Source organism: Caloenas nicobarica, chromosome 2, assembly GCF_036013445.1.
Source record: "Caloenas nicobarica isolate bCalNic1 chromosome 2, bCalNic1.hap1, whole genome shotgun sequence".
Classification (NCBI taxonomy): Eukaryota; Metazoa; Chordata; class Aves; order Columbiformes; family Columbidae; genus Caloenas; species Caloenas nicobarica.
Window position 1 is genome coordinate 14629008 of NC_088246.1, and position 233725 is coordinate 14862732.

The window sequence follows — 233725 nt, forward strand, 5'->3', positions numbered from 1 at the left end:
TCAGGTCTTTGCAGTTACCAGTGCAGGTAAATAATACCATTACTTCTATTTCTCCTTAAAAGAGTGATCCAAATCAAACAATATTTCTGCAGAGCATCATCAAATATGTTATATTCTTCAACTATGACATAAATGGAAATTTCTAACTCCAGACTGCAAAAATATGCTAAAAAGTAATAAAGGTGGTACAAATGAAAATCAGTTGGAAAAAAAACTTTTATGCTATGACTCACCTCCTTAGCCAGGCAAGGTAAGGCGCTTATCAAAATAAGTTTTAGTGATCAACTCTCCAAATTAAAAATACACCCTTCTGTCAAATTTAAATTCTCCTATGTTCTCCCATGCTCAATTTTTTGCTGTGTACAGGAGAACAAATTAAGGGAGTTTTATTTCACTGAGATCCAAATTTATCTCACTAACTGCATGAATTTCTCTGGGGTGCCTAATTAGGGGCCCCATCAACAAAGGTTGCCTATATAAGCTGGTGCTGAGAGACAGCTTTAAAAGATAATTCAGTGTCACTACTCTAAAATTCCCTCTTCTCATGGGCTATAGAACAGGGCTCCTAATCTCAGCTGGGTATTACAATTAGTTGAAATTAATTCTGGCCCCAGTCCCTAGGATTCTTTCAGTAGTTTTCCTTTTTTTCTCATAATTCTCAAAAAATATTTCTACTCACAAACCCAAGAAACACATAGCACCAATGCTCCTGTCTTTCACTTGGCTCTGCAGGCTTCTGGCAACCTGTGAAAAATTCCATTCTCACTGGTGCCATGGCTTCACAGACTCAACCATTGTCACTGCCTTAGACTGTGTTCCGTGCTCCTGGTAGACATTTCTAGCTAGCTTTCTTGAACTTCAAATTCACCCTGCTTCTAAGTCATTACAATTCCCAGTAAGGAGCTTCAGCTGCCTAAGTTGGAATAAAAAGACCAACGACATGGATCCCCACTGCAAACCTGCGGTGTTTTTGAACATAGATGGAAAAAGTAAAACAGAGCCCAGAGGAACTCTCTGCATCCACGGAATCAGTCCACTCTGGAGTCTTGAGGATGGCCAGGATACCCAGCTCTCACAAACATACTCTGCTCCTTAAGTTAGCTGCTTGTGAATTTGACACGGGAAGAATATACAGCCATGAAACAGAAAAAAAAGCATCAGATGCAAGTATTTATATAACTTCTTCTCAGGATACACTTTGCCATAGTCAAGGGACACAGCCTTGCAGAACCCCATTCCAAGCTTAATCAACTCAGCGAAGTTCAGTATTCCATCAACAAACCAGGTAAAAAAAAAAAAATCCAGGCTAGTGACTTGCCAACAAAGAAAGGGCCATTTAGGAATGCTAAATGAGAATTTTCAGCTGTCTATGGTTGGATGGGGGTAAGGGAGAGAGAAAACTATATTTCCCCATGCTCCGTTCCTTGAGACAATATTTTTTTTTCCCCAAATGATGCTTTGCTAAGGAAAAAAACTGCTCTATATGGTATAAAAATGAGATATATATATATATATAAATATGATATAAAAAACTAAAGGGAAGAATCAAGAAGGTGATTTAGCTTGGTTTTACAGTCAAAATTCATGTTTGCATATTCTGGAAAGGGTGCAGTGACTGAAAAATTTATGAAATTATGATGTGAGAAAAAAAGAAACAGAACGCAGAAGACCCTACAGAAATAGAGACTGTGTTTTCTGGTGTCCTTCAGCCAAGATTTTCAAGAATGACTAATGATTTTGGCTGTTACAATGCCTGAATCGCCTTTGTGGGGATTCTTTTCCAGAAAGTGCTGAGTATCTTTCCTCTGAAAATCAAGCCTCTTAAAACTATATATATAGCTGAGAAACCAAAAAAGGAGGCATGGAAAATTTTATTTAAATTTGGAATATTTTTTTTTTAACACCCACTTAACTACAATGCCCAAAAACATGCTTGGAAAAAAACAATATCATTGTTAAGGGATTGGATTATCTGCTATATAGTTACAGTATTGCAATACATACCCCTGAGATATTCAAGCAGCTCATGAGGAAAACTAGGGATGATAATGTATTATGTGACACATGTAGAGTTTAAAAATAGGCAAAAATAATGCCTCCAGACATTTTTTTCTTTGGTATACCAAGACTGATACTTTTAAAGTGTTTTGTACATTTATTTGACATTTAATTTACCACATTAGCCATAATTTAAACTATTTCAAAGGAGTTGTTTTGCAGAAATTTGTGGGGTTTTTTTCCAAAAGCAGACACTGTCCTGCAGTTATAGATATACATCGTGAACTCATACATGAAGCCTGTGGAAACTGATAAGTCTGATTTGCATGTAAGAGTTCATATAGCTACCAGGACAAATGGGACTACACAGATGCCTTCAATGAAGAATGTGCTTGGCTGTCTTTATAGGACTGAGGACCTTACCCATGTAACATGACCTTCACTGATGTTCAAACATTCAGATAGCCTAATATCCAAACATTTAACACAATCCCCTTGAAAATACACCACAGCACACAGAGTTATTACATGCTACACAATACTATTACTTACTTACCACATTCGCTGGGAATTAACAAACTGCCAGCAAATTGCAAGAAGCAAACAACTGCACGCATGATTAAATCTCCTACCTCCAGCAGCTTTACAAAACTTTTGCATGATATATGTTCACCACACAAAGCTAAGTGCCTACCAATCAAACTGCTATGAATGCCCCCAAACTGGTTATCTCTTCAGAAGATAAAGTGTGCTGTTTATATAACTTATTAAAAATTGCACCCTTGCATTTCTTTTTCAGATAAAAAGTGTGAGGGCACTGCTTTATCACTTTCACTATGTGTTTCTTTGAACATATTCGTGCTTTAAAGTAAACACCAATGCTAGGTTTTTTACGACTACTAAAATCAAAACACATCTTTCCAAAGTAATCTGTACAATGGCTGGAAAGAGCCTTTGATTCAGTACCGTAATTATAAACAGGCACTTAAGTCAGACATACTAAAAGAGCATCAGTCATTTAAAATCAAATTAACAGTTTGATTAATCAAACACCAGACTGTCAAGTCAGATAACATACCTGATGGCTTTGTTCAGTTACTAAAGAGGGTTTCCACTTTAAGCACCACAGATTTCATCAGCAAAAAAAATTTACTCGAGCAGAAAATTTTGGGTTACTTTAAATATGATCTATTTTATTGCAAGGAAAATTCTCACAACAAGCCAAATTCTGCTTCACTTTCATGTGATCACATGGCAAAAATTGAGAGACTTTACAGATATATTTCCTGTCTCTTTGAGGCCCACTTTTCAGGCAGAAAAGTGCAGTGGGATTCAGGAGGATGTACATTAATAGAATCAGGCCATGCTTATGAAGTATACCAAAGTGGTAGAAAAATAGTTTATTGACTTATTGCTGAAAGTTGGTGATTATTTATTAAAATAAGTATGAGAGGCTTGCACTTAGCAGATCGTACATTGAATGCATTTTCACACCTCATAATGTTAAAAGCACAAAATGGGAAAGCTCATGCTATATCACTACTCCCTCAGAGTAACAAAATGCACAGACTGGAATATATCACACTAAAACAGCCTCGCATCTGTAGAACCATTACAGAAAACACCAGCCCTCACTCACAAAGGAGCCTGTTCCTCTGTACCAAGAGTGTGACTGAAGAATTGTCTTCTGAAGGGGAGTACCTCATCATTGATCCACTACAAGAAGAACACATGGCGGCATGGCTGGCAGGAGGTATCTCCAGGGATGTTGTATTTGATTTGTGAAGGAAAATGATGCTAGTCAATGCCACAATGGTGGCAGACACCTCAATTGACCAGGAAGGTCTCCAACCTTTCTCTTTCTTCTGCAATATCCAGCTGCTCCTGATGTTGGGTAGAGCCAATCAGGCAAAGATTCTGGATGGTCCAGAATCAAAGTTTTCAATCCCTTGGCCTTCACAAATAGACTGAAAACATCTATGAAACTAGAGAGTGAGTTTCTCACCGTATTGGTTCACCCACTATTATTAGACACTGAAAGATTGCACCTATGACGAACACTCTGAGTTGCGAAGTAGCACCAAGAAGCAGATGTGTGCTTCTGGGGATAGGCCTGTTTTCAAAAGAATGATTGTAAATGCATGTCCTTCACAATGTCTGATCTGGAGCCCAATTCCAGCATGGCAAGGAAGGATAAAATGGAAGTATGCCAAGTATGCCAACATAAAACCTCTAAATTCATAGCAGACAATTAAAATGAATGGGAATAGGGACTAATTCCAAATTAAACAGCAGCAAAGGAAAAACACAAAGAAACAAAACCCATCACCTCATACACCAAAGATCTTTTTGTCGTGAGTCAGTGTGCAGCCTGCGTAACCCCTATGGATTTGTAACCAAAGAAAAATCAAAAATTCCTCTTGTAAAAGGTGTTTTGAAAAACTGATAAATTCTTGGCTTCATTCCACCACCGTTTTTGATATTTGTTCACTTATGATTATGATTCAAACTTTAAATATGCCTCTATGCTTTCAGCATAAAATACATATTATATGCTAGTTGCATTCTAAACGATAGTTCTTTCAGGAAGGTTTCTGCCTATGAGGCCATTTGGCGGCTGAAGAGTCTAATTCAACTTCATGCATCTTGATGTTCAACACTTCCCATTGATATGCTATGACTCTTGAATGTGAGAGACCTGTTGATGTGCAGAAAGTAATTGGCCAGTGGGATATTCCCCCTCACATTACAAGAAAACCCCCTAAAACTGGGGAGCAGGGGGGAAACAAAAAAAACCAACACTGTTTAAGTGTGTTAAGAGTGAAACAAAGATCATGGGTTATAGGAAAGAAAAAAGCTTATGGTAAAAGTATTTCTCTTGCTTACCTTGGCATAAAGACAAAAGATTTTAAGGAAAACATATGTGGTTTTTGCCAATTCATTACAGTATTTCTGCTAAAAATAATTTCCAGCACAGGTCAAAATCCAATGATATATGAACCACGATGTCTTTTGAGGTTTGAATCAAGTATGCCCCAAAAATTATGGCTGCTTATCTAAGCCCTGAAGTTTCCTTTCTTCCTTTTCTCTCCACAGTCTCAATCTCTCCCTCTACAGACTCATCCCAGTTTGCTACTATCTACCATGCTGACCTAAGAATATCTTAGATCAAAGATAATTTGATCAGGTACTTTTCTCTGGGGGGAAAAAAAGAGGCACAATTTTAACAAAACCCAAACTTTTAATCAATTTTGATGAAATCTTAGATGTGATAGTTTCCAATGAACAATTTCTGCAGTATTCTTTTAATTTTCATTTTATTTTTATTTCATGACCTCATTTATTTTATACCTTTGCCTTAAAATACCAATATGTAGCATGTTTCAATACTGAAAAAGCAAAATCACTTATGTGCCAGGTTACAACAATTCAATGTTTTAAAAACGAAATTTCTCAGAATTCCCCTCCCATCGAAAACTTCAGGTTTTGCTCCAAGCTAGAATAAAAAGAGAAGGCTTCAACACATCTTATCTTGAACAGAAAAATGTCATTTTCAACCAGCAATACAATACCTATTTTAGGAATGTCATTTTAGTGGTCTTATATGACATGAACACATTTAAAATAGATACGGGCTTCATTTTCAGGAAAACTCAGAAACACAAAATAATGATCAATGGTCAGGACTGAATTTGTAAACACTTGGATTCCTTATTTTTCTTCTCTGTTTTTATAAAAAAGAAACAAACAAACAAAAAACCCTTTCTCAACAGTATAGTCCCAGCTACAGGCAGTGAGGAATCATTCTCTTCCATGTCCTAGAGGACATTTGGCTCTCTCAATGACATCCTGTCAGGCTTGACATGCATATAGGAAATCTCAGCATAAAGGCAAAAATAGGGATGAACCCTTTTAACCTTATTGTCTTGTCCACATGAATATTCAGACCAATGTATTTTGTCATTTGTGTTCCAGAATACCTTCCTGTGCAAACACAACATCCTGGAACAACACAAGACAGCTACATTGTAAAATAACAATTTTGCTCATAAATTAACAAATTTTATTCTATAACGGAATCCCTACATAAGAAGCTATGCTGGAATAACTGCAATAAAATCTTAATAGCTTATTTTCGTATACATTGGTCAGTTTTTTTACCCATATTCCACAGAGAAGGTCACTTCTAACTGATGTCCAGGCAAATGGTTACCACACCAACATCTGCATGGCCACTAACAACAGTAGTACTTGACTCAGATTTTAGTCTCATAGTTTGCCCAAAGTCTAAATTCGTTTAAAATAAATAAATGAAAAATATTTATCACATTTCACAGCTTATCTGAATCATATTGGCCTAAAGTAAAGCATCTGAAATGAACAACTGGAGGGAGAAGTTCAGGCAATTGAGTAAATGCATGTCCCTCATTTGCTGCAGACAAATATTAGTCTCTTAAAGTCGGTCAAAGATTCAGATAAAACTAATTCAGACTGAATGAGTTTGATCGCTTGCTCTCAAGCATCTGATCAATAAAACAGGGTTCAAAAAATATCAGAAAGACAGTGAACTTCTCCAGAAGGCCACCTCAGCTAAATCTATAGTAAACCTCCATTTGCTTTAATCTGGCATATATATCATATATATGTAATTTGGCACACCAACATACATATTCCTCACTATTCACAAGAATTTGTAGGAGTCTGCACCATTTCCTTCATAAACCTTAGGAGTGTAATAAAGAGAAGCCTTTCACAGTATGTTACTGTGATTCTAATTCTATTAACAACTTCATTTCAACAGAAACTGTGGCCCTCCAAATACGTGCTCCTGAGACTGCAGGATTTTCTTTTCCCCTTTGCATTAGTTTTAAATACGGGCTCATAGAACTGCACAGAAAAATAGCACTCACAGGGGGGAAAAAAAAAAAAAAAAAAAAAAAAGAAGAAAGAAAAAAGCTGTTATAGAAGGAGTTGTAATCGGCAAAATTCCAGAAAAGGGGGAGAAATGGGATTATTTTAATAGCTTTTTCATATTGGTACTTGCTGTATCTTTAGAACAAACATTTATGGAAATTAAATCAAGACTTTCTCAGACTTCCTGCTTCCTTTGCAACATTCTCTCCTTTTTTGGTCTATGCACTGCAGAATAGATTTTGCTCCCTGTTCACTTTCCACCTTTAGATCATGCTTTCCAAAGGGCATTTGAAGGAGAACTGCACCTAACTCGGTCAGGCCAGCAGAACCAAACTGCATGGGATAAGAAGATCTTCCCAGACCAAATAAACTGTGCCATACTATTGTTTATATTTTTAATTATAGCTAATCAAAGTGCTAATCAAAGGACAGGTCAGTCATCTGCATGAGAAGTTAAATTATTGTGACATTGTTTTAAACATCCAAAAGGTCAATACCAATAAAAATTTGTGCTCAGAGTGAAAAGTTCCCTTATTTGACACCATCTTGCTTAAGTCTAAAACCAGAGACTGGAAACAGCTTAGCTACTGGCTCAACGCGTACAATGGTATTCACCTCTTTTTTCCACTTTTTGCTTACTGCAATATGAATAGCTGTCATTAAAGTAGCACTTGACCATGTTCTCTTGAAGTCAAATCTGAATTCACTTGCCCCTTTCCAGGGCAATTTTCCCTGGCTGTGGGCTTGAGGAAGACAACTTGACAGACACTGTCAAATTCAGGCCTCTTTTCTTGTATATTCACCAAGAGACATTAATCCAGGGCCAAGCCTACTTTCCTAACAGCGGAGATTTAGGAAAGAGGATGTATTATTTAAACAAAAGAATGAATTCTTTATTGCATTGCTAGCAAAATTCTAACTTACACTTTTACAGCCTTACATAAAGGTCTGTGATCTAGAAAGAGAAGGTGCATCTCAAGCAGATTGCATAACCTCTCAGAAAAATTGGCTCCTACCACCTCAGCTTAAAATATTGGTCATGTGTGTAATGCAGCAATATCTAAAGACCCCAGATAAACCTGGGACTCCTTGCGTCAGACACTTCAGCCACATATGCTAAGGGATAGTGCTACAAAGAATGTACTAATTAAAAAAAAAAAAAAAAAAGACAAGGAGAACGAGAAAATATGTTTATTTCCAGATTACTCCTGTAAAACTGGGGCACACACAAATCAGGCAATGCTGGAAGAGTGTAGAGAGTTCAGTATGACACCCATCCAGGTATCTCCTGCTGCTGAAACACAAGGTAATAATTTCTTTGTTACTCCAATGCCTTTTTGAATATATGAACATATATAATTTGCTTCTTCTAAGTAGGACTCTATATCCAGTGGATTTTCATATTTTTAGACAGCACAACATTCCTTGAAATTACTCCAAACCTGAATAACAGTGTTTTAAAATTTACTCCAGTCACAGTTTCATTCACCCTCAGTCAGGATGCAGCCCTGGAAAGGGCTGGAGGTCAGAACCACCCGTGATCACATGTGCTCTTACGCAAGAGTGGCCGCAGCGGGTCAGACCAAAGGTCCATCTGGTTGGATATCCTGCCTCTGACAGCAGCCAGCAGCAGCAGCCTAAGGAAAAGCAGGAGAGCAGGGCGAGCAGGCAGTGATCCTTCCCCCGGTTACGCTTCCAGCATCCTGCGGTTTCAGGGCTTCCTGAGCCAGAGGTTCTGACAGCAGTTTTATAAACTGAATTACAGGATTCAAATCCCCAGCCCTTTACTCTGTGTAACAACGGGAGAAAGAAATGTTTTGCAGTTAATTAATTCATGCGATAAGCAAGATGCTCATTTAGCCTCAACACAATTTAAGTGCTCCTGCTGCAAAATTACATTTGTTTAGGCACATTTCCATGTCACACATCTAGACACGAATTCCATCGATCTTCTCATTTCGTTTGCTGTTTGAAGCTGCAAAGAATCCACAGTTTGTCCATAACAGATGCCAAAAGCCTAGAAACTTATTACACACTGCTCACAGTGTGGGTTCAGATACATTATCAGCATAAAAAGAAAAAGGCAAATTAGGCCACAGTAGGAGAACACATTTTTAATATTACAGTCTGCAGCTTGCATCTCTAATTTAATGTTGCTGTTTCCCAAAGTTATGGTGCATCATTCTAGGTTGCTGAATTGAAGAGATGACAGTGAGCTAAATTTTTAGAAGCAACTGGGCAATGCAGATAGTCAGTGCACTTGATGATTTCCACAGAAACCTTCAGGGCCAAAGTGAATGAGACATTTTCGAATGATTCTTTAAGTATTCATACTGACAGAAATTAGGTATGAATATGCTCAGTGTATCAAAGTTGGGAAAAAGGGAGATTTTAGTGCATTCTTCCAAAAGAACAGAAAGGAAAAACACTCAGCACCTGTAAGCAAAATTAATATATCCCCTTTTAGCTGTAAATGCTCAGTCCTGTTGGTTAAATACACATGCCACACACAAACTTCACATAAATTATCATCTCAGGAAATCATTACTTACTGAGAGGATTATCTGTGCCATTATGGTTTCTCTCTGGAGCTGATAGAGAGTTATGTTTTATATCATATATACTATGTGGTCCAGCTACAGCAGAAATCTTGAAAGTAGCTATCAAAGAATAGCAAAGAAATACAGCCAGATATGAAAAATAAGTTGCAGAACTTGCAGTTTCATGATCCATCTTCCCAAGATTCTTTTCATCTGGGGCAACTATGTTTTGCTTAAAGTTTCTTTTATGAAGAATCTCCCAACTAAGGATTAGATAACTGATATCGAAGGATATATCAGAGACGATTAAACTTTAAATTATGCTATTTTTATGAAATTACAGATTTTTCTGTTTAGGAAGAAAAAAATCAGACAGCTCATATACATGGAAAGTTTTGACCTGGTCAGATGGAAGCAGAAAGGCAAAAGCCTGTTGACATTAGACTAAATAGAAGTCTTTAATACCAGATAGGTTCAATTTCAACAGCTCCAGTTCCCTGAGATTTTGCAATACTCTTCAGAGGAGACGGGCTTATCAGAGTTTACCTACTAAAATTACTGCTATAGGATGATGAGTTCCCACCTTGTACATCTACTTTGCTAGTATTCAGAGGATGCACATGTGTGCGCCACAAAACCAGTCACCAACAAACACCATGTCTGCTCTTGCTGCTAGCTACTAGGTGAAAGGCACAGTAGAAAATGACTCAGAATTGTGATTAATCTCATGATTATTCAGCCAGCATTTCGTTTAAGATGCTTACAGCAGGTCATTTTACGTTGTCCAAAATAAGCAGTCTGCTACCATTAGATATTTCCCTCATGCAAACTAAAGAATTCACAGCACAGGAGGATTTCAAAAGCACTACGTAATAGTCAATTTTCATGTCAGCAAATTGTTATCAAAAATGGCAAAAAACTAGCTGCTCTTCATGATGGATATTCAACATGTTTGGGCCTCGTCTGCTTTTCTTTCCTTGCTCTGGGGAATGAACAGTTTTAGACCTTTTGGTCTCTATTATAATCCAAAGTATTGTGTTACTTGAGCAAACAAATTAAACACAGCAATTAACTGGAAAGAAGGTGTCTGTGATTCTTGATATCCTGAAGTGGAATTAAGTTAGCTCTGGCATCCATGTATTGAACATATTATTACTGTTAGATGTTTATTCAGGAACACTGTGGTGCCTCAGAGCCTTTAAATTAAATTTACATGGCTAGTTTTTAAATAAAGAATCAATAGTGCATAAGTCTGTAGTGTTTGAGATATGTATGGTTTGCTGGACTGAATCATCAGGCAGGCTTTTAATTGACATAATTATCATCATTTTTTCAGGAAAATATATTAGTATAAGAAGAAAGGAAATGTTTAAAGCTATCAGGCTCATTTATCTCCCTTGGGAAGAAATCAGGATGAAATCAGGATTGATTCTTGAAAACACCAAATGATTGGGGAAAAAAAAAAAAAAACTACTTAGTTGTTTCAGGCCCAAACTAATCTATGAAAAGAACTTTCTAAGAAGCGTATTTTAGAGATATTAGTCTGAAATACAGCAAAGCTGGTGAGCTCTGAGTGACAGAGGAAATAGTGGAACAGTGAATTGACAGGGTTCAGCAACCACTTCCAGACAAAAAGCTCTGTAAATTAATCAGTAAAAGTAACAAACCTTCTACACCGTCTCCATAGACTCCAGACTGAAACAATCACTTCAACTACCAGACTTTTTTTCTCCATTTCAATAGTCTTATAAATCAAGAACATAGGCAAGGGCACACTTGACTCATAAGAATATAAAACTGACCAAACAAGGTTGAACTACTGAAAGTCTACCTCATACCAGAAGGTGGACAGCACAAGATATTTAAGGAAATACTATAGAAACAAATAAAAATTTCTTCTATGAGACTCTTCCAGTTTTGACAACATGCAGTTTAGGGATAGCCTTGCCCAAAAGCTATATCCACACACTCCTTTATGGTTAGCAGTTCATCATAAACATTTATTAAATGATTCATAAATATTTTGAGTAGTTCAAGTTGTACTGCAGACTCTATGGGAGAACACAATGACCAGCCCTTTATGAAAACCTGTAATTTTTTTCTACCCCCTGTTTTTATCTTTTACTAGTTATTACTCTATAAGAAGGCAACACATTTTAACATTTCTTTAATAATGAGGTTGATTAGAATATACATTTCATGCTGTAGCTAATAATTCAGCAATTCCATATTTGAGTTCTTCTAGAACTCTTGCAATGGCATTGTGAATCCTGGGACATAATTCATCTCTTCCTGCTGATCTGTCATTTGCACTTCTGAGTAGTATCTTGTTGCTGTACTACTGGCCAAGCAGGCTTTAGGAAAAGGTTCTTTTTTAATTTTTTTCTTTGATAGGTGGTGCACTTTTACTCTGAGCCTCTAATGTAGGGTCTTTAATCATTTTACCCTGTTGGCTGCTCTTTTAAATTTCTTTTCAGGAAGCTTTCTCATTTTTATGTGTTTTCCCTTTTTGAAATTAAATATTGCTACAATGGGGTTTTTTTTTTCCCTCCACATGACACAAACTTTGAATTTGTCCTGATCTCTTCAGCCTGACAAGTAGTAACATCTTGGACTACGCTGTGTGTCATGCTGAGGATTTATTCAGACAGCACTTCTCCTTTTTTTGATTTTTGACTCATCACTAATAGAGGAAAACTTTCTAGAAAATGCCAAGAATGGTAGTTCTTAGTGGCAAAATTGCAAGCCTGAACTGCTTCTGATGCATTAGAGAAATTCCTATGCCACTGAGTCAACCTCTACGAGTATAAGATTGTCACAAACCACAAATCACAGGTTGCTGATTAATAAAGTTCATAAACATATTTCATACTATGGCGTAATTTATTTTTAATGTAGAAAAAATCCCAAGAATGGTTTAAACTGTCCACTTGTAATTGTGATTTTGCTGCATAATACTAATATTTACTCATTTTTATATAGAACAGACATAAAGTTATTCCATCATGCTTATATTTTGAGTACATACGTAAGGTTAGTCAAGTTAAATGCAGCTTCATATTCAAGTTCCAAGAAAGCCCTGAATGGCTGGTTATCATTCAAGGTATCAACTAGAATCTCAAGAAAACTAAACAAAAGAGAAGACTTGCCTACAACTGAAACTTTCACTGCGATACCTTTCTTAAAAATCGGAAAGGACTATGGTAGACCAATAAAAATCCTGGCATCACTGAAGCAGTATCATGTCCCCAAAAAAAATTCATTTCTTGAAGTCAACAGTCAAAATAAGCTCTGGCAAAATGGTTCTTGTTTGCAGCTGTAATTATGGAATTTGCAGTCTTAATTATGGAAATTTGTAAGCATAACACAACCAGTAAACCTTGTATAAATAAATACAGCCTTAGCCACATCCATGAAATACCAGCTAGCAGTACAGTGTTTCTTAAATGCAAATATAGCAAAGGCTAAAACTGCTTTAATACCAGATCTGAGGCCCTATGTGCATGAAAACAAGCATGATGTAATGTGTATTGCAAACATTACTACTGCAAATCGATTTTGAGACATTCTGGAAAGACTAATTTTAAACATCAAAAGCAATTTCATTTTCAGAAATGTTCGGTGTTTTAATTTAAATAAACATTAGACCTTACATTGTTTGGAACAGATCTACATTTGCTTGTCTAAAGCCACAAAATAAATAAACTACAATTGCCCAGGTGTTATGTAGTTCATATTAAATTCCCCATCTCAAGATGTGTAGATGACAGGTAGGATTGGAATAAAAATACTGACCACCTGTTTCTGCTAAACTGATTATCAGTAAAAATTACCAGGATTTATATTTAAAGGCTAGATTTTCAGGAAGACTCAGCATTCCACATTTAGACACCTAACTCAGCTGACAGACTTTCAAAAGAACTTTGTCCCCATTTTGGCACTGAAATGTATTAGTTAGATTTCCAAGGGCTCACTCCTACAAAGCATCAGGCATTTTGGCTCTGCAGCAGTGAAGCACTTCAGCACGTTCAATTTAAACATGTAAATGGTTATTTGCACACTTAGAAGCCCTCACACAATCTGTCGTGCTGCTGGGTCAGGGCCAGAGTTTTCAGCAGCTCACAGGAGTGACCCCAAAAGTAGCAATAAGGCCTGGGCATGTTTGAAAATTTGCCAGAGATACTGAGGCCTGATTAAATTAAGGAAAGTTTGTCTGACAGTTCACCAGTAGCTGGGGTCTTGCTCACTTGCTTCTATTTGGAGGAGGAAAGAATGTATATGAAGCCTTGTTTTATTGAACCAAAGGAAAAAAAAAAAAAATATTAAGATAATTATCTTGAAATCTAAGTCTGCCCTTCCATTAAGTACTGTACATCTAAGTTCTGCAACAATCTCTATACTCCCTGTTGCCATCTCTGCTTTTCTTCATCTACCTTTCTGTTCACTGATGTCCCTCATCCACAGACACCTGCAAATCAGCTGAACTGGCAAGCATTCCCTCTGGAATGTCTTATCCCATTTTAGTTTGTGTTTGGCTTTTCCACAGTCTGGGACATTGGCTTCTTATTGTTTCTACCATCACCACATAAAGGCAGAGGTCACTGTCCTTTTCCCTTTAGCTCAAGTGAAAAGTGATTATCAGTGGTGAGGAGCAGCCGGGCAGATGCTACCTTTAATAAACACAAAATAAAATGCTGCACAGAAATTGCCCTAAGGGTTGTTATAGCATCAGTGTGAAATATCGGTCACAACTGGATCGGTGATCACTCTGCAGATTAGAGATGGCAGCCACTGCTGCCAACGTGAGTTGTCCACTCCGATGCTACACAATCATACTTCTTCCCTCAAGTCTCCATGGCCACAGTAATTCTGCGACAAGGGGGCTACTCCTGCATTGCTCACCCATATGCAGGAGCTATATGAGCCATACCATCTGGCTTTACAGCTTACATTAGTAGCACTGTAACAGCATTTGCAACTGCTTCTGTGGGACATTTGCTTTTGTTTCTGTGAAGCCTGACAGCCTCCCAGCTGCAGCTCCTCTCTAACGTACAGTGAGCACTGGTCAGGATGCCAAGGTGATAATGTCAGTTCCAGCGTTACATCTGATGGCATCTTTCTGCTACCATGTGCAAAACTTCACACAGCCTTTGATCCCTAGTCCACGCTCTTACATATATACACATGCAGCTGTTAAAATTGCCAGCATTCTTCACGAAAAGGATGTTAACTCCTATGATTTTATCACTTTTACAGAAAGCTTTTTGGATAAAGAGAATTAAAACTGTTCTTTATAATGACGCACATTCCTATTATGTGTAGTAAACATCACACTGAAAGTGGGGAAAAAAGGAAAAGAAAAAGAGCATTCCATGCAGCCAGCAGCTGTCAAGCATCAAAGATTTTATTTCAACATTATGTCAAAAATCGTGATGCTTTAAGGCTCGTCAAAACATAAGCACATCTCCAAGGCAGATGTCTTGACTCTTGAGTCTGTTGAATGGCTGGATTACAGAAAACTTACCAAAAAAACTATTTTTATTTTTAAAAAAGAAAAAAGCACCCACCCACACATCTATTTTTTTAAGAAAAAAGCATCTATACAAACACAGCAATAACAGTTACCCTTACTTTGGCTCCCTTTCTAACTTGGCATTTGCAGCTACTATGTGTAGCACTCTTTTTCTCAGCTGCTAAGGCCCTTTCTAAGTATCTTTGGATACTCTTTTGGTTCTGATTCTACTTGTTCTCTGGCCTCAAGCAATTGTTACTGCTTTTTAGTGACATTCTTCCTCATTTCTGTTTGTGTAGGTCATACAGATTTTTATATATGTTAAAATTTACATTCATAGACTCTGCAAGAATGTATCAGGTTAAGGATAAAAAATGTATATAGGAAAAAAAAATGTGTTTAACTTTGGCCTAAGCTAACATGTTACCAAGCACACAGAATCTGTTATATACCTGTGCTCTAAAACTAAACAGTGCGGAAAAAAAGTATTCTCCAGAACTCAATGAGGTTCAAATAGAAGAATTCTTCAATTCCTTTGGCTTTAATTTGGCCTCAGCACAACTTCAAATGTCTAAAAAGCTGGTGGCAGAAATGTTGAAGATATAAAACATCCATTAATTGCATAAAGATGTATAAAACCAGATTATATTGGATTTATGAACCAAATTACATCAAAACATATTATTAACTTTAAGGTTCTAGGGGAAATAGCCATTGACATGAACTATAGCAGCAACAGACATCTAGACTCTCAGAAAGCCTTTGACAATTTTTCACTTGATGGATTAGTGCATATGGTATTAAATATAAGCTGCCCTAAGGAAAATTTTGAGACTAAATAATTGGTTTATAGACAGAAAGCAGAAGATCAGAATTTAAAGTATCCATTCACCATAACATGGCAAGAATTGTTTTGCATGGGATTTGTATCTGATTGTTATTCTTAATATTTTGATGAACAATTTACAGAAAATAATTAAAATGTGAAATCCATCTATTGCCATCAGCATTAGAGATTAGGAACTGGTTAAAATACAAAGAAATATTTACATTTTTATTAAAATATAAGCTCAAGGTGATATGGGAATTTTAGGTTCCACATGTAGAACGATGCACCCAGAAATGGTAATTCCTTAATTAAGTACAGGCCAAATAACAGGAAAATGGTGTAATGGAGAGTGTGATCTAATTAGATATAGTCAAAGTTTTTACATTCACTGTCTAACACAAAGCAGAAATTTAAATGTATTTTGCTTTTCTCAGAAAGGTTCTTTTGTGAGAAAGAAATCCTCATGGAAATCCACGGGTGTTTCCCACTAATTTCAATGGGTCAGGATTTCACCAGAAGTGTCAACCATTGTTGGCTCTATCTAAATTAAGAAGGAAAATGTCGCATGAGTACATGGTGTCGTTAAATGCAACAGGAAAGCTTTTCCACATGAGAGAAAATTGTAACAAGTGCAAATTGGGATGGGTAAATTTACTCTGATGAATTTATTTGACTAACTTAAGGACTTACTTTCTGTAAATCAACCACAGATGCATCAGATGCAAATGGGCCTGTCTGAAATTACTTAACAAATGGTTCCTGCAAATATACATTACACTCTAGAAAGTTCATTTTCCTAAAGATACGCTTCTGGCTCACCCCCACCTCAGATCTTCCCTTTGTGTGTAGAAATGAACAGTTATCACCTTGTGGATTGTTTTCAGAAGGTCAATAGATAATTTAGATGTCTCACAGATTTTGTGATGAACATGCTCTCTCCTTGGGCCTCAAAGATAAAAATACACAGAAGACCATTAAATTGTAAGTATAACTGGGGTTTTTAATTGCACTGGAGCTGCTGCTGCAAGCCTATTTATTGAAACCCTGTTTATCAGGGAAATGGGGAGCCTAGGACTAGGGGAAGGTTTACCTTTGAAGGATATCACCTTGAGGTATATCCTTATAGGAAAGAAAAAAAAAAAAGGATTTTGTACAAAAAGAGTACAGTCTTCCTCAGAAGATACAGTTCACTGCTACCTTACACCATGGTGTTCCAGAGCTAGCATAGGAACTGCAGAACTGCAGTCTCCAAACGGATGACTATCATTCATTCTGCATGCCAAGTTAGAGCATTTTGTTTGAGTTAGGTTTCCAGCTTGCAAATTCTGTCAGATTTAGGTATGAAACCAAAAGAAATTGCTGCCTCAACTTTCATCCCCCCTACAGTAGGAACAAAATATTCATGAGGTCACTCAGGCACCACAGTTCACTGTCCAGCACATTTACGTAAAACCACAATCAACTTCAGGGCACTGCCTCTGTATTTTGTTTCTTTACTCTCCTGAAACAACTCTGAGTTTCTTCTTGCCTGTGTCTTAGGTACTTTCCTCCGCATTTCTTTATCTACAAGAACCTTCTTCCATATGTACCTTCATTCTCCTTACAGTCACTTGACCCTTTCGAGATACCATATAGTAACGACAAGTGGAACTGAAAAATCATGGAGTTTTGGAATCCACAGTGCAATGATATTGAAAGCAAGGCAGAAATCACTGCTGCAGTGATATTCAAACTACATAGTAAATATTTTCTTAAAAATTATGGAGAGATCTGTAGAATATGAAATTACACCAGAAGACCTGGAAAATTTCACGGTGTCCTAGCCACTACACAAATATATCGATCAGAACATAAGTCTGAACACCTTCTTCTGTGCAGATGGAGGTCTTAGTGACCCTAGTCGTGATTCATCCTGCAGAACACTGGCATTTAACTGAGGTGCTTAAATAAGTAGCCTCCCAGCTCAAGAGCCTTCTGCTATCACAGAAAGACACAGACATGCTGATTGGCTTTCTGAGTAATCCTGATCCATGGGAGTCTAACTGCAGAGAGAGGACAAAACAGAACATCCTTAGCAGCGATACTTCAGTCTAGTGCTAGAATTAGCTGTAATAAACTAAGGTTATGGCATTCTGCCTAGCACATCCATTAGCAAGCATTGCAACTTCAGAAAAAGATTAACGTTGGCATTATTGACTCTCTTAGAGCCTGTTTATGTTCCAACTGGGATTAAAAGGGCATATGAATTTTAAATGGCTATTATGAACAACTAGGAATAACCAAGAGTGTGAAGAGATTTATTTAGAATAAATATATAGGTACACCAAATCATTCAGAAAGAATTTTGGAGTGGCTACTCTTCGCTAGCTTAATATATAGACATGCTCTCAGTCAAGATGGTTTGCTAGGTCAGGGGAACATAGGTCAGGGGACATGGTTCTTAACAGAGAAGTCCTGTATTACAGACTACCAGCCTCGGTCAGCTGACTTGCCCTCTGGAGATGCTCTTCTATCATTGGGAGTGACCTACACCCTCATCTTGTTTTGGCAAAATATGTGAAGTTATACAAACCAAATTGTGGTCATATCAGTCTTACAAGAGTCTGGGACAATTGGGAAGAGAAAAATTTACGAATTAGTATTTTTAATTATTTGAGATCATCTCAAAGTTAATTTATCCTCTGTGGAATATTCTCACTTCAACAGAAACAGCAGCTGCTCCACATAGAATTCAACCAATGCTTTACAGCCCATCCTAAAACTAGTATGGACAGGGCACTGAGCTGGCTGATTCAAAGAGAAAGAATATGTGGTCATGGGAGGAGATTTCTTGACACTTCCAAAATCTACATGGACCTCTGAAAAAAAAGACAAAATGGAAAGTATTGTCACAGGTCATCTATTCATAGATTATGAACAAAAAAAAAAATTAAAATTTATTAAAATAAATTGGAAGAGTAAGGATAAAATGGCATTGTGAAGAGAGGAATAATTAATTTTCAGGAAGAAGTGGCAAAATTAAGTGTTACTAGTGTATATAAGCACAGAAGTAGATAACAAAAGCAGTTTTCAGTACATTTGAGGAATATCCATCAATTCAGCACCCACAAAGCCATCTCACCTTTCTGGGACTCGTGTATTTTGTATTGGTCATACATTTTCTCTGCAATACTGGCTATGAACTGTCTGGTGTTCTCTCATTCCTCACCACAAGGTCTAACTGTGATGTTCACCCAGCTTTGAGCAGGGGTTTGGACTAGATCAATGCTAAAGGTCCCTTCTAAGCTGAATTATTCTATGATTCTAGAATGTTTTTAAGACCCGTGATTTCACAAATTGATCCGGTTGGGAAGGTTATCTTCTGTCCCCAGAAATTAAAAGCTCCTTGCACCACGTTCTATATTGGGTTGATATAATGCATTGCCTCACGGAAGCCAATGTTTTCAATAAAGGACAATGGTCCTCACACATCCATTGCCCAGAACCTACAACCAGACCCATATGAATGCTAATCATGGCTGTGAAAAGAAAAAGCCCTTGGTACACATGGAGTACTATAGAGGATGAAACTTCTTACCTAAAGGCTCTGTCTCAGTGACAAGTTTTTGTAAATACTTTGTTTCTCAGTAAACGCCAGATAATCCCTTGTGCCATACTGCATTATTCTGCTTTGGTGCAAAAAGGCCTCAAGTCATCAGTTCCAGATCACCTATTCTTCTCAAGCAAAAATGGTTATGAAGAGTTGCTGTTACCTGAAAAAAGCCAATGATCATTATTAAAGGTTAATCATGATTAGACTCTGTACATGTGAGTAATTTTTCTACTGTTTTTCACTTTTAATATCAGACACTTCACATAAAATGTATTCACGCTGGCAAAAATGAACCTCTTCTGCAAGGAAGAATAAAAGATTGATAAAAATATTAAAAATAATTTGAAAAATATATACATCTCCTTTTCAATGTTGATCCCATTATATAACAGCTCTTACAATATGTTCCTAGAATCATCTGGGTTAGGAAAAATTTCAGTCTGTAGGATTTCAAAGGCTATCTGAATTCAAGCTTCCTGCAGCATAGTTTCACTAATCCTACACCGCTCCTGACAGAGAAGCATCTTGTTGAGTCTTGCATATTCCAATGATACTGGTTACAAAACAGCCCTTGGCAGCCTTTGCTATTGCATAATTGCTCCTACAAGGGCTGAGTTGACTTCATAGAGTTTGAAACTTGCTAAATATCTTATCCTCTTTTTTGATGAGTCACAAAAATAAAATCTAAATTTGGGATCCATTTTTCTTATAACTGAAACCGATTCTTACCAGTCATGAAAAAGCTAGGCTACCTTAGGTAGGTACTGAATATTTTGAGTACATGGAAGAATTTTGCTGTGAGGTTGCTCTGTTCTTCCACTATACCTTTATTTCTGAAAGCAGGCCATTTTTTGCTCTTTTCTACTCCAGTCCTCCCTTCATAGCTCCTCCATACAAAAAGCAGATTCAGTGGTCAAATAAGAAGCGATAAATTTGTCTGTTCATACTTCTCACCATCAGAGTGCAAAATGTTCTGATTATTCTTAAAATAAGGGTTTTCTCCTTCCTGCTGAAGTATAAGGCTATTCATTCATGTTTTCTTATTAAGCAACAGGAATAACTGATGACAGTAATCCAGAGATATCCCTTTGAATGCTCACAGACATAATCAGGACTCTTTCATTACACATCTTTAGATTTCAGCATGCAATGACAGCATCTATAACATTTTATTAGCTCAGCACATACTATTTTGTTTTCTACTATCAAAGCAATAAACACTCCTCATACTAGAAAAGGACAGTGCCATCCACAGTAACATTCATACTACATACACTCATTCAGATTAAAAGATAGGGTACAACTGATGAGTGATTTGAATTAATAACACTCTCAGGAGATGGAAGAAGCTACTGCCCCCTAGAATCTGCTTTCCTATATGAAATACATTCCAGTTTTACCCACAACTTTAATAAGAGTTGTTTACTTGACTGCTTTAAACATTTGATTAGTGTTAGGAACATTTAAATTCCAATGCTCATAGAAACTATTTTGACCCCTCTGGAATATTAAAAATGCTCAATGAAGGCTCAGCTGCTATTTGTAATTTGTTGACCATGAGTAATAAATGTTTCAAAGTGTTTTGTTGGTGAACTTCAGTGAGCATCATTAAGAAGGAGCAATGGGTAACCAAAGCAAACAGAAAAAGGCTGTTGCTCTGAGCCAACATTTTTTTTCTGTTCTTGAATACACAGGAAAAGCCACCAACACATGAAGAAAAAAAAAGCTTTTACCTTCACGGTACACAACAGCCTTTGCTGATTCTTAGATCTTTCTCCTATGCTTCCTAATAACATGAGCTGTCAATGTTTACTCTAATGCTTAGAGCAGCTTTCCAAATACATGGTGAATTAGCAAAAAATATCATATATAGTCTCAAAATCCTGAATATGTTTGAATGTTATGACATTTGTCAATGTAATTATCCAATGAAAAAAATGTTAAAATTATACCCTGCTCCATTCTAAAGAAAATTAAACTAAGAAATTATTTTGGTGTTTGGGGTTTTTTTTAATTCCTCATTTGATCAAATCCTTGGTCAAGGAACTTACTTTCTAAGTTAAAAAGCAGCACAGAGCTTGCGAGCAGAAAACTATGTTAATATTTAACTTGGACTAGAAAAATTCCCCGTGTGTTGGTGGAATCAATGCACAGTGACTAGAAGAGTTGGTACTGACAATACATCTACCTGGGATAAGACCTCAGAAAACTTTGTTGTAGTGACCAGGCAGCATATTGCAATTAAAATCTCTGCTTTCCCAGTTTAACCTAATACTTCTGGCAGCTGACAAAAATAAAGCATTTCTGGTAAATGCTTTTTACATGCTTTTATTACTCACAAACATTTAAGAAGTTAATTTTCATTTAACAAGGCTGAATTTCTCTCTGCTACTTGTCTACTTAATGCACAGTGATGCTCTTGTTCTAATGGTGCAGGACTTGTACAGTAAGGTGTCCATACCAGTGTCAATTATATGTGAAGGAAACTGAAGCAGAAGCAAAAGTAAAATGTTGGAACACTTTTTCAAGACTTTACAAGGTATTTATAAAATTCCACAGAGGTAGTGGGACCAGCATCTTTTTGCAAAATGCATTCTTTAAAAGCCTTCTCAGTCCTTGAGTCAGCAACAAAATGAAAAGATGGGAGATAAGCATTACCTGAAACCTTACCAGGATGACCCACTTCTCTGTCCCACTGTCAGTCATCATGATCAACTCCCAAGTCATGGTACAAAGCTAAGCTTCATCCTGCTTCTTCACATAACTCAAACACATTCCCGTTCTCAATTGAATCAATAAAGCTTTTATATTCATGGCAAGAAACAGAACTCTGGCCTGCATCACCGTGCTTCTACATACCTATCTGCAAATAAACATCTAGCGAGTTAAAGAATTCAATTAAGTTTTCATTTCTCTCAGTCAACTGCAGATCACAGAGGAAGTTCCAATGACAGCAAAGACAGATGATGAAAACCTGATCAATTGCTATCACTTCAATTTAGATAAAAAGTCGCTCACTTTTCAGCTCTGCTTGGTGCCCAGAAGAGATTAGATTAAAACTAGATCAAGAGGAAAAAAAGTCTAAACAACAGCTAAAGAAAACCTTTCCCAACTCTTGTAAGTGTCCTCAGTTAATCCCACCATGTCAAGTCAGGCTACCAGCAATGGCTAAAAGCAAATTCCAGAAGGCTTTTGAAAGTTATCAGTACTATTGAGCCTCCAGAGAAAACCAGCATGAAAAGTTACACTACATGTTTGCTAAAGTCATCCCCCCCTATACTGGATTTTAGACAATATTAGAGAACTTTCTAGAACATTATTAGGGCAAACATTACAAATTCTTGTGCCTGCATTACTCACTATTGTGTACAGTCATACTGTGTGTGATTCCAAGAGGAATTTCTGCAGTGACTTTACAGCTGAATAACATCAGAACCTGGTGTTACTCAGTTGTAAAGTCACTGCAGAAATTTGCTAACACCTATCTATCACACTGATTTATTTCAGTTTTGTGGGTTCCCACCCAGAAACTCAGTGGAGATAGAGCACTGAGATGCAGGTTCAGCAACTGAGACTTTAATTTGTATTGGATAACAGTTTTGCAAGTGGTTTCATAAAGCAAAACGCAAAGAACATGAATTTAGCCCATTGTTACAAATAAAATGCAAGTAAAGGGAGAAAACATCTATTTCACCACTATGCTGCTGTCATAACATCTAGCAGTCTCCAAAGCAACAGAAGTAAAAAATCTTGACTTTATTTTTTTTAAAAATCTATGCTTTATTTAAAAGCTGAGGAACTACACTTGGTTCATCCTACCAAATTCTGTACACGGCAGCAGTTCAAATATGAATAGCGTATCTCAGCAGGCAGAATTAGCACCAAAGGAAATATTTTAATGAGAACAATATTAATCCTAGATTTTATCTTTCTTCTGTCAACATTTGTCACTAGCAGAAATCATGCAGTCACTTAACCCATTGTCTGGTGATGCCCAACTCTGCGGCTGCAACACCCATCAAGGCCACCTACCACTGCCTTGGCCTTTGGAACCACACGTACTGCCAGCATATGACCATGCACCCCACGGTGAGACCCCCATGAAAACATATATATCTCATCACATGGCTGAATATATCCCTCTCACACAGCTGGGCTTACCAACCCCAGCCTAGGATTTAATGTACACTCCATACGAGACCAGAGCTGCGCCAAGGAGTGCAGCAGGGATGGGGCCGCAGGCACCCAGGACAGGTCATCCATTGGCACCCTCACAGCTGAGAGGCACGGAGTGGATCACAGACTGTGTCAACTATTCTGCTGGGCTATACCAGGACCGCTATTGCCATCTCTACTTTCTATGAATAATCCTTTGGCTTAAATTCTCTTTTCTAGCTGTCAACAATCAGCATAGTACAAGAAAAACAGGATTTTGCAGTAGCCAAAAAGGATCGAAATTTTTGAAGTACGATAAAATATCTTTCTTATTTGAAAAGTCTTGTGTAGAATAACTTGGCCACATCACCTCATAACGCCCCATGCTGGCTCAAAGCTAAGGGCACTAATGAAACTGTGAGACAGAAAAATTTGAATGCTTTTCTGCCTCTGCTGCTAAAATAAAACTGTTTTTCCTTCAAACTTTCTATTATTTAACTCATTCATTGCCATCATCTTGGTCAGCTGGTTGTTTTGAGAGAAGGTAAAGAGAGAGAGAGCATCAACAGAGAGAAGGTAAAGAGAGACACCACATAAGTGCAAGTGCTGGCTGTGTACTCGCATATTTAGAGGAAAGAAAAATGGGACAGAAAATTTACACTAGACCAAGGAAGCAAAACGGTGGTAGCCTAAAAATCCAGCAGGCAGAAAGAGGATACAAAGCTGAATGGCAGAAGTTTTCATATCTCAGGAAAAGCACTCAACTTCCAAAATATTCAGAGGTCCTAGAGCTGACCTGAGTATTGACACAGCTCATTCACAATCCCTCTTCCCTGCTTTATGTTGGCTGAGCCCACTGTCATTAACCATTTGTCTCTCCAGTTCCATGTAAACAGTTAACTAATATTAACATCGTCAACAAGTTTTCTCCTATTTGGACAATCCAGTCCAAATTTTAGCTCAGGACTGCAAAACTTCATGCAAAAAGTAAAAGGCTTGATTGCACGGTATCCAGAGCTTACATCCCTCTCAACACCATCATTTATACCCAGAAGTTACCTTGCTATGGTGACTCTTGGATATTAGGTGGTCACACAAGCAAACAGCAGAGGAACCCTGACAAATTTTTGTGGGATATCCCTGGGAAGACTGGATAGATGCACGAACAGTGCTTTTAGTAGTGAATACCTTTATACTTTATACTCATGCAATTTCACTCAGCCAGCATCTCAACACTTCCAAAGCTGTACGCCACTTAACATGATTCACAAGAGAAGTTAGCTGGCTGACATGCACCAGGCCAGTGTAAAGGGATGGAGGTCAATCGGCCACAAGCATGGACAAGCCTTAAATTTCACAACTGGACAGACACTTGCAAAAGCGTTGTTTGGCTGTGGAGTTGTTATTGGTTTTCATATTCTTATACACGTTATTAGTCAACTACAAGAAGAACACAGAAATGGTCTGATGAGTAGCATTTCTCCAGTAAGGCAGGAAAAGCAGAGGTGTAGGTCCCATGGTTAAATTTTCACTGAAGCACTTCATGCCAGAAAATATCAGTTTAGGAAACTGCTGCTTTGCCTTTTTTTTTTCTTGCCTTTTTTTTTTCAGGAAACCATCTCTATTAAACAACATTTCTCACTAAAAAAATGCAGGACTCCTTCTTCTGCTGCACTTTTAGACATTCATTCCTAAAATTACTGGCTCTATGCTCCAAGATTTAATTTTTATACTGTTATTATTATTCTAACTTATAAAAGCACTGCACAGTGCCATGGCTACTAGAGAAAAGCAAGGAAATAAAGAAAAAGTAAAAATTAAAACACACATCAATATAAATACTCACTTGGAAATGAAATTACAAATTGTTATTTTGGGAAAATACAGTAACCCTGCCCTCAAACAGAGACACCCATCAATTATATTCTCATTGTTTCCATTCCAGAGGAAGACTGGAGAATTAGTACCGTAAAAAGAAACAGAAGAGCCAATATTTCACACAAACAAAATGTATTACTCTACCCAACTCTGTACCTGCAGTATCCCATCTTCAAACTACATTTTCTCCCCCTCCTCTCCACAGACACGTGGGAGCATGAAACCTGTCCGCAGGCTTCACCACAACCAACAGCTTCCACATTTATGAAGACCCAGAGTTAATGTAAGCTTATTGCTGAGATGACAGTTGTGTCTAATCAGAGGAAACACAAGAGAAAGAAAAAAAAAAAAGAGAGAGAGAGAAAAGAGGCGAAAGAAAACACCTGAAGTAGAAAGACGAGCTTCAACAGTAGCTTTTTAGATCTTCCAAAAGCAGCAAATGAAGACAGAATACAGGCTGACCAAGCCTTGTATAAACCAAGGCCACTCAGAGGGTATGTGGTAGCAGAGCTGAGAAGCCTTAGCTTTTTACAGCAGCCACGCAAACGGCACACGCATCCCAGGGGGATTTTGCATTATGAGGAACTTCTGCCCCATAAAAACAGTTCCACTTGGTTATGTGATTATATGTGGAATTCTGGGATTTGTTCGGCTTTGCTGTGAATTTACTGCTATATTATTTTTCAGAGACATTTCTTTTCCTAGGTGCCCAAAGTCAGCATTTGATTGATTAGTGTGGTTTTTCGGGCTTACCCACTAAATTGATTTGAACAAGTCATTTGTTAATATAGTGAAACACACGTTCAAGATTACAAATTGTTTAACAAATCTTGACAAACAAGTCCCTTGGTGGTCTTGAAGTTTCTCAGAAACAGATGGATGAGGTACAATTTTATAGATTCTCTTTCCTATCTGTGTAAAGCTGCTAAGGTCTGAAATAGGCTTTAGTGTAAACAAGGGGCATTGTCAGACAATAAAGAGACAATTGCCTGTGTTAGCACAACAATTAATTTATTTGCAGAGAACCACTCAGTCTATTTGTTACCAGAAAAGTGCTAATTATTCCTGCTAATTACATGCAAAACCTTCATTATCACCTATATGAGGAAGAGGACCCCTCAGGTTTCAGTGACAAATTAATTACTGTGTTTTCCTTCTGAATGTACTTCTAGACAGTCCCTGTTATCTAAAAAATAAATTGGCTAGCAGGAAGCTTGTCTCTCAGAGACATTCCGCAAACTAAAAGCAAACATACAAATATCATATCAAGTTACTATTGCTATTTTTTTCAGGCAGGTACACCCTGAAGCTCCCAGAACTACTATATTAATTTACAAGCTCTTAATCCTAATAAAATATATCATGCACTGCTAAATTCCACTATGTGGCTGCTTTCAGAGCCCTTTACACATCTATAAAACAATGGATAAGATAGCAGGCACCAAGTTTTAAAGATATAGCAAATAAGCCTAATGGTAAACTACTCGCTCAGTAAAACATCGATGTCATTTCAGTGAATATATATGACTTAAAATTCATAATAACTGAAAAGGACAGAAAAGTGGCTGAATTACCCAGTCTTTCATTATCGTCATTTTAATTCAACAGATAGGACACTTGCCATCAAGTACTCGCGATGCACGTCAGGGGCAGGGGAAATGTCACGCAGAAGGTGGAGAAGAGGAAGCACACAGGACCAAAGTCTTGGTTTGGAAGGCAGGAAACAGCATGAGCAAAGGCGTTACAGCACAGTGAATCTGGCAGAGGGATGGATGGAGAGGCTGCAGTGGATTCTCAACATACAGGCAAATAAATCAACTATTTTAAAAAATGTTTTTAATCCTCTTAAATTTTGCTTAGAACCCATTAGGTAAATTTCAGCCAGTCCTGTATGACACCTTGCCAACAGCTCATCTCTACTTCTAATCAAAGGTGCTCTGGAGTGGAGGCCTCCTCAGTTTCTGTGTTTGGCATGGCAGAACATCAATACCTTAACAATTCAGAGTGTCAGCAGTATCCATTAACGGGCACATGAACGTCACCGAACAATTCCAGTGTGTGGACTTCAACCACAACTTCAGCAGCACCAGTAACACGAGGTTGTACAAAGCAGCAGCTAATCCATGGCTGGGTACAACTCGTGCAGTCTCGGCCACATGGCAGGGAAGGATAGAGTAGTGCCAACGGTGCTACTGAGAGGCTAGAAACACAGTTTCATAGTGAATCAGGTGACGATTCGCACCCACACGAAGTCATATTTCAACAGCCACTCCACCTGATGAAGATAAAGCAGGAGTGAGGGTGTGGATTCAGACGCTAGATGTCTACAAGACCCAGCCCCACCTCTCCAGATCACCAGCACAGAAAGGCAGTGCCCAGGAGCAGGGAACGTTGCCTGAGAGACTTGTTCAGACATGACCCACTGGACCGATGCCCTTCCATCGCTTAAATCTGGGTATCATTGTCATGCACCCTTCTCTACTACATAAACCATAAGATACTTACGTTCATCTTTACTTGCATTTGTAGCCCTTTCCTCAGACCCTCGTACCTATTTTGTGTATCAAGAGACGGACTTAAGCCTTTAATCCACCCATGATACCACCCATTTCTACTTCTTACTTTTTTTAAGTAACTGTGTTAGTGCTTTCCACGATGTTCTTCTACAGAGGCAGGAAATCCCATAAATAATTCTATGGCAACTTCATTTTTCTTCAAGTCTACGTTCATCCTCTCCTTTCACTTGAGGACTTCAAAAACGTCAGTAACAATAATGTTAATGCAGATAATAGAACTTTCTACATATGAAGAATTCTCAGCTCTAAATCCTAGCTTATTACCATGTTTTCTGTTCCAAAGCACAGGAAAGTTTCCTTGGCCTAAGCAAAAAATCCCATCCCTGAAATTTAGAGTGCACTTTTTTAACCAGTATATCATGCTCTAGGACTGAAAACCTAAAAAGATAACAGAATAATTAGCATTGCTGCTGCATCTCTAACAAGCGGCCTCCAACCTACTGTACATAAAAGTAGTTCAGATCCAGAAAATGTAAAATTAACCCATGATCAATCCATTGAAAAAAATTGGTCTCAACAAGCAAGAGTTTAGCAGCAGAATGCAAAAGCAGAGCATAACTCGCTCCAACTCAAGACATTCTATGATTCTATACTTATGATAGAAAGACCTTTTTTTCCATTTATTATAGTCAGGTTGCTCAGTAGATTCTTTTATCTGTTTGTCAACAGCAAGAACAGCAACATTTGACTGACTTTGAGAGACAGTTGGCAACAGGGAGGCCACATGCCAGGAACAGATGGATTCTAAATTTGAGGGGAAAGTGATGGAGAAGGGGGATTGAACTGAAAAAGAGAGGTGCACAAAGAGAGCTGCATGGCATCAAAAATTATTGAGAGCTGGAAGTGAAGAGGAAGATGGAAAAGCAGGTGACTTCAGCCTATTTTTGCTATGAGCAGAGGAGGAACAGGACATTGCTTTCGCAGTGAAACATTTGAGCAATAAAACCATGAGTTTGCCTAGAAGGCAAACCCTTTCAATATGGGCCTTAATATCCTCTAATTTGCCTGGACTGAATTACGAGGACATCTTTTTGGCCTGGCCTATACCACAAAGTATGAGTAGGATTAAGAGCATTCAAAGTAGTTGACAAGATGCTGAAGCAGAAAAGAATCTTCCTGCAGAGACTAGAAAGTAGGGGTCAGCACTGGATTAGCTGACACATAGACTGCAACTTCTGTTCCAGTGGCTTCATTGCTTCAGCAAATACTGAAGTTGGAAATAACTGATCTAATTCAGAATTAAACTACACTAGAATCTACTTTATGAAAATCCATGTGCACCAAAACACCAAGTAATTTTAAACTCCTTTACATTTGGTGGGGACGGGGAAAGTAGTTGTTGGGTATGGGATTTTTTTAGATCTACATTTTCCTTCAGGTTCTCACTTATGTGCTCCTGCATAAACATTTCCTGGCTCAACATTGTGTTTGCTCACACCACAGTTCTTCCACAGAGGCATTTGCTTCCTGCTGCAAAGAAGGGGGAGGGAGGCAGCGTGCAGTGTAGCACCGTTTATCCGTTTCAGACAAGGTTTGATTTAGGAAAGAACCAGCCACAACTTGCTGGGTACCAGGAGCCAAATAAATGATTTTACTGTTTGATTATCCACATCATTCAAACACAGTCTCTAAGTGGCAATTGGTTTGCTTCCTGTTCTACTGGGACCTGGGTTGCACAACAGGTCTTGCACAGAAACACTAGGTTTCTGGAATTGAAAGGCTCCTGGAACTGTTAGTTTTCAATTATTTTGTCTTGGACTGAGCACCTCCATTCCTCCCTGTTCTCCAGCACAGCAGCTAAAATGGAGCCATCCTGCTGGAGCCTGTACAGGCAGCAGCTTCCCTAGGGACCCCCACTCCCTTCCCCTCACATTAATGAGTGACTAACTAACAGAGTAAATAGAAATAAATTTGCAACTAACTTAACCCGGTAGATGTCAAGGAAGAAGAGAATCCCAAAGAGGAATTTAAACAGGGAAAAAGATGTATGAGCTTTACAGTTCAGCATAAGAAAGAGCACTTGCATAAGTTATTGCATATAAGAAAATAAGAAAATGGTTTTAAACAAAACAGAAGGTAAGTGTCCAAGGCTTGCACCACTAATGGAACTGAGAGGAGGGATGAAAAATGTTAGTATTATCTCTGGCTCAGGAAGTCCCAAAGCCATGATTCAGCAGAAGGTAGGAGAGTACACCAAGAAAGGATCATTACATGCTTGACATTTTCTTATATGCTCCCCCAGGCTGCTGTCAGAAACAGGATACCCGGCTAGACAGATGTTTAGTCTGATCCTGTATGACTGTTCTTACTTTGTGATAGTAAGACATAAATGTGGATAGGAAGAAAGTTACGTGCAACTCAGGGGGATCACATGAAACTTGAAGCTGATGCAGGCACAGCAGCCGACAGTCAGGGGATTCAATGTGAGGGATGTCAGCTCTGAGCAAATTCCCATCAGGATGGACTTCACACCTGGGAGAAGTTCATACTGTCCAAAATCCTCTCATACATGTCAGGACTTGTCTTTAGGACACGGGGCACCTATCAAGTCAAACCATTTCCCTTAGTCTCCTCTGGTCCTTCCCCTCATTCTTTCAAATAAAAACAAAAACACACAACTTCTTTCCTCTCTGTCTATGAGTTAATATCTGTCATCATGCTATTGCCAATGTGGACATTTTCTGCATTGCATTTTCTAGGTCTTTGCAAGAAAACAAATAACCCAGCTGCCACCAGTCCTTCTTATACGTAAGTCAAAACAAACAAAGTACAGTGTCCGTTATCCCTCCAGCAGGCATTTGGGAGCAAAAGCAGATATGCAGAGATATTTTGCATTACAATAATAATGTGAAGATGTCAATCATAATTTCTAAGTTGTACATAGATGCCCCAAATCATCACAGTTCAAATACAGCTGGAACAATGGGTCAGGAAGGGTTTCATTTCCTACTTTAGTAGAGACTACAGCAAAATGAGGAGCAAGAGTGACAAGACATTTTCTTTCAGCATTGCCATCAGAAAGAATAGCATTTCTTGCTCCTAGCCATTTTAATTCATGATCTTGTTACAGTCAGGCAGACTTGATAAAGAAACTGTATATAGAAAATGTTATACAACAGTTGCAGCAAGTAGCCTATACAGCAGCTTATTTGCTGTGACAAATTGCACAGAGCATGCCACACGCCAATACTCCATATTGTCCTCTGGGTCACTGAATTGATTCTAGTTCAAATTCCAGACAAACCATTTCATATGCAAAGCCATTAAAGGACTAGAACTATTTTCTTTTGCTAGCTCAGACTAGCCTCTGCTCTAGGAGCTGGGTAGTCAGCAAGGCAATATGCAACGTGAATGCAAGCCTACCCAGACCTTTCTTGGATGACTATCTAGCCACTATAATGTTATATAAAAGGGAGCTGCACGGTCTTTCTCCCAGCAGTAGCAGCTCATTTTATGAGGAGATGAAGCTGTCCATAGATATTGTGTGCTCTGGGAACATTTATCAGATCAGCTCTCCCAGGTAACTCTGATCCCAGCACACCTGATTCCTGGATCCCAGCCAAGCTCAAGGAGCAGAGCAATGAGCTTTGCCAAAACAGGACCATTTTGGACCTCAGCTGCAACAGCTTTGCCAGGCACCATGGAACAGTAAAACTGCTCCTGGAGCTCAGGTGTCTCCAGGGCTAGTCTGCAGTTAAGGAGGCACTCTTGCAGTCACAGTTTTGGACGTAAATAGCTTACTTTTCCAAATCTCATTTCAGGTAAAAAAAGAGAGGACTTCGGTGATCTGTTTCACCCAGAAGTATTGTACAGTCTACAAATTTATTCCTCAACTGATTAAGAAGATGACTTACTGGTTGCGTGCACCACAGCCTGATCCCTAAGATGAGTCTTCGGGATGGAAATGCTATATAAATAATACCTGAAATAGTTATAATGGAATGATTTTCACTATGGAGATATTCACCCCACCTCATGTCAGCCATCTTTTAAAATCCAGTATTTTCTTAATTAGTGATCAGCACCAGCTTAAGCAACAACTTCAACAAGGTCTTAAAGAAGAAAAATACTTATGAACAAAGTTTAAAACAGATGGGACAGCTGGCCTGGACACGATACTTTCTCTCTGTTCTGACAACAGATGAAGCATAGACAACTAGCTTAAATTAGAGAGCAACATCCATGTGTTTATGTTATGAAGGTCAATGTCATCTTGCACCAGAAGAAACAGGACACATGCAGAAGGAGTTATTTAAAGCTAATGCACTTTAAAATACAGTGATATTACATTTTTAGTTATCATCTATAAATGTTTTCTGTTCTGGGATTCTTGCAGAGTTGAGTCTTGTGCAATAGGCCAAAGATACCAGGAAAGATTCACACTATACTGTGAAAGAGAAAAAGAGAATTCCTCAAATCAGCAACAGAATTATTTAATCTACCTTACCCTACACTGTTCATCAGAGTAACACTAGTTCTTCTTGCTTAGTAAAAATACATGTGTTTCTACGTAAAGAGAGATATTTTGTTAATTCAAAAAAAGGTTACAGACTTTTAATCAATCCTTACATATTAAGGAGTGTTTATCATTTCTATCATAATACCTATTCCAGTCATAACAGTGCGCTCTTATGGAAAACCACAATTAACCTGCTATCCCCCAACTAAGTGACCTTGGAATTATTTAAGACCCCTTCCAGATTAATAGCTCCCCATGACTGAACCTGTGTACAGGAAAAACTGTACTGGGGGAGAGAAAAGAAGTAATTTCTGTTAAACTTAAAATGCTTATCAATGATACTGAGCAGCAACTTTTTTGATGCTGGCTGACACCGGATGAGAAATCACTTTCTAACTAAATGGAGAAGTAGCATATATGAGGTAAGAGCCAGCTTCTGAGTATGAAAATAGTACCATTTTCTGATTTTGTAGGGTAAGTCTGCCCTGCTTCCTTAAAAGAAGACACAGTAAAGGAAAATGTGACCTTGGAAAGATTTGCTGTGTATGGCATACAAAAACTGTTATTCTCAAGACTCCACAGCCCCTAAGTGTTTCAAAAACAGGCATAGAAGAATGAAAAACCAGACGGGTGACAATGATGGCATCAGCAAAATACCTTATGCCTCACTCAAGTATTTTATATTCAAGACGCAAGTTACAACTCGTATATTTCATTAAATCTATCTAATTTATACCAGAACCCATTGCCTCTTTGTATTTCAAGGGAACAGAAACACACAAGATATTGTGGACAAAACTGATATTTCTTGTGGGAATAAAATCCAAACAGAAAAAGAGAGAGAGGACTTAGGCTTAATCTTCCTTATTATTTGATAGGAAGCATTTTCTGAGTAAAGGTACAAGTCATTTGTGGTTCAGATCACTCCAGTATGCTGTTCCATACCTAAGCATAGAAAATGTTTCAAATATTTAAGAAATCAGGGCCAATTATATAGAATAATTGAATCCTTAATAGAAAGCCTGAGAGACTTTATTCTTCTAACGTTAGTTGCTGATGATGTGAATACCATAAGAAGAGATAAAGCTACAGACCTGTTAATACAAAGAAGACAGTAAAAAATTACTTTCAGTTTTGAGAAAAACACTAGGCTCTGGATATAAGTTAATTATTAAAGTTCAATTTTCTTTTAAAAAAAAGTTATTTTAATTACTGCTTTTTTACGCCAAGTGTCTGTTTTACTTAAGGGAATAAATTACTTTCTATTTGAAGCAACGCCTACTAGAAATAAGAGTTACTCAAGGGCAGTGTTTTATTGATAAAGCCTTTTTCTTTATAATCATCATATGTCATAACATTTCACAGGATTCATGAGATTCATATTTTTTCAAAGGCAGAAACAACTGGAAGTTCTGATCTGGAGCTAGCAAAAAACCCCAAAGCACTGTCTAGCGTTGGAGTAATTTTTGTATTCTAAACCCTAGATATAGTAAAAGACAGGGCTTCATAAGAGTAGGAAAGGTTGTTACCATAAGGGCTACCATTTTTAAACTGTTATGAGTATTTGCATACATTTACATGCACTGAAAGCACGGCCATTCAGAACAAACGAGGTTCATTATGAAGACAAACATGCAGAGTATGACTGAGTGACAATCTGCACAATGGCTGATTTAAACTTTATCGGTCTCCTCCATTCACCGACCATTATTCTGACGAGGAGGAACAGCTAAGGAAGCCTTACATCTCTTTGGCCACTTTTTACTCTGGATAAACCCTGGAGCTGCCTCTGTTAAGGCAAGAGAATACACTAAGCAGACTGTTCAGTACGTCAAAACCTCCGACATGCGCTCCGACTTCTAACAGGCAACCTTAAATGAATCTCTCTCTAGTAGTGGAATAGGTAGGAAAACTGGTTTAGCAAAAAGACAAACACAGTCCCCTTAAACAGTTCAACTTTAAGGCATGTCTGCATGCATTCCTACCGCCTGTGACAATAGTAACACTTCCTTTCAGCCTAATAGGTCCTGAGCCCCATCCTTTGTCTGCTGATTAACTGCTCTATTCATTGACCAGAGCACTAATTGCATGCTCCTTATAGTTACCCTACATTACTGTAAGAATTAATGAGACACAATTACAGCTCCCAGAAATCTCAGGCCCAGCCAACTGCAAAGCACTCCAACTGAATAAGAACTCCCCAAGAATAAAGAGAAAAATTCAGCCTATTGTTCACAGGAAGCAGAATGTTTTTTGTTAAAAAATTGTATTTATTTGAAGCTGTTTCATAATTAGGCCCTGGAGAAAAAAAAAAAAAAAAAAAAAGGAAAAAAAAAAAAGAGAATAGAGAAAGAACTTGGGAACCGGCATTCACTGTGAAATCACAGTGGATGCAAAGAGACGCACAGACAGTCCAGATATGAGGAGAAAAAACATAAGAGATGGAGTGCATGAAAAATAGTGCTATGAATAATACAAACATCTATAACCAATCAGCTGTTCAAACAGAGCATGTCCCACTGTACGGGAATTACCACTAATGCAATCTAATATTTGATTAATATAGCTTCAATCTTGAATAATTTAAAATAAGCTTATGGTGTATTTCTGCACTCATATCTCTACTATGAGATGGAGGAAGAGGTATTTAATTTCGCACTTGTAGAATTTAATATGCATTAGAAGTCAGTGTCATTAGCCATGAAAGTCAAAAGGAAGGACAGAAAATGAGGTTTTGGAAAATCAGCTATATTGAAAACTGCACTCACATTTAATCTGTGTAATCAACAGCCACAGCTATTCAAAGTCTTAGTGACTACAATCACTACCTATTAGCCTGTAAGTAGTTCAAAAGCTATTATTCTCACTTGAACAATTTTCCAATACACAAGAGACAGCATTAAGTTAATGAAGTTAATATGCGAAGTCAATATTCTTTGTTATGAAGTAGTCTTCTTCCATTGATTCATCTTCAACAGATTTTCACCATATAAATTTGATTTAAATTATATATATAGTTTGACAAATCCACTGGTACTTAAAATAGAGCTTGAAATGCAGCACTACACTTTATAGTCCCAGTAACCATTTTCCAGGGTACAATTTATAGCATTCACTGAGACCCTAAACCAAGAATGTCATAGACAGGCACTGCTACATTCCGGAATCAACATCTTTGGACAGAGACAACATTTTTGTACAACTCTACAGGGATTCTCAATAATTGCACCTAACTGCTGCAATACTTTAAATTCATAGAAAATGGATGTTCTTCTGATACTATCACTCACTGATATCACAGCAGAACGCTTTCCTGCATGAAGCAGACAGTTATCACCATGTGGTGCTGAAACCCAAGCAGGAAACAAGGCACGAAATGGATCAGAGACCTTCATGTTCAGTGTATAATAAGTCCAATATCCCTGTCATAGAACAGCAATCATTAACTCAGGGATCTTTTGTTAAATGGCCCCTGTGGCTGAACTGCTAACAGCAGGGACTGAATTTGCAATTTCTGTACCTCAAAATATCTCCCTTTTGTGATTAGGATTGCATCCAATGCCATAGTTATATCTGTACTTACCATCCTCAAGACTAGATTCATCCGTCAGGGAGACTACAAGCCTACAAATTCATGCATTTACAAAGTAAGTCTCTAGGACCTGAAATGAAAATACCAATTTCTATTAACCTTGGCTGATTAATCAAACTCAGTGCAGGACCACAGAGCTTACATATGCAGCTCTGGCAGTATTATCTGAAATGAGTTTTCCACATCTCTTGAAAAAACCTTTGAGGAAAAAGGAAACCTTTGTCTCAAATAAAACATCACCTAGCTAGTTCAAGCTATTCCTGTTTCAAGCTCAAAAAGAAAACACAAGTCCAAATTCCTGCAGAGTGTAATGTGAAATTATTTCTGCTGGTGCAAACAATGTATTCTGGTATCTGCTCCTGCCTTCATTTCTGATGTAATGAAATAACTTGAACAAATACAAAATATGCATATGCTCAAGGCTAGCTGTAATTTCTAGTTAGGGTCTCTCTCTGCATCAGTGAAAAGGGAGTCCTTCCTGCAGACAAACACTAAGAGCCCACTCTTTAGGTCATCACTTTCAACTAAGGTATAACATCTAAGTGAAAGATAATTAAAGAGGCATACAAGAACTGCATCTTAAGAGACAGAGAAGGTTTCAAGTTGTAACCTGAGTTCACTCACACCATTTCTACTCCTCTGTTTCACTAACAATTTCTTAAGAGCTACTTGTGGTTCATGGCACTGCATGTAGTATCAGAAAAGGACAATCGTGATCCATCAAGTGCTTCCACATGTGTGTTTTTTCTGGAAGTGACTCACTGAAGGAAGCTTCCACTTTTGTACTTCTCATCCTTTAGTTTGTGTGTTGCACATCACAAGCGACGCTGCCAGGGAGTTTCCTTCCTTCCTCTTCATTGTCACACCTGCATCCAGCCTCCCTTCTTCCTGCAAGTAGTTCAGTTAAACAATGGTTATGCCTATACTGTCTCCTAAGTGTGGCCCCAAAACTATCTTCAGTACTAGAACCACCAACAGGACAGGTGCTAAACACAAAAAGTCATGCATTGCCAGGCATTATTCACGCAACTTGCAGCTGTAAGACAACCCTGCAGACAGAATATGAACAGGAGACAGAGATCACATGCTATTCTTAGAGTTGCTCTAGAGGTCGTTCTTCAGAGCAGTGTAAGCATAGGCTATGGTATATCATCTCTGTGTGCAGTGACAAACTTGCATATGAGTCCCTGCAGGATGAGGCCTACAGCTGATTTACACAAGAAAGGTTAATATAGAAATTATACTAACAAAACTCCTCTTCCCAAGCAACTTACACCTATCCCTCAAGAGAAGTAAAATGTACTGGTAAAAGAACTTCTTACACAGCTTCTACACTAGGGCTTTTGCTGGCATAGCTATGTCAGCAAAAAAATCATATCCCGCCCTGACGGGCCTCCTTGATAACACTTTTAAGTGCAAACCAGGTGTCAGTATTTCAGTTATGACAGAAAAAGAGTTCTACACTAGTCATGAGCTGAATATGTAGCCTTTCATGACCTGGAAAAGCCCTTGCTTCCAAGGAGGTCAAATCGCATGATCATGTTTTCCACCAGAGTAATCTCTCACCAGCACTGATTAATACAGTACTAACATGCTACTGTAGTAACACATAGAGGTGAAAATATCATATCAGTCGACAAGCCACTTATATTCTGCATTCCCATCTAAAAAATGTTTATTTACACTACATTAAATCCACAAAAAAATCCTGTGCATGGGAGGCACCAACACTTCTATGTAAAAATGTGCTGTGATTTTTAGATTAGTGTAAAAAGAATTTTAAATCTTTAAATCTCTGGACATTTCAGTTGGTTGCATTTGACATTCAGAAATATTTAGATTATTTTAAGAAGAGATTCTATAGATTGAGAGTTCCCAGATGCACCTGACCAGGAAACAAGATGACCAAGTACAAACATCTTTCATTTCCAATCGGCATTGTTAAGTAGAAAGTTAACAATACTGACTGGTTTGAGAGTAGCTAGTAGCTTTTAAATAAAAGGTTCGTAATTAAATACAAGGTTCATAATTAAATACATAGACCTAGCGTATGGCATTAGGCAACAAGCCCACAGCTGAAGACTGGAAGAAACCATGCTGCCACAGACAGAGTTACAGTGTCCCTCAAGGATCACCAATATTGTACCTATTCCTAGCCTACTTTAACATACTCTTATTGTCTCTAGTTCAGTTGCTGTCTGATCCTATGAGATTATTTATGGAATATGTTTAGGCCTTGCACTAATGTGTCAATAGATAAGGTCCTTTGAAAGCACACCTCACTGAGGTGGAGTGTGAGAGCCATGGTCCATCTGGGGTGTTCCTCAGTACAAGTGGTGGTGCCCTGTGATGAAAATCAGCATGAATAAAACAAAGTGTTTCTAACTACTTAGACATGCAACACTCATGGCCATCGATTAGCCAAGCAACATGAATCTCTGAGCTACAGGAAGTCAATCGCATTAATTTCTTTAATTAATTAATTAATGTTCCCTTATTGAATATACAGAAAGAAAACGAGTTTCACAAGCAAAAAGCAGGCTGTGATATCTAAGTGCTTAAACCACTACTGCAAACTGTATCCTACTTCTGAAACTTTTTTTTACTATGTTAGTATTTTTTATAATCCACTAAGATTACTCATAGCCAGAACTGTGGCAAAACTGGGATTGTATGAAAACTGTTCACATACCACTAACTGAGAAAAACACTGGTATTAGTCCAGAAACCAATTTACTCTCATAAATCAGCTTTATTCTTGCAAACAATCCTGAAGTGAAACAATTTTGCAGTGAGGCAACAGCAACACAGAGCACATGCCCCCTTCCTTATCACCTCATTCACTGCCCTTCCAAAACTCTTTCTTCCATCCATTTAGCTGCACCATCCAAAAATCCTGTCACCCCGGACACCCGTCCTTGACAGAGCGATTTCCTCTTTCCTGTGTGGTTGGTGGCCTATGTAGCCTCAGCATCGTGTGCTCTTAGGCTTTCTCTGTCAAAGTCCATAAGCTACACAGAGAAGACATTGCTGTCATCCCACTCAGAGGCTGGAAACCACTCCCTGCATTCTCCTTCCCCTGGTACAACTTTACTCACCTTTTAAAAAACAGAGCGTGGTACAATATCCACTGTGTCGAAAGGATCAGAACCCCCCACCTCCACTTGTTCACCCTTTCCCTACTCCTCCTAGACCTAGGAGCTTTCTCTTTCCCCCACCGACGCCCTAGAGCACCTACTGACACTTGTCCAGTGCGTCATTTGGGTAGCAGCGGAAGCCAACATCTCCAGGTTATTTGCTTTCTTCCAGCCACTTAGGTCTACCAGGACGCAAAGCAAGGGATCCTCTTGCTGACGACCACTGTGGTCCCGAGGAAAACTTGGTTCATGATCACATGAAAAAAAGACGCGCTGCAATTGAAAGATGGTAGATGAGCATTCTTTACACCTGAGACCTTGTTTATATCTGTTTTCATTCCTTTCTACTTCTGCGACACTTTAAGGAAACTTGTACTGTGGAAGTTAAAAATCTAACATGGGAAGTAAGAGTTATGCTTTCATTATGCACTTCAGTTACAGATAACCTGTGGAGTGAGCTAAAGAACAGAGAAGTCAGATCATGCACAGTATCTGTTACCTAATACACAGCCAGAGGAAAGATTGATTTGTGCCCTGATTTACTATTACTAGATTCAGAAGAGCAACCAGCAGAGTCATTTCAGTTACAAAAGCATTGGACTGACATACAGTTTTGCATTATTTAACTATCTGTGGCACGGACCTCTAGCCCTACCCTTTTTGTCAGTCAAAACACAATTTGGCCAATATGCAACTTGCATATGGGGCACACATTGGTCAAAAAACAGACTGAGAGGACAAAACAGTCAAATCCCTGCCAATTTTGAGCCTAAATGATTCCTTTTAGAGCATCTTTACAAGGTAGTTAGCTCCATTAACACCAAAGGTCTTATGTTTCATACATGCCAATGTGAGAGGGAAGTTAGTCATTGGAAATTAAGTGTGCTAGTGCCTTTATTAGGTACACAAAGTGTAAGAGTGGGAAGAGCTGAAAAGGAACAGACAGTCCAAAGAAATAGAGGATAAGACTAGGAAGAAGCATATCCCAAAACAGAATAATAATTAAGCACCAAATTGCCATTTAACAGTAAACAGCCAACAAAGAACATGTATGGAAGAATGCAGAGATGTGTAGAGAACTAAGGAGCTATATTGCAACTATGGTTCACTCATGGAGAATTCCAAGGAATTTAGGCTCCTAAATCCTACTTAGGAACTTAAACTCCCGCTCAGCTCTACAGGAAACAAGCCACCTCCACACCTCTTAGGATTCGGGCTCAAGGATCGTTACCATGCAGCATCAGCGTACACACCTCTCTGGTGCCTTTCTCGCTGCATTAGGCGAGCAGGAGAATATTACAAAGAAAGTCTTGATGTACCAGTGACTCAGAAAAAACTCCCACTCTACCATAAAAACAGTCCTTCACATAGGACCATTTAATGAGACTCACTAAAAGCACTAGTAGAGCGGTTGTATTGCAGAAACACGGAGTATGGGGGAAGTTACAGGTAACTGCTTATCCTGAACCTACCTACAGGCTCAGAAAAGCTGCCAGCCTTTTTCATACATAATTATCATGTGCCATTTGTATTACTGTACAAACTACAAGCTCAGGTCATGGATCAGTCCCACACAGATGCAAACAACAAAAAAAAAAAGAATATGCTCACGCATCTGATGAAAGTCATGCAACCCAAATATAAGCCGTAACACGATTTTTAAAAGTTCTATTAGCTTAAGATAAATCTAATCACTATCATACATTGTAGAATTATCATAAAACATTCTTCATATTACAGTTGAACAGGCTTTGAAAGGAGAAATATGCATTGACCCACTAGGAGGAATACAGATCGTTACAGTACTACATATACCCTGGGTAGGCAGGAGAAACACCGTCTTTGCATGCAGTGATGGTTTTTTTATGTAGCTAGCCAGATAAAATGTATTCCATGTAAATGACTTATGAAAACTGAAGAAATTGGAACCACTCCAGTAATTAATATCTTGGAGAGCTTTCTGTTATAAACATGAGAATATGTTTGTAATCATTTATAACATGTGTTGCCCAGCAATAATTTATCCTTTCAGTCAGAAACCCTGGGTAAAGATACTTCACTGCTACACACACAAAAAATCAAAACTTATGAGAAAGCAACAAAGGAAATTTAAATCTTTCAGGCAACATGATACTAATATCTTCATAGGTTAGACTATATTTTAATGAAGATATTCTCAGCAATACATGTTTATACTTTTTTCTTCATACTTGTTTTTTATTTCATTTATGTCACTATCTACCTTGCAAGTTTAAGAAGTGCATCATTTATTCATGACCTCTCTTTCAGACCTCCTCATCTACACAGATGACCAGGTTAAAGAAAAATCAAGTGGTTTGTTTAATAATAGTTAGTGTCAAAGCAAACCATATACACTGTATTTCTTTTAGCTGAAGTCATAATTTAAAAAAAAAAAAAAAAAAAAGAAAAAAAAACAGTGCTTGATTTACTTTACCTTTTTCCAGAATAAACTCTCGTAATCTCATAATTAAAATTTCCACTTCCCCAAGTAGCTGACTATGTATTCCTGCACAGCAGGAGGTTTTCTCCACAGACATATTGACTTGGACAATAAACAAAGCAGAAATCCCTGACTAGAATTTACAGCTAAATTTAACCATGGATATTGTTAGCAAAATTTGCATATCTGTCTTTCAACATTAAGAAAAAATAAAAGTTGAAATTCAGTGAATTTGGGCACTGCACTGCTTTGCAAGAAAAAAAAAAGAGATTTAAGTTGCAATTTCCATACTTACTGAGGCTGTATGTCAAAGGAAATCTGTGCAAAACAAATACTGGTGCTGCCTTGATGAGATTCAAAAAATGACAGCATGCGAATAGTAAAGGAGCTTCTCCTTAACAAAGATGCCTTAAACAGTACCTATAAAATACTGATGAGGGGCCACTGAATGCTAGAAAACATTTCCAGTATCTCTTATCTCTTTGTCCTTCAATTATAAAATACATAGAAGCAGTTCACATGTTTTGAAGAAATACCCACCTTTTCCCCTCAGTGCTGACTTTCCCCAGGATCAGTTGGCATTAGCTTCTTGCAATTATAGACGATGGAAACTTTTCCTGGTACTCTTTCATTGATTTTTTGTCATAGCACTCACTGCATCACCACTAACCCTCCAAAGCCAGGAGCCACCAATAGCAAATATTCACCTTCTGTTTTTTGATTTTTGTCTCTATTTTCTCAGCATCCTGGACACCTGGATGTCTTAGGAACTTGATTTAAATGAATTAGGGCTTCTAATTCCTTTAAAACTAAGTTACTTCACCTGCGTCTGCCTATCCACAAAAATGAGACACTGGGATACAGTTGCCTCACCATAAAATGTTTTAGATCAGCACAAATACTTCCACACTGAAGAGAGAAAGTCATACTACTTTGAGATACTTTTCCAGTAGAAAAGTTAGATGTATTCCAGGGACTAAACTATTGGTTAGGTGGCTTGGGTGTGTTTTGTTGTTTTGTTTGTTGTTGTTTTTTTTCACAATTATTATTGCTTATTTTTTAAACTGAAGCAGTGAATTTTTATCAGTAAAGCTCTCATTAAATTATGAAAATGCTCACACTACCATAGTGTGTACTTCATGGCTTTCCATATGTGCACTTGTAACCTATGCTTAGGTCTTTAGAGTTTAGCTACTCCTCAGCCAGAGGATGGAGAAGGAATAAATGGCATTCTGGCAAAAGTGAGGAGCTTGGTCATCACTTTAAAACAGTACCTACAGTTGACTGTGCAGATAAGTGGCCCAGTCTTCCTCTTCTTAGGTTTCACATAAAACAAACACACCATTAACACTGAAATTACCAGATTTCTAACACCCCAGTGAGCTGCACAGATGAGCTCACACCTCTCAGAGCATTTCTAGCATCCCTTGTAGACTTGGGCAGGAGATATCTGAATCATGCTCCTGATTTTTTCCAGCAAATATAACTGCAACTTTTTTATTTTCTAATAAACAAGCCATGCTGTGAGAGAAGTGCACTACAACCACCACCTCTGGCATTCAGGCTGTGGCTATAAACAGCTTCATATCATCACAAGGTCTGACTGAGGTTGGTGAGACTCTAAAATAGTATGGCTCCCAACAGAGTACCCCTTGTGAGATCCAGGCATTGCACCTTTATATGAGATATTTTGCAAAACGTTGCATTCAGATACAGCTGAGGAAGTGCAGGAGTAAGTTTATTCTGCAAAAGTGCAATGAAAACCAGGTAAATGACCTCACTGACAAAGCATTTACCTGGAAGTCACCAACAAGCTATCCGCATTCTGGTCAAATCATAGCAAACCAAAAACTACCAGAAAATATGATTTCCAGTGAGGTGACGATGAGATGCTGAGAGCTCCCTGTGGTGTGTTCATGACATTGAAGTCAATGTGAGTCAAGCCTCACAGTTCTCCAAATACAAATTGCTGAGTAGGAAACCAAGCCAGCAGTTAAACATTTCAGAGTCAGGCACCAAAATTAATGAGTTAAAGATTAATTCGCTCACAGACTGTGTGTACATGGTCACCTCATGGGGCCATCACCAGGAAGACAAGAGATGTTCTAAGGAGAACTGGTTCTACCTAAGGCTAATTAACAGTTATGCTGACTGTAAATAAAAGCAGGAGGTGGTAAACAGAAAAGAATAGGAAGTTTGATGGGGCTCCCAACTGATGCTGTGTGTCAATAAACGTCAGTTGAAACTTAGATGCTGCTTTTGTACTCTCTTAAGGAAATCATTATTATCACATTATTCTGTAACACAGTCTAACCTAATCTCCATGCATCATACTATGGAAGGTATTTTTAATCAACTCTACATTTGTTAATTGCAAAACCAAGCATATTGAAATAATTTTCTTTTACAGAGAGACTGAAGCAACTTATTTAAAAGTGTAAGTTACGATATTCAGCTTTAGTGCCCATAAAATTAACAACCATTAACAACAGTCACTCTTGTAAAAATACTGTTTGTTTCAAAATCACTAGTGAAATAGCATAAACAGCTGTATAAAACAGACAAGAGACTGATATACTTAATGGCAATTAGACTTTTTAAGCACAGAAACAGTTTTTCAACTTACTTTCATCATTTCCTAAGCCTGTAGAATATATATCTCTTAACTCTCTGGATTTTGGCATTTCATATTTTTGGTATGAACTTGTATGTATTTTATCATAGCATTTTCCTTCACTGACTCTTTCATAAATCTTCTGCCACCTGTAAGAAAAACAGTTTTGATAGTACTGAACATCGAAAAATGGTGATATTAATTGTTCATTCTCTGCCCCACGCTCCCAAAAGTTAATTCCCACTGCAAATGGGATTTTATTTGTTGTTTCCTAATCCCTTCTCCCATTTAAAGACGTGATTTGACAAACCTTTTCTCAAGCAAGCAGACACTTTAAAATAACCAGCATCACTGACATGAGGACAGACTAGTTTGCATGAGAAAGTTTTGCAGGATGCAATCTTCGCTTTTCCTTGAAGTTTAAGTAATTACTACCTACTACTTAAATGAAAGAAATGTAATAGTCTCAATCCAGTTACTTGTGAACGCATTTATTTTGCATCCAATTACTTCCCACAATTCCACCAGTTTCAAAAGAATGGACAGATTTGGCGACTCTACTTGCTTCTCACTTCTTGACACTAAGACTCAGATTGAGGCACACAAATGGTGTGAGAGAGGTTGCACTGTTCTCGCTATTCTTGACACACTTCAGGGACAGGTTTACAACCTCTCCTTTCACTTCACACAATTTCTAAATTCATTTTTAAAGAATTTACATATTTTCACTGTATTTTTAGGAAAACATGGACTTTTTGTGCTACTTTTTCCAACTCATGAATTCTAAGGTAATAAAATTTCTTCCTTATACAATGAGTACTTGAAGTAAAGCTAATTGAGTGGGTAACACTATGCTTCAAAAAGTATTTGGATTCCACATGTGAACAGCTGGAAAGTGGTACCATAGAAGCTCACTCTTATACTTCAAAATTGTGCTTTCCTTTCTCTGTCCTCTTTCCTACCATAATTTTGGTACTAGCATGATGAGTCTCTTTCTCAACAATACTCAGACTATTTATTCCTTTTAAACATTGTCTGGCTATTTTCTTGCAAATATTTATTTAAAGTAATTCTAAGATAATAACAGGGAAAAAGGAAATTACTGGTCATCTACCGACAAGGTAGTATAATCAAATTCTGCCGACAAAAATTTGAAGGAAAAATGTATACCCTGTCAGGAAAAGAAATTTTTTAAAAAAATCTATTCTGCTCAATATAACTACCAATCAAACTTAAGTACACAGGAGCACAACCATGTATATCTACTTTCAGATAATTGTAAAACTTCTGAAAAGTTTATTAAAATATATTAAAAAATTAGCTGCTGTCTTCCAAAATTAAGCATATGCTTATTTACAGATCTGATCATTAATGCCTGTGAAGGCTAAAAAAGTATAGTATTTCTTAGCAGTCATGAAGTGATCTAAATTAAATTGCCATGAAAACAAAGTTAAAAGTATCTGGAAAGATATTTCTGTAAGAGTTGCTAAAATGCAAAACAAGCAATAAAGAATAACAACCAACTTTTGCTTAAGAAACAGCACATGTTGCCAGTTGCTGATACATTCTGGCTACAAACTGCATTCTAACACTGAACTAATGACAGAACATAACACATACTAAAACTAATGTAGGTCATATTAACAATTTTCCTCTCTGAATTTCAATATTGGCTTTGCTTTGTCTTTTTTCTCTTAATACAAAGTCCAGTGAAGAGGAGTCTTACACTAATGTTCTACCCACCAACTTTGGAAGAACACCGAAAAGGCTCACAATTGTCTGTCAGACACAGTTGTAGCAAATTCTCATCACTACAAGAAGAAATGAAAGAGAAATGGAAGCTGCAAAAGAAAAACAAACAAAAAAAAATTCAACAGAAAGCTTGAGACTCCAGAAACACAACCTATTCAGCTGAAATTATCTATCCCCACACTCACTTTTCTTGGAGGAAGGAGTTTCATTTCTGGTAAATTTTGCTGGTTTCCAGGTCGCCAAAGCCCACACTCAGTGCACTTCTCCTCACCAAAGGATGGCTACATCAATTCAGATCAAAGGTCCGTTTAGCTCAGCATCCTGCTTCGAAAAGCAGCCACAAGTCAGAGTCAAGAGAAGAAAGCATGAGCAGTATTTTCCCAGAATAGCTCTTCAGCCTTCAACTGTACTCCATTCAGGAATTCCTGAGACTGACGTGATTTATCTGTTTAGCTTGTCCAATGGGTCTTCTCTTTCAAGCACTTAGCCCATTACCCCTTAAACTCACACATACTGTTTGCATCCACAACATCCCAAAGCAAAGCTGCCTTGCTTTATTTAGAATTTAGAACTGAAATTTATTTAAAATTTAGAACTGTGTCATGGTGATGCTGAGTTTTGTGCATATTCAGTGTTCAGTGGATACGGCTACTCACATTTGCTTATTAAAACCCAGACAAAACTAAAAAAGCAAGATTGACGCACCCCTTGAAAGAAACTTTGTTTGCACATAGTCCAGCAAGTTGAGTCCAGTGGGAACAAGCATTCTGAATACTGCAAAATGATGCAAGAGCAAGAATTATAACAAGGCTGAATATAGCTGGAAAATCAGGCAGATGTCATGAGTGAAAAAACAGATACCCTAACAAAAGCAGCAAAAAACCTCTGTGAGCCTCCCTCAGTCCAACAACTGAATTTCGATCCAAGGAGGTTAAATATAGGACTGCTTGAAAATTTTCCACTGCATCTACTTTTTATGGGAAATGAGGCTTACAGCTAAACACTTTTTGGTTGGATTTTTTTTTTCTGGCATGTCTAAGTATGTGCTTCTGCAAATACACTTTTCTTACCAAAAAGCCAAACTTACAAAGCAAAATATTTTGAGTGAAAACAAAAAATGTTGTTAAGAAATGCTAGTGTAGCATCTCATTAAATCTGTGGCTTACCTGCTTTATGTGGCAGATCTCCTCTGTCAACCAGACTTACCGTTTAAATGACAACTCTGATAATTGATCACTTTGAGGGATTCCCTACCTCCAGCACTCCCTTCAAAGAGGAAAGATCACAGCACGGTGTTGAAGGTGGTGAGCAGCCTCAGCCTTGCAGCAGGTACCCAGATGATAACATCGGAGTAGGACAACAGTAACATTTTTCAAATCAAGAAGTTTTAGTTTTCAAAGTCTTCCAGTCCTCCTCTGAATTCTGCCAAAGCATGTAGATTTTTTCGGGAAAATTAAGACAAAAATGAAAAAGCTTTGTACTTCTTATCAAAAACCCAAGCAGGAAATTTCATGGGTCAAGTGAGGTCTTATTCATTAATCTGCAGATTCAAACCTAACATCTGGATCCATCCATACATGAATCAGAAAAACTTTAAACAACGGTAAAATGTTTCAAATTTTCCATAGTAGTCCTGTTAGCAGGACTGTTCAAAAGTCAAGGAGCTAAAACCAAACAAAAGCAACAAAGACTTGCTAGATAGGATAACTCAGTCAATGAGCCCTAAGTTAAAGAAGACCAACCAGCCTAACATACAAAAGCAAAGGACAAAGATAAGATTCAAACAATAGCTACACTTACTAGGTAAAAAAATCTGTAGTACAAAAAAATCTGTATAGCCCAAATGGCAAGAAAATGAGGTATTCCAATTATTATTCCCTTTCAGGGCTCTCTAATTCAGTGAATTAACCAGAAGGAATCCATTTGATAAAGCTAATGCGAGTGAGACTAACAGCTATCCCATTACAGCTGCTATCACGTCTTTCCTTGGAACCCCGCAATCCACTGGAAGAATTGCAAGCCTCTCATCCTGAAACGGGCCCTGACTAGACCAAGACACAAGGACCCAACTAATACTACCAGGGACAATGTTAGAACTACAATTCTAATATCCATCTCTTCCCTTGTGGCTGTTTCCTGCAACACAACTCACTCACCACCCCCCACTCCTCCCAGAAGGCAAAATAAATTAATAAATAAAAGAAATAAACCACAAGAACTCAATCAGGACCGCATCTTTTGTAACACTGTGAAGAGCCCACAAAAGACAACTGCAAAAAATCTCATACCAGTGGGGTACTACTTTCCCCCACCACACAGACAGACGACTATTACTGCCATCATTAACACCAGTTATGAACCAAGAAAATTCAAAGGAACTTGGAAAGGAATATCCTTATTAAAATCTCAATGGGTAAAACAAAAGGAAGGACATTTTGCTATTACAGTGAAACTCCTCTCAACACTTTGCTTTTCAATCACACTACTCTTTTACAGAATAAAAATAGAGAAAGGTTTTTAAGAGCGAGTTTCTGCTGAGACTCCCTGAGAGTTCCCTATAAGCAGTTCCAAACGCTGCCTAATGCTGATTCACTGCACAGAGTTAACATCTGCGATTGTCTAATGTTATAAAGTGAAAAGTGCTAACACGACTTGTCATTCTTGAGGCCAATTTATTCATCAAAATTAGCACAAGCCCAAGCCTGCTGTCCTTATTCATATTTTGAATCACCAGCCATTTACGTGTTGTCCCAGCAAAATTAACACAGTGAAGGATTAGTCAGGATCTAACCCTAAAGATTAAAAAATTGTTTAGAGTAAGTGAAATACAAAGAATAAATATTCAAAATGAGTGATGAAAGATATGTTTGTTATTTCCATTTTAACTCCAGGGCAATGAGTAATTTCAGTAAGAATTTCTCAGTGTGATTCTTATCATTCAATACTTTAAAAATTACTACTCTGTGTCCTCCATCAGAAGTTCAACTGGAAACAGTGAAACTTTAAAAATGTCCACTTCAGACATGTATGCAAAACATTATTTCCTTAAATTATGCTATTACTGACTTATGAGGTGCAAAAAGTAGTGTCAGAATTTATGAACAAATTTGTATTGTTCAAGGATTGAATGACACACATTCCCCTTCAAATCAGTCATATAAAGTTTGGCTTTCTCATTATATCTGGGTTTTATCCCTATCCATGCCTTTCAACACAAAGTGTCGTTTTTTTCTTCAGTTCACTTCTTACTCATAAGTGCATCACCTAATTAATTTTTCATTAATTTACAGCATGCAAGAGGGCATACACATAAGCTAATGCCTCCACATAGTTTATGCAAAAGTTAGTAAGTCAAAGTAGACTACACTGCCAAATCTTGTCTCTGCATCAGCTCTGATAGCCCAGAGTAGCCTGCTGCAGATGGGGCATCCCTAGCTCAAAGCCTTTCATATCTACTTCATATCTGCTTCCACCAGGCTGGACCAGCCAGTGGGGAGCTGTACACAGGCTGGGCCAGACGTCTGGCCAGGAGTCCCACTGCTCCTTGCAGGGTGGCAACTGAGACACTCCAACTCTGATTTACAGCGTATAAGAGAGAAGCCTGTGCTCCCCAGATGCTCTGTTGTAGGTCTTCCTCATACCCTGTCAGCATCAAAACTCAGAGTTGGTAAAAGTTACTTATGCTATTACCCTGTCCGCTGTCACCTAACCCAAATATAGGTGCCACAAAGTTAACACAGGTTAATATATAGACCCTCCTTAGTTCCTCCAGTAGATCTGACGTCAAAGTCCAGATACATGCATGCCACACCATCTTAGGGCCAGATGATAATTTTTGTTTGGAAGCTGTTCACCCTAGATGGCTATGGCTTAGTCAGGTAACCCAGATGGTGGATGTTGCTCTCTTTTCCCAAGTAACAAGTGATAGGACAAGAGGAAACAGCCTCAAGTTGTGCCAGGGGAGGTTTAGATTGGATATTAGGAAAAAATTCTTCACTGAAAGGTTTATTAAGCATTGCAACAGGCTGCCCAGGGAAATGGTGGCGTCTCCATCCCTGGAGGTGTTTAAAAGACACGTAGACATGGTGGTCAGTGACATGGTTTAGCAATAGACTTCGCAGTGTTAGGTTAATGGTCGGACTCGATGATCTTAAGGGTCTTTTCCAACCTAAATTATTCTATGGCAATGTACTAGCAGTGGATATTTACTAGAAGCTTTGCAAGGGTTTATAACCAAGTTGTTAAAACTGAGGTCCCCCAAAACTGAAGACTGATCAAATGGACTTCCCAACTCATGCTGGGAGTCACGATGGTGCATGTGCTATTTCAGCATAGATGAGCATTAATGACATTCTGATGGAGCATGGAGAGAGAATCACAGCTATCACCACAGGAGTCACGGGCATGCTAGAGATCTGGACAAGCTTTGGCCTTTAGGAGAGAGTGGTGTGTGTGTCTGTACACACTCGTACTATCCCCAGAGGCAAAATATCTCCTTGTCAGCCTGGATCCACATAACCTTCCTGAGATTCCATAGTACATTTACACACTAGTGTTCTAGCAGTTCCAGAAAGTAAGTGGATGGTTTCCTGGATAATCAGAGGAAGACAACACTACTCGCTGTGTCCACACATACTTAACTGCATGATATTTTAATTATTCTCCAAATAATGTGACAATGAATCAATGGACTGCTTAGCTCAGGACAATTTTTCTTCCAAAGTCTGACAATTTATCACATGTGAAATATCACACCATGAAGTATTACAACCTGCAGCACAGGTAGATTATAAATAAAGCTTGCTAAATAATGGGCAAAAATTTAAAAATATTATTAAGGAAAATTTAAAAGATTGCCCTCAAGAACATTTATTTTCTTTCATAATCTATATAATCCATATTTTCTTGCATTCCTTCTTCCATTGTTTCCCTACCGAGAAATGAAGCAATATACAATTACACTGAGTGAGCCAACACATTGCAGCCCAATCATCAACTGCATAGTGTGAGAGAATAAAAGTCAGTCCTTTGATACACATCGATCTTATGTTGCCCTCATGCTAAACCGCTGTTCTCACCAACTTCTTATGCTGATTCCGCTGTTCGTGCTGCTTCTCTAGCAAAGCCTATACGTCTGACACAGCCTCGGGAAAAAGTCTAATCATGGTCTGCTCCTACGTTCAGCAGAAAATCCTCCAGCCACATTCAGGGCCACAACCTGCAGCTTCACTGTTGGAGCAATCCTGAGAACACAGCACTGATCAATCACTTTGTCATCCTCCGTTATGGTAACAGGACAGCAAAGTGCTCTGCCAGAAGTTTCTCCTCCTTCTCTGCCACCTGCTCACCACACTCCAGAAGCAGGTACAGTAGCAGATTGTATTCAGTCTGTTTCCTTTTTGCTAAATGCTCTCTCACATCTCACGGACCAACAGTAGCATCATGATACTGTGCCGAACCACAATCAGATGTGACATCCCTGAAAAGATGTAAACACAACATTGTTTTTCTTGTCCACAAAAAAACCAGTTCTCACGAATCACAACAAAATACAGGCTGCTTCAGAAGGTGTGTCAATGCCTTTTTTTTGTGAAAGGAAAAATATCTATCAAAATATAAGATATACATGCATGCTGTGCTCCCCCACCCCTATTTCTTTGCAGGTTTCATACTGCCGGATTTTTATTCATAATTTCTGCTTTGCAGACTTGCAGAAGTACAAATCAATGTGTTCCCTCCCATACTTGGACTGTCCATCATGTTGCTCAGTTCTGGACCATATGAAAGAAAACGATGGATTAAAAAAAACTATTTTTCTTGCCTTTAATTGATACTTTTTTTTTTAGGGAAAAGCTGAACACAGTGAGACAACACAACTCCACCTTACGCTGTCTACTAACTTGCCTGTAAAAACTCTTTCTTCCTATTCTCATTTACCCTGTTCTCAAAAAGTTCCAGTTTCTAGTTTCATGGTGGTGTTCAATGTATTGTCCACACAAAATCCCCCATGTCTTGTAGCTAACCAGTATTTGAGTAGACAGTCTCTGGATAAAGCTCTGTGGCCTGTGATAGGAAGGAGATCAGCCTAGACAGCCCCTTCTGAGTTTAATCCATGAAATTACTGCCTTCAGTCAAGGCTTCATTCTAACAAGATTATTTGGACAATTTCCATGGACTGAGTTCTTCTTTTCAAACATTTTTATAAAAGCACCATTCATTGACCTATCCAATGCAGACAATGCCACACTAAAATTGACTGGAGAATATTAGGTGGGAATTAAAAAGCAATTTTTTACTCTTATAAAGTAAATATCTGTACTTTTAAATAAACAAGATTCCATTTTGAATCCTAGGTTTTATGTGGTATTTTTCTTTCAGTGACAAAAAAGGACAAAAAAAAAGAGCCGATTTACTAATCTTGAACTAAAATGCCCTGTAGTTACCATTACCTGGTTTGATCATGGTGTGATCCGTATAATCCCAAATGCAAAGCCTTAGACGCACACAAAAAAATACGGTTATGTTAGAGAGGGCAGTGACAAACTTCAATGTCTGAATAAAAGAGGAAAGAATATCTGTGCTAGCAGAGACTTGTAGAAGAGTTTTCTACTTGTCAAATCTATAGGTTTGCAAAAGTTTGTGGTGTCTTGTAACACTCTTGCCAGCTTTATATTTCTGCGTGGTTTGATGGCTGGACATCTGTTTTGAAATCTCCACAAAAAGTGCTCTAAAGTAATCTGTATTGCTACAGCAAAGCTCAGCTTTTCAGAAAAAAAGCAGCCGCTTTATGTTCTAGAATAAACACACAAACCATTTTCAAGACTTGACCCTTGATTCCTTCATCTCAGTACTTCTACTGACTTCAGGGAAGTCTCTGTGTATGAGGAACACACAATGGGCTGTGATTCCACAGCCTTGAGCAATCCAGGCTGCTTTTCAGGCACAGAAAGTAAAGCAGCCTCCCCACAGCTGTTTTATACACCTGAAAGACAATTTCAAAAATTATCCCAGTCTTACTAGGGAACTTGGATGTGAAATCATTACTACATTGCCATAAAGCTGCCTATTACCAATTTTGTTATTACTGAACAGCTTCAAGACACACAGTATCTTTGTACTGCATCTCTTTTCACGCTGTAAGAAAACAAGAGCATATGAACAACTGTACTGTGGAGAAACTTGGTATTCTCTCATTTCTAGGAGAGTTATAGTGTAATTCTAAACTGTAGCATTCAGCATGTCTCCTGAGTTTCCTTGCTGAAATATTGCAATGGAAATTTTACAGCATCTGTGTTGCTTTTGGAAGCCATCACCTCACATCTGCTGTCTCTGTAGCGTAGAGCTTAAGTTCAGCGTAAAAAGGTACTTTGTAATAAGCAATAGGAATCCTGACAGAGCCGTAATTTACAGACTCACCCAGCTCTCCTGACTAGACTCACTCGTTTTTACACTCTGTAGAGATTTTTAAATAAGGTATTCTTCAAGGAGCCAACAGCATAACAGTCACTTCTTAAAATGGAGCATCGTGTCCAGCTCTGGAAAGAGACTTTTTAAACCTCTGTCAGTCACAGAGATCTCAGCCAAATGACAATTTTTTCATTCCGTTTGCTTTGCTGGGCATTGTTCAATCTCCTAACACTTCTCAGTGGGTAATAACTAAATTAGCAGGGAAAAAAAAAAAAAAAAAAAAAAAACCCACAACAAAAACAACCCTGCTACTTTTGGAAAACTTCTGATTTTGACCAGAAATAACAATACACTGTAGCAGTGGGACTGATTTCATAGCCCGGGAGGTGACAACACGGAGCAGCACGGCCGCGTCCTCCAAGAACTCCTCTCGTCTGAACGCAAAACCTTCCCTTAGATGGGCACTGGGGTCGAGAAAGGGGTTTTGCAAATTAGCGCAATGATTACATAGTAAACGTGTTTATTGCCCCATTATTGCCCATTTCCTCCTCACGGGGTAATCCCTGTGTTCATTTAAACAGAGAGACAGACAGGAGTGGAGAGGATCCTGTTAGCACAGCCAACAAACTTCAGATTGCTTTTTTGTTTTGCCTCATGCGTTGAATTTCCTCCCGGCGCCCGCTCCGCCGCTGCCGCGCCGCCCCCCGGGGCGGGCTGCCCCCCCGCCCCGGCTCCGCTGCTCCCGGTTTGAATCCCGGAGAATCACAAAATTTCACGCCGCCAAAAGACAAACCCCGCCGCGCCGCCACCCCGCCGGCTCCCCGAGCGGCGTGTTCCCGAGATTACAGTCATTACAGCCCCAGCGTGAGCTCCACACAAGCGCGAAGCGCAACAGCGCGTCAATTAACAAACAAACGCCCCGTCCTGGGAGGACGACAACCCCCCGGGACGGCCCCGCCGCGCACCGAGCCCGCGCCCGCCGCCCGCAGACGCTCCCCTTAAGGTGGTCCGGACACGGAGGCACCGCCGCCCCCCTCCTTCCCCGGCGCGGGCGGGAGAAAGCAGCAAGTTCCCCCAAGGCAGCCACACGCCCCCCGGGAGCGGAGCACGGCGGGCAGCGGCCTCCGCCCGCGGTGCGGCGAGCCGGGGGGCGGCCCGCGGCCCTGCGCGGGGAGCGAGGCGGGCGTGGGGCGTCTCACCCGCATAGGGCCTCACGGCTGCCCGCGGCGCGGCCCCACCGGAGCCCCGCGGGAGCCACCGCGCTGCGCCTCAGTCGGGGGGCGCGGCGGCTCCGGCCTCGCTCCATCACAAGGCGGCCCGGGCGGGTCGCGCAGCCCTCGGCACTTGCGCGGCTCCGGAGGCGAAAGCCCGGGGAGCCGCGGCCCAGCTGGAACCGGGCACTCGAAGCTCCGGCTGGGCCGCAGGGGCGGCTGGAGGGGCAGCGGCGCGAACCGAGCGGGCGCGCCCACCTGCGGCAGGAGCTGCCCCGCCGGTGGCCGCCCTGGCCCCGCGGGGAAGCGTCCACCTGCCGGGGCCGCTCCGCGCTGTCCCGCGGGAGCTTCGGCTGCCAGCCGGCGCGCACCGCAGGTGCGGGGGCAGCACCGCGTGGGTTTGCCCGTGCCGCTCACCCAGGTGTGCTGCCTGGCAGTTCTGCTTTGGCTGTGTTCCAGGAACCCCAGTTTGACCCATTTTATGTCTCCCTCCTGCTACTCAGCTCTGGCCGTGACCCCTAATAGGAGAGGGCCAATACCGCATTTCCCACCGTACACGCGTGTACCGACGGCCGCGCTGTGGGTGACTCCGGGGACGCGGGGAGCCCGGGGAGCGAGGTCAGGCCTCGGCCAAGCACCGCTCGGTGCCACCGGGTCTCCAGCCTCGCCGCGCCCCCGCCAACACGTGCAGCAGCCGCTCCAAACGCGGCCTCAGCACCGCGGTGCGGGTCAGCCAGCGCGCACCGAGGCACGGCCGGCGTTTGCACTGCTCAGCCCGCACCGGCTCAGAGCTCCCGCGGGCGCCCAAAGTTTGGTAGCGAACCGCTTCCGAGGAGGCTGCAGGCGGCGGCTGAACCGCTGCTGCTCCGGGAGTGAACCTGACTTGACCGCGAATCCTCGCAAGGCGAGAGAAGTGCCCTACAGCGGCCGGCCCGCCCACCCAGCAGGGAGCGTTTCCCGGTGCAGAACCGCACGTTTCCCGTACGGAGAGGAGCCCGCACAACGCGGGGACAAACCGCCGCCACGTCCCCAGGGGCTCAGAGAGAACCGAGGAGCACCCGCCGCGCCACAGCCGGGGCGCCAGCTCCACCTTAAGAAGAGCTGGGGCCATCCCCTCGCCCGCCGCCCGGGCCCGACTGATAGGCTGCCGAGGCCGCGGGGGCGGGGCCTGGCGGCGCTCGCTATAAATATTCATGAGCGCGCGGCGGCCCGAGTGGCGCTGCTGGGGCCGGAGAGGGAGAAGTTGCGCGGAGGCGCTGCCGCGCTCACCCGCGGTTCAGGTGGCGCGGCCGGTGGCGCCTGGCAGCCCGCTCGCCTCGCCTTGCCGGCAGCGCGGGAGGAGGCGGCGGAGAGCGAGGACCGGCCGGCTGGTGGTTCACGGCAGAGCCGGGCGCTCGGGCAGGCGGCAGGAGAAGCCGCTTCGGCCACCCCAGCGCCGGCCCCGCCGCTGCCCGCCCGCTCGGGGCGGTGGGAGCCCGGTGCCGCGGGACGCGCTGTCTGGTCCCCGGGACGCCTCAGCCATCTTGACCGCGCCGCACGGGGGCCGGCGGCGAAACTTCTCTGTCGCCGCCACTCTGTGCCGGGCCGGCGCCGAAGAAGCGGCGAGAGAAGCGGCGACCTCCCCTGCGCAGCCAGCCCCGCCAGGAGCGATGCGACGGCTGCTGAGGGGCCTTCCTTGAGCGGACCCCCCGGCACAGCGCGGGGGCTCGCCGGCGGCTCCCCCTCACCGGGTGCTCACGGAGCCGCCTCCCTCCCGGGCGGCGGAGCCCTGCGGGGGCAGCGAGCCCTCTCACCTGCGGCCGGCACGGAGGGGGCCGCCCTCCGCCCCCCGGAGGGGTAGCCGGGGCGGGGGGCTGTTGTGGCGCCGCGCTCCCCGTGGCAGCTGAGCGGGACGGGAGAGGAGCCGGGGCCGCCGCCACCCGCCGCCGAGCATGGAGTGGAGTTACCTGTTGGAAATCACCTCGCTGCTCGCCGCCCTGTCCCTGCTGCAGCGCGCCGGCTGCGCCGCCGCCTCGGCCGCCGCCGCCGCGTCCTCCTCCTCCTCGGCCAAGGAGCTGTCGTGCCAGGAGATCACCGTGCCGCTCTGCAAGGGCATCGGCTACAACTACACGTACATGCCCAACCAGTTCAACCACGACACGCAGGACGAGGCCGGGCTGGAGGTGCACCAGTTCTGGCCGCTGGTGGAGATCCAGTGCTCTAGCGACCTGCGCTTCTTCCTCTGCAGCATGTACACCCCCATCTGCCTGGAGGACTACAAGAAGCCGCTGCCGCCCTGCCGCAGCGTCTGCGAGCGGGCCAAGGCCGGCTGCGCCCCGCTCATGCGCCAGTACGGCTTCGCCTGGCCCGACAGGATGCGCTGCGACCGCCTCCCTGAGCAGGGCAGCCCGGACACGCTCTGCATGGACTACAACCGCACGGACCTCACCACGGCCGCCCCGCCGCCCGCCAAGCCCCCGCTCCGCGGCGCCAAGCCCGGCGGCCCTGCCAAGGCACCTCCCGCCGCCCCGCCGGCCGAGGCCCCGCGCAAGCCGCGGCCGCCGCCGCCCTGCGAGCCGGGCTGCCAGTGCCGAGCGCCCATGGTGTCGGTGTCCAGCGAGCGGCACCCGCTCTACAACCGCGTCAAGACGGGGCAGATCGCCAACTGCGCCCTGCCCTGCCACAACCCCTACTTCAGCCCCGACGAGCGCGCCTTCACCGCCTTCTGGATCGGGCTCTGGTCCGTGCTCTGCTTCCTCTCCACCTTCGCCACCGTCTCCACCTTCCTCATCGACATGGAGCGCTTCAAGTATCCCGAGCGCCCCATCATCTTCCTGGCCGCCTGCTATCTCTTCGTCTCCCTGGGCTACCTGGTGCGCCTGGTGGCCGGGCACGAGAAGGTGGCGTGCAGCGGCGGGGCGGGGGCGGGCGGCGCGGGGGCCGGGGCGGCGGGGGCTGGCGGCGGCGCGGCGGCGGGGGCGGCGGCGGCGGGGGGGCGCGGGGCGGCGGGCGGCGCGGCCGAGCTGCAGCCGGAGCTGGCGGTGGCCGAGCACGTGCGGTACGAGAGCACCGGCCCGGCGCTGTGCACCGTGGTCTTCCTGCTCGTCTACTTCTTCGGCATGGCCAGCTCCATCTGGTGGGTCATCCTCTCCCTCACCTGGTTCCTCGCCGCTGGCATGAAGTGGGGCAACGAGGCCATTGCTGGCTATGCTCAGTATTTCCACCTGGCCGCCTGGCTGCTCCCCAGTGTCAAGTCCATTGCCGTGTTGGCGCTCAGCTCTGTGGACGGGGACCCCGTGGCTGGCATCTGCTACGTGGGCAACCAGAGCCTGGAGAACTTGCGGGGCTTTGTGCTGGCACCACTGCTCATCTACTTGGCCATTGGCTCCATGTTCCTGCTCGCCGGCTTCGTCTCGCTCTTCCGCATCCGCAGCGTCATCAAGCAGCAGGGTGGCCCCACCAAGACCCACAAGTTGGAGAAGCTGATGATACGTCTGGGCCTCTTCACCGTGCTCTACACTGTGCCAGCTGCCAGCGTGGTTGCCTGTCTCTTTTACGAGCAGCACAACCGGCCCCGCTGGGAGGCCACGCACAACTGCCCCTGCCTGCGCGACCAGCAGCCTGATCAGGCCCGCCGCCCGGACTACGCTGTCTTCATGCTCAAGTACTTCATGTGCCTGGTGGTGGGCATCACCTCTGGTGTTTGGGTCTGGTCTGGCAAGACCCTCGAGTCCTGGAGGGCCCTCTGCACCCGCTGCTGCTGGGCCAGCAAAGGTGCTGCCGTGGCTGGGGGCACAGGGGCAGGAGCAGGCGGGCAGGCGGCAATCGCTGCAGCAGGAGGACTTGGGGCTGGAGGTGGTGGCTCCCTCTACAGCGATGTCAGCACCGGCCTGACGTGGAGGTCAGGCACCGCCAGCTCTGTCTCCTACCCCAAGCAGATGCCCTTGTCTCAAGTGTGAGGAGGGGGAAAGAGGCCAAAGGTTAGGGAATGAGGGACACCGGCCTGCCTAAAATGCACCCTCACTGTTTGGTGCCATTAATGAACCCCTAATGGTCCTTATTAGCCACAGCTTGTATAGAACAATGCAGCTGGCAGAGGCCCCAGGCTCCAGCCCCCTCCTCCTTCCCCTCCATTCATATGCAGGGAGCATGTACTTCAAGGAGCCAGCTTATTATTTTGCTGGCAGAGGAGGGTAGAGGCTCACCCGTGGCTTGCAGAGGGCAAGGCACTGCAGCTTCTGATTCACTCTGGACTAACAGCAGCTCCTCGCTCAAGGGAGGGAGGGTCTTCCTCCCCTCTGTCCTGAGGCGGGAGTCTGCTGGGACTGCAGGTTTTTGGGATATTGATGACCAGGCAAATGCCTTACAATACAGACTGAATCAAAACATGTCTTAATTATACACCCCAGCTAAATACGGGTTTCCTACATTAAGGGATGTATTTATATAATTATTTGTTACCTTGTACAGATGTGTAAAATATGTATATATCCAAAGCTATACAGTCTGTAAATTTTTTTTGTAAAAAAAAAAGTGTAGAGGCTACCCCTGTAAGAACAAATCTGATTATTCTATTTTGTCAATAAAATGACTTTTGATAAATGACTTTTTCAAGCTTTTCCCCTACTCCTGCCCTGGTTATTCCAGCTGTTATGGCTTTAGGTGGTTCTATACACTGCAACCTACATCCATGCCCCAGCTATTACTGTATAGTAGATGGCTGCCTCTGTTAAAGCAGTGAGATACATAGACACAAGGAAAATGAGTAATTCAACAAGTTGTTCTGAAGAAGTGTTTGCCAAAACTGGGAGGTGCCTTACCAGAGTTCTCTGCTTTTTGAAAGATGGCAGTGTCTTTAAACTGAGCCTTTACAAAAGAGTCATCTCACATGGCATGTTAAGTATCCTTTTAAAATGGGTGTTATTTTAGGAATGTGCACACACACCTCTCATATCTGTTGTCTCTATGTCTGTAAGCACCTGCCTTTCCGGGGATGCATACTGAAGTGTAAAAGGTTAATGTTTTAAATTCATAGATCATTGTACTACAGTGGAACAGCGAGTTGAGATTTGTTAGATTAATCTCTTAACAGATTAAACTAACATCTTAACCTTTCATACTTAACTTTTGTATATCAAATATGGTTCTTTTTCAAGAGAAAAGGTATTGTTCTTCTGTCAGGACTAAGCTAATTTATTTGAGCAGAAGGCTGTTGAATTAACAGAAGAATGCTTTGGCAATTGTTGAACTTTTTACCTGTCTGCCCAGTGGCTCAGAACATCATTCCTTTAAGAGGAGCTAAATGAATAGGGTTAATCTGTAGGGAACTTGGTTTCTTTTGAGTTTGGGAAAACTTTGATCTTTTCTCTTCACCAAAAGTGATGTATAGTCTGAAGTTTCTTTCCCTGCTGCCTGGTTCCTCTTGTTGCAGACCAATTGGCCACCATGGAGCCTTAAAGTTCTTCAATTAAAGGGACGTGGGACTTTTTTTTTTTTTTTTTTTTTTTTTTTTAGTTTTAAGAGGAAGACTTGTAACAGTTAGTGAACACCAGAGGGAAAAGGGAGAACAGCCTTTTAAACAGCTTTTCCCTGCATTGTTAGCCAGACTGCAGGCAGCAAGGCATCGCTTGGAGCATTATAGAAAAGAGCTATGAATGCCCTACAGGTGGTCTGCTCACATAATCTCCCCAATTTAAAACATTTTCCTTTACAGGACAATTACATTACAAAACTCCCTTCTTTTTTGCTCCTAATTGAACCAAAGAACAACTACAAGATTTAATTTTAAAACTGAGTGTCTAAAAAAAATGAAAATCTATTAACTCCATTCTAATCTGTTTTCTAAAATGGGATCGCTCAGAATAGCAGGACTAAAAGCTGCATTAGACATTATTCCAGATATTTTTATGCCTTCTGCTTATATTCTGTCAAATTAGCCATCATTTAAAAGCAATTGGTTAGGTTGTGTGCTAGCAGTGAAAAGATAGCCCCAGGTCCCTTATTAACCTGTCAATCATGATAAGAGATGGGCAGCTACCCTACTAATGACACAGATATCAATCATGATTTGTGGGAAAAAAACTTGTTCCATTGAGCACTGGCTTGATTATTGGTGTCCCTTTCAAAGATCCCGTAACTTAATAGACTCTTCCACTTCTACAAAGTTACCAGGATCATGAAAAGGAGGAATTTAAAATGCCAATCTCTAACTCCTTGAAGGGAAAAAATATTTTTAACTTCTCAAATGCAAAGGACATTGCACTGGGCTTTATGCATGGTGCCTATTTATACACCAATTGACCAAGATCAGAATATTGACATACCTGTAAGTTGAAAAGGCCCTCGTCCTGTGTTGTTGGAAACATTTTTAAACAGTTGTTGAAACATTTAAATCGACATGGCAATTTTCCCTGCTGTCAGTGAAGGGAAGCCCCACTTGCAGAAGCACAATCACTTCTTCAGATAAAAATCTGTGTTCCTTCCCCTCCAGTGGATTCTAGCAAGGAAGATCGAGGGGAGGTACAGCCACAACTGTTCCGTGAGAACTTGTTTAGATAGTTCACTCAGAGACTGCTGCTACAGGTTGCTAGTGCTGAGATAAAAGCATTTTTAGTAAAAGATAGGAAGTAGCTCCGTGGCTCAGCCTGCCCTGGAATGAGCCAAGAGGTGCTGCAGGTGGACCTAGGAAAGCACTCACAGAGCTAGCTGGGTTAACAAGATGCCTGCTTTGGCACTTGGAAGTAATAATGCAAAAGTTAAACCAATAAAAATGAGACAAAATTCAAATTGCTAGAATCACAAACCTGGGGAAATGGTGCTAGAGAATTTAATTTACAGGTGCAGATTTTTGTTTGTGAATCAACATAAAATTTATGTCCATGGAAAAAAAAATCAGAAAAAAAACCCCAACAGCAAGGTATTTAGGTACACAAGAAGTAAAAATCCACAGCTACACAGAACTTCACGTTATTATGATACCCTTTACCAGACTTCAAATATGAATTTGCTGTGAAGATCCAAAATCCATCGGTGAGGTAGTAGGAGTTACACATTACTTTTCAAGGTCTGGTGACAAACTGCCTTCTCCCTGAATATGCCAGAGCTACTAAAAATAGCCCCAGCAGCCCCGTGGCCCAAGCCGTCGCCTGCAGGCTCACCCGCGGGCAGGGCCAGCACCCGTGTGCCCCGGCAACCACACCAGCCCATGAGCGCTGAGGGAAAGCTTTGTTATCACTGGTGTGGCTCCACGGCACAACTTGTATAGCAACATTTGGAGAGCTGGGTAGATGGCAACTAAGAGCCGCATGCAGCTCACAGAAAGGTCTAACTAACTGCTCCATTTAAGAGAGTGACTAAGCTGGGCGAGAAACATGGTTCGGGATTTGTTTTTTGTTTCTCTAGTACACCACATACCTTGAGAGCATTCCTTTTCTTTCCTGCCTTACGTGTTCCTGCTTCAAAAGGAAATCCTGTGGATTCTTCCCCTCCTGCTGTAATGACTGAATATTCCCGCAGCCCCTGGAAGAGCTGGCCCAGCTGCCCATGGGCCTTTTAGGAAGGGGCAGAGCAGCGTGGGGTCCTGCAGAGCCTCGGGAGGGACCCCACACCTCCCCGGGCCCTGCTCCTGCCTCAGGTGCCCGGCAACCTGCTCCAAAGTTTTCCCTGTGCAGGAGGAGCTTCCCTGCAGCTCTGATAATCAATCGTGGAAGGGAAGGGACTTCAGACAGGGAGGAATTGAGAAATTCTTATCTATTGAAATAATATTACTGTGGCCAGTCTTTCTGGGAAGGCTATGAAGGCCAAGACTGGCACACAAGGAGTCTTTTTTCCTTCTTTCTTACACAATATTCTAAAATCAAAGTATCGGAGTGCTCACCCATTAAAGAGTTCTTCAAATGTGCTTGACTAGTCCTAAAAGGTCTCCCAGGTGGGGTAGGAAATCCAGAGGCAAAGGTGCCTCTGTATGCACACTACTCACAACTTGCTTCGCCCCAGCTTCAGTGCCTCAAGTCTTTCCAGATTCCCTCAGGCAGACACCTTGTTAGACACTTGAAGGTGGCTTGTAGGAAAAAAAAATCAGCAAGGGTTTTTCACAAGAGCAAACCAGTACTAGAAGCCAAAGCAGAATGTCCAAGTCTAAAAAGGAATCAGTAGGTGAGAAAGAAACACCAGAGTCCTTGGGACAAACCCAGGTCCACTTTGGAATATAAAAATTTCAATACCAGTAAGATCACTGTTTGGTCCCAGTGACTGTGTTCAACATGCTTCTTTCACAAGCAGCGCAGTGCAAAAGCCAAACCTAGCCTGCCCCGTAAGTTAACCCACTTAACCAATAAAGACATGGAGTTTTATATGGGACAGACAGGCCACCTAATATGAGGAAAAATCAACTGGTGATAATGAATGTTGAAAAACAAGAAAATATGTTCCTGCACTGAGAGCTCACCTACTGTCAAGGTCATGCTGGAGGAAAGCTCAGTGTGGGCCAGTCAAACCAGCTTGTAGAATCACGACCGTTTTCCAGAGTGCCTGTTGCAACCTGCCCTGCTCCTGCACCCTGTTTCCAGAGCCACGCAGCCTGTGTTTCTCTGGGCATATACTTCTTCCCCTCCCACTCACTGTGGCCTACCCAGCTTCTGGCTGAACATGGAAGCAAGTGAGGAACAAGCTCTCTCCATTGCCCATCCTGGCCATATTCCCTCTATTTTTGCCCTGCATACCAAAATTAATTAAAGCAGCTGTGCAGCAAAGGTCACCCTGAAAGCAACAGAATGAGCCTTAGAAGAATAAGGGAAGTGATTTACAGATGTTGGTCCAAGGAAGAAACATTAAACAGGGCAGATTTCCTCCATGTGGTCATGATGAGTTCTAGGCAACCTTTAAGAGAAAGCAATTAGAAATGTTCAGACAGCTCTATTTATTTAAGCTTTTATAAATGCCCATCATTTCTGTAATCAGGTATATGAATTTCACTAGTTCAGCAAAAAGGATCACACGTCATAAATACCATGGTGGTATGGAAATAACTAGTGTCTGGTATTAAAATGTGGAGCCACAATCTGAGGTGACTAAGGATAGTCAAATCACTTTGGAAACTAGTACCTAAGGTCAAATGCTGAACCAAGCTTTTTGAATGCTGAGATAATGCTTTTTCACTCCTACAAGTCTCTTACCTATGATCTCAAAACATTCACTTGTGAATTAATAGTCAAATTTCTTCTTGGGAGAAAAAGAAAAAGCAGTAATACCCAAGCTAATGAAACTTAGGTGACAACTCTGGGGGAAGAACCTGGATTTCCTGACTCTGGTCTGTGTTTTCAATTAACACTCCATTTGAGATGCTCTTCCTCACACCTGTGCCCTCCCCACCGATTTGCCCCCAACAAAAGCCGCAGCCCCACATGCCCAGTGTGCACAGTTTCCCAGCACCAAATCTATCACTGTTTTTCAGTAAAACTGGTGCTCTCGAACACCAATCCCACTGCTGCCTTTACAATTTATAAAGGACCCTTGCCTTTACGTGGGGCCAGGCTGAAAGATGTGATCCTCTTCATCAGGAAGAAGGAAAAAGGTCTGAGGGATTTAGGTGAAAAGCAGCAGACCAGCGGCAGCGGGCGGGCCCGGGAGGTAGGGTTTGGGGGGGGGACACCGCTCTGCTCGCCATCCAGCAGTGCCCTCAACTGGGAGAGACTGGGAATGTCACCCCGGGGCCCCTCCGCTGTTCGCTGCTCTCCGCAGTGAAACGTTCACAAGCTTCTTCTCGGCCGCTCCTCTCTGCTCGGTGCGGGAGGGGCACGGACCTGCTGCTGTGGCCCTCGGGGCAGAGGTGACTGTCACTGCCACCAGCGGAGGAAGATCATCATAGAATCCAGAACTGCGACGTCGTGTTTTGAAACATAGCTTTCCTAGAAAGTACGAATGTGGTCAGAGAGATGTGGGCAAGTTACTACACATGTCCAATATTTTTAGAAAGGAGAAAGCTGGACTATCTCTCTTGGTTACTATCTGATTTTTTAAAATATGTTGCAGACAAACAATGGTTCTTTTCCAATCATTTTTGCCTTCTGTGTGACTTGTTACATGCTTTCATATACATTTTAAATGTATTAACTAGCTGTTCTTTGCTCTAAACACTTGTCCCTGCTAAATCATACCTAACATTTTTCAACAAAGAAGTGTTAGTCTCAAATATTATTTCTATTTTATTTTTTTTCTAGAAAATAAACCTACAACTAGAATGTCCCATTTTCATATCTTCTGAACTAAGAAAGAATAAGTTTCACGCTATGAACTGACAATTCAAAACATGTTAGACATGATACCCTCATCACTTCTCAGTGGTTGAAATACAAATGATCTCCTTCAGTGATAGAAAATGTCACAATCTGGCTTATGAAACAAACGACTGGCTTTGGCTTTCTCTCCAAATCTAAGGTGGAATAAAATTGAATCTGACTTTTTTGGAAGAGCTGAAGTTACTTTTTTTTTTTTCCCCCAAAACTCTAGGGAAACAGTATTTTGGCTGTAACAATTTGAAAACCCACAGTTTTCCAGGTTGTGGAGCAGGGCGTCAGGAATAGTCAAATCAGGAAACCACAGAGACCCACAAGGAGCTTCGTTGCTGCCATCCTCTAGCTCATTAGTGTACAAGAATTGTGTGTGTTGTTTTTAGCAACTAAAGAGTTATTTATGGCTTCTATGTTCTCAAGCCAAAGTGAGTGAGGGGTGCAACCAGGGCAAACGCATCAGAGCAATGCAAATCACTGACAAGGCATCATGAATGCAAGCTGAGCAGAATTTAAATACAATCCATGAATGAGAGGAAAGATTTGCATGAGGGAAAGAATCATTAGAATCTGATTTAACAAGCAGTACATAAAATGGGCCTTTGCAGCTTAAAATGAAGCAAAGCACATTCACGTTGTACATTCTTAATGAAAAAAAAAAAGGCAAAACCACAAAAACCTAATTTATTAGTAGAGCCTGGAATAGAAATGGTTTTCACAGAATACCTTTAGATCCTGGTTCAGAAACTTGTGCTTGATTGCTTTCTTGAATAGAAATGGATCATAAGCATGTAGAGTGGTAAGGACTATTTAAGTGCATGCCAAAGTCCTATTGATTTCTGTGAGATTTTTTAAGATGCTTAAAGTAAGTATATGCATAAACGTTTGCCCGAACAAGAGTGCTTTTCTGAATTAGGGTTTAACTCATGAATTTACACAGTGCTTTCAAACGTAATTCCTTCTGGGAAAGCAGTATAGATGAGAATAATATATAAATATATATATATCTGTATGTTGTAAAAGAAGTAATGGAGAATTATTCTGGATAGAATTATTCAGAGTAGAATTTTCTGTAAGGTCCAAAAGCCAGCAGTGAAAAAAATATCTGTGGAAGTTGAAAGCGAATAAAGTTCATAGAGCAAATTTCATAGACCCTCTGCTGGTTTGATCCTGACTAAGTTACAGAAAATTTGAATATAAAGTACTATTAATATATAATGGCAGTCTCTTAGAAGAAAAAGCATATGTTATTTTACATTAAGTGACATTATATTCTATTTTTGAGGAAAGTAAGATAATTGCTTTTAAGAAACTCATGACACTTCTTTTCCAGTCAGTTGTCACAAACATTGGGCATAACAAACTTTTATTTAACGTCTCCTAAAATGCAGTGTATCTACCTCTAAATATCTTGTATTTTGAAGCAATGGCTGGGGTGGCAGATCCTGACGTGCTGTGTTTTCTGATAATAAGAGATCATACATCTCTGTCAGCACCAGGCGACCTTTTAGTTTCTATTGAAGCATTGCTCCAGCTGTGTATCTACATCTCCTAGCACATTCCTGGAGAACTACTGCATTTCTTTTTATGCATTTTTCTCAAGAAACTCCTCAGCAACAATACACACAAGAACTAAAAGAGCTCAGTCTGCAGCTGTGTGGCCATGTTGCCTGCACTTGTGAGGGTTATACTTTAGTGTCGATTTTTATTTTGGCATTTTAGAAGATTTCAGAGTGTTGCAGTGGTGACTTGCAAAATGTCTTTTTGAAATCTATGAAGGGTATGACCAGTGTCGTTTTGCTTTTCCTGCTCTTTTCCTAAATGGTTCTACTGTGAAAACGTTTGAAATTATACGATATTCCAGGTCAATAGCAATACCGTTTTCCTGATTTTGCTTTCTCTGTCCTTTACTGAGGAAAAACATCACATTTGGTGAAAGGTAACATCCTTTACAGTAGTACCTCTCCAGCTGTGATCATTGCTTAAATATTTCTCGATATTTTTAAACTTTCATTTTTTTCATTCTTCTTTTATTCTGTCCTTGCAGGTGCCATGTTTAGGTGAAGGCTGAGGTTCAGCTCAAGACCAACACATCTAAATGCAGTAAGTATTTGAATATATGTTTTTTGAAGGTAAGCTATTACATAAACTCCCATTGCAGTCAACAGAGTGTTGGCAATGTAGCTAGTGGGTCCTGGAAGTTAAGACGGTTCCCTCTAAAGTGAAGTTGTGGGCCTTAATTCAGTGGCACAGACATAGGCTCCAGGTGGTCCTGGAGACTCCTATCCAGTTTCTACCTGCCTCTCCAAAAGAGCATGGGTCTCCTGTAATTTTCTGTCACGTCTGAAAGCCCCAGGTGAATATCTCAGCTATCCTCTGGTGACTCTGATAACATGGAACACCTTCTGTGGACAACTGATTAGACCCCAGGTCTGGATTTGACCAGCTCTCCCTGGAGAGTAGTGGGAGTTTGGACACCTACCTTGCAGCTATGCAACATAACATAGGTGACTTAATCCTGAGCTGAATTCTGGAAAAAGAGTCTAGTGATTCTTTTTATCGTCAGTCACATCTCTGTTGCAAGATTCCAGTATTTTCTTGGTGGTGGATTCTTTAATTGCTGTTTCCTCAAGTTTTATACTTTTTACTGGGTTCTATCATGTCTTTGTAGAAGCTGGTACAATTTCTAGTTTCGATTGTTCGATAGAGAGGTTATTTCTTAGCCATTGCTCTGGCCTCACTGACCCTCTTCAAAGCACTCAGCACATTGTCTGCTAAGGATTTGAGGAGTATTCTTGACAAGGCCTTTGATTGGTATAATCATAATTTATTCAGTATAATCATAATTTATTGAAAAGGTACTGTTTTAGTATCACCTCTTTTGGCAGTCCCTTCACCTGTAAGGACATCTATGTGCTGTCTTCTGCCCCTTTGCAGCATATTAGCTCATCTGTTCTTTATACTTTAACATTTATTTTGCTGCTCCTTCATTTCCTGGCAAAATTTTAAGGAGACTATTGTTTGCTTTGGTTTGCTTCCTCTCTTCATTTATCCAGATTTTAGGATGGCTTAAAGTGCGTAACCATGTATCCTTAAACCATGCAAGTTCCATCAGCTCCTCTAGAGAGCAGCAAATACATTCAAATAAAATAATAATACGATTCAACCTCATGTTCCCTGAAACACTCACAGTATTTACTAGCTGAGCAAGCTAAGTGCTGACAAAGAGCAAAGAACTACGAGGAATGGAGGTCCTATACCCGAGTCTGGCATTTTCAGACATTGTGTGAGAACTGTCCTAGCCCTGACACTTGGCACGGATGCAGCCTCTCACCCTCCCTAAAAGCCCTGCTTGAGTCCAACCCGAACTCACCAACATCTGATGGCAAAAGGGAGAAGGAAGGCAATGGGGGTGCAGCCCGTGGGCCAGGGACCAGGCTTGGATGCCTACCAGACCCGTGGGCTGTGAAGCTTCCCGTCCTTACTCACATGACTGTCAGCCAAGAGGAAGCACTTTCTGAAAATCACCCCCAAGTTCTCCATTCCTCTTGGCCATCAGTGGGCATTTGACTCCTGGTGTGCACTAGGCCTTAAGGGAACTTGGCATCTGACAGCAAGCCACAATTTTTTTTTTCAAAGAAAAAAGTCAAAGTAATTAAAAATCTTCCCAGATGCAGACTTCTTCAGACTAACACCACCACTGTGTGTTTGGACCTAAATAATATACAGATCTTCAAAAGAAGGACAAAGCTCCCTCTGTTCTTTAAGATCAGTCTCCAAAGCAAGATTGACAGCTGCCCACCCAAGCACTTGCACAGACGACACAGACCTAACAGCCAAGCAACCCCCTTATAACATATAAAAGTGATTTCAAAAACAGGCTCATGTTTGCAGGACAGTATCTGGTGAGATTTTCTTCCAGTAAAGCTTCTTGGCCTATGCTCAACTTTGTATCAACGGTCTAAAGCAGTTTTTGCAAAGGTTTTTCTCTCAGATACAAGCCTGGCCAATTAAGCCAACTTAAGTCACCCCAGATCTGCAGAAGGCCTATGGCTGCAAGCAGAGCAGCTTTTCCTGACAGTTTTCGGTGACCCACACTACATTTCATCACTGCTTCCACCCCTCCTGGTGGCATTTGCTTCAAATTACCAGGGACTGAGGTACAAATGGGAACCACCTTCCCCAAAATAACCACCTGAGCTCTTGTAAACACGAAGGACTCCAAGAGGTGGCTCTGGATGGACAGAAAACATTGCCATTGTAAGAGCTACTGGCAAGCCCACACCAAATCAAGGGGCTGAAATCGCTTCTGGAAAATGGATTTACCTTGGTTTGGGGCACACAGGAGGTTAGGCCAGGATACAGATGGGCTGGCCTATGGCAAAGTCGGAGAGGGCTGGAGGATCCAGGAGGTGGATAGTGCCTATATGCGTCTTCCATTGCTTGCCTCAAGGACGCCCACCTCGTCCTGGTACATGAGCGCAAGGTGGGGGAAAGGGGTCAAGGCAGGCAAAATACAGCAAGAAGGAATGCTCCCTATGCAGCTAAAGACCATGTTTATCACCACATTTTCCCCATTCCTGGATCATCTTTCATACCTGGATCCTGCCTCTTCAGTAACTGTGTGGCACTGGCTAGCTTCTGCTGGTAGGCTGGAAAATGAAGGCAGACACAGTCAGATACAACCAGTACAGCAACGCAAGTGGTTTGGTAAACAAGTTCTGCTTCATTTTTGGAAACACACTCTGACAAAGATCCTGAAAAGGGTGGAAGTGGTACTCCAGGGTGGGTGGTGAAGGCTGTACCTTGCTGCTTTCTGAGACGCATGCTGGAATACCACAGCCTTCTGCACCATGAGACATCTCCTGGTATCAAGGCAGGCAGAATAGAAAGAGACTGGCAAAACTGCAAGTACTTGACACTTAACTAGCACTCTCTCTTTACAAAATAATTTCTGCAAACACTTACATGCACATTGCATGGTGGTGTGGCAAATTGCAGGGAAGTTTCAACCAAGGGAGCTCAGCCCTCACTGAGATGGCGAGCGAGGTCTTCTGTCAAGTCCAGTTTCAAGGGAGATCCTGCTGATTCTCCAGTCCAAATAAATTTATCTGTTGTTAACTTCGCAGGCACAGAGGTGTGCATGCAGTTGTATTACATATCTACTCACGGGTTGCTCTGCAAGGTGGCCTTAGCTTTACAACAGTTCCTCATTGTAACCCTACAGCATGGATTCATTTCAACTAATCTACTAATTTCTCATGAATCAACAGAAACTCCATGTTTAAGGAGTTCAATCTGTATTGGCAGGTACCTGCAGGGCTGCAGTGGGCAGCTTTGTATGGTCTGGAAAGTCCTCAAGGTTTTATTTTGGTGCCCCAGCTGAACAGTTCTTATGATCTCTATGCATACACTCCAAAACCAGGGCAAAATTTGTATAGAATTTGGTGTCAGAAGCAGTGTGGGACAATATTTAAATCGACCTAGTGCCCAGCATCTAGTAGGCTGGACCTGAGGTCCTGCGCAACAAGAATATTACCCACTGGTACCAACAAGCGTTTCAACAGAAGTGAACAGCCTAAATGTTTTGCTGAAGCCTTTATCCTTAATTTGTGGGATCTTTGGGTTATACTAGCAAAACTTCTCAAAAGGTGAAGTGTGCTGAGCCAAATTTTTTCTGGAAGTGAGCCTTGTAGGAATCTTCTAGGAACCTTACATAAGAATAAAACAGCTGCTTGGGTGTTGTAACAAACTCCCTTTTTTGTGTGTGTGAGAGTAGTACCATCCTGAGGAGGAATGAAATGTCAGTTACCAAGTTTAAACCATGCTGGTACCATTTTAAGAATTTTTGCTGAAGTACAGAGAGCTAACTAAATAGGAAACATGAGACTGTTGTTCTAAGGGATTGCCAATATTTCTGATCAGAAGTCATGAAATATGTTTCTCAGGCACGAGTAATTTGGAGAAGTTATTCCCTGTTTATTTGCACATTTCATAGGATAGTAGAATGGTTTGGGTTGGAAGACACCTTAAAACTATATAATTCTAACCACCCTGCCATGGGCAGGCATTCCTTAACAAGCCCTGCCATGGGCAGGGACACCTTCCACAAGACCGGGTTGCTCAAAGCCTCGTTCAATCTTGCCTTTAGACTACAGACTCTGAAAACTGAGATGAATTTCTTCTAAATTGAAGTAGCTCTGTGTTTCACCTATCTCCAGTCCGTGAGGTGGATAATTGTTACCATGTCTGTCTGTGTATCTGTCTGTCTAACTGCCTATCTACCTACCTACCTATCTTTATTACCAAAAAAAAAAAAACCCTCTGTGTTTAGATCATTCCTTAATTTAGAGTCATCTTTTGCATTTCATACAAGTTGGTGCTCCATGGGATCAGTTCCATGTGACTGGTGGGAGACAGGAGTGGGGCTGCAATGCAAATTCTGTGGTTTTCTCCAGTCATTCAAAGGTTGGAATCCTTTCCAGACTGAGCACCAAGACATATGTGAATGTCACTGGTGAACCTGCACATACAGATGTCTATCAATGCATTGCATCTAGTAAACTATGTTGTTCCATGTTTATGTTTCAGAAAAAGGCTTTAGAAAGAGGTTTACTGAAGCTGAAAAAGAGCTTGGATTTGTGAGCCAGCATATACAGGAGCTGTACAACTGCCTACCTTTAAATATAAATATAACTAGGCCTTCAAGGATAGCACAGAGCTTTGGGGAAAAAGCAGGTACTGGAAAGAAGGAGCCGATTGCCCTGTATATGGTCTGCCAGAAATAAGAATCACTCACATGGACTTGGAGAGAAGTGAGCAGGAGTGGGTGTCTAAGTGGGTGCCTAATTTGTCAGGCATAAGGCGGGCATTGCTTAACAAGCCCCATGAGGCTCTAAAAGCATCTTATCCATTCCTAAAATAAAATAAAATTTAAAACAACAACAACAAACCACAAAAAACCCAACCAAACAAAAAAAACCCCAAACAAACAAAAAACCCCCACACCTATCTTCAATATGAGGAAAAGGCAGGAAATCACAGAGAAAATTTCACTCTGCTAGGTCAAAATCTTCCATTTCTTTTCATTATTGTTATTTCTTTGCCAGAAGCAACACATTCAGTGAAAGAAATCCCCAAACACACTCTGGTGTGTGGTGCCTAAAGTCCCACGTGCAAAATAAATATTACACACACACAGGGCAGCCAGAAGTGAAGGGACTTACTTCCCCAAGTCCTCCATCTTTCTTGAGGACATCATATGTAAACTTGTGTTTCTAAAGAAAAGCTCAGAATCTGCCATCATCTTCACTCCGTACATTGTTGATCAGTGAAAGGTTTCCAAAGCTAATCCAGTGCTCAACCCAAAGTGTTAGCTGCAGAACCTGAATTAGAGACACCTCTCTAGCTCCTGACATTTCCACCTTGTGAATGGCACAGAATCATAAAACAGCCCTTGGAGTTAGCACTGTACATGTACTCCCACAACTAAATTATAGTTATGGAGATGGCCTGGGACATCCTGCCTGCCAAGCCTGAATGGAAGAAAATAGAAGGGGAACTGGGAGAAGGCAGAAGCTAGAGAAGTAGGTTGTGGTTGTAACCTAACTACAGGGATGCTGGGTAATTCTAGTTGTAGAGATGTAATTCATACCTTCTGATGAGATTTCTGCCTTCGTGAACTCATTTTTCAGGACTGGCACTGCTGCACTTCGCAGGCCAAGAGTCTATGCTACGACTTTGAACAGAGATCATCTAACTTGCAGAACGTTTTAGCAACAAAATTACAATGTAAGAGCATTACATTGTAAAATTATTTCTCTGTCAGTTGAGCATCGTGCTGTTAAAACTAGTACAAAAGACAGAAGTTAAAGAACAGCCTCTTCAGCTATTCTACTTTCCTATTTTTGGAGATGCATTTCTTTATTATCCTAAAATACTACAAGCAGTAATAATTTATCTGTTCTCCATTGTAATAATGACATTAAAATAAAATAATGTGCAATTAATATCCTCTTTAATGATCCCTTCTAGGAAGATAATCACTGCAATAATGATCTATCACACAAGGGCAGATAATTTTAATAACTTGAAAGAATACACTAAGGATCTCTGTACATTGTTAAATTCAGATTTAATACTTATTCCAGTCTGAACTGAGAGACTTGTGGAGAACAACTGCTGCTAGTGGGAAATTATGCATTCCCTAGACACCTGTCTACAGTGTATTTCACAAGAGAGGAGAGAGTTGCAGCTTACCATTATGCTGATGAGAGCAAATCAAAGTGACCCAACCTAGAGTGTGTGGAAAGAGGAGAAAGCGATTATAACCAATTGAAACTTGGTGTTTTGCTTCTATTTCAGTGTTTTAAAACATATTCCAAACTAAAACAACAGAATTTTAAAAATTTTGTTTAGAAATAAGGTTTTTTAAACTGTCTTATCTAAGGTTAAAAAAAATAATTTAAAAAAAAAATTTTAATCATGCTGATGCTGCAGAAACTCACAGTGACATTTTATTTTGCTGCGTGCTAAACATGTAAATTCGGGGTCTCCAGTAACCTAGTAGATATTAATTTAGCAAGAGAAGTGCTATGATGCAGTTGAGAATACTAAGAATACGACATTTCTTTAGGCATTTTATAACTTTCCAATTAAAAAAATGTATTTCCTCTGTTAAAACTATTTTATCACAGATTTCCTGATCAGGTCCAGCTCTTATTTCCAGGGATCCCAGTTGTTTTCTGTATAGTTTCATATTCAGGACCACACAAGGCTGGATGAGCAATATATGTAGCTCATGTATTGTTCCATAAACCCGTCTCAGGGTGCAAGTGGTACCCGCTGCAGCTACGGCAGCTTTGTCTGAATGCAAGACAAAGCCTCCCGAGGGCGGGATTAGGAGTAATGTGTTTTCAACATAACTTCAGAAATGCTTTTCTGAAGTAGACGAGTTAAAAAAAGATTTAAAGACACTTTGGCAAACTTAACAAGCAGCTTTTGTAACATTTTTCTGAGTATGAAATACATTCTGAAGGACTTACGGAACCAATTCACAAATTTCAAACACTAAATCTTTGCCTACACAGCAGAAAATCTTGTTTCTTCCTTACTCCACATCTATCACTTCCTTTATTCACTCTTTCTAGGAGATCTAGACATCTTCACTGCACCTTAACATTCAGTGATATTGGATATAAGGAGAAATTAGAGATGATCCTCTTCATTCCTTCAAAACAGATCTTGTTTCCCATCTCCTCCTCCCCATTGCAGGTACCCCCACCAATGATCTCCTTTGATCGAGCTCAGAACAGTTCAAACACATTTGCACATCTTCCCTTGCTAGTAGATCCACCCAGTTTGTAAAACCATGTCTTTGTAACTAATAAATGTGACTTGGAAATAGTTGTTCGAAGAGACTCAGAGACATCCTCTTAGGAGCAGGTTGTTGATGCCAGAAGCTTCTATTCAGTCCCTAGTGAAAAGCCCATACAAACCCAGCTCTTTTATTATGTAGGTTTTATAAACACATTAAGTGCTTATTGCACTGACTCTGAATTACGAATCAAAGGGTCCACAAGTCCTACAAGCAGCCAGGTCTGCAGCTGAGTGACACAAACCAAAGGCCACAATTTCACTACAAGAAACTGCAAACAGAATAAGGAAGAAGTTCATTAATTCCATTTTCCATTTCAGGCACAAAGAGGATCTTTCTGATTTGAAATGAGACTCTTTAGCCACGAAAAGATGTCTAGCTACAGACACAAAAATCAAACTGTGTCCAGCCACAACGCATTTATTATTTATCCTATCCTATTTATATCTTACACCGAGGGATGTACACGATACACTGAATCCACATCTGTTCCTTGCATTCCTTCTGGCAGCTGAGAAGATGCAATGACTCAAAAGAGGTTTCATTGTTGCAATGTTTTGTCATGGTGTGTGTAATCAGCACAGGCCCAGTTTAAGAGGCTTTGGAGGATGAGAAGTTTAAATATTTAATGGTTTTCTGCCTATGATAAGTTTAATAATTAATGCTGCTCCTACCCTGGAAATGACAAATCATAAAACAAGCACTCATGATAAAAGAAACAAACATAGCTAATAGAGAGGAAAACTTTACTTGGACAGTAGTAATTAAAAACCTCTGTAGCATACCTCAGGATCCCAAAGTACTTTGCAGACCAAAATAAGTTCTGCCTCCCAACCCAAAGAGCAGTTCTATCCATCTATTAAGCTACCTAATTTTTGAGGGGATGCAGAAGATTAGGGATAATTAAGTACTAGCCTTTACCTGGCATCGGTGAGAAATTATACACAGAAGTTATGAGCCAAACTGTCTTAAAGACTTTTGCACCCACAGGAGAGAAAAAGAACAATGTGAAAGCTGTTGTCCCTGGATATTCTGCACAGAGGAGCCAGTCATTAAGCCATTACAGAAACTTGTCATATAGCAGAATAAGAGCAAAGCTCTATCTGTATTTTATTCTTCGTGTGGGTCTAAATGGAGAGGGAGCTACTCCAGCTCCAAGCAGCGTCTACAAATACCAGCTCTTGCCATCCTCTGAATAATGTTTTGTGAGACACTACCACTAGTACATTTCCCTGAGTACATGCTCCTCCACATCCTCTCCCACTGGTGATCTGCAGGTATATGCAACCTTCAACCCCCACTGGCTTGTAGCTAAAAGACAATTCAGCTCATGCGCTGCTGTGCTTCAGTGCTGGGCCACGCTTATGTAAATGTAACAGAATTAACACTCAAAGAAAGCACAAAGCATGACAGTAATAAAATCTGTGATTCACTCAGTTTAGACACGTTTTCAAATGATTAGCATTAAGAAGTCTGTCAGACAAAGAGGCTGAGTACTTTGATATAGACATTGCCGCTATATCCTTCTCTCAGGGTAGAAACCACTTTTCCTAAGCCCAGGTCTGAGATAATCGCGCTGTGGGAGAAATAGGTATATCTAGAAAGTGACTCATCTTACCTTCAGAGGTGCCTAAAACCAGTCAGGTGACTCATTGCCCCTGCTGAAATCCAGAGCCTAGTGTGACAATTTCAGATTGAGACACGTAACACCTGCAGACACGTCAGCAGGACATCTACAGCAGGGCACCGTGAGTGGTGCCAGAGCTGGGGCACCGGAGCTCAGGCCCCTGCACTGCCCAGCCGCTGGGGCACCCCCTGCACCTCCTGCTCACCTCCTCAGCAATTCTCCAGCACAGGACCACTCTCAACAGCTGATCTGGATGCAGTCGCCCTGTTTTGGAAGCTCATGGAGTTATCTCAGGGTCAGAGAAAGGTACTGCCATGGTGTTGCTAACCAGGATGGGTGTAGCTTTCAATCAGTAAGACCCAAGGGTATTTTTACACATTAATACTTTACTACAAAACATGTATCTTTATTTTATTCACTATCTACTCTTCTTGCTTGGGTATCCTTTCTGAGAGAGGGCTTGGAGAATTTAGCATGAGGAAATAAATTAATCTTCTAACAGCGGAAAATGTACAACTGTGTTTAAAAGTCACGTCTTTCCTAAACTCGATCTCCTGCAAAAGAACTAGGTTAGGATAAAAGAGTGTTCACATGTACTCCTGAAAACCAGGTCAGTCACATCAGTGACAGTCCACAGCTTTTTAAAGTCACACTCTGAAAAACATAAACTTGTTACATTTTCCAAAGAACAGTTCCCTTAATGTAATATCCTTCAAACTCTTATACAAGTTTTTTGCTTCCTCTTCAGTGGAGGAACACAGCATAGCGGTGCCTCTGCAGCATAACCTCAGCCGAGGGATCCAGCCGAAACTACCCAAAACCTCCTCAGTGATGCAATGATGTGTCCTGCCAGGGTCACAGGGTAGCGTTCACTGAGGGCTCTATACCCATTCTGACTTTTTTGACCTCAAGCAACTAGTACTGCTATAATTTGATTGTGCATCGGGGTTTTTTAGCTCAGGTGAAGGGTAGTATCCTAAAACCTTGCTCTGAACTACAGAGGAAGAAACTCCAAGGTGAGACTTGATCTGAGGTCTCAAAGTCAGGGCCGTATCTTTAATGAAGTCTTGCTGAAGCCTGGGTCTCGCTCGCCTGCATGCCGTTCCTTGGTGGTCACCAGCACAGAAGGGTTCTTCAGTGCTGTCTTGCTCAACAGCAAGATCTCCTGATATACAGGGCTTATTGCTGTTGCTGTTAAGGTTAGTGCTGGCAGTTTGCTGAGAGACCACTTCAGGATGAAGAACAGCCTCTTCTTCCTCTTCAGAGAGAAGTGAGCAGGAGCCATCACTGGTCTGGCTGCTATTTGATACTGGACAGTCTTTATTTTGAGGTGGAGAAGAGCTACCATGCTGTACTGGGGGAAGATTTAAAACACACTCATCCTCTACGTGGGGGTTCGCCAGCAGCTTGTTCTTTTGGTTTCTTGCTGTCATCCTTCGGAGGGCACAGACAAGATCAGCAAGGCTAAGCAGAAAGGACAGACTGCTGACTCCCCAGATGAAAACCATCATGATGGATTTCTCAGTGGGCCGGGAGATATAACAGTCCACTGTGCTTGTACAAGGTGAATGGTAGCAGGAAAAACGCTCAGGAACAAAAAACCCAAAAAGAAAATATTGGACAGCTCCAAAGGCAGCCTCAAGTAGCGTCCTAAAAAAAAGATGAACAGTGTATGCACCAGAAAAATTAAGGACAATTAAGCTGTCTGCACTGCAATCTAATTGATTAACAAGAGCACTTCTACAGAGCTCCTTCAGGTCTTTGGGGCTTGACAAACCCTTATTCCCTTTGTATCCATGCACCAAACAATGCATTTTTACAAGGTACATAGCTGCCTTGTGCAAAACATAAATGCTGAATGCAGCATCAGGTAGCAGGATAGCCACAGTTTGAATGAGCCAGAATCTAAAGTGAGATACAGGAGAGAACAAGTCATAGCAAACGTTGGAGCATCCTGGTTGCAGGGTGTTGCAGACGAAGCGCTCCTGCTCATCCTGGTAGAGTGGATAGCCTGCTAACACTACCACTGCCATCCGAAGCAGAATTATTAACATTAGCCAGATCTTTCCTAGAAGAGAAGGGAAGAAAAAGAGTCAGAGCACTGAGAAGGAAAGTAGATAATGTAGTGATAGTCTCTCTATACACAAGGCATTTGAAGCCATAGCCTCTGTACTCAGCCTCCCCTCCTGAAAGCTCCTCTTTGGCTTTGTTTTGGCTGAAACTCATGTGAAAATGTGTTAGCTGACACATTCCATAACCTTCATCTAGACTCGACAGTATTGGAGTTTGACATAAAATAAGCCATGCCAACCGGAGCCTCAGCCTAACAAAAACACAGTGAACATGTCCAAATCTGATAAAAAGAGCTCACAATTGAGTTAATAATCCCATTTCATATACAATTCTTCCTTGCTATTGGGTTTCATACCTCTGCACCTGAATTTTGTCCTATTTCAATAATACAGATCAGCGAACAGAGAATGAAACTCTTCTAGATACAAAACGTTGTTCCATGACAGTATTTGTTCTTGGTCTTTGCCATGAAATTTTACATAAAGTTTACTATAGCAAACAAAATCTCTCTTTTGTGTCTAGACTGGTATTCACTAGTGAGCTAGTTAACAGGTGCTATTAGCAAACTTATGCAAAATGTTCTACAAATGTACATTTATGTGCACATGTGAACCCCAGTGATTTCTCTCTGCTGCTTCTTTGGTTACCCCATCTTGATCACATCTTCCAACCTTTGTTCACCTTGGTGTGCAGCTTCTCTCTCCATTCAGACCAAAAGCTCCCTTCTGTCTTGATAGCAACACTAAGTGAAGCCTTACAAGTCTGGCATTTTCATACATTGCTTACTTCGTCTTTCCCTGAATTCTTTCACATGATTGCTTTGGGTAGGGCTTGGTCTCATCCATTTTGGTTGGAAAGATCAGGCCTTATCCTTATTCTATTACACCAAGAACAGTGAAAGATCAGGCATTGCTACCCTACACATCTTTTAAATGAGACTGTATGGTTCTTGATAGTTTCTTGGAGGACTTTTGGTTGGGGAAGGTTTTTATTCAAAAATTTTGTAAAGTTACACATGCTGCTGTATTACTGACAAAGTTATTGATATTTTTCTGAAAAATCTTTTTTGTGGGCAGGACAGGAAGGCCTAAAAATACACTGTTACTTTGTCAAAAATTAAAAACATATTCTGGACAAATAAATGGAAAATTTCAACATCTGAAGTTAAGTTTAGCACTTGAATTTCCCAAGTTTCCTTTTGAGTCCTGTTACTAGTTCTCTATGTGGTTTTTAAAAAGTAATTTAATTTAATAATGCCCTGCTTTAGTTTCACATATTTTTCAAACATGCCAGGAAAAGAGAAAAAAAACACTTAGGAACAAAAAGGAAAAAAAAAACCAAACACAACCACCACCACCACCACCACAAAACAAACCACCAATAACAACAAAAACATAAAAGAATGACAAGATTAATTCTATGCTTTAAGGAGTGGTTAAGAAACCAGTTGTAACCACAGACAGACAAACAGCAAGGCTCTGTGACCAAAGAGAAGAATGTTATATGGAGTCAATGGTTGAGAAACTGAAAACCTCAAATAATTAATAGCGATCACACTTCTCACATGCACTCAAGGTTTTAAAGGCAATCTGTGAAATAGCACCAATGCACATTCTAAAGGCTTTTTAAAAATCCAGATCTCAGACTTTTTTTCTATAAAACATACAATTATTAATATTGACAGGTATTGTCTTGAACAATATTATTTTCTATTGCCCATATAGCTATTTTCCTGTAGTAGGTGTGAATTTAAAATATTCAAATATTTCTGCAACCTCGTATGGTAACTTTTATTGTACTGAACATGCAGTTTGAATGCCCCATATAAACCATTTGTGACTAGTAGGCTGATTATGGACTAGAATAGTAAAACTGTCCCCTGAAGTGGAAAAACTGCCAGGAAAAGGTTAAGGATACATAAGCTATAGGAGAGATCATCAGAGGAGCCTGCTGCTCCTAGCAAAGTAATTTCTTATCTAACCATAAATAAATTGAGGCCTTTTGATTTTATCTTTAATCACCTGAACTTTAATTATGGTTTTGCAGTGTTTTCAGTGTCCTGCATTTTGGGGACAGGCTGTACTCTTACTCTCTTTTTGACGTACTGTGGGTCCATAGAAAAAGCTGTACAGAATCAGTCATCTTTAGCAAGTGATGTTTTGTCCTGAGGTAACATTTTTTCCCTGTGAGGACCCCGAAGTATTTGAAGCACATTAGTTAATTAGGCTCAAAATACTACATGCTATTTCACTATCAATTTTTAATTAGAACATGTACAATAGGGAGTGCTGCTTAAGAAAAATCAATGGTTCCTTAGGAAGTTGTTTAGTATGTCATGCGCTTTAGAGATAACCCCTCCACATATCACCTTCCCTAATAACTCAGTCTTGATTAAATGTACTAGAACAAGCCCCTTCACCGACCCCGCTGTGGCTCAGTTGGATATTCCCTGCAATGCACAGCACAAACTACAGCAACTGTCCACGACTGGAGGTGAAGGGTCTTTGAAATGCCTGTGAAAGATTTTTCTCTGGTTCACACTTTGCTCAAAGTAGCCCACGAAAAAGGATCAGTGCCTTAATTAAATAAGAAGAAAAAAAAAAGAAAAAAAAAGTACTCAGGCTACTATTAGCTCAGGAAAACCATACCGTATTTTTTTTAAATGCATGTGAACTTTGTTTATTTATAAAAATAAAGAATGAAAAGCAATGGTAATTAACCACGATGGTAATAAACCACAAACTTCTTCCTGTAAAAAAGAGGAGTCTTTTTTTCCCTTCTTTAAACTTTTAAATTCATGACTAAAGCTATTTCATACGTTCTGTGGTTCACTTTATGTGGTATAAATAAAGTGCTACTCCTGTCTGTTTCCACTGTGAACCCTACAATAGTCATTAGAGCTGACTGGAAATCCAGGTACCAAGAAGAGCCAAATTTGAAAACCTTGCCAGAATTTTTCCATGAAGTTCAGAAAATATCTGCCAGAGAGGGAGTAGGAATCTCTTTAACAAGAAAAGAACCACTCTTATCACATATCTAAATAACATATCTAAATAACTACTCTTATCACATATCTAAATAACTACTCTTATCACATATCTAAATAACAAGTTCTTACTGTAAGGATCACAGACGCATAGCTAGATATTAAAGTCAATTACCAGTAGGACACTTGGGTGGCTTCAGGATGTGAAGCAGCAAAAGAAAAAAGAGATTTTTTAAAAGTGCTTACCTACAATAGTCACATTATAGTTGAGTGTGACAATCAAAAAGCCCAGCGAGTCCCAGCGCTCCATGTTTGAACAGGTTCACAGCACTTCCAGCTCCTGATGTCCCAATGATTTCAGCATTTCCAAAGGAGATCACACCTAGATCTGAAAGAAAGAAAAAAATAAAGGAAGGGATTTTTGATAAGGATCAAAGATGGAAATGAGAAACCCAGCCACACCAATGTATTGATGAATGATTATTTTCATTATTTGAACAGGACTGTTAGTTTCAGATGTTGGGATAAATTTTGCAAAAGCTCTAGCTTCTCGGATCCAATTGCTCTTACCTCTTGTGTGGATCCTCTGTCCAGACAACTGCAAGTAGACAAATACCAACAGGAGTGATCTCTGCCATTGTAGACTATTCTTACCCTCCCGGGGCATACCAGCCTCCTGGCATTGCTGAGATGCTTCGGTGTTGAAAGACGGGGAGAGGGGAGAGAGGGAAGAAAATAATAGATCAGGAAATAATGGAGACTTCTCTGTCTCCCCATGAGAATTGCAGATGCATAACAGAACGAAAGGGCACACAGAAGGACGAGCATCCCTATATTTGAAAGGCACTTTCAGTCTAGCTCACTGGCAGCTATCCCATTGCAATTTCCCAAAGCAATTTATTTCTAAAATGCAGCCTCCCTGACAGGACATCATGGTCTTGTCAATCACAGCCGCACCAAATTTTCTCCTGTGTGCTGAGCCAGCCAGCGGGCCAAGCCTCCCTGCAGGCATGATGAAAAACAGGGGAAGCAAAATAAAAATAATTTTTAAAAAGAAATAAAGTAAAATATAATATCAAATAAAATCAAAGAAATAAAATAAGCTGGTTTTCAAGCTGTCACAAGTCACTTACTTTTAATTTATCTCAGTTCTTTCTGCCTACACTGCTTGGTACTCTGAACATCATTCAAAAGACCCTAGGGCTGATTGCCCAGCAACCCGAAAGCCCAGCAAGCCTCTGCAGCAATGGATGGAGTCAGTTGTCTCCCCGGAGCAGGACAGGCCGTGGGGTGCACGCTCCCCGACTGCGAGGGGCAGCTGCACAGCGTGCCCTTGACTCCGCGTGACTGCGCTGCACCCCGGGAAAAGCTGTGGATGGAAATAAGACTCTCAGCTTTTCTTTCTTCACCCCCACTGTACCAGATTCCCTTGGGGAAAATAATCTACTACTAATTTCCACCCACTGCTCAACTACTTATGGGATATTATATGTTATTCTGTCCTTTCCAGTCTGTGCTGTAATAGGAACAAACATAATACAGAGATTTATTGTCACAAAGTCTTATCAGTAACTAGAAAAACAGAAGAAAAATGAGTCTGCGTGTGGTATAGCAAGGAAGAAAAGTGGTGTCGTGACAACCTCACACCTGAGGGCTGCCAGCAGTCCAGGCACAGACTTGTCACTGCAACCCTGCTCACCCGCTGCCACCCACAATTCTGTTCCTGGGGGGCAGGAGGAGTCGGCTCAGAGGGAGCTCTGTGCTGATATCACATGAGTTACTTACGGTCGGTGCGACTAGGTTAAGTGCTACGACTGAACATGACTTACTGGAGAAAAGGTAAAACTAATAATTTAATAAAGTGAAATGTAACTGTACAAAGACAGTTCCTCCCCAGCTCTCTGCTCACAGGGTGTGCAATGCCTTGGCAGAACACACGGAGCGTTCTTTCCATAGTGAGCCCCATCCTGAGGAAACCCTAAAAGTGAAGTTTGAAAGAATGGCACTTAAAAACTCTTCATCCATTAACTATGTAAAGAGATTCCTAGTTGCAGTAGTAAATACAGGAGTTTTTTTTGTTTCAGACTTTTTATGTAAAATATTTGCCAAACAAACATTTCTTCTGCTACTGAGTTGTATTTATGGTGTATGATGGTGGTTTTAGCTTCATTTCCTTCACACACACTTTTTTTTTTTTTTTTCCGGAGATGTGTGTCTGTGAGAAGTATGGGAATGAGGGAAAGCTGGAAAAAGGGAACAGAGAAAAGAGGAAAATAGCCAAGATATAAATTATGCTGAGATATGAAGGCATTCCTGGTTAAACATCCTTTGTCAAAAATAGAGTCAGGAATGCCGACATGGCGGCAGGGTATGAACGGTCAGCAGCTGCATCCACACAATAGACTATAAATTGTCTCTGTCAATATTGCCAGTTAAAATATCCTTGCTCGTTGCTGCTGTGAGACCTCTACCATTTGTGAACGGACAACAGCTAGGGATTTGAGCCCTCAAACTGTTGCCTTCAGGACTATACCAGGCAACAACATCTGACCCCACAGCATGGATGTGCGGAGGTAGGACGGCCCCTTTTCTTCTAAAATAAAGCAAGCAACAGCACCCTCCAGACTCACCGTGCAGCCTGAGGGCTGGATTTATGTCAGAAAGCCCAAATTCTGTTTTAGCTTTTTCAGACGACTTTGGCTTTTTTATTTTAGCTTTTCCAGACACCTCGTATCTTACTTCTGTCCAACACTCCTCCTTTTTGTAGTGTGTCCTCTGCCCAGGCTCAAATTAGGAGAAGATCCCATCTGCCTAGCCATCCAGGCCACCTGAGAGCCAGCTTTGATTTATTGTATCCAGAGGCCTCCTTTGGCTGTGATCTGGAGCAGTTTGGTAAAAGAAAGGCAGGGAACATAATCATAGCCAGCAGAAGGGCATGGCCCTCAGGGGCACTGCAGGGCCAAAAACTGCCTTTGAAGCACCAGCATGTCTGTAGAAGGACAAAAACACAGGCCGGGGGCCTGTTGTGCTCTACAAGTCTCTGTCATCAATCCACCTATAGGCTATGAGATGAGGTGGTCATTACAAAGCGCTTGGTCTGTACAAAGAAACATAGACTGTAGTTTCTTCATCCCTTGACTCAGTACCACGTATCAGGCCAGGGTTGCCATCTGAAGATATTCAATCTTATCTCTGAAGATATTAAGCATACAATTCCCCTCATTTATTATTTATCTTTAGCTGCTCCCTGCATTTCATGTTCATCTGTAAAGACTGTAAGTAGAAAGGGAGAGCAATACTACAGGCATGAGTATAGCAGCAGCAGGACTCCAGCTCTGCAGTTCCACCAGTTGGCACCACGTTCCTCATCAGAGGACAAGCACGTGGTGCACAGCCTCATCCCTCTGTACACACTCCGATACTAGAATCTTAAGAAACCATTCCCAGGCTGTAATAAAGTTCAGTTGTCAAATCCATGAACTTGCACTGAATTTTAGTTAAATAAGAGAGACGGGTAGAAAATACAGACATAGTTTTAGATAAAGCTAAACTTTGAAATCTAGTGGTATCTCATCACATCTGATTTTAGAAGGGGTCCTAAAGGCCACTGGAAAACTTTCAGAGACCAACAATGAAACATAAGAAGATGCAATTAAATCTATTTTAAAATTCACAACTGCTGTCCACATTTCTAACCCCTTACCACAGATCCAGGGCTTGATCCTGCAAAAATTCACAGATGTGACTTGGTCACTGTGAGTGACCCACTGAAACCTTCCAAACTACTGGAACTGCATCTCACCATGGACCCATGTCACATCCCCAGGCTAAGACCTGTGTTACTTGGCACAAAGTCCAGCAAAAACACTTCACCCAGACTTTGGCTCCAAACGACACTCAGAGGTAACGTACACTCAGCTTTAAGCCACTTCGGGGCTTCCCAACCCAGGAGCAAGTCAGAGACACCTGAAGGGTGCCCCAGTCTACATCACACACCAAAACCCCCTCGAAACTAGAAGAATTCCACTGGTACAGCAAATCCCAACCACATCTGTCTTACCCCGTCAACACCCACCCTTCTGACATTTAAGTGCAGTGAAGTGGGAGTTACTACAGAAGTTGTACCCTACACAGCACCTGACAATTAAACAACCTCCCTCTACCAATTTAATTAGTGTTACAGCAAAGTGAGTTGCACACCAGCTTCCCTAATACAGAAGCGGACCTGGCATTTCAGTCCAGGTTCTTTGGCAGATTATTATTTAAGAAAGAAAAAAACGCAGATGCATATCTAATACTTTAAGGACTAGTTTCTAAAATCTATTTAGAACTTTCCTAGTTAGCAAAAATGATGTATTGATGACCAATCTTGCAGTAAATCTAGCTCTTCAGCAGGTGATCTGTAAATTCAGGAAAGAAGCAATCTATTCAGAAGGGACAGTAAACTTAAAACAAAGGCTATTAATGTTGATGGCCTTATTTTTAAAATTGGTAAAATACAGCAGAAGGGTGAGAAGAGGAAAACAAGCTAGCCATGAAGGACAACAGCAAACAAGTAGCAGGAAAAGCTGCCCAGAACAAATGTTCTTTTTAAGACACACATAGTGCATATACACGTGCATAAACATGTCAGACAATCTTCAAAGTAATCCCACAATGCGTGTAAATCCTAGGGCAGCACACAGAGAGTGAAGGAGCCAGCACAGCATGGAAAGCCCTTGCTTTACGCAGGCACACGCAGCGCTGCACACTTTGCATTCCCTGGGACCTCTGTCCGTCTGCCACTCGGATAATCACTGCGGGCAGAATACGCTCAAAAGCAGCCTCTCCACAAAGCAGCTGTCATAGCTATACAGACATACAGAAAGCAAGACAGCTATAACTCCAAAATTAGGGCTATGGAGCCTACGCACACCGAGGCAGGGGAGTGGTGAATGTTTTCCATCATGAACTAGTGAGTGGGGAGCTTCAACACTGTGTTCCTACTCCCCACTGCTCAGCCTCAACCCCACCGGTCCCCCGACAGTGACATAGTTCAGAAGGTCTTTTAGGAAACTTCCAAAGAACATGTCCCTTTTCCCCTTCCCTTTCTGTCTGCCTTCTGCTCCCCATGCTCAAATATGTATAAATGCATATGCATGTGTGTGCGAAAGTCCAGAAGGACATCCAGAACAGTGGAGCAGCTCATTTTTAGCCACTCATATTGATTGGACATGATCACTTCCCACTAGCTCAGTCATCTCAGATACTTAAGCCTGGTGTCTATAGTGTGTCACTTACGTCTTCTTGTATCTCTCTTCCTCTGCTAATTTAGTAGATTTAAAAAACCCCTGTGTTATACCGCATGATTTCAATGATTTAGATTATTCTAACTCTTACCTCAAACAGATCCCTTTACTATAAATACTTGCAGGTTTGGAAAGGTCACCTTTCTAAACGGAATCTGCTTCTAGGAGGACTGAAAAAGGCAGCTCTCCTTCAGAATTTGGTTCAGCAACCTCAAAGCTATTCAACCAAGAACTTCAAACTTCAACACTGATCTGAAGAGAAATTAAGTAATGGGAAGTATATTCTCACTCAGGAGCTCAGGGCCAATTTCTGCAAAAGTATTTAATTTTACTAAGTGGTAAAAGTACTAAGTGAGTCCATGGGATTTTCAAAAGCACGTTATTAATATCTACTTAACTCCCACTGAAATGAGTAGCTACGCCAGTATACGACATTATTACTGAAATTTGCTCTGCTGAAACTCAAAAAAAAAAAACTAGTATAAGAGAGGTTCCAGCTTTCTTTTTTTTTTTTTAATTTTGCACTTAGTGTTTGACACTTAGTTTTACACTTACATTTTTGCACAGTGCAAGTACAAATCTGAAGGTTTGGAAAGTTTTGGTTCCTGTATTTTACAATGAGGCTGGTCAACGTGTTTCATCAGTGCCCAACACCTGACATAAATGAGAGGCTGAGCTCTTTGCTCAGGCGGGTCCAAACCCAGCAGTGTTCAGGCAGGCAAAAAGGATGGTGGACTGATATTGTGAAAATTGCTTAAGTAAGAAAAATGCCTTAAGCAATTGGGAAACAGATTTCACAATAAACAGAAGATGGCAATAATATATTTGGCTGATTATGCTTTAAATCTAGGACTTATATGCTATCACTTCTGGGTATGAACATTGCCAGATTCGCGGAGAACAAATAGATCCCTGTTTCCAACATGCACCACAAAAGGGCTAATTGTGTCGGTTCTGGATATCAGTAAATAAATCTGTCATCCCAAACTTAACATACAGGTGGCCACTGCGGAATCAAAATAAGAGTTCTTTGCACCTTCTTGTATTTCATGGCTGATCATTTTAAGAAACAAAACCTATATTGTTGTCTCTGTTATTGAACACTGACACTTCTTTTTCTTTCACTATGGACAGATGAATTGCAACTACATGGTCATTCAAACCAAGCACTGGGCACCATGGGGAAAAGGCTAAATGAACACAGAAATGAAAGAGGGGAGCTGAAAATAGAAATGTGATTTTTTTTTTTCCCCCTCTCTATTTCACACACAGTTTAAACCTCAGGAATCACTGCAGGTGGTATGGACTACGGCTTTCTTCTTGCATGTGAAGAAATGTCATTTTCAAGTTAAATTCATTCCTATGCAGAAGTCAAAAGTTACATTCTTTAAAATCTTATCTACATGTCAAAAATATGACTCTAAATCCCCCCAAAAGCTGTATTCTGTACATAGTAAAATCCTTACCCAGAAGAGTATTTCTGTCTATAAAGAACACGTGCTTTTATAGTATTTTTTCACAGCAAGAGACTTCAATCTTCATCTGTGTTTAAAGAACAATAATGGGAAAATCTAATAGTCCTCGTAGTTGCTACTCACAACTTACTAGGGAAAAAATTAGTAGATTCCTTGAATCAATATCAGGATGTACAAGTTCTGTATGTAAACCTAGAAATAGAATATCATTTATAGGACAATACATAAATGAGTTTTTGGACTTCATTTTACAAGATTTCTTTTGACCTTAATCTGTGATTTGCTAATAGTCTGTTTATTAAGGTTTTAAGTGGCCTCGTAAACAGTATTTTAAACCAACTGTAACTAGACCAACCTCTGTAACACTGCGGGGGAAGGGGGAAATCACTCTTTGAATTTCCCCCCCAACTCTTTGCTTTAAAATACAGACCCATCTTGTTAGTTGCCTATGGTTTCTGTGGTTTCTGTTCTGTTTTCTCCCAAAGAGAATTTTTAATAACCATCATTAATGAACTCAGAACACACTGGCAGGACACAGGGAATTCCCGTTAAACTACAATAGTATTCATACTTAATGTATTGTATTGATTAGGATTTTTTGGTTTAAAGAGGAAAAATATCATAAACTTCAGCTTGATTGCTCAGTCCTTAGTAAAACCAGTAGGAGATCAATCTCCAACTTTCATTTATACCACTGAAATTTTTACAATAACACCAAAAGGGTATCGTGGATCCTCAAGGATTTGTTCTGATGTTTTAGAGACTGAAAGAAAACAGATGAGAACCCCCAAAGCAGATTTCCCTGCAGGACCCCCATCCCCAAGGTGAGCTGGGAGCCACCGGCACCGCTCACCTCCCGGGGACCAGGGGCTGGGAAACCCCAGGGGGTGGGTACATCGTCAAACGTCGCATTTGGGCTAAAGCAGAGAGCAATAAAGAGTTTAACAGAAAGGTAACCCAGGATGTAAACAGATACGGAGGCCAATTCAGGTCCTGCGTCAGGTCCCGTTTACGCAAGGGGAGATGAGACACAGCCCGTGCCGCTCTTGTGTTCAGCCTCCCATGGAGCTGCCGACCGATGCTGCCGATACACAGAATTGTTGGCTTCATACTGGTAGCAGCTATTTTTATTAGTAGCAGCTATCTAGTTTTTAAGCTACCAAAGCTTTTACAGCCAAATCTCTTGAGAACACGCTGCTGTAGACATGTCTCACTAGCTGGTTGTTGGAGAGTTGAGTGAAAAAGCGAGGGATTCCTCAAGTCCTGCACGGTTCATGCTGCTGGAGGAGGTCAAGAAACATTATAGCTTCTGGAGACACAACCTAGGCTATAACATGCAAGAAAATGTACAGCAAATACATCAAATATGATCCAACAATATATCAGTAGCCTCACCCATAAAAGCGTATAAGAAATCTGCCCTACCATCCCTATTAATTTTTTTTTTTAAATGATAGTTTGGCAGTCTATTTTCAAAAAAATTGCTTCTCCTCCTTTTAGCTACCCACCTATCCATTCTCATGGCACTTCAGCCTTCCCCTCAGCTGTGCCCAGGACAAATGCAGACAGAACAATCTCGCAGTTCTAGACTTAATCTTCTTAAGCTTTGCTCCAAAGGTGGCTTCTCCCTAGACCTAAGAACTGTCTCCAGCCAACCAAATTTTGCCTCAGCAAAACCCTTCAGTTTGCCTGGGTAAAGTGATTTTTCCCCACTCCAAGATATCAGACAGCTTTCATTGAAAATTCTTTTAGTACTGCTAATAGAAATGAAATTTCATTACTACGGCAAGGCAAAAACACAGCGTGCAAAGTCAAACCAGGACTATTAGGTCAATCTTTCTGCCTCTTCTGCATTGTGACAGATACTTTGCCATTTCAGTCTAATCTACAAAATCGCTACCAATTACTGTGTCCCTGACACATTTTAAAATTATATTAGTTCTTTTAACTGGCCACAGGTATTTATGGATATATTGTGCCTCCTAACTGCTGGTGCTATTTCACTCTCCCTTTTTATGCATGCATGTATATATGTATGTATTTATTTACTGTTTTCTCTTCTTGCTGCCTTCATTTCCCTTAATAGGAAAAAAAATACTTAGGGCATCCATAAAGTCTTAGCAAACATCTCAGAGAATGGTTGTGTAAGTACTTTTACCCGCTCAATTTGCCCATGATGTTTTCATTTCTGGAAAGTCAATCCTATAAATTACCAAATACCCGCACTCCTGAATATAACTGTATTCTCTAATGTACATGACAAATGAAGTTATGTTGTGTTTATGTATATCTAGACAATTAACCTTTCCTTCAGCGGTCAAATGCATTTATCTGCAAAAATATACAGCTTTGGAAGGTTATAACACCTTATATTTGAAAATCAGCATGGGTCCCTCAGGACATGTCTAAACTGCATCCTCCCACAGTAACACTGTTGTTTCTACACGCCAAAGACAGTCAGGAGGACTTTTTTTGCTTACTGCTTAATGTTATGGTTACTTAGGTATTGACTTCTGCTCCATTTAGTGGTTTGTGGCAGAGTCCGCCAGACACCCATTTCTGACCTGCAGGAATTCCTGCCCCAGATTGCAATGCCCAGAAGTTGGCAACGGTAATTTTCACTTCACATAACGTGCCCCTCTGACTCTTCCTACCTTCAGCAATTACATGATTCATCCTCCAGGTTTAGAGGTTTCAACTCCTCTAGTGTTCACAAAGTAAGTATCTAACAGTGCCTGACGTGAGCTGAAATGGGAAAATTAGATGCTGATTGGGAACCTTCGTATTTCACAGAAAATTCACAACTGATTTCTTGCCCTGGTTTCTTTTTCTAAAACAAAATTATTTTAGAAGAGTTAAAAGGAAAATGTCGCAAGTGGGCTCAGCTATCCAAGCACGCAGCTCTAGGTAGTGCACGTTTTAGCTGTCTGCGTGCTTTCGGGAGCAGAACAACTTTGTTCTGCCACATGCCAGCAAAACAGAGCAGAAAAAGCAAGCCTTTCTGATGTGCCATAAAGACAGGCCACCACAGAAAAGCAATGATTTCATGGTCTAGATCTCTCACAGGTCAGCAACACTGGGATTCAGTAGATTCACTGTTAAATAGGGACGCAGAAGGATCAGGCCAGTCCTTTGTTCACTGAAGTTTGGTGTCAGACACGACCACAGCTTCTCTAGATGAAGCCAATACTGCCACTTTATACTGTGTAGTACTTATTTCTGTTGAGCTGAAGAAATCATTGATTCAAAGCCTTAAATCCAAGGAAATCTGGAAGAATACTTTACCTGACAATATCAAAAGAATATTCAAGATACACCCAACTATTTTCCTAGGATATGACAATCAATCCTCCAGTTTCTCAGAGGACAGATTTAAGACTTGGTGCCCTATACTAAAGTGCACATTCAGACTATGGAGTTATGGTAAAACGCATAGTTTTCGGTAGTAATAAGTATGTTAAATATTGAATGTTATTCAAACCATTTTCACTTTTGTGCAAAGCAACTACATAAAGAAGTTGAAATATAATTTCCCATCTCTGATCACAACTCTGCCAGTGCCAATGCAGAATTCCTGTAACTATAACAAATGGACTTTTTTGGGGGGTGGCGGAGGGTGGGGGTTGGGATGGGGGTGTATGTCTGTAATTCTTCTTACTCTCCCACCCTGTGACTTCAAAAGTGTCATTGACACATACTGGGAGGTGTCACAAGTGGGAGACTCTTTACCCCTCTCTTTACACAATGCTCATGCTGATGAAGCCCCACAGCACCGTCAAATTGCTCCCAGCAGCTTTTGTTCTTAACGGGAGTTCTTTTTTTGGTAAAGTCTACCTCCAAATATTATCAATTATATTATAGTACCTGATAAAGTGAGCTGACCTTTTGCATACACAGGATGACCTTCTACTTTAAGGCCACAAAAGAAACAGGATGTAATTATGTAAGTAAGGTGACCACCAGTACTTTCCAAACAATCCTAGACTGTGTATCAGCACTGAGATAGTACTTCAATTCTAATGCACGATATTCAAGATTATTTGGTGTATTTTACATGTCGCTTCTGTGCCCTTTTGCTCAGTACAACCTGGTCTTTCTCCTCCCAGGATTTATGGCAATACAGTCTGCACCTCCCGTCCCATTGAAGGGAGACAATTATCCCTCAAACTCCAAGAAATTTAACATCATCACACTACTTCAAGTATCATAAATGCCTTTTGGTATTAACACCACAGAAGATATATTTTTCCGTCTTTGTGTCCAGGTTTATTTTAAAACTATGCACACCTAATTCTGCCTCATGACCCTTCTAGCACACCAATCCCCATCTTTTTGGCCTCTCCTTTTTCACAGAATCACAGAATGTCAGGGATGGGAAGGGACCTCGAAAGATCATCTAGTCCAATCCCCCTGTCGGAGCAGGAACACCCAGATGAGGTTACACAGGAAGGTGTCCAGGCGGGTTTTGAATGTCTCCAGAGAAGGAGAATCCACAACCTCCCTGGGCAGCCTGTTCCAGGCTCTGGCACCCTCAGTGAGAAGAAGTTTCTTCTCAAATTTAAGTGGAACCTCCTATGTTCCAGTTTGTACCCATTGCCCCTTGTCTTACCATTGGTTGTCACTGAGAAGAGCCTGGCTCCATCCTTGTGACACTCACCCTTTATATATTTATAAACATTAATGAGGTTGCCCATCAATCTCCTCTTCTCCAAGCTGAAGAGACCCAGCTCCCTCAGCCTTTCCTCACACGGGAGATGCTCCACTCCCTTCATCATCTTTGTGGCCCTGCGCTGGACTCTCTCCAGCAGTTCCCTGTCCTTCTTGAACTGAGGGGCCCAGAACTGGACACAATATTCCAGATGAGGTCTCACCAGGGCAGAGTAGAGGGGAAGGAGAACCTCTCTCGACCTACTAACCACCCCCCTTCTAACCCACCCCAGGATGCCATTGGCCTTCTTGGCCACCAGGGCCCAGTGCTGGCTCATGGTCATCCTGCTGTCCCCAGGACCTCCAGATCCCTTTCCCCTACACTGCTCTCTAACAGGTCATTCCCCAACCTATACTGGAACCTGGGCTTGTTCCTACCCAGATGCAAGACTCTACACTTGCCCTTCTCATATTTCATTAAATTTTTCCCTGCCCAACTCTCCAGCCTGTCTAGGTCTTGCTGGAGAAGAATGCTTATCTTGCCTGACACACATGAAAGAGAAGTATGTGGTCACAGGATGACCTGTATTGTTTAAATATAAGGCAGCTGCCAGTTCCCAAGACACCGTTTCCATGGAGAACAGTTTGTACTAATGTCTAAAATAAAAGGGCATGCAAACCCAGAGGCAGTGAAGCAAGAAAACAGAGTAGAATTAGCTCTAGACTTACATGTGCTGCAGAATCTCTTACGTGAGGGAGGTGTCTTACTCTTAACGCCTGGTTAGTAAAGCCCTCCTGTCCCATGAGTAAGCCTTCATCTGCCTTTTGTGTTCACAGTTAATTCAAAGAGGGCAGCAGCACTAGTTCCAAAGATTTTCTAGCTTCAAAGTTTTACTGCATTAGTTACCACAGCACCCCAGTCTAAGTGTCAGAGATGCGAGGAAAAAAGCAGGTCTGAAACTAAACTATGTAAGTACATTAAGTAAGTCAATTCTGTAAGTACATTGTGAAACCGTACTTCACAAATATAATTTTTTTACATCTTCTTGTTATTTGCTGCTCTCAATCTGCGGAGGCCATTGACATCTTCACAAAAGATATTGCTCAGTGCCTTTGAGTGAGCTTTACAAACTGATAGATTCCAGACAACTCATGGGAAAGGCAGGAATCCTGTTGTCACTCATCACCGCACCAAGGAGCTTGCTTAGCGTACCATCACTGAAGAGGATCTCCAGCTTATCATAGTCGAAAGCCTCTGCCAATAATGCTGAAACACATTACACGCTATGTAAAGGGCATGAAAAAACCAACTCTTTTTTCACATCGAATTGCATCGGACCAACCATTCTAGAAGGAATGCAAGAAATTGTCTATTTGTACTGCTCTGTCACCTGCTTTTCCTCAATCTGCCATCCTATCACCTGTTTTTCTAACAGGCAGAGCCTGACGACCAAGCCCAGAGAACAGAAGTGCGCTCAAGCGTGGCTTTCCTGGCTAATGCGTTCACTCATTTTCAACCCGTGGTTCTGGGACTCAACAGTCACTTTTTGCTGATTCTCAGAAGAGGACGCAGAAAAGCAGGTTCATACACACTATGAAACTATCATTTTCAGCATCATAATCTATGTCTGCTATCACTTTTGGTTTCCCTATGATCAGTAGCTTCTCTTCTAAATTTTGTTTCCTTTTTAAAGCATTTTCTAATAGTGGTTACTACATACCTTCTGTTATTACCCTTAGTTTACAGAACTCAAGCTCTCGTCAGGTCTGTGGTTTCCTCAAGAAGTAGTTCAGCTACAAAGGAAAAGCAGAAACAGCAGAAAGACACTCACTGCCCTAACATTTCTGTATACATCTCAGTCACATTCACACAGGTATGTTTGTGTTTATATTTAGAGTTGTTTTCTCAGAACACTCCACTGCAGCGGTAGGCAGATGCTTTCAACAACTGTCAGTTCACGTTAAAAAATATATATATACATTCTGATTACAGAGATGTGTTTGAAACAAGAGTGAGGAAAGTGCTAAAAAGTGAGGTCGAGTGAAGTCCTTATGAAGACCACATCGTAGCAGAAGCAAGACGAGTCTGCAGTGATGTGCAGCGTTTCAGTCAGTGGTGTAAATGTCACTTAAATGCAATGATTGCTACCAACAAAGTACGACTGTAAATCATTTGTTGCTTCAGCTGTTAAGGCTTTGTGGTTTTTTTTTCTCGTTCTGCCCTTTCAGTTCCTCTATCCGCTCCCACATACTGCTATTTTTATATATAGTCAACACGACCAGACGTCACTTTGTCATCTGCCACCAATATGCCGTCACCCTTTTCTGATGAGGTTTTTGCTACTTCTAATCTTGAGGTTATATCTAAGGTTTCTGGCATTAGGGAAGCCAGGAAGTAGAGAAAGAGGTGTTAAAAAACAAAGTCTAACCAAGACTCCATAAATGTAAACAGTTCTTCCATCATGTGTTTAGTTTACATGATCAGCAAACCTAAATAAGCTAAGGGAAACTAAGCCATATACGCTGATCTCTCTCTCCATCACTCTAAAAAAAATGTAAAAATATAAATAAAAAATACAATTATTGAAAAGGATACCATTACCATGCTATGGGACAGGATTTTCTAAGTTTCTAGCACTAGAAAATGTGTATCATCTGAAAGATTGATAGGGTTTGCAAAAGGTGGAAAAGGTGACTTGACCTTTTTCTTCCTTTTGCACTTTACCATGTGACACTTTACCAGTGTTCTGGGTGCCAAAGAACAGTGTCTGTCAGAATGATACATATCACTTACAAAGAAATAAATAGAAATAAAAAATGAAATATAAACAGGTCTGCAGATGGAAACACCTCTGGGCTGCATGAATAAAACACCCTTACAAGATGCCTTTTCCAAATATTTATCCAATTATCAATGTATAAATGACCAAATGAATGGCCCACTGGCTCAACATACAAAAATAATCCATTAAGACAATGATGCTTGAAGGGACAGGTTTATTACATCTCCTACACCTTTTTGTTTCTGAGCCGGTGACCCAAGTAATAATGAAAACCTTAATCCAGAAAACATTTACAGTGAATTTAGTTTCAGGTTCTGAAATGAAAAACACAATGTATTTGTGCTGTTAATTAAAACACTATTTGGTTTTCCTCCCTTCTCACAGCCCAGGTGATTCTCTAACCTTGCAATGGCATTTTCCATACAGTAATACTTAAAAAACTACACTAAACACAACATAATCCTAAATAACAATTCATTTTTAATTACATGGTATAGAATGTCTTGCAAACAAAAGACACTCATTAAGATTTACTGACAAGTACAGTATTTTTGGCAACCCTGGAACAAACCAGAAGAAAAAGCAAAGAATTATTCTATAACCATGAGGGAAAGAAACATCCATCTAAACGTTGAGGATTCATATGGCAAAACTTAAACTAAAGAAAAAATCCACACTTACAGCAGATTTTGTTTTTAATTCTTAGTGCAAGAAACATAACCAAGTTAATCACAGAATCAGTACTAGTTAGGAATATGGAAAATTCTCCTATACAGAGGTAGAGTCCAGTGCACAAGGCTAAAACGATATCCAATAGTCTAAACAAGACTGAGCCAGGTTTTACGGAATCCACTTTTTAAAGTATCAGACTGTATGTACATACATACAATAAATAGACTATACAATCTTTAAAGTAGTTTAATAAACTTCACAAAAATTATAGTAGATGCATTGAGATCTTTACATAATCCAAAGTTCGTATCTCTATCACCCAGAAATGGATAAAACCAATATTCCTGATATCAAGTTAAATGGAAAATAGTTTAGCAAAGTGTTGATAAATCAAAATATTTTACATATTTTAAAGCCTGAATTTATGCTTATAAAGATGAATCTCAAATGCTCTGAAAATGTTCCTTTTGATACTATCTGTAAAGAGGTTTCAAATGCTGTAATTTGCATTTGTATTCTTATAAACACTTTCCTTACATTCCATGTTCAAGGGAAAAATGGACTTGGAGACTCACAGTTCTGATGCATTGGCACAACAAGAAGTGATGAGAATTAGATTCTTTTAAAGGCCCAAAGGACCTCAGGAGAATTTATGGACAAAAAGCTTCATGTCTCAAACTACACAAATCGCATCAGCAAGTGAAGAGAAAGCTGTTTGGTGTTACCACTTCAATCCCGCCAGCGCCTCCGCGCCCGCGGGCGTCCGCCCAGCCCGGTGCTGGAAGCTGAGCGCGCAGCTCGGGGGCCCAAGGTTCGCTACAAGCCCATAGGGCTTAATAAAACAAATACGGAATCTTTATGGTTTACCACAGTAGTGCATAAATCAGGGACGTCTGTTGCCGTTCATTTCAGTGATAGTCGCAAAGAAAGGATTTCAGGGAACTGAGAGTTTTCAGCCATATCTTTCTAAACTGTGCAAAAAAAAAATGGGGGGGGGGGGAAAAATCACCCTGGGGCTTTATAAAGCAAATATGCTTATACTGACAAGTTATTTTCTATAAAAGGTTCTTACAAATTCCAAGGGGGCAACAGCCACAGTAAGAGGGAACCAGTAACAACAAAAGAGCTTGATAATCAGAGTTGAAAGTGATGTTCACAGTTCAGTTACTTCTAATTTCTATAAGCACCTATGCTGAAAAACACGAGGGTGTTCATTTTAGCTTCGAAATCGAATCTACTTGTGACAAATACCTTGTTAAGATTCCCATTCTGCTCTTCTACAGGCCTTCTCACTGGAACATTTTTTTTAAATTATTTTTTATTTTATACAAACAGACTCACTTTGATTTAAAGTAAACATACAAAAATTGAGAATATTGCTTGCAACAATGGACCTGGAGGTGAAGGAATGAACTAGTCAGGCCATAAAAAAAAAAAATCACAATGAATTCTGCTAAACTTCTAATGCTATGAAAATCTGCAAAAAGGATCACAAGATCTGTTGCAAATTTCAGAGATTTGGCCCAAGTCTTATCATCATCATCTAAATACTTTAATAACTGTATCTTTATATTAAGGAAAAATAAATGATTCCAAGAACTCAGGAAGGCACACGCACCCAAGTATACTATAAATAAAACACATCATGAAATTGTGAAGATCTTCTGATCCCTGTACACACTTTTGGTTCAGCACTATGGTCAAGTTCTCTCTTTTGAAATACAATAAAAGGCATACAAGAAATATAACATATGCATAATAATTATGAAGAATAATGCTAATAAGACAGCTTACAGAGAAAAGTGCAGTGAAAAAACCCAACACTATTTATTCAGGGGCTTGTGCTACTGTAAATACAGACTTCGTATTTGCTGCTGTGCAAAGGGAAAAATTTATCCTGGGAAGCAGCAATGAGGAATGCAAAAACCAACAACAACAAAAAAGGATATTAAGAGAAACCTTTAAGATGGAACTTTCCCAACTTCATTCCTCTCGTGCACAGTCATCTGACTACATGGATCGTTTTCATGCTGCCATTTCTCTTCATGAGTACAGCATATTAGAAAACAGCACAGTTCTTAAATATTTTTCTGCCTCTACTTCATTTTTTTGTTTCTTCTTCCAAGCACCTGATTTGCTCTTTCCTCATAAAAAGGGTAAAGCTGTTAGTGAAAGTGAGAAAAAATTGTTGCCCGTCTTCTCTCCTGAACACTGATTTCTCCATTTCTCCTTCCACTAGGTATTTTACTCGTGTGCTACACAATGGGGAGGCACTGTAAAGGCAGCTTGACAGATTTAAAAATTAAAAAAAAAAAAAAAAAAAAAATCAAAAGTCTTTTTTTTTTGTTTGTTTTTTTAAATCACCCCCAGCCCACCCCCAAAAAATGGATGGATGAAACAGTACGTCCATAGGAATATTCCAGTCTCCTCTGTTAGGAGATAATAGCAGGGGACCATCTAACCACAGTCAGATTGTCAGCACTGACTGACCGTTTCTTTGCAGCTTTCCTGAAGTCCTTATATTTATCTTCACACAAGCGGGAAATGGCCTGTAAGACAAAAGAACGAAACAACCTCAGTTGCATTGACCACAGCTGTACAGGTAAAATAGAATCAAACATGAATTTCTACGTAGAGGTAGAATTACAAAAAGTCACTTCACTAAGCAAAACATGTGAAGAGCTTCTCACATAGAAATGTTAAAAACCTTCTGAAGGGAGAGACAAAGATTATTCAAATGTCAACTCCTACTATACTATGCTGGAGTTAACGTTTTATGATTCTTCTACTGTTTTTAGCCAAGTTTAAACCAAATCTTTGTTATGGACCTCACATGCACAAATTTACTGTGCCCTAAAATAACATGTCTAGTAGAGTTCATATGGTTGGGACAGGCCACAGTTAGCATCAGTAGGGATGTTAACTCTGGTGTTCAGACCCACAGAACCGCAGAGACAGCTCATTGCAAGGAGCCCTCAAGGACATATTAAAAATAAGATGAACTAAACCACTATTTTTATTTACTCAGGAATGCTTTTAAGTGGTGTCTTAAGATAGGATGTTTTTTAATAAGAAGTACTGTACAAACAAAACCAGTACAAGTGTTTGATTCTAAAACAAGACATTACGAATAAACAGCCTGACTCTACTGATCGCCTTTCTCTTTCTTGATCTGTACTCTTAGAGCACAGCAAGTTGCAGTAAGTGATGAAGAGTCCTTTAATTTCATCAGCCCTGCAAAGACCAGAGGCAGGTATGACAGAGGCAAACAACTCAGGCATCTGAGAGCAAGTTCAACTAATGCTTTAGTCAAGGCAGCCACAAAACATGGCTAAATTAAAAAAAAAAAAAAAAACCAAAACCCGAAAAAACAACAAACACACACACAACCCCCTCCCCCCTCCACCGCCACCAGCAAACCAATTGCTACTTTTTATATGAAAACTGAATTTCCTTTTGTTAAGACCATTCCCGAACCAAGTTTACTTCCTTGCTGCAGATGAAGAACACAACAGAATAAAATAACACAAATATTCCTGTTGCTTTGTAGACCATAACTTAACTCACTTAAAACTGCTTAATAACATTTAGTTTAACCAGGAAGTCAATGGACTAAGAAAGTTTATGCAATTCAATCAGATTTAAAATCCGATAGATGAAAAGAGTTTAATCATGGAATAATGTGCCAAGGCATGGCTTGGCCAACAGGTACAGTGTGGTGAAGCTCAGCTTCTTTCAGCTGCTAAAATGAGGCCGTTACCTTAGGTATCAAACAGCCAGAGAAGGTATAGAGTTCAAAACTGCCTGTTTCACAGGAAAATTTCTGTTCTGGCACTTGGTCAGACAAAACAAAATTTTGCTTGGGAGTGGCACTTCTTATTTGGCACCTCAAATAGATAAGGAACATATTGACTGCTGTTTAAAGCAGTCCTCTGTCTAAAGATGCCTCTTCATTTACAAATAATTTGCAGAATTAACGTTTGGAACCTGTTTGGCAAGTTAGTGAGTCAACTTTAGCCTAACATATGGGGAAACAAGACAAAAGCAGAAAATTATAAATAATTATTATTGTCCTTCAGTTAAAATAAATCCAAATAACTTATAAACATGTCATCTGATATTTCTGTTGCTTTTACTGCTAGAAAAAGAAACCATTTTTTGACAGTTGCAAGGTAGCATTTCTCATATGAAATCAAAACATTCTTAAAAACAGCAACACTATTCAATCACATGGATGTTGAACTTGATTGTAGTATCTGTCATCGGCTGGAAAAATGCATACGTGTGTGTTCTTCCATTATATATATATGCATACAGAACTAGGAGTCAGTTACTTTGCTGAGTTATATGACTCTAGATGAGACTTTGCCAGTGGTGAAGGGGGCGGGTCAGGAGAAAGGAGAGGAGAGAAAGGCCGTAGTAGTAGTAATATGAATTTTGGCTGCATGCACAAGTTTGTGGAGGGCAGTAAAGCAGCAGGGCTGGGCACGGCTTCACTGCTCGGGATGCACAAAGGCTGGCAACTGCCAGTGCTGCAACACCCAAAAATGGACAGAGAGCTTAGCACTAAGTCTGGAAGGGTTATATATAAGGAAAATGGGGAAAAAAAAAAAAAAAAAAAATCACTAGAACAACTAGAGGTTGTGATGACAGAAAAGACTTAACTGTTAATAGGGTCACACCTCTGGGATAATGCAAGTGCGTATGGGCAGATCAGTGATGATCACTGGTCATACACTTACAGTTGCTGCCTGTTGCCACTTAAGTTTTGAACCACCTCAAGTACTGTGTGTGCACAGCACCTTCCCGGAACACCACATACATTTCGAACCTGATATTTCAGTTCTACAATAAGGCAAAGGAATCCTGTATCAGAAACAGTGTGGGGCTTCTGTCAGCACTACTGTGGCCAGCAGGACCAGGGCAGTGATCGTCCCCCTGCACTCGGCACTGGTGAGGCCACACCTTGAATCTTATGTTCAGTTTTGGGTCCCTCACTACAGGAAAGACATTGAGATGCTGAAGAGAGTTCAGAGAAGGGCAATGAAGCTGGTGAAGGGTCTGGAGCACAAGTCTGATGCGGAGCGGCTGAGGGAACTGGGGCTGTTCAGCCTGAGAACAGGAGGCTGAGGGGAGACCTGATCGCTGTCTGCAGCTACCTGAAAGGAGGTTGTAGCATGGAGGGGGTTGGTCTCTTCTCCCAAGTGACAAGTGATGGGACAAGAGGAAATGGCCTCAAGTTGCGCCAGGGGAGGTTTAGGTTGGGTATTAGGAAAACTGCCCAGGGAAGTGGTTGAGTCACCATCCCTGGAGGTGTTTATAAGACACATAGATGAGGTTCTTGGGCACACTGTTTAGTGCCAGTGTTAACGGTCAGACTTGATGATCTTGAGGGTCTCTTCTGACAAAAATGATTCTATGGTTCTGTGATGGGGGTTATCTTTAATTTAGGGAGAATGAAAAGAAGAGCAGTTGGGTTACTCCTGACAACAGGGCAGAGGAGTTTAGCTCTGTCTTCACTTCTTAGCCAAGAGTGTTCTGAACACAGAAAACATGAAGGATCGCAATCAGTCACTGTGACAGCGGGAAGCTGGAGAGATATAAAGACACTGCTTGTTACTTATATCTTTTTCTCTTCTTCTTTGTCTGATCGATGGGACTGTACCTCTTTAGGGTCAAGAAAATACAGCACATAGTTCAAGGGGTTTGAACCATGTGCTCAAGCACTGTCCTAATAATAAAAAGCTCAGACAACATACAGTCAGTTAAACTGGGAGTGCACTACTGAATGCTCTTACAAAATCTAGCCTTGAAATGAGCAGAGTGCTGAGATCACAGCAGAAATAGGGTAGGCGCATTTTGTGGACTTACCCCAAAGAGAGGAATCTGACTCATATTCAGCTCAGTACATGGGAGAATAACCAAGTGCAAGAGTAGGAAATCGCAAAATAGTGGATTAAGGTTGGATATCTAACAACCTTCTCGGCAGAAAAATCTCCCATATTAGAAAATAGTTTCTCAGGAAAAGCAAAGGAAGCCTTAACGTTTGACATAATTAAAAGGAAGGGGAAAACACACTACAACATATGCTGGTTTGAACAAACAGCATTGGCAGGTGGACAGACTGCATGATCTAATGAAAGGTTACTTGCCATTTTTAATTCGCATGATTCCATACGATGGGGAAAAAAATGAAAGAGGGGTCATGAAAATGGTTTCTGGCTACTTGGTAGACTGGTATAACAAATTCAGTACACTTTTAGGCCACAGGCTGATGTAAAGTAAGAAAAAATTACTTTCATTTAGCAATTTAAAAGACAAAGGTACTTCTTAAGTGTCATTTGTGGGAACATTAAATACGGAAAAACATCCACTAGAGATGCTCCAGAAAGTTATATCATTTTAACAAGTACTACAACCTCCTATAACACCTCAAAGCTGATGGATCTTGTCTAGCATTTCCAGTTGATGAGGAATGGTATTTACTAGCCTTGTCGTTGGTCTTCTTGGTGTTGGGTTTTCGTTTGTTTGTGTTTATCACAGGTATGTCAACCTCATGATATCTGCAGAAAGAGCAATGCAGATTCTGCCATGCCATATCTAATGCTCCTGCTTCAGATAGATAAAATAGCTTGAAAACATAAAAGTAGCAAAAATGTTTTATAATATAGCCGTTTCTCTATGCAAGAGTTTTCGTGGTTTCAAACGTCAGGAAAAAAGTTGTTTAAAATCTTAGGACTGAGTAAGGTCCTTTCACTTTACCAGACAAGGCAAATCCTTCCACTGCACATAAACACTCACTACGAGTCTGTTATCTTTCATCGCAGACTGCAGCTTTTCTCTCAGGATCAAAAATATCACAGCCTATGTGGTACTACATCTACTCCACTTGACAAGCCTGGCAACTGTTTTAAAAACAGAGAGCTCTGGGCTGAACAGCACACGAGAGACCTAGAAAAGTGCTGCAAATGCATTTTGATAACTCTTGGCAAGCAAAATGCTTAACTGTGCTCAAGGAACTAGGCTATAAATTATGCTGTCAACTAGTTTCAAGGGCGCACTAATGACAACCACTAATGACAATGAACTGCCAAGGAACAAGGCAGTTCCCGTCATGTCCCCTCCCTTCTGGCTACAGAACTGGGGCAAGGAGCTGGTGGACCAGGTTGGTTCCACGGCAGATCCTGTTCCCTGCAGACATTTGCTTCGCCTGGCAGGGTCACTTCACAGCCAACATGTGCGGCAGCACAAAGCATCCCCAACATGGGCAAGTTTTTATCAAAATGGATTTATTTAAAAAAAACATTCCATTCTTTTAAAATATGCCTTCTCTTTAGTTAGTAAAGAAGAACCACCAGTATTCTCTGGGTATTTACAGTCATATCCTGTTTTATTCTAAGGTTTTAGGAGCTATGGCCGTTACCTTCATTTGTAACCTGCTATTGTACATTGTGTGCAACATAGACTAACAGTGTGGGGAAAAACTGTGTACTAAATTATCTTAAAAAAGTAATTCACTCCATTTTAGTTTATGTAACAGAACTTATTATCAAGACCCATTATCTAAGTAACTTAGTAAACTCTTTTCATTTAATATTACAATCCAAATGAATTTTCATTTTTCAAAATTGTCTTCAATAGAAACAAAATCTGACGCAAATTTACATGACACTCCGTACACAGAATTTACATTCTTATTAGAGCTACCTGTGAAACTTAGAAAGAATATCTAGAAAGAATGAGAAATACGACTTCAGTGAAATCTGCTTTGATTCTTTCTCAAACACTTTCTGCTCCCATTACAGTCACAAACAAGTCAATTAATCTTCCCACACACCATTTCCCCCACAAAAACTTGTACAGCGCTGCCTGCCTGTTTCACAGAAGCACTACGAGCTTCAGAACCTGCAAAGCTCACCTCTGGTGCAAGCTGTTATACAATTAGAGACGCGCAATGTTAAAAGCAGTTAGCATCTAACGACAAATTTCAAAATTAGTAACAAAATGTGTACACGCTCATGCTATAATGCCCTTATTTGAAAAAAGTCATATATGAAAGCTTGGGAAAAATAGATTCCAGTGCCCACCATTGTCAAGATTATTTTAAATTCCTCCTGTGTGTGTGTGAATTCATAGTGCTCTGCATTTCACAGGTCCAGACCAGCCAATATTGTGTTTTCTGCACATGGTATATTCAGGTCTCATAAGCATTCATGATTTATTCCCTAAAGACGTGTGCTCATTTCTGTTTTCCCATTACTGAGAAAAACACGATGGAAGATAACAGACTTGGATCCACATGAAGTGGAGCAATAGCAAATAACAAGCACGTGGAACAGTTATTTTCAGCAATACTTGTTAATATTCTGTCCTTCAGGTGGATAATGAGTTTTAAGAAACCAAATGAAAACACAGAAACAAGGCCAATTCAGACAACTGGAACTGAAAAAGAAATGGAAAGCAAGACACGGTATGAAGAAAATTGGGCCAAAAAGCTGTCTTCATGTCCATGAATACCCAAAGCACAAAGTAGTTATGGAAATCAGGGCACATGATATTGCTGTTCTAACTTCGGATGGGAATATTTGGGAAAAGAAGGGAGAAACAACATAAAAATTCAAATCCCCATATATATTCAACTCTGAGCAACCTAAAAAGAAAGTGTCTTACCTCAAGTTTATATGCCCTGTCCCTGCTGAGGGGCTCCAAAGGAAAACTCAAGTTATTCGCTTCTGCCAGGGAACGCAAATCAAAATAATACTTGGCATAAACACTGGAGGGAACATTAATATTGAACTGCAACAGCTCAAGAAACTGGCGTTCCAGCTCATTCCTGTAGAAAGAAGATAAATGTGAAAACATATTTCAGACTCTGCATTCGGAATGTAATTTACTTTAAATTGCAAATGGTATAAACCAAGTTCATTTCTTATTCTTGCCAGATGCAATTATCCTAGCCTAAGGTTTGGCCTAGTCTACCAAGTGCTATCGGTGTACGTATACCAGTGGGGAATATGAAAGACGCTGCACCTTGCAGCTGCTACTGCAATGCCCATCAAACCATGACACAAACTTCTGCTGGAAGGGCACCTTTATCAGTTCAGCTAACACAATGCGGGAAAGAAAAGCTAGCAGGAAAACAATTTCCTTGTAGTTTCTGCTGTATCTCCACTAGGTGGATCTGCACACACAGCTATGCAAATGCAAAATGCAAACGTGCCCTAAATTTGTCAGACATCTCTCATAAATGCTGCAAACTACTCTTAACACCTAAATTACTGGAGAACTTATTTACTCTCTTCAGCCTTTCATAATCAATCACTTAAAACTAGTCATGGGAAACCTGAATTTTTCAGCATACTGTCTTATCTTTCTTTATAAACAGAATGAAGCAATTTTCCCTAGGACATGCAATCAAAATTCACAGTGGTGATCATTTGTTTTTCAGTACCTAAAACAAATGAGATTGTCAAAATACCTGACAGGAGCAGAGGTTCTATTTGAGCTCCCACCCTGTGAAAACTTTGGTACAGCAATGCATTATTACCTACACTAGTACATTAAGAAGTATGTTAAGAAAAACACAAACCAACAAAACTGAGGACTGGAAATTTTCATAAATTGCACGGTAACTAGACATCCTACATAATACTTACGCAGGGACACATGATATATTCAAAACAGTGATTTCAAGACATGAGAAATACAAAAATAAATGGGTGGTAAAAGCTGCCTGTTTGCTGAAGAGTATATGGACCACACAGCTGTGTTACCAGCAGGTATTGACTCACTATGATATTGCATTTAAGCTACTTTTTGAGTGCGGTGTGAGTGTGCAAGGAATGTGCAGGCAGTTGGCAATAGACAAGGAAGGATCTGAGGATAAGAAGTAGTACTGGTACAGTAGTTTTTCAGCACTGAATGATTTTTCTTCTTGTCACTCTACTCTTACACCACTCTAACATCATAATCAGTGTTTTTCCTTACCTTCACTCTCTCTCTCTCTGCCAAAATTCTCCGTTTACATAATTATAAATATTAGTTAATGTTAAAAGACTATCTAAAAGACAGATATGGACTACTTGGAATGAATTCACACTGTGGATGATTCTACCTTTTAAACAATAAAAATGAAAAAAATTACATTTTAAGATGTCTATCAATAAACAAAGTAGATGATTTTAAAATGTCCTTTTATCCTGCCACCATTTTACTTTCTGCAAGCTAAGCCTAAAGATCTATGTTAAAGGATCATATAAAGCCTATTTCAATGCAGAAAGACATTGTCTGTACCTCTTTTGAAGAGTACCCCCAAATCTTTAAGAACAATATGCAGCCTCAGATTCTTACTATCCCCTAGCTCTCAGATTTGAAGGTTAGATCAGCAGACTAACTACAGCTGAGAAAGAACAAAAAAAATACAGCTGTTTCTTACTTGAACTAACATAATTCAACTAACCACCATACCCTTCTTCCCCCATACATCTACATTAGACTGCTTCAGCATCTGCTTTCCCGTGGCCACCGCTCAGGTTCACACAGAAACACAAGGTGATGTTACACACACGACCACAGACACACGCTGCAATTCAGTCCTTCCAGATCCTCTGGTAGCTTTTAGACACAGCTCAGTGTAGTGCTGGTGACTTTTAAACCACGGAAAGGCCTGCATCACTTGTGCTGAATGATTCACAGCAGTTGAAGATTTTGACCTAGAGCTTTTCTGCCTTACTATATAAACAATGAAAGCCCCTGTCTTGCACAGAGCTAGGCACATAAAAATCATAAAACTGTCCTGTCCTAACTACCTGAAAAATAAGAAAAAAAATCCACCACACTAGGGATAGGAAGAAAAAAAATATTGGAAAAACAGGCAACAGGAAAATAAACATCAGGTCAACAAGCATCAAAATCTTTGCTGGAGGACTGACAAGAAGCTCCAAACACAAAGCCCATGAGCCAGATTACCAAGAACCACATAGAGAGCACAGGGCCCCCAAAGGCTTCTGGAGTTTGTGAGAACCTGAAAAGGTTAAGCAGCTAGAATCTTTGAGGACAAGGCCTCAGAGTTTGGCTAAGGAATCTGCAGTGCAGAAAGCAGGCCGATGTTACGTGGGAGCACAGGCCTGCCACGTGAGTGATGGTGTTATATAGCTCAAGTGCAACTTCTAACAGCAGCACCATCGTATGTGTTTGTCAAAAACAATAACCTCTTTTTTTGTTTGTTTCTTTTCACACTATCACAGTTTGTCTCATCACCTGCCCTTCAAAAAAAAAAAAAAAAAAAAAGCCCTGAGAATCAGCAGTTTCAAAACTCATATTTATAACCATTCCTGATTAACACTGTCATGTGGCACAACCAAACCTGTCAGCCTGCTTCAAGCTGTTGAGCACTCCAGCTCATGTCCCAGCTTCAGAACCACTTTAAAAGCTCTCAGATTTGCCTTGAAGGGGGAGTGAAGGGAGGGAGGCCCTTACTGCCACTGGACACCCGGAAGCATAAGAAAAGGATCAAGGGAAAAGTAGCTTTGCAAAAATCACTCAAGAAGCACTCAAAACAGTCAAGGAAGCATTATCAAATTGTTCTGCATGGAATAATATTGCACACAGAAATGTGAAGGGCCTGATTTTAGCTTCTTGCCCCTCTTAGCCCCACTTTTATTTTGGAAATCTCGTACTGTCTGGGCTACATTGGAAAAGAAGTCCTTAAAGTAGCTTATACGTTTTAAAACAGATACTGAAATGGCATTATGTGGTATTTCCCACCTCTATTTTGAAATGAGAGTTTTCCCCCAAACTAATGGAAGTAACTACGGCATACCACAGCCATGCAAGCTTTGTGTTTTTCACTTCGACTCAAGAAAACACACCTTATTACAAATTACTTGTTGATACAGATTTAGAGATAACTTTCCTAATACTTGAGCAATGACAGCTACTCACAATTTGTGTTATCTAGTAGTGTATGACCATGCCTAATTTAAAGCCATCAGCTGACTCCTAACACTCAACCTTTCCCTTACAGATCATTTTTAGACCAGCTATAAATCTGACAAACGGTGAGCTATTAAGAAACTAAGTTAGCGCTGCTTTAGCAAAAACGCTTGGCCTTTCACTGCTTTGAAACTGCAAACTGAGATTCAAAAAACATTCTGTCTGTGTAAACATTTCTTCTCACCTACTTCCCTCCTTCCTTCTTCCCTCCTCCCAGAGTGCTTATGCACAGCAAACTCTTTTCAGTGGCTGCCATCCTGATTTGAGTTAAAGCAGAGACAAGTCTATATACTTCTCATTACAGACACTGAGCTCGGCTTTGAAGAGCTCTGAAACACACAGATAATGTACTAAAACATCTTTCTAATAATTTGTTATTAGTTCTTATAAAAATGGGGTGCACCAGTAGACTGAAAAGGTGACTCTCTGAATGCACGAGCCGCTGGGGCTGGACAGGGTGCTGGGCCATCTTGTCCAGACTGGGCTTTTGCCAAGGTTGGACCAGATGATCCTTGTGGTCCCTTCCAACCTGGTGTTCTATGATTCTATGAGGCACCTGGCCCCTCTGGCTCCATCCCAGCACCAATTCCAGCTGCAGCCCTTCCAGCACGGCTCTCCCACGCACGGCAGCTCTGGCAAGGGCACCGTGGAAAGTGTGCGTGGGATGTGACCCAGCCCTGGACGTATAGATGATGCAAACCCTGGGCACTTCAGCCAATACATGTAATATCTGCTAACCAACCAAACAAAAAACCAAAACACTTGACTATTTAGTGAAATGAGCATTCATTTTAGTATTTGTAAACATTAAGATCTTAATTGTGGTTATTCTTACTACAGTTTCTTTTATTACTGTTGGAATTTGGTCTTAATATGACTTAGAAGTATCCAGCCAGATATCACAACTCTCTACGCTGTTACAACATGCACTTCTTATGAATACCATCAGAAAAAGAGAGATGAAAAACGGAAATTTATCTTTGCAAGTAAAAGTCTTAGATTTTTAACATCTTTTAAACGAACTCAGCAGAATACAAACGGAGGAAAAGAAAAAAAGCCCCAAAACACTTATTTTGAATAGCAATAAATAAGTGGATGATCATCTTACGGTTATTAGTGTCACAACATTTTTTTTTCCTGCCTTACATGTCCGTTTACTGTCTGTACAGAGAACTAGCATGACAGTAAATGTTGCTGAAGTGAATACATGCAGGCTCATTGGATGTGGGGTTGTTCGTCAAGTCATACATTTAAATATTCTGCAGGTCTGTTTTCATCACCATGCATGATCATCCAGTGGCACAATACACTCCAACCAGAAAACGAAAATAATTTATGTCTTCTATGTAAGCAACTGTCAAGTAGACCTCATGCCATCTATTAGCATCCACCATGTTTAGATACAATGCAAAACCACAAACTTTAGGTAATTTATTAGAGAATTTTCCATCCCCCTCATATACACAGATCTTGGCATTCAGAGACAAAGATAAACATACTGCACTCACATGTCTTCAACCGTGATATCTTTCAGGATCTGGCAGTAATCCACGTTCCACACTGCCTGGTCATCCCAAACTTTGGATGCCAGCAGAATTGCACCCAGTACAATTCGCTTCCAGTTTGCTGGACAAATATCTATCTCTGCATAAGTTAAAAGTCTTTCAAGGTATACCTGTGGAAACACATTAAAATCAAGACTTAATCTATTTTGCTATTAAGTAGAAATGAAAAACAAAATTCTTCTCAAACTCATTCCAGAAATTTTAAACTCGTAATCTGCTCTCAAGAAGATTCTTTTATAAAAGCTGTAGATTTAAATACACACATTTATGCCAAGCTCAAGACTGGATGTAATAAATTCATATTTTAGTTGGCCTTTGCCTTCTGATCATATTAACAGAAACAAACTTCTCATTTTTCTATTTGTAACTGTTGCTAATATAGCCACATGTTGGAATGAACTCAAATGATAGCTTAAATAAATTATTAAATTAATAATGTAAACAAATGAAATGCTAATTACTAACGAGGAAAGCAAGGGTATGCTACCAGTAATAGTTACTAGCTATCATACAAACAACTATAGGTGTAATTTATGGGTAATTTATCAGATATGGCATCACATCACAAAGGGCCACTCTGGCGAGCCTGTGTGAAGAGGTTCTATAGACACCTATAGCGTGGATAGAACAACAGTTACCAGAGAAACAGCAGGCTGAACAGAGAGGAAAGTACATGCTAAGAAGGTAATTAATTCGTAATAGTGTCCTCTGGAGGACCTACAAGAACTGGTAAGCTCAGGACACCAGTCTGGCCCAACCCGTCCAAGGCCACCAGCATAGCCCAGGCCTCAGCCCAGAGGGTGGTGGCTACAACTTGCCAAGACTACAGGGTTATATGAGCACATCTGATGAAACAAGGGACCCTGGAGGGACTTTCTGAACACCTACCAATGAGCTGCTGGGGTGGGGGGTGCAGTATGACCCCATTTCCAAACACAGAGCCAGGCTGGCCCCCCCAACTGATGCTCCAGCCACTATGGGAGAATACGTGAGGGATCCACGGGACCGAGTAAGTAAACACGCTGTGTGAATAGTTACCTGCTATCGGTAACAGCAACTCAATTACATCAATAACAACAGATTGATAAACAAAACACATATTAAGAAATACCAGTTGTGGGTGATCTGTGTGGCCACCTACTCCCTGTTAGAGAAAGGGAAATCACAATTATGAATATTTACTTGCGAGATAAACAAAACTGAATACTTCTGCAATCCAAAACATTTAAACAGTTTATGTACTAGCTGAGCAGACACAATAGATCTCCTGCAGATTGATTAAGCTAATGCTTATTGGCACCTAATCAAATAATACGCAAAGAATAGCTAGTATCTTTGAAAAAATACTCAAAGAATAGCTAATACATAAAAAAATAAAATCAAATAATACCCGAAGAAGAGCTAGTACATCAAAAATTCAATGCTGGTAAGGATTCGAGGGGATGGGGAAACGGTGACCTTAGGGGGAAACTTTAAAACCGAGAACAGCTCACTGGTGATTTCTATAAGGATTTGCACTCCTACAAGCACACAGAGCTCCTGCGGTGGTCTGTGCTTCTTGAAAGGTATAGCATTAGTAGAAAATATGATTCAATTAATAATAATAATTAATATCTTTTGAAGTCCATTTATTTTTATGGATGCACAATAACATCAAGGCCTATTACATCCTTCATCTAGTTTTGTTCATTAATTTTCCCAATTGTGATATGAACACGTAATTAGAGCTTGGCAACAAGATCATAAAAAACAGTAGACGGCTGTTGTATAATCTAAAGTTTTGCAGAAGAAAAATTATTTTATGAAAGAAATATTAAATATCTGAATACATGTACACAGTCCACAAAATGAACCATCTCACAGTATAAACGGCATCCTGAGCAAGAAAATCATGGGAAAAAAATTCAAACCACACAATATTAGACAACTTTTGTCTGAAGTGGCCACCAGAAAGGTCTTAACTCTTACTGAAGGAAAATAAAACTCAAGTTACAGTGGCTGTAGTGGTCACTAATAAAGTCATATGACAATTAATTCATGTTTTAAAAGTACACAATTTTCTGTCCTCAGTAGACTACCTCTCCCAAGAGCAATTTCTCAGTTCACTCTGAGGTTGTTTCAAACAAGTTTCACTTCTGTCAATGATTCAAGGAAAATGAGATGCAGTAATTTATTCAGTAAATTCTGCTCTGATTCGGATGGAAACTTTTGTTACCGCCTTCACTGGCAGCAGGCAGTGAACCTGTTCCGTGGTGGGGTTTCTCACCAGTGGAACCACTTGCTATGCACGAAGGAGCAGAACTTGAAACTGAAAAGTGCTTCAACATGACAACATGGACACATTTATTAAACCCAACAATTAGTCCTGATATGCTACTCTATAAAAATACAGGTTTGCATTTACTGAAGAATAACCTATTATTTGTATCTTGTTACAGATCTTGTATCTTCTTCACTGCATTGAGACAAAAAGCTATTAGGCGGTGATGTGGGTTGGTAGTTACAAGAGTCTTCACTGACTGACAGAAACTAGCAGGAGATTTTATGAGATACTTTGATCAAAGTACAATATACATGCAGAATATAATACCTACTTGAAAGGCTGCATATTTTATAAAGACAGAAGACTGCCTGGGACTCTGAGGGACCAGCATTTTGTTTTGAATTTTAAATACCTACGGATATTCTTCTACAGATGCTGAAGGAAATTCACTTCTGCTCTAGCAGAAGAAATACATGGCCACTAAGGAAACTGAAAATATTCCTTTAAGATATTTAGGTTTTAAAACAATGTTGAAGTTTTTTACTTAGCAATTTAAAACATTTTTGAAGAGGTATTATGACTGATTTATAGATAAATACTGAAACTCACAAAACATTTAGAAAATATTTATCCCAAGTTTTGGGGATACCTTCAAATACCTTCAAATAAATACTAGACTAACTTTAAACAAGTAACAACAACTAAGTTATAAAAAGAGAGTACATACAAAATGGTAAATGCATAGAGATCTTATTTGGAAAAGCAACGTCTCATAGATACTACCAATGCCAAAATAATTTCAATGAATTTTCAAAATTATATAATACTCAAAAAATCTGAATAGTTACAGTATGTTGAATATTACAGACTGATCAAATGAAAACAAAAAAGGCTCAGTAAAAGGGCTTTGGCTTTCCCACTCCCCAAAGGGTTCTCCATTTTTCTTGTGTTAATGAGGAATTAACCTTAACCTTGTTTCAGACACTTTGTTGAACTCAATCTACGTCATTAGGCACAAAAAGACAGGCATAATAAACATTCTAAAACCTCTGTGAAAACAAAGTTATACTCATCTATTAAGTCACAATATTTACAACATGAGACCTCACAGATAAACTGTAGATTTTTCAGGTTTTTTCTTAAAAAACAAGAAATGTGTAGGTAGCAAGATATGATAAAACGAAAACTGAATTTTTCAAGAAGCCAGATGCCAGACTGCTGAACACACCATTTCCCCTTTAGCTTTGATTTGCCCCAGCCTGCCACTCTAATGCTGAAGAAAACAATGACATTTTCCTATAACACTGTAAATCAAAATATCACTAATTGTTCAAAATTTCATTTTCCTTCACAAGAAAGGCAAAATGCTATTTAAGTACAAAATTACAAATTCCAAATTATGTGTCAAGCCCATTATTAAAAACAGATTTTGACTTTTTAGTTAGAACCTCAGTCTGAAAAGATTTTGATGTATAAAATTTTGTATTGGGAGTTTTGCCTAGGAAGTCTTCCCAAGTGGTGCATGAATTGAAAATAAACTGTACAGTTTAAATGCTTTGAGAAACTAAAATTAAGTCCATAAAAATAAGCAAAGGATCACTCCAAGGCAAGGGTTCATGACAGAAACTGAAACAAGAGTGTGTAATTGGGTGGATAAGAAGAGTGGTGGAGACTCAAGAGACTCACGTCTCCTCTGCACGGTCCAAAAACAAACGCTGACCAAGCCACAGAAACACCCAGCTCAGGAAAAAGGTGGCACATGGATCTCACCAGCATCCGCACTCCCTGCATGCAGTTTTAGTAGATTTTGAATTACTATCCCACATCTATAGATACACAAAGCATACAACCCCCCTCCAAACAGTGTCCTTTCTTATGCGCAGCTCTAGTGTAGAAAGAGAGAGAAAAAAGAAAAGGGAAAAAAAAAAAAGAAAACAGAGGAAAGGTTCTGTTGTGGGCTCAAATTCAGAGAAGAAAAAGTAAACTGATAAGAACAGTAAGAATGACATTGCAAGGAAAGACATAAAGGAGAATAATTCTTAACAGATGAACTTACACCTAAGTAAAAAGGGAGAGAGTAAATCAACATGCTGTGTGAATAGTTACCTGCTATTGATAACAGGAGCTCAATTACATTAATAACAACAGATTGATAAACAAAACGAGTTCTAAGAAAGACTGCTACTACCTTCCCACCAGCATATACTTGAGAAATCAGCTTTAAAATTAAATAGGAGCTTAATAAGACACTATTCATATACTACCTTTTTTATCATATTTGAGCACCTGATATCTCACCAGGAGAAAGGTGCTTAGTGTGGCTCCTGGTTCCTTTCCTGAAAATGCCTTACAAGACAGCACTTTGTTTTGCGTACTTGCTGTTGGCTCCCTGACTCAGCCTTGGGTTTTAAGTGTATGTGTTCAAGTAGGAGAACACAGAAAAAGAACAAGCCTCACAGCAAACATTTGTAAAAGCTTATCGAAATCCTCAGCCAATGTGGGAATTAACTGCAATCAGGACTTGTCTCCCAGAGATACGCCTCTGCTGTCACATTAGTGTAGTTCTTCAACTGGCAGTCAAGCCCACTCAGGTACACACACAGTCTTCGTTCTGGCTCTCTCTAGCTCTAGTTTGGAGAGAACCAGGTGACTCTGTACACAGTGAAATTTAGGCGGAGGAAAAGCTGGTACAAACCTGAGCTCTCGCCCTACTGATAGAGAGTATCCTCATAACAGCAGCACGCACACAGCCAAGTGAGCTCTGTCTCCTACGCAAACATGAGAAAGTCCACTATTGCTGACAAGTGGAGCTGTCAACCACTGGTTTTAACCTCAGAGCATTTCAATATATTAGGCCCAGGCCATAGTAACAGCCCCAGCACTAAGATTTTGACATTGATGGGACACCAGAGTAAAAAGGAGAGGTAGCGGCTGCCGGCGCTGCCGAAGGGGATGGATGCTGCTGGCTGCTGCAAAGATGTGCTGAATCAGGGCGGCTTTTGGAGAGGGGCCAGGTGGCTCCCAGCCTGTCTGAAGGGGAGGGCTGGGGGTGGTTAGTCACTACGCTACTCACCCCCAACAAACTCGTGGCTGGTGGGAGAACACCACCTGCCTTTGCTGGCAAAAGCAAGCGAGCCTTCCCACACGCAGGAGGGCATGCTCCACCTCAGTTAGGAAAAAAAAAAACAACAGAAAAAAGAAAAAAAATCACTGAAAACACTGAATGCCATTTGTATGCAATTATGACTATACATTGAATAATGTCTTAAACACGGGGGTCATTTTCTTAAACAATGGGTTTTGTATCAAACAGACACGGCATTCCGTGTGTACTATGCAGTTCAGCATATTCATGTGTTGTAATGCATTTCACTGGCTTAATCTTCAAAAGCAAAACACTTTATACATTTTCTTTAGGACTAGCTGCTCTAAAGTCATATGAGAAAGCTGAAGTTTAAAAGCTCACTGTAGAAATGAATACTGTAACTTGCATCCCAAAATGCTGGAAGAAATTTAATTACCTTAAAAGACCAAAAAATGCAGAAGCAACAATGTGAGAAACACTTCTTTTTTTTTAAACAAAAGTCTGAAAAGCTAATCTCCTCTGGATTATTTTGGCAGGTGTTCCTTTATAGAATCAGAACTAATAAAAGATAAAATGAGCTTTTAGCATCTAGAAGACATAAGTTAAAATAAATGCTACCATTTGCGGGCACCCACTTTTAACAGCTGTATCCATACTTAAAAATGGAACTAAAGCTTAAAACAAATTGAAGCTGTTATACCAATGTTAATTTCTACTTTAATTTAATTTATCCTTTGCAGTGCCTCTTCTGCAAGTAAGCTTTTGTAGCAAAATTTGAGTGCTTCCCTACTGAACATTCAAAATTTTGATTCCAAAAAGACAACAGATTTCTTTTGCCTGAATTCAACACCTAGCTCTCCTCAAACACTTCAACAGCTTCCAAGAGCAATCTTTATCACGCCCATCATTACCCACTTACTTCTATGACTGTATGTTTATAGATATATTTTTTTTTACAGAATGCTAACAAGACTATTTAAATAAAAGATTAATGTTACTCATATGTTATTAGCAGAAACTCTCAGTGGCTTCAGTCAAACAACATACCATTCTGATTTCTTCTCACCTTGCAAAGAAATATAGCTCAGTATTAATAACAACAACACTACAATCTTCAAAACTTATTTGTAACACAATTCAATTCCTAGCTGAAATGAAAATGCAATTCTGATCTGGAAAATACTAATGGACATTGGTTCATCAATACATTTTACTTACAAACTCAATATCTCAGAGTCTGACACCCCCATTATTATTAGTTTACTGTGTTTGGGAACAAACCACGTGGTTTTAGATGACTGTCAGTCTAACAAGTTTTGATGGACAACACTCGCACCTCATTGGAGACATTTTAATAACTTGAGCACACGTCAGAAGATACACTGCACAGAGTTAAGATTTCAGAAGAGCAATATTGGATTATTATTTTCCATTTCTTTCCATAGACTTGCACCAAGATTTTGCAATGATTGACCTTTATACTTGGAACATCAGCAAATTATTATTTAATCATAAGTTAAGCCAATCGGGTAACTTGGCTTCCAAAACTATTTCAGGTCCAGCAGAGGTACAGAAATCATTTGTTTCAGCACATATCTTGAGTTCATAAACCTGCCAGACCCAAAATGACTCCACGCTGAGATGGTCTGGATGCCTCTGATCTTTATTCCCAGGACTTGGTCTTGCAATAGCTTGGCTTAACCACCCACTGTCACCACTAGTCCTGGGGAGCTTTTTTATCCAGAACCATAACATGGCACAAACTAGCAGGATCAGCAACAGCATCCAAGATCCAGCAAGGCCACTGCTGAGCCAGAACTAATCCCTGGGGTGTTTATTTGCAGTTGGGTGAATCCATCCTGAACTTCCCAAGTGTCTGATAGTAACCACAGCATCTGATGTTGTCCCAGTTATCTAGTATGTCCTGCCTCCCATGATCCTGGATAGCAGAGAGTTGGTTACACAACATCCCAATCAACAGAACATAAATCTGTTTGAATAAACTGAAAACTAAAGATAGCACTGAAGAGTTCAGTTTTAATTAGTGCGAAACAGCATCTCATTTCTTCCATCTCAGAGGACATTATAGCGTACTTCGTTTATTATATAATACTCTCAAGTCGAAAAAAAAGTTAAAATATCAGTAGAGGTTTATCTCCTCTTTATTTTCCATTCAAGAGGATAGCTACCAAATATGAGAGTGTCAATTCATTTCATTTCAATATTTCATAATCCAAAGGAACACTCAAATTTTATTAAAATCTTACCATGGGGTTCTTATAGAAGTTTTGATTCTCTTTGTTACTTCATTTTGAAGCTGTTCAACTTTAACCTCCAATATTCTACTGATACCTCTTATCACACTAGAGTTGTAGTCTAAGCACCCAGATACTGTAATTCTTTTTTTAGACTTCCCTAGAACAGTGGAGCAGGTTTTCTATGGAGGTTCTGAAATTTCCATCCTTGGAGAAATTCAGAACTCAGCTGGGCAGGCCCTGATCAGCCTGACCCAGCTGGTCGTGCTTTGAGCAGAGGCCAGACCAGGTGTGACCTCCAGAGGTCCCTTCCAACCTTAGTATTGAACGATCCCATCTGTCTGCAGTGCTGCGGTTCCCCATGGTGCAACACGGCAAGGGCTGAAGTTGTGTGTTGTCTCCAAGGAGGTTCAGTGGGAGTCTCAGCACACTGAAGAACAGGCAATCACCAAGGAATATCACTGACATTCCTAGAACAGTTCCAAATTTTGAAGCAGAAACAAGAGTAAAGCATTAGCTTTTCACATGCTGTTTTTATATTGTTATATGTCAAATTCCATTTCTATTTTACCATTTCTATTTTAGTGGCTTTAATTATTTCTCACCTGGTTTACATTGACAGAAAGGAGATGATGGTTTTGGTATTTTAATTGCCATAATTGAGAATCTACAAATGAACATGTATTTGCTAAAACCTCATTCCCTCCCTTTCTCATTTAGACTCCATATGAACTCACTAAGTAACTCACATAATAAGTTGTACCAGCACAGAATAACTAACAAAGACAGTTTCCATCCCAACACACTACAAAGAAATACACAGTCCTGTCACTTTAATGAGAAAACTTCGGTGTGTCACAATGCCTTGAAACTAAAAAGATATTTGTACAGAAAAAAATTATAACTGGTAGTGGGTCCCATATAGCCAAATTACAGCTCTAATCTAATCACTAAATTGCCATATGCTCTGTTCTAAGCAATCAGCCAGTTCCCTACCACGATTCTCCAGAAATAACTGTGCTTTGCAGTTGCCCAGCTGGGCATTTAAAATGTTCCACAAAGGTCTGGTGCCATCCGTTTGGTGGAAAAGGACATCACATCATCGTGGTCCTTGCATATTCATCTGATTTTTATTTTTGAGACCAAATGTTGAAAAAGAGTAACAAACGCAGTCACAAAACTCTGAAAATGTGAACAACTGCAAAGTACCATTGCAGATACTTATAAGCAGCACTAAAGGAACCGAGAGAAAAGTCACACATCTCCATGTTTGCCCCCTATTTCACTCATTTTAAGACAAAAATCTGTAATACATATAAAATGCATTCAAGCTATTAAGCAATATCAGCTTTCCAATCTAAAACTGGGATCAGTATTCATTCTTTGCCCACACAGAAGCCCTTAGAGATGCATCAAAAACCAGATAGCCATTCTTTGAATGAATGTCCTCTTCTCTTGGGGATTAAAAAAAAAAAACCAGCCTCCCCCTAGCTTCGATGTTGTCTTCTAATAAAGCGCATATCCCAGTAACCCTAAAGCAAGACTTTACTGGGAGATGTACAGGTGCTAACCGATAATGGTGCCTGTATTGTATATTAGACTGTAGTCAAAAGATGAGAATGGCCCTAAAACCAGGGATCAGAATCTGAGTCTTCTGCTCCCACCAGTGCCCAAAGCACAGGCACGAAGCCTGTGCTCCTCTGGCCCTTCTCCAGAGGGTGCCCTGACCCTCACCCAGCTGCCAGGGGGCTCAGGATTCACAGCACAGCTGGAGAGACCTTCTCTCTGCACCTGGAAGACCTTCTGCAGATGTGGCAAAGTGGTGGGTTTCATCCACCTCCCAGGGAACACTTGAAGCCCAGGACAAAGGTGGCCACCAAGCTGGATATACACAACTCTTCTCATGGATTTCTTATGGGAGGTAGAGTACAGCTTCAGTGCTTTGCCTCACCCACCCAACTGCACTCACAACCCCTTACGGTCGCTGGATGGAGAGTGACAGCTTTCAAACCAGGCAATGAACAGCACTTTGCGTTGTACTCTGAAATCTTCAAGAGCCTGCACCTTCCATGAGCTGCATAAAGATCAGAAGTTACACTGGCCCAGCTGACAGGACCTCTGCTGCAGATCAAGTGTGTCTATGGACTCTGGTCACTTTCTTCTGTGTTTCGGTTACTTTTAAACAAATATCAGATTATTGATGCTTCAATTGAAATATGAAAAAAAAACAGGTATTTTATCAGCATTTAAAAGTACAAATATCCCAGTGAAAGGAAACAAATTAAAAGCTTTCTCCTTTCCTCCAAACACACAGAAAACAAAATTCTCCTCAAATACTATAATTTTCACAACACAGTTCAACAATTTTCTCTCTCTACCTAGTTGCTGCAAATGTGACTGCAGAGTAGAGTAAGAACTCAGGAACATCTGACTGGATTAATTAAATCCCTATTTTTCATAAGGAGAATTTATTCTTGCATACTTCCGATTTCAAATTTCCTAATATCAAATCCTCTCAGTCACAGTATGAACTTTGTAACATATTTCAAAGGCACATTCCTCTCAACTTCACAGAAATAATTCAGCTCACGTACTGTGTGTATTTACATATCATCATACCTGATCAGTCTGTAGCATATTTGCCTATTTGCGTATTTTCAAATGCAAAATGTATCCTCTCTGAAACTACTGTGGACACTGAACTGTATTAGGAGCCTGAGATGTGGCCTATTTGCACAAAACTCAGAAAGTCATAGCAAGGCAAAGCAGAAAATTTGGACCATTCTCTTCTTCAGGTCTACTTAACAGGGTTGGTTTGTTTCTACAGAATGAAAGAAGCATAAATATTTAATTTCCATGACATGCAAACACTGTGTTGTTTTCCTGTTGGTATGGATAATCCTCCTGCTCACAGTTTTATTTGCTATCTAATTAATAGATTAATTTAAGTACAACTTGTCTCCTCTGCACTTGAGGAGACGGTGAAGAAACAGATATTTTTCAGTTTTAGCAAGAGTGGGAACACTCTGGGTCGAGAGAGAAGCATATGCACTATTTTCCTCACAAAGTCAGGTCACAGAGTATAGTTCAGCTGCTCACTGTGACACAAAAAATATATTTGCAAGACTTTAAATCAGCAACACAATTCTGAAAACTAATTTAATTCTTATGGTATTATCTTATAAATAAATAATGTGAATTGGTATTTAATTGTTTCAACCTGAGATTTTAATTTTTCACCTATCTGTATGGGAAATCTCTTGGCAGCTCTGGAGGCTGTGTGAAAATTAAATTTTTTGTTTAATTATAAATTGGTTTTGCTGTAATAGTGGAGGCTTTAATTGAAATATTTTAATTAAGTGCTTGAAGCAATACAATGCTGGCTTTTTGCTGGAGATTAGCTTAACTAACAGTCTGGAGTATCACATTTACTCAGCTCCTGTGCTGAACACACAGACTGCTATATAACCAATTGTGACTGCTGCTTCTGCCTGGCTAATGGCATGTAAAGAGACAAACAGTGACTGCATTCAACTGCACACCTTAGACCATGTTAATAATCTGGTCAGTAAAAAGGGGTGGTTAGGACTCTTTAAAAATACTCAGAGTGAGCGAAAGAAAGATAATAGTCGTAGCATCTTGTTCAGAATGCACTGTGATCTCCACAGATCCACTTCCTGCCTCCTGGCAGCCTCCCAGGGGGGACAAGTGGCAGCCAGGGCTATCAGATTGCTCTCCGACGGGTGGCCAGATGACGGCAGAACATAAGGTCCAGCGGGGAATGCTGTGCTCTGCTCCTCCAGACGGGGTATCGAAATTGAAAGCACTTGGAGGGGTCATAAATAGCAATATCAACACTGTTAAGATTTCAGGAGTGTGGGGAGGGGAGAAGGGTCAATTGTTTTTTCACAGGTTTGTTTCCACATTTTGAACATTTCAGAATCAACACGATCTGTCCCTGGGGCTCCTCCTGATGACACGAACAAATAAAGAAATAGGAGCTACAAGTACAGAGGAAACTGAGAACAGCAGCAGCAGGATTTCATACTTAGAAATCACTATTATCAAAAACCTGAAGCTTTCTGGAAAGAGGGCTCAGGCAGGTGCCATTATCCTGCAAACATGGGCATGTATAGCAGAACAGGAATGCTGACCACCTGCACCGAATCTGTCTGCAAACATCTGCATGGTTGCTTTGAGAGCCAGGCAATGAAAGAGTTTATCAGTTCTCCTGTGTTGGGCAAAAAACTCAAGCCACCTGAGGTTTCAAGACCTAACGGCTATGGAAAATGCCTCTGCAATATAACAAATGAGTTGAAAACTTTTATACTTCATTGCAGATCACACCAGAAGAGTTACTTGCAGGGAAACCACATGAGAACCATACGAGGCAAGAAGTAGTTACAAATGAAAGATATTGAAATATATGTCTGCATTAACAAGATTTGTGGGGAAGAACCTCCCATGCATTGCAATAACAGGACGATATTGTTATTAAAAAAGCCCTCTTCCTTTCTACTAAATAGTGTCCTCCATTGATCAAATACCCTAAGATCAAACAACACATAACTACAACAAGGTTACACTGCATTTGACAGTGGATTAATTAAATTACACAAGAACATACTGATTCACACAACGTATCTTGCCTCCAGCGGAAAACACTTAGGAAGAAAAGGGAGAAGGACAAGTACTTAGCGCAATTATGTAAAAGAGACAGACAAAATGTCATTTCAGAAAACAAGTAATGGCTGGGTCAATTAACTAGGTAGAATAATACTTCAAAATGCAAGGGTGGAGCACTGCAGGGTGTTTCTTGCCCTATTTCTCTCGTATCCCTGTTCTGTACTGGCTAGTACAATTCATTCTGACTGTATGAAGGAGAAAAGCCTGCCACCTAATCTTAGAAGCCAAGGGAGAGAGATTAAGAGAGGAAATGAGTAGGTCTGGGCTTCAAAATCCACCTTCTCCAATTTCCCCTTCTTCAATCTCAAGTGCCTAACAAAGCTGTTATGAAACCACATGTTGTAGGGGGAAAAAAACCCAACCCAAACACAACACATTTCATTTGTTTAAAATCTCCTGAATCAAGAACATGGCCAAAATTGTGCCTGAAAGCTGGAGAGGCTTGTCGGAGTTGGCAAGATAAAAAATTCAGGAAAACGAAGAAATTCTCAGCTGGTGGAGAGCAGTTTAGCTCCTTTAATCCACACTGCTGTGCTGAGCCACACCAGCTGAAAATCCGAACCTTCTTTTGTGTCATGCTATTTTTAAGTAGCTAAACTTCAGCCTTGAGTACAATTGTTCAATCCTATGACGTGGTCCTGAAAGGCAAGTACAGTGCAAGTAAAAAAACAGCCATCACCAACACATGCTAGTCACTCACCAAATCCTTCATGTGCCCATCAATTCTTATTAGTGCTATTAAATTACATACAGCTGTTCCCAAGTCTCTGCTGGGAGCTGCAATGATACACAGCAAACCTCCCCAAAGTGGAAGCCTTTCTGTTTTTAACATTCCCTCCCGTTCAGACCACTTCTGCTACCTGCATTTTCTACTAGGTACCCTCGTGGCCTGTAACGCTATCGCTCTGCGAGGGCAAGACGCAACCTGGCTTTTGCGTTACCCAATCTCTTCTTCCATCGCTTACTCTCCCAGTGAAAATGAACTGTAGTATCTCTTCCCATCAAGAAATTCCCTTGGTCTCCATGGTGAGAAAAAATTCTCTGGCAGCACCTAGATCTATTAAATCACACAAAGCCAAGCTTTGGGAACAAAACTGGGTCTGTCAGCTGGCTGATGTAATCTCGCAGACACTCACCAGGGTGACAATGGCACATTCAGCAGTCAGTTGAGCAGCACTGAACAACGTCCGAACAAAGCGGTAAATCTGTTTCTGCTCCGGGTCATGTTTGTCATAATCTGGTGGCACTTCGGATTTCTAAGGAAGAAATACTTCCAAATAGGTGACTGAAACAAAACGAAGCAGACAGAAAGAAAGACAGTTCACATGAAAGGGAAGAAGAGGCAGATAAACTTACCGAAAGGGGATGAAGGTTTTCATCAAAAATATCTAAGAGCATTCTTCCATCTGTGTCCCTAAAAGGTATTAAAACCAAAGTAGTGTCATTATCTGAACACGACAGCACACAGCTCTCACAGAAAACAAGTGCAGTGTTAAAACTCCAAAACTCATGCTGCAGGGTGCTTAGAAACACTGCAGAAATGGGATTTTCAAATAGAAGTTGGACCTATCCTTCCATAAGGTTCACATGTAATATGAAATCCATATCATGAAGCTTGCTAAAATTTTTAGCTCTCAATCCCCAAGATACACAGCTTTTGTGCTCTCTACTGTGAGGCGTTTTCACAGCCTAAGAGGTACTACTATACACTTATAATAAAATCAGCCCAGCTTACTCTCCTTTTCTTAACTTCATCATGTTAATATTTGCAATCTCTTAATTCCTCCTCCTCCTACTCCTCCTGCTCCTTTATTGTCAACATCATGAACATTTACAAATATGCAACACTATTTTTACAGTTATCCTTTAGTTAATACATATGCACTTCACTTTTTAATTATTTGGAAAACCTTATCCTCCTAATGAGTTCTGAAAGCAAAAAGGAGTACATACAAAATGCAGGAGTACAGACAAAATAATATTCCTGTTCATTGGTTTTATTTGCTATTTCTCTCTCAGATCCCTCAAGATCAGCATGCAAGTTGATGCAGCTTCACAAGCCTAACATCCAGTATGCAATATAAGATTTTTGCTGTGTGTCATCTTGGCAGGAACATTAACAACCACAAAAGCGAGTGGTGTAACAGTACCAGTTAGAACTGGACACTTTCTAGACAGATGCATCCATGTGACCCAGTTATTACAATCTCATCTTTATGTATAGCATCACTGGTACTTTGGTCATGGAGTTCTTAAGACAGAAACCACTGAATATGTTTTGTCTCTTTACTCAACAGCACGTGTCTCTCAGAGCATGCAAACACGAGGTTTACAGTGGATTCATGTCGACAAAATGTACTTATTAGCAGCTAACATTTAAACCTCAACATTTGAAGGTGACATTTTTTCTGCTTTCTTGCTAACACTGGAAATAAACGCCTTTTTTTTTTTTTTTTAAGTAGTGCTTAAATTAAAACAACAACAAAAAACCCCAGATTGAGATAATTACAAGAGAGAGAGAGAGATGAGTTTTCTTCGTTATTAGAACAAATTCACATTGTTATCTTTCAGAAATGAACCATCTACTAATTGATCTAAGCACTTTTCATGTTTAGTTTGTTGGTATTTATTTTATTTACTGATTTAGCAAGTTGACCAATGCTTATGCATTCCTCTGAAAACAAGACAGGTGTAGTCTTTTACCACTTGTTGAATAGCTCACTACAACAAAAGCTGCAGAGAGCAAATCAATAGCACAATGACAGGAGACAATGGGAAATGAAAGAATGCTAACTAGAATGTTACCATCATATGAAATATGGGAAACATATGAAGGAATATCCTATTTCACATATAGTTTCTCAAAAAAATGGGATTGGTGAGAGTTTGGAATCTTAGGAAGCAATTTAGTTTTAAGCTTAGTCCACAGAACAAATAAATATTGTCTGGAAACAATACTCTGCCAAAGCAGGTGCTTGACTCATTCTCTGCCAAAATCAACCTTGAGTCTATAGAAATTACAGTGGTTTCTTACTCCCAGCCCCCCATAATGAACCAAAATCTACCACATACGTCAACAACTTCCTTTTCACGTATAATGGCAGGAAACAGAACACATGTTTTGCTATCTCTGTTTCAGCAGCAAGTACAACTGAATAATGTTATCACATTGTCCCTCCGTCCCTAAATCAGAGACAACCGCAGACAGAACAGTCACTTCACATCCTTCATTTAGGAGCCGTTAATTGACGTACACGAGCCTGCTACCGCATCCGCGCCGAGACCGCCCGTGGAGCGCGGCCGCGGGCACGGTCACCGCACACCTGCCCACCCCAGAGAGCTTCGGGGGGAGAAGCAGCAACCGGTTCCTCCAGAATAAATCCCCTCTCCATCTCAAAAGCGAAAGGACAGATAGCAAGTTTCCCAAGAAGATAACAGTCAGAATGTATTCGTTTCCAAGACACTGGCATGGGACTTGTTATTTTATAAAGGTTTAGCCTCTCCGTCTACTACTTGTGGATCAAATTTGTTTGCATCAAGTTCTGTTAAGACCACGAACGGGCGTATTTTACTGCAAACAGAAATCAGCTCCATGGCAATCAGCACAAAGCGAGTCTGGATTCCTTTGGCTCTGGATTCCTCCTGCTTGACTGTGAGCTCCTACTGAAGTTTCTCACCCTCTGGAGTCCCTAACGCACCCCATCCTCCTGAGCCTTTGATTCAGCTGGCATGATACTTAATAGAGCGCTTAAGAATAACTTATTTCCACAAAACTTTAGAGTATGACTATCTTTGAGATGTCTATTATTTAGTCAACTGTAGTAAAAATTGACTAGTTAGCCAAACTAACCCTGTAAGGATGCAGGAAAGGGGAAAAAGGGAACACAGATGGATAAGCAAGTAATTCAAGCATGACCACTAACACCTCATTTCCTGGGAAATGAGATTAAAAGTTTGCAAAAATATTTCAATCCAACTTTAGCTTTAAGTATTGCCATGTTTCAGTCCAAGGCCAACCGACATCCTGGAAAGTCTTCTAAGAGCTTTCAGCAGGGATCAAGCTCTAAGCCTTTCTGCCCTTGTGCACTTCTAAAGGTTTCTCTTTAGATGTCAGTCTTGTCTCAAGGAGTGTGATGGATTCCAGTGACCTGAAACATGGTCCCGAATGACGTACCAGCTTAACTTTAAATTTATCAGTAATTCCTTTTGTTCTAGTCAGACTTCTCACAGTCCAGAAGAAAAAACATGTAAGTGGCTTGTTAGATTGAGATCTAAGCCAAGTTCTCTGAAAAGACACATTGAAAAGCCATGGACACAGAAGTATTTATATAATCTCTTGTTAGAGATGTCAAGAAATACTATTTTATGATAACATGAAATGAGAACGTGGAATTTAAGATACAAAAGCACAATTCAACATGAAGAAAGCTAATTCATGTACCAAGTTATTTTTTAGAGAACCTATTTTCTACTCTATTTTAATCAACTTGACTGATCAGAGATCTAGCACATACTGCAACAGAGAAGATAAGCCAGGACTTGCTCTGTTTCTGAGGCATCTTGAACTACATCTATTCACAATGTCTTTCTTACGGGGTAATTTAGGGGTTTTTATTTCAAAATTATTAACATTAACTGTGTAAATCAGTGATCAGTTATCTTTATAAAGGTGTAGCCTCAAAAAATAAATCTGAAAGACACTATCCAGGTTTCTCTGTATGTAATCGCAAGATACACAACAATGCAGAAGCGTCCAGTGCACATAAAACCAAACATCAAGTCATCCAAGTTTTTCAATGCTGAACTGTACTTCCAGATTCTTATGGTATGTAATCCTCCAATTTGTATTTTTCTAAGCAATGTAATATACATAAAAATACAAAAGAATACAGTTCTAATTTCTGACATGGGAAATAAGAAAACTACTACCCAAAAACATTTTGAAAGAAACAGTGCATGGATTTTTAGGGTTTGAGCAGTTGATTTGAGTAAAGATATATTCAGTACAAGATTTAATTATTCACATACCTGTTTTTGATGTGGTAATATATTGCAAGAGCTACACTGTAAAGAAAAATAGAGAGTTAATATCTCAGGACTGTCAAATTATATTATTTATCATATTAACAAGCACATTTAAAACCTAGCACAATGCATGACAAAAACTATGCTCAACAGCCCATTTCTTCTGTTTATTGTTAGATACTAGGAAAACTGCTGTAAATAGTTCTATACTATTTCTTCCGCACATTCCAAGTACATTCTTTTCAGTAGTAATGAAGAATCCCCAAAAAATACTCATATTCCACATAACGAGTTGCATATACCTTCCATTTAATGCCCTGCTCTGCTAAAGTCCATGCTAAAACTCCTACTGCCTTCCAAGGTTGCAGATAAGGCATCACTTGGACATTCTCTTTATTGTTTGCTAATACTGCCAGGCTAACGTGAAATATTTTCAACACCAATGGCTTTGGGTTTTGTATTTAAATCCATGAACTTTTGGCTGTCTTTCTAAGTAGTTACTAACATACATACTCAAATATCAGGCTCCTACGGTTTTATGGCACCAAGTTACTTATTTTAACTCAGGAACACCGACTCCCTGAATAACTTAGTGCATTATGCATTTCCCATGTTGTCAACCACACACTCAAGTACCTCTGTTTACATTCTGCACAAAGACAAAATGCATCCTTATATTCACAGAAAGCTAAGATTTTAATTACGTATACAACTAATTGATCTCATTCACAATTGAGACTGAAGACAATTAAGACATGGCTTCTCATGGTTATTCTGCTTCCAACTCACGACTCCAGCGTCGCCGAAGGACAGATGCTCTACACATGACAGAGCTTTACTGCGGGATGAAGCAGAACCAGCAGCCCCTGCTTGTTTGGCAGCATAAACCTTAGTCAAAGCTAAAGGGGAAGGAGGAGGGAGTTCACTGATTCTATTTGTTGATAGTTTGTTTTGTCAGTGATTCACTGTAAGATGTTTATGTCTTGTACTGACGCAAAAGTCCCCCACTTTTCTTTCCATAAAAGGCCTTTTAAAAGAGTCAATTGCTTGCTCTGTAATTTTATTCCAGAATTTTTTTTACACAAAAACTGACACACTGTGTGTTATGAAAACAATGCGTTGGAGCTACCCCATTAGTAGAATTTTAAATTATTTCAGGTTTGGTTATTTTGCCCCCTTCCTCCCCCCTTTTTTTTTTGAACAGCTACGTAGCAGAAAATATTTTTTCTTAGTTGCAAGTAAATACAATTTACTAACTTTGTATGAGCATTATAGCTTTTACCTGGCTGCATTGTAAGATTTTAGATCATAAATGCTTTTTAAATTTGATTTTTTCTATAGAGACATATTTAAGGAAATAAGAGATACTGTGTACCATGGATATTTAAAGGATGCAGTCCTCACTAAACAGAAAAAAATATTTATGAATGAATTTAATTTGACTGAAAGCTATTCACAAAATGAATTACTCCTAAAATTCAATTTTAAATTATGTCCTTAGGAACACACTTGCAGCTCCAGTTCGCTTATGAAAAAAGATGCAAGAATCTACGTGCAGAGCTCTGCTTGATGCCCATATGGTTGCTTTTGTAACAAAATGTCAAATTAATTTTATAATATATTTACTATTTAGAAATCTATATCAGAATCTGAAAGCCTTTCAGTGCTGTAATAGATTAACCCAGATCCAAGTTCCACTGTGCTTTGCACAGGCTGGGTCAGCCGGCACTCACTCCGTGTGCAGGGAAGGAGCTTATGGAGCTTCCAACACCCTGCCCAGGCCACCCCACCGATGCTGCAGATCTCTGGTAGATGCACTAATATTTTAAAGATACCAGTGCACAACACGACCCAGGAGAAATAAATAAGCTGGCCAAAACACACCCCTCATTGATTTACCGATGTGCAACAGTCGTTTATCTGCAAAGACTGCCAGGATAAGGGCAAGAAATGAAGTTGTACTACCAAAGCAATAATCCTGCAACCTCACCACCCTTAAATTTGTTAAATGTGCAGCCAGACGGGAGAGAAGAGGAGGAAAAGGCCTCATGGGCCAGAGTCCAGCTTCTCACCCCACACAACCCCTTTGCAAACCCTCTGACCCCCTGCAGCCGCCAGCCCTTGGCCCCAGCCCCGCACACCTCCCTGCGCCGACCCAGCGCCGGCTCCTCCATCCTGACCCAGCACCCACTCCTCCCCTCAGCTCCCACCCCCCAAGCAACCCCAGTCGCCCCTGAACGTCACCACCTCGCTCCCCCCCAGCTCGTCTATCTGGCTCCCCTTTCTCCAGGCTGCTGCTGGCCGCTGTGGCCCACTGAAAATGCTGCTCGGCTGCTGCAGCCAACTGAACCCATCTCTTCTTTCCACGGGCAGTCTCAGTTCTGATGCAAAAAGGGACATGAAACCCACCCAGAAGGCTGCACTTAGAAAAATCTCCATGCAAAGGATTTTAGACCAGAAGACTATGAGATTCCAGAAGGAAAAAACAAACAACAACAACAAAAAACCCACAAAGCTTTCCGGTGTTCATCTGAATTATTTTTAAGTTACTAGTTAAAGAAACCTGAGGAAAAGCAGGACTATATTTCAGGTAGAAATAGCTGATGAGGAATTAGGTGGCAGTCTGACTGCAAATCCCTCCACTCTCCACTCCTTTCTTTTTTCCTTAAACAGAAAAATTAAGAATGTGTTTTAGTGACCACCAGCATTACGAACTGCTTTGGATGTGTTAGCCTGAATACATTTGCCTCTCATGTAAATATCTGTGTAGCACTGATTTTGTCTTAATAAATTTTTGCATTTGAGTATACGAAGGTAACCATCCTACAAACAACTCAAGAGAGTATATCAGCAATCATAATAAACAAACAGCATAAAATGCCTGAGCATTTGTTTTCTCATTTTTTCCCCTTACAATACCCTATAGCAATATCCTATAAATATCAATTTCATTTCTCTCCAAATGTAAAAAGGCACCAGTGAAACCTGAAATGATCATCTGAGACATCACCCAAGGGCAAGCTCATGTGTGCTCCACATACAAAGCTCCCCACTGCTGTGTAATAAACTGCCAGTGCCCTTGTACTCAATAAGGAAATGAATCTGGAGGCAATTTATTTCCATTTCAAACAGAAAACTGGAAGGAAAGCTTAGCAAATGAGCATTTTTTCCTGAACAGGAAAGAGCTCTTCACTTTCAGATAGTTCCAAAATTCTGAATAAATAAGAACCCAAGTAAGTTTTGAGAATTCATCCAAAGCAGGTACCCAGTCGAATGTTGAAGCACAAGGATTTCAGCTGCTGGAATCTGAGATCCATAATTGGTTTTTTTTCTGCATGGACTTAAAACAAGAGTAATACCTTTGCTCATCCTACTCACTGCCTCTGGAGCATGACTGGATTAAATAAATTTACTACTTCAAAAACTAAAACCTTTGAAGCTTGCTTAGTAACGGTTCAGAAATATTTATACATAAATATATATACATAATGTAGTTTCTAGGAAAAAAAAAAAAAATTCTAAAACCCACCATTTGATGGTATACTTGAGGTTTGGTTGACTGACTGTGCTGTCATCCAGGAAAATAGTGGAGCAGGAACTGTATTTCCTTCTCAACTGCCCAGGAGGATGCTATGAAAAACATGCAAAAGAACAATGGCCATTATGTAACACCAAAGCATTTTTCTGAGGAGACGTAAGAATTTAGAAAAAAACAAATTTGTCCGTCTCCCACAACGACGCACACAGTAATGTGATCATGTTTTGAAGTAGTTCAGAAAGTTCAGAAATAATTACCAGTGCAACAATCACAACAATCACAACGTGAGCCTTGACTCATGTTTTGAAGTCCTGATCTCCCCTCTGTCCCTCCTTCCCCAAAACCATGCAAAAATTTTTGTGCAGAATTACTCAAATATTAATACATACACACATTTGGAAAGGAAAGATGAATAAGACCTATGTTTCTATCCTCATACCAAAACAGTAAGTGGAAGATTGAAAAGGAAATTGTGTTAACAATGAAGATTGATCTAGGAACAGATATAAAACCATTATTGGAGAAAAGAGGATTAAACAAACATAAAAAAAAAACCACCCACCCCCCCAACTCTAACAGAAAGAAGTAGGGGAAAGATGTCTTTACAGTAAAACTACTAAAATCTCTAAAAACTAACAGAGAAAACTGAGAAAAATTAATCAAGATCAGATTATTAGGAAGAAAATTGATCAAAGGATGTAAGAGAAAATGGATATGCAAATAAAAAAGAAATAGATCTCTTAACAGAAAAAGTTTTCAACAGATTTCAATGCTATTTCTGCACTACTGTAGGAAAACATTGGAAAGCTCAGCAGCAAAATGGCATTTGACAACAGTATGTATTTCCAAGTATTTTTTGTTGACAGGGCTTCTCTTTCAGCTGTGTAGAGCAGCCAACACTCCACTGGTCTAAACAGAACAGTTTCATCATATCAGCTAATAGCTGCCACAGTCATTAGAGCTGTTTGACTTTATCCTTGCTTATTCTACCTGCACTAGTGAATAATTTGACCAAGAACCTGTGTCAGGAAAGTTAAGACCAGTCAAATTACACGTTTTACTTACAACAGAATAGGTTTAAAATTCAGTTGGCAGATCAACATGGAAATTTAATGTGCCCTACAATGCATGTTTCCAGTGTTTCAATGGAGAGACCAATGTCAATACCATTGGTGGAATCCACAGGCATCGACCTGCTCAGAGCAAACAAGTATCTAGACCATGGTCCTGTGACTCCTACCTCAGTACATCTTCCTCTGCCTCATTTCCAAAACAGATATTACTACAAGTGCCAGCACTTCTTCATCTCGCTAACATCTCATTTTCCACAGGCAGCATTCATTACGATACAGAAGAGACAGAGTCCTGGTAAAACCTACACACAGCCGAGTCATCTTTCTATTTTTCCCAGCTATGAGTGAAAAAGCATTCAAAGTCTTCTGTTAATTGAAAAAAAAAAATCTGAAGCTGTTACAATTGTAGAAACATAATGTACAAATTATTTGGAAGTTTACCAACAAATTCTATCAAGGCCCCTCACTTGACCAATAAAATCGTAGGCTGAACTGCTTCTCTTGGAAATCAAAAAGTTTACTGAGAAAATGAAAATTATTGTGTCTCAAAAATTCTCCAGGAGTTTGGAAAGGTACTTTGTAATACTCACAATCCATCTACCTTCCAAGCTATTATATGTTAAGCAAGGCAAGAAACAGAAAATTTAGAAGCACTAGAAGCATTAATGCCATAAAATGTATTATCTAGCATTGCTGTATACAGAGAGAATGACTAGGGGACTGGTGATTTACAGCTTTTATTCTACCACAGCTTAGTTCAAATTTGTGGATTAGTCTGTTGAGTACCTTGTGCGGGCACGATAAAGGGAAAGCAACTTAAAAACAGCTGAAAATGAGACTGTTTACTGGTTGGAAAAAAAGGGAGAGGTACAGACATTTCAGCATCATTTAAAAAAAAAAACCCAACAACAACAAAAGCAAGCACATGGAGAGTTTTAATTCTACATTTTATGTGTCAACACGTTTTAAAGGTTTAGATAAAATTTAAGATAAATGGACTGGATTCATTCAAGGCAAGTATGAGTAACAAACAGAAAACAACCCTGTAGCAACACCACTATCAGATTTAAATTTTCTTATGTAAACAGCACTCTAACATTTGATACATGTCAATAATTAGAGCCAAGCACCTTATTCCTGAAACTACCACATCAGAGAACTCTCCACAGTTTTCAGCCCACATCACACTCCGTCAGGCTTAGAACTTTTCACACTTCAGAAAAATATGTGGTGTCTCATACCTCACTCCTGCTCATAACAACTTGGCAGGCAGAGGCACCTCTCCCAGTCTGAAGATGGTGCCAAGTATAAACCTACTATCTTGGGTATATATATAGATTTGTGCTATGTGAATACCTCACCTATCGGTAGATCAACATTCCCAGCTTCTGCTCTTTTTAACATCCAACTGCAGCCATATGGTATGCCAGGTAGTAGATCTTCTGCCTTTTCCAAATTACTGGAAAACACCCTCGGTTTCATATTCTAGCTTGATTAAGCTGAAAGACATCTCAAGTCCCACAGCTCAGCCAAATAAGCTTGTCTGAACCTCCATAAAATGCTGTACAGGAACCTTCTCCATCCTTGCAAAGGACAAAAGATGGTACTCAGCATCACCTCAGTATTCAGCGCTGTCCTGTACAGAAACCCTCTTCTGTGTCCACTCCAATGGAATAAGTCCACCCAAAACTGTACAAGAGCTTAGTGCCTTCGCATTTCAAATCTGTTACATCTGACCACAAAAATCTTCCATTTAGGCAAGTGAGACGGGCTCTGCGCAAGAAAAATCAGAAGAGCTGAGAAAGACTATAGAGCCTTTGAAGAAATTATTCAAACCCTCTAACATTAATGGGATCCTTCTCCGGTTCTCCCCCATCACTAAGGCTGATATGGGGGAACAAAAGGATGGGTACAACTCCTTTTCTGAACCATCATGGGGAAGTACAGGACACATGTGGAGCCTTGACAATCTCTGCTATTGCACATATTATATTGACAAATGAAAATCACCTCATTGACATGAAGTGGGATTCACTTTAAATGTACTTTAACTTGCAGGAGTAATATTCTGGTACACAAGCTGAGACTCAGTAGGTGTCATGCTTCCCAACTTCAGCAGGACTTCTGACTCCCATCTTGCGTAGAATTCCCGAAGATCAGAACAAGGAAAACAAGGTAGGTAAAAACTACTTGGAAAACTATCCTCTGGTTACCCAGGGATCACTTTCAAACTGGAAAGTTGAGGTAAGGGACATTCCACAGAGGTCTGGTCTACTCAATATAAAATACTGAGCAATAACTTTAGAAACAGAATCAAGGTACTTTTACTGTATTTGCAGCTGGCATTAACTTCTGGAGGACTAAAAAAATTATTAGAAAACAAGGTTACAATGCAGAACAATCTTGGCAAATTTGGGAAGTGGTCTGTACAAAAGTATATCCCTGCAATCAATTAAGAATGGAAGCAAGGCTGTACACTTAGAGAAGAACCATCTGTCTAAATATGGCAAGCAACTGCCAAGGCTGTCATCAAAGGATGTGCAGATCATATGACGACAAATTCTCTCTTTTTGAAAAAAAAAAAAAAAAAAGATCATACAGGATTTTTAAAGAGAGTTACTGTGTATACAACGTGATGGAGCACCCTCCACTCTGCTCAGCTGGAATATTATGTTCAGTTTTGACCACTGTATTTCAAGACAGATTAATTGATTTCAGAGAGTCAAGAGGAGAGAGCAGCAATCAGAGGTTTGAAAAACTTCATTTAGAAGGAAAAACTGAAAGACTGGAGAGGTTTTCTCCAGGAACAAAGCAGCAATATTGGCCTTAAGTCATGTTGAAGGGAGTTCCAAAGAAGGTCATGTTGTTCTCCATGACCATTATGGATGGGATAAGAAAGAGCAGGCTTATATTGAACTAGGGAAAAGTAAGACTGGACATGAATGTATGACAGGTGATGATGGCAAAAAGACACCAAATCCAAACTATCGCCTTTTCCTAATGGCAGAGACAGCTTCCGTGACTTGAGCAGTGACAGAATCTCCATCATTGAAAGTTGTAAAGAAAAGATAAAACAAACATACACCAGGAATATCTTAGATGCTCTGAGGCAAGACGACAGATTGAACAAACTCTTGAGATGAATTCTGGAACAATTTTCCATCATTTTGTGATTTCTTTTGGTGGAGAGGATTCATAGCTCTATTCCAGAAGCAGCTGTCATTTTTCTTGTTTCAACTAAAGATGTTAATTAAGAAATACTGCCGATATAGGTTACAATGAAGACATAATAGCTGTTCTGCAGAAATTCTGTCTTTACAGAAAAATATGTATAATGGAAAAAAATTCTTTCTAACTTGCTAAGATTTTACATATGTTACAGAACAAGCTCTAAGAGATCAAGACTCAATTTAATGCCAGGTGTTTCTAGATCTTAAAAACAGCAGTTTTCCCCCCTTGCACATCTAGTACTAAGGAAATATCACTGCTTTATTTTTCTCTCCCAGCTTCATCCTGAAACTTTACAACTTTCCAAATCGTGCCTATTTTAAGATGTTTGAACAATATGATTTACTTGAAGCCTACAAAAAATACATCTTATCGGAAATAGAATGGCTTCGTTTGCCATCAAAATCACGCAAGCTCTGCAGAACTGCTTCTATGTATCTCCTACGAAAGGAATCACAACAAATTCCTAATTCACAATGAGAACACACAAAAGGATTAATTCCTCTCAGCCTTCATTTTAGAATCACTCGGAAATTAAACCTAAATTTGTGGGGAAAAGGAGCGTGTTGCTATTTCTTTTGTTGAAATAGTCATTTCAGGGTGGTTTTGGGTAGAATTGTCTAACGGACGGGTGTGTACTGACCAAAACTCCCACTGAGAGCCGAGCAGCGGGGGCAGCAGCCGGCTCTGTCCTGGAAGCTCTCCAGGACCCCTAGCGTGGTGCTCTGCCCTGGTGCTCAGCAGGATTTGCTCATTTGGGTGCAACACGTCCCTAATGAAGCTCCACAGCTTTTGTACCGGCGCTGGCCTTCAGCCAGCCAGCTTCCAGCCTGGCAGAGGAGCTTTCGTCTGTTTAAATGTTCTTCTGCGCTTGTCCATCACAAGAGAACTTGCAGCTTCTGTCCTAAATTATGATAGTACTGTCTCTTCTTACATCAAACGAGGTATATGTTATTGCGTGATTTTAAAAGGTACTATTAAATAGTATTTCCCCCCATGGAAAAACGGAGGCCTGCTTGCACCCGTCTGGGGAGACATGCCCATTAGCTTGCGGGCAGCAGTGGCTGGCCAAAACGCTAACAGGGAAAACTGGCATGCAGAAGTACACAAGAAGCCAAATTACAACAGCAAGCAAAAATACCAGGACTACTTCTGACCTGGAAAAGGGAGGTTCCTATCTTGGGGATCTTCTGTTGCTTCGGGACATGATTTAGTTCTGACAACATTTTTCACAGAAGAAACACGATTTTACAGGTCAAAGTGTTTCCAAAATCAAGCAAGCCATGCAACACAATTCTCTGCACAGCTGTGCAAAGCTCTGCATTTATTTTCAGCTTGCATAATTTGATACTACAGCACAATTGTCTACCTTTAGTGGCTAGATATGGGTATATTCAACTGAAAAAATGCTACAGGAAACTGAACCATTGTATGCTTACCTTTTTGTGCCAACACCTACAATAAAAAAAAGACCTAGTCCAACCACTCTTAAGTAATACCCATTGTACCTCATCAGTCTATGACATAATTCAACCTCGTCCTCAGTTGATTAGTCTCACCCATGTTTGATAATGTCCAAAACTGATGCCTTAGACTAGATCTGTACTTGCAAGTTTTTTGTTCTCTAGGCTTGTCCTTACTCATGTAAACTACAGCAAACTATGTCAGAGCACCCTCGAGCTCCTGGGGGGCTCAGCAACCACTGGGAAACTCTCCTGCAGCACACACAGGCTCTACTTAGCCACTGATAAAGCACCCTGTTTTACAAACCTGGAAAGATTAAATATTTTTTTGAACACTAAAAGCAGCTCAAAGGCTTATATTTACATAGCGCATAATTGCCAGTGTTGTGCAATTTGACCAGAGGGACTTCACTAGCCTCCCAGCACAGCAAGTATTATATAGCAACCTTGTAAAATAACTCTCCTGTGTGCTCTCATTCCACCTTAAAAGTTATTTTTTGTTCCTCCCCCTACAAAAATTTGCCACTTCATATAACTTATTGCCTTGAGGCTGATAGGAGAGGTAAAATTCTTCACCCTAGAGGACAGGAAAAGCAGCAAGGGGCTGAAAGACTTTAGAAAAAACATTTCAAACAGTAAGTTTAAGTAAGCCATTAAAGAAAACCTGTTGATTCTAACTTACTGGAAGCCTGAAAAAGCACCTTAAACAGTATCAGTTACGAATGGCATCAGTAGAAGAAATCTGCCAGATGGGCCAGATGGCCTATAAAGGCCCCCCCTCTAGACCTGCTTTTTGTGATCTTGCAATGGAGAGGGCAAAGAGCAGGTTAAGCAGTCTCCAGGAGAGCTTCAAGAACACCTGAGAAACCTCTAATCTATCTTGTAGTTTATCTTGTTCTTCTCTTTGAGTAAGGAATGTTAATTAACATATCTTAGGGAAGTTGGACAGTAATTATAAACCTTTACAGTAGCCGGCCTCAGGCACTTCACAAAAACAAAATTTCACATTTTATGTTGTGCTTTGCATTTGTCACAGATTAAAGTACTTTTCAGACTATGTTCCCACTTCAGCATGTACCACATTTACTCTTATAACCACTAGCTGAGAGTGTGTGATTACCAGTCACATGCCTAGTAGTTTTACAAAAGGGAAGCAGAACAGCCTCTTTAGCCACTCTGACAGGAAAATTTGGGGGCATACATCATTTAAAGCATGCAAAAAGGCTCACAGAAATTGCTTGTGCCACACCAAGTACAGCAAAAGGCCCCTCCGTTCTCCAGTAGCCCCTATTGGCAGGGCTGCCACTGGGAAGCAGCTTTTCCTGATGTGAATCACTGCAGGGTCACTTACAGGGACCGAGGTTCTGACATGAATGATGCCCAGGAACCTTTCCGCAGGATGCTGAAAAAACTGTTGGTCTATATACAGATATTAGTTTTTCTATTTGGAATGATAAAACCAGTATTAGTCTGCTGGGATCTGAACATGCAGTTACTGGGTAGCAGACAGGGGAAGTCACGTCCAGGTTGCTAAACAAGGCGATGCTGAAAGGAATCTGTTGCTACAAAGCTGAATGGTCTCCAGAATAAAAAAAGAAAAAAAAGTGGAAGAGGGGTATTACTTCATCTTCAGAAATATACCAATATGCAAAAAATATCCCTTATTTTTACTGGATATTACTGCTCATAAACACAGATTCAACTTTACCATTTCTTGTCAAGAAGAAAACAAAGTACGTTTGCAAACAGTGCATTTTCATCCTGTCTGAAAGGGAAAATTTCTAGAAAGATTTGATACAGAAAACAACTTTTCCTCCCCTGCCCTGCCCCCTCCCCCTGCAAAAAAATAATCACCCAGTACAAAGAACTAACTACTGCAAACGATAGTAAAAAATTCACTTGTTCTCTACCTCCCCTCCCCAAAAAACATGAAATATGTCTTCCTGTTTGCTTTCCTTGTGCAAGCAGAGATATTGATGCAATCTCTCCTCTCTGAAAAAAGGAAACGCCTCTATCTCAGTCGCATCTTTATCCCCCTCAGCAGCTTGACTAAGCAGATTAAAAGACAAGTGCACACTGAAACAGCATTAAAGCTGTAGCAAAAAACAACTGCCAGTTTAACAGGAAAGAGAAGCAGAGTCTGCTACAACTGCTTAGAAATTAAAATAGGCTAGAAGAAAGCAAACATGCCCGGTACACTGTATGTAGGCAACTTCCAGCACTGACAAGGACGCTGGAAGTTTTGCAAAGGATCTAGCACCAACCCCTACCTGTCGTCTGTCTCCCCGGGCTCCGTGGGAAGACAGAGATGGCAGCTTCTCCACAGCAACCTCTCACCCCCACTTTCATTCCTCTCCCTTTGCCTTCCCTATTCAAAAAAAAAGAACAGCTGCTGGTCTCCTCCATTACAGAATCACAGAGTCACAGAATGTCAGGGATTGGAAGGGACCTCGAAAGAGTCCAATCCCCCTGCCGGAGCAGGAACACCCAGATGAGGTTACACAGGAAGGCGTCCAGGCGGGTTTTGAATGTCTGCAGAGAAGGAGACTCCACAACCCCCCTGGGCAGCCTGTTCCAGTGTTCTGTTACCCTCACTGAGAAGTTGTTTCTTCTCATATTTAAGTGGAACCTCCTGTGTTCCAGTTTGTATCCACTGCCCCTTGTCCCATCATTGGTTGTCACTTCCTACGTGTCGGGAGGCTCTGATCTTGAGCTTGGTAGAAGCAGTCCCTGAAAGTTAACCAACTATCTTGGGCCCCTTTACCTTCAAGCAGCCTTGCCCATGGGATTTCCCCGAGCAATTGTTTGAAAACACCAAAGTCGGCCCTGCTGAAGTCCAGGGTTGCAATTCTGCTCGGTATTCTGCTCCCACCACAGGAGATTCTGAACTCCACCATCTCACGGTCACTGCAACCAAGGCAGCCCCCCACCTTTACTGCTTCGACCAGACCCTCCTTGTTAGCGAGGACGAGATCCAGCAGCGCACCTCTCCTAGTCGGCTCCTCCACCATTTGCATCAGGAAGGTATCATCAACGCACTTGAGGAACCTCCTGGACTGAGGCTGGCTGGCTGAGTAGTCCTTCCAGCAAACATCAGGGTAGTTAAAATCCCCCATAACAACCAGAGCCTGTGACTGTGAGGCCACGCTCAGCTGCCCGTAGAAGGCCTCGTCAACTTCCTCACCCTGATCTGGTGGCCTGTAATAGACTCCCACAACAGTGCCACCCCTGCCAGCTGCCCCTTAATTCCCACCCACAGACTCTCGACTCGCTCCTCATCCACCCCTGGACAGTACTCAGTAAGTACGTTGTAGTTGCTCTCTCACGTAAAGAGCAACTCCACCACCTCGCCTGGCTGGCCTGTCTTTCCTGAGAAGGACATAGCCATCCATGACCACATTCCAGCCATGTGAGCTGTCCCACCATGTCTCTGTAATTGCCACCAGATCATAATCTCCTGACTGAACACAGGTTTCTAACTCCTGCTTATTCCCCATGCTGCGTGCATTGGTGTACAGGCACTTCAGGGAGCGAGCTGAGCACACCGATTTCACTCTAGGAGTATGGGAGGCCTCCCGGTCTTCATCAATTCTAGAGTGCTGCCCCACTGGTGCAAGCCCAGCTACAACCCCATCCCCCTTTGAATCTAGTTTAAAGCTCTCCAAATGAGCCCTGCTAATTCCTGTCCCAGCATCCTTTAGCCCCTGCGAGATAAACCTTTCCCACGTATCACTGCCTGGCCTGGTGTCTTCTAAAACCAGCGGTTAGCAAAGAATCCAAAGCCCTGCCTGTAGCACCAGCCTTGTAGCCAATCATTTATGGACTGAATTCTTCTATTCCATCCCATGTCGTCACCCAAAAACAGAAGGAGGGAAGAGAAAATCACTTGCATCCCAGACTCTTTCACCAACTGTCCCAAGGCATTGAAATTTTTCTTCATTCCCCTCCCCATCACACCTACTGACAAGATGCATCTGAAACTTGACAATTGCCAGCCCTTGACAAGGTGCAATAAATCAAAGTGGGAACCCACTATTTGTATTTGGGGATGAAAGGAAACTATTCAGCCGAGGAAAATATTCTACAAACAAGAGCAAGCAAGAAAGGAACAGGGGTGTTGTCATACTGAGAAAGTGTGTTTTTAAATGAAAAAGAGTCAAAATTAATTCATTAAATTGATTTTTTTCACACATAACATTTTGAAACTGTATTTATATAAACTACTATTCTCATCTATTAAAAAACAGAACTAGACAATCAGTTAAAGAAGAAAAAGCACAACATTTCTTGATACTTCTCTTGCTAGTCTGGGGGACGTTAACTCTGCCTGCAAAAAAACCAGTAAGATAGTGCACAAAAGGATAAAAATATTTTGTTGCTCATCTTTGTTATTTGTCACAAAAGGAGAAAAGTATAAAAGACTTCTAGAACAACAAAAAAAGATGACATTATGCAAAAACCACAAAAGAGAAGAGTTCTGCATTATGGTGAGGAGTTGTTGTAAAAGGAAGACAAAACAACGCTCTAAAATTTATGTCCTCTGGCTTGTTTCCTGCAGCACAGATGTGGGGGCCCAGAAGTTCAGATCAACAAGGAAACAGATGAGTAGCAATAGCTCCTGCTAGAAATGTACTTAACACACACTGAAAAATGGTGGAAAAGCACTGATCAGCCAATAGGACACAACGTATATTTTAGCTTATCATGAAAATACTACCCTTAATTTGTAACATATAATTGTTAAATTTAACTATTTCCTCAAATTTCTTCAAACAAGTCAGTCTAGGAAAACAACAATGGTTCCCTGCAGTCTACAAACCTAAACACAGTTCCTGGTTAAAGGCCACAGCAACCACTTCAAAAATTATCACCAGTTTGTGCATCAGCTTTAGCAGACTGGACATTTAGGAGATGTTGAATTAATGCTCATGGGTGTGCTGAAGTAACAACTTGAATATCACAAGCCAAATTCGAAAATATAGGTTATCTATGAGTATTGGCTAAAGAATTGACTTGTAAGGACGCACACACAGAAAGGCATAGTAAGGACTTCAGCTTCCTAAAGGTTATTTTTAGCTTTGTAATTCAGAAATAATACTTTATAAATACTAAGAAGTCTGACTTAAGGTAGCATTAAACCAGACTACTGAGGGAAGTTTACATTGCTGCAACCTTAGCCAATGCTTTGAAAGATACTCGAAAAAAAAAAATTAGGAAGAGGTATAGTGCTTAGGGTATCAACTGCATAAGCTGCTATACTGAGCTCTAACAACTCCTCAGTGACATGATCACCCTTCCCTTTTCTGCAACAAGTCCAGCATTGCCTAGAAATATTTTATACCAGGGTTTGCAATAGCGTGCTTCCGGCAGCATTTGTGGTGGTCATCTTTGTTCAATCCACCAGAGGAATCCACCCACAGTCTGCCTAATGCAGGATCCATCTTTTACATGACATGAAGAGATTCAGGATACACAAGAATTTCGTTCATGACACAAGTTGCACTGTCACAGAAACACAGTTAATAACTTGCTTTGCAGTGTCTAAACGTTTATTTCTTTGGCACTGAACTCTCCAAGTCTGAGGCTAAAAAGCCTGCTGCAAGTTACTGAGCACACATTATTAAGTTTAATGGGAATCCTGTGCATTAGCTCTACAAGTAGTTTTATAACAATACAACTGCACTGCAAACCACCCTCACATGCACTGTAAACCATGGAAATGTTTAACGGGAACAGAAGGTGAGAAGCACTGAGAATGAGAATATCCACTAGCCTTGGTGGGGCCAACTTTAAAGCTTTTATAAGCCTCACAGTATCTCATGATTTCTCAAACTCTTAACTCTTGAGAAAATGAAAATCTCAGCTTGCTTTTGAAGCCAGGCAGTAGATTCAGAAACATTCAGCACAAACCAGTTCTGCCAACAAACGCAGCAGCTCTGCCTCTCACCCCACTCAGCGGCTCATTCTGCCTCCCGGGCTCCCTCTCTTTCTGCAGGTACAAGCCCTGGAATGAATCACATTTAGGAGCTGATCCATTTTAGCTTTTAGCCATGATGACTCTACCTGCATTTGTACCCCAGTCCAGTTTACTTGGAGCTGCACAAACATTCACCCCCACACAAAGGGATGCAGAGGCCATAAGCCACATCTGCTTCTTTCAGCAGCTGCACCGGCTTAAAAATGAATCATGAAATTATGGCCTATATTTCCAGATAAAGAAAAGGTTGAGAACTTCTCCTCATTTACCCTAAAGGCAAATACCATTTGGAAGACAATTAGTTCTTTCCCTCCTCAATTTTACTGAGGTGTGACTCCAGATATTTCAGCACAAAGCCTAACATACTGGGAACCGCACTGGTTCCAGGTGCTTCAGTAGTATAAACAGAACTAACTGGGGCAAAGAGCCTGGTCCCGTCCCAAAGCAGGCTAACGGCGATTTGCTCTCAGCTTCCCCAAGATTTTGATTCAAAAAGAAGAGAACTGAACTGAAAAATACCCAGAGTCCACAAGTGTATCAAAACCCCATCTTCATACTCGGCATGCACCACATACCAATCCACATTTACATTGCATCAACACTGTTCAGGCAATTCAGAACTTCTGTGTAAATATCAAATGCTGCAGCTCTCTGCCAAAGCAAACTTACACACAAATGTAATTTCAAGTTTTGAGAGTTTTTGTAAGAATTTTAAAAACCATATTAATGTGTGCAGCTATTTGTGTCAACCAGTTACCTATGTACACTGGTTGTGAGCACGAAGCTGTTTTTAAACTAACAGATCTGTTCCACTAACTCAAAAGCCGAGACCTATACTTCTGAATCCTGATGCAGAACAGACATTTGAAACACCAGCACTCTCTCACCAATATGGAAATAATGTGTGATAACTCTTATTTACGGTATCATATAGACAACAAGGAGAAAGCTGCATAGCGAGGCATTTTCACTTACGTGGTTTATATAGAGACTCTTGCGTTTTTCTCTCACTGCAAAAACACAAAATATGATAGAAATATTACATGACTATTTTTCCCGATTAAGCTTCTTACATACCATTTATAATAAAAAGAACAGGAGGGTATCTATGTGCAACATTATAATTGCTTTTGCACTAATCAAGTATATTTATATATCAAACACAGAAGGAACATATATCTGTATGCGTAAATGCATTTATGCTCATTAGCATGGTGATAGATTAAAATTCTCATCCACTTGGGTACCTTCATCAGGCATTGGTCTGCATGGGAAAGTTAATATGCAGTAGGCTACAGTCCAAGTTAGCAATGGATTAGCCATCCTTCACCAGTTCTCTGTGCTGGTTCTCCTGAGCCACCAGTGCCTTCCTGCAAGGGACCTTGCCGCAAAGTGGCCTACGCTTCCTTGCAGGTCTGAAAGCACCTGAACAGCTACACCACGGAGTTAGCAAGTTCTCATCATAACTTACTGTGCACTAACTCCCACAGAGGAGCCTTGCAACCATATGCATTATATCACTGCCTCCTGTAATGATCAGCTGCAAGCCTGAAACTATAATTCACGTCGAATATAACAACGAAAATATATTACTCTGGCGAGTATGAACCAGTCACCGTAAGCGAGGGTTGCAAGTCAAAGCAACAATTAGCCAAAATATTCAGAAAGTAAACAGCAACAAGGGAGGTAGATGTATAGAGTCTTAATTGTCAGGCAAATGCTTATTACAGCTGATTAAATATACTCTGATTTTCTAAAGCACTTTCCCAATTAACTCACCCCACAGAGAGCCTGTGGAGCTCTGTTCCAGCAAAAATACCAGTGCATTTAGGACACTAGTCTGGAGGCAACTAACATATAAATCAAACTGCAGGTTTAAGATAACAATGGTTTCATGCTGTAGGTGATTAAATGCACTTTGGTGCAACATGATTTGAAAGCTATGCAACCCAATGCACTTAGCAAAATAAGAGTGTTGCTAATGGTGGGATAGCCTGTCCATTCCCTGTTGGATGAGAAGCCGTTATTTGTGATTTTTTTATAAGCAAGCAATCTCACATAAACAAGGCTGTATGTGTGAATACTGCAAAATAATTGTGTTTAATGCAGACATAAAATGAAAAGAAAACAAGAAAAAACTTGTAAAAATCCTTACATAATTTTCCTCCCAGGGAGCAGAAAGGAGAATCATACATGACAGATGTTAGCCATGTCACTTAGTACATGCTCAGATCCACAATTATGGACATTGTATAAGAAACAGAATTAAACAGGAACAGCAGGAAAATTCTGATCATCTAGTAAATAGTTAAACTGCTTGAAATCTTGCTAAAACACTGCACTACATTTAAGTTCCACTCACTGCATTTATCACCAGCAAGGGACAAAGGTAATCTAAAGGGAAACAACAAAACGATGACAGATACTCACTTCTAAGAACAGCCAAAGTATTTGTCTAGTATTGCATATTGCAATGTACAGGCAGTAAACAATTCTGATAAGCTGCATGTAAATAGAGTAGGTAACTGAAAATTAACACCTATTAACTGCAAAATTTTGAACACAGTTAAGTATTTAACAGTATTTCAATCACAAACAGTTATACAGATGAAATCCTATAAAGACAGCCTGCACATACATTCCAAATTCAATTTTAATCACCTTTCTTCCCCTACCTTAATTTTTCTCTTCTGTATTTTCCTTTGTATCCATTATATTATTCAATTCACCATGAAAGTACAAACATCTATTCACCAAAGAATATCATTCACAGTTCAATCCCGTTTGCTATTTCCAATCTCTAGATGAACATATTTTCTTTATACACACACCTCACTTCTCCTGGCTCAAGCACTGCTTGTGCTGCACATTCTTCTAAGCACCACACTGACCTCTTTTCCCTTATTTTCCCTATATAAGACAAATTCAGTTCGCCTGGATTCTCTGGTGAGGGACTAGAGGGCAGCAGCCATGCCTTTGTGCTTCTGGCCCACTCTGCCATAGCGTGAGGCTCAGCTGTGGACATACACCCATGGGGAATTGGTTACAGCAGAAACCCATTTTGTCATAACCACTATCTTCTGTGATCACAAGCAAGGGAAAGATGAGTATTACATAATGCAAAAGGCCACTTCTGCCAAGCTAAAATGACTGTAAACAGGTAATTCCATCACTTGGCTTCACTCAGTTTGAAGACACTTTGTGCTGCTCACACAGCACAGCATGGTCTTCGGCAGACCAGACCACAGCATTATAATTAACCATCATTTTGTGGCATAAACTCCTAATTGCAACTCCAGGGTTTTGGCTTTCAGGCATGGGGTTTTGACGAAATGAAGCTGAACAGATTTACAGTCAGTTTAAGCAATTAAGCTTCTACTTTCTAACATTTTAAAACTTGAAAGTTGGAATGGAAGTCTTTAAGTGGAGACTGAGATGCTGCCAAATTGTCTTAGTTTTCCTCATTTTAAGGTCAATGACCTGTTCCTATTTCTGCAGGCACTTTTAACTGTTACTGTTGAACTTTCGCAACAGTAGGAAAATACATTCCAGAATCACAGAATCATTTGGGTTGGAACAGACCCTGAAGATCAAGTCCAACCGTTAACCTAAGACTGGCACTAAACCATGTCCCTAAGAACCTGAAATACACACACACACACACACACACATATACATACATGTGTGTCTCTGTATGTACGCATGTATTTTTCATTGAGCTGTAACAGAAACTAACTTTGTGCAATCTCTACAGACTTAGTGTTATCCATATTTGGATTGAACACAAACTGCTTGCGGATTATATCAATAAAAACATCTCGCATTTTGGTACCTTGTAAATAATTTCTTTTTGTTTTATCCAAGACAAGAGACTGGTCTTAGTTAACACTAAAGAGTTAAGGGCAGCTTACTTCACTTCTATCGGCTATATAAATACAATTTCAAAATCCTCTTTGAAGCCCACTGCTGCACTGATACTGCAAAAGTTAGCCAGGACATTGAATGTGTAAAGCCTAATGTAAGTTAGAAGAGGTGGAGAGCTGTAACCCACTTACTGCAAAGACCTTTACCAGCAGCCTGAAGTGGCAAACGTTGCCCTCTTGCTATTATAAAGAAAGGAAGTTACATTATTGGAGTGCTAAGGTTTGGAAACCTTGGTTTAACTACAACCACACACTATACAGCGTGTGGCTCTTCAGTCACCGTCTGGCTTACAGGCCAGACTCAGAAAACAAGGGAGAACTTGCATCAAGCACTCACAGAAGTTAAAGACGTAAAAGGTGATATTCTTTCCTAGCTCCCTAAGCAGGGAGAATTACTCATGTAAGATTCAGCACCTAGAAAATTCCCGCAAAGAGCTGGAAACATTTAGAAAAGCTACTTTAGTTAGGAAACAAATTAATATTTTTTGTAACTTCAACTCTTCTACAGCTTCATTGAACTCTCGGGTAATTAAGGATGCATTCAGACTACTGACTTGGAGGGACAGGACAGATTTAGGTGCTTAGCATGGCATCCAAGCTTCACAGAACAATGGGAAATTCAGACCGTATAATATTCTGAGATGCCATGCCCTGTCTGATTATATTTGGGGCAGTCAGCTTGTTGCTCTTCACCCACATGTTGATCAAAAGCAGCTCAAGCACAGCTCCTGTGCCAGGACAGTCCTACAAGATTACCAGCGTGGCTGAAAGAGTACAGGGCTACTAGAAAGCCAGATGTGGAAGTGCCTGAAGGTAATGTTGCCAAGTCACTCTAGCACATAGTTATGGACTTGGTCCTTTCCTGGTGTAGAAACACATCATGAATACTCAAGAGTCATAGCCAGATCTTGGACGAAACCTTAAGTCCTAATGTCCCTCAGCTCTCCAATATGTATATATTAAATGTCTTCAGTTCTTATCTATAGAAATAATTTCACTTACAGTCAGGAGGAAGCTTTGCCTGCCCAACACTTTACAAGTAATGGAGAGAGGTAGTTACATGCCCAAGTTCTGTGGTTTCAACATTGCCAGCTCAGCTCTCCCCCTTCTACGATGACTTAAGAAGCCTTGGGGGTCCCCCGGGCTTCACAGCAGGCTGTCATCCTACACATGCTACAAAAAACTTACGTCTGCCTCTTAACAAGCATTTTGGTGTTAGGGAACATCCTTGAATACTGTGAGAACTACAGCTCCCTTGGTTCCACAATGGGCCCAAAGTACAGCCAAGCAAAATGCTTATTACTGGGACCTGTTCCACCAGAACGAGATAGTTCTTGACAAAACCTCAGCTGTTAAATGTTTGCAGAATCTTTTTATCTTGTACAAGCAAGACAGATTTTGGATTTTTACCACCACAACTGAGGATAGCTAAACAGATCTCACACTCCTTTTGATTATGTTTCTAAATTGTTTCACTAAATTCATTGTTCTCACTCAAAAATATGTTCTTCATATTACTTAAACTAGTACAAAGTTTCATAGACCAACTTTAGCATTGGTGCAGACTGTCATTTAAAAAAATGCTTACAAGTAACTACATACTGTAATAAATTAGCCACTGTTACTACAAGTAAGAATAATCATCAAGTCTGGTCAAAATTTTAGTGGTTGGACTTGGGATTATTTTTGTTCTTTTTTTCAGTGTGCTGTAACAGGAAATGTATAGCATACATATGGGATTATACAGTCTCAAAACACTATAAAAACACTATAAAACATATATCGATTTTTATAATACAGTGTACTACAGAAATATTATCATGTTCATTTTACCAAGCCAGATTCATTTTACCAAGCCAGATTAGAATGGCAAGTCACATCCAAAACCACACAATAACGCATTGACAGAATCAGGGCTGAATTCAGAAGGACAATCTGAAGGGCAAAAAAGCTCCTCACATCATCTCTCTTCAATAAGGGCCTAAATGTATATCCTCTTTGTTCTAGTCAGGCTCAAAAATTAGCAAAAAATATACAGTAAGTGAAAACTACATTATTTTTAAGTGATGTGTTTGACATCGCAATTTAGTATGTAAATCAAAAACAGCATTTACAAGCAGTAGAAAGAAGGACAAAGAACTCATACTAAACAGTCAGAATTACAATGTAGAAAGTGCTTTGAAAGTCTTGGTAGAAAATAATGTGTTTTGCATTGATTATTCATCTGCTTCTAAAACAACATGTCATACATGTCCAGCAGGGAATGAAAGAGCCAGAATAAATGGCTTCTATTCTACTAACTCTATCAAAGAGGCTTGCTTAACAGATGTGATTCCAGAGGGATCATTTTGCCTATGAATTAAAAAAAAAATACTCAAGAAAAATACACGATTATATCAAATCCATAATGAGAGAAGAAGAGAGAATGTTTGGGTGAGATGGGGATTGTTTTGTCATTAAAATCTAGTACTGAACTTACAGTATCAGTTATACTGGAGGAAACTCTGAATTGTGTTCTTAGCTAATGTAAACTGCCGTTTTCTCAAGAAAATATGCCCCACATGTTTCCCAGAAGGTTGGCCTAATGTTCAGAGTTTAAAAAAACCCCAACAGTTACACAGAAAATTTTGGATTTAGGGAAATTTTTTAGAAACTATAATTAAGTTTTATCCATATTTGTAGTTCTGATACAACAACTACTTGGAACTTACAATTTCAGGACACGACAGGACTCAAAGCTGTACCTTCTATAACTGGTCTGACAAAATAATTAACAAAAGGTGTGAGTTCTTTCAACTCTAACATGATGCCTAGAAAAGCCACTTTTTTGGGGAAGGGAATGTCAGGCTAAAAAGTTATCACATGCATTCTAGCAAAGGGTTTAGAGATAACTGCAATAGCATATACTGTAATAAATTCAGTAACCTACCATCTGTTTGTGATTTACTGAGAAATATCGTACTGGCCCGTGGATGATCTGATGGGTTGAATTCCATGTTCAAATCTAGAAAGAAAGAAAGAAACAACAGCACAAAAACATTTATGATTATCCAACGGTATACACAGATTTTCTCATTCTTTTTAATAAGACCAAGTTTACATACTTAGGCAGCTATTGTAAAACAAAATTCATCTTGAGGCGTACTTCATCCTTCTTCACACAAGTGGGTCTTTTTGGCAAGCAAATCATTTGTGTCAACACATCTCTGAGATTAGACTTTGGTTCTAAATGCTACTTTTGGATTAAACCAGATAAAGCAGCTCGAGAAGTTTGTACACAAGACATCAGGAATTATCCATTTACCATCAGTTTCTTCCCACCATGCCCTAAAGCCATTGCTAAGCACAAGAACACAGCTTGGTTTATGTAATTATAGAAGAATTAAGTATTATAAAACAAATACGTAACCCTGTGTAGATAGATGGGTTTCCAACATTTGATGTGATTAAAATAAGCAGTTATTGCAGCTGAATGTAAACAAGTCTAGGACCAGATTGTTCTAAATGGTCAAGATTACGAAAACTTGGAGTTTTCCTGATACTTCACAGATGAACATATTCCTTGCTGTGACAACTTCTAAAAAATATTTGAATCTATCACAGCTTATACAAACTTCTATGAATGCTGTTTTCCCTATCAAGGTTAAAATCCATTGCATTTACTTTTTCCCAAATTCCACTCAACCACAAATTTGTCAAAACTCTCATATGCCTGCATCCACTTGAAAGCATGCCACTAAAAATGGCACATCATTTTTTATCATTTGGTTGCTCTCCTAGTGTGGCTATCTCAACCTCGGCTCTCTTACATTCTCTAGATATGCGTTTTCTTGCATTTCATGCAGGCTTTTATGTGAGACTACATTTCAGCTCTGATGTGCTTATCTTCTGTGATTACCTCAGGTTTTCTATGTTTCTCTCACTCCTCTTTCATATCTCTGTGAAAGCTCAGCAAAACTGGAAATTAAGCCCCAGGTCTCATGAAAACAAAACAAAGTCTATTTGACCAGGGGTCAAGTTCTCCTGTCTACAGCTTTCCCTGTTCCTTCACCATCTATCACCATACTCTCTTCTCCTCTTTTATTTCTAATTTACCAGGTTTTCCACTTCCCTGCTTTTTTCTCCTGACCACATGCCTCTTTACAAATGTACTTTCTATTTGTATTTTCCCCCTTTATCCTCTCTTGGTTTCCTTTCCATCTCCCTGCATTCTGCAGCCCATGAGATGAGCAGCCGGACATGCAGCTGGTACCTGGATAGAACTTTGGAATAAACATGATCTTCCTACTTACAAGGAAGAACTGAGAAATACAGAAGAGCAATTCTTCAATTGGAAAAGAGTCTTATTATTATTATCAAAGCCATAAGGGAAAAGAAATCTAGGAATTTCAAGGGAAAATCATTTTGATTCTCCGAGAAACCACAGTTTGCAGCCAAGCTTGGAAAAGATTTTAGGAAGGTCATCTTACTACTAGGAGTCCTGACATGAAAGGACTGTGAATTAGAAACAATGTTTTCCTGTTACCTTATGCACCTTATTTAGACATAGAGAAGAATAAAAAATCATCTATTGAGATAAATAGTGCTGGTAAAGATTGTTTTCCGTTTCAGGATAGTTTTTCCATTAAGCTGAATTCAAGATGCAATTCATTAAGTAAAGAGTAATCAGCATTTGAAAATTGCAAAATACTTTGTCTTTTATCATCCTCTTCATCTTTTACTATACAGCACAATAAATCACCATAAACAAAAAATGACTTTTACTTTAAACCACTACAGATGATTTTTCTATGAATCTTTTAAAGTACAGCAATACAAATCCAGTCAACAAAATAGGACCGGCACCATGAAACTGAACTCAGCTTACAAAACACTGCCCCTGAACAGACAAGCATTCCTTTCCTCTGGGCCTAGAAAATCATCTGCTCAGGGAGTAATAACAACACGGTACAGGCTGACAGTCTGCTAGCAGGGCTGAAAATAAAGCCAAACCAATTGCCACATCCTGCAGTCAAGTTGCAACTGTTTAAGATTCCTGTGTTATAAAAGGCTATTATGCAGAAGCAGTAAACCAGCAGAGGACTTAAAAGGGTTTCTCAAAAATAAGAACATGAACTACCAAAAAGCACGGGCTCTTGGATAAACTGCTGTTCTTCAGAGAGGAGCTGAAAGAAGGCCAGCAAGGCCCAAGCCCAGCAGCTGCAGAGGTTAGACCAGGGATTTTGAACCATCTTGGGAGAGGCAACTACCCACTGCCAGGCAGTGGCTGTGGCTCCTTCCCACCACAGAACCCCACAAAGCACCACGTGTCCTCTTCTCTCCACATCCCTTCTCTCGCATCCTCCCCAGCAACAGCAGCCACCAAACACATCCATCTTTCTCAAAACACCTGCACAAAAATCGGAGGAGGACATGGGCAAGGGGAGCAGCGAAGGCTGCCAGGGCAGCTTTCCCAGCACCAGGTGGGCAGAAGAAAAGAAATGCTGCTGAGAGGGGCTGGTTCCCACCTCCCTTTGAGGAACAGCGCAAAGTCTCCAGGGCTCCCACAGGCCACCCGTGGGGCCACACCACTCCACGCCACCGCTGCCACCACACAGGAGCATTAGAACGGATGAAGTTTCACAACACACAAACAAGACTTCAGTCCCTGGTTCGTCTTAGATGTCTTAATTTACAGTACGACTTGAAAACAAATGCCTTTTTGTACCTGGCAACAAATCCTTACAAATCTGTCATTAGAAACCATGTTACAGAATAAAGACATCAAATGATAGACACATATCTGGAACTAGTAACTATTCACCAAAGGGCATTATCCATCAAAAGGTTACTTCCATCCTAAAGAGAATAATATATTCATACTGCTTTAGTGCTCTCAACAGTTCTTTCTGGTGTTTCAAAAGTATCAAGAGAAGCAGCCACAATATGAAAGGTTTACACATTTTGTAATGGAATAGTCAAAGATAGAGAGAGATTTAAAGTCACACAAGCAATACTCTACTATTTGAAAGACAGGAAAATGAGAGCCAGAATTTCATTTGTTGAAATCTGTACAAAAATCTTCCCTATTGCCAGCAGTCTGCTCTGTGACTCATCATAACTTTACACGGGAAAGATTTTAAGTGCATACTTCTTCCAACAGCTACCCTGCACTCCAAAATCAGCTTTTAAGAAAAAGTCACTGTCTCATAGACAGTCCACATCAAAAATCTTTCTCTGTAGATGTTCCTTGCAGTTAAATAGGTATGGAATATTTTCCTACATTTTTTCGTAGTTCAAAGATCAGGTTTTCTTTTTCTCAGTTCTAAAGGACTGTTAAGTTATGCAAAATATAACTCCCATTCTGTACACACCTAAACAATGTGATGCTCCATGAAAATTTCAGGAGTTTTGTCTTCTCAGGATTAGGAACCAAAGGTGTGTGTCTATTAGTACATGTATACATACATATGCATATACCTGTTTCTATACAGATGTACATTTATATCAAACCTAGGTTTTGGTAAGCCAAAGTAAAATCAGCTTCAAGTACATTCAGCTAAGAGATCACATGCCTAATAGAATTCACACAATTTTGGAGGATTTGGGCAAGACCAGAGTTACAAATACATGCAAGTCTACTTAGGACTGCATTCTCCTCCTTGCTTGGCAGCATGCCAAAAGACCAGTTAGTATAATGGGCATTCTGATTTATCACGTTGAAATAAATTCACTTTCTCTTCAGGGAAAAAGCAGATTTTGCATATAACTTAATGCGGTACACAACTGTGCTGAAGAAGATCACAATGAGATTCACCCTGGACACTGTGAGAAACTTAGTTCCTGAAGCCACAGTAGCTGCATTCAGATATGGCCAGAAAAAGAAGCAAACTGTAAAACAGTTCAGTTTCAGATTTGGGCTAAAGTCCAGGCAAGATTTTAAATCTCAAAACAAGGTCTTAAAAAGCATTACTGGAGGCAAAAATACGGAATGCAGCCTCAGTTTGCACTTTCTTAAAGGATAAGAATAGAGTTCAGATGACTGTAGAAGAGAGCTACAAGAATAACTGAAGGATGGTAGAAAATGCCTTCAAATGAGAGTCTGAGTTCAAACCATTTAGCTGACGAAAAAGGAAAACCAGGAGGTGTTTGTAGTTCACTTGTGCGTTTACAGGGCAAGAAAAAAAAAGTACTGAAAGCTCTCTGTAATCTAGCGCACAGCGTAACAAAAACAGTGGAAAATGAAAGCAGAAAGATCTTAATTATGAACTTGGATGAAAAAAAAAAGGGAGCATAATTAGGCACTGAAGCTCCATGCCCAAGGAGCTCAACTTATGTTGATGTTTTTCCCTTTCTAGAAGATGGCTTCAGCCAAACATCTTTAGGCTTCAGTCCAACATGAGTATTTAGGCTCAATTTAAGAATAACTACATGCAAGTTACTGGCTTATGATTCATATGCGGGTCAGATCAGATGATCCCAAGGGCCTCCAGCCTAAGTTCTATAAAATCTTCAGAAACGGCAATATTTAAATTATTAAGCACAAAACCTTGGCAAATCCCAGTGGCACATCTGTAAACTTTCTAAAACTGCACTAGAATCTGCTGCAATTCTTCAGAAAGAGCTACGTTTTAAGACTTGTGGTCAGAATACATTATGCAAGATAAAGCCAGAAAAGGATGAGAATCTTTTCTGGCAAAATTTTAACAACAACGACAAAGTTTCTTAAACTCACGAGTCTACTGAGATAGAAACAGGCACCACAAGAGGATGAAGGATGGGTGCTGCAGCAGCTAACTTCCGAGCAACTGCCGTGACACAAACAGGAAAAACCAACACAGTTGCTGCTTTTATAACAGTGCACGTGGGCTGCAGCATAGAGAGCAGGTCTGAAAGCGTGTTCATTCTACCAGAAAAATGTTATTTCCTTCCTTTTGAACAATGAAAGTTGGGCAAGTTTGCACTGCCAAAGCTCTGATGCTGACTCAATGAGTAACTGAAGTCTAACCCAAGTATAAAACACTTGTTTCGGACTTAAACAATTCTGAAATAATCTGGTGAAATTACTTTCCTTCCCTTTACCCCTGGGACCAGAGGCCATCACTGCCGCTGCACCACCACCACTATCATTATGGAAACAGTTAGTGTCGCATATCAGTTTAATGACCTATCATATGTTTAAAGATGAAATAAATTCATCTTTCTTTACCTCAGAAGAGATTTTGTTGTTGTTGTTATTTAAAGAGACTTCAGGTACGAAAAGAACAGACCTGTCCAGCGCATGCCACAGAAGACACTACACAACCCAGTAAACCTCTCGCTGTCTTTTCTCCACTCACCGCCTGACATTACAGAACAACTGCCTGGTATGGCCTGGTGGGTGGAAAACAACAAAAACATCACAAAGCTGCTTATCAAGAAATCAAAAGAATGCAAGCAATGTGCAATGATTTAAGCCCTACGCGTTTCCAGGAGCCCACTGAAAGGGAAGAGAAAACAACTGCGGTGGGAGCAGAGGGAGAGGGAAGGAGCAGAGGGAGAGGGAAGGGAAGGGCTTTCACAGAGCTGCCCAGGGCAGGGCTTTCGGATGGGGAGGCCTGGCTGTGCCTCCCTCGCCTACACCACCTCCCAGGGGCCAGCGGGACCCCACATGTTATTTCTCCGGCTGGCAGAAAGAGTGACGGCTTTGCTGCAGCTGTCGGTGCACCAGCCCGTACGACTGAGCCGATGTCAGCTGTGGGAAGAGGAACGGAAACAGTGTTCTCCAGGCACAGGCCAGGAGATGAGCTTCCCCAACAGTGAACCCAGAAAAAGCTGCTGAAATACATTTCAAAAGTCTCATTGCACCTTACGTCTTTCTGCTTCTCTTTTACCCTGGTGGGCTGCTCCCTTCCATTAACAGCAATTAGCTATTTAAATGTTCAGTAATGAAAATATTCCTTTAAACATTATTATGTTACTCTAATTCCCTCAGGAGTTGGTAAGAGTTAAATGGGTACCTCAGCCAAGAGGATCTCCCTCATCTGACCCTAGTCAAATGAATTAAAAAAAACACCTTAAAAAAGAAGAGAGAGCAAAGAAACTAGACTGAAGAAAACAATGTCTCATCATTATTATCCATTTTCTTAAACTTTATTTTAAATGATCATGATTTATGCAAAGAAGCCACAATATAATCTTACATTTGGAAAACCTTATGACTAAATCTAGTACTTAAGTTTCCATTTGAGATTTCTGTACATTAATGGCTCTAAAACGTGGGATGTGCCAAGCACTGGGACTAAAATAATTCACTGGGATGAATAAATAAACAAAGCACTGTGGTGCTTTCTGTTCAGAAGTTTTTATAGCTTTCAAGCCAAAATAAGACTAAATCACAAAGGCTGGTTTCACTGGGTAATAACAATAACTGCATCTGCTTTTATACTAAAGCTTCCAGGATGTGAGATCCACTACTAGAAGTTTGAGCTCATGCCATTCAAACACCACACCATCACAGCATGAAGATTTATCAGTATCAGACCACAAAATTGACCTGCACCATTTTACAGCACTTCGTGTCTTGTGTGAGCAGCAACTAATCTACCCCAAATGAAAATGCCTCTCAGCTGTGTTACTGCCTGCAGTATTCTTGTAAGAATGAACATTAATGACGACATTCCAGTGCTTTTTTAACAGTGATTATGTGAAGAAAAGAAAGTTGGAAATTGAAAGGCTTTCAGGAGGCAATTGGCTGGAAGGGTAAACTCCTTCAGGTTTGGCTGGGCTGCTGCAAAAACTTGGATATGATCTTTGCTACCCTGGAGCTATGGTATTCTCTGCGTAACATTCCAAGCAAACGGCAGGCACGACATTTCTCAGCAAGCTCCAATTACACGGTGACTGTGTTCCAGGCTCTGCTCTGATCTCCGTCTTCGAGGGACACACAGAGATGGTTCATCAGTACAAGGAGCCCTCTGTGGCAAATAATGCTCGTTTCTGTACAGTTATTCCTCACCAGTCAGCCAAGTTACAACACAGAGTAGTTCTCATGGACACAACTGTATTTATTTTGGCTTCTAGAAGGAAAATCACATATATAACTTTTCACAGAATAAGGCTGAACAAGGTTTGTACCCAGGATTTTTAGGTTCTTATCACTTTTCAGGACTTGTGTTCCCTTTCATAGCAGTCTCTCCCAACTAGACACATCAAAAGAGCAAATTAGATCAGCTGGCACAATGTGGTATGTAAGTCTCTTTTTTACCATCTCCTTGTATTTAAGACAGAAAAGAAACTAATTTATAAATCTTTTCCCTCTCAAGTTATCTCATGTCTTTCTTATATTCCAGTATGGCATTTATTAGTTTTTTCTTTAACTGTAACCAAAATGAAGCTTAAAATTTTTATCGATATAGAAGTTAGCAGAGGATAGAAAAAGAAAAATGCAAACACATATCCACCCCCGTCCCTACCCCACCTCAGGAAAATAGAGAAGACAATTTCTCCACATTACATGAAGAAATCAGTATGTACTTAGAGGCCAACAATTCTGTGCTATTAACTCAAAAGCACCCCCACTCCTTAAACAGAATTACCCACTGTAAAAAGTGCCTAATGCGAAATATATGGCTGTGCATGTATTTACTCATACTCAAATACTGCTTCCCTGGCTTTTGAGTATAACATAAAGCATGATTCTTCAATACAGTACCCTAAAAACACCTCAAGTGTAAATAAAATACAATACAATCACGGAATGCAGAACATGGTCTACTCTAAAAGCCAGTTCTTTATGTCAAAGTATCTTGGCATAAAGAATGACATTTCCCTTCACTTACCCAAATGGAAACCTAAGGCCAGCAAAGAGAAGCAACTTTGCAAACACGTTCCCTTAACATTTTCCAGCAAAACCAGTTTCCTGTTAAAACCAACCAACAACAAGCACACGTGTGAGCACAACTCCGTGCCCCAGCGCAGGGCCTGGTGCAGTACACGGACACTAATAAATACCCAGCTGAAAACTGTCCTCCTAGAAAGACCCCCACCAATGTTTTAAAGATAATTAAATTACTTTTCATGAAGCATTCTGTGGAGTCTAGCCCAGGAATCACAGCTGGACCCCAAAATTCTTCAAATGCAGGATAACCAGAGATATAATGTGGACACATGCCAGGATACAGACAAACCAACTCCACAGATGAGGGACAACATTCTCCATGACATTACTGGTTTTCATAGACAAAAATGCATCCTAAACTCCTGTTTTCGTTATACTGAGAGTAGAAGCAGATTTTCAGAACAAATTACATTGGGACAGCACATGGAGCCCTGCGAGTCCAAGGCATGTAAGAGCTGACATCGCTTCTGACTCCTTGGCACCGAGCAGAACGCGGGTTTCAGCCCAGTGGATTCAGGTGGCCGGAGCAAGACCCAGCAGCCCCAGCAGCCACCCTCAGAGGTCTCAGCTCTGCAAACAACCACCCGCCTCAGCTCCTCTGGACGAACACACTGTCAGGAAAACAAAGCTGAAGCCAAACAAAGCTGGTGTAACATTTCTCACGAAAAGGCATGGAAATATGAACACAATATTTCGGTTCTGCTGTTGGGATACAAAGCTGGGGCAAGGCTTGCCATCATTTTTCAGAAGCCTGGTCTGCTCTGAATGTTTTAAGTAATATAAGCAATAATACAAAAACATTATTCCCACAAAACCTTTTTTCAATGATCTTATGTGACACAGTTGTCCTCAAGTAATGCAAGACAGAAGGAGGAACTATGGTGCACACTTGAAAAAAAATTATCTTGCTTTGCACTTCTGCACTTTGCTGGGCAGCTGCCATCATTGCTCACTCTCTCACTGCCAACCTTTCCATTTTGTTACTAAATGCCAGTTTTGGCACTTGAGAACACAGTACTCAAGCTCTTCAGTTCCACCTTCTCTCTCAATAACCTTCCTCCATCAAATGACACAGGGCCAGCTAACGCATGCCAGATGTGATCGTATCCCACCAGAAACACGGCTGGCGTCTCTCCATCCCAAGTGCATTTCTCCGTAAGGCAGCAGAACGTCACACCTGATCTGCTTCGTCACCCACTTCCACGGGGCTTTAACAACTACCGCTTGCTTTTGTCAACACCACTCGTGCTCCACTTATGGCTCGTGCAGCAACCAAAGGAACAAAGCTGCTGTCCTATTAACCTCAAACTGAAATTTGTGCTTTTCCAAGTGCCCCAGTGACACTGAGCAGCAAGAACGCTTTTTCCCTGATGCATTTTTACTTAACGTATACAGCAATTTAAAATTAATTTGCCCATTAGATCTAAAGGTAGAAAGAATGGAATATAAACAGTGGTGAAAGACTTCTAAAATATTATTAATAATTTTTTAAAATCTCATTTTTATTCCTATAAATGTATCAGAAAAAAAATACATGATGATTCACTTATCACTCCTGATAATCATTTAACATGATACATGTGAAATCTTTTACAGATACAAACACAGTATCATTACAGATCTAAACAAATGATACCAGCTATTGCCATACCAAATTGTTTTGCTTCTAATTTCAAAACATTCAAACAGCACTACCATGCTTGCCACCAAAAGAGGCCTCAAGCCATCAATGCCCCAAGTGTGGTCAGCTGTGATCCTGGACACTCTTGCCAAAAATTTAACCCAGAGGTTGGCAGCTGGCAGGGAATTATTTGTCATACCACATCATACCACAGCTGAGGCGACATTATAAACCTGAATCTTAGATAGAAGCACTATCTGCAGCTTTGCACTGAGGGGTATGCATTTCACCATTCCTCAAAACACAGACAGTATTGCCATGTGAATCATTAAGAAATGGAATGACCTTAAGGATGGGTTATGTTCTTCAAATCAGGGCACAGGAGTTTGAGCTGTAGCTCAACTCTTTATCTGGAAAAAAATAACTTCAGAGTAATGACTCAGGTTCTAAGGAGCCCTCAGGCCAGCCCAGCAGAGCAGGTCGAGCTTACCCTTCCTCATTCCCTTTGAGAAATTATTTTAATAAATGCCAGTGAAAATGGCACCTTTCCATGATCTCTTCTTTTTCCTTTTGCTTCCCTGCTGAGCTGTGTGACCTAAAGTATTTATCAAATAGCTAATAGGTAACCCATGAAATACAAACAGAAAAATAATATGTTCTCGTTTCTCAGAAAATTTAGTGCAAGTGTATTATGAAACACTTGTAAGGGTACATCCGTGACTTCAAGGGCAGCGGCTGCTTTTTTAATATGCAAAAATACAATCTCTTCTGAGGAACACCACAGGATACTTGGTAAACTGTTATTGTAGGCTTTCCATTTTTTCCCTGCAGATTTGTATTCACATGGCAACCACATTACTGTGCTACCAAGATACAGCGTTCAAATCAGTACTACATGCAGATTGCCACCTAAAACTCAAAAGCGACTGACATCAAATTAAAAACCTCTCATCACTGAAACTCTACATTTGTGCACATATGCAGAAGCCCATAAACACATCCAGGTAAAGCACACATGCGTGTAGACACACACACACCTGAGCCACCGAGCATTTCCATTGCCGAGTGGTAGTGCTGTCCCTAAGACCAGGAGGCTCAGTCTCCTCCAGGTTTTATGGCAAAACACATACCATATAGTTTGCTCAACATATATGCACCTCAGATGTAGCCATGTAATTCTTGCCCAGACTCCAGACATTATAGCTTCTGAAACCTAAAAGCCTGTGGCCTCCAGGTATTTTGTCTGTCCTCAAAAATCCCTTAACTCACACTCACATGCCCTATCTACATCAGGCAAAGAAAAAGAAGAAGAGGGAAAAAGATACATCGAACTTTGAAGAAAACTATCGTAGATCTTTGACATTTATTCTTAGTCTCTAATTGAGTTCTTTAATTGACATTTGTTCTCAGAAGAGTCAGCTCAGAATCATTAAGTGCTGATCTTGGAGAAGTACCTTATAACAACTGAATATGTTGTGAAATCGTAACTGTAGGAGGTTCAATTTCCAGTGATAAAAAGCAGTATATTGATATCTTGTTATTTATAATTATCTAAAACACTGACTTCTATCTTCATTGTGATTTACCATATTACTCTGAACATGTGAACAGCTCTAATAGCCACATAAAAGTCTCATATATTTACTTTTAAATCAAAATCATACAGAAGTGTTTTGCTCTTGTCCCAAACATGGATTTATTCCCAAAATTACACTGACTGAATGCCCAGGACAAGTAACATCAAGTCCCAGACCAGTAATTAGTTTCAGATCCAATATCTCATAGTTCTCTGGACAACAGAAAAAGGAATAAAAGCAGCTTCCTATTTATTTTTCTCCCAGTCACGTGGACACAGGCACTGCATTTAATACAAAAGTCTTGAGGCTGACCAAGTAATGCAGTCATTCTGAATCCAGGAAGATAAAGCCTTACCAGATCAAACCCAGGGCAGGGATACCTGTGCTATTGGTAAGAAGGGGGAAGGCCACCAGGAAACGGCAACTCAAAGACGTGTTGCAGAGAACACACACAAGGTTAAGCTATGGACACTACAGACAAAGAAGCTGAAGGAGGTACTAGAATTTCCATTACAGATGAGGAGCTGTGGCAAAGGAATAAATCAATGCATCACTAAAATCCTGGTGGCATTCTGCGCTTAGTCCACACCTCGGCAGATCAGACTCCAGCCCTCAATCTAGATATCCAGGAAAAGAGCAGCACATACTTAGGGACCATAGGACCATCCTGTCCAAACCAAATATAGCTACTTTTAGATGCCTAATTCAGAGCTAGTCACCCAGTTGCTCTACGGTCAATAAAGCACACATTTTTAGAAGCGTGTTTGTCCAGTGACTCTTTGTTAAATCATAAAACAAATATGTGGGATAGAACAGATGCATCGTACTCTAGACATGCTGACCCTTTATCTTTCCTGATACATTTTTCAACAAGGGTACCAAGGAATTAGTTCAAAATACACATAAAGTGCTGCACTAACCTGGTCATAGTTCGCTATAGTCTGCTTCTAATCATTCACATTGACACCACGTGCTGCTTATTTATTAAGCAGCAGCGTATTTCCAGATTATGGGAATTGTTCCATGTGCCAAGGCTACTGGAAATTACATGTAAATGTCAGACACTATGTAATGTAGTATATTTGGACGAACATTTCCTATTATTGCCTGGCAGGAAAATGCTAATTTAACTCACCAAGTTCAATTCTTTTAAGCTATTTTTGCCTTAAATAGCTCAACACTTTCAAATGTTCATTGCAAAATCCACACCTGCGCTTAAGACATCAGGTAGATACACTGAAAGCAACAACTGCGAATTGCTACCACAGAACAGTTAAAATCAGTACATGTCAGTCTACAATACTGCTTTCAAAGTTGCTATGACAAAAGAAAAATCAGAAAAGCAATATATTAAATCAGAAAATATAATACCTAATGCAGCATGCTAATCAGAATGATTTCATCAAGTCTCCTCCAAGACAATCTACTGGGGGAATCTACTGACGGGGAAGAAAACGACATCATTAGCAATTTGTACTCCTGTCAGGAATGCATTTAGTCACAGCACAGATTAAATGTTTAAGCAATTGCTAAGCAGATGTGAAATTTTCCAATCTGAAGGCCTGTGTCTAATCTCCCAATAAAAAATTAAATACAGTGAGTCATTTCACTCAAGACAGCAGTTCCTCATTTCAAATCTCGTCAGAGATTTTTCATTAAAACAGGACAGACAGTTGACATCACAGGAGAGGTTTTACTGGCAAGTATAGAAGCAGATACCAAATCAAGCTCTGACTGCATTTTAAAAATGAAAAAAATATACTATTTCATACATGCAGGAATCACCACATAAAATGAACATGTGGTATTTACTTGGAAGTCCTACTCTTCCAAAGAACCTTTTTTTAACAATAGCGTCCTGATATTTAAAGTACCTGGATACAAGGAGGGAAAGTCCAGAAGGTTTTTGTAATGGAATGTTATGTCTCTCAGACTTTCTGAAGTTCCTTAAAGGAATAACAAACATTTCCATAATGACATAACCTATCTGGGCTTCCAAAAGGCTTTAACAAAGTTGCCTGCTGCTGAAAATAAGCAGACATTCAGTGATCAGAAAGGCCGCGCACAAATTACTCAAAAGATGGGAAATGAAGCACAGGATGAAATTATCACTTTTCAACAACTGTTCTCTGCTGTTTTTCAATACATTCAAAACCATGAAGTGAATTTAATAAAATTGCAAAGTCTGAAGATGATAGGGCATAACATAGCAAACTAGCATCAGCTACAAAGAACATCTTAGTTACTGGTCAACAAAATAGCAGATGTAGATAAATGCAAAAAACTGGGGCATATAGGAAAAAAAAAAAATCTAACTTCATCTTCAAAATGGTGAGCTTTGAACAGTCCTACTCAGGAAACATGTTGTAGGAATTGGGAATAAATGCACCAAGTAGGGAGAGATTAAAACCACACAAATGGACAAGGTTCTTCAGCAACATTAATGCTGTGGAACCACTTTCCACAAGACACTGAAGTCACCTGAAGCTCATAGAGTTTCAAAGGGTTCAAAAGGGATTAGGCAGGTTCCTGGGAGACAAATTCACTAAGAATTGCAAAGTATATACTAGGTGCTCAGGAAGTTCCTAAGGTGCAATTTTAGGGCAACTAGGTACTCTGAAGAAGTATCAATATGTTTATCTGTTCTTACATTCTGCCATCGGCCCCTTCAGGAGACAGGACAGGGAGAACTTGTATAACCAACACTGCTCACATTAAAATCCTGTTACATTGTCATCTGACAAACTAGAACAAATAGCTTAAACCAAATAGGTCCTTTGTCTTTGTGAGCTAATAAAATATCTGAATTACCTAAACCCAAAGCAGGGAATTTACTAGTCCAGCAGGTACTTTTTAAGGAAGGAGGAAAGCTGTCATAGCCTACTAGTTTAACATTAACTTTTCTCCACTGCTGCAGTTTTGTCAACTTTCCAGCATCAGATTTATTGCAGCATATGGACTTTCTTCCTCAGAGAACACCGACCAGACATGCCTCTGTCCTTCTGGTAGCATCGGCCACAGGAACCAAAATATAGATGAGTCAGAAGTGAAACAAGTCCCAACCAAATTTTCAGTAAAGGCCCAATTATTCCTCTGCTACAGGCCGTGCTACCGCTCCAGTTAACATTCGGGTCAGCGGACTGCCAGGTTGCAGCTTTTCTGGTTGGAATAATACTCGTGTCCCATCTAACACTATAAAAATGTTGATCCACTGCAAATTGCCTGAGGATCTGGACGGGTCCAGAAAGAACTGGTCACTAACCTTCTCCTTCCTATCAGTGCATACCTAGACCGAACCCATACATTAAAACCCATATATCTCTGATTTGTAAAACGGTGACAGTGTTGCTAGTTCTGCAGGACAAAAATTACAGTAGTTTTGGGTAGAGAGGAACTGAGGCTTTAGGTTCTGGGTTTGGGGTTGTTTTCCTCCATCTGCCACTCTGAAAACAGATCGAATGCGGAGGATTTTGTAGGCCCTTGCTGTCTGTGCAAGGAACACAAGAGGGATTTCAGCTTTCACCTGGGTTGCTTTGCCTATTATGGTCCCTACATTTTGCAGTGGGCAGCTGCTTCACATACATGAAATAGGATGAGAAACAGGAAGACTGAGTAGGAAATAAACTAAGGAAGAGAAAAACAGAAATAGGAAGAAAAAGAGACACTCTATTAGACAGGCAAAAATGTGTAAAGCATACGGAAAAGAGAAGCTGCAACAGCTAGCAAAAGAAAATACCTAAAATGCAGAAGTCTACTCAGAAACAGGCAGGGGAGACAACCAAACCACAGGACAGCAAGGCAGTGGCTCATGAGTGAGCATCTAACAGCTTTTGTTGAACACTTTCGACACATATTTACTAAACATGTTTTTCAACAATAGTTTATCAATCATTTATACAACAAAGCAAGGTTTTAAAAAAGTCTTGGCAGAAAGGAGAGACTGGATCCTGACTTCACCGAAGAGCCCACACCAGAGGCACACCACTGCTCAGTGAGAGCCAGAGAAACTGCTCACACTTCAGTAAACACAGATCAAAACTGCTGCTTCTGCTTTTTATACACCCCAAGACCTTGGTGCAAGAACGTTTTGTCAATATTTTTCAAAACACCACAAGTTCACATTTCTAAAAATTAACAGGTTTTGGATGCAGAGAAATGTTCAATGTAGTGTTTTCACTTTGACACACACCTTTTGAAATTGAGATTTCTCACATTTTGTAAATCATGGCCACTGCCAGCCAGAGAGACAAATCACAAATATATCAAAACAAATAAGTTTTTTTTTCTCTTAAACTGTGAGATTTAAAAGTTGCTTCAGTGCCTTAAATTTCTTGAAAAATGTTGGAACCTACAGTGTTGTCTTATGATTGAAAGAACTGACCGGCCTCTGACCACTTCCAAAAAGACAAAAGGATTGTCTTTCTCTGCCTGCCCTTCATCCACATCCTAGCTGTGCAGAAAAATGACTCGACTGGCCAGAATTTCACCTCCTGCTTGTGTTCAGTTTGGATCCAATCTGTACTTCATCCTCACCGCTCCCCACAAAAATTCCCTGCTACTTTTGCTGCAATAAAGCTGCAAAATTTGGCAGCTCCCAGCCTCCTTTTATGTAAGGAGAAGAATTAATTTCACTTTGCTGTTTGTACTTTGTCCTAGCGACATGGAACACTCACAGGATTTCATTATATAACCTCCAGAGGTGTGGGAGGGATTTGGAGACTTGCCTGAAAACCTGACACTTCTTATGCCTTCAAAAGCTCGACAGCATGTTTTTCCAAAATACACATCCATGTAGCTGAAATCACAATGGAGTTCCTTCATTCTATATCATCAAAAAAACTAAAAAAAAAAAAAAAAAAAAAAAGGCAAAAAAGCAAGCGACACAGGCAAGATAGTAAAATAAAAAAATTAGAAACACAGACAGCATCTATTCAATAACTTGGGTTTGGTCCAGTCACAAATGAGAAGAGCTCCAAGTAAGTTAATGGATTTACACCAATTTACACTCTCCAATAACTTCAGTGGTTTCAGTCCAAATACCGGCGGATCAGTTGCCGTAAAATACAGCCACCAGAATTGACATTGACGTCACTGCTGGTGGCAGCTTTTTCTGAGAATCTGTGGACCGGCTGAACTCTCACCTTTTTTCAGCAAACACTCAGGCACATAACACATCAGTGGCTCTGGTGACAGCAGTGCTAAACAGGCCTTCCTCTTCCCTTATCAGTCTTCAGGGTGCCTCGGTCTTAAGGCAACTGGAAATCTTCCAGTTATCAGTGAAGTCAGTCTGTTTTCATTTACCAGCAATAGGCTAAGATTTTCAAAAATACCAGAGAACAACTTTTAATATTCATTTCTGCAATCTTAAGGAAAGTTCCAATTATTCTATTTGAAGATTCGCAAAACTGAAGAAAAATACAGAAGAGAGAAAAGCTTCAACACATTTTCACAGCACATAATAGCAAGGTGAATCTAGCTGAAAGATATCAGCCTTTGAAAAATCATTAACATCACCATCTTTTTCTGTTTCAGCCTTTAAAACTTGATGCTGTCTCCAATGCCTGACTTCAAAGCAGAAAATGATTTGTCCTCAATACGATTATATCTGCATAGAGAACATCAATTTATGGTTTTAATTTTGATGGGTTTTTTACCTTAAATCTATTTGAGATATGTAGATCAGACTCCCACAACTGGACACCAATATGCTCCCAAATAAGTAAGTGGAAAATTACCAATCTATTCCTGCAGTCTTTTTTTAAATCTTAGTCACTTTTCACCAACGCTGACAAGAGATGTCCCAAATTATTTTGATCAACTGAATATGGAAATACATTCTGCAAGTTCACAGTACTTCATTTCTTCAAAATACCAGGATGTCTGAAGAAACAGCAACAATTTTTGAGACACCCATCAAAGATTTCCCCTGTTCCTCATGCCTTGGCTTGGGGTACATACACTCTATTCCATGGCACTCACAGGCCACCAGTCGCCACTATTTCTGGTGTTGTCTTTTCTTCAGCACGGTAAAGGGAAGGTTGTCATTACAGTTGAAGCAAAGTGCTGGGAGTCCTGAGATTTCAGGTAATCATTCAACTCTGCCACAAACTTACTATGTGAATTTGCATAAGTAGTTTTCCTGGATTCCTAATCTCGGTGTATCGACTCTCTCTCACTTTTACACCTTTTAGAAGACTGGTTGTTTCTTGCTCTAAGCATGCCACGTAGCACCTCAAGGCCCATATAGCAGTCTGTAACAGACTGTCTGCACTAAAGCAACACAAATTAATTTCAAATTGATAACCATGTCTAATGACTGAGGGGAAGAGTTTACACAGAGCTTTTGAAAAATTTCAAATTTTAAGAAGTTGCTACTAAGAAAGATGCCATATCTTGGAGTAAATTAGTCTACCCTTTCTAAAGAGGACCTTGGCATGTACCCATCAAATGAGGATGACTGACTAAAACATCTGTACTTAAACTAAATATTTGAAAGACTAACGAGAATGGTTGAAAAAGCTACTTTTCTTAGCTGTCTAAGAAAATGAGTTTGGGGACAAGAAGATACCAAACAAGGCAAGAGGACAGAGCTGACACAGGCAGGCTTTGGGAAGGTTTGAGATGGAGAGGGGATGAACATGGCTGTGCATACAAAAGAATCTTGGATCTTCCACCCACGCCAAAACAGTATTCCAGAAGAGGAAACAGAGGGTATACACTTTTGCCTAATCTGTGTATATTTTATACTACTAAGTAAACAGCACTGATGTCCTAAAATACTTCAAAAGTATAGGGTGACACATAACACGTTGGAATAATCTCCTCGGGGAAGCGGTGGATTCCCCAGCATCGGACACTTTTAAGATTCAGCAGGACAGGGTGCTGGGCCATCCTGTCTAGACCATGCTTTTGCCAAGAAAATGTTGGACCAGATGATCGTTGAGGTCCCTTCCAATCTGGTATTCCACAGTTCTATAATTCTATGGTAACAAACACCTGTACATGCCCCCAGAAAGCCAATATGGATGGAGATCTGGAACACTATGGTATTTAAGCCCCCAAGTACCTTGGAAGTCAGCACAGATCTGAGAGTTTAAGGCAGTCAAGACATAAACCTCCATTTTGTGACAGGGTAACAATAAGCCTAACACCAGGAAATCTTTCCAGTGTGCCAGGAAAGAAACAATACCGTGGCCTCCTGAGACACAGCAAGCACAGCAGATGTCCCAGTGCTGCTGAGATGCTGAGACCAAGAGGTGGCTGAGGAGAGTTCAACAGGTCAGTGGCAGCTCCAGCCACATCAGCTCTGGAAAAGACAGAAAACTACAAACCAAACTTCCTGCATTTCTTTCACTGGGTGAATCCCTCACTGCATGAGACAGTTTCCACTTTCTCTTTTGCTGACACTGCAAGGCTAAGGCATGCAAAGGGCTGCACTTCACAGTTTAAGGGATCATACAGGCAGTCCTTGTTGGCCTGCTCCCATTTTTTTTAAACTTTTGAGACCAGAACACGTCAGAAAATTGTTCCCTATTTCCCTGGAAATCTAATAGGATAATATCTTTTTTTCTGAGAAGCCATAAGCTATTTTTTTTTCCACTTTTATTCTGTGCTTGTCGCATTAGTGTCAGAAGAATCATATTTTTACTAACAGAGGGCATTCTTTCCAAGCTACCACTTTGTTCACTTCTGACTAGAAGGTGACCTTAAAAAAACATTCTAGCAAAGAGAAGCTGGTCTCTCAAAATAGATGTAAGAAAGTTCTGCTGAAATGGTTTTTTCCCCAAGCAAATATTTCTTATTATTTTTAACTGTCATAAGAAAATCTTTCTCTATTCTCTCCCTCCCACTTCTCTTCACTAGAAAAATTTCATATCCATTCTGTAATAAATTAGTATGTCTCCAACTGTCATACAGTAACACACATACAATCAAGTGGAAAATCGTTCCCTTCAATCCACCACAGAAAGCAATAAGCAACAGGGGGAAAAAAAGGGAATGATTAGAACAGAACAGGAGCTTGCAAAATATCTTTATTTACCTCCCTTTCTTTTACCAGTATAAGTTTTTCGTATTTTATTTCTCCAAGGAAAAAACAAACCAACCACCACCACCAGCAGCATTTTTAAAGCCAACTTCCTGTTTTTTGGAATGAAAGAAAAGCAAGTGAATGTAAGCTTTTGCCAGCTATGTGTGACCTCTGTAGCATTACAAATTCCACCATTTACAGACAGATGATTGATTGCATATTAATTTTCCTTCAGACATATGCTTTTCTGTCAAAACTCTTAACAGAAATTTTGAAAAAATTACAAATAAACACATCAGCAAATGAAGTGCAGAAGCCTTAAGATGACAGCTAATCTGTTGCTTTGTGTAAATGACACTTCACAGTAATCCAGGCTGCACTAGTTTACACTGGACTCACAGAATCTCACCCCAATTTCCCATTTTCTCATTTTATTGCCCACTTTCTCATTTCCACACTGGCAAGCCTCGATTATCTTCTGTTCATAAAGGGAAGAACTCAATAGAAAAAGCATAACAAACAACAGACCACTGCACAAAGAACTGAATTCCACCACCGTTGATTATCTCAAGCCTTCATCATTTGTAGGCAGATGGAGGTTCATACGGTTTATTACAAAAGGCCCTTGATTAAATCTAAACTAAAAGAGGAGCCTATCTTTCCATTATTATTTGATTTTACCTTGCTATGGGGTATCTTCCTTGTAGTTCATCCCAACATCTCCTGTAAACATTGACATTCTCAACACTGCTGGTGCAGCGCGGTGCCCGCACAGCTGCTCTCCTCCATCCACGGGCCTGCTCTGCTCTCTTCAGGAGACTATTCGTTTCTTAATTAAGAAATTTGTATAGACACATTATTTTGGGAAGCAGAAATCTTATCATGCTGTTGGAAAAATTAACTCTTCTGCTCTCGGTAATGTAGAATTGAACACTGCGACATGTTTTGGATAAGGTACCCTTGGTCTTCAGTAAACCAAACAAAAAGGATGATGTTATCCAAGTCATCAAAAGTAATCCCTTCTGCAACCAAGATGATAATTTCCCCATCTCCAAGTACAACTAAGTTTGTCTAATCAGGAGTAGCTGATGATTGTCCATCACTTACCACCCAATTACTTCATCCCAACACATACTTTACCATTCTCCCCCCTTATCCACGTCCCATTCCATCCAAGCATGCGCTCTAGTACGCCCTTGCACAATAGCTCCCAATGCTGTCAGGCTATGAGTGGTTTTTTCTGATCACATCTTACTACTAGCTAACAAAACATTTGGACAATATCTGTCTAAACACTGTCTAGACCATGATGGGCTAGAAAATCTTGGCCAGAAGATTCTACCCTCTGTATTGAAAAGGGGAATATGTGCACTTTGCAAGTCTGCCTGCCTCAACTTCAGACATAATTGTATAGGGGAAAAACCTAAGAAAAATAAATGAGTGAACGGTTATCAGTTGGTAGAAAAGTATGTTTTTGAGATGATCAGAGGGTGCAAAACAACAGCAGATGACTGTTTTAGAGCAAATTCAGTGTAGTAGCAAGCAGCAACCTGGGGGTTTCTCCAGGGTTTTCTAGTGAGCTGCTGTGGGGAAGCACTCGTGGCTCTGCAGAAGGGCTGGGGCAGAAATCTATGTAAGATGAATGGGAGGGGAAGTAAGTGTCAAAGGAAAGTATTTAAATTAAATTTTTCCCTTTTTAAAAACTAACCATTAAATAACCTGGGAGTTCTGTCTGTCCTAGGCTTAAGCCTCAGGGTGTTTGCTTAAGTTTTCGTTTACATTTTCAACTGATGCTTTAAAAAGGTTCAGTTGATGCAAGTTGCTGGCCATCAACCAGTTTGTGTCAATAACAGATTCTTCTACAAGTGCAGAAGCTATTTTCATTAATATAACTGAGTGAAGAAGGAAAATTCTGCTTGAAACAGGAAAGCTTGCTTACTCTATGAATAAAACCAGTAGAGATTAAATCATTAGCTCTAAAATTCAGAAAGATAAAGGGTCTAGGAACAGCACAACAATAGTTACTATATCTTCCTCCTTAACAAATTAAAGAAATACATTAATACATTCCCTTTCTTGCCATTCTTATTATAGGGCTTACTTTATCCAGTAAAAGAGTTTTAACTGGTTTTTTGCATTTCTTTTAATTCCTAAATCCCTTGCAAATAGACCCTGACATACACCACATTTAAAAGTGAGTTAGGTGTTAGCATAATGTTTCGACTACATATTTTTATTTTTATCAAGCACAACTATCCCTACTGACACCTCGAAAGACAGCATGAAATATCACCAGTAGTTACCCTTGCTACACACCAGACTGTTGATCATTCTGAAGCAGTTTGCATATTGTTAGTGATACATACAGTTTAGGGAACCTTATTCTCACGTAAATAAAAAAAAGCATTTAGCATCTTCTAACAGAAATATAAATATTAACATAACTAATTAATTAAAGATTAAACTATACAGTTGCCTATATAACCTGTCAGTCTTTCTTCTCTGGTCAATAAAGAGAATTACTATATAAAACAGATTCAGCCTGTTCTCCATTAGAAAACTGAAAATGTAAAACATTATTTAAATCGAAGTTTCCAGTTCTCTTATTTGAATAAAGATTAAGATACATCCTTACTCAAAATAGCATCCAATTTTTTTATTACTCCCTTCTAGACTTTGTTCAAGCTTCAAAGAACTTCATTGTAAAAGAGCTTCAATGATCACAATGATCACCCTTCTTCAGAACTACCACAGAAAAGCGTATTCAAATATTTATACCACTATCTACAGTTGCTACTGGAAAATACATTTTGCTGCAAAACTGCTCCAAGATCAAGTTTCTATTGATAACCAATTGAAAATATAAAGTAAAACTTGACATTTAGAACCTCATTTCTTGTACTGCGCCTTTGAAATTCATCATGCATTACAACTAGTACTACACAGTTAAATAGGAGCTCCCTGTTAATTTTAATTTGCATCAAATGAACTGATATTCTACTATTATTCTGCCATATAACAACACTGGCTATTGAATAGGTTGTTGTTTTTAATCTACAGTGATCAATGGTGTGAATGACTGTGTCAGCAGACTAGCAAATAGTTCTATTTTAAATCAGAAAAACATATGTTGTGGCTTTATTTTTTCATAAGGAGATGTCACCAATCATCAGTGACAGCGAATAGGAATATCTGGGTCTCTCACTTTCCAGCTTTGGTACCTTGATCTCTTTTCATTTTTTTCCTTGCCAAAACATTTTAGACCCTTTAGGTGTTGGTGAAAGATGTTCCTTACTCCTTGGAGACATGTTTTCAACAGGACTATCATTAGATCTTGGAGACAGCTCAGAAAGATTTTTCAATGAAAAACAATACAGTCTTCCTCTTAGGTGATCTCTTTTTCATCTTGCCTGAATTCCCATAAGTCTATTAGCTCTGAGGAACAACAGTACATTTAGTTAAAAAGAAAAAAAAAGGAGGGGTGGAGGGGGGAAAAAAAAAAAGCACAGGGAGGGCTTTCTCCATTCTGTTTTAATTTTTGCAAGGAGCACGCAAAGACAGCTCAAGAAGAAAATTACGACAAGAAGTGCCTGCAGTGTACAGAAACAGCGGGAGGAACAAAATCAACAGGGAGCAGAGACTGACTGAAGCATGTGAAGGAAAAAAGAAAAAAAGAGCTTCATTTGTACCTCTCATCAAGCATTTCTCTAATAATGGCTTTTTAGTATCATCCTGATAGCTGGTAATAGGCTGCAGTGACTGAAAAAGCAAATGAAGAAACGTGGCCCATTCTCCTGAAGCAATTAAAAGCTTTGCTCTTGGGCCACTCTCTGCTGGGTCGAACAGCAACGCAAAGATGAGGAGAATCCCCACGGGACGGGGCAGCCGGCTGGTCCGAGCCCCCGCTCAGCCCCGCCAGCGACTCACTGCACGTCTCACTGCACTGAGCCTGTCATGCAGCTTCTCAGTGCCATGCAAATTAAAACTTACTCTTTTTTTTCTCTTTCTTTTTTTTTTTTTCCTTTCTTTTTTTCTTTTAATGAAGGCTGAGAAAATCTTGCATCCCCTAGCTCTGCATCTAAGAAAATGCAATCCTAGAATCTGGAATGCAAAAATCAAAGAAACCAATATTTGACCCAATCTAACTTTTTCTTTTTTTTTCCCCCTTCACAATTTAGACAGGGGCAGATGGCAAATGGAGCACCACAGAAAATAAAACAGAGGGCCGACAGAGTAGAATCTACAGGTAACTCGGCAATTAGGACAACCAGTCACCGAGGAAAGGGGTAAACCTGGAGGTCCATCAATATTCCCTCCCTTCCTTCCCTATTTCCTTTCTTCCTTGACCCTTTTTATGTGATACAGTGATAGACACAAATAACAATTTTGAATTCACCTAATTATTTTCAATATTAAAAGAAGTAAAACTGTTGAAGATGCTAATAAAGAAACAAGGTATGACACAAATGAGAAGGGAAAAAAATACTGCAAACTGCCATTCCAGTGGACAAAGTATTTTGATATAACACAGAACCCATATGATTTCACTTGCTTGTAGTGGGGTTGCTTGTTTGTTTTTAACAAAAAGAGAGAACAAAAAAAGCCTTCAGTCACTGGGGAAAATTTTTACACTAAATAACAATCTCAGCAGAGTCATTCCAGATTTATACAGATTTGGTTGATTAGCTGGCAGATCAAAAGACAAAAAGTACATCAGGGAAAACAATTACAAACCAGAAAAGTAACAAATCAGGTATTCAAAAAGATACACGATCTTATTTACCAAAATCATCCTTTCTGGAGCTTGAAGGTATAAAAATAGAAACTTTTCATCGAGAGGTTTATTATATTTCATTTTTAAATAGCGGGAAGTCTGACACTTCAGACAATGAAGGACTTCACATGAATGTATTCTTTGTGAATAATTAATAAAAAGTCAGCTGGCTTGGCTGCTTTTAAAGTAGCTTGGTTCTTTTGTTTCTTTTAGCTGCTCCCCTTCTACTTGTAACTGAAGGCAGGCAGCAAGTTTTACCTTCACGTGAAACCAGGAAAATACTCCTTAAATACATCAGCTGAAACTTTCTAGATTACACAGAGATACAACATGTCACTAACCTCTGTAATTTTTATCTCCAGGAGAGAGTTAAACTTTAATAGCTTGACTTTAAAATATTTTGAATAACAACTCCAAAATATTTTTTTATTTTGCTCCTTATCGCTAAAATGCTTTAAGGCACTGCAAACTGGTAATGAATATTAAGAATATTTTAATACCTTAAGATGCTTTGCATAAAGTAGGCTGAACTGTATTTTTTTGTATTTCATAATAAAGTAAATAAATGCTATTGCTAGCACACATCAGATTCAGCCGAACCATATATATTTGTCAAAAAAAGTGCAATGCAATATAAAGTTCTGTTCTAAAATGAGACATACAGTTGATAGACTGAGGGAATTTTTTTTCCACATTTTTATATAGACAGAACCCAGATCCTCTTTGCCTTTAAGAAGCAGGAATACCTATAGCATTATCTGAGATTTCTCCAGATATATTATTGTGTTCGTTCTGAGTAAGCAAGTATTAGTATACTACACCTATATCAATTTAATTGGTAAAAAAAAACAAACAAAAAACTTAGTTTGTCGTTTTATACAGCCCACAAGGGTCGTTTCACGATCACATTTAATACCTGCTTCTGCAACAAAATTTCAAACACAATTTATCCTCCTAATGCATGACATAATCATTCCATAGACATATTTTCTATTTAAACTGAATAAATGCAGGATCACTCAGGCGCATGGAATACTGTAAGGGCTAATAACATATACAGTTATGAATGCTGAACATAAGCACCACGCTACAGCACATAAATACAGGACAAGACTCCCCTTGACTCATCAGACATTCTAGTGAGAAGACCATTTATCCCTTTCGCTCTGAAGCCCAGGGTGCTAAGCAGACCCTGCAGGAGGGTTCCTGAGCTGGCAGACGGACAGTCTGTCACGGTACAGCCAGTTCTGCTCCCCAAAGTGCCGGCCAGGGCACGGTGACACGTCAATGAAGTCTGAAAAGCTTCCTGCTTGGAGCTCTACACCACCCCAGGCAAGATTTGTGTTCCACAACACGGACACTAGCCAGAGGGAATATTACACTAGTGAGTATAACTTCGAAATGAATGCTTTTGTTACTAAAACCAGGTTTTGCACTAAGAGGATGTTCAAAACTCATAAACACTCCTTTCCTTTCTGCTTTTCCTTCAAAATTTATTTACTTACTTCCTAACACACTTCCCCATAGTCTCATAGTGAAATCGCTCCTTTCTTTATATGAAATATTAAGAGAACTAACCTAGAAACTAATTCTCACCAGGACCAAGTAAAGTCCAACAGATCCAAACTCTGTGACTGCAGAATGAATGGTTGGTCTACTTGCTGCCAGTTACAACACGGAACACAAAGTGATTTTGGAGCAGGGGTGGTTAATACACAGCTCACAACTCACACGTGACTCTCAAGAATTCAGGTGTCAAGTCCCACTCCAGAGACAAGGGGGATTTCACGAACCACCTCTCTGAGTTTCTCCTCAAGCGGTTCTTCTGTGCATTCGCAGATCAGGACACACGGCGCAACAGGCTCCTCTATCTGAAGGGAGCCAAGAAAATGTCTAGTAATGGGACTAGAAATAATTGGCACGTGACTCTACAAATGAGAGGTGTAAAGTAAGTAGCATGAGGTCCCAGTTAATTTCTATTGTCGGGAAATATCCTGAATCATTATCCTAATTACTATACTCTAAATTATTACTCTAAATATCCTGAGATATTCTGCTATGTCCCATTTGTTGGACTAAGGAAACCTTCACCACTCATTCAACAGAAGGTACGGTCTCTCAACTGAAATCAATACACAAGGTATCATTTCATGTATGAATTTTCTATGTAATGTATTCTGAAAAATTTATGGTAGGCTATGCTTGTAGCCTCCCCAACACTCTCAGCTGATCACCTTATGTTTCTAATATGCAGACTTTGACGTATTACTTACAACTCTGGAAAACTTCAAGTGAGCAGAAAGCCTTCAGCACAGTTCTCTGACTTGGGAAGTTCAGCCAAAGCGGTTTGGTTTATGTGCAACTTTAATCAGGCCTCCTTCTCTTTGTCAGCCTTTACCTACCTCAAGTATAAACCTCCATCTCTCCAGTGATTACAGAGGCACTAGACACAACACAGAAAATACACCAGCTGTAGGAACAAACCTGCAGCAGTGAACGAGGAGAACAGTTATTTGAAGGATCTCTTCCTCTCATCACAGAAAACAAAGTGTGCAGTTGACTGTAAAAATAAGAAACCAGTCTCTTGTGATGGCAGAAAAAAAATGGTTCCTCTGCCTCCAGGCAGTCCTTGTTGGCTGCTCAGCAAAACCCAAACTTCACAGAGGCAACGCTTTGCTCCAAGTTCCTAATATTTTGCATGTTCAGCTCTTCCTAAGGTCTGATTAAAAGTAATCAAGTTGTTGCAATCGAATAATCAAGAGTTGTAACCCTCAGCCACCAACACCAGCTTTGCCAAGAACATGAACTGCTACATAATGCTCAGTTCCCAGAAAAATGAGTACCTGGGACCTTGGGGATGAGCACTAAATTAGCGAGCATTTTCAAAATTACTCTGTATATCATTTCACCATCTGCGATGTAAGGATACACCTGACAAAACTCCTGAAAGAATAGGAGAAACAAGCACTGCTGTGTAACTTGCCTTAGAACAACATTGGAATAGGATCAGACCTGAGCCCACAAGTGAGCAGTGATGAGAAAAATGCTGAAAAGCCTTGTCCATTATGTGACTAAGGCCAGAAAGAGTCCATGGTTCTGGAAAGTACATAACAAGAGGGGAATAGCAAGATAAATTAGGTTTGAAAGGCAGCTTTAACTTCTGACATTTCCTATTTTTCAAGTGTTTGATTTTTGGATCTTACTATGCTTTGAATGCAGCATTTATAACACAATTCATACAGATAATGCCCACTGCCCATCTGCTTCATTACATGTTCAAGAAATGTTATACTGTATTTGGTTTATATAAAAAAATTGGAGTAACAGGAGCTGTGCTTCATAGCTGACCACTATAAAATTTTAAAAGCAGGTTCTTATTTTCTGGTTTCCCAGCTGAGCATCTTTTTCTATTGAAGTATCCACTTGAAATAAAAAATTCTTAGTCCAGAATGAAAATAAATAAATCCCCACTGCCTTATGAAAAAATGGAGCACATACTACTAACAAATATTTTAAATATTTTTTCTAATGGCTACCATGAATTCAAGATCTTTCATTACAAGCACAACCCTGAAAGAAGTTTTTAAACTTGATTTCATCCTGGCTTATCTATTTATTGCCTCCAGAAGGCAAGAATTAGGAGATAAATACATATTTTTTTATTGTCAGGTGAAATAATATGTTCAAGAGACTGAATGATTCCTGCTCTAGAATTCGGCGATAGAACAACACAACAAAAGCTATTGGGCTGTCAGCTTCCCAGGCATGCAATAAATGGCACAGTCCTTTAACACACCTGTGAACTACTGTTCGTAAATGATAAAACATATTATGCTACTAAGTAATGACACAGATCCTAATTCTGACTAAACACTAAGTAAATCAAGTCTATGCATGAACTGACACAGGTAAATGTTCACCCAGTGTCATTTGGTCTGCAATGAAGAACAAAAACCATTAAGCTTCAGACCAATTTTTAATGCTGTATTTTGAAAGCCATTAATTTGTGCTCTCTTATACGGTGACGTGTGTTTACCAAGTAAACAAAGCAGCTAAACTGTCGGTGTCATTTATCTCCAGTTCTTCATTAAATATCAAGCAGTGCTCATATCCCTTGAGTTTTGTTCCTCTAAAAATTGTGCTTCCCTACACAGAATCTTTTAGGCAGATGCAGGATTGCTCGGCCTCATCTCAGGGGCCTTTTGACCACGTGAGCATCGCATCCACACACGGCACTGCAGAGCCTGCTACGCTGCTAACATTATATCCTGTAAACACACCTGCAAGCCTACCAAGATCATCACTATTCTGGTTTGCATCTTTGTGCTGAGTGCCAGATTGAACAGCAACACACAGGGCTTACATGCATCTCCCAGTTCTACTGCAAATAGCAATCAAAGTAGAAACCTGTTGCCTGTAGTGGGGTTAAACAGCTAAAACTTATTTGTCCTGCGCTTACAGTTAAGCATTATTAATAGCAGCTCAAATTCATACAAAAAAGACTGACATCAGAAGAGTGATCAAATAAACAACAAGGTTATCCTGAGAAAACAGGTGCTCTATTTCTGCAGATTTCAACGTGGAATCACACTTTATATCACAAAACACTATCATCACATTGGTAAAATGCAGTCTTCTTGTAAAAGTCTTCTATTTTAAAAATGTTTTGTATGATCATCTAAAAAGACACTGATAACAGAGGAAAATTGGAACAAATACAGGTAATATTCAGGCCATAAAAATAAGCACCCAAATTACAAATCTGTCTCTGACACAATATTTCTTTATTGATTGTTCCAAGTATGTGCTACATTTCACACTACTAGAGCTGCCCTCTAAGGGACCAATTTTTCCACTCTTTGTAAACTCACAGGTATTTAACGGAGGATATTCGAGAAAAAGCCGAATTACATGGAAATCTAAGAATTCGTATGAGGGCTCAAGCAGCAACTGTCTTCATCCACCTTGGCAAAAAAGCAGGTACATAACACATAAAGAGGCTCTGGATTTGGGCAACACAATCAGGGAGAAGTATGAACTACCGGCAGAAAGCACTTTCATTATTATTATTCTGCTAAAACTGGCTTCCACAGTGAGACTTTCGGCAAAACTCAGTGACACTCAGGCCACTTGGTAAAACACTACTTGGCATGCAGAGTACACTACCTACCCCAAAGGCCCAAGCACTCTACCACAAAGTAAAATAATTATAACGGCAGTATTTTATATATGCAACAATATCACTATGCAATCCATTTTACTGTTTCCTAGATATGCTTCTAATTGGGTGAGTATTTAGATCAGTTCTCACATAATTTCTGCACATACAGATCATTCACTAACACATTACTATACAGACAGGGTCCTAGGTAGCCAACTACATCAAAATAATCATCTATTTTTTTTAAAAAAAGGGGGAAAAAAAGAGGAAAAGGGGGGGGAAAAAGAAACAAAGAAAAAATATAGGATGTATTTGGGTAAAAAGTAAGTATGAAAGTACTGAGAGTCTTACTATGTTGGTCAGGAAATTTCAGCTATCATCTTTTCTAAACTGACACATACAGAAATGCCATACTTGCTTATTTTTGTTGTCCACAGTGTTCACAGACAATAGATGATGTCAGCTTCTTGGCTTGTAGATAAATATTAAAGCATAATACTATATTTAGCTAACTTCCTAAGGAAACCAGGCATACGCAACTGTGTTAACACTCAGCCCTCTCTCCTAATATTTTTTACACCCACAACCAACTTCAAAAATTTTGATAAAAGGCTAACTATCTCAAACGTACAACCTGCCTGCATGTTTTGGGAAAGCTGGCAGGCAGGTGTAGGACAGGCAGCACATTGAGGAAGGAGGGAGTGATGGTTCACCCCAAGGGGTGGCTGGGCAGCCCCTGCCATTCCCAGCCCAGGGACAGCACTTGAGTCCAATCAGAGAGACTGGAAAAACGGGAGGAAGATGGGGCACAGCAGCACAGGGTACAAGTAACAAGTATCTATTAAGAAAAAAAGATTTTTTTTTTTTTTAAAAAGAGAGACTTTATTAGACTCGCTGCTCATGAAACACCATATATACATCTGCATATGGCATGCTATGCTCTGTCTTAGCAGGAAGATTAGCTCAATTGTTTAATGGGACTAATCCATCCCTGATTAAAATGATCCTAAGTACTCCTCACAATCTTTAAAATATGTCCCTCGGCACTAATAATTTTACAATGAGGGCAAAATTATGTTCAGATTGAATTTAAAAAATTGACGTAAATTGCATTAGGCTATTTAATACAAATGTTAGTTCTGAACAGCAATTACATGTTTATTCTCATATCCTGTAGGAACAAGGACATAAAGACAATCTGTGTTAACAAAATCTCCAGATGCAATGAGGGGAGAACTACTCAACTAACAGCATCTGGTTTTCCTCTGTGTCGGTGGCCTTATTACTGGTAACCACTGTAAATTACTTTTGTATCATCAACTGGGAAGTCACATCACCATGCGTCTACTCCCATTAACCTGTTCCTGGTGTTGTTTTTCCTTCGCTTGCCAGATGTCCTATTTTCTTCCACAACAAACTCTAATGTTACAGTAACATACAGCATTATTTATTCAGATATCTTTTCCTGAATTTAAGTTTCCTGCCTGGTAGTCAGAGTTCAGTATTTTCCCCTACAGATACATTTTTTTCAAAGTTACGTTATTAGTCTTCTCCCTCTTTTGTATTTATTTGTCTTGCCCTAGGGCTTTGGTTTTATGTTTACCTTTTCTCTCTTTACTCTTCCTTAGTAGAAGAGAAACTGGAGACAACTTTACTTCTCTCTACTCCTCTAACATCAACATCGAGCACTCATCTGCTCTCTCTTCACTAGGTTCACTTACTTCCTATGTTTTCTTTACCCACTTCCATCCATTCAGAAACACACGTAGCACCGAGCAGACACGAAGCAGCTGCATCAGTGGCTGCCCACTCCACAGCAGCTGAGTTACCTGGATCTCCGCCACTCCAGCACCAAAATCAGTCCGAAATGAACTGGCCGAGCTCACTCAAGGGCTTAAACGCTGAGAAGAATGCCAGGAACAGCCACAGTACATAAAGGTGACATGACAATGGTTTCTAGGCACCGCTGTGCTCACTCAGGCTCCAGGCAGCGCCTTTGCTGCAGGGCCAGATGGCCTCAGGCAGCCAAAAAGGCCCAGGGTGGAGGAGATGACCCAGAACACCATGACTGACTCGGAGAAAGGCAGGGGGTCTGGAGCTCTGCGGAGCCACACAGATGCTGAAGCTGAGTGGCACAGGGAAGCCTTAGCAATTCTTTCACAAGGAAGGGCCATGCTACATTTGCGTTTCCAATGTAAGAAATGCAGTTGCTAAAATGGAAGATTGCTCCATAGGGGAAGTGCGCTGGAGCATAAAGCAGCTTAAAGGAGGGTTGTGGCCTAGAAAAATGGAAGATTAAAGGGGTTTGCACGAGAAAAGTAAGAACATGCATGAGAACAGGGAACACACTACAATACTAAATTGCACTTATTTATCACTAATTTTCCTAAAAAAGAACAAAATCCCTCTGCTAGGCTCATACTCAACTCATCTTGCTAAATAAAGCCTAAATTATGGGTAACGATCTCAGCCTCCCTGCAGGGCTGACAGATGTGGATCTAATGCTTAGGTGTTATTGTGTGCACATTGCAACATGGAGATACAAAACAGAAATTCACTCCATTTGGAGAAGAATTACCTCAAAAAACCTAAACCAACAACAACAAAAATCTATTAATGTGCAATCAAACCACTATATTCTTTTAGTATGTTTGTAGAAGAACAAAAAGATGGTGAGTAAATTTTTTAAAGTTTGTTTGAAACTGAAATAGTGTGTGGCTGGAAATGGGATTTTCTCTCCAACCTCTCTAAGCACATTGTTCTCTCTCACACATGCTCTGGAGCTTCTCTGATCTCCCCACGCTCGCTGCCCTTCAAATGGTTTTAATTCTTCCTAGACAGCTGGCAGCATCTTCAATTCTCTTCCCAGCAGATCTGGCTGATCCTTTCCCCCTCCCAGTCTCTGATTTCTCTCACAAGCTCCCAGCCTTCCCGCACTGCCTGCACTCTTACCATGGATACCCAGCAAGTTAGGAGAATGCACCCGCCAAACAGGCATCTCCCCTTCACATGTTCTGCGCCGTAACATAAACAGAAGTGCATGAATACAGTTAAAAAAATAAAAAGTATATATATATATGAGAAAGAAGGAGACATGAGGATGTTTCATTTATAAAATATGATGGTATGCTGTGTATCTGATTTAATAATGTGTATATGATGAATACACACTTCATATAATTCATACACAAATGGAGACAGGCATCAAAATTACCATAACCTAATAATATAAAATTTATTATCGATCTCCTGTCTTGGTAAGATCTTCACACAGGTGGTTCAGGAAACATTTCAGGTGCTTCTCCCCTCCCTATGTATCTGAGCCTCCAATGGGAGCCACTATACACCACCAGATACGCTGCCTACTTACACCAAGACTTTGATCTTGTACATACTAAGACTAAAGATTTCAGGAGAAAGAGAGGAAAAAAGAGGCAGACAAAAGAAGAAATAAAAGAGAAGGCAGATGTAGGTTTTCACCTCCACAGGCATCACTTAAGTTACAAATTATGTCAAACAGCAAAGCACTAGATCTTTTTTCCTTTCCAACACTTTCCCAGTTTCCAACTCACTGCTATTTTGTAATCTTAGTAAAACCCAACCAATTTTCCTAGCACTAAGCCAAAGCAATAGTATTTCCCAGTGTTCTATATTCAAGAGGCAAGCCTGAACATCAGGCTAAATTAAGGGTGTTTATACCCCACTGAATGAGCAGAACTAAATGGTTTTCTGAGTGACAGGCACTCCTGCAGAACACCTATCCACATTTCTAAGGCACCTAGCACTGTAGGATCTTCTGGCAAAAAAGCTTTGTTCTATTTAAGTCTTCAAAGACTTTCTTTTTCAGTGCTGGAACACACTGAACAGCAGGTGGGAAAACAAAAAAATCCACATAAATGCAGACGTAGAAAAATCCTGCAAGTCCCACATTATGTTACCGATTCCTTCTCTGCTTTGTGCACGAACAACTGGCACAAACAAGACAGAGTCCCATGCGCACAGCAGCCAGCCCATGAACTCATCAGGGGCACATTTGAAAAGACAGGTACTCAATAACTAATTGCTTTGGGAAAGAAAACAGTACCGAGGGTTACACCTGTGAGGATTCTAAACTAATTGTGGGGCAAGTAACACTCAGCCTTGAATTACGACAAGCCTAGGTTTATTATGAAGCACCAGAAACTTTCTCCTGTTCTGTAGCACAAAACATATGCTGAATTAAAACTATGCTGAATTAAAACTTATGCTTGGGCAGAATATTTCAGCTGTATATTATCATGCCAAAACCCTCAAAGAGAAAAACAAATTAAGAAACACAAGTCTTGGGGGTGAGCGCTTTGCCATCTCTTCTCCACAATTAACACACGTGTCATCCATGCTTAGCACAGGGAAATGAGCATCACATATGCTGCCTATGAACTCACAGCTACTCTGTAATGTGTTTCCTTGTGAAAAAAAATATATCTACAGAACCTCATTGAACATCACTATAAAGACAGAAGAATAAACATCTTCGTGAGGTTTAAAACTCTGCTGGGGACAGACCCTACTAACCCTGATGAAATAACCACTGCAATGCTGAAATACATAGTTCAAATTTTATTTTCTACACTGACACTCCTCCAAATGACTAAAATGGGTCACAATACCTTTATTGGAAAAGGTACACATTCTTGTAATGCAATATTAGTCAATAAATTAGCAGTTAAATTTTTAAGATATATATGTAGATGCCACATAATTCTTTGTTACTGGTAAAAATAGCAAAGGTTCTGAAGCCTGAAATGTTTGCTTACCATTATAAAGGGAGGTGAGAAAAAAAAAAATCTCTGAACAAGACAGATGTGCATTTAAAAATAAAAAATGCTAGGGATGACAGAGGCACACATCCAGCCTCATTAGATGGGATGAATTCAGGCCTGATGATCTCTTGCAAGGATATTTTCCACAATTTAGGAGACAGTTATGAATTTTGAGCTCAATGCAATAAAATAATGGCTTTCTGTACACAGAAGAGCTGATAAAACACGTTCAACACTGTATTAAAGGAGGTAAGCTTCAGGCCTGTAAGAGGAATTACTGTTCTAAACCATTTTTGTCCTATGAATCTCTCATGTTGCTGGCCAAAGCACGGCCAAGTTTTACATTATGGTGCGTCATACGGGCATTAGCATTGGAGATCTACCTGCCATTGGTTTCAAAATAGTAAGTTAAAACAAAACACATACAAGCACACAAATGTCAACTGCATTTTTGCACTAAATAGGGCAAAACTTTGGCTATAAAGAAAATAAACAAACAAAGCTACAAAAAAATCCAGCCTTTAGAGATTTTCCTCTAAAAATAAAAGAGCGTTTGTTGGGGTTTTTTTATTTCCTTATCCATTTGTGAGGGAAATAAATATTTGGCTTTCATTCACATTCAGTCTCAATTACTGGCTCTCTAGTGGCTGGTCAGCAGCTTAGATGAAACCAGAGCATTAAGACCAGCAGGACCACTGCTATGCTGTATATACCAAAAAGCAGCCCGTTTACCCAACCAAAGGGTTCAAACGGAGCAGCACAGGGAACTACAAGAACAACGTATCCCCGCTGAAAGGATCCCACAAGCAGCCAAGAAATCAGCCCTCCATCTCAGGCCAGTTCTGGACAGATGGAACATTCACATCACAGAGCGGCTGACTCAGAACTGTCCCCCCTGTTACCGGGTCACCAACAGAGGTGGCGGGCGAGTGACAGTGCTGTCCTGCGGGCACTGTCCTACACAAGGTGGTGGAATCCATCTGTGAGCCAGTGGGAAAACCTCAGAGCAAGCCCGAAGTGACCCTGAGACTGTGCCAAAGAGCTGACAGTTCGAGTCCCTCTGCTATTTTTTTGCTAGAGATATATTTATGTACTTTATAATGTACATCCAGAAGTCTAAAGACCACTCTTTATTCTATGTCCTTCCTCCTGGGCTGCAAAAGACTGTCAGACATCATCCCTGCTCATTTCAGGATTTTCCACACCTGCTCTCAACAGGCACACCACCAGCACACACCATGCCTTCCCACACCAGTCTTCACTACTTGACCTCACCTGGACAGCATCACTGGTGGAAAACTGCAAAGAGAAAACACCAGCTGGAAACCTCAGACCCAAAAGCCCCACAGAAGTTCAAGGCACTGTAAACATGGACCCAGAACCAAGTTTATCCAGAACACATACTGCCCAGGAAATACTGGAAATGCCACTGTTTGCCAGCTTCTTGGCAGACAAATGAAATATATTAACAGGTTATTGTGGCCAAATAAGGGAAAGGAAATGTGCTGGTCCTTCTCCCTGTGCCTAGCAATGTGATTTTAACTGTTGCCCTCAACAGCAGCGGCCGCAGGATCCCCTCCCATAAGCCTCCCTTACTCTCTGCTTCTGGAGGGAGTTCCAAGTCCAGCAAAATGACTGAAAGCAATTAAAAATTGCATTTTCATTTAAATCAGGGACAGTACACACGCAGACTTGGCCTGCAATAAACACTCCCTACAACAGCGAGGAAGCTCAGCAGAAGACTCATGTCAAGGAGGTGACAATAGGGACTCTGTGCCACCCCTGCCACCCGCAGGAGGACACCCCTGGGGCCACCTCTGTGAAATCACACCCAACTTTTGTTGAGAAAAGGAAAAACACGCACCTTCAGCAAGGTCTGTAAACCAGACACTGGTACCAGGCTCAGCCGGCCAACTGGGTTACAAACACAACCCAAGAAGGATGAGTAAGGACCCCCCGTGCACTGCGATGGGCACACAGGGATGCACATCCACAGCCGGGAACCTGCACAAAAAGAGGGTGAAAGGGGGAAAAAAGGAGAACTCTTCACAGGGCAGGTGAAGATCAGAATAGGAGAGCAAATACCACATAAAGGCAGTAGCCTACCTTAAGAAAATGAAAATCTAATGCTGTAAGCCAGTATCCACTGCTGTAATAAGTTGTTACTGCTGTAGTTTGCCTTGAACAGTGCCACACTTTAATAAATTGATCCAAAGATTACCTAGTTCTGCAAGGATTTCCACCTGACAGAGATTACTATTTTTCAGCACCAAATATATTTTTCAGCAATTTTAATTCAACTTTTTACCTTCCAGAGCAGCAATTCAACATGCTAAAATTAAATAATGTCCCCTTTCCAGCGGGGGTGACAAAACACATTAGTGACAGCTGTGTCCCATAAACAGAGCTAAAAACTTTCTCTCACATAACACTTCAAGATGGTTACAATAAAGATAGAAAAACAGAAACCTGGAAAGTAGGCACTTTGTATACCATGTTAAAAAATGCTTCTATTAATATTTTTGGTTTGTACTGCTCCGACTTAATTCTATCCAGCTCCTGTTACTACTTGCATGTGTCACCAGTCACTTGAATGTTTAGCTTTCCTTACAAAAGCTGGGCTGCCTGCTCTCAGTGGTCACCAAGGAGTGAAAAATACGGATAGAGGGGACAAGTTTACTGCTTCAGAGGGCTCACCTTTGGAGACTCAAGCTTTGAGTGCACAGAAGCTCAGTCAAGTCCTTTTTGAATATTTTTTTAAAATAATTTCTATTGGTGCATCAAACAAACAAAAAATGGGTTTATCTCATTAAATCTATTCCTTTAACTTACCGCTTATATCAGGCTTCACTTGAAAAGGCAATTTGTTACTCTTTGGGAACTAACTACTGAACCACAAAACATGCTCTTCTGCGGAGGTAAAACCCGTGTTACTCCACATGCACACTCTGTATGCTGGCTGCTTAAAACAGAGTAAGATGGCAAAATGAACCACTATGGTAAGCCACTTCAAAACATCCCTAATGAGCTTACAGTGCCTCTAAAGCTGAGAGAAAACCAATTTAATTAGCTCAGTTGTTTCATGATGTCAAAAAGGACTCTGAAATTTTTTCAGCTGAAATCGGAACAAACTTATACACAAATTAGATACTGATTTTAAAAGACAGGAAGGAAGCAGCTCACAGCAGACGCAAAATGGGAGACCACAAATGTAAAGTGACTACATAGAACTGGCTTGTCCCTCTGCAGCACCTCAGCAGGATGCACTGACTGATTAGATCCATACTGACCAAACAGAAGGTAAAAATCAAACCAGACCTAGGGCAGCTGTTTCATGCATTTTATACAGCAGGCACAAACTTCTAGGACGAGCACTTGCTCCGATGAGGCAAACTGAGGAAAATTATCTATTACTCTACCAGTAATTCCTCTTGTTCTAATTCTGATATTTTCCTTCCTATGAGCAGAAGCATTTAATTTTATATATATATATATTTCATCTTAAGTATCACTGAACCTCTACAGGTCTCTGCCACCTGGCAAGCACCATGGCCCATTCCATAGGATGCTACAGCTTGAGTAAAGCAAACACGCACAAGATCTTTGTCAGAAATATATATTTAAGGTAATTTTCCTCTACTTAGAGGACTCAAAAAAAGAAAAAAAGCATCTTTGAATAAGACAGATGAAATACACAATATTATCTTGATAGGTATTTAAAGCAAAATATTGAGCCTTGCACAACTGAAATTATAAAATGTAACAAAACAGAACAACACTACAACATGCCATTTCACATGTTATCCCAGTAGAATTACTGCTGACCACAAGAAATCAAACAAATTCATCCACAGAAATGTGGTGCTTATTTTAGGAATACTCTTCATACAAAATTAAAGATCTCTTTCTCAAGGAAAGAAACAGATGAAAACATCTGGGGCTACCGGTAAGAGAAACAAGCTTCTTCCTGAAATAGAACTGCCTTACTAAAATGAAGGAACAAATTGTAGCAATGGGACCTCTAGGGAAAAGCAGAGAAAGGCAGCACAGAAAATTGTATTGAGCAGCACCACGTAAAAGAGTTTAAACCTTTTATTACTAAAACCTGAAGAAGGAAAGACATGTATAACTTCCAGATACACCAATTTCACCAAGAGAGAACAGGAACTGGTTCCCATTAACATTCTAATAATGGAAAAATGCCCAACGGAAACGAACCTGTAATGCAGCAGAAAGCAAACGTTTCAAAAAGTACTTGTGCAACAGGGCATGGCGAGCCCAGACTCGCAGAGCGGCGAGCACCGGTGGGACATGGGGAACCCGAGACAGCAAGGACAGTCCACACATACCCGTGTAATGGACAAACAGTCAGAAAAAAATAATTAAGAAAAAAAAAGGGTCAGATCACACACACCCCTTCTGCAACTGCTGGGAGATGTGAGCACAGATGGGCAATTGGAGATGGATGTTTCAGAGGCTTTGTGCTGCCCTGGAAGAACACAACCATCTGTGGTCTTCTGCTGGTGGAAATGAAAACAAATACACTCCAAGGCTTCAGAACAACATCGGCAAAAACACTGTGGGTAGTTTGGTGGGGTTTTTTTAGTTTAAAAATTTTCAAATAATAACTGGCATCAAAAGGGAACCTGAGTGTTTTGTCTCATCCTATCAGCACGGTAAGTTATCAGCTTGTGTGGCTTCTTTCTGAGGCAGAGTCCCTCCTGCAGCAGCACCCAAACCCAGCCGCCCAGGAGGACAAACGGACACTTCTCCCACAAGGAACCCACGTGAAAGGCATACGTAGACATCACCTCCAGCACCCCAAATCCATAACCCCGAGGCACAGACTATCCAATTCTATCAATATCAAATAATTACTTTTTCAAGAAGACTCCGAAGATACGTGGACAAATAACAAAACAAAGCCAAAGCCGATTAGCAGGTTTCTGTCATGGCCGAAGAATGAAAAGCAGCCATAAAAAAGGAACTGGTTACACACAACATTTTTGAAGTATTTATAGGAAATAGTTATTGGAAACCCACAAGAAGACACCTCTTTCCAGGGACGAGATGGTGACTAAAAAAAAACCAAAACAAAAAACCAAGAAAAACAAACCAAACCCACACCCAAAACCCCAAACCCCATTACTGGTGAATGTACAACATCCCTTCCCCACTGCTGCCCAGGCCAGATGAATGACACGGCTGGTGCCAACAGAGGTGGCTGTGACACGGGGCATCACACACACAGGGCTCACAGGGATGCACGACAGTCGCTACGGCACAGCCCACTTCTCTGTCCATGAACAAGGACATTTATTTTGAAAACTGAAGGATGGAAGTGAATGTACAGGAAGGCAACTGAGTCCTCACACTTTTTTCTTTCTCCATGCACTTTATGCAACTTCACCTACAAATACTTTCATAAAAGCCCAGGAAACAGCAGTTCACAAGAAAAATTACACAAGTTCAGCTAAGTCCAGGAACATAAAATTAGAACATAAATACAAACAAATGAACAACTTTGAACTTAACTGCCAAAGAAAGGTATAAAAAAGAGAAAAATCTAGGATTAATTATTTCCAATTGTTTCCAATGTAAATGACTATTTCTAAATATCAAGGTTCTAACATAGTTATCTTGCTATTACATCAACTTTCTTTAGAGTAGCAGGTTCCATAACAAACTAAGTATAGGTTTCCAATCCTCAAGTTCTAGTTCTTTCTTTAAAATAGTAATAATAGCAACTACCCAGTGAGAAAAGTGGATTCGAGTGAGTCCCAGGATGCACGGGCAGCCCATTACATAGTCCATTCCACCCAGCATTTGTTACCTGAATAACCCCTACAGAAGGGGAAAACGGTTAGATTGCAGAATACAAAACAAAGGTTTGTCTGACAAAAACAATGTTTATATACTTACCTGCACTTGATTCTGAAGCACAGGAAGCCACAAAACCTTATCAGCTTTAAAGACTCTTCAAAGGCATATGGAAATTTAAAGAATATTGAATGTTTTGAAGAATCATCCAGGTCTATGAGATGGGATGCCGGCATACTTGATTGCCTCAGGTTGATTTCTCTCCATAATTCAGTATTTTAAAAGAAAAACAGCTTCCTTAGGATGAAGACTTGTTCAAGATTTCATGTAATACAACCAAAAAAGGTAAAATCTCCACATCAGGGGTACTTAGATGACTTGGAGGCCTAAGACAGATACCACAGCAATATGCACAGATTGAGACATGATTAGGAGATGCCAAGGTCCGACACAAAGCGGCTACAAAAGGCCACGGTTCTTTTACAGAGCAGACAGGACAGCACAACAGGATGGCTACAACAGCACTGTTGTGTACTATTACATCAGAAAGATTTCCACTCGCTGCGATCTCCGTCTCCTGACGCTAACTGTAAATCGCATCGACCCCAAAGCACTAGGAAACACAACACGCTAAGTGGATCCTCCACTAAAAGAAATCAATTCAACCACAAGCCCGTATTCTGGTGTTGGCAAATAGTTTCTCAAGATGTAAGAGTCAAAAGCAGACACATTAATGCTGTACAAGGTAGGAGCTCAAATAATCCAGGCCTGAAAAAGCAGGAAGATTGAACCTTGCCAGGGAAGTAAACACCAGTTTTAGTTCCAAGACATAAGCAAGTAATATACTGTTTACTTGGTCTCATTTTTTAGTGGACAAGACCGCTTAATTCATTTTCAAAATCAAGCTTCCACCTGTGCAAGCCTGTACATTAAATCTAGGTCTAATCTAGGCCAATCAGGATTATAATATAATTTGTTACTAGACAGAGACAGAAGCAAAGATTAAGCATTGGGCTAAAAATTCCAGTCATGCAACCTTAGAAGCCCATGGTACATCCACTGAAATCTTCAAACTGCTTCACTGTTGGTGTTTACGCAACGACTAATGTTTTTCACCTGGGAAAAGGCTTGCAGTAGTTGGCAGTGATTGAGGTGAAGAGATCCCTACTGACATAGACTATAATTCCATAACAATCTGAATCATGAAACTGCATTACAGACATTGATAAATTACAATAATAAAAGCAAGTTGCGATAGTAGAGGAGGAACTGTAAGAAATACTTTCCCATATAATAAAGAGTGCATCTAATATGCCATTGGACTTATTTTTTGCAAGTTTAATCATGTTAGAAAGTATCTTACTGTGCAAGTATTTCTACCAAATAAACAGCATAAGCTAAACAAAAAAGTTACACTTATTGAGTAAGTGAATTATTCAACAACAGTCAGAGTGGCAGATTTATCGACCTTGCAACGTAAAAATGTATGATATATCTACACTACTAAATATTTTATTTTAAAATAATCCAACAAAAAAAAATCTGCAGTGAATCAAGAATACAATCAGTGCACTTCTAACGAGAACGCCACTCTGATGTGCATCTGTGTTACGGAAGCAAAGACTTCTTCCCTAAATAGAAAAAGACACGATACTTCACAGGATCAATCAATCTAAAAGCAAAAAATGCAACAATTAGTGTAGTGTGTTCTTGGACTTTGAAATCACATCCTAGAATATTTCCTGTACCATGAAAGGCATACAGCTATGTAGTAATTTGCAGGAGTTCATTTCCTCTTACACTATGCCCAAAAAAATCTTGAGGGCAACCCCTAATACTATTTAAGTTAAAGAAGATGTGTCAGAGGGGAAGCTGGAAAAATGATGTTGAGAGGGAATCTTAAAAAAAATACTTCGCTAATGTGAATGCAAATACTGTTTTTTGGACTGACTCTTACAACCAATTATGCTTCAAAATTATGACAAGCATCTTCCAAGGAAGATGATAAGTATACTGATGTCTGAAAGATATAACATCCTGAAATTGAGAAGTTTGGGAAAAAAAACCAACACCAAAAACCTCTTTATTAGCAGTCTTTGTAAAAAAAAAAAAAAACAAACACTAATATTAGGCTGTATATTATATATTTAAAAAAACATGCAAAGTAGACAATTAACAGGTAAAAATTCTGCAAAAGCCATTTTGATCTCTAATTCTTTCAGATAAACTTCAACCATGCAAGTCTGTCATCCCATATTAAAAAAAAAAAAAAAAAGAAATCTCAGGCCCTGAATTTTTCTTAAAAATACTCTCCAATCCACTCACGGTTTATTTGGGTAGGGGAATGAGGAGAGGAAGGGAAGAAAGAGAAATCAACTGTTGGTTACCCAGATGAAGAGTCCCCCTGCTTCTTGCAACAAAGCTGAGAAGGAAAACTGCTTTGAACTCTTGTTGTGAATCCCAATAAAGCTAAAATTTAAAGTCTATACATCCTAAAGAAGATAAAGGTTCATCCTTCCCTTAGCCAGCTATTAATGTGAACAAGCTTCTGAAGTGAAGGGTCATGCAACCAAGGAAATAGAACAGTCAAGACCTCCCAGCAAGATCTAAACCAATGCCATATGCTAAGTAATGGGAGGACTTTTTTTTTTTTTTAATTTCCAAGAACACTTAGAAGCATTTGTTCAGATCTTGATGGAATTTACCACAGCTCTTGTCCTTCTCAGGAATCACTGCCCATTTTATCTATCTTTACCATAAAAGCAACTTCTGCGAGAACATTATGTATTAGGGTCTAACATCTTCAGAAGAGGAGACAAACATTTATCAAAAATTAGGTACTTCCTCAGTCTCGGGCATATTCAATGAAGCAGGACAGAAGTCCGAAGCGCAAGAGGAGTTGTGTGCTTTCCTTCTCATCTGCAGCGCAACAAGTGGTGACACTAAGAAATCATAAGAAAGCACCCCCAATTCAGGTGATGTTTGCAAGAAAAGTAACAGAAACCGCAATTACCATCCACCATTTGCAGTTAATGTACATCTTAAAAACGGCATCACCATGGGCCACAAATTAGCACCGTATTAGAAAGATTACAGAATCTCAGAAAAGTATCATTTATGTACCACGATCTTCCAAAGTAAAATCAATATACAACCAATGACACTTTTAAGATAGCAAAATTAAACAGAAAAATGAAAGCATGTTCAGAATGGAGAAGTTTGCTTTAACTTTTGAGAAAAAACATAGTTTATAAAAATTATTTTTTAAATGAGAAAGATATAGCAAATCCAACTTGCATATTGCCTTGATGCACAGCTTAGCCCTGTAAAAACTGTATTTACAGAAAACACTGGGACAAACGTCAGAGATGTTTCCCTCCTACACCTCAGTCACCTTATTAAAATGAAACCTCAGTGCAAAATTCAATCCCAGTTTAATAAGCATAGCTAATTTTGTCTTGAAGAAAACTAATTAATCCCAAAGCTCTACCAAAGCTTAATATAAGCTTGTACAGGGTTAGGAAAAGCAAGAAGCTTTGAGCTTGTCTGTGCTGCACACTCTTCAAATACTAAAGTCCATTAGGAAAAAAAAAATGAAAGCATGTCAAACACATGTCAAGGAAGTATAATCTACACATGAGAAAATTAAAAAATAAAGCCAAATTAGCATTGTATGTCTCAATTTTCTTACTCCTTTTTTAAAAAGCTGTGTAGTCTCTATATTGCTGCATTTAATTGTGCAACACTTCCCACCTGATCAGAAGCGCAGTTAGAAATACAACCCCTTTCCAGAACAAGGCAGAAACGCTGTTAAGATACCAAAGTTCCCTGCCGGGCAGGTCTCCAGAGAAGGGCTCCGAACGCCGGGATTCCCCGCCGCGTGTGAGCGCCCTGCGCCGGGGGAGCCCCCGCTGCCCCCCAGCGCCCGGGGCGGCCGCCCCCGCACACACGCACAGGGGCTGCTGCCCCAAAGCAAGCGGGAAGGATCGCGGATGGCTCCGGGTGCTCTGGTGAGGTGTGGCTGACCCTGTGGCACCTCTGCCAGCTCAGCTGGCCAGGTCATTTGAAACGATGGTGGCTGCCTGAGCAGAGCCAGCAGCTCCCCCAGGCAGAGCGAGCCGCCCCGAGCCCCGCGGCTGAGGGCCCAACAGACGTGGAGCACGACGCGGGCACCCGTAACACCCCTACCAGCCACTTCCTGACAGACGCGAGTTCTTCACGTGTCAAACCCGAGTCCGACACCCAAAGGCGAAGCTCTGGCGGCGCCAGCCCTTCCCGAGGCTGCGGGCGGGAGCCGGGCCACGGGCACAGCTGCTCCTTCCCGCCGCACCCTCACCCCTCCGCCACACACACAACCTTCCGTTCGTCTCCATCATCCCTCCAAAGCCAGCTACAAGCGCTCTTCAAGACAAATACATTCAGCTCCCTTTAAGAACGAGAAAGTTTATAAATTGGACTGGTTGTGTGTCTTGGCTCTCACAGGTTCTGTTGGTTCGCGGCACACCTGGTAGAGGTAACGCAGCAACACGAAGCACAGGCTGTCACGAGCGATGGCACGGACAAGCCTTACTGTGGCTAAATTATGTCCCAGAGGCTGTATGACAGACAACTTCCCCTCCATTATCATCAGAGTAGCACACAAACAGGAGAGAAAAAGCGCAGAATACCGCCAGCTCCTTCTGGAAGAGTGGGAAAACACAGCAGTTGAAGAAACAGGCTGGATGGGGAAGATTACTGATTGCGTTTCAAACTGATTACTGATTACTTAATGGAATAAAAGACTAGGAAATAAAAATATAACTTACCACTCTAGTAGTGATTAAATTTACCACTCAGAGCCAGTGTGTGAGAAAGCACAACACCCAAGAACCACCAACAGCAGTATTTTGATGAGCTCTGGATTCTTAAGGAAAAAAAAGTAAGTGCAAATTGCAGGGGCACATACATACATAGTAGATGTAATATAAAGTATTATTAAAGCCATAGTAAAACCTAATAGCTGGAAGCAGTGACAAATACATTTAGATAAAACTTACATTTAAATGTAAGAATAATTAACCTTTGAAAGCAATTTATTTATTGATGCGGTGATTCTTCTAAGTGTTCAAATTAAAGATGAATGTTCCCAAATTTATTTTAAGGGTAGACATTTTCTTCAGTTTCATTTTGCTACCACAAAGAAAAAAGGGAATATAAGAGGATATGCGCTTGGATGGGATGCCTGAAGAAAAAGCCCTTCAAAATTCCCAAGCCATTTGCATTTCAACAGTGAATCATTAAATGATCTGCAGCAAGTCATGTCTATGTCAAATCCCTGAGAGCAAAGACTAAGCAGGGGTGAGTCCTATACCCAGGCTTCAGGATTTTGAAATACAACAGCAAGACAGTCAGCAGACACGTTCAGGAGGTTCCTTCCCATGCTCTTGCCACTGACATATTCCACTGTGACACATGGGCTCAAAACTTCACTTCTTAAGACAGCAATTTAGAAACTAATTTTTAAAAATATTTCAAGTAAAGTATATAAACAATCCTTTATATTATAAATTCAAACAGATGTTTTGTTTTATCTTATTTGGAGAAATAAGGCTTATCCCTCAGTGCCAACACAGGACCACAGCCACTGACTTCCATGACACAAGCAATAACCTGTTTAATAATCCAGTCTTCACCTGCAGGCTCTCTGAAAATCTTTGCAAACCTAATAGCAGCATGGTTTTGTTTCAGTTAAAGCCTACAGAGAGTTAGCATGGGTGCTAAACTCTACAGAATTTTCTTCTTCATGGTAAATTAACATCAATCTAATCTCCATCAAACATAATGCTACTTTAAAGCCTGTGCCTGCTCAGGCTGATACAAACAGCAAAAACTCCCCTCATGAACAGTACAGGCTCATAAAACCTTGCACCTTAATTAAATATAAAGAAAAACATGTAAATGAGAACAGAGTCGTGGCAAGAAACGAAATTATAATGGAGCTGCTTTTATAGCTGGAACGTAATAGTTATAAAGCAACTGAGCAACTGCAGGAATTCTCTGTTTAGATGTACTCCAGTGTAACAACTCACCCATTCTAATACTATTAAGAGAAACAAGACACTAAATTTGACTCTAAGGATACAAATATCTCTAGGTGATCTAGGCCATAACTGTAACGTATGTGCAAATGTTCCATAGATCAAGACACCGTACCAATTCAGGCTATTCACAACAGAACATACCTTATGAATACTGTTTAAGGTTGTTTTTATTTCACAGTCTTTGCATGGTAGTATTTATTTTCCTCTTTCCCAAGCCCTAAGAACATTAGCTTCAGAGTAATACGTAAAGAACAGACCAGACTGAAGAGAATGCAAGGAAAAAGTGTCCTCTAATAATGAGACAAACTTGCAGCGTACTTTCTAAACCTTCTATACGTTTTCTAAACAGCAAACTCCCAGACTAATAAATCCCTTAAGATCTGAGCTCTACCGTCAGTTTTTCATACATGACAGCTTTTAATACACATCAAAAATGTAAATTAATTTAGAACTCATTTATTTTAAAAAGTTCCCAAAACGTTTTTCATTTCGAGAGACAAGGAGAAAGGAAGGCTGGAGAACTGCAGGCAACATTTTAATTTCTTATATATCCTACCACACACATTAGCAATTGTAAGGCACGAGATTCCTCATCTCCTTGTGGCTACGCACACAAATCAACTTTCTTCTGCTGTTCTAGCAGACGTATTTCTAAACGTACCAAAAATATTCCGAAGGCCACATTTACAACAAACACCCACCAGAAGCAAAAGGAATTGTTATATTGACATGGTTTCTTTCATCCCGATTTGAAACCACACTGAGATGCAACGATAACAAGAAACACAGAAGGCTGAGTTTGTCACTGTTCTTAGCTGCATTTTGACATCTGTTTCACAGCTCTTGGAAAACCCATTTCCATTAATCTATCATGAGAAACAACAGGAGATAAAATTCCCAGGCTGCAGAGGGTATTAGGAGACTTTCCTAGCTGACTGTACATTAAGAAAGAACTGTAATAGCCAAATTACGTTATTGTGAATAGACGGAAGATGCTGTAATTCTGTTCCTTCTTTTGTCTTAATGGAGTTATTTACGTTCATCTTGAAGGCAGACCACTTACCAAAGACATCACCTGCCACCTGACACAAGGAAACAGGAGACAAACAGAAGGTGACATCCTGGTCCCATTCAGCAGAAGCAGGTCTGTGCTTCCCTGACATAGCCCACAAATTACCATTTGTAAAAGTTTGCATATATTATCCTGCTGCACATCAACATTTAAGCAGATTCCAAACAACCCAGAAATTCATTATCAACTCTAGGTAAGAGAGAAACTATTAAAGGCCTCATGACAGAGGGCTTTAAATGACTTAAAAGATTAATATCCTAAATCAAAGAGGGATAACATGCTGGTCATATACAGCTTCCACAGAAATAGTGTATAGTCAGCACACCGTTAATAACTGAGCTTCTTTTATTTAAAAGATTAATTTCAAGCACTCAATCTTGAAAGCATGAATCTCAATTTATATTACAAGATTCCGAACTTGCTTCTTTCATATACAAGCAAAAGCAACACTAAAAACAAATACAGGATCTGACAACAACAGAAGCTTGTGGAGAAGAAGGAATGAAAACAGGAGGAGGAAAGGGAAGACTGTTGTTACAAGAAAAAAAAAATAAACCATTCATTATACATACGTATACGATTTTAAAACATACAACAGGTTTTCTGTTTTTCTGTGGGACACTAACACTCTGCACTCATCATATTTGCTACTGAGAAATAAAGGAGGTCACTAAGGAGCATCCACCTACTTTATGTAACCTTGAGTTACTAACCCCAAATTCTAAGCTTACAGAAGTAAATGTCAGTAAAAGCACTTTAAGCATGAAGAACAATCTGTGATATGAAAGTGTGTAACTACTCACTTTGCAATCCCGAGTACAGAAACACAGTGCTCAGACATTTGAAAGAGAAAAATAATTGGAATTAGCTCCTCTAGATTAACTCAGTAATCAAAAAGCCCAATGTTATTGATCCATATGGCAGGAGCTGTGTGGGTTGAAAGATATTTCACTTCTGAGAGCCTACTTTGAAGCCTAAAATAGAGTAAGCATGGTAGTCTCAGCCCAAGTCCCCCCAAATGCCGCTAAAACTCCTCTCATTTAATCCAGACCAGCTGACTTTCTGGTAGGACACATGAGGAGAAATTGTGTTTCTCTGAACAAGACAGGCCATAGGAAAAACAAAGCACCAACAACTGCACAGCACAGCTACTGGTGGCAGAGAAGGTCTCCGTCTGCATTGGATTAAGGAACAGAGAACGCGCACCTCATTGCCTTCAGGATGTTTATTATCTAGCATCATAATGCTATTTCTGTTAAGCTGCATATGGGAAAGCAGCAGGAATTAAGAGTAAATACTAGAACTCCTGTCAAAAGGAAAATTATTTTAACAAGCTACAAATGCTTGTCATTGTCTCCGTGAGTATAGTTACTGGGCTTTGACTTGCTCTTAATAGTTTTCATTCAATCTCGGCCAGCACAATAAACAACAAGACTTCAAGTTTGTTCAGTTTTCCCACTCAAGATGGGGCAGGAGACACTCAGATTTGTTGGGATTCATAGAAATTGTTATTTTTCAAATGGGATTTAAACACAGCCGTACAAAATACTTCCCATTCAAGGATGTTTTCAGGGAACAGAAAAAGTTTAGGGAGCCAATGCATCTCTAAATTTGCAGGCTAATTTTTATGCAGTAGATTATTCACAGTACATTTCTCTAAGTATGAAATAAAGCAAGATAACAGTCCAGTTTGCTACACACTTTGTGGTTTAACTACAAGGACTAAAAAGCAGTTGGTCCCCAGGAGAATGTCTGTGTGCAGTTGTGCCAACGCTTGAGCCACAACTATCCCAAAGACTGCTTGAGCTCTGACAAAGCAAGAAACAGAAGACCCTGCTTTATGTATTACATAGTACATTCAGCATTCTATTTTTGATGCTGGGTGACAGTGATTTTCACTAGTTGGCATCCATTGAAAAATACATATATGTTGAATTATGCTATACACAACCCTCCGGCTACAGGTATACTTCTGTGCTGATCAGTAAGATACCTTCCATCATCTACAGGGATTCAAGTCCTTCACTTCCATCGCCTGGTACAAATGTATTACTCCTTTGTCAGTTAAAATGTAACAGTACTATCTGTAGCACTGAAATGAATATTATTTCTTACATACATTGATATAAATAACGAAGTTAAAATGCACCAGATTTGGAACAGGGGTTATTTGGGAGCAGGAAAGAGAAGGAAGAAGCCCATTCAAAGTCATTTGGTAAAAAGTTAAACTAATTTACAGCAAGAAAATAAGCATTTCAGCAACCAGAAAATAATTTGAAATTATTCTTCCCCAGTGATATACACATATAGAAACCATAAATTCAACAAAAAGGCTGGAATTGGTTCACTTTCCTTCCAACATTACTAGCCTACAGGAAACAGATCCTAGCTCCAAATTGCTCGTTCATAAAAATTAAAACAACTTTGTCAAATTTAAAGAGTAAGCTATGCAGAGTTCTCCAGTGGCTGACTCCTTAAGCGAAATTATGTAGCGCTTGTGTTTTCAGAAGACAGAATGATTGGGGGAAAATAAACTAAAAGATGACAACATACATGTGATTCAGAATCAAAATTTAAAGGTATTTCTAGTGCATTAGTTACATTTCAATGCAACAACAAAAAACAGTCGGGCAAATTTTTCACTTCTGTGATTTTTAATCAGAGCGAAAAAAGGAAAAAAACCTCTTGCTAACCAAATTAGCTCAGAGACTATTAAATGCTCTTAATTTCAAGCACAAGTCAATGAGTGAATAAATATGTTAGAGCAATGTAATTTAATTTTAAGCATCAGGTATGTGACAAGATCTGTTTCAGATCACTGAAGACACACGCAGTATTTCCTACCTCTCCACACAGGTGAAGCACAATGTTCCTATATGCAGGAACACTTATCTGAGGAACTCAAGAGCACACACAATTTGTGTGGACTCAACCACTACAAACAGGTCAAAATCTGGCAGGGACTTTGCAAAGTCCTCAAACAAGAGGGCAGCCAAAGGCAAACCTCGGGTTAACATGAACTGTCCCAGTCAGGCCTTGTGTAATGTGACAGGCATGAGTTACGCGCCTCTGATATCCACAAATCAATGACCAACACACAAAAACAAGTTAAAACATTCAAAGCAGGAGATAAGTTTAGGAAGATTACGTAAAAGCAACATTAAAGTCATTACTAAGACTTGTGCAAGAGGTTTGTGATTTAGACAGTTTTCTTACCACTTGTTTAATATTTGCCCATGTTTATTAGCTCAAAGCTGAAAAACAGATTGTTCCAGAGCTCCAACATTTCTATGTAGTGCCAGCTGAACTCCAGTCTATTTTGCAGCAGTCTCAGCCATAACGAGAATTACTTCAGAAAAACTTCTTCTCAGAGCTCCACATTCAGTTCACTGCTTATCTTTAACAGTATTATTCTTAAGAAAAGGCACACACTACTGTCCATTCAGAGGTCAGTTACATACTAAGGTTTTGGGATCCCTCTGATTTTACAACTCCCAAAACAAAACAGAAAAACAAATTGGAAAAAAAAAATCCCAAACCCAATATAATGTGTTAAGAATTATTAATACTTTGGTTATCATATCTGCCATATATTTTAATGGTCACCATCTACTTTTGCTCCTAAACCAAACACCGCAATTCCTCTCAATCTGAAAGCTGTATACTTGTTAGAAATTATTTATTCACCCTCTGTTAGACAGGAGCTTGCTTCACAACATAAAATACAGCCTCTACTAGTTATCCATTCACCTTTCTGAAAAGGCATAATTGGTTTACAATTTGTTTTTGTTTTACATGAACTTTAGAACCTATATAGTTCCCTTTCCATAAAGACTCAGATATGCGGAACCCTAAAGGTGTCTCCACCTCAAGTCCACATCCAACTGATTCCCAAAAGGCGAGAAGTTATAACTCAGCATTTGCAGTGGCAAAAAAAGGAGAAAATAATTACTCTTTTCCTACAACAGCAACACAGTGACTTCACAGGTGAACATAAAGGAGCTTTTAACTGCAAATAAGGAAAGACGAACCAATTTCTCTCTCAGAGCATGCCAGAGTCCCCTTTCCACTTTGCCAAGATCCTAAGGCCAGCTCTGGAAAAGGCATCAGATGATATCAGCAATCAACTTCAGAGCACACAAGTGGCTTTGAAAGGAGACACCGTGATGTGAGCCTGCAGATTAAACAGGAAAATTCAAGCCCTTAAAAGGGATTACAGTGTTGAGACAAATGAGCACAGGTGTCACTGGCTTATCTGGAATTAGCATCAGAATTTGGGACTTTCAAGAGTTTTGAATGTTTGAAAGTCTGTAAATAAATTAATTTGGTGAAGGAAAATCATCTGTTCAAGAACTTAATTATCAAAGAGCTAAGTTTCTCCAGCACAGAAGCAAAGATGAGAGCTAGACAAAACACACAAAGATACTCCTTCCAAGGGACCAGTGTGCCCACAGAGACCAGGGTTAGCCCTGAAGCTTTTCTGCTCTCAGCACACTTGCAATTCTGTTCTGACTTCACTTTTGTGGGCAAATGAACAGTCTCTGCATTATAGCATCAAGCAACAGCCTAGAGCAGCCTTAAAAAGAGAAACTCCACTTCTCTATAATGGAAAAAAATGCTTTCTAGCAATATTGTTAAGCAAAACAAAACTAACATTTTAAAACACTTAAATGCTCAAGTGTTTCCCTAAAAATAGCATATCTGAAACTCCCTGGAAAAAAGGCCATTCAGTTATCCACTTGAAGGCTACTAAATCACTTGGTTTCTTCAAAGGGGACAGGAAAATAACCCAGTCAAATCTTTCACACACTTAAATGCTATAACAGAGGTTTTAAAGATTGAGTTTCTGTATCTTAATTTCACAGTGCCATCCCAGCAAGTTACTTAAACTGAATAATAAGCGTGTCTCTTAAAGCAGCAGGTCCCCTCTTACTTCTGAGAAAGTACCACAGAGCTGTATTATTCTGGCTGATACACGGAGTGGAACTCCTTACAGGGAGGTTTTTATTTCTCTCTTTGCGGATGTCTAGTTTATGAACTAAGAAGCACAACAGAAAATGAGAAAACTTTATCTGAAAAAGGGAGACCCCCATCACTCTGATTTAGCATTGTTACAAATGGCACATGTACCTGGCCTTTCCTGTGTAAGAAGTCCTCATTCAAAACCGGAAAAATAATGAAACTATTTTTTAAAGTTTTGATTTCAGATAACTAATTACATCAAAATTATGATAACGAAAATAGCAGATTCACAAGTGTAAAAAAAAGTTAATTTGCATGATTAAGTATCAATTCTTCAATCAAAATTAAAACAAATACACATATTTCTTAGTTTGGATCAGTTTCTTAATATGGCATTTAAACACTGTCCATCTCAGTTTCTAGCACACTTACATTTCAAGGTGATGCATCTATTTTGTAAATATTCATCCATGTTAACTTTCTATATCAAACATTTCGTAAGCAATGGGTAATACATAAACAGAGAGGGAGGGGCAGATACTATATTTGCTTAGTATCTCCACAACAGTACTTTTGGCTTCTGTAGCACTTTGCTGTGTTTTGCATGTATCCTCAATACTTTCAGTCTCAATGTTCTCAATATTCTGCAGTGTATACACAGTCAGAAGTCCCAAACCATTCTCCATGGTTTTAGATGTGTATATACATATGCAAATAGGTATATGTGTGAATTGTCATTGTTACTAGAAGGATTCAAAAAAAAAAAAAAAAAAAAAAGAATGAGCATATAACACAGATGAACATATCAGCAAACAGTAAATTTACTCTATGAAAAAGGATGTTTTTCACATAGCAACAGAGAAAAGAGCAGAAAATAGTCAGAGGACTATAAAGTATCACGTGAAATGGAAAATGTTGGAAGTAAATTGGTAGGATTTCAATTGTAACAAGAAGCTTCTGAAAATACATTAATTTCAAAATCAGAATGTTTAACTACTCAGAACAAGGAAAAAAACAACAGTCATGGAGAAAGGGGCCAATTCTTCAGTAATCTGTAGGGATTTCTACACATCAGTCAGCATGAGGTAAGGAAGTCCAACTGAATCAGAAAATAAGCAGTGTTCATGAACAACAAAATTTTCTTTTAAGCATGGAAATCTGTCATGACTGCATAAAGAATATTTCAATGGTGATACAAATAAAACTGGAATTACTAATAGTCTAAGAGCTAACTTAAAATGACAGAAAGCAGCCTCACAAAGAAAAAGCTTTTCTAGCTTGGTTAGCAGATAAACACAAACCAGAATTAACAATAATAACACTTGCAATTTTCGTTAATTAGAGCAACATTCTTCCACTCCCTAATGATTAAGTTAAAACAGAATAAAGAACTGGGATAGTAAATGCCAAAGCAAACACTTTCATTTTGTTAAAATCTAGAAGCCTTCTGCTGTCTTTCCGTCTGCCCAGCTGGAGTTTCAGTGCCCATCACTGAACCAGCTCCAGTTAAAAAACAAGAGCAGGATTAAAGCCAATCGTGGACTCTGGCTGTTCACCCGCCAATTAAATACAGCCACCTCCGAGCAGAAACACAAGGTGGGTTTGCTGTTTTCCTTGTCCCTGACACAGCTACCGCTGCCGAGCGCATCTGCTGGACGTCAGAGACAGAATGAACACAGAATAAAAACGCTGGGCCGGGGACACTCTGCTAAAATGGCCATTTTGCATAAAACATTCCATGTCACACTGTACACCTGCACTGGAGGTACTTATCAGCTGGTTTTCTCTTATCTTTAGATACAAGGAACTGCAGAACGCCAAAGGATTGTTTATTACTTGTGTATAAAACTTTTGCTTTCGAGGAACAAGAAGAAAGGAGCCTCTGAGACATCTGTGAAGTCACAGGCAGCAGCCAGGAGTCAGTAACAGCAAACGGTGACAGAGAGACGACAGAGTAACATCACCTGCTCTTTTTACTTTCACATCCAAACGTTCTAAAGTAGCATCAGACAATGTAGAGGTTTCATTGCAATTTCAGAAATGACTGGGGTTGGCTTTAAAATCATGACAGAAGCCATATTAAAAACGGACACGATGTCGAACTTCAGAATTTGAGCTAGATAAGGGGCAGTTTCAAAAATACTGATGGTGCAACATTTTGTAGGTTCTCTCTGTTGGGCTCCTCATCAGTCTTCAAATCAAGATATTCAAAAGACACATACAGAAATTATTTTTTTTTTAACTAGCTCAAAATTGCAAGGATAAAAGGTGAAAGTGAAAAGATTTTCTTAATCAGTGTTCTGGACAAGCTTTAGATAAAATACATACAAATTATGGTCTAAACTGTCACCTTTTGTGAAATGCAATCTTTGACAAGGTTCTTCTATTCACTAGAAATGAAACGGAACCGAAACAATAACACCATAAATGCATGAACACTTGACTGTGGTCTCAAACAGCAATATTGCTTCCTCTTTGAATACCTATCTTGTGAATAAGTGCAGTACGGGGCGGCGGGGGGGGGATGCTAGATTTTGTTCCCCTAATATATTGTTTAAAGCACCATCGGATTTGAAATGCACATCCGCTTTCACCATGTGGCTAGTTCTCAACTGTAGCTTAACCTCTGCATTTTACTTACCTTTCAAGTACATAATTTTTGCAATTACTAAAGCTGCCTATATAATCAAGTGCAGTATATTCTGGAAGACATCTTTTCTAGAAACAAATGCTTCTTTTCATCCAGTAGTAATGCATTTCCCGAGATAAATCCAGTTTTCTACTCAGTGTGCTAACAATGCAACACACAGAGCAGCAAAAATTTAAGTGTTAACAGAAGTTTCATGTTTTCAGTTTCTTTTCCCCTTCACACACTGCTACTAGGCAAGGAAAATCCAGACTATGAAGCACAGCTGATGGTTTCACTGCATTCCCACCAGAAGTATTTATAGGTCATGTAATACTCAAATCACTCCCAGCATTCTAAGGAAAAAAAGGAAAACTAGAGACACCATAAGGCTGACCAGCAGCTCCCTCAGAAATTAGGAAGCCAGGACTGAAGTAAACTAACGACTTACTTTTAGAAAGCTTGTGCCATTTCCACAGCCAGCTCTGGGCAAGTCAACCCCCGGCCCTTCCCTTTAAGGCCAAAAGCAAACATCAGTCTGTTAAGGGCACGCAATTTTACCGCATAAGCACTAAAATCATGTTTCACATTGAAATTCTAATCTGATTCGCATGTCCTTATAAAACTTATCGGTATGTGTTAATGATCTTTCAGAACTTGAGGTTTTTGTTAAGATAAAAGAAAAAGCAAACAAAAAATAATTTGTATTTTTCAACATTCTAATTGACTCGGAAAACTTGTCACAGTGTGTGCTCATAGACCCTCAATGTAGCGTAGGCCCAGCAAAATTCAACTGTCAAATATCTAAGGATGTTTGCTGCTCACATACCAGCATCTCTCCAGAGGACTCCAGCATGTGCCCCTCTGCCTGGGAAATACAGGAGCACACTCCAAAACAATCTCATGGACAAACTTACTTTTCTGTACCAGAAGCAACCCAAATCTAATACAGAGGTTTAGAAATAAGATAGATAGATAGATAGATAGATGCATTTTTATATGTATATTTTAAGCTAGTATTATCTTTCCTTTAAAAACAGGGTCACATCCAATGACAATTCTATTCCCCATCTCCATCTTTTACACGTTCAGAGGTATATTTTTCAGAACTTACACATTCAGAGGTAATTTTTTAGTTCTGTGAGGCTCTTCATCTAATATAGCGCAGTGCAGATGTTTCTGCACACATTCTCTGATACATTGGCTTCACCAAATGTGGGATTTCTCAAATTCTCTGTTACATGCTAATACAACACTTGAAGATAAATATGTAAGGCATTTTTTGGAAAGAGAGAACATTTAGTAAAGGCTTATTTTGCATTTGTTTTTTAACCTTACAGAGTAATTAAATGGTTTGCATTTATGAAAGTCAACCTTATATAGTTAATATCTTAGCATATTCTTTACAAACAAATATTCATCAGAAAATACGGTCGACAGTAAGAGACTGTCTGAAGGAAGTCTGAAGGAAGAGAAGGAGCCAGAAGAGCAGTTGGTCAGCTACCTTTTAAATACACTTTCAGAGAGAAAATATTTGAGACAAGAAAAAGATCTGTCCTTTGCTAAACCCCACGATGGGTTAGAAAAGCTGAGAAAGGATTTCCATAGCTCAAGGTTGTAACTACTATCAGAGCAACTATAAAATTAAGCTCTAAGTAGAGACGCCGCTGAACTTCACTCAGAAAGAAAACAGCAAGTCAAATGCACCATTTAATGCTAAATTCACCTTCTACGGAAGAGCAAAGTTGCTGATCTTGTCGTACACACGTCCCAGCCTGGTACCCCAACCAGCCCCACGTGCTGCTCACCCCGCGAGTCCACGAGGCGCTTCCCAGCCCCACAGCAGCAGAGCTGCCGGCCCGGAGCTGAGAATGGAAACTCCTGCAGGAGCCATCAGCTAACGACCACAACACAGAAGAATATTAGTCTTTGGCTGTTATCTTTGGCTCTATTTGATTTATGTGTTCCCAGCAGAAACCTACACCCCCATGGCTTCTACATTCACACAGAACCCCTCATTTTCTTTACAGAAGGATTTTAGTTGTGGCATCTTTTATATATACATACATAAATATATAAATACATGTACACACACCAAAAAAACCTCTCACCCCACAACTAAGATCTATTCCATAAATCTTACAGCATTACTTTACTTTCAAATCAGTAATTTTACTACAAGAACTAGATTAACTTTTAACTTGACCTGAACTGGCACAAAAACTCTCAATTTCTGTCTTTACAGTCCTCAGAAAACTGCTGTGTTCCTCAAGGAACTCCCAAAACTTGGTTTTAAGAGCTGCCTCGATACATTACTTTGGAAAATAAAGATACATTTTCTTAAATGTAGTTCCACTGAGTTCGGTTAAGCTTATTTACAACAGATCAGTATTTAACTTTAAGTGAGTTCTAGAGCTGAGAGAAGGGTATTTAAGCAGGCAATTTAGGAACTCTGAAATTCCTACTACAGTCTGTAGTACCAATGAATAAAACTATTTCCCTACCCATTCACCATATGTCTTCTCATGTGTTTCAAGGGCTTTTAATTCCTTCACAAATTTACTTGTTGACATGGAGATTGCTTTGCTTTAAAGATGCCCACTGTTATTTTCAGTGCTAGCTTGCGGCATCAAGATATTGCCTTTAAAAAATAAAAGTCTTTTATAACAGGGAAAGAAAAGAATTTCCATTAAGGGGAAGAGGACATACATTAACTCGAAAATAAATTCTTTTTCCCAGAGTCAGGCACAGTATTTGCAAGATTATTTAATATCCAAATCGCCTTCAGCTTTCTTTGTAAATCTTGTCAATCCTTTTTGTTTAATTCCATCTTTCTGGTAAACAGAGAGCTGAGGACATTTCTTTACTGTTGTCTGAGCTCAAAAACACAATAAGTCACCCATTATTAATACGTTATATTAATAAGCACAGGCATGAATACATAAAGAGTGTTGTTCATCACAACAACCTTCATTTGCAAGTAATTTCTGATTCTCCACTGTTTACTAGGTCAATGTACCACCATGGAGATGATAATGATCCCTTTTAATCAAAAGAATTAAGCTAATGGAAATAATTAATAGTAACTACCATGGTATTAGTTATTTATTTAAGATACATAGGCACATGCTTGTGGCTAACTGCTATATATTGTCATAGGAAAACTGTGCCCTTTTCCTCCCATCTGTTTTAAGCTCCATCAAGAAAATACCCTAAACAGAAGTTTATTTATGGGATGAAAAATGCTATCATGACCCATTCCTGGATAATAACTTCAGCCTCCTAGGGTAAGAAAGCTTACTTGTTGGAAAACAATAAACCCTGCCACAAAGGGATAAACAGAAGACAAAAGAGAAGGATCCAATGAAAATATACTGGGTAAACAAAGAAACCACACACAGAGAGCGAGACAGACAGAGGTAATGCCATTTAGCAAGGACAGAAAATCGCTTTCCAACCAAGCCTTAGGTTTTTCTCCAAACAATAACTAAATGTTGTCAGACTCTTAGTTTAAAGATGCTGCAGTGATCTTTCCAGAGATTAAACAGGCTCCTGCATCGAATTATTTTCCAGATTACAGCTAGATATTACCAACTCTCTAGAAGACATCAACAATAAAATTTTATCAGCATATACTTTCCCTATTTCTAACATATTAAAAAAAAAAAGTACCTGAGTTACTTGAGGAAAGAGAACCGTAGCAAGCAGTAGGACGTTAACAGGACTATTTATAAATCAGATGCAATATCCTCTCAACAAGTGCTTTGCTGAACACACAACTGAATCCTAAGCATCTTGCAAGAGCAAACTCCATGTTCTCAATTATTTTAACAAGCGTTATTCTCACACAGGCCCTGTTAAGCAAACTTATCATAGGACTTAACTGCAAGGTAAGAACAAGCTCAGATGCTTTAATATCATTGCAAATATAAGTGCTTTACAGTTAGCAGTGGATACACAGCAGTATACACTCCACGTGCACTGCTGAACTGAAGCTTCATAATACCAAATTATGTACTGCACCCCTGCCAGAGTGGTTATACCAGGACTTATCTTCCCCCCCATGCCCCCTGGTTGATAGATTACCTCTAACAGCTTATTTGTGGTACACCTGCATCAAAACTATTTTGCCTTGATGAAAAACAGGATTAAAATCCCCACATAAGAACTGACAATGGCTCAAGCAAGTCAGCACCTTCTCTTGAGATCTAGACGCCTCCACTAATTTTTATCACATAAATAACACAAGTCATAGAGCTACAGCAGCATTTGGCAGCGGGCTGACTTCACATGTGACATTCCCTACGGGTTTGAGTAGCATAACACGATTAGACTGAAGAAGCTGCTTGTGGAGCTGCTGGCATGGCCAGCAAATAGAGCACTGGAAGCGCTCGCAACCATTTCAACAACTTTCTGCAAAACACTCTTTCTGAGAACAAGCAGACAACAGGGCTGGAGTGCCTTTCTGACCTACAGAGCCACAAACTAAAAACTTCACATGGACAGGAGCCACCAACAAAACCAAGGCAAGGAAGACTAGCAGACATGGGCCACAGGTGGGAGATGAAAACTCCTTCTCGGTCCCACCACCCCCGGAGGGACAGGGCTGGGCTGGACCCAGCACCCTGCGCACCCCCAGGGTGACACCCCGGCCGGCACAGGCGGCACCATCCCATCAACCGCCTCGGAGCTCAGAAGTCACGCGTTCCCACTCCCTCAGTAAGGAGGAAAAACCTTTTTCAGCAACAGAACCTGCCTTTCAATTAGGTGATGCCAAATCAATCAGATTGGAGTCCCCAAATAGAAACCAAGGAGATTCCTCATTTACATGAGGAAAGAAATGCAAAAATATGTAATTAGAGAAGATTTACATACAGCTGGACACATTGAAGCATGGGCAGTTTATCAGTTACAGAGATGGCAATTACCAAGAAATTTTCTTCTTTGAATTGCAAATCTTAATATTGCTACTAACTAAATCGCTTTTCAGCTTTTTATTTAGAAGAAAGCAGTGTACATGCATTCCACTACTCTTTAAAAAGAAAAAACCTACACAACCTCAGAACCTATTTTAAGAATTACAAGTCATGCACCACGGTTTACTTGTAATCCCAAACTGTAATCCAGCACACAAATTCATCATAAAGCACACATCTCCAGAAGTCATGAAGAAAATTAGAGAGATCAAAAAACACATTCAATGCTCCTTAGAAGTCCAGGGGAAACACAGAAGTCTTACCTATATGTGTATAAGCGTCACACAGATCTGAGAGAACAAGGATTATTTTATTTCCTTGACTGTACAACATGAGAGGTAGCAAACTAGGAATGTACAGCAAATGTCAAAAGGCAAACATGATGTAATCTAAAACCGGGTTTTGAAATCAACATTGAAAGTTATGATGCCATCCTGGAGGCATCACACAGGCCCTGCTCTAGAATACACTGTATGTACTGTGTGCTCTCATCGCTCGAAAAACACAGCAAAACAGAAGGGGTCAAAGAAGTGGTGATGAGATCAGACATGGGAACTTCTGTTTGTTGCGGGGAGAAAAAGGTTGGGCTGAGAAGCACAGGCAGGAGGCAAGTGAGGCAGACTATGACAGAGATACACAACAACAAGGGATGGGAAAGGAGAGAAAAATCAGACAATCTTGCCGAAGCTACAGGTATGGAGGAGGACAATGATCTAAAAGAAATACATTTCTCTTTCAGGTCACAGCTAGTTTTAACATTATACTAGCAATGAAGCAAAAAAGAGAAAATAACACTTTAATTCAAAAATGCTGTTTTCCAAAACACTCGTTAAATATAAAACCTTAGCTACAAATATTTCATTCAAGAATACACACACGCAAAAAAGTTCGGGGAGGGGGTAAGAGCTGCCTACCCCTAGCCTGTGTTGCCAACAAAGCCAGGCGGCACGGCCCTCACTTCTGGAGATTCCTGAAGCTCCCAAATATCCCAAGGACAAATGCCATGCTGGGTGGACATCACACAGTTATCCAGCAACCCAGGAACAGAAGAGGCCCCCAGACACAACCTGGGCCACTAGGAGCAGGAGAGAAGGGAGACATGAGCAGGACCTTGCTGCATGTGTCCCTTCCATCAGGCAGCAGCGTGTCCACAGCCAGCGGCCGCCTGCTCATGCTCGGCAGAAGTCACAGTCTCAAAAAGCACCAGACTTCACACACTTTTTTCTCAAATAACAAGTATATTGATATCCACATGAACCCGTTTTGAGATCATCTACATAAAATCAGAGACAAAAGAACCGCTGATGGCTCCCTTAAGATCTCTTCTCCTTTTCTACCCACACCCATGCATAACTTCGCTGCTGTTGAATTACAAATTTATATGCAAAAATTGAAGCATGAAGTCAGAAAAATAAAAAAAAAGAACCCACACAACCAAAATATAAGAGCAGTTGCTCAATATAAGTTCAGATTCTCATGGAGTAACATAAAGCTTCAGTGTTTGGATTGCATAAACTGCGATTCAAATTCTTGTTATAAAAATAACTGTTTACTATAATATTTTTTAAAGAAATGTGACTTGAGGTCAAGAGCTTACTTTTCACAAAACATTTGTGTCCAGTTAAATTTAACTTGGCAACGTCCCTTTCACTTAAATATCAATTTTGCCAAGGGGAAACAAATTCCGAGATGCAGAATTTACATCACTGCTTATAGATGGATTTTTTTTTTTTGGCCTGCTTTAGCTTTTAAAGGCAGTATTGGTTTGTTTTTCTCCACAAAACAACCAGTTAGATCTCCCCTACTACCTATTTTTTTTAATCACAGACTGGATCTCTTGGATCACCTCAGCTAGAGGAATCTTTCTCCTACCTAAACCCTTGAAAAGTACACATACCCCTCAGTAAAATTACAACAACTCCCATTTTTCTTTCTTTCTTTCTTTCTCTCTCTCATACAGAAAGGATAACTGTATATTGCCAAAGCAATATACTAGACACTTATCATCTCAAATGGATTATCCAAAAAAGGAGGACATTTACCTGCAGAAAGCATGGTTTGAAAGCTTAAAATACAATTGCATCTCCAAACTTCTCATACTCCGCTGATTTCTGGATTTCTGCCAGGTAGGAACAGCCACAACAAAAAGCTTCGGGAACAAAGTGCCCCTGAGAGCTCCATGTTCACAGGGAGCATCGGGTGGCACTGACACGTAGTTTTAGTAGAAGCACATGCAAAAGATTTTGTCATTCGCTCATGAAGCTGGATTTTATGCCGATGTTTATTTTAACATCTGAACTTCTAATCTACTACATATGACCCCATAGCAAGAAATGACAATATACTAATCAGAAGAAATGTCCTGTAACTTTATTTCAGAATTTCTTTTCAGGAAACGTCTGTTCCAAATGCAAACAAATCTATCAGTGATTACTATTTAATATTCAAAACACTAGAATTTCAGACCATATATCTGAACAATTATGTCAAGCGGTTAATTACGTTTCCTATTTTCATAGTGATAATGACAGAGAATTTCAAATGTAAGTAAGATCATCCCCAACAGATTTTACTGAGTTTAGGGATCCAAAAAATTTAAGATCCTGCCTACAGCTGTAGTTGAACTTATATTTGCAACCAGAAATAAAATTGTTTCTAAGAAGAACCAAAACTCTTCCTTTTTTTTTCCTAAGTACAGACACAGTAATGCACTGAATGGTTAGGCAAAACAGTCTGCAATAACTGGACTTACAATTATGAATTTTATCTCTGTTGACTTCAGTTATATAGTTTCCTAAACTTAATAAAACCAAAACAAATCCTTTCAAGATCTCCACATGAAAACAAAACAAATAGGTATTAGAACAGATTATATAGATTCTGAGACATAACAGCTACGATACTATCTCTCAAACACACAGGAGACTGCAGTCCTATAATAAACAAAACAACCATCTAGAAATAAAAAATTCTATTAGGATTATCTGCATGCTCTCAGTCATAACTTTTTCTAACCTATATTTCACCCTGGTTATTTTAATAGAATTCTTTGAGGAGGAGGAAATGCGGGGGTACACACACCAAATTAGTAGAGACTACATCCTACTGAATGTAAACTGCATATATGATGGTATAACATACAGACAACTTTTTTCAAGCCAGAAGATAAACAAGATCTAAAACTCTCAATATCAGCCTAGGAATCAAGAGCTCTAATTAATTTCAAATGCTGAAAGACCTTCTTCGAGGTCTTTACATCACTTGCATCATTTTACAGAATACCACAGCTCGCAATGTAGTTCAGAGATGCAACTACTGGTTGTAAAGTTCACTGACCACAGCCTGAAAGTTTCTTTTAGCCAAAGCAGGGAAGCGTGTCCTGCCTTGTCCAGGACCAGCTGCAATTCCCAAACTCTGGATCTTCAACTAATGCAATCTTCTTCCTGAGGAAGGTCAGAAAAGAGGATAAAGAAACCACAGTATATTTAGATGTAAAATGGAACTATTGATAAATACTAAAAAACACAAACAAAACCACCAAGCACAGAAGCATAACTACTGCCAGTCACTTCACATACACAACCTTACATATACTCACAATTCCTAAATTACCCCATCCTTAGAAAGCTCACACAGAAGCACAAAAGTAAGGGATAGTATTTAAAAACATATTTGCTGATCAAGTATAGTTTCTTTCTCACGCAGTATTATTTGCAATATCTGAAATCAATGCATTCTTTCCAGCAACAAAGATGGTAGTAAGTTCCTTTACCAGTTGGGAGCATCCAGTAAGATGTTGTGACACATGGCAACACAGCAACAAAAAGGTACCATTTCCCAGAATACTAACGCGCAGGGATAAACTGCATAGCAGAAACAATTTTAAGCAAGCCAATAATCCGCTAATTTGCTCCAAATCTATAAAAGGATCCCTGTACCAGCAGTCTCACATCTTCATTTAGTAACAATGCACCTTATCACACCATTTTGGGTAGCCTGGCTTTACAAAAACCTGGAGCAGTTACCACATCTTCTTTATCTTCTGTAACAATTCTGTCTCCTTACAATCCAACTTTTGGATTCGGGAATAATTCATCAATTCCCGCTCTTAATTAAATAACAATACCTCAAAGAAAAGAAGCTTTTAAAATTTCAACACAGTCTCATGTTACTTTCAATACTGTTGACAGTAAATCTTTTCACTTCCCCTCTGGTATCTTCTGGATCTCAGACACAGCTGTATAAGAAGCATTTTGCAGACAAAAAAAACCTAGCAAGCAAAAATGCCTGGGAAACAATTTTTTTTAACTAAAGTTGGGTATTTTATTTTTGTTGGTTTGGTTTTTTTATTTCACAGAAAATTATGAATCGGTAGTTGAAGCCTGACTTTCTTCTTGCAAAAAGAGATAGAAGCAGATACCAGTGCAGATGTTCTTCCCTTCTAAGACCCACAGGAGAGGAGAGTGTGGGAAACAATCTGCAAGGTGGACGACAATTCACTTTAAATCTTAGGATTAGCTCTACTCCATAAACTTGTCCTAGCATTCAAACATTACAGTTTCCTGCAATATTTTTACACCAACAAAGGCAGTAATGAAGTGCCACTCACAGAGACAAAAACATTGCTTTTGTCAATACATTTTGTTCAAACCATGATAAGCTATAGGACAAGAGCAAGACTTTTGCAGTGCAAACTGCATCTGTGATGGCAAAGGTATTTCAGTAAAATGGTTACAACATTAGCCTGACTTAACAGAAACAGAATTATTCTGCAAAGAAATAAAGAGAGAATTAAATAACACCAGTTAATGAAAAAATGTACATTCTTGCTGATCTGAAAAACTTGTTTTAGCTGAATGATAGTTGGTCTAATAAATCCTTTACAGGCCAGAAATGTTACAAGTGTGAGGAGAAAGGAAACAAACAAATAAAAACAGAAGGGGGAAAAAAGGATTTCATGCAAATTCTCCAACCAGCTTTCACTAGTAATTTGCCATTAATGTCAATCACAGTTCCTTGGCCAGCTTCCAGACCAGCTAAGGTCTAGTCTTCAGGACAATGCTGCTGCTTCCCGGTTCTTTCTCCATCTAGTTCAGACTCATGAAGGCTCTAAATTTCAGCTCGTCCTCCCAGAAGAAGCTCAAGAGCTGCTGACACTCAAACTGAACTGCCTGGAGGATGTGGATTACGATGACAAATGGGGTCTACACAATCTGCAACAAAGGTAGTTTCAGTTGACCTCAATAAAACCATCTCCGAATGTTGGTCAATGTCTGCAAAAAGTTTCAGCCTGTGAAACATGAAAATCCTAACAGTCCATTTCAGCAGTTCTGGAATATTTGCTTTTCAAGTTAGACTGTAAGGAGATGAAACTGTTACAGAAGATACAGAGGGAGCAATAACTACTCCAGTGAAGGCACCACCTAAGCATACTGCTGGGAGTATTCTATCTAAAGAACAAATTACTAAATTTCAGAAGCTTATTAAGATTTACTAGCTCTTCACACACATTTCAGAGATGTATGGCACAAATAAATTATATATTCTGCAGGTTGAAGTAAAAAATATCATTCCAGATGTCAGAATGGACATAGAAAATGAACAGATTTTAAAAGCTCTTGTTATCCAAGTTCAAAAGAAAAGAAGCAAGAGTAATGCTGATTCATCTCTGCATAGAAAGCTCAGAGAAAGGCTATACACTGTTTATGTCTTCCACTGGTAAAGGGTATATCATATTGCAAAGATATTAAACGGGAAGATATTTAGACTCTGTCTGATCTGCAGCTGGCTGGCGGGACCAGGACAGCTATTAGGCAGCGCAAGGCTCTGCTCACTTATTCCCCTTCCAGCCTCACGGTACATCACAGAGAGCAGCTAAAAAAAAAGCGTCGGGGAGTTGTATGTGCACAGCAAACAGCATCTCGCATGCTTCAGAAAATGGTGTCCACGTGGGTGCCAAACTTCAGGACTGCTTTTCGTACCGTCTGACCTTGAGCAAGGCCTGAAGGTGCAGTAAACGTAGCCTGAAAGCCTGAAAAACCTTCAGTAAGCACATAAAATTACGTAAAACAGCTATGGCCACACAGTGGAGGGGTTTCCGCTCCTTTTAAATACGTTGTTATTATTACATGTAAAATCTAAGGCAAAAGCCTACCTCTAAAACAGGAGTCCTTCTGTTTTCAGAGACCTATAATTTTACTTCTTGTCATTCTGCTTCAAGGACCAATTTGCCCAGCCAAGGCTGCTGATCTTGTGTAACTCACTTTCAAAGAAAATCTTAGTCACCGTGCAGTGCACTAATAAAATTTGTTAGAAGTTCAAATACGATTAGTCTTAGCATGTGTGCTTGACAGCTTCTACAGCTAAATATGAAAATACTGACTTCCTAAAGAGCATAAATTGGTGACTTAGTGTGAACAATGTGAAAGTGAGGCTTTAGGAAGGCTTTGTACAACATGATGGTGTCTCTTTGAGAAGGAGGGCACAGCACAGAATAAACAGATGAAGCTGATAGCGGAAGAAAAAAGCAAGCTGTGAGGTATGCATCACCAGCAGCATGCAGCAAAGGACCACGTTCAGTGATGTAGGCCACAGCAGGTTCTATTTTTAATTTTTTGATTCACCAGATTGCAGTGGTACCTTGATATGTGACCTCTGACAAATGCTTAGGTCGGTAATGCAAACAGTACTGAAAAGCATATAGATCACCTCTGTGCAGGAATTCTGGCTAAAGGAAGGAGAACATTTTGGAAGAGATTTTTCCGTAAACCAAATAGACAATTTTTTTAAAGAAGGGCTACCCATCCTGTTAGCAGGAATGTCTGCGTGCAACATACTACATCTTTAATTTGCTTCTGAAGTGCTTATATCTTGACTTTTGTGAATGTAGGTCAGTTCCTTCACAACGTGCAACCCGTCATGCCCCAGCTCTTGAAAACACTAGCACTGCCTTTCAACAAAATTTCATCAGGTATATGGGGCAGACATTTTAAAAGTTTCCTGCATTTTGCTAAAAATCTCACAATTCCTATAAAACCCAGTAGACAGAGATACACAAATACTAACTAATTTCATTTCAGAGACTCCCACTCAAGAAGGTGGAGAAAAAGTATACAAATGAAGAAATAAACAGCTTTTTAAAAAGCAGTCAATTCTTAAGAGCCTGTGCATTAAGCAGCAAAAAATTAACCTGATTGTCCCATCATGAAAAGGGCTGAAGAGGTTTATCAGTGATGCACAGTTGCACAGGATGACACTAGCTGAGCTAGCAATGAAAAATGACCTAGTGACATTAGCAGAAATTTACAAAGAGGGGAAAAAAATCTGATTTTGGGGGGAGGGTGAGAGGGGGAAGAGAGGTAAAGACAGAGGAGGGGTTAATCGTTAAGCACTGTCTTTCCTTCAAAGGAACTCTCCATCTAGTCTCTGTTTCAAGAACAGACTTTTGGCCAGAGTCATTACAGGGTATCAACTTTGCTTCATGCCACCGTATTTGTGGTAAGACATCCCCTGTGCCCCCTCGCAACAGCTCCACACTTGAAACTCTCACTACAGAAATCATGCTTCAAACAGAGAAACCACATTAGAGTACAACAGCACATGCTGCTTTTTCACAAGTTAAACCAGTGGCAGATCTGGCTGTGGGACCTGCTGACATGAGGAATAAGTGGAGACCAGAATACAGTCAGTCCAGGCACCCAGGGTTTAAGCAGTGCACACACCAAGGTGCTTGCACAGATAAAAGGTTATATGCAAATGAGATACAGAATCTGATACATTAAGGTTTCTACCATTTTTACTTGTCATTAACACGGCTCTAAAAAAATGCCTTGAAGGTAAACAGAGCTAGGACTCTGCAAGTCTTGAATCCACTGCCATGATTTTCTTAAAGCAAATTTTTAAATGTGAAGCATTGAAAACTGTTGAAGCTTCCTCTCAGCAATAAATCATCAAAAACAAACAGCAACCTCTGTACGTTACATTTACCGTCTTGCTCTTTCTCCAAAAAAACAGAAGCAAACATCTGTTAGGTGTTCTTCCTTATCATGGGGAAAAAAAAAAAAAAAAGCATTCTGGTGAGTGCACAATATTCAGAGAAGCAATTTTTCACATTTGTAGATTTTTAAAGAAATCCCCTACCTTCTTAGAAATTTTGGGGGGAAAAAAAGGAAAAAAGCAAAATTCACCATTATCATTCTCCAGAATAAGTCATTCCATAAATTCCTCCTAATCAAATATCTTTCAAAATTCCCTTCTCTTTCAGATACCACTTCACAAACAGTTGTGAAATATTACAGAAACTGAGATTTTCTGACAAGGTAGCAGTGACAGAGAGGCAAAATCGTGCTATAAAACCCACTCCTACAGAAGGAGAATTCCTCCAGTCATTCTTTGAAAAACCACTACTGGACTGGATATTGTACTTGAACTACAGGAGACAATTCAAAGGCGTGATCTTGAGGCAGATTTAACAAATATATCCTTGTGAAGGATATAAGAGTGGGAAATGTCAAACAGTTACTCCAGTACTAAGACTTGTAGTTAAATCACTCTTAAAGGTCTGACATCCCTCCCTCTTTCTCTTTCTGCGCCTCATACTGCCAGAAACAGGGTCTGCAACAGTGAAAACCGCTCATCGCTTCCAAAGCTTAAACAGCCCACAGCTGCTTTAAAGGTTCTAAAAGTTCTTGTTTTATTCAAGCAGCTTTACCCACTACAAAAGATAAAACGTTTCATGAATTTCCATGAATCCCAGCATGAAAGCAACTTCCACGTGAAACACGTTAACTCGGACACTGCATGTCATGATTTGTTACAGGCCCCGAAAGCACCACTCAAAGACGAACGCTCGCTGGGGACAGAGCCCGACTGCCAGCGCCACGTGTTCCGAGCCCCATGGAAGGGCCCTCACTGCAACAATAGTGAGAAACATAAATTCGAAGTGTCGAAAACATTTCCTTTCAGTGCATCAGTCTTTGACACAATTTATTTTTTTTTAAAAAAAGTAAACTTGGGGACATTACCAATTTGAGAAACGCTTGGAAATACTTTATGACTTGCAGGAGCACTAAGGAATCAACATCCAGCATTTTCTCTTCACAACACAGATAACCAGACTATTGTTCTTTCATTGTAAAGAACGTCATTGTAAAATGATAAAAATATCATTAGAGTTCTCTATTGTAAAGATTTTTTGCCACTCCAGTGTCTCATCTGAAATATCTGTATGCCATACAATTTCAAACAATCTGACAACAAAAACATAGTAGCTAGTCTAATAGGAAATAAAATTTCACTAGCATGGTATCATCTTATTACTTTTAGTAATCAGTCTACCATCTTTGACCAAAAGACCTTCAGTGAACAAGACTCCAGGGTAACAGACCTGCAACAAAGGACACTTCAAAAAGCTGTTTTACCCAAAGTGACTCCAGTTGGTCTGTGCGTACAGACATTTACTGTCCATCGGTCTCCCCAGTGAAAACTTATTTCTCAGAATCTATCCGTAAAAAGGGGCAAGACTAGAGTAAGGCACAAAAAGGAAACTCAAAATTGTTTGCTCTTTTTCAGAATTAAAGATAGCCTGCCCATTAGAAAATGCGACATTGTACTGATAATGGTCCCAGATCAAAACCAACAAAATTTAAAAATAAATAACACAGAAGGTATTTTCTGTGTTCTAAGAACAGGTTACAACTCTACAACTCTAGGCTTGAAACATCCCACAGTTTAAAGGAGAAGCGAAACAGAACACAGGCATGCCTTTTTCCAACAAATGACAACCAAGCAATAAAGTTTTTGGGTTTTTTGCAAATAATTACTAAGATGCAGGAAGTTATATGCATTACGTGCATATTTTAACAAGCGCACATGCACTTACTATTTCCACCTATGCACTTCTTCCCATCCCAATTAAAAAAAATCAAGAACAAGGCAGAAAACCCACATATCTTGGACCAAAAATTTTACTGCAGACTACGTTGCTACAGATGGAGAAATCCGTACCATCAGAGAGCACTGCATGCTGCTATGCTGGACAACACTGATGTTGGAAGAATTAATCATTCATGGATCAACAATTGGTTCTTTCATCTCCCTGGCTTGTTCGGACCAGACCATTATGAATTTTTTTCCATCTACTGATCCTGTTACACTCCTATTTTTCAGCTGAATGTAGCAAAGACATCTGAAAAATATTCATATTTCCAGAATCTATACCATTAAAAGAAATAAACTTAACCAGAGAGGGGATCTATCTCCTTCTATGGGCTTCATAACTTTGCCAGCATCGAAAACTGAGTTAACATCAAACTCTGTAATAAAATCACAATCAAATAATCTATGAAAAAAGTGGAAGGCAAACTGAGGCGCACCGAGGTCCCTCTTTCTGGCTTTCTACCAAAGGCAGTTCATGTAAACTAATCCATGAGATAGCTGACCTTTTATCAGGTAAAGTTCTAGGACTAAGTACTTCAGCTAATCAAAAAATAAATTACATGTATACATTAAACCACATCTTTAAAATTAAGCTGTATTCTGGCTAGTCAAAACAGGAGCACATTCAGTCATCACTACACCAAGGGGAACATGGCTTTCTTTTGAATATCACTGCAGAGAAAGAGAGGGAGAGGAGGCATTCATGATTTCATAGAGCAGTGCCTCATCATGACAGTAACGGCGGAGGTTGTCATGGCAAACAGTTCTCCCACTTTTACTGCTGTCTGGGTTTGTCCTTTAAATCCTCGCCCCTGCAGAGGCCCGGCAGGTGACATCCCGGGCAGGTGACGTCCCGGGCAGGTGACGTCCCGGGCAGGTGACGTCCCGGGCAGGTGACGTTCGCTGTGCCCCGCGGGGGCTGCACTGCACAGCCCTGCTGGGGAGGCGGCCCTGGGCCACAACCGAGATAACCGAGATCAGTGTTTGAGCCACCGGGCCCCGCGGCGGGGACACGTGTCAGCAGTGTCACCGCACGGCACTCTAGGGGGAGAAAGGTCTTGGCAGCGCCGACCCGGGACCAGAACACCGCACCTTGCCAGAGGATGCGGCGGGGAGCGGGAGCTGCTGCCCAGCGCTGGCTGCAAGGGTCCCACACACCCTCCCTGGGGACAGGAGCAGCTCTGAACGCTAAACCCCGCGCAATGTACCGCCACATCCCCGTGAGACCCACAGGGGCGGGCACGGGGACCAGCACCGGGCCGTGGCGGCACGGAGGGGCACGGAGGGGCACGGAGGGGCTCGGAGGGGCTCGGTGCCAGGGCAGCGAGCGCAGCGCCCGGGCGGGGCGGCGGGACCGGCGCCACCCGCGGGGCAGCCGCCCGGGGCAGAGCCGTGGCCCCGCCGCGGGGAGGGGAGGGGAGGGGAGGGGAAGGGAAGCGGGGGCTCCCCAGGCCGCCCGCCCGCCCTCACCGTCGATGTTCTCCCGGTCGCTGATGTGCTGCAGGTTGCAGCCCGTGTCCTCCCGGCTCAGCTCGGCCTCGGGGCGGTAGGACTCCAGCCGGGAGTGGGCATTCCTGCGCAGCTTGGGGCTGGAGGAGACGCAGCAGGAGGTGGTGTTCCCCATCTTCTCTGCCCAGCCCCGGCCCGGCTCGGCTCGGGAGGAGGCGAGGGGCGGCCGGTCAGCAGGGCCGGCGGGCAGCCATGGGCAGCGGCGGAGACGCGGGGGAGCGGCGGGGGAAGAGGCGGCGGCTGCGGCGCCCTGCGGCTGCACTCGCCCGCGGATCCCCCCGGCGGTTCATCCGCGGGGGCAGCCCCGCAGCGCGGCCCGCCGGCGTGGGCTGCGGCAGCTACGCCCTCCTCCGCGGGCGGGCAGCGCAGGGCCCGCCGAAGCACAGCCCCATCGCCGGCGGCGGGGCCGCCGCGCTCCTCCCCCGCCCCCGCGCAGCCGCCGGGCCGTTCCACGCACGCACCCACGCGGCAGCGCCGCAGCCTCCGCGGCAGCGGCAGCCGCAGCAGCAGCCGCCCCGGGCGGCCCCCGCCAAGCGGTTCCGGTTCAAGCGGCGGGAACGCCTCCCGCCGGGCGGGCTGCGGGAGCGGCTGCCGGAGCTCTGCCCGCTCCCGGGGGACGGCGGTGCCCGGCCCGGCGGAGAGGGGCCGGCCCGGCGGAGAGGGGCCGGCCCGGCAGCCAGCGGCGCCGCTCGCGGAGCCCGCCCTCAGCTCCGGCCGTGGGGGCCGCGGCCCGGCGGGGCAGCGCTGCCAGCCGGCGGGAACCAGCCGGAGCTCCTGCCCTGAGCGCGCCCGGGCAGCCTGCGCGCACACACGCGTATATTTGTACATAAGAGGGGGCACGTTGTTGCTAGAGGCAGCGCGGGGGTAACAGCAGCAGCTGCTGCCGCGCCGGGCGCTCCCTCCCCCAGCTGGGTGCGCACCGGGCGGTGTTTCCGCGGAGCTGCCGGGCGGCCCGGTGGGGAGCCCCGGCCCCAGAGAGCCTCCGCTGCCGTTGCCGCAGCGCGGCGGCCCCGGGAAGCCCGTCCGGCGCCATCTGCGCTCCGGGCCAGGCCCGCGGGGCGCGGCGGGCGGAGCCGGCACCGCCAGCCCGCGGTCTGGGCAGCTGCCAGCGGGGAGCCGTCGCTGAGCGGTTTTAGGTTTTTAAAGAATTTACGAATTCTCTGAGAAGTTGTTAAGAACTCCTTTGGACTGACGGTGTCAGGGATAACTGGCCGAAAAGGAAGTGGGGTGTATAATGTACCTCTGCATGCCGCTCTACGGTGTTCAGAGCTTTCCCAGTCAAAATCCACCTTTTCAGTGTCAATGTAACGCTGAAGATGGAGACCAGGCGTGTTTTTCATTAGTTTGTTTAATTGTTTTTTGGGTTTGTTTCATTTTAAAAATCTCTTAAGCAAATCTCATAACCACTGGAGGTCTCAGTCACGGTAGTTGAATGGTTATACTGATAATTTGATAACAGAAAAACACATTTGTGTGTTTATAAAAAATGCTTTGACTTACAGCCACGTGTCCAGGGAACAATTACTTGTTAGTCTACAAGGCATCTCATGATATCTGACGTTTTTGGAAGATCTGCTGAAGTCAGGTGATTACATGAAATACTTGCAAGTTTTCATCCTACATATTCAGATCACACATGGCAAGGAAAAATTCATTTTTAATTTTCAACTGTCTTCAGATGTTTATTTAACACCAATAAAAAACCCTAGTGGGGTACAAAGAAACAAGAAAAAGAAAGTTTAGGAAAAAAAATATTTTGAGGAAGTTTTCTCTACCTGATTTTGACACCCCCCAAAGCATAGATGGGCAGCAGTTTGCAAGTTACGTTGTCCCTTTGTGTTTGAGTAACTCGAGATTAATAAGAATAGGTTTAGCATCTTTTGCGTATTAGTGTCTTCAGTAATTTGCATCCAAACAAAAGGAAATTAAATATTTGCTGGTGCTGTGGTCTAGGAAGGTTATCTGGTAGGATGCTAACTGGTGCTTTCCCCAGCACGCAGGTCCTTGCTGAGGGCACCTGGGGCTCCTCCTTGGAGCAGACCCTGCTCCTCAGCTGCCCGCCCGGCCCGCTCCCCTGCGCAGGCCAGGCCGCAGGCCGCGCTCCTGTCGGCAGGGTTGATTTAATCCCAAATGGGCATGAGCAGCAGCCAAGAAGTTTCAAACACAATTTTGTAACAATGAACTCAGTATATATACCATAGAATAATGTTACTGGAAAGCCTAGCTAAGCACAGGAGAGCCTCAACAGAGCTACAGAGACCTCTGTAAGGATTACCTATTCACCTGCCTGCCATAGCTCCCTGACCTGACCTGTTCAATTCTACCTTCCTGTCAGAATCAGGGACACTTACCCATTTGTGGTCTTTTTCTCCCAGCATGACCACCCCGGGGGCCCCAGCACCATTGTCTTTTAAGTACATGCTTGGGTAATGTTAACTTGGAAGCCATTGTGTTGCCTGGCCTTGATGGACTAATCCCACTAAATTTTTTAGGCATACAGCACACGTTTCAGAACTAATTATTTAGAGACTTTTTAACGGTTCTAAATCAGTCAACATGTGTTTTTGAAACACAGGTCCTGTTTGACCAACCTGATCTCCTTCTACGACAAGGTGACCCACCTAGTAGATGAGGGAAAGGCTGTGGACATTGTGTACTTAGACTTCAGTAAGACCTTTGACACCGTATCCCACAGCATTCTCTTGGAGAAGCTGCAGCTCATGGCCTGGTTGGGTGTACTCTGCGATGGATAAAGAACTGGCTGGGGAGCCGGGCCCAAAGAGTTGTGGTGAACGGAGCCAAACCCAGTTGGCGGCCGGTCATAACTGGTGTTCCCCAGGGCTCAGTATTGGGGCCAGTTCTGTTTAATCTCTTTATCAATGATCTGGATGAGGGGATTGAGTGCACCCTCAGTAAGTTTGCAGATGACACCAACTTGGGTGGGAGTTGACCTGCTGAAGGGTAGGAAGGCCATACAGAGGGACCTGGACCAGCTGGATCGTTGAGCTGAGGCCAACTGTATGAGGTTCAACAAGGCCAAGTGCCGGGTCCTGCACTTGGGTCACAACAACCCCAGGCAGCGCTACAGGCTCGGGGAAGAGTGGCTGGAAAGTGCCTGGCAGAGAGGGGTCTGGGGGTGTTGACTGACAGCAGCTGAACACGAGCCAGCAGTGTGCCCAGGTGGCCAAAAAGGCCAACAGCATCCTGGCTTGTATCAGGAATAGTGTGGCCAGCAGGACTAGGGAAGGGATTGTGCCACTGGACTCGGTGCTGGTGAGGCCCCACCTTGAACCCTGTGTTCAGTTTTGGGCCCCTTATCATAAGAAAGACATTGAGGCGCTGGAGAGAGTGCACAGGAGGGTGATAAAGGGTCTGGAGCGCAAGTCTGATGAGGAGCAGCTGAGGGAACTGGGGCTGTTCAGCCTGGAGAAAAGGAGGCTGAGGGGAGACCTGATCGCTGTCTGCAGCTACCTGAAAGGAGGTTGTGGCATGGAGGGGGTTGGTCTCTTCTCCCAAGTAGCAAGTGACAGGACACGAGGAAATGGCCTCAAGCTGTGCCAGGGGAGGTTTGGATTGGATAGTAGGAAATGTTTCTTCACGGAAAGGGTTGTCAGGCATTGGAACAGGCTGCCCAGGGAGGTGGTGGAGTCACCATCCCTGGAGGTGTTTAAAAGGTGTTTAGATGAGATTCTTAGGAACATGTTTAGTGCCAGAGTTAGGTTATGGTTGGACTCAATGATTCTGAGGGTCTTTTCTTATTGAAATGATTCTACGATCTATTGTAGCAAATCCTTAGTCAAGTCTTGCAATTTGTACTTATTCCAGAATTTTCATAAGCTTTGAAACAAAACAGGCAATGACATAATAATGGAGATGCTTTGCCATCTCTGCTTCTTTAAGTAGACAAGCAGAGCATAAAAATACATGTTTTCTTCATTAAAAAGGAATGATTTAAACTTTGGTCTGTATTTAAAACTAATAGCGAAAAAGTAAACATTTAAAATGTTTTTTAAATATAAAGTGTTTAAAACTTGTGATCATCAGTTGTGACCATATAGCCTCTATGTAGCTACCTATTCTCTTCCTTGCAGTCTTTTGTTCTGAATTTTTCATATACCTTTATTCCTCCTCCCTTCCCCCTAAGAGCTTGCTGAAGTACATTATAATGGCAAAGGTGCTGCAATATGTATTTACAGATCAAGTCAAAGAAAAGGAACACTGCTCTAGGGTAATGGTCTCCTACTGGTATCTAAGAGCTGAGAAAAGTACATAGGTGAAATATATGTCAGCGAAGCGTATTTAGTTTTCGATTACGATTACTTTATTTCAGCTGTCAAGTCTATGATACAAATGTAATTGTATTGTTTGATAAATATTGGTACAGTAAAGCAAGAACAGTTCATCGTACCTTACTGACATGCTTAGATGTCATGTATGTCTCAAGACGATCTTTCATGTCTTTCTTTGATGAGAGACCATTCTACTCTTGAGGTTTAAGATTATGTATTTTACTGAGTTTTCCATCCTGAGCACCTTCATGCACCAGGTGAGGAACACCATAAAGCTTCTTAAACTAAGGGCCAAGGCTTTCAAGACCGGTCAGCGCTGAGGTACCTCTGTTTACAAAGGGCTTATTCCTGCACAAAGATATTTTCAAATCTGTAGCAGCACTATACAGAAGACAATTAATTTTGATAGGTTAAATGTTAATGATGTGACCCATTAAATCTTGTGCTTGAAATCCTACTGGAACATTACTGAAAAATATAAGTGTTTCAGACCAGCAGATGTAGGTCATTGTTTTGCTTAAATAAGATTTTTATCTATTTTGAATAAATAAAAATGATAACTATTGTTTAATCCAAAAATGCTTTCTGCTTGCAAACCAAAAGATATGGGAAGCACAGTTAAAATAAAATCCTTAAGATAAATGATTGGTGACAACCAGATCTTTTGATTCTGCTCGTCTTTCAAATACAGTCTGAGAAATTTGTGTCACACAATGCCTTCCTCACACTGCCATCTAATGTTCAATAAGAGTCCTACTAGCAATTTGGGCATATGTTCACTCTGGAATGCCATGTTGTCAAATTTATCACAGGCTAATCTTTGTATGGAGTTTAAGCAAAAGCTTAAAATGAACACTGCTATGTAAAAAGTGATCTGGCTGGTCAACTGAATCATACCCTAAACTCTGTTGATTATAATTGCTAAATTTATTTTGACTATAATATTAAATTCCCAATCAACTAAAACCGCAGTGACGAACACACCTGAGGAATGTCGTTATCCCTCTGATAATTCTATTTGTTATTACTTAAGTTTATTGCTACGAGCCTAAATTCAGTAGCAGTAAGAAACTTTCTTCCTCAAGGCATGTTGAGAATGGTTCACTCTTGATTCTGAGCCAACCCGTATGGCAAAGCCTTTCCCTGTGCTCCTCAAGAGAACACATTTGGGGATCATGTCTTAGATTCCCACCTCTATGGATGTGAATGGACAGATGCTGGGGCACATTTCCCCTTGCCGAAGGTGTTGATTCTTCTAGGACTAAGGCAGTCTTCTCTTTCTTGGAGAGAGAAATCCAGTGCTTGCCAAAAAACATCTTTTCAGCCTTGTCAGAAGTCATCGGATGCCCTTTCTGAGCCTGCGCCAACCATTGTGCTGCCGCCAGAGATATCTGGAGGTTTCTGTGGGACTCAGCAGATTGCTGCAGCTCCCAGGAAGAACTTCAACACCTAGCAAGAAGTATGTAAGAGATGGAGTTAGTGCCTGGTGTTACTCAGCTTAAAAATACTCAAATGGAGTCCAAGTCAGTCCTTTGCTGAATGGCACTTGTTTCTCAGAAAGCAAGTACCTTGTTTGAATCAGAGGGAAACATGTAAAGAGTAAATCAATATTTCTTTTGAAGATAAAGGGAAAAATTTGGGCTACCTACTTCATGTATTTAACTTTAGTGCATAAATTAGGATATTAATCTGGTGCTAGCCAATGAAGAGATACTACTCTAGGCAATAAGTCAGAGCACAAAGTCAAGGTCCTGCTCTGCAGTGCATGGCAACTAGAGGATCCTATCGATTTTCAGTTACTATACAGGAGGAAATAGGCAATTCAAGAATGAAGATAATAAAACAGAGAGCAGGTGTTAGAATACTTCTGTGAATGTTCATATTCCAGATAAGTTTATTTATTTATTGCCATATTATTCACAAGCTTGAAATCACTGCAGAAAAAGGTGGTTTCTCCTCAACTAGGGAAAGATTGTTCCTTGTTTTAGGTGAAACACTTCAAGAACAACTATACTGGAATATTTTTATACATACAACCATTCATAATTTTTTAATATTTTATTTCTTCAGGGCTGGAGCAAGATAAGATCTGCACTTGGAAGCAGCCAGAACCCCAGGCATTATACATAGGAGAGGAGATCACCCATACAGTACAGATCTGCAATGAGAACTGGAGGGGAGGAGTCACTTTAGCAAATTGTTGCATGGATGCTCTTGCTTGGTGGAGGAAGGCACGGGCTATTGGATTTAACTAGCTGGGCAGAATTTGGTTGGATTAGCTTTGGCACAGTTTCACATACTCTTAATTCATCAGTGAACAGAGTAACAATACTGGAAAGCTACTGGGGAAAAGCAACCTTGCTCCTGATGCTGCTGTTGTAGGCAGAGCACAATCCCATACAGTCTTTCTCTGTGTTTTTCTCTCTTCATTGTCTCCCTAGTTAGTTTTGTGCCAGCGTGTGTCTCCCCATATCAAGATCAGCTGCTTTTTCTGGGTCTGAGATCTTGGCATGTAAAGAGCAATAATTACGCCATAGCATGGCTTGGTGACTACAAGCAAGAGTGGGAGAGCCTCCCCTGAACAAGAAAACCCTTTGTAGAGAAAAGCCTCACAAAACGGAACAAAATAATGTGTAAAAACAAGCAGTGCTGCCACAAAGCACTTTGCCAGCTGGAGTCTCTATGGAGTATGAATAAGAGCCTACTGTGTTCCAGTCCTTTCTGCTTGTGAAAGATCCCATTCTATAGAGATATCTGTTAATCTGTTCTGATTTCATACAAGTCTAGGCAGGTATAACTTCTTTAGTTTCAAGGAAGCTACTCCTAATTTACCCTAAGAATGAGATTTGAACCAGGCACAGCAATTTGGGATGGCATGTTCAGACAACTGTTTTCTCTCAAATTCATCTTAAGACATCAAAAAAAAAGTTTTACTCAACTCTCAATACCTAGCAATTTTGAGTAACAGTCATGGCAGCCCGCAGTTAGAAATGTTGATGTGTAGTATGAGCTTACAAGTCCCATATTCTGAACTAATACAGATTAATATGCAAAGGATTCAAGTATTCAGAAACATAGCTCGCCAGAAAAGCATGTGTCTGTACATACATGTGCTCAGGCTGAGTCCTCTATATGAAAAAAAAGCATCAGGGAAGTTTATTGCTTTAGGCTACATCTCCCTAGAAGACCAGCCTTTTTAATTAGAATGAGAAGGCTTTGTTTGAAGAATAGATTTGAAGAAAATTTCAAGGTTTCAGAGACAGAGAATCAAGCTAAATTGGGTAAACTGTACAGACTTATCTCAAGCACTGTTCCTGTGAAACACGTTTTCAAGCTGAGTAAAGTTCTGCTAAGTATTAACATCTATATTGAGTGAAAATAGACTTTCCTCAGTTAATTTTCCAATCAAGAGGCAAAATGAAAAAGTAAGAAAATTCTCAGTATAAAAATTAAACTCTTGAAGTATCCAAGTTTTCAATAGAGAAGTGTCCGGGCATGAGCTTGTTGATTTTTAGCCAGGTACTGCAATTGTAAATACCTACAGGAACTCATTTAGAATTGCAGAAAGGCCAAAAGTCACCCCTCTCAAGATAAATCCCCTGAGTTTCTGTGTATATGCCTGGAAAATACAGAAAATGGAAATACGGAACTTGGAGGTAAAGAACCAAAAATTAATTAATGCCCTTAACAAATTAACAGCACATACATCCTATTGAGTGCATACATCTTAAAGATTTTATTTTGCTTCCTCAGGTCCTACATGGCTTTAGGCAGTACCCTTTCCTTTGAGAAATAATGCAAGATTGAAACCTATGCACCTAAACAGGCCAAAAGCTCTTCTTTATTTTCTATTTGAACAGTGGATCGTGTCCACTATCAATGGGCATTGGTCTCAATGTCATTTGGGTAGAAAGGCTGCCCTACAAAAGTAATAAAAACATTAACCTCTTTGTATGATTTTCAAAGTCCTTTCCCTCTCAATGAAGCAGCACACAGGACATAAGCAAGCCTATAGAAATAAAACTGAGGCTCCCACATGAATATTTAATATTTTTTTTTCCTCAAATATAGCAAAAACTGGCATGATCACTAGAATCCATTTCCATTCATTTAGCAAGAAAAGAAAGGTGGCTTTCTTCTTTAACCAGGTGAAGCTCGCTTTACATTTCACTTCAGTTGCTATCAGCAAGCCTTCGGTCAGACACATTGCCAGTGATCTGTATCTTTCTGCTTATTTATTTACTAAATTTTAAACTATGTAATCACAGAGATAGTAGTACTACTTGCTTTGGTTTTGAGTATAACCACTCACTGATTTGCACAGAGTCAAGGAGCCCAAATTCAGCTGTCTGCTCCACTGCAGACTGTGTGCAAGGCTGTTGAAAACCCCTTCATCCCCGTTTCCCAGGTCCCTTTCAGTGAAATGGGAATAATAAAATCTCACTGCGTCAAAGGGTAAAAAGACTTAAAAAGACTAAAATATTTAAAACAGCAAGTTGCTCATGTATTATAGGAAAGGGGACCAAATAAATAAAATGGCTGGATTACTCTGTAATCTTAGATATTCTGTTCTATTGTGGTACTTCTGATGTGCACACCAACATTGCTTGATGCAGACAGTGCCTGTCATTAAATGTGAAACAAATTGTTGTATGTTGTAACACATTGTGCCACTTGTGTAGCTCATTAACTTTGCTGTCATCGTCACTCAACAAGCAGATACATCAGCTGGTAGAAGAAATGCCAGCGTGAGAATAGTAAGTTCACAGGTTAAAGAAGTCATCTTTTCTCTATAAATAGAGTTGGTATAAGTCACCAGAGTCTGCAAAACGGGCTGGGGAAAATTTGTCACTGACCTACAAACGCTTCCCGCTGGATGTCTGTGAATCCACTTCACACAGTTAAAAGTGACAAGAACTAAAGTGGATACAGAAGCACGACCATATGGTAGTGCCCTAGCAAACACGAAAATAAACTCCAGTAATAAAAATACACTAATGTGCAATTATTCTAAATCATCAAAAGGCAAAATGACCCACTGAAAGTTACTTTTTAAAAAAAATAAAAATCAGGGAATACTTTCTAAACACGTTATAAGGAAGAGGTTATATATTTTCACTATCCTGCAGTCCTGGTGGCAGCTCTGTAATTTCAGCAGCTGCCCAGAAGGCCTCGTGATCTGCCATGGCATCCGCAACGTGTGGTTGAACAGGGAACCCGGCTCAGCAATTTCTGTAGAAAACTGCTGACTAACATAGGGAAGAATCTAGTCAATTTGAATTCTACTTGAAATTAAAGACAATATAATTAATGAAGATGTTTTTATCTCAAGTAAGGATCTAGCTTGCTGGTTTTTGCTCTACGTTAATGTTGCCCTTCTCTGCTGGAACTCCTCAGCCAACACTTCACCGAAGTGCTCTCTCTGCTGATAGACCTGTCATTCGTAAAATACCCCTTGGGGACTGCACAGGAAATAAAATATCTGCCTTAGAACAGGTATTTTCTTAGGCCAAATTCACTGCATTGCCAAGTTTACTGTAGCATAATTTTGTTGCACTCATGAGTGTGACATTTCTAAAAAAATATTACTAATTTGGTGATGAGTCTGTCCCTTTATTTTAAAGCTACTTAACTGGAAAGGATTTAGAGATACCAGATCTTTACATTCCAGGAACTTTGAACTGTCACATATTTTGACAATTTACTAAGTTCTAATAAATGAAACCATATTACAACATATGACTATAAATTGCAGCCTGCCTAGATATGCTTAGTTCCAAACCGACAAGACAGACCTCCTCCAATTCATTTTTAAAAACAGAAAGGTGTCTTGTATAATACAGAATAGAATATCTGTCTATAAGCATATGTACATTTTCTTCAAATGTTATTATAAAAAATCTAAAGTAGCAGCAAGATCTTTTCAATAAATAGCAAAAGCACAATTTAAAAAAATCCTGTTTGTTTCTACAATCTTTGAGTTAAAATACTGGGTGAATTACACGAATTGCAAAATTTGGTACAAGATTACAAAGCAAAATTCTTTGGAGTGCTTAGGCAGTTCAGGTCAGGTATTCACAGCTGTCCCCTAAAACTTCAAAGCCGATGAAATCCAGTCTTTGGACTTCATGTATTCAAGTTATACAAAGTCTCTAACCTCAACCTTCATTACCTTTATCTATAATAGAGTTGCTAAAGATACATCTCACTGTTTAAGTACGGTGGTTTACCCGTAACGATAATACAGGATTTTCTCCAAGTCTGTTAACCAGCGTCATAATTTTCCCAGTTGTTCAGACTGAGATATGTTTAGAATTTGCAACTGGTATGGGACTGCTTACCTAGCCAAAATATGTGTATTGGTGATGGCTAATATTTCTCATCAAGTATGTGCTGGCAAAGTGTTTAAGTTCAGGATAAATCATGCTACTGGAGTGTTGGGGCTCACAGACTCTTTGAGTTTGATCTGTACCCTCAGTCATGCACAATCCCATTAACGAGAGTTTTAAAAACGAAACAACAAAACACACACACAAAAACACACACCGAAACCAGCTTTGCAGCGCAAAACTCCCCAGAAGCAGCCACTGGAAGAAGCAGAAATACAACCACCAAGTTAACTATCTCACTGCAAGCGCTCACGCTCCCCAATATCCTGATTTTATACATGCTTAAACTTAATGTACAAATCTGCAGATGCCATCAAAGCAGTAAATGTGTCAGGGGCCCCTACAGAAAAATGCATCCTTCGTACTCACTCCAACAATCACTGCTCAGCTTTAGCATGTCCAGATTTATTGAGAATATTCCTTTTTTTCCACAGAGGAGAGGTCATACTGTAAAGTGTATTTCCACTGACACTGCATCAAGTTACTTGGGCCCAATGACAGCGACACTTGCATGTATCCAAGACGGTCATTTCAGAAGGGAAACTTGCTACCCTGAACTTTGGAGGTAAATGCTTCCTTTCCAGTGAAAGAAAACCATAATCAGCATCCTGACTTTCATTTGCACCATTGAAAAATCTCACCCTACAACAGAAGTTTCCGATATACAGAACTCCTAGATCCTAATAGTGGTACACAAATTATTTCAAAATGGCAAATGCAGGAAGATACGAAACTGTCCCTCTTTCCTCACCCTGGGACAAGTGTAGTACACGACACAGACTGAAGCACAGGAGGTTCCATCTGAATATGAAGAGAAACTTCTTTACTTTGAGTGTGACAGAGCCCTGAACAGGCTGCCCAGAGAGGTTGTGGAGTCTCCTTCTCTGGAGACATTCAAACCCACCTGGACACATCCCTGTGCGATCTGCTCTGGTGAACCTGCTTTAGCAGGTTGGTTGGACGAGATGATCTCCAGATGTCTCTTCCAACTCCAACCAGTCTGTGATTCTGTGAAGAAAAATCACTGCTGGTTATTTCCTTCTGCACACGCATGTGAGTTGGGAACTTCTGCTGCCCCCGATGATGCGGTTTCCTAACTTTTACACTGATACCCTTAAAAAGCCAGACGATCCTATCTGAAACTCACTCTACATCGTAAGTGTGCACTGTTATAAAACTGGCTGTCCTGATCTCCCATATGTGTGATCATGTCTGTTCCCCTCCACCAACATTATTGTCCGTGTGGCCGTGTAGGAGGCTACATCAGGAGCCTGTGCTGGTTGAAGCTAAATCAGCCAAAAAAGTTATTAGCCAGTTTCTAACCCAGCTCATCAAGCAGTTGTGCTAACATTATTACCAGCTCAAGAGAAGCAGTGGAAATATGCAACTGGTGCTGTTTTTCTGGGTCATGGTCTCACTCGAGGGACTTAAGTGCCTGAGACAGCAGCCTAAATTTGGGAATCATATCTGAGAGCAAATGTATTCTCATCAATCCTCTCCCTATTACTGCTCCTACACTGCCACTTCCTTTTCCAGGACCTTTCGATGGTTTTTTCCAAGTAAGATGCTGAAATAAAAGCAGGACAGTATTTTTAGTCAAGTGAACGTGACTAGCATCAGACAACTGCACCTTCAGCAGTTTATTTGAAATCTTCCACCCTGCCATTCTATCAGTTCTGTTATTTGCTTCCACTTCAAGAACCTGGAACCATCACACTGCGCTGCTGAGCACAGACTAAGAAGCAGAAGTATACAATACGGGTATTGAAACAAGCACCGGCTTTTTATTAATCCTGTTATCTTTATCATGCTGGAAATCATAATTCTAAATTACATCGCAAGCAGAGCTGCTGGACCTCTGCTTGTGTAATTTTGGAAAAGTATTTTTAAGTAAGGGATGCCATGCTTTCTGCTGCATCGAAGGTAAATTGGAATCGTAGCATTCTGTCAGAGAATGACTTACGTATTTTTGACAACAGAAAAAAGTTCAGCTGGATATGAGAGGCTGCAGAACCAAGTGAAACATAATGTCTTTTCATGCCACTTCTTGGAAAGCTCCTGCAGGATCACCCACCCGCTCCAGCTCGTTATCAGACGTGCGGGAATGGACGCTACTGGTTTCTGCTTCCCCAGCTGCGATGTCAGGCTGGTCTTGACTTCCAGCAACCTACTGGTGTTCTAGAGGAGATGATGCACTAGAGAAGGTTGAGACAGATATTATCTGGCTGATCCCTACACAAAACCAACAAAAATATATTATGTCAGGAAATAACCATTTATAATAAACTTGAGGTGACTTTTCCTTTGAGGATGGAACTATAAGCACAAAGCTCTGACAGTTCTTACCAATGCTTTTGAGATTACACAACATTATTTTTATGAGAAGTGTTGGCATGAAAGTCCTTGAAAAATAATTTTCACACACTCCTAGAACAAGCATAACCTGGAAGAGTTAAATCTTAGCTTCCTTGCAGTTGTCTCCAAGTTTACTGAATTCTACCTGGAAAAAAGAGAAAAATTACTCCTTCAGTTCTTGAATTCTAGGTTAAGAGTGGGCAGTTTTAGTTCTGGGCATTTTTGACATAAGGATACTTGCATATTGTCCCAAGTATCTTGTTTTACTTACAGAACAAGTATACATAGCTGGTACTTTCCCTGGAAATATTTTTATGAGCAGAGATCAAGGTTTTCCAGATTTTGTCCAAGATTTCTAGACCTAGATATGTCCAGATTGGATGACTGCTTCTCCATGTCATCTGCCTATCAACCCTACGTGCATTATTTTTTCACATTTTCTGAAAATTTTCACAGCACTGTATATTCCCAGCATTCACAGATGTGTACACCAAGTACACTTGCTTCTTCTTGTCCATGAGATCTGGAAAACTCTACTTTTCTCTCTCTGTCAAGGCATTCCAGTTGTTCTTTTCATTCCGTCCTTTGTAAATTAGGGAAACAGGCTCTCTTTAGTACCTCTGTTTTGTTCATCTTAGCATCATTCACATCTTTGAAGCTTCTCTCACCCACATTTCACACAGTGCTGAGTAGTGGCTGTCTTGGTTACCACACCCTGTATACCCATGAAAAATCATAAACACTAAGAAAAGCAAGAGAGTAAAAAAAAAAAAGTATTTGGGAAAAAAATAATATTTTAAAAATAAAATCGTCCATCCGCAGTGCACTTTTGGAATATATAACAATAAGGAAACAATTCCTGCCTTCACAGTCAAGGTTATGCTGCAGACCTTGGATGATGCTGCATAAAGCACGGGTTGGCCAGCAGCCCTGTGACAATTCCCAGCACAGACATTCCCCCATCTCTGCATGTGCACAGGAGTCCGCCACCTCCA

General features: G+C 40.4%; 3 protein-coding genes and 1 long non-coding RNA gene across 8 annotated transcripts; 1 reads left to right on the forward strand and 3 right to left on the reverse strand.

Annotated features, from left to right (window-relative positions):
• Positions 1–17698: 17698 nt before the first annotated feature.
• Positions 17699–47342, reverse strand: LOC135985945 (uncharacterized). 2 transcript variants are annotated; one of them, XR_010605822.1, is made up of 8 exons: positions 46715–47342; positions 46195–46330; positions 46001–46098; positions 44270–44406; positions 39284–39455; positions 36808–36933; positions 19371–19545; positions 17699–18651 (listed from the first exon to the last, which is right to left on the reverse strand). It is a non-coding gene; the product is annotated as an uncharacterized LOC135985945 (long non-coding RNA). The 2 variants fall into 2 exon arrangements; XR_010605821.1 differs by lacking the exon at positions 46715–47342 and having other exon boundaries at positions 46195–46427.
• An 8508-nt stretch (positions 47343–55850) lies between these two features.
• On the forward strand, positions 55851–59165 carry FZD8 (frizzled class receptor 8). The gene has a single exon (XM_065629203.1). The coding sequence runs from the start codon at positions 56559–56561 to the stop codon at positions 58563–58565; it is 2007 nt and encodes a 668-aa protein (XP_065485275.1). The 5' UTR covers positions 55851–56558; the 3' UTR covers positions 58566–59165.
• Positions 59166–74130: 14965 nt separating this feature from the next.
• On the reverse strand, positions 74131–81754 carry GJD4 (gap junction protein delta 4). Of its 2 annotated transcripts, none has more exons than XM_065628877.1 (3): positions 81525–81754; positions 81201–81342; positions 74131–77963 (listed from the first exon to the last, which is right to left on the reverse strand). In XM_065628877.1, exons 2-3 carry the CDS (start codon positions 81262–81264, stop codon positions 76777–76779), a joined length of 1251 nt encoding a protein of 416 aa, XP_065484949.1. In that variant the 5' UTR covers positions 81265–81342; positions 81525–81754; the 3' UTR covers positions 74131–76776. The 2 variants fall into 2 exon arrangements, with proteins under 2 accessions (XP_065484949.1, XP_065484950.1); XM_065628878.1 differs by lacking the exon at positions 81525–81754 and adding an exon at positions 81417–81507.
• A 13853-nt stretch (positions 81755–95607) lies between these two features.
• On the reverse strand, positions 95608–220212 carry CCNY (cyclin Y). Of its 3 annotated transcripts, none has more exons than XM_065628000.1 (10): positions 219659–220212; positions 148824–148898; positions 142947–142981; positions 130222–130322; positions 126696–126731; positions 123024–123081; positions 122804–122923; positions 109322–109488; positions 104490–104652; positions 95608–98368 (listed from the first exon to the last, which is right to left on the reverse strand). In XM_065628000.1, the coding sequence occupies exons 1-10, from the start codon at positions 219810–219812 to the stop codon at positions 98252–98254; spliced, it is 1026 nt and encodes a 341-aa protein (XP_065484072.1). In that variant the 5' UTR covers positions 219813–220212; the 3' UTR covers positions 95608–98251. The 3 variants fall into 3 exon arrangements, with proteins under 3 accessions (XP_065484072.1, XP_065484073.1, XP_065484074.1); XM_065628001.1 differs by lacking the exon at positions 219659–220212 and adding an exon at positions 144334–144365 and having other exon boundaries at positions 148824–148873; XM_065628002.1 differs by lacking the exons at positions 142947–142981; positions 219659–220212 and having other exon boundaries at positions 148824–148848.
• Positions 220213–233725: the final 13513 nt, after the last annotated feature.

Coding starts and splice junctions, on each gene's coding strand:
- FZD8 (XM_065629203.1), top strand. CDS start 56,559: ATGGAGTGGAGTTACCTGTTGGAAATCACCTCGCTGCTCGCCGCCCTG.
- GJD4 (XM_065628877.1), bottom strand. CDS start 81,264: ATGGAGCGCTGGGACTCGCTGGGCTTTTTGATTGTCACACTCAACTAT. Junction 77,964..81,200: donor CTATAATGTGACTATTGTAG/GTAAGCACTTTT, acceptor CTTCTCTTCTAG/GAAAGATCTGGCTAATGTTA.
- CCNY (XM_065628000.1), bottom strand. CDS start 219,812: ATGGGGAACACCACCTCCTGCTGCGTCTCCTCCAGCCCCAAGCTGCGC. Junction 142,982..148,823: donor CAGTAAATCACAAACAGATG/GTAGGTTACTGA, acceptor GTGTTTTTGCAG/TGAGAGAAAAACGCAAGAGT. Junction 98,369..104,489: donor ACAGGGCATATAAACTTGAG/GTAAGACACTTT, acceptor TTTGTCTTACAG/GCCATTTCCCGCTTGTGTGA.